The sequence below is a fragment of the Vidua macroura genome, chromosome 1 (assembly GCF_024509145.1).
Source record: "Vidua macroura isolate BioBank_ID:100142 chromosome 1, ASM2450914v1, whole genome shotgun sequence".
Classification (NCBI taxonomy): Eukaryota; Metazoa; Chordata; class Aves; order Passeriformes; family Viduidae; genus Vidua; species Vidua macroura.
Window position 1 is genome coordinate 133655717 of NC_071571.1, and position 288358 is coordinate 133944074.

A 288358-nucleotide genomic window follows, 5' to 3' on the forward strand; every position below is an offset into this window, starting at 1 on the left:
TTCCTCCCAAATTTTTTCCAGCATGTACTTCATGCTACACTGGAGATGGATGTTCTGCCCTCTCCAATGAGAGACAGTGATGTGCAGCCTTCTGCCTTGCCTCTTACGGCACTGTAAATGCCAATCCTAATTCACAGATGTAGTTCAGTCTCTGAATTGTCCTCCATCCCTCATCCTCCGTGCCTCCCTGCTCCTTCATGGGGTAAGAAGCTGTCTCCCTGGTCCCTGAGTGTATTGGGTTTGCATGGCAATGTTTTGGTAGTGGAGGTGCTATGGGGGTGGCTTCTGTGAGAAGCTGCTAGAAGCTTCACCTGTGTCTGACAGAGCCAGTGCCAGATGGCTTCAAGATGGACCCACCACTGACCAAGGCTGAGCCCGAAAGTGACAGTGGTAGTGCTTTTGGGATAATGTATCTAAGAAGGGGGAAGAGTGGTGCTGCAACATTAGCCAGAAAAAAGGAGTGAGAATATGTGAGCAAGAAAACCCTGCAGGCACCAAGGCCAGTGGAGAAAGAGGGACAAGAGGTGCTCCAGGCACTGGAGCAGAGATTCCCCCACAGCCCTTCATGCAGCCCGTGGTGAGGCAGCTGTGCCCCTGCAGCCTGTGGAGGTCCACAATAGAGCAGAGATCCATCTGCATCCGTGGAGGACCCCATGCTGGAGCAGATGGATGCTTGTAGGAGGTTGTGACCCCATGGGAAGACCATGCTGGAGCAGGCGTCTGTTGAGATCTGTGGAGCCATGGAGATTGGAGCCCACACTGAAGCAGGTTTGCTGGCAGGACTTGTTACCCCATGGGAGACCCACACTGGAGCAGTCTGTGCCTGAAGGATGCACCCCATGGAAGGGACCCACACTGGAGCAGTTTGTGAAGAACTGTGGGAAGGACTCACTTTGGAGAACTGGGAGCTGTCTCCCATGAGAGGGACCCCACGCTGGAGCAAGGGAAGGAATAACAGAGACAACCTATGATGAACTGACCACAGACTCCATGCCATGTATGCCTGTGCTGCTGTTTTAAAATTTAGGGCTTTTTATTTTCTCATTACCCTACTCTGATTTTGATTGACAATAAATTAATTTTCTCAAATAGATTTTGTTTTGCCTATGACAATAATTGCTGAGTGATATCTCCCTGTCCTTATCTCAACCCATGAGCCTTTTGTTATATTTTCTCTCCCTTGTCCAGTTAAGGAAGGGAGTAACTGAGTAGCTTTGGTTGACATCTGGTCCAGCCAGGGTCAAGTGACCACACTGAGCTACAGCCACATTTGCTACAATGGTGGGACTTGTGCCTTCATTTCTGCATTTCAACTCAAATATCAGCTGGTGATTGTATGATCAAGACCCATTTGTCTGCCATCCTAGGGATCCTCACAGAACCTAAAAAGATAGGAGTACCAAGTAATTGAGTCCACAAGTTTAATTTACTGAGCTGCCATTAACACTAATTATTTTTCCACTATTTCCCACAGATAGTGACATCTGTTAGGGATATAATTTCAGCAGTGAAGCTGAGCCCAGCCCAGCCCTGGCAGCACAATGTACACATCCCTTTGTTTACCATTTCTTAGCAGTCACCTTGTATTTAATGTTTCCCAGGTCTGCTGAGTTCTCTGGAACAGAGCAGTCCTGTCCTGCACATGGCTGAATAATGCCTTCCTTGCACAGGGGAGCCTGGTCACCAGAGGGGATTTATTTGCTTGCAGCTATGTCCCTGATAAGCAATTCAGCTCTTGCTTCTTGTACACTGGGGTTCTCTAATGAAAGAGTAGAAACTTTGTGGTGAAATCAGCTGAACCTGAAGAGTGGGGCTGTCTGGGTTTTCTGTTTTCCACAAAATCAGCTGAGAATGAAGCACTATAACTATTCATATTTTTTTGGCAAATCTCACCCTGAAAAAGAGATTGTTTTTTATTATAGTTTATATTGTAAATCTTACATCTCAGGCATAGTCTGTGTGAATACTTGTGAGATTAGCCACAGACATCAGGACTAGGTGCAGTAGCTTTTAGGAAGCTGAGCTCTTCATATCCCATATCTGCTGTGTATCTAGTGGACGGACCTCTTTAAAAAGCAGCTTTACAGGAGATGCTATTAAAAAGGAAGAATTTATTGAATAATCAGGAAAATATATATTAAATCTCAGTATTTCCTAACCCCTAAAGTATTTCTGGTTTAGACTTAGGCACTTGCACTGTAAATCACTACGCAAGAAGTTTCCTTTTCATGGCAACCTCTTCAATTCCATACTCATTTGGCACATGAACCACAAGGGCCTGCCAACTTGCTGCTTCTTTCCATATCTCCTGGCTATTTAACAACAATAACTCATGTTAATGAGGTTGTACATTTGCTTTTTCCCTTAAAAAGTAGCACACAGCTCTTTCAGATAGGGCCCTCATCGCTGTGCACATTCTTCAAAGTCCAAATGCAGAATGAATGAGTTTGTACTGACAGTTTTGCAACCTCTGAAAATATGCTTGTCTTTGGGTGGTTTGCCTTCCTCTCTGCACTAGAAAATAAGAAAACTTCTCTTCCTAACAAAAACTGAATATGAACCAAGAAACACAAAAGAAAATTGTCACACCTTAGCAGCTAGCCTGTATTATTACAAAGTATCACATTAATATTCAATAAAACATAATCTTTAAAATCCCCTCATTTGTTTAACTCTTTGAGGTATAGATTACTGAATTAAAATCACTGCCAAAACTGGTGCCATATTAAGGTAACTTATATGCAGGGAATGCCCCCCTATAACTCTGATGTAGATGAAGTTCATATAATGTTATTTGCTATTATTATGTTCTTGAAGCTTAAGATTAATTTGCTAAATAAAGCATTGCAATCAAATTCCCTTCAATGACTCATCTCTTTTCAGTCTACACAAACCAAAGCTTTGTATACCTGGAAATAAATGCTAAACCATGCTTGCTGCTCCAGCCAGATGGAGTTATTGGCATTAACACGGTTGAATAAACTTAGCATAATTAAAATCAACATTTTGCCCAATCTACACTGCTTACTGCAGGTGCATTTCTTGATTCATTAGGTAAAATTATACAATTTAATTAAAACCAGAAAAGTGCAATACAGAAGTAGCAACAGCATTCCTTCAATAAAGTTAGAGGGATTTTCTTCTTGTGAGGCAAAAGCTATATACCATGCTCCTATCCCAGCCAGGGACTTGTTTGCTTTCTCAGTGCCTTGCTTTTCTGAAGCTGTGCTCACCAGCATTATCCTGTGTGGTTCACAGACCCTCCTGGGGCACTGGCAGCCTTTCCATGCTGGGGCAAGGCTTGAGCTGCCACTCAGACTCAACAGCATTGCAGGGACTGCAGTTAAAACCAGGATGCAGCACAGATTTGAAAATACTCCCTTATTTCATTAACTGTCCTCCTTGCTTTTAAAGCACAGACGAAATACCCTTAAGGGAGAGGTTTTGTCTGCAGCTGCTACCAAAGGGCTTTCCTGTGCAGAAGGTGGACAGGCCAATGGACAGCCCATGTGCAATGTCATCACCAAGTGCTGTTGGTCACTGCCTGCCAATAGAGACAAACAGAAATATTGCAAAAACTATACGAAGCAAAGTGAAAGATATGGCCAGTACCATACTCTAGTAAAAAAAGAAAAATCTCAAACAGATTCATCAGAAGACACTCACCTGGGCAACTCAATGCCCAGGGATTGTGGACTGTGCCAGAAACATGCAGGATTCAGATAGGGCCAGGCATTGATGTATAAACAGGGATATTTTCTCATTCTCCACTCAACTGAGCTTCAAAAATGCAGAGTATATTCCTCATCCTCTGTCACGTACCAAGTTTTTCAGTAAAGAAGAATTTGATTTAGGGGCTGGCCTTCCTACTATCATTCCTTACAGAAATCTTTCTGCTGAAGCATCTGGAAGTTGTCATTGTGTGAGTTAAAAATACTGAGAATCTGAACCCATCAAGCAATGCCTATCTTCTGACAGTGCTCATGCTCTACATACGTTATCTATATAAGTTATCTATAAATAATGGACAAAGAAAAAGGCATTGGAAGGGAGCTAATTTCAACATTTGCATTTGTGGGTTTCTGCTGCAAAGAGTTTTTGCTTTTCATTTCCTTGGGGTTTTTGAGCAGTAGTATCATATAATATGTCATCTGTTTACTGAGTTGGGAACTGAGTGTAAATATTGAGAAATCTGATAAACAATACTTTAAATTCAGAGCTCAGCAAATAGGCTGAACACAGCCCAGAAGCTTTCCATTGCTCCTTAATAAAGGCTGATATTCACCCATGGAAATTACAACATTCAGACACAGGCTTAATCAAGGGAAGAGAGGCAAGAAACAACTTTTGTGTCTGAATTTATGGCCTGAATACTCTGTAAGGAATAACACTGAGATATAACAAGACTGAGCAGTTGCAGAAGAGACTGAAACTGTTTGAATTCTTGTGGTGCCCTTTGGCCTTGTGTGTTTGGGCTCTTTGAGTGTGTGTGTGACTGTAATGGGATAAAAATGTCAGTGTGAGCTTCTGGATAAAACTGCTTGAGCTTCTTTCTTGTTCACTACATCCAAACATCTGCAGGGGCAGTAAGCACAGTTTGGGGTTTGGCTCTGCCAGGTGATTTGCAGCCCAGCAAGAGGTGTTTGACTTTTTAACACCATAGCAGCACTGGTGTGAACTTGAGCATTCACACTGAACATTTAAGCAGAAACACTGCGGTGCCACAGCAAGTCTGTTGACACTTCCCAAGCAGAAGAGATCCGCTCTGTTTCGTCAGGGCATGCACTGTGTTCAGAGCACTATTTGAGGAGACATTTCACATGTCTCCTGTTTTGACACTGTTCTCCACTTTTGCATTTCTTTTCAATGCCCCAAAGCACACCTTTTTTTACTGATTCATCATCCCCAGATGACCTCAACTTTTTGTCACGTTCATCCCTCTCCACCTCTCCACCTCTCCCACAGCCCACACTGGACCTGCAGGATCACATGTGCCTCTGTTCTCCAGCTCTCTGGTTCCCTGCTCTGAGACTGCTGCTGCCACAGTGTCTCACTTATTTCCAGATAACAGGGTTTGGTTTGTAAAACATCTAGGTCCCTTCCTTGTTGTTTGCAAGTTTTTCTTCAAAGCCAAAGATTTTCTGGGTTGTCCAGTGTCTTCCAGGCTTAGCAGGGGGGAATGGAGTGGGAACTGTGCTTTCCAATTTGTATATGCATTGATGCCTTGCAGCCCTGTATTGTTGATCTCTAGGACAAGCACTACAGCAAGGAAGCTTTATTTTAATGATGACCTAACTCTGCCTTTCCTTGTAAACAAGGAAATTACTGCTAAGATTTCCTTCATCCCAAGTACTTCCATAGGGCTAATGGGTTTAAACTGAAAAAGAGTAGGTTTAGATGAGTTATTAGTAAGAAATTCTTTACTGTGAGAGTGGTGAGGCACTGGAACAGGTTGCCCAGAGAAGCTGTGGATACCCCATTCCTGAAAGTGTTCAAAGCTCTTTGGATAGAGCTTTGACCAGCCAAGTCTAGTGGAAGATGTTCCTGCCCATGGAAGGGGGATGGAACTAGATGGTCCCTTTCAACCCAAACCACTCTGAATCTACCTTTGATATACCTGTCTGGGCAAAGAGGGAGGTTTGTCACTCTCACCTGTTGTGGGAGCCTACAGCTGGAGCATCTGTCTCTGTGACACATGGGAGAACCAGGAGATGTCTCATCTCCCTTGTGAGTCCCACACTGACGAGGTGTCCCTGACAGCCAGCACAGAGGGGCAGAGGGACTGTATGGACTTCCAGAGCAGTGGCATTTTAACTGGAACTGAAATACCAACTGTGACATCCCAAAACAAGGTCATCCTGTAATATTCACAAATAACAGTCTGAACAGGCAGAGTTCCACACCTGAGTGCCCATTGCTGTTTACTGAGAAGCATCTGTCCTCCAGCAGAAAAACACAACTGCTTCCCTCATTCCTCCCTGACAGGTAAAGGCTTAGTGGCATGACTGGATAAAAGCACAAGAGTTATATGGAAATGTGGCTTTACACCAAGGCCATTTAATTACACTTTTCAAATGAAGAAAATATTTCCTCTTTTGGGGATTTACTGGTAGGTAACATAAAGAAGAATAATGTGTGTTTCATGGGGCAGAAAAGAGAAGCATTTCATGAAGTGAAAGAGGCCTTTCTAGACAAGAACCTTTAGTCAGTGGGCAGAAAGTGAGTCTTCCTTTCCCCTAGTTAATTTGTCTGTGCTTTTGTCTCTACCCTGCTTGGCTGACAGGGAGTGACTGCCAGATGCAGGTACTCCAGAGCATACCATAGGAGCCTGCAGAGAGCATGAGCTCCACCTTGAAGTGTTGTGATGTTTTTATTATGGTTGCTGCAAGCTTCTGTTTTCCATAAATAGTCTTTAAACTGTGAGCACCAAATGTGCCAGCAGCAGGCTCAGAGCTGAGCATCCCCATGGTGGGGGAATCCATAAATAGAATTTCATGGGCTAAACAAGATGGTCTGTAGGGCAGAGAGCAACATGCAGGGTCAGAAAAAATTACCCATAAGGCTCAGAATTTTTTAGTTTTATCAGAAAAGCTGAAATTCATGCAATCAAGATGTCATCATTGTTCTGACTCTATTCTATTGAGCTGGCATTAATGATAGAGCTGGCAGTGCATTGTATGTTCTTGAAAGATGACAAATGCACCATGGAAATTAAATGTGAAAACCAAAATAATAGCTGAAAAACATCCTGCTTTTAGAGTTTTGGTAGCAGAAAGCATGAACTACACTACTTATTCAAATCTGAAGTCAGTTGCAGGCTAAAAGAATTAATCAGCATGCAAAGTAGTGTAATTCTGTCCTAATTCTAGGAGAAAGTATCAAACACATGTTTAAATGTCATTCTCCAGCCATTAATTATATCCACTTAGCAAAGCTCTCACAAGGAGCTGTACAGTGAGGTGTCACTCACCTGCTGGCCAGGATGCTGTGTCTGATGGCCAGGAGCTGCAGGCAGGGACAGCCCGCAGCACTGAGAGCTGTTTGGTGACACAGCAGCTGCTTGGCACCCTGACTGTCAGCAGACTTCCTTGGATGTGTGAATAACTATAAAGGAATGAGAATTAAATTATGAAGTCTGCTCTAAGGTGTGTAGGGAAACACTCCAGCCTCTTCTGTGGCCTGTCTCTGCAGTGCTGGTGGTGGCACCTCCTGCCCTGAGAGCAGCTCTGCACTTTATCCAACTTCTGTGGCCATGGTTGAGTGCAAGAAAGACCAGACAAACTGCAGCTTGGATTCAGCTGGGGAATTGAATCTCTTTTTGTTTGCAAAACCCAATGGTTGTAGCAATGCCTGGGAATATACTAAGTTGGGTTGGTTTTCTCCAGGATTTGCAGATTCACAGGGTGCTGCTGCTGTCTTGCACGCAGCATGTGGAAAGAAATGGGTGGGAGAAGCAGATCCCGCTGCAGCCAGCTCCAGAGGGTTGCCCACAGCTGCAGTATTCCCTGCCCTCCAACAGTCCTTGGAAAGAGACTGAATTGTTGGCTGGGGTTTCAGAGGACAAGAACCTGTCATGGAGCCAGTGGTGATGGCAGGGAGTCTGTAACACCTGTCTCTCCTTATTTTAAAGTAACTTACCCTGAGAAAGGAAGATTGCCCAGAGCCACTTCCATTTTGTCCTGACTGATTCGCTATGTTTTAGGAGTGAAATGCTCTCCATTCTTGAAACTGAGCTTTTCAAATATACCAAAAATCTTTTTAGTTTTTGTACCAGATCAAGTTAGCTTACTGACCAGTGCCGGGTGTGAATGCATTTGGAGAAGAATGGAAAGAATCAGATCATGCCTTGACTGGAAAGTTCTATTTAAATGGCTATTTCAACATAGTAAAGGGTTCAGGAGCATGTGTCCACACTGTTGGAAGGCACTGAATTTGCCAGTGTATGGGAGATATAATTACTGGTGCTTGCTCTGGAATAGCAAACTCCATCCCTAATGGTCATATAAGTAATTTTTCTGCTTCCTACTTAGTCAAAGTAGATGTTTTTAAATACATCACAGTTAGAGCTTTTATAGATTCTCAAAATTACATTACACTTTTTACTCAGCTGAATTAGAGCCTTGTGTTACATAAAAGAGATCTGAGCCATATTGATTACAAAAAAGTAGAAAAGGTTTTATTGAAGAGATGAATGGGCTTTTTGTTGGTTTGCTTCACTCTGGCAAAGAGGGATTTAAATTATTCCATTTCTACAGCACTTACCCATCTCAGCAGGTGGGTCTGTACTCCCCAGTCAGTATCCTGAGGGGTTATTTGGCAATTTAGCACAGATACAAACACTATAGCTCAGATTTCTAAGGGGATATGAATTGTCATTGTGCTGAAATCTGGCTTCCCTTTCAGAGTCGAGGGAGTTGTAGGGTTCATCCTCCTCATTCACTGGAGGCCATCTAAGCTTCTTTTGGTGGTTGGGTGGTTTTGTGCCCCTCCTCAGAGGTCATGTGGAGATGGTCAGGGTGATCCATAGCTCCACATTTCTGCCTGCAAGTGTTGATTAATGGATTTGTGCATGCAGGATTGAGGGTCATTTCCCCCTTCCCAAAAACCCCAGTGGGTGAGATGAGGCTGTCACCTGCTGCAGTCCTTAACACTGAAAATAGCTATGGCTTTACAAAAGCTGGTGGCAGTATTCCCTGTCCCCAGGGAAATCACACCTATAATGATGGGATTTTGAGCTCTGTCCTGCGGGGGGATGATGAGCAAACTGAGAGCTTATGGGTTAGGATAAAGGGTGGACTAGTAAGGGTGACTTTGTGGGTGTTTGCTACAGTTCATCAGGAGGAGGAACTGGGTGAAGCCTTCTACAGGCACCTTGAAAGAGCCTCAAAGTCACAGGAAATGGTTCTTGGGATGGACTTTAACTACCCTGTTGTTGGAAAAGCAACACAGTGGAGCACATACAGTCCAGGAGGCTCCTGGAAAGCCCTGACCACAACTTTCTATCTCAGGCAGTGGGGGTTCCCACAAGGAGAGGGAAGGGAAGGGAAGGGAAGGGAAGGGAAGGGAAGGGAAGGGAAGGGAAGGGAAGGGAAGGGAAGGGAAGGGAAGGGAAGGGAAGGGAAGGGAAGGGAAGGGAAGGGAAGGGAAGGGAAGGGAAGGGAAGGGAAGGGAAGGGAAGGGAAGGGAAGGGAAGGGAAGGGAAGGGAAGGGAAGGGAAGGGAAGGGAAGGGAAGGGAAGGGAAGGGAAGGGAAGGGAAGGGAAGGGAAGGGAAGGGAAGGGAAGGGAAGGGAAGGGTTTATTTGAACCAGGCAGAGGATTTATTTGAACCAGGTCAAGCTAAGATTGGGGTGAGGCAGACCAGGTACTCTGCCAGCTGATGGGAATCCCTGGCATGTGCAGGGGTGACCTCTCCTTAGCCCCAGCCACCAGCGTGCTGGCATCCACCTACCACCACCTTCACCTTCATGCTTAATCACACATCTTGCACTGAACAGCTCCTGCAACTGTGAGTTCATACTGTTAAAATAAAGCCATTGTCCTCTGGCCTGGTACAGACCCTTGCATTATGAGCAAAAAGTCTCTGCTGCCTTGAAGCTCTCCAGGAGAGCTGCCAGGCACCTGCACTGTGTTAGACAGGATGCCTATCTTGTCCTCCATCCAGGGCCAGCAGTACTGCCCAGGTTGCAAAATCACAACCAGTCATAACAGATAGAATAGCAAAGCATAGAATAAAATAACCCAATAATGAAACTTTAAAAAATTATTAAAATCACAGAGCTCTAAGCAGCCAGGTCAAGATCCAGATTGTACACACAGATTTGAACCCACATTTAGACTTCCCATGCAAAGCGACAAACTGTTAATAGCAATTAGGAAAATCTACTTCCTGTTCAGATGAGGCAGCCAGACAGTGGCAGGGATCATTTAAAAGTCTCTTAAGTCCTTGCTGTAACTCACCAGGAGCTAAGTAAACCTTTCTCTCCACAGCAGTTTCACCTTGGAGGGAGGTTTAAGGAGAGGGCTGTCAAAGGGACTGCTTTTCCCTGCCTACCCCTCAGCAGAAGCTAAACCTGAGGCTGATGCTCAGCAGGTATTCTTCTTCCTGCTCCAAAGAGATGACCCCATGGCACCTCCTACCTGCAAACAAAACTGCCCAGGGCAGCCTGAACTTGGATGGTAAAGCTCTTCCTTCTTGCACAGATTTACCTAACATAAATAAAATACTGTAAAATCCCCAAAATACCTAATAGATTATAAAAGTTTACTCATAAAGCCCGGGTGGGGTTGCTAAGCCCTTCTCAGGGATGAAAACATCATTTGCTCCAGGAGCCAGGAGAGCAGCAGAGTCACTGGAAGAAGAACAGTTACCAACCACACATTGACTTTTGCAGCAAGAGAACTCCAAAACCACCCTGTTCATGGGTGAGATCTGTGATCCTCCAGAGCATGGCGCACACCATGTCAAATGAGGGGCTCAGTGCTAATGATTAGTATTTAAACAGGCTGCTGAGTAGGTTTAGTACAAGGGACAGGAGACTAGAGGAAGGGACTTCTGCTGCCCCCATGTCTTCATGGAGTTTAGCAGCATCGGTGCAGCTCATGAGTCCACATTCTGGGCTGCTGTCTGGGATCAGGTTAGGATCAGGCTCCTTTCATCTGCCTGTCATAGTTGTAAATGCCTGTATTATCTCATGCCCCTGGATTGCCATATCCTATGCCCCAGAGATTTCCAGGAGATGAGTGAGATGTCATGCAGAACTGACATTTTAAGAAATATGAATTCCCTGCCTAGAGCATTAGGAGCACTAACATCATTACAAGGGGAGCTCAAGGAAAGCTTAATTATGAATTGTTTTTTAAAAATTCTGTGTTAGTAGCCCACGGGGGAATTCTCACTAGGCTTTATAGCCATGATGATCCCCCCAGGCTTTCTGTATGGAGAGCTCCTGAAATACCCCCAGCTTCTCATCTGACTCCAGTTCCCCATGCAGAACCCATGTAGCATTGCCAGCTAACGCACTGCCCCTATGCTAAGAACTTGAGAGGTGGCTAAATCAATTTGCAAACAGAAAGAGCTATCCTGGACATCATCCCAAATGCTGAGGAATTCCTAGAGGTAAGTGCAAGGCAGAACATAAGTTTAAATGTAGGAGAGGCAAAAAAACCAAAAAGAAGTGAGTTGAAATCAGGGCAGGGAAGAGACAAGGAGCTCAGCAATGACTTTGCTGTGATGGATGTCCAGAAAAACCACTGCTCCACCAACTGTCCTTGAACCCTTCAGTTCTGGTCATGAGGAGCCCTTTTTCCCCATCACCCCCCAAGCTGAGCACCAGCTGTGCCTTCCTCCTTGCTATTATAGCAGAGTGCTTTAATTTTACACTGAGGAGTCAGATATGGATTATGAGCTTCTGGCTGAGCATTTCCCCGTGGAGCCAAGCCGAGCAGCTGGTTCAGAGGAGTAGGAAGTGGTGTGGGTGGACGTCTGAGGTGCGCCTGTCATCGGTTGACATGGCTAATAATAAGAAGAGTCCTCCCCTTCTGATTCTCCCAGCAAATTTTGGTTCTCCTGGGCTTCCCACACACATCTGGTAGAAGCAGCAGCCACGGCTCAGGATGCCACACAGCAGTGTTGCCTACCACCCCTGAGCCAGAGCAGGGACCACAGCTTACAAGGTGCTACTGTTCTGGTGAGCTGATTCATGAGCCTGCACAGCACTCCCATCACAAAGAGACAAAAATTAGCAAGAGGAGCAGGCTATGATATTGCATGCCCAAAGTGTTACGAGGCTGAAGGAAACTCAGTTTCAAGTCCCTGTGGTACCTGTACCACAGCAAGTATATACCACAGAAGCCCAGCATTCTGCCCATCAGGCTTGTGCTGCTCATGCAATGCAGTAGCTCTGCTCACCTGAAGCAGGGAGTCTGACACCTCCTCAGGCAGAACTTCAATCCATCCCTGGTGTTAAAATGTCAGCTGGATGGAAAGGCTGAAAGCTCATTTCCCAAGAAAATGTCCAGCACCAGCTTATGGACAAGCAAGGTAGAGGAAATGTTTTCTGATGCTCCAATTGAAGCTGTGTCCTGTGCTGAAGAAACCCACACAAGGATTTCCCTCCCTCATGAGTGCATTACACTTCCTCCTGGAGTCCTGTAAGCCTTGCCTCCACCTCGCTGAGAGGCAGGTCCTGCCCTGGAGGGAGATAATGTGCTCCCTCCCTCTGGGCCCCTGTCCCACTGATGGGGCTGAAGGTGTGAGGGAGCGCATGAAAGCGGCTGCAGCTGCTGGGCCAGGGGATGAGACAAGCTACTGGGGTGGGAGGCAAGAAAAAGAAGGAGAACACACAAACTGCTGGCATGTCCCAAGGAAGAGCACAGGTTGATATCATTGAAGTCGAAGTCCAAGGCTGTTGCTGCCTGTGAAGCCATGCAGGGTGACACCATTCCCCCGCCAGGCCCTGTGGGAAGCAGCATGGGACCCACCAGTGTCTGGGTGGGAGGAGCATGACTTCTCACTGCATGTATGATTCACTGGCTTTTGTGCCAAAATATCACCCCTGTGCCACACATTCCTTCTCCCAGCCCCCCAGCATTCGCACTGCATTGCAACCTCCTTCAAGTATGTGTATGATGGGAGCAATGGGCCCAGCACAGGGCAGGTGTAAAATGCAGGTCCAATGCAGAACCCATGTAGCATTGCCAGCTAATGCACAGCCCCTGTGCTAAAGAACTTGAGAGGTGGCTAAATCAATTTGCAAACAGAAAGAGCTATCCTGGACATCCTCCCAAATGCTGAGGAATTCCTAGAGGTAAGTGCAAGGCAGAGCATAAGTTTAAATGTAGAAGAGGCAGAAAAACAAAAAGAAGTGAGTTGGGAAGGAGAGGAGCGTGTGGGACAGAAACCAGAGGAGCAGCAGGACAGGCGCCTTACTCCCAACAGCATCAACATAGAACACGGGCAGGAAAGCCAAATGTGTGTGCTCATTTCTCTCTCCCCTGGCTGCATTTCACCACAGTCTATATTTGAAAATAACTAATGTAATGTTAAAAATAAAATGTGCTTGAAAAGAGAAATTTAAGCTATATAAAACAATTTTTACATTGGTATTAGGATGTGTTCTCTCTCCTTTGTGTATCAATTGCCAAGAAGTACCAATATGAGGCTGTAATTTATATAGCAACATATTCAAAGTTAATGCATCTGTTACTGCTAAGGGAGGCCCAAAAATTCATTATCAACTTCTACTACCTTTTAACTGGAAGAGGGATTCCAGAAACAAGTCTCCATTCCAGAAACAAGTCTCCATTACAAGAAAAACCCATCAAAACCTACTGTGTGTCTGATTTCTTGAAGTAGTAGAATGCGTGTAGGCCACCACAGTAATGGAGACTCCTCTGCTGTAAGAGGACAAAGTAGCAACAAAATCTCTCTGTATGCATATCAAAAACATACTGATATTCCAACACAAGCCATATAACCTCTCTTGTTTTATCAAGCTTCACTGTCTTTAGAAATATTCCCTAAAAAAGACTTCACTTGTATTTCCAGGTTATATTTTTAGAATGTGAAAGGCAAAATCCCCACTTAAGTCATCAGTCCAGCCTGCAGGATGAAAACAGGAGGGAAAATTTAAGGCATAAGATCCCATACCAAACCCAAATTCAGTATCAAATATCTGATCATTTAGTATCTAAATGATACTAAAGAAGATCATGAGGGATTGTACACTCCCCTGTCACCCCATTTTCAAACTGACAGGCCAGATCAACTCAGTCTGTCCTCCAGGGATGCCCCCAACACAAGTACCTCTGACTCTACAAACATCTGATACCAACTCATTCAGGAGCGGAGGACTTGAGACATCTAGTGTGAAGTCAGCCCTTACACCCTCTCCCCTGCCATCTGATCTGGACCTGCCTCACTGCGCTGCCAGGCACTCCAGTTATGCTTGTGGGTGGGTCTAATCAACATAATGAAGCCATTTATGTGATTAGTGTGCCCCCTGCTAATTGATTTCATCTCTCTCACGCACAGCATTAAAGAGCACTGCAGGACACCAGGAGGACCTAATGTCTGAGCTGAGGTGCTCAGGCCAGTACTGAAGCCTCATGTTGGCAGAGCTGTGGCTTCAGACACCACTCAGCCATGGGACCCTTGACCATGATGACTCAGAGGAGTCAGGCATGCTACTTTGTCTCAAGGGTGTCACCTTCCCCAGCAGCGCTGAAAATAGGGACTGCTTAAACCATGGGGAAAGAGGTGGCTTAGAAATGTTACTGTGCAAAATGGAGTAGGCTGCTCTGCATAGCTCTGTGCAGGAGTTCACATGGACCTGCAGAGCACTAGTACAGAGTGACATTGGCTGGTGCTTTGAGTGGGCTTGTGATGGCCAGGAGATGACCCAGATGTCATAATATACTGTGAGCTATGCAGACATAAACAACAGAAGTATTTTAAGAAGTTTTTGCAATGGAGGTTTAGAGTAACATTCTTAGAGGCACTTTATTTAAGAATTCAACACTCAGCCATTTTTAATTCATACTCAGTATTAACAAACATTAAGTTTTGGAAGAATGAAATTTTAAAAGGAAAGAAGACTATTTTTTCCATCTAGTCATGACTTTTTTTATTTACACAGCTAAAGTATTTTAGTCTTTGGTTCATAAAACACAAAGGTCTGCTAACCAATTTTTAACTGTGAGATCATCATCCCTGCAAGTGTTCAAAAGGCACATAGATATAGCTTGTAGGGATGTGTTTTAGTGGTGACACAGTGGTGTGAGGTTAATGGCTGAACTTGATGACCTTAGAGGTCTTTTCTGACCTCAGTGATTCTATGTGTACCTTTAACAATTTCTAGCACTGTTATATCCCCCCTTTATGCAAGGCTGGGGGAAGCCACGGATGACCAAGGGAGGTGGGAGGGGGCTGTCTCGTTTGGGGGCTGCAATCCCACTGCCTCACTGAGTGACACAGGAGGACACACTGTGGCTGGTGCTAGCAGAGGAGAAGGGCAGCTGCCTGGCAGCATGCACACGCACACCTCTCCTTCACACTGCCTTCTGCATCTGTGCTGAGCCACTACATCTGGAGTGGTGAGCAGCCAAAATCCCAGCTGAAGCCTTTCTGAGCCAAAGGATGCTGCCTCACAAACAGGGAAAAGGTCAGCCTGTGGCTGAGGGATGGAGGGAAGCAATGGGCACTTCTCAAAATCTGTCAGAGAAAAGGTGTGTTTGGAGAGCTATTTGCTGTCCTCATTGTTATTAACACAGTGCCTAGGAGAATTAAGCACTGTTTTAAGTGATCTGTTGGAACAGAAGGCCAGTTCATGTGGACCTTAGCCATTAGGCATCACACGTGCTCTAACATCTGCCCTTAAACATAGAAAAAAAGATAAATTCAGGTAAGCAGCCCAAAAGTATTGGTCAGTACAACAGGGAGTGCTCTCTTTTGTCCATATCCCAGCCACTTTCCTGTCCTAAGCTGGTTACAGGTGTCAGAACAAAAAAGATTGCTCAGAAAGTTTTCAGGGGTGAGAAAGAAGCATTTTGGATGACTGCAAGGAGCTTCTTCCAGCACAAACAACACGTAAGTGCTTGTAACAAAATGGAACCAGCGAGTGATGGTGGGAAAAAGGGTGGGAGGCAATCCTGCTGGGGCAGGCACGGATGTTTTGACAGTATATGAGAGATGATGCCAGGGAGAGGAATGGAATAGCACTGTAGGAGAGGAGAGAAGCTGATGGGAAGGTGAATAGAGAGAGCTGGCATGTTCAAAACAGCAAGCCAGGAAAACAATCTTCTTAGCAGGAACTGGATGGATATATTGGCAGGGCAATAACCTTGCAACAATTGAGACATGAAAATCTGGATAAGACTATTAGGATGGAGAATAGTCAGACAGAAATGAGGAAAAATTGCACTGAAATAATCTGCAAGGTGTGGATATTGCCTGAATATGAGGACCTTTAGAGACATTCAACCTGAGGATGCTGCCCAGACTGAAAGTGCAAGGATGAAGGTGTATGCCCAATACCTGAGGAAGATGCAATTTAATGGGAAGACCAAAATCTCTGGTTTAGGCATCCTGGACTTGTGTTGATGACAAGAGTAGAGATACTACTGCTATTAGAGCAAGTAGATTTGAAACAGAAATGCAGCTTTGCATATATCAGCTGTGGAAAAAAACTTCCTGGGGTCAAATTCATAAAAGAGATATCACTCAGCACTGGTTTCTGGAGTCACTGTATCTCCACCAACTGCACAGGGAAAAGGCCACCATCAAAACCAGACTGCCTCTGGCAGATACCAGCCAGACTCACCATATCCTGAGTACCCAAATCCACCATGCCAAGGAAGCCACTCTGCATCAATCACATGTCAGGAGCAAGGACACAACCATTTCTGTAATTTCCAGGGACACTCCTCTAAATACCACAGATGGAGATGTGAGTCTGGGAAGAGAAAAGCTCAAGAAGCCAATGTTGGTGTTATGTAATCATCAGCCAGAAGAAAATTCCTTTTCCAAGGAAATTAAGGCTCTATTCCACCTCCATAAGAACAAAGGAGAATGGGAGTTGAATCTAATGGAACAGCCAACTCAGAAGATCCCAATGTAAAGAAAAACCTACAGTAGAATCAGAGGCAGTGAAAAAAGCTGAGAGCCTGCAGAAAAATAAGTCTTCTACACTCTCTTCACTTCCCATTGAGATGCATTTCTCTCTAGTCTAGGCTCTGGCCACATTTTTGGTTCACAAAATGTGATACAGACTGTGTGCGTTATTTCTTGGGGTTGCAAGAAGGCAATTGTCCCCATGCACCACAAATGAAAGGAGGCATTTTTTGGCACTTTCCAACCACTATCCCGTATTCTCATTGGCTAATGAAAATAACCTTAATAACATACTCTGATTTACCAATAACTGACTTACTGGGACTTACTGGGCTGGGTTGGTTCTAACCCTACATGTTCTTTAATAGTACCTGCAAGACTGAAGACACTGCCTGCCTCCATTTATATGTAAGCTTCACACAGATTGGTGCGGATGGTTTTTCTCACCAAGGGCAGGCAAGGGAGCACAGGAGAGTCAATAAATGAACTTCAGCAAGCCGATTTGGAGAGTTGCATAGGGAAAGGTTTTGGGAAGATGGCTAGAAGAGTACTGGTCCAGAGCAAGGCAGAAATCTCTTTACAGGTGAGATTTCTACACCTTCTGTCTTCCAAATTCAGATGGTGCAGGATAAAGCCGGACAGACCAAACAGATGTAAATCTGTTTGCCAAGAGAGAGTGGTGATATGGCCTCAGGACTGATGGCTGGTTTTACACAGAAACACTTAGTGACACATCTGGTATTCATAGCAGGAACCACCTACATTCACCCCTGCCAAAAAAAAAGTATTATTGCTTCACTCTGTATCAGCTCTTCTCCTATACACAAGCATTCACATGTTTTCCTAGAAGATGACCAAGTCTGTCTCCCTTCCAGGTAGCTCCAGGACTATTTGAGTTTCAGAGAAGCCAGATAAAATGCACTAAAACCAAAGAGCATGAGTACATTTGGAGCACGAATCTCTTTTGTTGTGGCTTCAGTGGCTTATCTGCATGCTGACATACAGAGTGCACAGTCCTCTAGTTGTGTCCACACCAGGCACAGACTGGTGGGCACACTCTGGAGAGCTGTGGCATGCTCTTCCCCCAAATCACTAAGCTGAAAAACCTTGAATGTCTGGTGTAGCAAGCACAAGTCATTCAGAGCAAAAGCTTAAACACTTCAGGCCCACATGTGAAAGGCTGAGATCAGTCTGCTGTATTCCCACCAAAGCTGCTCAGAAAAGCACAGTAGCATGTGATACAAAATAATTAACCTAGTCAGCAGAAATCCATAAAACTCCCCTCAAAACCTGTATTACATGAGTCGTCCTTCAAACCTAGACAAACTGCAGAGTGTTTTCCTAGGTGCTATCATACTAATATATTGCAACTTCTATTTATTGTGAGGTTTGCATAATTGTTCCAGAAAAATAACAATTTATAGCACAACATGCAAAGAATTATAAAAAAAAATCATTATAAAGTGTCATTTTTATCAATTTGTCCCTCACTTTGGCATTTTGGTAATTTTAAGGATACACAAAAAAGTCTTTAATACATATATTAATACCAAATAGTGGACAATTTCTTTATAATAACTAAGTACTGGAGAGGTGTTGCACTGTGTCTTTGGAGTGATGATGCCTGTGATTGCTTCCTGAATACATACTACATTTCAAAGGAGTCCTGCATTTGCAGAACTCTTCTAATCAAGCAGACAAGGCCACCAGCTGGGAAGGGCACAGTGACAAGCAGTTCTCTGCTGCAGCAGAAGCCCATACAGATTGCAGAAATGTAACCAAGTTTTAATTTCATAATTTTTAAACCTTTTTGAAACAGTTCCAGTTCCCCCAGTCACATGCACTGCCCCTGCCACATACATATCTCCCGCCAGCTACCTCCATCCCATCCAATGGTAAAGAAAATACTTTTGTTTACTGAAATATTTTGTTTCTGGTCTTACAGAAACATTTTTAAAGTGCTCCCACACATAGTTCAATATTTTATCAGCAATGTTTTATCTGGCACAGGAAATTCAGACAAATGTCTTGGAGGCATCATGGAGCCTCCATAACTGATATTGGATAGCTGAAGTTGGGAGAAGAATGTTATTATTGAGTAGGAAACCCTCTTGTATCATCTCATGTGCCTGACTCAGCTTGAATATTCACAACTGAGTTCTCTTTTCCAAGTAATCATACATTTTATCAGTCTTCACCATGACTGCACAATTATGTACATTTTGAAGAATTAACTGACTGTCACAGCATATTTCCAGCTATTTAGATATATTCATGAGGCTTCTCCTGAAGGCCCACAATTAGGCTGGAGAGCTGACACTCAATCCCTCTGAAAGATTACTGGAGTACATTTGAAGTTGTTAACACTGCCCAGAATTCTCATTATGAGGTGCCACAGTGAGATGTTTAGAAGAATGACAGCACTTGTCCATTTGGGCTACAGATTGCAGTTCCAGCTATTACAGGCTGAATTTGGTTTTTTTTTTTTTTTTTTTTTTGGGAAAATAAACCCAAGCTATTCTTGATGTTTCGATATAAACAAGAAAATGACAAAACTGTTTTCCAGCATTAAACTTTCAAATATTTTCTTCCATAAGACTATTACCCCTCCTACCCTTCTGGCTGGAGATGTAACCCATCTGGAGATGCCAGCACCAGCCCCATAAACTCTGGGTTGTGTCCCACCTATGCAGAGCTCCAAATCCAGGTTGCCTGAAAACCACACTTGCACATTCTTAGGAAATCTGAAAGGTCTCAACAGCTAAAGTTTTTCTGGGAGCCTGTCCTAGCTGGGTGGATGCCTGCTCCTGTCTGCTTCCTGTGCCATCCAGATGAAGATATTGGTGACCTCTCTGGGAGCATTTCCACAAGTACAGAGAAAACCAGGCACTTCAGGAACAGCCAAGGCCCTTGGAATCAAGCCCTGAAAATGGGAACTAGGAGTCTCTTTGCCATAACTTTTCCATGACCGGAAATCTCCTGAAGGATGGACCTGTCCAGCTGCAGCTGAGGAGGAGCCAGTGCCAGGGCTGGTGAATGAGTGCCAGACGGAGGGAGTGGCAGCAGGAGCAGGAGGTGGAATGAGCCATTTGCAGCAGGGGATGAAAGGGGATCCTGGAACATCTGGGCAGAGGGACGCAGGAAAATGGATGGAGGTGAGGACCATAAAGGAGATGAGCAGGCTGAAGAGGAAGTCTGGGAGTCAGAGAGGTGTGGGGAGGAGGGGCAGGTTGAGGAGAAAGGACCACCATGGGGGAAGCAGGCTTGGATGCAAGAGTGGAATGTGGTGGGTGGGAAGGGGTGGACACAGTGTGAGATCTCACTGAAGCTGGTGGAAAGATTCCCCTTTAGAAGAGAGTAAAGGACCAAATGGTCTGAGTAGAGGAATGCAGAATCCCCAAAATAAAGAAGTACAAGAAAGAAGCCTATCTAAAGCCATGTTTCCTGACAAAGAATCATCCAAATATATAGTGAAAGAGAAGGAGATAAAGGAATTAAGGCTTGTGAAATGCAACTGCTGGATTTTTCCTTGTGTTGTTAAAGAGAAATGTCTCCTGCCAAGTACAAGAAAGGAGGGCACTGATTGCACTGATCCAGAGCTCCTCATCTGCCTGGCCAAGAGACAGGGAGAAGATACCATTTGAGAGAGGGGTATTGTAAGCATAACTGCAGATGCACTGAGGCAGACTTAATGGAGGGAGGGTGATGGGAGTGTGGCACATGCCCTGACACAGGCAGGAGGTCTGAGCTGGCACTCAGCCAGCCAGAGCTCCTCACTTGCCTCAGTGCTGCTTGCTCCCTCCAGATCTCCAATGATTCAGGGTTCCTGGTTTCCATGGGCACCCCCAGTGCAGGGGAAGCTCCTGCCAAAGTTAGCCCTTTCCTGGTTGACTAATTCAGGTTGTTGCAAGGCCCTACATCCTCAAAACCCAGGCTTGAATAGCTCCAGTGCCACTGGAGTTGTGAGGGTTAAGACAGACTTCCCCACATGCAGCATGTCATGCATGGGAAAGGGGCACAGCTGTAAATGGAAACCATGGCTCCCAGAACTTCTGCTCTTGAGTCCTGCTTCTTCCCACAGTGCCAGTTCAAAACTGAGTGTTAGATATTTCAAACATGAAGAAAATGAAGTGCTTATTTTTAAAAAATACTTTCTGAGGACACAGTACAATTTCTTGATGCTTGGTATACCAACACTCAGCTATAGTTTATTCAATTGCTGAAATAAAGTTATTTGATAAATGAACATCTGGCTCATATTAACTCCTCCCCAAACTCTCCAAAAGGAGGGGTGGTATTACTTTTCCGAGATATCACAGATCTGATGTTATTTCCCAGTGCCCTGAACAGTATCCATGCCTTGCAGCTCTACCTGATACAGTGTTGTATGCCCAGTTTGTCACTGGGCTGTTTGTGTCCTTTCCCATCAGCTTATTCTCCAAGACAATTATAAAGTGTCAGACCTCCTCTCACGATACTGCTCCCTCAGTCTCTCACTATCCCTCATCATTGCTGATGGTTTAAAGCCTGGTTACATTTCCATATACTAAATGATTTCCTAGGAGTTAAAGCTTTCTTTAAGCAATGGTCAGAAAATCCAATTAATCATGTCTGTGGCAATCAAAATTCCAGTCAGGGAAAGCGAAACATAATTACTCATTTTCATCAGGCAAGCTGCTGCCCTGCACCTGAGTTTATTAACCAGCCAGCATATCTGATCAGGGCATGGAAAAAACTCCTACCAGATGTCAAATGGGAGAAAGTGGAAATGTGCCCAGCTGGTCCTCAACTTTCTAAAACTCTTCCCTGTCCCTGTTAAGCCTTTCACAAACAATTTAACACATGCTACTTCAAAGGGCAGTGTGAAATGCTGGTTACTTGTGTAGCAAGACAAGTGTTTTTACAATGCACACCTCTTTTCTGGCCTCAGGAGGGGCTGGCAGTGCTGTGCTCTTCATCAGACAAAGCCCACCTCCCTGCTGCAGGTAAAGCAGAGGGGCAGGAGCCTGACCTGTGACTCCACAGAGCACTTTGGAAACTGTTTACAACCCTGCATTTAGCATCATCCTTGTTTGTTGTTGTTTAGGAATTAAAAAGAAACATGAAGCAAAAGATTCAGGGTAAAAACCTGGCCATTTAGGTCACCATTTTACCTCAGGTACATGGTTAGCTGCCTTTTTTTTTTAGCATTTGCTTTTTTGCTTTTTTTTTTCTTTTTGGACTTCTTTTTTTTTTCTTTTTAAAAGAGCTAAATCTCCCCCCTGATAAATATTCATATTTTCTTCACTACTAGACATGATCCTGAGGCTCAAACTTTGCATCTTATTAGCTGAAGCTGTTAGTCTTAGTATATAGTTAATAAGCATAACTGGGCTAATGGAGCATGTATTGCTCTCTCTTAGAACTGAAAATGCCATTTTGGAAGTATAAATGTTTTTTGATTTATCAGGAAAGGCTCTCAGAGCATTTCCTGGATAATGGCTGGCTGCAGAGGAGGCTTTAGACTGCCCACACAAATGTGTCTTGATGCCAGAATCCAGACTGAGAGAGAAAGATAACAAACACAAAAATTGACTGGCAAATGTCTTTAAGATGACTGGCACACTGTTAAGAACTTATGAGAAATAAATCAGAACATTTAAAATAATCAGCCAGAATTCAAGGACTTCTTAGCAAAACAGAGCCACACTTTGAGGCTCAGTTTCATTTTTGTTAATGCTAATGTGACATAATTACTCACTGAAATTCACTTATCTGAGGCTTTTGTTTATCATGGATTCAGAGTGATTTTCTTCTTTAGAAACGGAAACTATCAACCAGTCAGACAATAGCAGAGATAAAAAGCATATGACCAAAAAAGTGAAGCACATAAAAAAAAAAAAAACAAACCAGTAACAAAAGCCCTCCTACCAAAAGCCTTCCTACCTGCTGTTATCAAAACCCTGGGTCCTAAGATTTGTTTAGCAGCACAATGGACTAATTACAAATGGCTTTGGTAGCACATACATTATTCACATTATTGGGCATAGGATACGAATTTAGAAAACACTGCTAAATTAATTTCCTTCCCAAGATGAAATGAGAAGTTGCTCAGGGGACCAGGTGACACTGAGAATTAACAGACCTTTGAACAAAGAAGAAAACAGAGCAGGGAAATGGAAAAATCAAAGGTGTCTAAGTATTCATCAGCTATCTTAATTTAAGCATGAAACCAAAGAGCTGTGACAGCAGGCACACAAAGCATTGCACAGGGCTTATGGTTTCTATTCAACACAGGGAGAGCAGTTCCTGCTTGGGAATGGTTCCTCTGGGCAGAGCCAGGTTTGGTCCAGAGCCAGGGCTGGTGCTTAGGAGATGGGATGGGGACATGAACAGGCAGTATCTGGGTTAACTTGTGCTTGTTTTAGGCTGCACCCTTGCCCACATTCCCTAGTGCGACCATCCATAGGAAGCCAAGCAGAGGGGATCACCTCCACCCCCCAGACCACATCCCAGCCCACCAGGCTGATATCCGCTCCACAGGGGGCTCCTGGAGTGGGTGAAACTCACTGCTGGAAGACCAGTCTGATAAGTCAGAGGCAGTAGGGATTTTATGGATCTCTTACCAGGTCCATAAGAGTCAACTGTGTTGGTTTTAAGCCCATGATGACAAGGCAAGGAAAGTCCTTGTTCTTTCCCACCTTATATCCCACTGCAAGGCTGGCACCTGGACAAAGTAAATATTCCTTGTGCTTATGGGATCTCTCAAAGGAGCTGGCTTTTCTTAGAATGGAGAAAGCCATTCATATCAGATGCAAAAGGAGAAGCAAATTTTAGCCTTGGCACGCAGAGCCACCCTTTACCAACACACCTCCCTGAAGTGAGAATACATCTGAGAACCTGCTTCTGGTCTTGGTCCCTTGCAAACACAAAAATGTCCCTACTCTCTGTGTTCCTCCTCCTACAGGAGCTTCTGTGTGGCCTCTTGTCCTCTTTTTGACCACAAACAGTTTGGACACAAGATGCACCATTTGATCTGATGCCCTGGTGGTTTCTGGTGATATCAAGTACAAGCACAGAGAGGTTGGGGAACCTTCACCCCCAAGACCGGGAGCCTACTGTTCCCTTTCACACACATGGTGGCTGTGTTATGTATATTCTGTATTTTCAATTATTCCTCTATGTTGAGGGGTAGGGAATGCACATGCCCTCAGGGAAATTGGAAATCCCCTTTGACCCTCAGCACAGGACAGGTTCCCAACATTTCATGTTGTCTCCTGGGTACCCCAGATGGGAATCCCATTTTCTAAGCACTCCTGCTCAGGTCCCTCCTGGAGACAAATCCCACGAGAAGCTGGCTTGGTGGGAGTGCCAGAACCCTCTGGGGGAGCAGGACCTACTCTTTTGTCTATCAAGCAAACTGAGAACAAAAGATGTGAAGGATGCGGCCATTTGCAATTAGAAAATGTGAGGAGGGGAAGAACTAGCATTCCCACCATACTGATTTCCCACAGGCATTACAAGCCAGACTAACTCTCTTCTACATTTCTGGCTTCTCTGGCCGATTTTGCTGCTTTCAGTCTATAGCTTAGGCTCTGCACTTCACATAAGTAGGGGGAAACAAGTCCCAAGCAAGGGAACAGAGGGAATGGTAGTCAGAAATTCCATGTTTCCTACCTCGAAGGCACCCTTAAGAATTTCTACATTAATATCCACACCTAAATATTTTTTTTGCCCCCTGCCTCCCTCATTCTGTCTTGGATATTTATTTCTGTAAGAAGGGTGACAGCATTTTAAAAAAGGCTTAATTGGAAAAGCACTCCACTTGATAGATCAAAATATTTCTGCTTTGTGTTGCATAAAACATGCACAAAATTGGTCAGAAAAGAAGCATGAGCTTACAAACATCTCAAGAAGTTGCCACAGTCACAAAGACTAAATTTAATTGACTTGTTGTTTATGCAAGAGGTGAGCACAAACCCCAGTTCCACTCACCTGAGAAGGAATGCACTGAGGTGTACTGCTGATGCCAGATGACAAGTGGCCTCTTTCCCAGCTGCCACCCATGGCTCAGGGTAACCCAGCTTTCACCCCAGCCTGGAAGAAAATGAATGATCTACTTTTACAAGGAAAAATTCAGAAGTCTTTAAATGTTACTGAAAGACTTTTTTTTTTAACACCACCCACATTGCCTTCATTTCTTGGTAAGTCTCAAAGTAAGAGCCACACGAAACCAAAGTTTAACAATCCAAATTTAATTTTCTGAAGCCTCTTCCCTCATTGCAGTATTTGTGGGCACTTTGCTGAAGTGTATTTGCTTCAAAATGTGTTTCAGTTGTTCCTTAAGGGGTTAAGAGCCCTCACTCAAACGTACTGCTGAACCTTCACAAAAAACTGCGGTTTTCTATTAAGAAAAACCAGCTGATGTAGCTGGAGAGTTTGTTGGGTGAGAAAAATCAAGGTTGGTCACAGCTGGCCTTTGGCTTGAGCCTGCAGCCCTGCTCCACACCCTCCACTGCTCTGCGAGCACAAGGGGCTCCATTCACTGCCCACGCAACGTCACTGATGTCAGATAAAGCAGCTCAGCTTCTTCTAAAAGGAGCATAAACCATTTTTCACATTGCAATTCCAAGAGAAAGAAGGGAAAAAATGTATTGGGCTCCAGACACCACACACAACCGAGTCTCACTTTGTCTGGAAACAATAGAAAATTCACATGCAAAGCATAAGGAGGACAAAAAGGGCCCTGTCAACCCCTATGAACTCACAACAGAGGGTTCCCCTCTGAGTCTATATAAACACCATACGCACTGCTGGCTCTGAGGAATCCTGGGGACAGCTATGGCTGGATAAGAGCTGCTGGGTCAGAAGATAATCCAGGAGAGAGTGAGACAAGCTGGTGTGTTAAACAAAGGCCAGCACAGTCCTTGCAACAATCCACCACACGGCACAGTGTGCACTGTGAGGAGTTTTGCTGAGCTGTTGAAGGCAAAACATGGACAAAAGATTAATTGAGCCCTAAATAATAGCTCCCAGTGGAGAGCTGAATCTGTGTGCCTTGAAGAGCAATGCACTTGAGTGTGTCAGATCCCTGACAAATGTCAGTAATGCCCAAAGAAGCAGGAGGTGAGCAGAATTTTCTACCCTTTACAAGAAAAAAATAGGTATTTAAACAGTATGGTTTAAAAGGTAAATACTCAAGAAAAGAGATGGTACCTATGGTATGCAATGAGTACCTAAGTATGTGCTGTACTTACCTGACAACAGCAGGGCCAAAACCCCAACAAAGCTATCCCTGGAGGCTCTGAGCTGGTCCCTGTCAGGTTTAGCTTTGCCAAGACTCTGTGCAGAACCTGGAGAAGCTGGTGTGAGAACCTCTCCGTACCAGAAATGTGTCTTGTGCTTAACATCCCACAGCTCATGAGCTGCAAAGGTAGAAGGAATCATTTCTACTGCTGCAGAGATTATTTCAGACCTCTCCATGGGTCTGGCACTTTGGCTTGAAGAGCTACACAGCAAAGATCCTAAGACTGTGATCTAATTCCTGAATGTATTAAAACCAGGACTATTCTGTGGCATGGGCAAACAGGAGGGAAAACTCTAAGGAAAGGCTGGATTGAGACTCTCCTACCTATAGCATCTCATACCCAAATTCTACATCTCTGCTGTGGGACACAGAATGAGCAAAATTAACCCATGCACACCCTGCCTTTCTGGACAATTTGCCATTTACTTAATCTGAATTTGCAAGCTTTGCCAACACTGTTTCCCAACCTGTGTGTTCAGCAGAGGTTCCCTGCCGTGTCTGTGTGTCACAACTCCTCACTCCCCCAGACCTTTTCACTCTAGCTAGTCTTGTTAGAAGCACAAGATTTACATTTTGGTAGGGACCTGCTTGTGTTTACACTTTCCAAGTGGCTTATATGTTTATGGTGGGTTATTGGGAACCTCAAGTGTCAGACAGATTTAAGAGCTAAATATCACAGTGGGCAGTGGAGAGCACTTTGAAGTCAATCAGGGTTGACCAAAGCCTTCTCCCTGAAGATGATACATTTTGCTTTTGGCGTTGGTCCCATGTGGAGTACTGAACTGTCAACCTTCTAAACTGAGAATTTTGGAACTCCTGATCTTCTCCTACAAACATGGGTTGCTTTTTAAGTGTGACTAAGATAAAAAAATAAAGCTTCTGAATCTTGCATTGGCAGTTTTATTGCTAAATTCTCAAAAAAATGCATAGTTTCCTCAGCTGAAGAATTCTCAGCTGATTTTGATGAAATTTACTATGTAATTCAGCATGAACTTAACACATGCCCCACCGCCAACCAAAAAAGGCCAATAACATATTTTAAAAAAATTTCTGCTGTAACCAGATAATGAAAATACATAATCTTATGATGTTTGTTGGTCAAATTATACAGTTTGTAGTGGCAGAATTCCTTAAATTTGAGGATAATTTTTTGCAAGCTTATATTGAGAAAACATAAGACTAAAAGTAGACCTACAAATATGTCCATGCTAAAATGAGATCCCAGAGACTCTGGGAATGCCTTTTCCATAAATCTGAGTCACAACGAGCAAACCTCTGACACTGCTTTCTTTGAAGTATTGTTTTACTAATATAAAAAATGAAAATCCATGTGCTTCCTTTTATGATGAATTATTCAGCTCCTACAGAAAAAGGGAGAAAAGGAGGAAAGAAGAAAAAAGCTGGGAAGCACATAGATATCACTCACAAAATGCAAGAATAAATCTAATAGCTTTTGGAATTTCTGTGAAAGTATATTTTAATGTTCTTTTCAACGCAGGAAGTGTGGCCTCCATTCACATGAAATGAATGTGCATAGAAAAGATACTAAAGGTTCTTGTGCAGCTGCAGTGCAGCGAGCTGCAGCCATCCATCATGCAGTTGCTGCCCAGGGGGAACTGCCCTTATATCCTAATTCTGTGCAGGGTTGTTCAGCTGTCACATGTGACTCTGATAGTTGTTTCTGCAGTTTTGCTCACATTTTGTACACAGATTTCTGCAAATGGAACTCTGGTCTTCATTTCTCTGAGCTGCTCTCTTTTAACAAAGTACAGTGTATCTGCAAGAGGGGAACTGTGCTCTCAAAATTCAACCAGGCATGGTTCATCTTGTGCACCACCAGAAGGAAAAAATCTAAACCAATATTAAATCCTGTGAAGTTAAACACCTTTTGTTTTAAGTGGTTGATAAATGAAACAGAGACATTTACATTTTACAGTGCTGATACATGTGACTTGGATCCTTTTCTCCTCAGCTGTAATGTTCCAAATAGTTATTTCTAATGATCACCACTTTAAAGTACAGCATTATACACCTCCCTTGGTACAAATCGACAGACATCATGTTGTGAGCTCCCAAGGGCAGAGGGCTGCTGCCCTTCTGGGCTGCTGAGTGCTCAGCACCATCATGTGCAGTCCACCTGCAACCTGTCCCTCCATTTCCAGCGTAAAACTTTAAACTTAATCAGACATGAAATACAACTTTTCGTAGCTTCAGAAACAATATTCTTCTAGTTTGTCAGAATTGCTTGGTCCTGACTAAAATCCACAAAAAAATCCCCAAAAATTTGTGTCATGGTGTGATGCAGGAGGAGTTCAGACAGAGAGGAGCCTCCCAGTTCTTGCCCGAAGCTGGCCTGTCCTCTGACATTCTGGACTGAAAACACGGCAAGAGGCCAAATGATATTTTGTGAAAATATGCAAGTCCTTGGGAGATGAGATAAACAACCTTTTATAATTGATTCAAAAACAGCTTCCCTAGAGAAGTGACAAAGAGAGTCCTCATTTTGAAGAGTGGAGCATAAAAGATAACTTCTTGGAGGTCCATGTCAGTCACACTGATGAGAGGAAGATAAATATAGCTGCAGAAATAGCTGCTGTACTCCAGCCCATCAGATTGGCTGTGGAAACTGCACAGCCTCCCTTCCATCGTCTCAGAGATGATGTTTACAAGGAATAAAATACATAATTAGGCAAGCAGTTGGCAAAAGACATAATTTATCATATTAAGCAATTAAGCAGCACTGGACAGATTTGGCTGCAGCTCTGAAAAATCCACATAATGAAACAGTGGCACTTGACATTAAAGTTGAACTTTCCTTAGGTCTAATTTTGACTGCCATTCATAGAGACAAAGTTTTTTGGACCAGTCGAGTTGGGAATGTGGCAGCACAGATGCAGACCCTGGCTGTTTGTCTCCACAAGCTGCCATGGCTGCAGCAGGGCTGTGCCAGCCTGGAGCAAGCACCAGGGCACAGCGAGGGCTGTGAGCAGGAGCAAAGCAGCCCATCCCTGTGCTGTGCTTGGAGAGCTATGCCACCAGCATGACTATAATTTCTGGGGACTGGGGAGGTCCCTGTGCAATCACCACTTCCTTGCTACAGGGTGTTCCCTTCCCAGGGTCACTCCCTGAAGGTGTGCCTCCTCACAAGCCTCCCAGCACACAGCGTGATGGTGCGGATACTCCTGGGGTTTGACGGGGTGGCAGTGCAGAGGAGAAGGAAGGGTAGACCTTGGTCTCTGCTGGCCCAGCAGCTCTGGTGGGGTGGATTAGCTCTGGCTCAGCAACAGCCACCCCAAAACTGCACAGACATTGCCTATCACTGCACACCACTACAAACCCATCATGTTTAAATCTACTGAGGCAAACTGATCCCACCTGAAATGGGCCTGAAACCATCTTCTCCTGGTTTAGGGAGAGAGAAAGACACTAACTAGGACAATGAAGCACCCAAAGCATCATAGCAATGCACTTTTTGTTTACTTTCTGTTTTTGTTCTTTCAGTGAACACCAGCATTTAACTCTAATGGAGCCATTTTACATCTCTCCATGATCCTTCATGATTTTGGAGCAGAGAGAAAGAAATCAAAGCACAGCCACAAAGCTGCACGGCCATCATTCATGCACTCGGTGTGCTGCCAACAATTTCTCTTTTTAAATATACCAATTTTGATGTCCAACATCCTCTAGTTAAAAAATTATCCATTAAATGTAACTTTCTTATTGCTTATGATGTTTAATTCCAACCAGTTTAGTTGGCTGAAGCAGGTGAGTTAATATTGCTCTCTGCCTCCCTATACCAACACAACAGTTATTTGTTTGTAGTCTCCAGTGTTGCAAGCTAAATGTTCAAATAAACCATTCATGCCTGGATTTGTTAAATGTTTGAGAAGTCTTCTGTACACAAGAGAGCTTGAAAACCTTTATAAAAACAAATCCATTATTTTAATCAATAACTCGCTTGTAATGACAGGAATTTTTAAAAGCTAGTGTTTATTTCAAGAGTCTGACTTGAGATGCTGTAGTGAGCTTTCAATTACAGGAGCTTTGCATTAGGTTTAACTCCACAATCACTGTTCACGTTCCCTGGTCATTACTCCTGAGATGAAATGCTGAGGAGATGGGGGATCCCCTGTGTTTTGACTGCAGCAGGTACCATTATCAATACTGCTATTAGCCCTATGTACACAGCCAGGAAGGATTTTTTGTGCTGTCAGCAATCTGCACATCAAAACATGCTCAGTGCAGAACAAGAGTTAATAAGCTGCCTCCTTTGCACAATTTGATCAGAGATCAACAGATCTGGATATATGAAAGGCTTTTATGTAACTGAAGGCAGCAATGGAAAAATTCAGATTTTGTCAAGTATCATGAAATTGGTTTTTTATGCAACACTTCTGCTGTTTGAATTTTCTCTTCCAGCCCTTTCAGAGCTGCTTGGCCAACATAAAACCTCTGTTTTTATCTTAATTTCTACTTTTTTCCCCATAGAAAAAGGAATAAGATGAAGGCCAATCCAGAAAAACATAACCTACAGCTATCATATTTGCCTGCAAATTCCTTCTCAAAGCTTGCCTTGCTGAGATGTTTCCAAAACATGGCATATCTAGTCACTGATACACCTAAAGTAAACTTGCTACATGCTATTCCTAGTGTTTTCAACCTGTTGTCACCACTATTTCTGGGATAGATATAGCTCTGTGCCCAGCATGCCAGATGTCTGATCAACAGGCTGTTTCTCAGGGTGGAAGTGCCCTTGCTTATGGAAATGCAGTGTGAGCTAACCACCCTGGGTCTGTTTAACCCATATCTTAAAATTGCATCCTGCATTATTTTGCTTCTCTATGCACCCAGGTATGTTTCTCATGTGTCCCTTTCCTTGGATGCTCAAGGACAAGAAAAGGAGGGATGGATGGTGGGGGGATGCTCCCAGTGCTCACCCAGTGATGCTGGGTGCTTGGCAGGGCTTCTGGTAGCAATCAGACCCAAGGCTGTGTTCACACTATGGGAGGATGCTGGAAAAAGCCATGAAAGCAAGAATCATGTCCCACTGGTGCCCCAAAATTCAACTGATTTTGTTGCAGCAAATGTTTTGGTTTTTTTTTTTTCTTTTTTTTTTCTTTTTTTTTAATAAGAAAATAAAACAATGATTCTGAAATATTTGTATAGCTGTGAGACAGCTCAAGGCTCTTCTCAGAACAAATCTGATGCAGTGCTCACAAAAATGATGATTTATGGGCTAAAAGGTTATGTCATCTAGTATGGAGCACTTAGACCTCCGTGCACTCACTTATTCCAGGAAATAGAAGTCAAGGCTCAACATGAGAAGAAACAATCATGTTTCTGCACTTACTTGATCACACAAGACTCGAAAAACATCTCTTTGAAAAAATATGACCTCATTTTGTTCCTTGTGTCTTACAGATCAACTCCTCCTTACAGCAGGTCCGGAAGCTGATGAACACCATCTTGTAGCTATGAGAAACCCTTTCCTCCATGTGTCTCCTTGCAGTAGGCAAATCTGTTGCCTTAGATGTGAGACTAAATAACAGCTCTAGGCTGGTGCCACTGGAAGGATGTGCAGTTTACAGCATGGATGTTTTTCTGCCTTGGCTTTCTGTGCCAGCTTCTGGGGCGTAAGATGCACCAAAAGAAGGAATGTGTCTACTAGAAGAGGGTTCCAAAAGGCAGGCACAAGGCCTTCAGACATCCTGATGCTTGCCTGCATCTAGTCAACACAGTGAGATATATCTCTACACCTCAATCTCCCTGTCATTTCCTGAACATGTGTAACCCTGCAGGCAAACCCACAGCATGCTGTGGCCAAAAAATGAGGTTATCATCTGCAAATCCACATTCAAGAGCTCTGCAAGAGCTCTGGTCTCTCAGAGACACCCAGGCAAACGCCTACTGCTTGCATTTAAAGTTATTTTCCTCATGACCATCTCCAAAAACTTATCCCTGAAATAAAAAGCCAACTTATCCACCAACAAATGCCTCCTAGGCCCAAACAGTTCTTTCATGCATGCTGGTGAGGCTGGTGTAATGCCAGGGATTTATGTAGGGCAAACCACAGATCTGAACCAACTCCCCTCTGTCTCAGCAAGCTCTCATTCCTAGTAGGACTAACCTACCTTTCACTGCACACATGGCCAGTGCCTCTGCTCCTCTGTGCTGTCCACACTCCACTGGAGTTTATCGTGGCACTCTGATTACACAACCCTGCAGCTCCATGATGTTGTACTGGGATCCCCCCTGGCCTGGCCTCCACCATCTCCCCCGCCCTGCACAACAGTTCCATCTCCTTTTTTTCCCTCGTCATAACATTTGCTTTTATTTTGCCCTTTCTTAAGGGATCTCTACCCTTTCCATTGAAGCCATACACATTTTCTGTCCTAACCAACCTGAATGTCACTGCTTCTTTTAGACCCATCCTTGTGTATATGCTGGAGATGTGGTTTTAGGGATCTTATTTGGGAAAACACTCACCTGAACCTGTGCATTATTTCCACACTCATGGGAGCCCCTTTCATCCTAATGCATCACCAGCATGAACAGTTAATTAGGACCTCTGTGTATCTGAAAGGTGGAAACCTCCTTTTCTTGCAGAATGGCAGAATGTGTGTCCCTTATTTCAGTTCCCTGCTGTGGCCCTTGTCCATTTGCAGATTTTTGGCTCCGTGCTCCCCATGTGTTAGTGATTAGCTCTGCTGTTACACCCAAGCTAACAATTTCACTGGTAAGGCTGAGATCTCGTGGGTTTGAGCAGTAAACCAGGATGCACCAGTAAATACATTTGCTAACCAAGCCTTCTTAGTTATTTGTTTAAAACCAGAAAATCAGACACATAATGAAGTAGTTAATTAACATTTAAACATATTTTTACCTCCACCTGGCCTGAGAATTAGCCAATAAGTGGGGTCTTGCCAGGTTGTTTCCACTGCAATACAACGATGATATGTCATGCATATCCTTGGTGCAGCAATGTTTATTTATCTTATGAGACATACACAGAGTCTTGTTTCCCTGAGCACAGAGGGCAAACAAACAGGAGCAGGTTCCTTGCTCAGCAGCCCAAGCCTGCCTTTCCAGGGAGCACTGTGCCCAGAAGAAGCTCTGTCTCTTGGCTTGCTCCCAGAGGCTGTTCCTGGATCTCTTACTACAGCCTTTCAGTGACTCCATAACAAATACATTCCTCTGGAAAGCTGGAGAGCTATTTTTAACCCTCCTCACACACAGCTGTAATCAATCCATCCCCTGGCCCCGCGTTTGCCAGGACCTCTGGGGAAACCCTCCACCTACACAGCTTGGCTTCTGCTCAAGCCTCATAGGCATGGCCAGGTGCTACTCTCTGATTACAGAGGTGTGTTAATTGTGGCTAATTACTTAGGCCACCTTTGTGCCGAGATAAATACTTGTGGGGCTTTCAGCAGTGCAAGAGATGAAGGGTGTGGTGAGCACCTTGCAGGATGAGGTGCAGACAAGGCACCAGCCATCATGCACTCAGGTGGATCTGTCCTCCCCTGAGAAGCATGTGAGGACAGCTCAGGAATTCGCAGCTGATCTCCTGAAGTACATATCCATATTCAGTTCTGTGGCACCCGGGCCATCGCACTGGTGCTGCAGCAGCTGCAGACAGCCAAGCAGGGGTTGCTTTCTGCCCCTCCTATTGTGCTTCCACCTGCCTTGGTCCTTAGCCCTACACTCACTTGCAATGCTCTGCAGACCCATTGCATCACTCCTTCAGGGCTGTCCAGCCAGGAACACATCTCTTTAGATTCAGATAAGCCTGTGCTTGGTTTTATTTCTGCAAGTCACACGATGAGAGAGCCAACTGTGACCTTTTCTTTGCTGTTTTTAATGTTCAACAGAGCAAATTAATACTTTGAAACAACTTCATAGTCAAAAGTTCTGAAGGTCCCTGAGAATACAAAGCATTCAAGAAAACAACAAAGAGTTTGGAGTCAGAATAAATCACTAAGACGGCAATAAGAGACCACTGTAGACCTGCCTGGGAAAACTGTGCATCTCTCACACAGAGAAGGTGGAAGGAGGTATGCAGGGGCTGGAGCACTCCTCCATCTGCATTCCAGAGGAAAGCATTAAAGTCACTGACCTTTCCACTCACTGCAACAGTAATATCTGAATGTAAACATTTATGGAAAGAAACCACGTCTGCAAAAAAGGAGGAGCTGTGGTCCCTTGGGACAGATCAAAAGAGAACTCAGCCCAGAATAGGCAATAACACAGCTGCTTAAGGTGCTTGTCCTTAGTGTATTAAACCAGGAATCCAAAACTCTTATTTTAAGCTCTCCTTCAGAAGGAAATCCTTGTGTCTTCATAAGAGAGGGCAAAAAATTGGCACCATGTCTGCAACAAAGCAGACACAAAGATTCCAGCTTCCTCCCCATTAGGCATTTCTCCCTCCTGCCCCACCACCTCTTATTCCTGCCACACAGTGCAGCAGGCAGCAGGGCTGCCCATCCAGGGCTGCCCCTGTACACAGCCCAGTCCAGAGCCTGCCTGAGCACACCGCGGGGGCAGCAGCATAGGAAAGAGGAAGGCACGGAACGAAGCCACCATCCCCTCATGTGAAGCTTTCATAAGCCATTGGTGGCTGTGTGGGCACACCACAGGCTGAACTGGCAGCACCAGAGGCTCAGCTACAGCCAAACTAAAATAAAGGCAACTTCTCTTCCTTTAGCCCCCAGGAGAACTGAAATCCCACTGTCTCACCACCAGCCTCCACAGGGGACTCCTGCTCCCCTCCAGACAGTCCTGCTGCTCCCCCAGCCCTGCAATGGGAGCTGGGAAGGGGCTGCTGGAGGAAAGGCAACTTGTACCCACTCCTGGAGATAGTCTACCTCTCTTTCCAAGTAGAAATCCCACTGATATGCAGAGGGTCAGCTGCTTGCTGAGTTACTCCTAGAGTATTATTTCTAGCCCCAAAACACACACAGTGCCTTTAGAAAGGGGGAAGAGGATGGTGGACTCCCTGCTGCTCTGTGACAGGGCAGGCTGTGCTTCCCCTCAGCACCAGCTGCACTCAGGCAGGCTATTAATTAATTTTATAGACTTTTAAAATTGTTATGAAGAAGAAAGTGGTTTTCGGGGAAAAACAAACACACCCTGTGCTTTCTCCCCAATTAAAGCTGATGAGCTACACTGGCTCAGCCAAGACATAACAAAACAATGAAAACAAGGCAAAAGGTTTCAAAGTGCAAGTGGTCGAATCAACAAAGAAGTGTTTTCCCATGTAACAGAAGAAAAATAATTAAATAAAGTGTTGCTCTTCAGAGCTATAGAAGGAAATGAATGTCTAAAGATGAAGATGTGGCAATGGTAAAATACAAACCCACAAGCAACAGAACATCCAGGTGTCAGAGAAAGCCACACTGACTACAAAACCAGTGGTCAGAAAACTTCTCTGCAGCAAAGACCATTATGAGGCAATTGCCAAAAATAGCCAAACACCATATTTTAATGCTAAACAGGTATGTTCAGAGGCAACGGAAATTTTTCCAGTGCATTGTCTGTACACATAAGAATAATTATTGCCTGCAGTAGCAGGAAGCTTCATGAAGGATTTGATAAACAAAACTGCACAAAACTAAAGCCAAAGGAAAACATCAGTGAAAAGATCCCAGCACAAGAGACTCAGATTATACAACCTCATGTCAAGTGCAAGAGAAGAGTCAAGTTATGAGACTGTCAGAAATACCCCTAAGGACAGATCCCAGGGGCAATGTGGAGTTTGATGATCTTGCTGGGTCTAAGACAGGAACTGAAATATCAGCAGTGATAAGGCTGGCCTGTGCAATGTCCAGCACTGGAATAACCCAAGGTTTCCATTCAGAATTGCCAAAGCCCCAGAGAGGAAGACATTTTCATCACGGTATGCTGGAGTGTTTCACAGTACTCCCTCTGATCTTGCACAGATTGAAACTGGAGGGAAGCCAGGAGAGTTGCAGCAATAGGAGAAGAGGGACCATTTCCTTCATCACCAGTGACCAGAATCACTGCTCTTACCAATGCTCAATTTCCTCCAGTGCAAAATGACAAGAAAATCCTTTCTAATTCAAGATCCAGCAAGGAATAAAGAGTATAGGTGGTCAGAGCTGAGGACTGAAATCATCCTCTAAGAAATGCAAACATTCAAGTGCTCCTGTTTTGGGCAGCCACCTACAAAAAGCAATTGGGAGTCTGCTGCAGAGCAACCCTGCACAGTTTCAGACCCAAATGCACAGGAGGGAAGCTACAACTGTCTGAAGGACAGCTACAGCAACTGGGTACTCTGAGCCTGCTCACATCCAGCACAGTGTCTTCTACAGACCCAGAGAGAAAAGGATTGCAAAGGCTGATTTTGAAAATAGGGAACTGGTGCTTTATAAATGTCATGTTTCACAGCAGCACAAGATTCCTTAGCACCAGTGCCTTGCCTTGCCAGCCTTGGGCTGGAGCTTTGGGAGCACAGAGCAAGCAGAAGCTGCAGCTCTGCATGAGTAACATCTTGTGCATAAAGACCAGCTGTGAGGAAATGCAAATCCAGAGAGGCTCTCTGCAGGGAAAACTTAAGAATATTGACTTTTAAATTGATTTTTTATTATGTGGCTTTCCTAGATATGTGACTTTTATCCTGGCTCAGCAAGTTAAAGAGATTATTTTTGGGTGATTCAACCACCAAATCCATGTGGCTGTAATACCTCCCATGCTTTTAAACATTCAGTCTTTGGTTTCTCACCAACATTTACTCCAATAATAAAATGTGGAAAACTCCAAGTGCTCCTGTCCCTTCCTCTGCCAAAGCAGACAAGTAAGCCCTATTCCTCCAGCCGCAGAGGTGATGGGAGAAAGGCAGGTGAGGATAAGGAACAGGCAGATGCCAAGATGAATATCAGCAGCGCAAGTCCCAGGAGCACAGCGTGGGGTTGGACATGGCTGAGTCAGGCGCAGGCAGAGCTCTTTACAGACCCACTTCAGATTCTGCAAGGAGACTGTCGGGGTGGGTCACAGGTACCTGCTGGGAAAAGCTACAGTCTCTGCAAGATTTGCAAGTGACTGTGTGTGAATAGTCTTGGAGAGCCAACAGACCATCCCTACAGCTGCAGCACATAATGTCACCAAAGAGAAAATACATCTTGGTAATTAACCCTCCCCCTAGAATATTGATCTGCACTGCACAGATTCCCCTAGACCTCCATTAGCAATTGCTAATGCTTAGAATGTAATGAATAAAATCCAAGAGGCTGTTTATCCTCTTCCTTTTATCTTTTAGGGGTCATTCCTTCTTTCTATCACGCTCAGCTATTTTTTTCCCACTTATCAAATCATTTTACCATGCTGAAGTTGTTTCAGGACAGATGCTTTGCCTCCCACTGCTGTGAGCCCATCACACTGCTCTGTGACCACAGCCACCACAAGGAAATAAACCTCGGCAACATCTCAGCAGAGGAGCATTTGGAAGCTTTTAAAGAGCAGCAGTGCCTGTGGCAGAGCAGCCTTTCCCACTGCCACTGCCAGATGGAGATGGAATAGGCTTTCTTAGTCTCTTTTTAGAGAACTGATGTGATGGCAACAACAACCTGCAGATCAAATTGCAAGAATCTCCCCCAGTTTATGTCTCAGCTCCCATCAGGCAAACCCCTCCTGAAAGAAGATCTTGGTCCAGCCCCAGACACCCACATGCAGGTGTCCTGCTGAGACCTATTTTCTGCTGTCCTTACCACTTGGCTCAATTCCCACACTGGTCCAGTCACTCCTTCATGGCATCTTATCCCAGCAACAGCCCTGGCCAGCACATTTTTCTAGGCAAATTCATCCCTGCCAACATCCGTCCCTTGAATGTCAACTCTTACCCCATCTGAAAGGATGTGTGAAAGCCTTGAAAAAAAAGACAGGATGACAAGGACACATACAAAGAAAAGTGACTTCTTTCTTCTCCATTTCAATCAGAGTCAGAGTTACTGTCTATGGTAGCAGAAGACATTTCAGGCAAAAATGGGATTTGTTAAAATTTACTAAAGTCTCTATGTGTCCTTTTATATCCACTAATAGCTCATCTTCCTTGCAACCTTACAATACTTCTGAAGTTTGCCGTATCTGCAGACAATTCTTCACTGGGTGAGCTAAATGTGTTTGTTGGCTGTGAATATACAAACCCTTCGTTTCCCCAAATATTTTTTCATATCCTGATACGAAGTGAACACAAACTTTTTTACATATATATACACCTGGTGTGATTCCCAGAGGGGTGCTGTGCAGAGCTAGGAGTTGCACTGTGATAGTCCACTGTGGGTCCCTTCCAGCTTAATATATTCTGTGATTCCTGTGATTCTATGATTATTTTATATATGTTTACTATCTTTGATTCAAGACATATATATATATATATAAAATTTGGTTTACAATTTTCTTTTTTACCTCTCCCATTTGTAAAAGAAAAGCTTAACACTCCCCCGGGCTCATTGCTGCCCATCACTTATTTACATCCTTTTCAGGAAGGGCTGAGCAGATTTGAGCACTGTCAGGTAGCTGCAGCACGCTTCCAGATGAGTGCCCACGTTCCTCCTCTTCTTTCTGCAAAAGTGCTGGTGCCTTTTAAATTGCTGCTGCATGGTGAAGCAAAGCCTGTCCTGAGCCACACAGAGGGATGGCCAGAGATTTGTCCTCCTGAGCACACCTCTCCCCAGCAGCACCTATAATTTAGACTTTAGAAATGGATGCAAGTATTTCACATTTATTCCCTAAATAGGGCAAGCAGAGATTGTCTGTCCCTTCTTCAACTCAGCAGTAAGCCACTTTAGTACATTTGCTGACAGCTAAAAATAGACTGCCCATGCCTTTGCTTCCTCTCCTGAGTCACCAGCAGTTTTCTGACCAATCCACAGTTGTGCAGCAGATGGTTGGGCTCCAGTTCAGAAGGTGCAGGGCGTTTAACTGCAAGCATTGGCACGCTCACGGGCCTCATCCATTGCCTTACAAGGGTGTGCTCCTTGGAAAAAGATGGGCAATGCTCTTACTAACAGAGGTGCTAGGCATTAGGGAACACCAACATGGCTCTGCATTACCTGCAGGGCAGGTAAAAGCAACTCACCTAGCCCTCAGGATCTCTGTGCAATGAAGCAGAGCCTAAAGTGGGAGAAAGTCTGCAGTCCCAAAGAAAGGGGGAATTCCTAGGGAGCAGAGAGGGCACACCCTGGGCTGAGCTCGGGGACTCCTGCTGGAATGCAGCCAGTTTTTGCACAAGGCAGCTATGAGTGAACACAGCCAGTGCTCTTCAAAGAGCTGAGCAAACAGAGCACTGTGCAAGACTTTGTCCCAGTGCTGCAAGGAAGGCAGAAACGTGGCTAAACTCCCTCACCTAAGGGGCTGTGTGTCCACAGCCAGCAGCCCTCACAATGGGAAGGGTGCCTGCAGGGATAGGTGCTGTGGAAATCCCAGTGCCTCATCCAAATCTCTAACCTGCCACCCCTCAGCTGCCCTTAGCTTTGGTGACTTGGTGATACACCTGGGTTTGGCAAAGTGAGGTGCTGGCATGGCTCGGTGAGCCAGCAGCAGCTCCTGGGGCCCTGCACAGCCCTTCACCAGCTCCAGGGATTTCCACAGGATGTGCAAAACCTGGGGAGGCCCAAGGCAGCATCTTCTTTCTCTCAAACAGCTGACAAGCCAAAACGATGTCCCTTGTCCATCCACTGCACCAGCACAGGCTGATTCCTGGCACTTCTTCTGGGAAACTGAGGCAGAGACTGCTCTTAGGCAGTGAGGGGGGTGACGAGGCCCTGGTGCCATGCACACATCCCTAACATGTGAGACACAAAGGTCTAACAACCTCCTTTAAAACAAACCATTAATTAGATTTCTCTGATGAGACAGCATGTTTTACTGACTAGAACAGGAGACAGGATTTCTGGCTTCCTTTTCAGGATTACCCAAAATGAGTAATTTTTCCAGCTTTCTCTTGGCTTGAGAATAATTATTAATATATTTGTTTATTTAAAGTCTCTTCAGATTTTTGTTGTTGTTTGGCCTTTCTGGCTTGTTTTTTTTTTTTTAATTGAAAGTAATTTAGTACACTTTCATTAAAAAAAAAAAAAATCCCACTTTTAACTATTCCAGTCTGGTCTCAATTTGACAGCAAGAAGGTGGGTGTGGGGATGTCAGAAAAGTTATTTATGTTGGGTAACTTTGTTGCTAACTGTTTCTTTTAACAGTTTCAATATACCAGTTAGCCATAGGTTGCTATCTTTATATGGCATTGCCTTGTTTAAAAGAGGGATGAGTTCAGAAAAGTGAGACCTGGGCTGCCACTGGCTTGGAAGAAGAGTGGAAACACACACTGGGTCCAACACTTACTGCAGGCTGGAGCACAGAGGTGCACCCAAGTGACCAGGCTGTGTCCCAGGACATGATAGGGGATGCTGACCCCACAGGATCATGCACCAGAAAGCTGTCCAGTTTCACCATGGTACAAATGGGTTGTTTTTCAGGGCCACAGGATGAGGGAGCATGGAGAAAGTCCTGTCCTCAGGGCAGAAAGCAGGTAAGGTCTTGTCTCACATGATGCTGTAAAATCTGGAATAAGTGAGTACCAAAAAAATTTTCTTTCATAGGATGGAGCAGGGAGTCAGATCTCCAGCCTTGCTCCAGCCTGTGCAATAAACCTGATTCCCCAGCCACTCACTTTGATTTTTTCTACCACCTGCAGCCTGGCAGGGAGAAGCAGATGCTGAAAAGACACAGGATTTCAGAAGGAAATCTGATTTCCCTTGAGTTTAGCACTTCTCCCTCCTGGCTCTGCTTGTCTTTTTGGCAGCCATCAGCAGCTCCCATACATGCAGTACACTCCCCCCATTTCCTAGCTGTACCAGGAGCTGTCGTAGTAGGAGGTTCAAATAATTGTTTTTGCAAGAGCTGCTTTCCGTAAATCCTTTTGAAGGTCGTGCTGATTATTTCCTCCCAAGCAAATAAAGCACCATGTAATTATTGCAAATGTCACCTGGTGAAAAATCACTTCCAGTCAATCATCTCAGCCTGAAGATAACTGCTGCAGCTCTTTGCTACTGCAACAAGTCAAACAGAAGTGATGAGGGGTCTCACATCTCTCCTGTCAAGGCTTTTATTTCCATGCAAACACAATAAATTAGTTAAATAATATTCATGTGAAGCTAGTCCATAGACTCACTGCTCAGTAGGATTTGCCTGCTGGTGGATCATGCAGGATCCTGCTCTTGCTATGGCTGTTCAAACAAGACAGAGCAGGTTGTGGCTTTCTAATTCAAAGTGCAAATAGGTCCTGCAAACCTACTGCCTCACAGCTGCTGCAGAGCAGGTGACTCAGTGACAAGACACCAGTTTGGCTCTGCCAGGACCGTCAGGCACAGGAATGCCACTGGTCCCAGCCTTTTCTGCACTATTAGAGTCCTAAGACAAAAGAAGGTAGTATATGGCATTATGTAATGATGGCGTGGAACATCTTCTGCTGTAGAGCTCTGGTTCTACTTAAACTTAATTTGTGATGATCACTGTTTGGGACAAAATATTCCACATTTAGTTAATGCTTGAAGATGTGATTGCTCTTTTTAAAAGACAAAGCTTAACAGCAAATAACAGCAACTGAAATGAATGTGTTTAATAAACATGGAGGCCTCATATATATACGTATATATATATATATATGTATATGTATATCTGCCTATCTGTTTCAAGCATCTTGGAAAAACAGCATCTCGTTTCTTGTTTTGTCCTAAATAATCAATTGTTGTTATCGAAAAAGAATTCTTGAAAATGAGCACTTAGCACACCACAATTACATGCACTGATCTAAACCTCTCAGCAGGTAAATCTCCTGGTTCAGAAAGCAGCTGTTTAGATGTGCCTGAGACAAGGTACAAGCCTCATATTTAACTGAGCAGAGAGGAGACCAAACTCCATACACAGGCAACTGTCAAGCATCTATCAGGGATGAAATGCAGAGCAGAAATGTATGAAGTAAATGTACCTGCTTGTAAGTGTGCCTTGTCGGAATTACTGGCAGAAGTAAAAAGGACACAGTTGACTAGAGGAAAAAAAAAAACATTAGTGGCATCATAATTTACCAAAAAGTTGAAGAAAAGAATTTTAAGGGCTTCACAGGGAAGAAATAGAGGAAAGAGCACGAGTGCTGTACCGTGCCATTCAGCTAAGGGCACACACCCAAAAATGGGCTACTGCCATAACACCCATGCACCAAATTAGCAAATACAGCACACACACACACACACACACACACACACACACACACACATATATATGTTTTGGTTTTTTTTTTTGGCATTAGCAGCTGCAATCTAAGAAACAATAGTGAATTTCTCTCTTACCAGAGCTTTGAATAAAGCTGACATAAAGAGGAAGGATTGTTTTGCAAAAATGCTGGAGGAAAATTAGTTTGTACAGATTTCATCTTTCTAAGTCTAAGCAGTGTTCTGGTCCACTTATTGAAGGTGTCAAGGAAAACAACATTCATAGATGTCAGAAAATACAGCCCCAAGCACCAATCTCACACAGCAGGACAGCATCAGAAATAAATGTCCTGGCACCCATATGCTGACTCATGGCCAGGCTGGTGTTCTCTGCAAATTGCTTTACTGTAAATTCCATCTTCATCAACAATTTTAATAGGGATATGAGAACAAATTCAGATGTGTTAAAAAAACACCATCCAGTGGACAACTCAATGACCATAGAAATCTCCTTGTCAGAACAAAGCATATACTGGAAATCAATACAGGTATTTTACCTACAAGAAAAAGAAATACAGGACTTGTGATCCAGCTGCTGTGAAGTCACAGATTTGTGACCTGGTTTGAAGTTGGTCTGTCCCAAAACATACAATAACCAAAGAAATCATTAAGAAAGTTCTCTGGTATTTTCTGGCTGGCAAAGAATAGGCAATGGAGCAAAATTTCAGCACAGGGTTAAATCCAGCTTTGCCCAGAAGCCATCTCACCCATAGGTCATTATGTACATTGCTTGGAACATGCAGGGCTCCCAATGGCATGGAGCTGAGATGCAGTAGGAGACCTTGCTCTGGCTCCAGGCATCCATGAGAACTATTTCTCATGTCCTGTCGTACCTCCTGCTTGTTCCTATTCCTCCTGGCCCAGAAGAGGACAGAGTCATGTCTGTGGGACCTGGTGCTGTGGGTGCACAGCCTGGCTGGGGCACAGGCATTGCCAGGGGGACGCTCAGGGACCCTTGCAGTGAGAAAGCTCACCCTCAGCCCTGTCTGTTCACATCAAAAAAACATTTCAGAAGACTCCATATTTCTGTTCTGACCACAAAAAAACTCCTGACACCAGCTACTGATGTGACCTAAAGCTGGTGCTGGGTTTCCCTGTGGAGGGCAGGAGGGCTGGGCTGCAGGGTGCTGTTGTTTGCCTGCCAGGTGGGAAGAGGGGTCCCCTCTCCCCCAGCACTGATGTGTCTCTTTCCCTTCAGCATCTGTCTGCCTCAGGAGAGGAAGCAGCATGGTGATGGGTGCCTGGGGCTCAGACAGGCTATTTTTAGATCAAAGGAAGCCAGATGCTCATCAGTTTGAAGGCAATTTCACCTCTGCAAGATGCAATTTCAGTGTTGGAAATTATGAGAGTATAACAGAGCCCTTGAGTATTTCAACATTTGTCTGAAAATTATTTGGCAAGTCTTGAAGCAACAACATTATTTTCTCAATGTATCCCAAGCTCTGACAAGATAAAACCTTAGAAAAACTCCTTATTTTTAGAGGAGTGTCCAGTACTTGGTTGTATTGACATGTACCATATTTGCCATTTCTGCTTAAAAGTGAAGACTACTGCTTTCACCTGATCTGTTTTCCAAAATGAGTTCTTGATACTCATCTTCCTGCTGAATCAGGAAGCATGCTGTGCATGCTAAATCACCCAAAACAAAATAGTCCCTAACAGATAAATTATATGTTTTCAAATAATTCTCTCTACAATAGCTAAGCTAGTTTATGTTTGCTTTTGACTGGCTAGCATTTTTTTCTCTAACAATTTGATAACTGTGTAACTGAAGAAATATTCCACAGACATGGAAATCCTCAGCAGAGGATCCACTGTACATTACTCTGGTAGATGTAATAAATCTCATTTAAGAGCTTCGGAGCTCAGCAATACTTTAAAATGGCCGGCAGAGAGCTACCAGTTGCTATTGCACTCATTGGTCTTTTCTCTCCTGGAAAAGACAGAAGCCTAAAGATGTCATCAGACATGAAATCTGGTTTTCATCTCAGCCTTATTCTGGCCTCCTTATATATATTCTTGCTTCAGATGAGGTTTTTTGCAAGTATCATTTTTGGCCTCTGGGATTTAATTCCCACAGCTGCAAATTCTCACTGTCACCCACAAGTCAGACCAACATCTAAATTATTTTTAACTCTGCTATTAAAAAAATGGATCCTATAACAGTATATGGGAGTTTTTTTGAGAATACAATTTGTCCCAGAGCATTTCAGATTTAGTTTTTTAGGATGAGTTTTTTCTTCTGAGGTGACAGGCATAAGGACTTCACCTTGCTAGCAACCAGCTCTTCAATTACATGCTTTCAATTTCTTTTCAGACAGAAGTGAGCAGACCGTAAGGTAGAAGTGAGCACACTATAAGATGGAAATGAAAAATACAGCAGGCAGCTGGAAGATAAAATCAAAAGGTCATCTTCCCCTTTGCCTGCTCACATCACACCACAGATTACAGTAACTCTATACTGCAAACAAGCAAATACTCCATCTCCCCACTTTTCCCCAAAGGTGTTTCCTCTGCAAACACAAGTGCAGAGGTGTGCTCAGTAAGAGATCTTACAAAGGGTCACTGGAAAATCCTGCCAGGATTCGTCTCTTATATACATTAAGGATCTGGGGATCTCACCTAGCCAACATTTGTTTTTAATGTGTTTCCAGGAACACTTACAATCCTACTGGTGACAGAAACCACTGAGTACCTATCCCAGTTCTCTGGTCATACAACTTTGGCCAGCTCAGGGTCAGACTTCCCAAGCTGTGAAACTGGTAAAATGTCTCTGAGGTCAAAAGAAAGCAGTGCAAAGAGCATGTGACCTGAGTTGGGACGACAGTGGAGCCCCAGGTGTGTGTGTTATCTCTTGTAGTCATGAGCTGCTAACAGAAAAGGTCCAACTCTGAGGAAAATGCACTAGAGGAGCTAGATTTTGTCAGTCTCAGTAAGGCAGTGCTATGGTGGGCACAGAGGGAACAGGTTTCTGTGGACAGTTTCAAAGAAGCTGTAGTTTCTGCAGTGGCAGAGCCCTGCAGAGGAGATCCAGGTTTACCTCTGGTTTACCTCAAAGGCACCTCAGCTGCAGGGTTTGGCCACCAGAGCAGTGATGCAGCAGGGGCAGAAGGACAGGAGAGAATGCCAGGGAAGGAGCTGAAGCCCCTGGGCTTGTTATTTTGTGCTTCCTCAGCTCTCATTGTCATTATGTGAATGTGGTGGTGAAACCTCCTCCAGTCCCAGCAGACACTGTTAATAGCACAGTGTGGGTGAGAAAGGGTCCCTGAGGCCCAAAAGTGAAGCAATTTATAAACTGATTCAAAGCAAAGATTGCTACTCAGATTCCAGAGTCAGTGATGCATGACACCCCACCAGCCCACCGTCAGCAGTGGCCAAAACATAGCAAAGAAATTGTGTTTGGAAAGTGATTTCAGCACCTCTGTCAAAGCACAGTCAAGCAATCAATGAGCTTCTTTATTTTTTACCATCCCCTAGCAGGTTTTGGACCCAAAATTGGGGATCTACAATGATGTTAAAGGGCAAGTGGAAGGGAGTGTTGAGGCAGGTGAGTGTTGGAGTGGGACTTGAGGGATGATGCCCCAACTCTGAAGTGTAGTCAGCACTAGGAGCAATGGCAGGCTTGTACCAGTAATTCTCCAGGATCTCTTTGAAAAAAAATTGTTGATCAGGAGAGTTTTCTGCACCAAAGGGTCATGCTGCAGAAGTAGAAACAAGTTAGAAATTGTAAGGAACTCAGCCAAAAACCCCAGAAAACTGCTAATGAATGTGTTTTAATTAATACAACTTACTTTCCTTAAATAGAGTCTTTCTAGCAAGAAACCCTTCCTGGCCACTTTTACCTACCTAGCATATTCTGTAGTTTACCATGCAGCTTTAGAGAATGTTCCAAGCAATCTGCATTCTCTCTCTCACACACACACACACACACACACACTTTCCCCTGCCATTTGCTCTTAGCAGTGAGTAGGAAAGAAAGAGTCTATTGCAGTTCCTCACTGCCAGTAATGCAATAATTGGATAAACTGTGGATGCGTGAATGAGCGAGGCTGCACTGACAGCACGGCCTAAGAAGCTGACGAGAGATCAAAAAGAAACAGAGGAAGGCAAGAGCACACACAGACTGGCGAACAAGCCCTTGGGTATTCTAATGATCTCTCTTTTTGTTTTTTTCCCCAGCTGGGCTGGATGCAGTATTCAGCACTCTTACATGCAGTAGAAGGACTCAGTAGCACATTCAGGGGTATGTATGTGTACACAGAGAAACAAGATGTAGGTTTTCCATTGGTGCCACATCTTCTCAGTATTCTCTGAAACAATCTGCATCATTGCCACTTTCTGGTGGAGAGCATTTGGGTTGACCCCTTGATGACAACCCATAACTGCCATGGTCATATCTGCATTTGTTTCTGGCTGGGTATAGTACTCAAGTTCTCCAAAACCCACCATGAGGGATTTCAGCCAAGATATAGTCATGGGGAAACAGAAAATAACCCCAGAAAGAAAAAGAAAAAGCTTATTGCCAAAATATTTCATACTGGCAGATTGTCCAGTTGGCTTGATAATGGTATTTTTAATCTTTATTAGGAAATAGTTCTCTCCCATATCACCAGCATTGCTCTGGGAAATTGCCCACACTGAGCAGGATTACTGCAGATGGGGTGCATAGGCAAGGGACAGACTGCCTGTTCAAAACATGGGCGCACAGAGGGAGGAGCAAAGGAGGCTGGGTACTACCTGTGGTGCTCTCTGGTATCTGAAGGCTCAAAGCTGCCACCTTTCTGCACCTGAAAGCAGTTATCCACCTCAGCCAGCATACAGGAGAGTGGGAAGGCAGTGATTGAAGAGTTAAGCAGGATGTGGCCTGGATGCTGCTGGTGGGGCAGAACCAACAAGCACCAGCTTGGGTTGCCCTGTCTGTACTTTCTGTTTTCTCCTTTGTAGAGTACAGCCCATGGTACCCTAGGTGGGCAGGACAGGATGAGGAGCAGCACTTTTTCTGGAAGTCCTGGAAACAAAATCGATGCACTGGTCTGACTCTCTGCTTGCTATCTCCTGCACCTCCTCCAAGACTAGTGCCTTCCTTCTGGCACTGCATGGTGTCTGGGAAGGGAAGAGACAAACAGCTTTTCCTCCTTTGTTTCAGGGCACTGGGATGCCCAGGGCAGCACATACTCAATCACTGTGCAGTCCCAAAAATAGGCAGGTGTCCATCACAACTGGGAAATCTCAGCTGCTTCAGCTGCTGGAATGGGAGTGTGGGCACAGACTTGGTCTTATTTGAGTCATTGTACTGTCACAGGCAGAAAGCTGCTCCCTGACACATGATGGAATGGCAGACATGGAGACCTGGCTCCCAGAGTCAGGTTCTAGGAGCCACACAGAAGAAACCCTTCCAGAATTTCTTGGATGGGCAGCTCACCTGAGTTCTCCTTTTACCTCATCCCTTCACAAAAGGAACACAGTTTTTGGCTAAAATGTTTTAGATTTTCTCAGCCTGAGGCAAACACCTGGTATGCAGAATTTTGGCCCCAACAACTGAACACTGGCAAAGTCAAAAGAAAGAGAAACTGTGATGCTCTAGTGGATAGTGTTAGGCAATGTACACTCCACCACCATAGTTGCAGCTGTGTCACTCTCTGGTTTGGGATGCAAATCCACAGGTCAACCCAGTGTTTAGTTGTGTTTCTAAACAGCCACAGAGATTACTGATATAAAGTTGTCAGTTTTGCCCTAGGACTGGATCTACAAGGAGATATGCAATTACAGAGGTCTTATCTGTCTTACCTACTGGCAATGTTTTTTGTCTCATTAAGACTTCTTAATGTAAACTCCAGGCTTTCTGTTTCCCTGTGCCATTGTTCTACCCATTGAACTCATTGGCAAAAGACAGATGTGTTTTACTTCATCTGGATTTTCCCAGCAGGTTTAAACACAGCTCAGCTGGCTCCCACCTAGCAGTGATGAAACCTCAGGTGGGAGAGGTGCCCACCTCCCCAGCATGGTCACTCATGGGCCAGCATGGACATCTTCAGGTATGCAACCTAAGGATGTCACAGGGAAGGCTTTGTGGAGGGTGACAGCCTGGGAGAGCAGGAGATCAGGTGTCTCTGCAGCTGATGTGCCAAGTCTCAGCTGTGCCAGGATTTAAGCCTTTTGTATCCTATCCACAAGCACCCAAAATGCCAAGTTGGGCTTCTCAGCTGATCTGGGACCTCTCTGCTGGATGTAGAAGTGCAAGCCCTTGTTTGATGCAAGTGCATATGAGTTCTGCAGCAGTCACACAGATTTAGGTCAGATACAAGCCTTGACTGATTTTATTGACGTACACTCGAGAGTGAAGCAGTTGCTGCTAAGTCAGCTTAAAAAAGTTAGAGCTAAGCTTCTGTCAGTGATCCCTGCAGCCTGCAGCAAACTCCCAGCAGCACGGACCTTGCTGGGCTCCCTAGCTCCACTGCACAGCAGACAGGGGCAGGCCATGGGCTCCAGCACCTGGCACAGACCCTAGGTCATAGCATGCACTTTACAACACCCATCCTCCATGAAACAGCCCAGTGAAGAAACCTGCTCTGGACTTTCAGAACCCACTGCGGGGTACTGAGCTCTTCCCATGCCCACAGAGGCAGTGAGGGCACTCAAAACAGTGAAAGAAGAGTCCCAAAGTGTCCCAAAGTGGGGCTCATTTGAAAAATTAAATCAAACTGGTCCATGGGGATGATGCACTCAAGAATGAATACCCATGGGGTGTCCTTCACCAGGGACCTCTTTCTGTATTAAAACTAGTCAGAAACAGCATGTCCTTTGCTTGCTTATGTGCTGCAGGACGTTTCACAGGCTCCAGGGAGGGAAAGTACAGCTCTGAGTTATGCAAAGGAGAAAAACACATTGTTAGATCATGTGGAGCTTATAAGCCTGAGTTTGCATTCCTAAAATACTTCAGTTTTAGTAGCCCTTCAAATTTAACTCCCTGTAGTAAAGACACACTATCACCTTGAGGTTTCATATTTGTGAAGCCCCATGCTTTTGAGTTAGGTTACTACCAGAAAAAAGGTCAAGCATCCTCCTAGCAGATGGTTTCACAAGAGAAAATGTAAACAAATTCAGGAATCTGATATAAAGTAAGACTGATGTCCAGACACTGCCAATATTTCATCCCCTACATAAAAAGTAGTGGGCTGGCATTATTTGTAAAGGAAGTCCAATGAGCGGATATAAATTAAGGCTTTTTGAAAAAACAGAAAGCCTACCATCATGTCCACACTTATAGTCTGGGCTCTAGACTAAGCCCCATCTTTTAACCGTTTAGGATTCTGGCAGTAACTACCAGGAGAATTTTAAGTTGGTATGTAAACACTTAAAGAAATGTCAGCAGTTCTAATACAGTGAAATAACTCTCTCGTGACCAAGAACACATAGATATTAAAACTAACCCCAACTTTTTCACTGACTTCTCATTGCATATAGGACTAGAGAATTTCTTTATTTCTATATATATTCTGAACTTCAGGTAAGGGCACAGAGTGTGCCAGCTCACCTGTAAGAAAGAAACTTTAATCTGGGGAAGAGAGCCATAGGTTGGCACACAGGTGAGGGATATAAGATTCCCAAAGATCACATTTGTGTGATCTTGAATAAAATACATTTTCTCTTCCTTCTGGCCAGGTTGTCTTTAACCTGCAGGGAATGGCCTGGCCATTGTACATCAGCCAGCATGATCCAGTTCTGATGTAGTCATTCAATATTAAATCAAATAGTTAAAAAATAATTATTAAATCAATTATTCAGGTCAAGAAACTATCCTGAAATATTGTGAGCACCTTCATCTCAAGTTTCAGAGGAAGTGAGCTGCACTGGGTGCACTCAGCACCCTGCACTGTTGAATCCTGACAGGAGGAAGCCCTCTCATGGATTACATCTGGTCTCACACTAATGCCACCAAACACAGTGATTGTCACCTCTGCTTGCCATCTGGCACACAACACAGGTGGCTTTACAGAGGTATGTAAGAACAAGACAAAGCACCTAAAGCCCGTGGCCTGGCTGCAGCAATAGCTGGTTGTGGCATGGTCTGAGTGGGTCACTGTGCTCCATGGCAGAGGCTTTCATTAGCCACACACAGGAAATCCCAAATCTGCCCAGGGGGTTGACTGGGCTGTATCAAACTTGCCAATCTTACACACAAGTGCTTGAGTGGCACCATAATGGGCTGTGATGAGGGGGTCCCACCAGCCCTCAGCCCAGCAGGAACCCCAGCACGCCCTTCCCTGCAGCATCCTTCACCCCTGCAGAACACAGGAAATGGGCCAACCTCCAACTGGTGGTTTTCTGGGCAAAAATTTCTTAGGTGATGTACGGACTTTTCTTGCCAAGAAATTTTTTGGCATTTCCGGCTCTGGCAGTGACTTCAATATTATCTAAAAAATTAATTTCATACCTCTTCTAATTACTTTTGGCAAATTAAAAGTCAGTATTTAATACTGTTTAGCTCAAGGCCTGCTGCCCCAGGCAGCTGCAGACACAGGTAACCATGGTGGCTGTGGTGCAAAACAATCTAGAGAACTTGTGTGAGCAACATTTCCATGAGGGATGAGTGGATGTGGAAGTCATAAGTTCAACAGTGGCTATTTGTACCCTCTTAATGCTCAGCCAGTGTGCTTCATTTCATCAAACAAAACATCTTCCCCATCAAACAAAAAAATCCAGTCTGCAGGGATTTGCTTTCAGCAGCCTGAGCTTTCTGCACCTTCCCCTCACTCAGATTTATCACCAGAAATGTATCTAAACCACAGCTTTGGCTCTGACAAGCTCAAAGCCTTTCCTTCATTCCTTGTTTGTTGAGGTAAGGGTACAGTGCTTGACATCTGCAGCCGTGCTGGAGTTCTGTACCTGGGTCTCATCTCTGCCACGCTGTATGTGCCACCACAGGGTCCCAGCCAGACCTCTGTGCCTGCCCCTGGACCCTCCACTCCAGCAGCAGCAGATTTTATTTATTTCCACTCATAACTTCAGGAAGCAGTTTCTAAGCTGGCACCCAAGATCATCTCATGAACCCTCCTACTGTAAGTGAAGAACAGTTTGGGACCACTTGATGAAATTGAGTGAATCCCGTGGCTATGGGATCTGATGGCAGGCATCCCAGGGTCCTGAAGGAACTGGCTGCTGTAGTTGGCAAGCCTCTCTCCATCCCCTTCATGTCATGGTGATCAAATGAAGTCACTGGTGACTGGAAAAAAAAAGGGGAACATTGCTCCCATTTTTAAAAAGTGGAGAAAGGAAGATATGGGGAACTGGAGACTGATGAGCCTCACCTTTGTGCCTGGCAAGATCGTGGAGCATCCTAGAAGATATGCTGGGGCATATAAAAGACAAGGGTTAAGGTTAGGTGAACTGAAGCAGCCAGCACAGCTTTACTAAGGGCAAATCATGACCAATCTGGTGGCCTTCTGTGATGGAGTGATGGCAACAGTTGACCAGGGAAGATGGCATATGTCATCTACCTACACTCTGTAAGGCCTTTGATATGGTCCCACATGGCATCTTTATTTTCAAATCAGATAGACAGGAATTTGACTGATTGACTATTCAGTGGATAAGGAGATGGATGGATGGATGGATGGATGGATGGATGGATGGATGGATGGATGGATGGAGCCAGAGAGTTTTGGTCAATGACTCAATGTTTAGGTGGAGGCCAGTGACAAGTGGTGTCCCTCCGAGCTCTGTCTTGGGACAAGTACTCTTCAGTATCTTGAGGGTTGTTGTGGATGAAAAGCTGGGCATGAGCCAGCAATGTGTGCCTGCAGCAGAGAAGGTATATTGTACCCTGGGTTGTGTCAGCCCATTACAGGATTAGGATGGTCACCCCACCATCAGGGACAGAGACAAGGCAGAGGTGTTTAGTGCATTCTTTGCCTCTGTCTTCAGCATGGATGGTGGGCTAAGGGATATCAGTGCCCTGGGCTGGAGGATCATGACTGCAAGAATGATAACTCCCAGCTGACCCTCATCACAGTCTACAAGTTCCTCATGAGGGGAAGAAGAGGGGCAGGCACTGATCCCTGCTCTTTTGTGCCCAGTGACAGGACCCAAGAGCATGGCCTGAAGTTGTGTCAGGGGAGGTTTAGATTGGATATCAGGAAAAGGTTCTTCACCCAGAGGGTGGTTGGGCACTGGAACAGCTCCCCAGGGAAGTGATCACAGCGTCAGCCTGTTCAAGAAGTTCAAGAAGCCTTTGGACAATGCTGTTGGGCACATGGTGTGACTCCTGGGGATGGTGCTGTGCAGGGCCTGGAGTTGGACTTGATGATCCTTGAGGGCCTTCCAACTCAGCTTATTTTGTGATTCTGGGAAAAGAGGGATGGCCAGCAGGTTGAGGGAGGTGATTTTCCACCTATTGTCTGCTGTCACGAGACTGATCTGGAGTGCTACGTCCAGAGCTGGGGTCCTCAACACAAGAAAGATGGGGATCTGTTGGAGCAGGTCCAGAGCAGAGCCACAAGGATGCTCAGAGGGCTGGAGCACCTCTTCTATGAAGACAGGCCCAGAAAGCTGGGGTTGTTCAGACTGGAAAAAGAGAAGACTCTGGGGAGACCTTACTGTGGCTTTCCAGTAACTAAAGGTGCTTATAAAAAGGAGGGAGAGGGACTTTTTATATTGGCAGATAGATGCAGGACAAGGAACAATTGTTTTAAACTGAGAGCCGGCAGGTTTACATTAGATGTTAGGGAGTAATTCTTTACTGTGCAAGGGATAAGGCACTGGAACAGGTTGCCCAGAGAAGCTGTGGATGCCCCATCCCTGGAAGTGTTCAAGTGTTTGATGGGGCGCTGAGCAAATGGGCTAGTGGAAGATGTCCCTGCCCATGGCAGGGGGGTTGCAACTAGGTTATCTCTAAGGTCTCTTTCAACCCAAACCATTCTGTGATTCTGTGATTTTATAATGAAGAGTGCTGACACTCATGTCCATAACTGAATGTTATTCACAGGCTTTTAGAAAGTGGTTGGCCACAGGGAATCTCAGGCCACATGGAAGGAACTGCAAGCACTCTTGTTCTAGAAAACTGTAGGTTTGTATTCTCCATTGTTCTCACCCCTCTTTTCCCTTTGCTGCCCATTATCATGAATCCAGTGCACCTTTGTGCAATAGCATCCTTCATAAAAGAAGTCAAAATGTGTGGCAGAACATATAAACATAGCTGCATAGATTTAATTATGTTATTCTCTCACCACACTTCAGTCAGACTGAGGGAAACTGGGCATTAGACAAACCCCTTGATTTAAAATGTTATTTGAAGGATGATTTTTTTTTTGAGCCATAAGGAATTTTATTAACTTGTGCCACTCCTATGAAAGCATTATAATTCAGTGCATATCACTCAGTTAAGAAAATATTACTGCATCTCTATGGCAACCTGCAATGAGCAACATATTGACCATCCCCAAATACACAGGGAATTGCATTATTCCTGTGCAATAATGGTTTCTATTTAGAGCATGCCTTGTGCTTATACATCTTTGGGATTAAAAAAAGAAAACTATGAATTTTGAATCATCAAGCTTCCAGCAAAAGATTTGATGCAATAAGCATTAATTTTACTTCCTGTAGCTCCTGCTTTGCACAGAAGTGTAACTTCATTCATGCTGCCAACATTTTTCTACACAATTCCCTAGGAAAATACAAAGTCAATGACAGTATGTGCAATATTGATGAAAGCATGAAAATAAGACCAACTGCTTTTCTTCCCCTTTCATGTCTGATCATTTACACTGTTCATGTCTCCTCAGCTGTTAAAACACTGCGCCGTCACATCAGAGGTTCCTTTATTTCTCAGAGCTTAGCTCAGTGAAAAAGGGAGAAAGTATGCATTTCAAAAATGAGATGGGTCTGGTACAAGCTAGAAAAAACCACAGAGGACACTGAAAAGGAAAAAGGTTTCAGAGCATGAGTGGGGCACAAAGATGAGCTGTGGGGAAATGTGGCTGCTCTGCTGGATAAGGACAGCATGCAGAAAGAAGAGCAGGCAGAGAGCAACACGCTGGGAAAGGCAGACTCTGATAACACAGCAGTGGAAATCCATCTCCAAAGTCCTTTAAACACTGTACACAGAAGGCTTTCAGTGGAGAGGTGCTCACTGATTCACTCATTATAACGTCTTTCAACAATATTGGGACTCTTTGGCCAGACACAATGACATTGTACTCATTCTGTGTGGTTGTAAAATTGTAGCCTTGTTAAAGGCAGCACAGTTTTCTCCAGCTCCTTGCACATGCACCTCAATAAAGCTTCAAGCTTTAGGGCATAAGACCCTGCCAAGTAATGAAAGCTAGAAAGACTCCTTCTTGCTGAACAGATTATTCCATTTCTAGTTCATGGTTTTTGTAATTTCTCAGAAGTGTATAAACCTAGGAGAGATGGTGCTGGAATAGAAAGACTGCAATATGTGTGTATAGTATGTTCCCTCTCTCTTTCTATCGTTTCTACATAGGAAAATTCAGTGGTTCTGGCCACATTTAAAATGTTATGCTGCAGAATGCTCCCCAGCAAAATTAAGAGGCAAAGAACAGCAAATGATACTTAAAAAAAAAAAAAAAAAAAAAAAAACAACACTTGGCAATGCTGAGAAGTAGTAAACTGCAGTAAAATTATGTGCTTTCAAATCCATATCCATGATACAGTGTCCAGTCAGCAGAGCACAGACAGAGCTGCTGGAGCTGGCGGCAGCAGCAGGCAGAGCCACGGGCAGCTCAGCCCTGCCAGCACAGGACTGCCAGACTGCTGAGGAGAAAAGCTCTGCATTAAAATGCAGCAAAACTTCTGCTCTGTATCAGTTTGATTTGATAGTTGATTTAACTTCTTTGTGCTCACCCAGCTCTCAGTGGCTGAGTTTTGTATTCCATGTTCTCAGAGAGCAGATGACCTACTTTTCTTGTGTTATTATTCCTGGTTTCAGCAGCCTGACTCCCTGGGAGTGGAGGAGGAGTGCTGGTAGTGTATTTGTGGAGAATATACAGCCAGGACTTGGTTGGTGAGTGATTTGAAGAGAAAAGGGGTAAAGCCTTTCGTATGGCTTCATGGGAGGTGAAAATGTATTCAGCCTGCTACAGCGCACCCTGCAATGGGGAAGTCTGTTTACAGAGGGGATTGAAACAAAAATGAGCAAGATGTAAAATAAGTAAACTTTCCTGCAGAGACAGGGCGGAGGAAAATGTGTGAAGGGTGGGAGAAGTGGAGTGAGGGGCAGCAAGTGGGGAGGGTGGTTAGGGTTAGGGTTAGGGTTAAGGTGTCCAGGAGGAAGATGCCCAGGTTGAGCCAGTACTTCCAGAGCCCATTCCAGAGCCCTGGTTGTTTACAGGGAGTGAGGTGCAGAGAGAGGCTGTTTTTGGAGAAAGGACGTAAGGAAGGATGATGGAAAATGTGTTTCATGAAAGGGGGAAAGACTAGGATAAGAAAGAAAGGGACAATATGTCTGAAAATTAAATTATTGCCAGTGTAGGTAGGTAAGTAGTTCAAATTCACCTCCCAAGCAAATGAGCAATCCTTGCTGATTTTGGGTAAACATGACTCTTAACAAGACCTGTGCCTCCAAGCCTGTTGTAGCTGAAACCTTTTAGCATGACAGCAAGGCTTCATCCCACCTGAATGAAAGATGCAGTCAAATTTGCCTTGTAGGATCCAAAAACCCAAACCAAGGAACTGCCTCCAAAACACAGATCACACACAGGCAGGTGAGAAATGTCTTAGGTAAAGGCAGGATTTTTGCAGACAGAGAGCAACATCAGGAGGTCAAGCAAGTGAAGGAGAAGACTTGGGAGCATATCTCAGACAGAAAACTAAGTAAAGCATCTTCAGGATGAAGAGTTGTCTGGGACAGAAGTAGGATCTGGGAGCAGGTGCAATAAAACTGACCTCTGTTTCAGCCTCTGTTCCTACTTCATTTGAGAAAAAAACAAACCATGTGCATATTCTTGGTAAGTAAACATTTTAATCAAATGCTTAAATCTATCATTTTAGTTGCCTGATGGAGCAGAGCCCAAATAAAAGCCAACTTTAATGGCCACAGCAAAAAAAAAAATTATTAATCTTAGTGCATCTGAGCAGCCTTTCCCACAGCCCTTTGGGCAGTGTAGTGAAAGGCTTTTGCTGCTGCTGTAACAGAAGCAAGGTGCCTGCAACCAACCCCAGAGTCAGCCAGGTATAAAAGTCAGGTGTTTGCCCTGGATCAGGAAAAGCTCATGACCTGCAGGAAGCTGTGTATTCCCTGATGGCCATCAGTTCCTTTCCTGCATTTTCAGTATTTGCACATTGAAATGCATTGGCATCCATGAGATTTGATGAAAATAATTCAATTTAATACAGCATCCAAAGGTAAAGAACACTTCTCTGTAAAGGTGTAGTTTGACACTTCAGCTTACCTTTTCCAATACAGCTAGAGAAAGTGTCTGAAAAATTATATAAGCAATTGTAATTGAAAGATCCTTAGTCTCATACTTTCTTCCAGTGCTGCTCTCTTTAGGCACGGACAGGTCAATAGGCCCTGACAGAAGACAGAATACTTATATACGTATTCTCTCATAGATTTTATGTACAACTTCTTGAGCCGCATGAGAGTTGATTACAGCTATTAGAAAAACACAAAATAATGATGCACATAGCAATGGCAAAACCTTGTCTGAATGTTTTCCTTCTCTTAGGAATGGCTTTTGTAGGCCTCAAAGCAGGAAATCAAATTACATGACTGTTGGAGAGCAGGGAGAGAAAGAATGCTTGGAGCAAGACAAAAAGGTAAATGGCATTTGTTTCCATGTCATCCACTGAGCAGGTGGAAAACCCAAAATATCCACTGAAGCGGAAAGGCAAGAGATGTGTTGTGTCTCTACTTTATTGCTTAAATATTTTCATGCTAATGAACCCCAGATGACAAGCAGTGCAGACAATTCATGAGCGAATTGATTGCTTATGACCCTTCAACACCAGGGAGGCATCAGCACTGCTTTCTGGAAAGCTCACCATAAGTTGCAATCTCCAGAGACCAATAAACACTTTGGCAAAATTTAAGATAAGAAGACATTTCACATAATTAACAGAGAAAATGTCACCAGCTTCTCACCTACCCAGAAACTTGTCATGAACAGGCAATTTTGCATCTTGATTTACTGAAGAGATGTCCAAAAATGTATTAAGGAATTCTGTATTTCTGCCCCCCACAGGAAAACTACTTCTTAAGAAACCAGAGGATAGCATCTCTAGCTAACCACAATGGAAGAACAGCCATTGATTTAGGTTCTGCACAGGAGCAACTGTGGCTGCTTGCTGTTTATCATCCTGCGAGGAACTGATGTCTGTTGCCCTGAGGTACGGAAAAAGGCCAATGAGAATTAATTTGACATCAAAAGAAGAAGAGCCAAGCCATATAAGCCTTCATCAAAGGAGTAAAGCAGACGTGTAATTGGGTGCTCAGGGTGAGTTAGGTTTCTGCTCACTCACCACAATGCTGCAGTGGATGGATCTGCTCATGTACCCAGCCCTGGGGAGACCAGCACAGGGGGTTCCTACCTAACCCCCTTCTCATTTCCTTACTTCTCCCCAGAGAGAAGCAATACAACCCTTGCGGTGTCTACACTGCTGTTCGTGGCTCGACTTCCTTGAGGTTCCTTATCAGTGGGAATAATTAGTGTGAACACTAAAAGCCCCTCGTTGGGAATAAAGGGTCAACCCCACATCCCCTAGCACAGAGCAGAAGCTCATTATCTTGCATGAATTCTTCATAAATTGTGGAAGCGTATTCAGCATATGGCCTTGTTCTGCTTCTCTCCCCAAACAGAGAGCAAAAACAATGTATATTTTTTTTATAATTTTCTCATATAAATTTGACTGGAAGTAAGAACATTTTTTTAATGGACTGTGTATTCTGCATCTGTGTTTCATGCGTTAAAGAGAAAATTCAATCATTTCAGTGCAATTGTTTTATTTACACCAGTTTAATCAGAAAATAAATGGCTACAGTAATCTTCTTCTGAGCAAGAAATTATGCAGTTCACACCAGGAGGGTAATCAGCAATGAAAAAAGTTATATTTTCCTGACAAAGCCAGGAATTCATGAATGCTTCCATGATGGGCAAGAAACGAAACATTGAAATTACCTCAAGTCACTTCACATGACAAAATAACAATATTTTATTCATCTTCCTCTTTGTCTTTTCACTTCAAACAAATGCAGGCCAGATGATTAACTTGCATTCAAAATCCTGGCCTCAGAAACAGAAGAGTCTTTACTCCAACTAAGCCTGGCACTGAGAGATCTCAGGGATGCACGTTGGTTCTCTTGTAGGGTTTGAAGTGGAAAAATTACTGAAGGAGCTCAATGAGAGGGAATCTGAATGTCAGTTGTGTCTTGTCATTTAATAAATTTGCTAAAAGCAGGATTTGATTAGACACCACATAATAACAATTTGCCTAACTAACAGGGTCAGGAGGAAGCAAGCATGGCCAGAGCAGGACTGAGGTGCCCAATCCCCATAGCTGTGGTGACTTGTTCTCAACCCAACCCCTCATTTCTGTCCTGTCCATGGAGCATGTACCCTACAAATTACTTTCAAATTCACTTTTCAAATTACCTTCCAAAACAGTCACTCAGTAGATGCTGATTTATAATGCTATAAACCCTTCCTGTGACTTTGGAATGGCAGCTAAGCATTTCCTGGGATGCACCACAGGGACTCCAGGCTGGGCAGGAAGGAGAATTCCAGAACCAGAGGGTCTGGGGATAACTCCATGATCATATTTGATTTAATATGAGAATGTATGAGAAGTATTCTCTCCTGGGTATTTTCAATTTTTCTACAAATTTTGTCATCTGCCTAGGAAGGACCTGTGCAGTGAGACAGAGATTAACTAGAATAACCCACTCAGACATGTCTAATAATGTGGCCACCCAATAAGAGACTCCTTTTGTTGAGGGCCAGGATGTTGTCCTGCAAAAAGGAAGAAGGTCAGAAACCTGCAGCTGCCAATGGGAATGGTGGAAACAGTAAAAAAGGGACACTGTCACCTTCTGTGGCACCTGTGTTGAACATCCTGCACTGCAAGAGGACAATTCCTCAAAAGCAGCAACTGTCCAGTTGCCACTGCCGAGGCTCCAGCATGAGGTGAGCGTTGTCCCACAGATGGGAAGGTGCAATGGCCAGGCCAGCACAGAGGCACCATCACAGTGCGGGCATGTACGCGATCCCTGAGCCCCAGCGTTTTCCAGTGCCTTTCCCAAGGAAGTCTGATTGCTTTACTTTGCTTTCAGCTTTCAGATAACAGCTTCTAACAAGAAGCCAGAGAAATCAATGTAAGTCGCTCAGTTGGTACCTCTGGAGTAGCTGTAAAATTAATTCAGCAATATTATAACCTTGAAAATCCACCTTATCTGAAGCGGGATGGGTTATAGCCAACACTTTAATGACTTCAGACATTTCCTTAGTACAGTAGAGAGCAGTACTGCAGAACAGAGCTGGCTCAGGGCTGTATATACTGCCAGTGCCTCACAGCTATAAAAGGGTTTCCATCTGCTTTGTTAAAATAAGGTTGTTTACTCGAAATGCCTTTGAAACAGAGATGAGGAGTAGTACAAATTGCTCTAGAAAGGAGCACTGCTATTTATAATAACACTTGAACCATGTGGACAGGTAGAACTGCGATGGTTTTGATGTCCCTGCAAGGAGCAGATTTCAGGCAAGAATTTGCTTTGCATCCACAGACCTTAGAATAGCTTTATGACTTTATTTTATTATTAGTTTTCAATGGTAGGATATTAAAATCATGGCCCAGAGAAGACCTGGAAGGAAGGCAAAGAGTCGCTGTGCAAAGTAAGGCTGTATGGGCACTTTTTGTGTCAGGGCAACCTAAAAATAGGGTGCTGAGAAGTCCCACCAACACTGATTTTTTTAAGATGACAAATATCCCAAATCAGAAAAGCTTTGCAAGGCTTGAGACCCGTCCCTTGCACTAGGCCTGGCTAAAGGGTTTGGTTGGGTCAACAAGTGGAAGGCCACTTAAATGGTGCAGGCAGTCAAAACACGCAGTATCAAAGCCAGCGAGCGCCTGTGTGCAGCTGTGCAGAAACCCTGCTCCCCACTGCCTGTGACTGAGCATGGAAAACAAGGTGCTAATAGCTAAAGACTGGGCTCTGCACTCCCTGAACCTCTCAAAAGCACCTCCCTACCATGACCACATCTGCATGAGATGTGCAGGAGCTTACAGGGTTTTCATATCCATACATCCAGGTATCAAAATGTGTTTTTAAAACTGAACCATTGCCACACTGCAATTAATAGCTTTATTAGTGAAATGGCACAGGAATGACTGCTGACAAAAGTGGCTCTGCACAGCTCACCCACAGGAGGTGCCACTGCATTCAGTATTATGAGGTGCAAGATCCACAAATTTACAAAACCATCATCCCTTGGGAGCACTTAACAAAAGGCTTTAAAGAAGAATCCAGGAAAGTGTTTGAAATAAAAACTCAAAAAAATGTTCTGAAGTGTCCTTCCTGTTTTACTCCTACATTTACCATGCTGCATATCCAACTTGTTTCATGCTTAAACAAAATAAATTAATCAGTAGGGCTGCAAAGAAAACATTTCTAATTGAAAGATAAATAGACTCCAGAGAAACCTCCTCCAGGAAAGAACTGACAAAATAGGAAATAGCAGCATAGGAGTAACACAACACTTGGGGAATAAAAATAACAGAAACATCAACAGTGTTGTAATAAAAACAAACACATCCAAACATTATGCGAATGACACAACCATTCAGAAGTCACAATTTTTTCATCTCTTTAGGAAGAACTAAGATGTAAGCATGCAATGCCTATTTGCAGGGAAGCAAACTTGATTCTAACCTAGTTTTAGCAGATGAACATGATACATACCAAATTTTAGATCTGCAACAATTTAATCAAGGAAAAACAGTTAGTGGCAATTACAAAAAGTGAAGGATTCACTGTAAGGTTGTTTCTTTCACATTCTCTCTTTGCTATTCTCCTCCAAACAGGAAACATACCATCTTAACTTCATTTTTTCCAGACACTGATACTCTCATTCTTAAGCTTCAAATCCTGTTCAATACTTTGCTGACTTAGAATTATTCCTTCACATTGCTGATGCTGTACAAGAGGAGTTGTGATTCCCCACAAGGCTCCCAGCAGCATACCCACGGGCAAGGATCCCATAATCAGGACAGTAATCAGAGAAGGTCACCACCTCATCAAAAAATATCTTTTTAAACTGTATCTTAAGGAACATATGACAAACATCCAACACATGGCATTTTTCACCAGTCAGCCAAAGACATGAGCTAGAATAGGGTTCTCTGCCAATTTTCGAGTTTCCAGCACCTGCTACGGAAACAGAAAGATTGTTCATAAAACATCTGTGAGAGAAAACTCAGCTTGGAGTCAGAGAAGTCTTCTTTCCTTACCAGTATTTCTGCAGCTATGGATTGGGATGTACTCACACTTCAGAAAGAGCATCCACCCTTGCAATAGGAGGAAATGTGCAAATAAAATAAAAAAGAACTAAAAAAGAGATTGGATGAGGAAATGAGAGTGACCCATTGGACTAATGCCTAATCACAGCATCTATAGCTTAGAAAGGCTGACAGATGTAAAGCCAGAATACTCAGCAGTGTTTGCCAGTGGGCATTGTTTAAAAGTAATGTAGGATGTGCTTACCCTTCCTTCTTGTCAGCCACAGAAATTATAAAAAATGAGTATTTATTGCTGCAGAAGAAGGTCACTCAATTAAGCAGATAGAGAGTTAAAATTTTGTGACATTAATAATAAACATGTAAATATTAGCAGTGCAGTATCCTTCATTTCTTGTCCTCTACACAGACAGATGTGTATATCCACCCACACATTTACCTACAGAGGAAAGGCAAGAGATGCCATCACATACTGTATGGTAGAACATGCAAGTATATAGGCATCATTAGTGTGTAAATACATTAATTACCTGCAATTTAGAAATGTAAACTGTATGACTGAAAGGGAACAGCTTAGCAAGTCTGCTATCTTGCTTCTATCTTGTAAAAATCCTTGTTTCATTGTTAATACTTTGGGCAGCTTGCTCTGATACTCATCAATATGCCTCTAACATCTACTTTATTTACAACAGTTCATACACAGATGGTCTTGGGCCAGCCTTGTCCTTTCCCAAATAATTGTTGTTCACTGTGATCTCTTATCTATTTATGGACTGCATCAGTGTCCCTGTCACTTTCTGGTCTCAGTGTGACTGAGCATTTGACTTGATTCCCTCTATAGGTAAAGGTGTGTGTGGATATATGCACCTGTCTGAGGACATTGATCCAAAATGATTGTTTATTTGCTTGGTTTTCTTGTTCCTGAGGTGGAAAACCATTTCCTCTGCAGACAGTTCAGAACTAAAAGTGAGCTTTATCACTGTCACCGAGCAGTGCCTGGACTCTCATATTGCTCTGCAGGCTGGGATGTCTGGCCAGATTGTATCCCCCACACACCTGAGTGGAACCATGCAGATGTCAAAGGATACTTCTCTCCAGCAGAAATGGCATATATTCTTCATAATTATAATAAAATCCTGACTAAGCAGATCTTCCATCTAACTTAACAGAGAAAAATAATATCTTAAACTCTGTTAGCAGCATTCCCTAGTAGCCATGTGGCAGAGCACGTGCACGGGGGAAGCAGACAGCAAAGAGTTTTGGCTACAGTTATGTCAAAGCATTCACTTCTTACACTAAAATGATCTCCTGCCTGTTCATACATCAGTTAATTAATAAATAACCTCTTTGTTTTCTTCTCTTTGTCATATGCTGATGGTTTTGTTAGCCTCTTTCATCTCTTTATCTATAAGCTGAATAAAAAGAAATAAGTAGTGACAGACAGAACGTTCTGCTTTGAGAAAATAATTACTTGAACTTGACTTTGTGGAAAAAAATACTTAGTTAAAGAGGAGATGCTGTGAGGAAACTTGATAGGGTTCTACCAAAGATTGATGCTTATGAAAATTACTGAAAACAACATAAAATTAGATTCTCAGGTTTTATAGGTGCTTTCACAGTTCATGAATACTTCTAAAATCTAAAGCAGATGATAGACAAGTCCCCAGGCAGCACTGGAAATGATTCATACCTGTTCCAGCCACTTACAGCACCACGGTCTGCTGCTGGGCTGCCACCCACCTTCTCTCACCCCCACCAGGAACATTCCCTCAATTCCTCATTGCTGGCTGCTGCCTGGGTGGGAAACAACATTTGTCTGCCAGCATTATCTCAGGTAGACACCCGGCCCCGGCCCCGAGGTGGGCGGGAGCGAGCCTGCCCCGGAGCCCGCACCGCTCCGGAGCGCGCCTGCGGGGCCGCGCCCGCTGCCGGCCCAGCGAGAGGGCGCTCCGTGACAGACACAAGATGCACTCTCTGCGGTCCATTGAATCCTCCCGAGACTTTGATCCCCTGCCGGGAAGAGGCACCATTTTTATCGAATAGATCTGCTTTATCCTGCTGTTTTCTCTCTGGTCTCAGCCTGGCTTCCAGAGAAATCAGCAGTGATACGTGCTCTTATCCCCGGGAGCAGGATGCTCACAGTGTTATGTGAGCCATTTGGCTACACTGGCCCTGTGCTGCTCAGATGTTTGCAGAGACAGAAAAGGTAAGACAAATGTATGGAGGGCTACAAACATAGGTCTAGTTTATGAAAAACTACAAACACTTTTTCTGCTTGTTGCTGCACACAATAGAAAAAGAGATGCCGCTTCTCAGGTGTGATTATGAAAAGGTGAAAATTCGGGGTTGCAACTCTTTTCATCAGCAGGCCTCCAACAGACCCTTAGGGGTGACTGCACACTGTCAATTGCTTTTAAAACACAAAATGTAAGAGTTGCTCTTGTCCCCATTGTGAACTCCTGGGAAGAGATTTCCTCTTGCTTTCCACCTTCTGATTTATAGTGTGGCCTTAGAGAAATATGCTTTTACTGGCCTATTTTGACCAGACAAATTTGTCATTCCTGCAGTCATTCTGCAGTTCTGCAAATCAGTTGGCAAATCTTTGGATAGATGGCACCAAGGGTGAGCACCCAAGCAGGTAATTTTGGGACCATGGGCATTTGTGCTGGAAACCTCTGTTTCAATAGCTGAACTGCAAACAGCAGAGCCAGAGTGCAGCTTTGTGCTCTGTGCTCAGCCCCTCTCTCTGCTGTGTGTGCTTTCATCTCCAGTTGTCCTCTTCTTCAGAAACAAGGTCAAAATCAACACAACAACCTGAGAGCTACCAGCAGAACCAAGCGTGGTTTTCCCCTACCCTCACTCCTTATCCACTTTATACCCCTTCTCAAATGGCATTTAATGCCTTTTTTTTCTTCCAACTTAGTTATCAGGGTTTTTTCTTAAGAAAAGATTCTCTCTAAATAAAAATTCATGGTAGGAAAAAAGGATTACATCTTTGAGTTGCTAAAGCAAATTTTTAGTTCTTAGATTTAGTAACACCAGGTATCTTCTTTCTGATTTTGCTCAATCAATAGACACGAAAACTTTTCTCTTTGAATTAGGAACTTATTTTTACTTGTACAACAGAAGCCCAGTCCCAAACTGGTAGTAGCACTGTTGTAGTGATTATACCTTAAAAAAAGATAGAATAACACAACTAATTAAATTCTACAAAAACCTAAAAATCTGAGCCCATTTTCTTTAACACATACTGCTAGCAGCTTGAAGCCTGATTGAACTGGTGGATTGGTCCCTTCCATTAACTTAGGTAAATTTAAGCAACAGTGTTAAGAAGGACATTATGGAATTTTGCCAGTCACAGAGATTGGTGAAAAAACTATATTACCCTAAAGCCATTATTAACTGTTCTTTCTATAATTACACGTCATCCTTTGTGTGGAAAAAGGATGCATTTTTGACACGTACAAACATGGTTTTATGTGCAAGCAGAGAAATCTTTGTCTAGCAGAATAAATTATGACATTGTTTAATTGCTGGAAAAATCAAATTATATATGGCAATAATTGTATACAGCCATCCAGCAATCACAGGTACAGAGCAAAGCAAAATTGCCTGAAAACATTCAGGAAAACATTCACAAAATGCCATTTCACTTAGTGTGTTACAGTCTGCAGCATTAATTATTGAGCTCTGCTTGGGAAAAGTCTTGAAAGAATATAAATTGCCCTTTTTTTGTCTACCACAAGAAACAAATAATCTTTATCAAAGATAATTCATTCCCTCTCACATGGCTGCAGTGGCTGCTCATTAAAAATAGCAACCAAAATCAAACAGTGGAAACCAAGAATAAATTAGAAGACGTCATGAGCCTTTCCAAAGGAGCTTTTAGCCGAGTCTGAAATTGCTCTTATTCTATGTACCAGGTCAAAAGCATCTCAGCTTGATGATACTTCAGCAAAGGCATCAGCAGAGGTTCTTCACTGTGCTGGGGTTCCAGATCAGTCCCTGTCCCTGGCTGGGCCAGGCAGGTGGCATGGGCAGCAGGGAGCCAGCTCTGGGGATGCCACACAGGCAGGGTTTTGAGGGGACGGGGCAGGAGTCTCCACCCCCCTCCTCTGTGCCACAGAAGGCTGGTGCATATAGAAGAGATAACCCAGGGGCTGAAAGGCTCTGCGAGGAGTTACTTCTGGCACCAAAAGGGCTCAGGCCTCAGCTAAGAATCAACATCCTAGTCTGGAGAGCTGATGACGGAAGAGATAGAGGAACTACTCTTGACTAAGAGACCCTGTTTTACAAACTACAAAAGACATACAAGAGGGAGGGAGGGAGGGAGAAGCCTTCTACTCACACACCCTGAAAGTGTGGGAGACCTCTCCCCAGAGCCTGACGCAGGTTCTGTGGTTACTTCTCTGGGGATTGAGGGAAAGGGTTTTGATGTGTGCCCCACCAACCACTGGATGATAAGGTACATTGAATCCTAAGTTATGTTATTTCTTTGCTAACTGTGACATTAATAGGTACCTTTAACCTCATGCTGCATGTATCTACTAGTAGTTTCCTCTTTTTTGTTTTTATTCCTGTGAAGTATTAGTTTGATTTAAGTCTTATGTCTGTGAGTTTTCTGTCTATTAAATAAATAATTCATTCTACAATAGACCAAACCAGCCACTATTAAAGAACTTGTGAATGAGAGTGGGTTTTGGGGTGCTGGCCACCTCAACAAAGCTACTGCCTGCTGCCAGAGGCCTGGGCAAAAGGCAAAGATTTATCTAAACCCCCACATCCATTCATAACAGGGGACGATGAGAAAAGACCTCTCTGGGGACCTGAAGCACCACAACTGTATTTCTGAAATACTCCAAATCAGACGCACTGCATTTTAATAAAAATTACTCATTTCCCTAAACAAAAGCAAGAACAGTAATCTGCTACACCAGTAACACCAACACTTCCCTCCTAACTTCAAGGGATGCATGCTGGCATAGACTCAGACTTTTTTCTGTTAAACTGCAGATATTTAATCTCAAAATAAAAGTCAAGCAACCGCATTTTGTACCTCTGATCAGGACCAACTGCTAGAGTGACTCCAGTATTACACAGGAACAAGATGTTCTGTCAAAACTGTTAATACCAAACCTTTCAGGAAAAGGTGGACTATTTCTGCAGCAAATCCTCATTTCCAGTGGAGAATAGTCCAAAAGGAAGTCAAAGATCCGGGCTCTGAATGCAAAACAAGGACCACTTGTAAACAGTCTAGACTTATTTCCATGCAATGGGGCATTTTTAAAGCTTTTCCTTCCTTCACTCACGTATAATCTCATAAACGACAGTCAGTTAAAAGCTTCAAACAAACAAAGTAAGTCTTTTCGAAAAATGTTCCTTACTTAACTAAAGCCAAGAGCTGGGTGCTTTTCAAGCAAAGCAAACTGTGTTATAGCACTCTGCAGGCACCAAGGCTGCTCCTGCTCCTCCCCAGGAGCTGGGCACTCCTGCAGCACACAGCTGGGGAGTGGGTGCCTGGCTCTGCCACACCAACAAACCCATGTGTGCAGCACTCTGCACAGCTACCCACACCAGACTCTGGGCTCCAAAACAGCCACTTCTCACCAGCTGAGATGGAGCTGGAGATCGGGATAAAGTGATATCTTTAAAAAAAAGGGACTGTGGCAGGTGTTATACCACCACACAGATTTTTCTGAGCTGTTTAAAGCTCAGTGCATGCTTTGGCCATCTAGGCTGCAGGGTGAATCTAATGGGCTCTTTCAGCTCTGGCACCAGCATCCACCTCAGCTCTGCCAGGTCATTTCTCCTGGGCTGGGAGGAGTACAGTGCCCCTCTTGAAGAAAGGAAGTTCAAACTGATGAAGTCTCCACAGCCAACACCTGCACTTGATTTCTGCTTCAAGGGGAGAGGGCAGTAGGGTGCTGCATTTGAACACAACAGCAGAGCTCAGTCTGGGGCATGAACTGTGAGAGAGCTCAGCCAGGTCCTTGTGCAGCCAGCCCTCAGCCATGTCCCCAGGCCCCAGCAGGGGCTCATCTCTCCATGGGGTCTCTCAGCCTGCAAGCACATCATAGCTCATACAGAGGTTGCAAAATGGTAAGGTGTTCCAGACACAAATGAAGAAAGATAATTTCTGCTGGTTTTCTTGCTCTCCAGCATCACTAAAGGATAGTAAATCCGTAGCATAAAGGAAAATAAATGCAGAGAAAATAGCTTATTTTCTGTTTGAAACATCTGTCCATTATGAAGATATGGCCACCCATGTGAAGGAGTCAGCAAGGCCATGTAGCAGGTAACCACTGCTCAGGCAGACACAGAAAGCGGCAGATGCTGGTTGCTGGCTTGGACAATTTCTTAGAGAAAAAATAAACACAAGGATTCTTGGTTTTGCATATTACATCATCAAGTCACCATCCAAGAAAACAACGAACAGAAGCTTTTAAGAACAAAACTGAGCAAGACTCACATGTGTTGTGGTTTAACCCTAGATGGTCACCCAGCCCCATACAACTGCTTGCTCATTCCCCCATGAGATAGGGAAGAGGATTGGAAGAATAAAAGTGAGAACATTCATAGATGGAGATAAAGACATTTTAACAGGGAAAGCAAAAGCCACATGCACAACCAAATCAAAACAAGGCATTCATTCCAAAGAGGTTTCCATGGACAGGCAGGTGTACAGCCATCCCCAGGAAAGCATGGGTAGTCATGGGTAATGGAGGACTTGAGAAGACAAATGCCATCACTCTGAACATCCTCCCCTCCCTCCTTCTTCCCCCAGCTTTGCATGATGAGCACAGTGCTATATGGTGTGGGATATCCCTCCAGTCAGCTGGGGTCAGATAGATGATATTCTCATTTTGTCTAGTGCACACTACACACAAAAATTATAATCTGGCCTTACAACCAATGAAGAGAGCCGGCTCATTAGAGTTGTTTTGAGTAAAGCACTTTTTTAGCACTCCCTTTTCCAGCTGATACCCTGCACAGCACTTTTCCATGGCGCCATGACCAGCACATTGCCAGGACACCACAGGGAGATTGGCTGCAGACATATACATTCCACCAGCAGCACAACTCTGCATCCTTTCACCAGTGGGAAACCTCATGTATTCATTAGGCCTGAAAACTATTCATTCTAGTGCATGAGCACCACAGACCTTGAGAAAATTACTCTTCTAGGTCTCAGTATTTAGCAAATGCTTCTCACTAGTTGGTTATCTCTTTATCAAACAAAAGCCCTATTTATGCTGTTGACAATCATAATATGTATTGAAACAGAAGAGAGTTGTAACTAATCAAGCCTTGTTCCATGGGTGGGTGTAAAAGCAATTTTAATTCATTTTGGAAGTCACAGAAGCAAAGCATTAAAGCTCATTTTACAACATTTATATAATTGTAATATTTGAAAAGCCATTCTCCTTTTTATTTATCAAGGTTCAGTTTAGCCGTTTGCACTCCCAGCTGGTGCATTTTTGCGGGAGCATGGCAGCAGTACCAGCACAGCAGCGGCACACCAGGGCTGGGGCAGAGCAGGGCATTGCCAAGCACCTTCCAGCACCTCTGCAGGAGCTGTCCAGGGGTACCCTAGAGAAATCTGGTTCTTCAGCCTCACTGGGGACAATGAGGAGGGTCTCTCAGCACCGGAGAAGGGAAAAGACATGCCAAGGATCTTGCCAGGATATCGTTCGTCTCCATCTGCTCTTCTGGCAGCGGCCAATGTGGGACCTCCCCAGGCTCAGACATGATCACCAAGCATCATTCTGGTGGTTGAGAACTCTTCTATTTTTGTCCCCATAGAATTAAGCTGCCCATCCCTTCTCCGAGTCATGCCTCATCAGCAGCCAAAGCCTGCACCAATTCTCCTACCCTTGCTGGCTGTCTGACTTAGCTGCACCCATCCCTCCCTTCATCTCTCCTGCTCCCCATCCTCCCATTTGTTACCTCCACAAACCCCTCCAAGCTCCTCATCTCCTTTGACAGTATAATTATTCAGCCTCCTGTGCATCCCTGAGACATCTGTCAAGATCAAGTTGGATGGGGCCCAGAGGAACCTGCTCTAGTGGAAGATGTCCCTGACAATGGTAGGAGGGTTGGAACTGGATGACCTTTAAGATCCCCTCCAAACCAATTCTATGATTCTTTGATTTCCCTCCTTTGCCAATAGCAATCAGCAACTGAAACCTCCTCACAGGGCTAGGAAAGTACCAAGAATTCACATCATGCCTTACACTGCTGCATGGACAGCATTTACACATGGCTGTGGGTTTCCATCCATTTCAATGACAAGGAAAGCTAGAGAAGGTTTCACACTAGGGAGGGAGAAGAAAAAGAGGCAGATAGTTCATGAAGCTTGTGCTGCAGTACCATATCAAGTCAGAAGCCCAGTACCAGATGTCTAGAGAAAATTCAGGCACTGAAATCACGAAGCCGCGCGGCTCGGAGGACAAGCTTCCACCCACTCACAGCAGCCAGTGTTAGGAATGAGCGTTTGGATTTCTGCCACCTTTACCCTCTACTTTCCATTTTAATTTTCACCTTTCACAAGTTGTTCTTCAAGTAAGCTCATTCAGGGTTATGCAATGGTTTACCTGTGGCTGGGGACACACAGTCTGGATGGCAGAAAACATGCCAGGAAACACCAGCTCACCCACTGAGCAGCACAACTCTGCTGCAGCCCTCATTTGTGCAGTACACAGGTTCTCCTGCTCCAGTCCTAACTGCCTTCTCCTCGACTGGGGAATGTCAGACAGTTTAAAGACATTCAGTAGCACTGTCTTCAGCTTTCTTACAACACACCAGGCAAATACCAAGCAGCCCTGCATTGTCACTTATTGCACCTTTCACAGTGCTCTGGACATATGACAGCAGAAAATTAGGAAAAGCAGTGATACACTGTGATCATGCAGGGCTTTAAAATCAAATGTACATGGACTTGAACACAGGTACAGTTTCTAATTCAACATCCAGTCATCTACAGTTGTGCCTTTGTGCTGCCCACATTGTGCAAGGAGTTTGTGCAGAGCCCACGCTCAGGCCTGGCTCATCTCCACCATCTATGCTGTAGGATGGAAAAGGCAGGGAATTACAGACCAGCACAGCAAGCAATGTGTTGTAGAGTTTGTTTCTTTGGCTGGTGGCAGGAAAGAAAACATGCACCAAGCACCCTCTTCTTCCTCTCGGGATGAACCCACAGCCCTGAACATGTAGGTAAAATCACTGATCAAAGAGAAGCTTTTGGTCTTTGTACAGAAACCAGCCCTTTTGCAGCTGCTCCTGACTCCTAGAATCACTAGTGCTGGTGGGCACCACTGGAAGCCTCGACTCCATCCCTTTACTCCTGTGAGGACAGGTTGAGGCAGTTGGGGTTGTTCAACCAGGAGAAGAGAAGGCTCCAGGGAGACCTTAGAGCACCTTCCAGTGTCTAAAAGAGGGCTTATAAGAAAGATGGGAACAAATTTTTAGCAGGGCCTCTTGTGATAGGACAAGGGCTATTGATTTTGAAGTAAAAGATAATAGATTCAGATTATATTTAAAGAAGACATTTTTTATGATCAGGGTGGTGAGGCACTGGAACAGGTTGCTCAGGGAGATGGTAGATGCCTCATCACAGGAAACATTCAAGGTCAGGTTGGACCAGACTCTTAGCAATCTAAATTGGTTGAAGATGTCCGTGCCCGTGGCAACAGGGTGGGGCTAAATGATGTTTAGAGGTCTCTTCCAACCCAAAACCATTCTAAGATTCTATGATCTGAAGAGGCAGAGGCCATGCTGACCTAGAGGCACAACTCCAGCCCTCCTCCCCTGCAGCTGCAGACCACAGAAGCATTGAGGTTTCTTGTCTCAGGGCAGGCTGCATGCCCTAATGCCTCAGCAACCTGCTTGAGGACTGTCAAATCTCATTGCAGGGAACATGGGAGGCAAGTTTACATGGTAAGTGCATTGTTCTGGTCCCAAGGCATGGATCCTGGAAACATAGCTGACTGCCAGGGAAGTAGATCAGGAGAAATGTACCGTCTTATCAAACTGCTTGTCTCAATTCAGGCAAAGCTCTCCCAGAACTTGTCTTAACTTTATTTAGTATTTCTCAAACCAAAGGTACTGTGAGTGAGCTCATTTGAAATTAATACAAAATACTAGTAAATATGCTGCAAAGGGAAAATCAGGTGTGGCAGAGCTACAGGAACATTTAGATACTGTTAGGCAGAAGTTTCCAAAGAAGATCTGATACCTGAGGTGAGGTCCATGCCATGTGCTTGCACAAAAGGCTTATCATAGTCCACATGAGCTCTGTGGATATGTGTGTATGTGTAAATATATACACATATATAGGTCCAAAATCATGTTGGATTTCTGTCAGCATCAGTTTGCAGACTCCTGTTGCCCTATAAGGAGGTGTTTGGTGAATGAGTCATTCTTAAGTTTTCTACTTCTCCCCAAATAAACATTTCAAACTACTTTCCCCAGGAGCCACTTTAGTGCTTCAGACATGAACCGTGTTTAATTTTTGATCCACCTTTTCATCTTTTTAGTATTCTTTTAGTAGGGTAATAGAATAGCTACTGGCTATTGAGTGGAAATTTGACTTTACAATCCTTGAAATGTTTGGTTTTAATTACAATTAAAGATGCAGAGGAAGATGAAACTCCAGTCCTTTGGCCAGTCCTTGTGGCTTATTTCACTGCTGTTAATCACTACACATTGTTTACAATTTCTCAGCCAATTTTCAATCAACAAGAAACTGCAAACTGCTCACATAAAAGCCAGTCTGAATTACTTCTGCAAGTGAGATTTCCTCAGATGCCCAGCCAAGCTCAGCTCTTACATAACAAAGCTGAGACTGGTGGATTTATCCTAAGGATGAATTTAAACAAGTGAATCAAACTCCAGAGACTCTGACAAATCCCCGCAATCTGGCATCACTGGGTGTGGGATGGGCTGCCAAGCCTTGGCAGCTCAAACACACGTGCGGGCAGCTGCCTGTGCTGTCTGTGGCTGGTTTAGAGGGCTGTAGCCATGGCTGGCTGTGACAAATGTGGCACCTCATCTCTTTTTGGTCACTCTCCACCTGATGGGGCAGCTGCCCTGGGCACTGCAGGCACTGCTGCCCTGGGCACAGCTGTCACTGCTGCCCCACACCTTTGCAGAGCCCGGTTGTGCTGCTGTCAGTGGGAGAGGAGGGCAATACCTGCTTCCCAGCATGCCCAAGGGCTGGTTGTCTTCCTCACTCTGCTAAAAGAAGTCAGCCCCACACCCAAATGCTTGCCTATGCTATAACCTGCTTTGACAATTCTAGCCTGGACTCTCTTACTGCTCAGAATATTTCTCCGTACGCTCCCCATTACCTCTCCCAATATTCAGCTTGCAACATGAAATAGGGCTACCACATCAACATAACTTTTCAAGAAAATGCTTTTACATCTTGGAAAATGAAGTTCCATGGAAGCATGGAAGATCCAACGTTGCTCATGAGGCTGTATTTATAGCAGTGTTGTTTCCATGGGGTGGATGCTGCCAGATATATTTTCAGGGCTTCCTTTTCCAGGACTAGTTTTAAGGAGTTTTAGCTAATTTTACAGTCTTGGTTCTGTCCCAGTCTTCCTCCTCCAAAAAAGGCATGCACCTCCTTTTAGCCCACATTTACATACCTGGTCATGAAGAGGCCAACTGGACCAGTACCCTGCCTGCTCTGAAGCAGACCTCAAGCAAGGTATCCAGCTTCTTGAGATTGGTGCTATTCCCTTTTTCCTGGGGTCCTTATGCAGCAAGCTTCTTTCTAAAAGTCTTTAAATATTTCCTGTCTTCTGTTGATCTCTCTCATTCTTCCTCACCATTTTTGGCCGACCTTTATATGAACACGTTTGGGAAGGTCTCAGTAGCATGATGGTTTACATCTGGAAGGCATCTAAATGTTCCTCTACCTCTGCCACTATAGCTTTTCCCTTTGCAGCATATTTACTAGTATATTTTTTGCTTTCTGTAGATGTGATAAATTTACCATGATGAATTCACATCATTTCTCTTCACCATTATCCTATCTTTTGTCTTGAGGCATTTTCTGAAGGTGGGAAGCAGATAACAACTTCATAGTGCGTGTAACAGAATTTAGGAGACACTCACAAAGTAAGACTAAGGATTAAAAGTGCCCAGCTCAATGTTTCCTAGAAAAAAACTTCCTCAAAAATGAAGCCCTAAGATCTTGTAAAGTCAATAGTGAGATTGCCAGAACTGATCATAACCCATCTTCTTCAATAGTTTTAAATCTATTTACAAATTGCTTAATCCAGTTCTATAGCATTTCTTCAAAGCAGGTAAATATTATCACTATCATAGACATTATAAAATTTTAGTGAAATCTCTCTTGAGCCCAAAGGGAATATATGGGACCCAGAAAGATTAAGTAATAAACCTCAGATCATGAAACTCGCTGGGACTCACCTACAAACCCATTCTTTCCTGTTAATAAATGATTAAGTCTAATGTGGATGGACTACGGATTTTGTTAATGAAAAATATCTCTTAGTAAGTCACAGAATCATTCATCATCTGTCTTCCTGTTTTAGAGGGTTTATTTATTTATTCTGGTTTTTTTATATGGTGCCAAACTATTATGGCAATACCCTACTGCTAAATTCTCTCTAATTTTACTTGGAAAATAATTGTTATAGTTCTTTGCTTCTGCTTGATGGACTTTCACATTAATCCTTCACCTGACTTTTTTCCTCCTTATCTGTTAAAGACAGAGACCAAAGCACAATTTTAAAAACTCAGATTTAAATATAATTTAAGCAATGTATATACCTGGTTATAAGCAAGAACAAAATTTGTCCAGTTTTAGGAATTCCAGTTATTTTGTCCTCTGTGATCAGTAAAATTGAGAAACAAAGATACCTTTGTCATGTGGTATATCAGTAACATTTCACTCTTTGGGCACTCAAAAGACTGATGTGTTACAGTACAGTTAGAGCACGTACAAAAGTTTCAATAAATACAGCTGCAAAGGGAATTGAGGGTAGGAGAAAAAAAAACCCCAAGAATCAGTTACCCCAATAGACTGAGCATCAGAACATGTAATTTCAGCATTTTTGGGATGTATTGTCTCATTTTGTTAATTATAAAGTTGACCTGACTTCATTCAAAATGGCAATTTTCACTTAAAATTTTACTTCTAAATTACAGCATGGGAAAAAGAATTTAATTTTTGACTGAGTGATGTAGTTCAAACCAGTCCAAAGTGATCTTTTAGATTTCCCTTCTATTAAAAAATGAGGGGGAAGAATTTCTCTAGAAATTGGAAAGGAATTACCTTTTCCAGCCAGTAGGCTTTTGGGTTTTGTTGGGGTAAGGTGAAAGGCAGAAAAAAACATAAATCCATCATTTATCAGAATACTCAGGTCCTGAAACAACTTGCACCTCTTTCTTTCATTTCAGGAAGGCCCTCTGTGTGCCTGAACACAGACCATTTATTTCTCACTTGCCATTTTGCACAGACTGGTCCTCCCAGCCCATCTGCAGTGACAGCGTGCGTGTGGCAGCCACACCTCTGGACAGCACAACCCCCACACAGGCAGCCCACCAGGCCACCAAATCTGCAGTTCATGTGCTCCAGAAGCCTGTGGATCAGACTGTCACACAGGTCTTGCATCCAGCCACAAATCACTTTTGCTTCTGTTTGAATCGCCTCACCCCTTCCTGTGAAGGGACAAGACCCACCTGGACCTGCCCTGGAAGCACCATCCTTCACCAGCTCAGTTGCCCAGGAGCTTCAGGCAAACCCTCCAAGGACTCACTGCCTTTTTCATTGGCAGCCAGTTTAATAACACTTTCCTGTCCCTGGCTTTTCTTCCTTTTCTTCTCCCTTTCAAGCCAGATATTTCCCTCCCTCAAAATCCAGCTACCTCCATACCTATCCCTGATCCCTTCCTTCCAACAGGGTACCCACCCGATGACTGTTCCCAAGTCTCAGATTTTATCTTACTTTTGCTTTTTCAGCTGGTATATGGCAAAAGATGTCTCTTTCCCAGAGGGGAGAGGGAAGGATGGTCAGCTTTCACTCAAGCAGAGCATGAGAGCTCAAAGGCCTACAGGTGCAGGAGCGTCTGCTGACAGCACGTCCTGGTTTCAGCTCTTCCCTATGCAAAACCAGAGACAGGGCTCTGCAGCAATGTCTACTGCCCAAAATGAGCCTGGCATCTTGGACAGCTCTGATGTGGTGCATCTGTAACCAGGGGTCAGCTCTGGGGAATGAGGTGCATGACAAGGGGCTGAATGACCCCCTTGGGAACTCCACTCCTTCGCCTGGGACAGCCCTGGTCCCTTCCTGAGCCATGCCTCTTGCCTGCCTGGGTTCCTCACTGGCCTGGGTCCACAGGCTCAGCATCCCATCTGCTTTGGGCCCAGCCAAGCCCTTGGCCTTGCCTGTGCCATGACAAGCCTCTAGAAAATCTTAAGATTTGTACACCAATCACACCAAATTAAATCACATAGACAAGTCTCCATGGTAACTGTATGAAAAATAATTACTACAGATACCTCTAGCCATGCTTCTATATCTAACAGCAGCAGATTTTTCCCTTCAAGTTTGTTTAATCCAATCGCTAGCATATTAATAATAAGCAAGATAAAGAAAAAAAAAAACCTGGGGAGATTGTAGAAACAAACATTCTTCAGGAAAAAATTGCATGTAGTGAGAGATCACATAACCAGAGTCTTCTATTAGAAAAATATGTAAGATTGGAGCAAGTCTTAAACCCCAAGCATTTTTTAAAAGATGCACTCATTACATATCATTACACAACTCACAATTAGAAAAAGAAGTGTTTCCAAAGTCTAATTCTTCCCTTGCATAAGTGACCTACTTCAATCACTTTATTTACTTGTTGAAAAAGTACCTGTCATCTTAACATATTTCCTATTGCTCTCTTCTTATGGGATGATCACTCTAAGGATCACAAGTGTTTTTCTAAACTAACATGCTGTAATCTACTAGCTTTTTAAAATTCATATACTACATTAGGCCTTGTTAGATAAGACATCTCTCTTCCTCCTACCATGTTCATCCTGCCAATGAGTATCATCCCTGACACGTTATGATAAATCAGGGTTAGACATAAGGAAAGCAGTATTCCATTGAAACTGCATCAGGAAGTTTAGCCCAGCAGCATCTAATTACTCAGATCAAATGGGATATAACATCCTGGCTAAAGACAATCTGGGACCTCACTACCAATTTCTGTTTAATGGTATCCGGTAACAAGATCCATGAGAAAGAAACTCTATATAACAAGAAACAAAAAATCTTCCTGTAGGCTGGAGCAATTGGTTTGAGTTGGTCATTAAATTATTTCCTACTTATTGTTTGGCAGAGTGTTTTGGGATATTTGAACAGCAAATAACTCCACTGTTACTGCTTTCATTGTTAACAAGGCATTTTTCTCATAAGTATTGGGATGCAGCAAACAAACATGGACAAACAAAGCTGCAACAGAAAGCCAAAGCAGGTTGTGGTACCAGGGAGGCAGCTGAAGTGCAGAAAAAAATTACAATTATTTCTGATAGCATTGTGGTTTTGGTGTGGGGTTTTTTTTTTAAGTAATATATTTTTATTTAAATGGCTGCAATTCCAGGAATCAATCTTAAAAGACCAATATTAACCTCCAAGGCTATGAAACCCATCCACAGCTCTTCAGCTGGATTTCAGTTCAGTGGAAACTCCAGATTTAATGGCTATTCTTGACTCCACGAATCACAGGCACAGAGGATCTGCATTTCTGAAAAAATAGATCATGTTGCCTGGCATCCAGCAGCTGAAATTTCAGGGGAAATTTTGAAAAGCCAGCCCTAGTCAAGCTGCAAAAAGCTATGCAGGGATGCAGGGGCTGGGGCCCAGGGTGGCAGGCACTGCTCCCAGGACACTGTCCAAGGCCTTGGCCTGAGGCACACAGTGAGCCCACCAGTTCGTGATGGGAATGGTCTGCATGGGGTCTTCCACTCAAACACTCAGTGTAGCCTTCCTCTTACACACAGGTGCCTTCTTAAATCACTCTCCTGACCTAGTCAAGGGAATGGGAACATGTATTGGTGCATTTAACAGACTGCTTTTGGTACATTTGCAAATGTGCCTTTGTGATGGGAAAATGCCTTGTTTACATTATAAAGAGTAGTCCCTTAATGAAGCACTTTCTTAAAATATCTGCTTGCACTGACATGTTACTTTAAGCTCTCTCATTTCCTCACTTTAATTACTTTGTCTTAAGGAGCTTTGCTTGCAGGAATTATATTGGAGCTCTTGACTACAATGTTACCAAACTCAAAATCTGTGGTTCATAACCATACTTTCTTTGGCATTGAAGCAGCATCACTGCAATTTGCAGCAACATACACATGCCATGGCTTCTACAGCACTACAAGTATTTTTCTGCCCCTTCTTAGTTCCTCTGTTCCATTCAGTTCCCCCCTGCCCTCCCCCTCACCTCATTGCTATACTACTTGGCTGCTTCCTTACCAAAGCTTCTCTCTACAGATCTTTCCTTTTCATGGAAAAAAAATCTGGTAGAATAGAATTCTGGTAGACTAGAATTCTGGTCTGTCTTTAAGTCAGGCACCTCCATGGATTGTGATGTAAGATGTAGTGACAAAAATCAGCAAGTTAAATAATTAGAAACATTATGAGGAACAGCTGTAGGAGCTGAGTTTGTTTAGTCTTGAGCAGAGGAGGCTCAGGGGGATTTTATCACGCTCCACAACTCCCTGAAAGGAGGTTGTAGTGAGGTGGGGGTCAGGCTCTTCTACTGTGCCTGCAGTGAGAGAATGGGAGAAAATGACCCTAAATTGAGACAGGGGAGATTCAGATTAGATACTAGAAACAAAAATTCACTGTTAGGGTGGTCAGGCATTGGAATAGGTTGCCCAGGGAGATGGTGGAGTCACCACCCCTGGAGGTGTTCAAGAGGTGTCTGGATCTGGCTCCGGGTGATGGGGTTTAGGGGTTACAGTGACAGTGCTGGGTGGACAGCTGGACTGGATGATCCCAAAGGTGTCTTCTGACACTGATGATTCTGTGATCCCCTGCTAGCATCAGTATGAACTCTCTGCTGTAGTATTATGCACTCGCATTTCTGAAAACTGAGCTGTGCAACCTAACCTCTACCCATCCTCCTCCACATCCCTTGGTGTGGGAATTAACGGCAGAGCTTATGAGAGGAACCATGGCAAAACGTTAGAGTGTGTGGAGATGTGGTACCAAACTGCACAGAACTGTGCTCTGCCTCTGCTCCTGCAGTAGGAGTGAGGGCAGCCCAATGCCTGCCCCTCTGCAGCAGCTCCTCCCTTCCTGCCCAGTGAGCACAGCCTCTTGTGGGGAGGCAGCGGGGAAGGAGAAGACTCAGGACCCTCTGCTCTCTTGGCCCTGTAGTAGAATCCATGTCGTTCCCAGCAGCTGCTGGGCAGGGAGGACAGGAGCTCTGGAGGTCCCACGAGGACAGTGGGTGAGCGATGCTGGGGCTGTGGTCCTCCTGATTTTGGGTAAGGGGGGATAGAGAGAAGAATCAGCACCTCCAAATCTGGCACTGTGCCTTCCTTCCCAGAGATAGGCAGAAGCACATAACAGCAAGAAATAGGCTGGAGATGGGGCAAGAAAGGAGAACATAAAGGAACCTCATCATTTTTCCACACATGCTGCCACCCCACTAATCCTTCTCATCCAAAAGCTTTTGTCTAACTGAGGAACTTGTTAGGTAAGTTAGGTATAAGCATACCTTTCTCTTTTTCTCTGGTTTCTTTTTTTCCTTTGTTCTCACATCATTATCATGAAGGATCTGGAGGCTTTCTGGCTCTTGTGGGTACAAATCCCACCACTTGGTACAACCAGTACACTACTCTTAGCTAAGGAACTCTAGCTGCTGCATTTTTACCCAAAGATATCTTTCCTGGAATGTGTTTCACAAACACAGCATGTTATTGTTCTGTAAATACCACTGTGTTAGCCTCTTAAAAAGAAAAATTAGAGGGAAAATTAGCAGCATAATTACTAAGAGAGGTATCATCAACCAAAGAGCACAGATAATAGAGATGGGGGGGCGTATCAGACTCAAATTATGACCCTCACTTCATTAGAGAGTTGAATTTTTCTGTTTGATATAATTCAGCAAGTTAAACTTTTTCAGTACAGAGCAAAGTATTCTAAATAATATGATCTTCTCAGCAAATTAAAAAAAATTAAGGAAAAAAGGTCCTCATCAAAGTGTTCATTGATGTGGAAAAAACAGGTTTTTTAAATAAATAAAACTAACAATTCAGTGGAGAATTATTTATTATCTCTAGTATTCACACTCCCACTGGTGCTATCACCAAGTGCACATACAGGTGGAATAATGAATGTATAAACAGATATAATAAAACTAAATAAAGTAAAAATGACAATATTTTAATAAATAAAAAATATAAAAGGAAATGGGCTTGCACTTTATGATGGGACAACAGTTATTTCAGTCATGTTTCAATGTAGAAAATGCACGCTTCTGCTTCACCAGATATAATGCCACAAGGTTGTAATTAATATATTCCAACTGTATATCTGCAAAGGTGCAATTAAAGCAGAAAAATGTATTTAACTCATACAAATTCTGGACAGAGCATATTCATTCTTATCAGTACTTAATTAAAGATAAATCAGGTCATTAAAACAACTGGCAGCCCATTCTATCCTGTCATTGTTCTATTTCTTTTTAAATATTTGAAAGGCTTTTACTTCTTAAAAGTAAATTTTTATTTTTAAGAAATAAAAGCCAAACTAATTTCTTAGCTGTCTTGACATGGTGATGACAGCTCTATAAACTGCTGTAATTATAGAAAACTGAATTCTGATGTTTGATTTTGAACATACCATCACAAAGAAATATTAGGGAACAATTTTTGAAAGCTCACTTGCCGAGGCTGGGGCCGTGTGTTTGCCACGCTGCCGCCCCACAAGCCACCAAAGATCAAACCCAAGGATGTTCCTGGGGCTGTCCTTGAGAGGGGTATCCAGACCCCCCGTGCTGAAGGAGCCTTTGGGCTGCACACACAGAGATCCATGGGTGTGTTAACCCCCCTGGCCAGGCTGGATCTGCAGCCCAGTCTGTGCCTGTCAGCAAACAGGTGGGTGCTGCCATACGTGGCACTGGCTGGAGAAGTAAGGCTCAGCTTGGGCACAGAACACCATCTGATGCATCTCAGCAAACACAGGCAAGTGCATAACATGAGAGCTGTTGTTCAATTTGGGCAGAGTCTGTTTTAACTAAAATGAAATTCACATGAATAATTTACTACTCTAGAGATATATGAAATGATAGCCTTTTTTCCCCCATAGTGTTTAAGAAAATCTAATTTCTTTTAACACAAGAAATCAGGGAGTTAATTAAATCCATCCTTCACTCCACAGTGAAAGTTAAAACAGACCCTAATGTTAAATAAATGTACTGAGAATTGCCAGTCTTTGATTTTGGACAGCATGCCTCTTGTAATTAAATTATGTCCTAACATAATCAGGTTGCTTTCTGCCTCTTACTGAGATTTTAGGGACATCAAACACCCCTTCAGTAACAGGGTTGCTGTACTGGATCCATTTCACCCGCCTAATTAGGCAAAGTTGTGTTTGGGCTGACAGTGACAGGGTGCTTAAGCTTCCTCCTCCTTCTCTGCATGTTGAGAGCACTGCCAGGGCAGCTCCAGCACTGCCTGCCCCACTTCTGAGGTCAGTGGTATTTCTGGGGACTGGCTTCAGAGGCTGGAGAAAGCCAGTACCACATCACTCTCCTTCAGAAGCATCTTCTGAAGAGAAAGTGCACACACGCAGTGTTGAGGATGTAGAGGAGAGTCATTACAGTGCCAAAATATTACAGACTGCCCTGCTAAGTGGATGTGAGAGTTCCCTGCCAGGAGATTTAGATCTTCAGAGACTGCCCTCAAATGAACTTGAGAGAGCATTTCTGCAGTAATTTAATACTAACAGGATTTATAAATTTATTTTTAAAAATCCTTCTGCATGAAAAAATCCCCAGTGCCTTAGCGACGGCATGTCAAGAAACCATCCTCCCGCTCCCAGGTCTCAGCCTCACTGCTGAGAGAGGAGTTTTGCAGGAATACAGAGTCAATAATCCCAGAACAAAATGTGGTTGCTTGCTTTTTTTTTTCTATAGAGACAACAGGAGAGAAAGAGGAAGAATTTGAGGAGAAGAGGAACACAGGAAAGCAACAATAGGTGTAGTTTAAAGCAGAATTCAAAGTAATAAATAACACAAACACTAGGCTGAATATTTACATTGGTGGAAGTAAATATGTTTGTAGGAATGCAGAAAGTGGAATATGCCATCATACATAACAGCATATTAAAAGCATAAATGCTTTTTCCTCGTGTGTTAAAAATAGTGAATATAAGTACAGTGCCTTCATGGCAAGAGGAATTGTATATCCTCAGCACTTCTGGCAATCCAACAGATATACAGATTCCTGAACCAGCAGAGATCTTTTCCATTGTGCTTTTCCACTCTATCTGCCCTTCATTCCCCTACCCATGGATGTGTGTTGAGCATGTGTGGTGCAGAAAACAGCCCAAACTTCCCCCTAGAAGAGACCAGGCTTTCTGAACAAGCCTGTCCTTTGCCTCCATTGCTGGTACTGCCAGCTCCTGCACCGTGACCACAGTTTGCAAAGGGAGGGTGGGGGGCCTGCAGAGGCCATACCCACCACAGCCATTTGGAATAAATCCTAAAGGTGTCAGAGCATCCCTCAAGCCCTATAATTTCACTCCTACAGAATGCAATGTCTTCTAAATTATTCAGTGGCTGCCAGGGTAAATTCCTCCACCCTGGGCTGCAGGAGCACTGCTACACACCATGCTCACTTTACAGCAGTGCTGGGGTGAGACAAGGCAACTCATTGACAGTGCCTTGACACACATGACTCCTCTAAAACACCACTGAGCAAGCAAGGATGTTCTCATTTTTTTTAGCTGAAAGATATATTCAATCTTTGCTCCACTGATTATGGCTATTCCTATTTCTCAGCTAGGCATCATGTCTTCATCATGAGCTTGACCCCATTCAATTTTCTTGTCTCAGCCACTGCTGAAGCTGTCCTCATGTCACAGCCAGTCCAGGCTTGGGACCGAGTGTACACTTCTCTACAGACCCAGTTCACATGAATTCTATTGTTAAAATCATCAGGGATTCCCAAGAAACCAACAAGCTCTGCTTGAACACAGATTTCTTGTTTTAATAGAGATTGAACTTTCTTCTCTCAGAGACCAGTGACAGACACAACAGTTAAAATAAATATCTCTGTCAAGGACAGAAAGGTCAGCAGTCCAGACTCCACCCCTGAAAGTGGTGCCAGCCACAAAGACCAATAGCCATACAATTGGGAAAAACCACCATGTCTCCTTCGAAGTGTGTTTTATATGAACAGGTAAAAGAAATGTAATGTATTTAGGGAGGAAGGGATGGGGCACAGAAAAAACAACTGGTTAAGAAAGGTTTTAAAGCAGAAAAGAAGGTGGCAGATTCTGTTGTCTGTTCAAGGTTTCCATGTAAGACTATTCACATACCTTATGTAAAAGGCATCTGGAAAGAGTTCAAAAATTTCTACAAAGATCCCTACAAATCTAATTCTTGCCTAGATGCAGAAGCAGTTTTAAGCTTCTTTCAGTCTATTCATTTTCTTGAAGTAGATCCAGATTAAAAACAACCCCTCCAAGGAAAAAAGAAAATTCAAACACCTACTTAAATTTATTCCCTCCAATAAATCTCTGTATCTGTCTCAGGTGTCCTTGGTTCCCATAATCCTCATACTTCAGCCTGCCATTCAATTAAATGGTAACTTCCTAAGAGATTAAATGAAGATTTATTCTTTGACCTATATTCCTCTTTGCAGAAATGTTACGTTTCTGATGCTCTCCTGATGTCAAAGCAATTGTAACTGATCCTGTACCTATTTAACTCATACAGAGACTCTTCTCTAATATTTGCTAACTGTATGCACTAGCACCCTGTGTGAGTCACCTGAAGGAAAGCTACCAAGGCTTTCAATCTTTTGAACGGTGCAGCCTTGTCTCCCTGCACAAGGCAGTTTCCAGTGATGTTCAGTGCCACAGCTGCAGGATGTCCAGCAGCATCCCCTGCCCAGAGGCCACCCTGGCACAGCTGCTGCCTTTGCACTTGCTTAGCACCTAGCACTAACCTATCTTGCTGTAAACCCCCCTCAGCTCATTCTGCAGAGGCACTTTTACCTAGTCTGCTGGCCAATATTGAAAATATATGGCCTTTGTGGAACTGGTAATAACTAGGAACAGCTTTTTAGTGGCAAATGGCACTGTAGAAATGAAATAATTTACATCCCTTTAAATTTTTTTGATTGTTCCATGCTAAATATTCTTATATTCATTATTCTAATATTTGAATGTGATAGCTCATTTTTTGAAATTACTTGTACAAAGCTAATGTCAAAATAGTTCAGATCAATTCTCTTTAGTCCCAAATAAATATTTAGATATTTGCTATTTCATTCACCCTGAGAATTCAGGGGACTGTAAACAGCAAATTATTTTACAACAGGTGCAATTGTTATTATTTTGTCTCATCAGTCTTCATACCAATTAAATTGACCTTATCCTGGGCAGCAAGCTCTGAAAACTTGGGCTGCTGTATACTCAGAAATAGAGAGAATTTTAATTAGCCATGACATACCCAGCAGTATCTGTCTGCTGGCATGAAGGAAGCTGCCTAGCAACAATGCAAAGAAATCCTCCAATAACCTCAGTGGGTCACAAAGAGTCTGTTAAAAATGGTAATCTCTCTCTCACAGACAAGTAGAGATGGTTTCAATTAAGAACAGCAGTTCTCAACTTGTTATTTATATTCAATGAACTAAAATAACATTCATGTAATATAAATACAATATGAAAAGGCCATGCAAAATTACTTAGAGATTTAATTTACAGTACTTAATTTGATTTTCACATCTGTAAGCCTTTTGTTTTGCTTAACAGCAAAAACATTCCAGCTAGGTCAGACCTACACTGAAGCTTATACAAAACAGAAATCTCAGCAAATAGGGCTGGAATGGCCTCAAGGAGTTGCTTATTCCATCCACAAGCACCAGGCCAGGATAAATTATATATAAAATATTTCTATCAATAACACTTTACTTGTTTCCCAAAACTTGCAAACCTAGGCAGTAGACAACTTCCCTCAGCACTCTGCTCAGTTATCTGACTCCCAAAAATTAAAGATGTTGGGAAATCTCTAACATGAATAGAATAGAATAGAATAGAATAGAATAGAATAGAATAGAATAGAATAGAATAGAATAGAATAGAATACTTTGGAAAGGACCTTGAAGATCATCTAGTTCCAACCTCCCCTAGCCACTTTCCAGTGGACCAGGTTGCTCAAAGCCCCATCCAACCTGACCTTGAACACTTCCACAAATGGGGCATCCGCAACTTCTCTGGACAATTTGTTCAGTGCCTCACCGTCCTCATGGTAAAAAGTTTCTTCTCACAGGAAACCTCCCTTGCTCCAATCCTGCTGGCTGTACTGGAGCAGACATAAAGAACAATACACATTCTTTTAGGAATTTCTGATGCACTTGGAAATGGCTTTCATGTATCAATCTTCTATCAGATAACTCCAGCATTACTCAGGCTTTCCTTAGACAGCTCATACATCTTTACTGGCCTGCTTCCTATTTCTTTTGGATCCTTCCTCCAGCTTTTTATACTTCTTCTTGCCTTTTATGTTGAGTAAAAGCACCCTCCCAATTCAAGTTGGCAGAGACAGCTCTAGGTCTGTAGCCATCGCTTCTCCAGGCATTGCAGGACACAGAGGACCTTTTCTTTCTCTTTCTCTTTCTCTTTCTCTTTCTCTTTCTCTTTCTCTTTCTCTTTCTCTTTCTCTTTCTCTTTCTCTTTCTCTTTCTCTTTCCTCCTGTAGGTTCACATCCCTTTTGTTGCTGATGCTGTTCTTGTCATTGATCAGTCCTCACCTCTGGCCTTTCATACAGAAAACTGCACCAGCAGAGAAAAAAGAGCTAACAAAGGCTGGACTTGCCCACCGAGGGTAGACTCCCCTACCCCTTGTGTGAGATCCCATTTCTCCCCAGCAAAGGGCAAATGTGGGGCTGGAGGCAACAGGGCCCTGAGTGGGCTTTTGTCTCCAGCCCTGCAGTCCCACCTGGTCAGGCAATGGAACGTGCCCAGACCAAGAGTGTTGTGGCCCCATTTGCATCCACTCCAGTCAGTTCATCCTCTGGATAACAGGCCCTGCCTCTTTGCAGATGGAGCCCTGAGGTCCCAGTGGGACATGTCCTTCCTGCCTCAGTCCAATAAAGCATCAGGACCCCATGGCAGCCCTCAGCTGCCCTGGGCAGTGATCGCTGCACGCAGGAGCACCCATACACAAATTTTGGTTTCCCCAAAAGACTAACTCATTAAAGAATTGAAATTGAATGCCTTTAGAGATTGCATCCTGGCAAAGCAAAGTCCCTAGTCCGTCCTCAGGAACAATGAATCACTTTTTTCTTGATGAACAATAAAAGGACTCAGAGTCTTCCAGTGGATTAGCATAAACCTTTATCCTAACTTGGCAGAGCTGGAAGTAACAAGGAAAAGAGTCCAAGAAAGGAATAAATAATAGAGAATCTCAGTACCTAGGGTTAAAACACTGGGAAAAGGTTTGCTGCTCAACACAGGCTGTCAACTCCAGTCTTTAGAAACATACATTTTTGAATTCAGAACACAATGCCAAAGAAAGCACTTCAATGTTGTTGACCAGATATTTGCATTTTGTTTATATTTTTAATAGTCATCTGACAACAATTAATTCAGTACTTTTTAGAGGGGTGTCACTACGTAAAGTCTTGCTATTGGGGTAACCATGAATGGACTTCACTGCTGAGTTTGGTAAATCAGGACTCTTCTAGGTCCTACGGAGCATGTGCATACTTACTGTGCAGTTGCAAAGTCTGCATTAGCATGAAAAATTAACTTCCGTAAATATATATATGTGTGTGTTTGTGTGTTTGTGTGTTTGTGTGTATTTATTTATTTATTTGGTGTTCTTCCAAAACATACCAAATACATGAATGTATACACATATAAACGTATTTCTATATTTTGGTCACTTTAGGTAGTCAATTTTCACCAAAAAAATAGTCTGTTTTCCATTTTACTTATTAATGTGACTGATTTCTTAGGTCATTAGTTTTATTCCTCTGTTCTTCTTGCTGGAAGTGGAGTTTTGATTGTGGCCCACTCTAGAAGCAATGAGAAAATGTGGTCATTCTCAAAGGTCTCAGCCAAAAGCTCTGTATCTTACACATCAATCAAGTCCAAACCTTTAAATTTGACTACAAAAGACAAAACTTTCCTACCTGTCACTCTCATTTCTCCTCTTCAGGAAGCTATGCCTTGCTGTGGTAACTCTCAGCCTCTGTACTACCCAAAGTGGGTATTTCGGGGTTTTAATACAGCTTAAGCAATGGGCTGCAGACCCATTTCTTTTATCTGTGTATTTATTCCAGCAAGGGGAAGCTCTATACTCAGGAGCATTCCTTTTGTGGCTGGCAACATAATAACATTTGCTTAATTGTGTTTTATTAATGTTAATATGCCCACAGGCTCAGACTCTGCCCGCACATTTTTGTAAATTGAATTAAAGGAAAAATGAATCAGAGTTAAAAGACAGCTGATTAATTTTATTCATTTGCTTAAGGGGGTTTAAGCCAAATGGTCGGCACATCTATTTTTCTTTAGAGAACAGACTTTATAGCCACAGGGCTAAGAGAAACATGTCAGTAAGCCATTTTCATTGCCATGTGTCAAGGAGAGCTATTTAAAGCATTAAAAGAAGAGGACATTAGGGAGAGGTGCTTACCCCCTGCTCTGTACAAATGGCAAGGTTATACAGCCATGGTCTCTCCTGCCTGCTGCTGAGATCAGAGGGCTTTCATAAAGCATTTTTTAATGAATCTCTCAGAGCAGCCCCCAGAGCCTGCCGCTTGAGACTGGCAAGAACACAGGCACAGCACAAACCCACTAAAAAGAGATGCTCTAGTCCACACAAAATCCAACTTATTAGCAGGTCAGTCTCAATACATAGTGTAACTTAAAGACTTTTGTTGCACTGTTTAATAGGCTTTCAGCTAGTCGCAGTAGAAATCAGTTCTTGAGACAGATTTCTCATTTGGGAAAAAAAAAGAAATTATTAAAGATGCCTCCACTGGATGTATATTTATACAAAGCCTGGGCTGAAATATCAGCGTGGATGTGGGGCTGTTCAGTAGGAACCCTACTCTATTTGCCAACTATTCAGAAGGGTCTGGCCTGAAGAGATCCTGTACAAAACAATATGTTGGGCATTCCTGCTAACCCTTCTTTTAATGATTCTTTCACAACTTCCAATTCAAAACTGGTAAGTCAGAAAAGATAGCAAGGTAAAAATCTCAAAGGAAAAGGGACAGGTAAAATATATGCAAAAGTGAATGGCTCGAGCCCCTCTGTGTCCAGAGAAGCTACAGCAGATGTCCCTTATTATGTCTAGGACATCATATCAGAGTCAGGATGTGAATATTTTTCTATCTTTTTATCAGCAAGGGAATTGGAAATGAGAAACGCTAATTCATATGGGAAGGATTTCCACTCTTCCAGGTCCCATGAGTGAGATAGGCTGGAGAAGGGTCCCAGGCAGCAGTAAACCATCTTCACCACATGGCCATGGCCAGCGCTCTGTGTAAGTACTCAGGTCACCTTACACTTTCCCTCCTGGTTCATCCTGATGTCTCAAGTGGTTCCCACCTCCTCTTCCCACACCTAATGACATATGAATAATGAAAATGACCCAGGAGGATGAATTGTAGAATTTCTGGGAGTAGAATAAGTTATTAATAACCAAACTACCTGTGAGGAGTTTTGCAGGCTTTTTTTGCATTCTGTGTTCCAGACAAACAAGATATATATTCCAGTAAGTTTTGCATGCTGCATGCACTTGGCAAATAGTCTGCTGCATCCAGCCCACGAGGTACCTCCATGTGCCACCAGGCATAATGAGCAAAGTGATCCACCAAGTCAACAGCCACATTGAAATGTGGGAAATCTGTGGCACAGCTTTGCAGCTAAGGGTGGCAAGTACCTCCCTTTTGGTCTCTGTGTGTGTGTCACCAACACAATATCCTGGTGGAATTTTTCACACCACTTGGATAATCACAGTGTCTACCAAGCTCCCAAATAAGATCTCTGGCCACTAGCAGGACGTGGGTGCTCACATCAACCTGGACATCCACACCATACCATGGACACCTCACACATCCAGAGGAATATGAGGTTAGCTGAACTCTTTATTTAGCACCCCCACTCCCACCCTCTGCATTGCCTCTTATCTTTACTGTTGTATCTCTATTGCAAAGGCAATGCTCAGCCTCGTGTTGGTGAACAGGAGGGATCTCCACCAGCACAAGCAGGGTCAGGGCTATCTGACAGAGCGGTTCTGTCTGCAGGGCTACTGTGACATTGGTCAGAGCTTTGCTTTTTCTACATTGTGAAGAAAACAAATTTTGCTTCTGTATACAGAGATTTTTCTCACAGACTTGTATTTTGGCCTGGCCTCTTCTGTTCAAATAATTGTAGGACAGCTAAGGATCTGGAACTGCTTGCTCTTTGCCTTCAGAAATGGAAAAAAAAGACTACAAATGCATGCACATGGCTTTGGTTTCTCTAACTTAGCATAGTGTCTATTTTAGTCTCTGAGTATCTATTCTGTAAATAGGGAAAAGTGGACTTGGTTAGGGGTCAGTCACTTCAGAAGTGCTTATTTTCTATTAAAATATCCAGCTGGGCATTTTTAAAGAGTAAACAGACCAGAAATAAGATTTTTATTCTTCAGCACAAAGCTACATACTATGGAGAAGGCTGAAAGCTATGAATTTGCATGTTGGGATTGTGTTTATGGTGACTTTAAACTGTGCTGCAACACTTGAGTCCTTTACTGATGATAGCAGTGCTTGCACATCAGAGAAGTCTGTTGAGGATGAGGAAGCATGCAGCTTGTTGGCAAATTCAAAATAATGAGCAGTGACACAGAAAATATAACACATTCAAAATATTGCTAATATCTAAGCTTTCAAAATACTTCATAGTTAAGGAAACTTTTGGGGAGCTCTGATTTTTGATGAAAAGCATCAATAAATTGAGATTAAAACCACTAAACTATTATGTTGTTCTTTAACTGTTAAATTTAGAGTAATTTTTGTGTAAAGGGAGCGAGATGTTTAGGGTTCCTTGCCTCACGTTTTTTTCCCATTGAAAGTTTCTGAAGTGGTGTAAGATGTGAAATGCATATCTCTTACCTAAGCATACTCACTAGGATGCACAATGGAACTTTGACACTCATGAAAATGATAGCATGAAATATTCCATGATGCCATGAAATTAAAATGTGGGACTGTCAGGCTCTGAATGAAAGAAAAACGCAGATGTCACTCACGTTCCTGTCCTGGCAGGATGGAAAACCTTTGGAGCCAGCTGGATGGGGAGCTGACCTTCTCCTTCCTGCCATTCAGCCTGCTGCAGGCAGCAGCACAGAGACCTCCCAGAGCCAGGCAGGACTCTAACACCCACACAGAGAAATGGGGGGATTTCAGGATGGCTGGTGCATCTCTGTGCTTCTCCCAGGAGACACAAATGCTTTTTAGCATTCTTCCATGCTCCAGGCTGGGGGAGACAGGGATGGAACAGGAGAAATAGCACTCTGCAGAGGGCTCCTCCTTTTATCTCTTTACATCCTTTGGCACTAATGCAGCTTTTTTCCTCCATAACCTACAGTGCGGAATAAAGACTTAAGATGACAAACCCCCTATTTTTAAAACTACAGCAGAAGCAGTCACTTTTCAGACAGCTCTGGGCAAGCACAGCTGCTCTCTGGGGCTTCTGGCTGGTGGGCCAGGTGGAGCCAGGCTGTACACAGGCACTGCTCCTTTGATCTCAGTGAATGATGCTCTTCCTTGTACTCCTGCTGAGCTTGGCCTGGAGTGCCCAAAGCCCTACAGGAGCCCATTAGCAGCCTGAGAACTTCCCAGGCCCTGCTGGAGACCCCTGAGAATTCATTCACAGGAGGAGCCTCACTTCTGAACTTGCCCTGTCAGGAGGAGAGGAATGGCTGTCATTTAAAAATAGAAATAAAGCTTCTACTCATCCCGGGCACAGAACTCCCCTTTGCTTGCTTAAATTGCTTCCAGCTGGAGAGGCAGTGCCCCCAACAGCTCCTGACTGGTAGGAACCTCATGCTGAGAAGGCCATGCAAGCTTTGTTAATGTTCAGAAAGATGCTTTAAAACTAGATTTGCTGTCTCATAGGAGGACCCCAAGGTGCCCCTTTGCAAAGGGAAAAATGTGTCATGACAGGACTGCTGTGCACACTTACAATACAAATGCTGCTCAAAGAAAGCACAAAGCATATGCATGTGTATGAGGAACCCAACTCATCTGCAAAGCATTGCCACACTCTTCACTGGATCACACCACAGCAGCCAGTCATGGTCTTTGAAAGGGTCTACCCCATGCAGGAGAGATATTGCTTACAGCAAAGGCTTTAAATAAAAACAATCAGCAAAACAACTGACTCCCTGAATTTGCATTAACTGAACTGCAGTCTTGATGGGGAGCTACCCAGTCTCACGAGACCAGGCTGTTTGCTGTTGAATGCTGGGGATACAAGAGATGCTTTGCTCCTCCTGTACCTTCAACCCACTGCACTGCATCTTTGGAGGAACATGAGAAACAGTCAAGATCCAGCTTTAGATGTGGATGTCTGCATAACATGCTAGAAGTGTCTCTAATAAAATGTCAAAAAAGGGTCTCTGAGTACCATAAGAACTACAAATGGAGTACAAGTTTCCTTCAGCTACTTTACCAAGGTCTACATATGATTTGGGAGATTATTTATACTGCAACCTTCATCTGCACATCACATTATTAATACACTGTAACATGTGATCTCATAAATTCCCTGGAAAACCTTTGGTCTACTCTGGAAAGCACCACATCCACTTTTAATATTGTAAAATGCATTTCACACTGTTCTTTTTATGACTAAGTCTCAAAAACTAGATTTTACTTATATCAACAAACCCTAGGCTCTAGTAACATATTATTAGCCTCACAAAGTAACTGTGTACATACATATTTTAATGGGTCAGTTATGCCAGTTACTTAAATGAAATACAACTGTAATTACTGAAAAAACACATTTAGATTTCCAAAATATTGCAGAATCAGGAGAACATCTCAGTATTGTTATGAATAATCTACTGATTTTATCTACTACAGTATATCTTCTCACTTTCAACCACAAACTGGTAAGAAGGAGTTTCAGAGGTCAGTAGCAGCTCTTACTGTTTTGCTAAACGTCAGAGAGAATCCAGTTCATGCTTGTCAATGGAAAACATCTCTTCAGAAGCGATGATCAGCTTCCACAGTGACCTGTGCTGGTTGTTGGAGGAAAGCCTCTCACTCTGAAATACCCTTGACTCTATACAAGAATGGCAGGCAGCAAGAAACTGGACTAGTTCTACCTATGCTTCACCTCTCCTTGCATACAAAATCCTAGGTAGCCAAGTAGCCACTGCAGCGGCTACCTTTTACAACCTCAAGCAGCCAAGAAGCACCGGCTAGCACTGCTTATGGGAGGCCGAGCGGCCGCCACGTGTGCAGGCACTCCAGGGTTATGGCGTCTGCCTCCCTGGTAATGCTGAGCGCTGCGGCGTGGGAAACGCAGCTTCGGTGGCTTCACACGCTGAGAGGAGGCGAAGGGACAAGAGAAGGACACTTTGCTTGTGAGCCCAAAGAATCTTTATTCCCCCATGCATGGTCGGAGCAAAACGCTCCCAGCACAATGCAAAGCAAATGCCGGGTGACAAAGGATTGCAGCAGCTTAAGTAGGGGGTGGGCAGACAGGGGTGGAAACCTGGCTCACCCAATGGGGACAAACGATAGAGGAGTGACATCAACTATAACAACCAATGGTAACATAACAGAGGTGGGCACAGAGTTCTGGGACAAATAGAAAGGCTAAGGTGGGGTGATTGATGCAGAACTTTCGTGAAGAAGCTGGGGGTGGTTACAAGATTGACACCACGATAAGGAGTGACAACCCCTGACTGACAGAACCAAATAAGGGGAAAACTGGGAGAGGTGAGGAGATTGACAGGTCTGAGGGGCAGGAACTTTCCCAGGTAAACAACTTGGAGCAAACCACTGTGAGGGGAAGTAGGGGAGTACAAGGAACAAACCTAACTAACATTACTAAAATCCCTGACTAAATCAACCCAACCTACAACAAGCCACCTTCTCTGAAAATCCCTCTTAGTAGTGGATTAATATTATGGGGAAGAATTAAATTATCTACTTCAATTTGAAGACTGACAAAATATTTACTCAAAACATGTATTCAGCTCCAGGATTTCCACCTTGTTTTCTTCAACCTTGCCCAGCCTTCAATCTTTAGACAAGACTTTCATCTTAGAGTGAGCATGGGTTTAGGACACTTCCTCACATACCAGTTTTCTCCCTAGGTTTCTGGCCAGGTACAAGTCTTTCCCACGTCCCTGAGAATTTCCTGTGATGCAACAACAACTCAATGCACCGTTATAATTACCTAGTTTGAATTCTTTTCAGTGTTATTGGCAGTTTCCATTTCTCTTCTGGTACTTCTCTCCCTTGGGCATTCTAAAATGGAGCCACTGTTTGGGAAGAAAATAAACATTTCAGATAATTGATCTGATCATTTTACATAACTTGACCAACCATTGCAAGGAAACACTCTCTGTCTTTTATCACAGTCAGGCTCAAAATCATGTGTGTGCTGTTTTAGCCCTGCTACATTGCACCCAGCCATAAGCACTGTCAATCACAGTTCCCACTGAAACATGCAGAAGAATGATGCAGATGGTTTGTTACCAGCAATGGAGCAAGCCCAGGCTGCTGGCAAAAGATCATGGAACAGGAGAGACAGCCCCTGCTCCTACTGCTGGAGGCCTGCACAAATGAACCTCATCATCTGCCCCTCATGTCAGCAGACACAAAGAAAGATTGTTACTGCAAAAGGCACAGCCGAGGCAGGGTACTGCTGGGAGCAGGCTGGACCTCTCAGCAAAGCCTCTTCTGTGCTACCAACCTCTTCCACACCACAGATTAGCCAAGTGTTTGTTGCTTGCTGCACTTCAGTCTTGCTGTATGCTTGGGCACTCAAAAAGAGAGCAGCAACCAACAGTGTGAAGACAAAACTGCAGTATGTACCTGCCAGAGATGAAGCTCAGTCTTGTGAAATGTTGGGTTTCTGTAATCTGTGCTAAAGTCAGCTGGATTCATGGAAGTTCGCCATCTCCTTTTACGGATGTAATAAACCACAAAATAAGTACTTAACTAGACAAATCCAATGTGTTAGCTGGTGTCCCAGCTGGTGGGATGCCATTTACCTTAAATGATGTTCTGGATATATTGCCCTGTTCAAGCACAGTAACATTAATCTGACGCAGAAAACTCCATGCGGGAATTTTGGCCTTTAATCAAACTTGAGTACTTTTCCCAAACATTGTCTGAAAAATCTGATTCCAAGTGTAGGGACAGGAACCACAGAAGGAAAGCATTTTTGTCAACAGCCTGTTTACACACAGGATTCTCCATGAGTTGTATTCAGATAGAAAATTCTGTGCTCCATGTAGTAATGATTGTGAAAAAGATATGGGTTCTTGAATGGATTTTTAAAGAGAGGTGTAAAAGCCCAGAAGGAGCTACCAACTAATTAATACCACAGCTCTGTGACATGGGGCTGTTCAGCCCAGCAGGGCACTGAGTGCTGCCAAGAGTCATCATAATTAACTATTTCATTACCAGCCAGTGGATGAAACACAGAGGGAGGGAGGTATCATTTTGAAGGCAAAAACAGATGTTTCAGAGAGAGAAGCACAGTGTGTTAGCAGATGATTGGAGCTGAAATTCCAGAAAGGATACACAGATGTGATGTCTGAGTCAGAGAAAGGGCAAATTTTCCACCATACCTCCAGCTCTGTCCCACAGTAGTTGTCAGTAGAGACTTGGCCAGTTCCACCACCCAATATAGGGTTCTCAAATATATTATATCAGAGAAAAACAAAATCCCACACCATGAAGAGGCGTGAGGCCCATAAGAACAGCTTAAATTGCCTCTGCATGGTACAGGTTACAGGTATGTAACCAAGTACCACTTAAGAGAGAGTAAAGTCCTAGCCTAGCAGAGAAAGACTCTATTTCTCACTACACAGAGAATTAGATCTCACTAAATCTCTGTGGTTAAAAGCTGTCCTGGTTTGTAAGATAAGCATATATTCTATTTGCCATCTGTTGGAGGTGGGGCAGGTATCTTCTGTTAAGTTGGGCAGTTTTCTTATCTCTTCCAAGAACAATGTCTCCCTCCGGGGAGATATCTTCTGTTAATGGGCCATTGAATGGCTCACTGCATGACTGATACAAAGTTACATCATTCCATTGTAAGATCCTCCACCCAGAGGGAAGAGCCAAGCATCCCGACCTGCATAAAATCAGCATTTCTTGAGACAGCAGCTCAGCCTCTTCACTGGATTCCCAGAGGAAGACCAGGCCCATCTACTCTATCACCAGACCTTCAGAGAAAACTACACCCTTCTACAGGATCACCGCTTCAGCCGCATTTCATCTGCCACTCCAGGAGGAGCAGCCACCATTTAACTGGACTATCACCAACACCCTGACTCCTCAGGGTGTCAGGTTTCTGACTCTATCAGTAGTTTTGTTTGTACTAATTACATATTATTATTATTATTATTATTGTTGTTGTTGTTGTTGTTGTTGTTGTTGTCGTTATTTAGTTTTTTCCTAGTAAAGAACTGTTATTCCCATTCCCATATCTTTGCCTGAGAGCCTTTTTATTTTGAAATTGTGGCAATTCGGTGGGAGGGGGGTTTACCTTTTCCATTTCACGGGAGGCCCTTGCCTTCCTTCACAGACTCCTTCCTGTCTTTTCAAACCAAGACAAAAGCTTATGAGACAATGTACAGGTCTTAGGCTCCAAAAAAGCTGCAGATTTGATATACACAAATTCTTCCTCTCTGTAGCACTCTAATTCCTATGAACTAATGCCTGTCATTAAGGAACAAAAAGCCTCCAGACTACAGTTTTCACAATTCTTTGTTGATTTAATAAAGAAAGAAATGGGTTTGGTAGGTGCCTTAGGAAGCAGAGCTGAATAATGGATTGACACTTAGGTGGGTTAACAAGAATGTCACCCAAAGGAGAAGTGCAATAAGCTGTGGAATACACTGCCTTTCACTCCTTCCCATCATCTTTCATTCCTGATCAAGTGTCACACAGAAAAAGCATCCCTAATGTTCATAATCTAAACCTGATTGTTCAGGCCATGATCAAATTGATTCTGCTGTTCAGAAGAGACAGGGATGGCTGCCAGGCAGGCTTCCTGCTGGGATATAAGCAGAGCTCATCTGTAGCCTGGTTTGTCTCGGTCTCACAGGGAGGGGCACACTCACCCTCCGTACCAAGATTCCTCCATCCCTGCTCTGAGACCTGGCAGATGCTTTGCTCTTCCCAAAAACACTTTTCACATTTTTTCCCAGCTGGACAACGTGCTGTGTGAAGTGACCATAGAGAATGAACCTGTAGAGGCTTCTGCTGCTTAAAAATAGTGCAAACTCAGGCAGATATGTTCTCTGCTGTTTGGCTTCCTGGCATGTAATTTTTTTTTGCTTGAACTGTGGATTCAGACAGATTTGGTCTGATCAGATTCTCATTTTGGGTAAGATATTCTTCAGTCTCCTCTAATTTATTTCCTTAGGCTTAAGTGAGGAACTGTAATTTGAATTTTTCCCATGTTATATCTATTAATAATATTTTCCTCTCAACCTCTCTGCCCCCCGATCACACACATATGCTTTGCAAATGCCTGATAACATCTTTACTCTCTGCCATGGAAGCATATAACCAAACAGCAAAAGGAAGCTTTCCCTTGCATTTTCTCTTCCACACTAAAATCCTTTAAAAAAAATCCAGAAATAATAATTTTCCTTTTTTCCTTTGTGTTCGGTAGTGTCAAAACAATGACTGTGTATCTATGGGATAGTGGAGCTCTGTGACAGAAAATGGTATTTGGCACCCTTTAAATTGAAATCCCCAATCCTCAGCAGTACTGAAGGTTAAGCTGCTTTGAGAGTCACTTGACAGATACAGCAGCTTAAAATACTCTATATATGAAAATGTTAATTAACTTTTCCTAAACGATACTACCTTGCAGGCACTGCTTTGTCATTGCCAGCTAAGGACAGTTCCCTGCCTGGCTCTGGGGACCATAGGCAGGGAAACAAGCTGCCTGTGGGCATCCAGGAGTGTGAGAGGGAAGACAAGGAGCCAGGCGACTGCAGCTCCCCACAGCCAGAGCACACCTCACCCCCTGGCTCCATGCTGCCCTGTGACACTGGGAGGCACCAGGGCAGACACGAAACCAGGGGATGCTTCTCAGTCCCTTGGTCTTGTCACATGGAAAAGCAAAAGGGAGTGGGAGGTCAGGAAAAGATAGGAAAGAGCAGAGAGAGGTAATGATGGCTTAATTTCTCTCTTCTCCAGATATGTTCTTTACAAACAGGCATGGGGAAGCAGAAGCATGATGGGAGCAAACATCTTATAGACTTCAGTGCCAGGTGAGGTTGATTATCAAGGAATACAGCAGCATTTTTAAAGAAATATATCTCTCAGACCCAGAAAAACTAAGAATTTGTCAGAGCTCTGGGTCAGTAAACGAGTAGCTGCCCTTTGCTGCTAGCTCTGCTTTTGCATTCCTGCCCACGACTGTTAATACTACACTGCTTTTACATTATTCATACATTAACAGGTGTGGATGCTGAACATGGAAATGTAGAAATTAGGAAATAAAAATTCTTTTTTGAATTGGCTTAAAATTTTTTTATTTATCATTTTTGTAGAGAACCTTCTTCATTATATGAAAGAAAGGAAGAATTGCACTTTAGAAAACAGTAAGTTACAGTTCAGAGACCCATACACAGGAACTTAGATAATATACAACATATATAATTTTAGAATCCAGCTAGTATCTACTCCAGGAAGAAGCAGCTGAAAAACAAACTCATGTGTGACCACATACAACCACTACCTGTAGGCATCCATTGATATTTTTAGTAGTAACTAATGAAAGTCTACCCTTGATGGTATAGCACAGAACAGGCTTCTTACCTAGCCTCAGAGGCACAAGGGGCACAGCTGTCAGGAGGCTGCCAAGGCAATTTGCTGGATGCAGAGTGAATGTTACACGCCTGCCTGCCCAAGCACACTCGCACGCAGAGAGCTCGCCAGGCTTAGCTGCCATCAGCATCAGGGGCAAACTTGCTTGAAATATATTTATTTTGATTAAAGGTCTTCCTTTTGCAGTACCCCACTTCTCTTTTTATCGTATCATCACACAGACCCTGCTACTCATCCATTTAATCCAATAACCTTTCTCCTGCAAGAAGTCAGCATCAGACACGATCTCTCCAACAGGCAGGTAGGGACACTCTGCTGGAAGGGGCACTTCCAGTGCTGCAGCAGCTGGTATGGGGACAAGACATGCCAGAGCTCACAGTGAATTGCATGCACATGCATGCACACATTTGTCAAAACAGGCAAACATAGTGTTTGCTAGGACTTCATAGCAGCTACTCAATAAAATATTCAAAGTTTCATTTAGGAGGAAAATGAGAGCAAAGGGATTCTCTGGGACTTCCCACTTCCCTTCTGCTCTATTGCCCATACACTGTGAACACTCTGTCTCAAACTGTATAAACCAAGTACAGATACTTGTCATCAGCAGCACAATGCTACAAACACACAGTTACATTGGGTTCTGTATTTCTTATCACTTTTTTTGACATATAATGCCTTGTCATACTCCATTTCATGAAGGCTGGATGTAGTTTGCCTCTCCTTGTGACCTGTTCTTCTATGCATCTTTACTAAGTCCTCCTTTGTGCAACTCACATTTGAAAAGTCCAGTCTGGTTCCACAGAAATTTCCCCAGCCTTTTAAATAATTTTCACCACCTCCATTGCAAATTCCTGGAAGGCTTTGGCAATTTTTTTCTTGAGGACTACCAGAACTGGAACAAGTATTCTAGATGAAGGTGTCCAATGAATTTATGTGTTGGTAGATTCGAACTCTTTCAAATCTCGAATTTTGCTTACTTTTCTAATATTTTTTTGTTCATCAAGAGCTAGATCCAATCCAGTCCTACTGGTGGCAGTATTTATAAACTATATAATCCCTACTGATGTGCAGTCCTACACATTTTCATGCCCACCTCATGGTTAGTAGCTTCTGAGAGAGTGGTATTTCCCCTATCCAAAGCCGTTTGGTGCACTCAGACTGTCAGATTGTCCTTTCTCCCAGGAGGATACAAAACCGGTAAATTTTATACTATACTAACAAAGGCTTTTGAGCAAAAGGGAACATACATGAAAAATCCATCATAACTCTGCTTTATAAAGATTTAAAGGCTATTGTTTTCTTTTCTTCTCTTAAAATGTTACCAGAAATTTTAAATCAAAATAACCTTCAAATTCTTTATGTTTCAGTTTGCCAGATTTTGGAATATAAAATATCACAATCACATGGTGACCCTTGCATATATGGGCAAGTTTACATTAAAGCATCAAAATTAATAGATATTTTTCTTTAAGAACATTTTTGCCTAACTGGTATTTTGATAGGACTTGTAGACAATTCTTTGTGCTGTAAAATGCCCACTAATTACCATGTGCATAAGCCAGCTTCAGAATAATTGGTGAGATTCAGAGATCAGCAAGATGAAATCTTGGTGTCCATTTGCATATGTCAGAAATTAATCTCATGTGTCTGGACATTTAGTAATGTGTGTTCTCTGCAACTGCTTCTGTGGAGAGAGGCGGGCAACTAAGATATAAGCTTATAGAGACCCTGAAGTGTTTCACCTTTCTTGGGAGGCTGTACTTGGAAGCTCCAAGCCACCACAATAAAATCTGAAATTCTTTCTACATTTAAATTGGGCAAGACAGTAGTTACAGCATCAGGAATATTGAAATGTTGGGATTTGAGCACAAATATATAAACTCTGGGGTGCTTTCATTAGGAAATCACTGGAAGGAATCACTGCACTTTTATGAAATTTTGAAGTAAAACTGTGAATGTTTCTTATGTTATTTACTAATTTTGGTGAAGTGATGAATGCCTTGAAATCTTATTAAAATGATGGCAGTTTAAACTTCTAAGCACGACTCAGGATCATGTCATACTTTGGCCTGGAAACACAAAACATTTTTCATCCACTTTTTCAACCACTTTCTCATCTTTACCATTACCCATTACCTTCACTGTAGGGCAGAAACAAGAACCCCCATTTCAGGAACAGGCCACATTCAATGTGCAGTCTGAAATCTTCCAGTAGATCCTGCTTCTAGATTTGCCCTGAAGCCAATTAACATTTTCTATCTGCACCTCCATTCTATGTTCAAGGCTTTATGTGCACTCCATCTGAAACAGCAACCAGAAGGGGAAAGACCACAAGGCACCTGCACAGGCTTATGTGAAACAGCATTTAATCTTTAGCAATCAGGACAAGGTGTGACCAAGAGCTGCCAAGGGTAAAGGTGAAGACAGGTAAGAAAATTCAAGAAAACCAGAAACAGAAGGGAAAAGCTACTCTGCACAGCAGGCACACCAGTTTGCAGGTCTGTTCCTTAGGGGAACACGTGTCTCTTCTGGCAAACTGCATGAGCTTCTAACCATGCTGCTTAAAATTGTTGCACATCTCCAATAGGAACATCTTACTACCGGACTTCCCACTCCAACATGTATCCAACATGCTGTCAAGTAAAACTCTGCTTTGGTGTGGTTTTCTATAAATATGATCAGAGTTATCCTTTTATTTTTCTGTTTGCCTGAAATAAGGCTCCAGAGCAACCTTGTCCTGCAGGCAGGACCCTCACAAGCTGTTATTTACCATCCTTCCCCCTGTATCCTCCATCCACCACCCACAGTCTCTTCTCTCCCGTCAGTCTGTCTCTTGGCAATAAGTCTTTCACCATGTCAGCCTGTGAAACAGCTTTGCAGAGGGTGAACAGAGCTAGCAGCACCATCACCTCCTGCAGACAACAGGAATGATGCTGGAAGATTGGTGCTGCTGTGTGCTGGTAGGGCTCACAGGGCTCTCCAGTCCCCCCATTTCTGGCTTTCTGATGTGGTGCCCTGAGCAGCCCCTGCAGGGGAGGGGAGATGCCTGACCATCCACAAACTAGGACAGTGCACAGAGACAGCCAGAGCTTTTGCTGTGTTGGAACAGAAGGTTTCTGCAAAATCAGTGGTCAGTGACCAGTTCTGTAAAAAGCATCCAAGAAGATGCCCATGGGAACTGGTAAGTGAGCATGGCAGGGGCAGCCAGCAGCAGATCCCTCAATGTGTGAAAAACAACAGCCAAAAAAAAAAAAAAAACCATAAAGGAAAGAGGAGAACACCAAGAAATTATGTGCAATGAAAGACACCAAGGCAAGCAAAACAAATGTTAATTTACTAGAGGAAAGCAAGAAGAAAAAGAGGAGAGAATATATACCTGTAAGAGGAGGTTGACAGCACAACTTGTCAGAGACACAGAGGAAAGAGTGGAAAGATACAGCACAGAAAGACAAGGAGCAAGGAGGAAAGTAGAAGAAAGTAGTGAATGGGTAAGTGTGTGGTGTGGTGCAAAGAGCAAACTTCTTGAACACAGTGACCAAGGACCAGAACAATGTAAGAACTGGTGTTCAAGCTGGGATAATCTCAGCTCTCCCTGAGACCAAATAAGCTGTCATGTATGGTGGGGAGGGACAGTGGAACAAAAAGTCATGCAATAGGAACAAGTCAGCCTTACTCTAGCTCATGGCATTGAAGCTTTGAGAACCATTTCCTAGAGAAATTGTGCAGAGTGTAGGAGAGGAATAGCTTACATTTATGAACTCACAACACATGCTGCAAGCCAGGCAGTACAATAAGCAGCTTATCAGAGTAGACATCAGCCTGTTTAAGATCTGCTCTTCTCTGGTACATCAGATCCCAGAGAGAGTGGGAACTTAGTCCCTACTGCAGTGGAAAACACTGACTTCATCAGCCACTGTTTTTTCAATTACCCAGCAGCACTGTGCCTCTAGCAAATACATTTTGGGTATGGGTTGGGGAAATTTACCAACTGAACAGAAATTACAGCCTATGTCCCCCAAATCTGGGGACTGATCAAGCAGTTAAATTGCAATGTTTGGCATATTCTCAAAACAGAGTTTAGTATCTCTTCCACAGAATGAAAATCTCTCACTGTAGATTTCTGGGCACAAGGAAACCTTGAAAAATATTGCCACCAAATATTAGACCAAGCACAACTGCATCCCAAGATGACAAGTGAGCATCAGGAAGCCAGCCAGGAGCTTGGCCTGTTCCAAGTGCAACACGTCATCAGTGGCCTCTGCACCACTCTCCACCTTGGTCTATATCCCACTTGTTAACAACATCAAACCTGTCTTTCATGCAGTGGCTAGAAGGGGTCCATAGCTGCATGGCCAAGTGTTAGGTATGAAGCTGAGGCTCAGTGGCAAGAACAGGCAGCTGGACATGTAGCAGCAAGGTCAAGCAGCAGGATTTTGGAGAATAGGATGTAGGGCAGTGGTGAGCATCTGGCCATGGTGCTGTACCTTCAGGGCTCAGTACATGAAATGCCTACTGAAAATATGTATCTATGGCAGAGGATGGTTTGGTCTTGCTGGATCTTTGCAGCTCTTCCTTTGGATCAGGGCACAGTGAGCCACTGCACAAGGACATGGCCAAAGTCTGCTGACAGGACTTCTGGTGTTTGCAGTGGTGTCAGTGGGAAACAAGTGTGGACTGCTCCATGGCAGATCTCTGCTTTACCAGTTATTGGCCTAAGAAGCTGCCTTGTGCTCCTGATCCCATAGAGGAAGACTTGCTGGAGCTGCCCTGTGTTAAGAGTTTGATTTTCAGACCTCTGGGTCTTCCAGTCAGATGAGACAGGCCTGCTCATCTTGTTTATCAAGCACATTACCCAAGGGTTGCTCATCAGGGTGCAAATTTCAGATAATTTTTTGCAAGATCCGATGGCTCCAAGATGTTTCTGTGAAGATCTGCTTGTGTCAGCTATATTATATTCTTTTTTCTTCTTTCCCCTATCCAATAACTGAAATGGATGTATCTGCCTCAGAGCAGTGAGTGGCTGTTCATTCCCACAGAACTCCTGTTGTTACTTGCACAACAGGGTTCAAAGCCAATAGACAGCTCTAGCAGACAGATCTTAAATCCAGCACTCTTCAATCTACAGCAGCTCAGATAGTAAACTGCTGCTTATGTCCAATCAGCCATATCCAGGAAGGGTTCAAATGGGAAGAAGTGCAGGAAAAAAAGTTACCAGAATTCTCAGGGGAGATTAAGAAAGATGTCCTTGCTCAGCCTCTAACTAAGCAAAAGCTGAAAGTGATAGGAGAGTTTTTTTATAAATATCCCTCGAGGAAGGGGAATACCAGGGAGTGAAAAGAGCTATTCAAACTGGAAGACAGCCTTGGAACAAGAACAAATGGTTATAAATGGGCCTCAAATAGTTCTAGAATGGAAATTGAGTTTTTAACCGTTACAGTCATGAGGACCTGGCACCAGCAAGGCTGTGAAGAGTGTACTGAGGCAAAGTACCTAATCTCACAGCCTAAATGTTTAGGAATATGCCTTCTGTCCTTAATTCATTCCAACAATTCCAACTCAAGGAAATCAAGAGGAGGAAGATTAAGCTCTTCCTCTGAATCTGTTGGGGAAAACGTCCAACAGTCCTCAAACAACATAAATGAAACTAGTCTCTGACAAATGGCATGCACTGGCATCCTCTGTCACAAGGCAGAACCAAAGGAGGCTGTGGCCATGAGCTCTTCGTGCTCATGAGAGCCATCAGATGCAGACATTTCTCCAGCAAGGAAGAAAAAGCTCAGCCTTGAGCCACATGAGATGGCCAAGCACTTTATACTCACATTCAAAGCAGAACAGAAACAACCCTGAAAACTCTACATGTGAGGTGGAAAGCAGATAACTATCACTCCCTTTATTCATGGTGCAAAGTCTTTGAAAGAGAACACAGCTGCAAGACACCCACAGTAAGACTGGCAGACACAGCACCTGCTTTGCCAAGTTGCACACAGGGTAGCAGAGCATGGCCAAAACACCTCAATGAGCTCTTGTGCTGGCCAGAGCCTCAGGGCAGACCTGGCTCACCTGTGCTTTCAAACAGGCACACTGAAATGCCTCTGACATCTGCAGGAATGACTCATCACAAGGCAAAATCATGAACTAGAGCCAGGCAAACAGTTGCTGTCTGTAAACTAAAACAGCAACAAGCAAATGACCAGAATCACTTGAAGTAAAATGCTGAATAAGTAAAACCAGAATACAAATTTCCCCCAGTCCATTCTGGCTTTGTGAAGAAAGTGTTCTGTTTTCTGCCCATCTGCAGTTTAGTCTGCATGGTCCCCTAAGAAGGTCCCCTCCTTTCCGTCATCTCAGAGGCCAAGATATGATCCTCCCTTCCCCAGGTCCCTTGGTCCATCCATGCACGGTGAGTTCCCTGTTTGCTCACTCTCTCCACTCCTCTCTGCCCTGTCCTAAATTACTCACACTTCTCCCAGCTGAGGCACATCTTTCCATCCCCAGGCATGGAAACTCAACCTGTTCAGTCAGGCTGTGGTAAATAGACATTCCTCTCTTCTTACCTGCTGTGCCTTTTTAAGTAAAACGTGTAGCACACATTGTCCTTGTCCACAGATAGGTGTGAACATTCCTAACCTCTTTGTAACTCACATTTGTTAACACAAGGACTTATTCCCTCAGGCACATAATCTTCCTTGATCAAAGAAACTGCAAGGGCAATATCAAGTAATGTGACTGCAGATCCAGAACTTGTTTGGCATTTGTTGTATTTAAATTCTTTTTTTTTTCATAGTTATATTCATAATTTCAGGCTTAACTATTCTTGCAAAGTCTAAGTCTTTTTTCACCCCAAGAATAATAAGCTTGCATGAAGATCCTCAATACTGCTTCCAGTCTTTTTGCCAACTGCTCTTGAATTTGCCTTCATTCTTTGTAAATATTTGAAGGGCAGCTATCTCTTTGTAAACAAAACACTATGCTTTCCCTATTTGCCTTGGCTAGGATACTTGTGTTTATGAATGTAGCTAAGCTTCTTCTTTATGACTGTAAAATACCCTCAATACTCATCTTTCTGCTGATAAACAAGTTTTTTTTTTGTACTGGGAAGCACATAAGAAAGACAATGTCAAACCCCCAATCCAAAGTAGCATCTTTTCACAGTATCATTTAGATTTAGATTGGAAAAGACCTTTAAGATCATCAAGTACAACTGTTATGCCAACACTGACAAATCTACCAAGAGATCATGTCCCCAAATGCCATATCCACGCGTTTTTTGGCTACCTCAAGGGATGGTGACTCAAGCACTTCCCTGAACAGCTTGTTCTGGTGCTTGGCAACATTTTCCATGAAGAAATTTTCCCCTAAACCTTCCCTGGTGCAACTTGAGGCCATTTCCTCCTGTCCTTTGCCTGTTACCTAGGAAAAGAGACTGATCCCCACCTGGCTACAACCTCCTTTCAGTAGTTGTACACAGTGAAAAGGTCACCCCAAGCTTCTTTTTCTCCAGGCTAAACACCACCAGCTCCCTCTACCACTCCTCATGAGACTTGTGCTCCAGAGCCTTCACCAGCTCCATTGACCTTCTCTGGACTCACTTCAGCACCTCAATGTCTTGCTTGTAGTGAGGGGCCCAAAAGTGAGCACCAGATTCCAGGGTTGTGCATATATCTGACAACCTTAGAAGATACTCAAATGTATCTGTGCTTCTCTTGTTAGGAGCTTGGGGTCCACACACCTCTGGGACCAATCCTTTCCCTGCAGAGTCTCCAGACTAAAGATATCCTCTCTGAATTTCTCCCCAGGACAGAATGTCTGTATTTCATTCTGGAATGGAGCAACAATTTTATGATGTTCTTTCTGATAGCATTTAGTACTGAAATAAAAAAAGCTTCCGTGGAAACCAAGATCAGATTATTAACATAGTCATCTGGATACTTTGTTAGGGCACTTTTGTCACCTTTTCTGCTGCTCCAGATTTTAAATGCTTGATGAGAGGCTAAAGAATGTTTCAAATGGACTTTCTATTTCCAGCCAGTAATGCACCTATCAGTCTTTGCATTTACCCTGTCTTCCACCTTCGTCAAATTCAGTAGCATCTGCAGTCAACACCCACTGGGTTCTGCACCACTTCTTGGGCAGCATTCCACTGAAAATACTGAATGGAAAATGTCCTTGTAAATATTTTAAAAGGGAAAAAGTGGAGTCTGTGCAAACAGAGATGTGGCACAATAAAGTTTTTTATTGTTTTGGTTTAGTTTGGTTTGTTTCTGAAACACTACAGTTACAATTACTTTGTGAGTGCACAGAACGGTCAACATTAGGAGCTATTTTTTAATGGGAAGACCTTTAATCAACAGTTCTGGATTTTTAGTTTTACTGAATGCATATGAGCTAAAGGAAAAACCTCACAAACAGGACAGCAGACATTAAATTTTATTGTAGTAGCTTTGACTCATTACCATCTAAGGAAGGGGAGATGCTTAATCTAAGAACTGAAATTAATTTGCTTTATATTACCATTCAAACTGGAAAATTACTTTGGAGTACTAAGATTATTATCACGTTCCCAGAGCCCATATAAATGTCACTTTCTGAAAGTCAAAGTTGAAACTGCAAACCACAAAAATCTAATATTGTTACCACAACATTTATTACAGTCACATATCTTTATATTCTAGCTCTTGCTGTTACACTATAAGTTTGCTGCTTCCTAAACATCTGCTGTGTGTTGAAGACACAAAAGAAGATGAGGTGTCTGCCTTGGGGGGAGGCTGTACATTTAGGCATATAATAAATCACAATGGGAATAGAAAGGGAGCGTATTTAAGTGTTGTTATGAGGGGAAAGAACACCCTGCTGTATTTTAGCTGTTTGGTTATAATCGACTGTATAAACACTATTTTGGAATAAAACTTAACAGAGGAAGTTATTCCAGAATGCTTTTGAGAAATGGGTATTCATAAACAGGCAGCATGTCAGTTCAATTCTGCAATCTGCTTTTCAGTGTTTGTGTGTATCTATGTGCATATCAAAGGAAAATGAGACTGTGTTTTTGATACAGGACATCCAGAGAGAATGGGAGCCAAAACCTGAACTTGAAAGGCCATTAACACCCTGCATGTTCTTTCCCTGAAAGCTGATACATAACTATTTTTACTTCCTGTATCAAATATCAAGGCTCATATGTGATGACAGAAGATTTAAAATAAAATTCTGAGCTCGAAGCATGGAAGTGTCACAAGGGCTTTAAAATCACTGTTCCTCATTGCGAGACAGGTAACAGTTAAATACTTTTTTCATGTAGTGATTAAGAGCTCTCCCTGTCACCCATCTTTATGTAATCCTCCTGATACACAGTGGTGGGCTGCTAGCACAGAAGCACATAAATCACTGCTACAATGCTGGGAGAGCGAATCTGAAGTGTGTGGGAAGGAGTGCTATGGAAAGTGTATCCCACAGACCAGCAGAAGAAGGCAGTGTGAGAAGGGAGAGACAGCTAACATTACCAGTGCCCCAGAATCCCAACACATGCTGTTGAAATCCCATCCAGCTTCTGCAGCATGGCAAGGGGTAGACAATAGTGCAAAGGGCATTTCTTTGTGGTTAAGATCTGCTTTTAATAACAGCTACATTGTCAAGCCAAAAAGAAAGTAAATGGCAAGCAATTTGCTTTAGGCTGGATTTAGGAGAAAAAATTCACCTACCCAGATGGAGTTATATAAGGCTTCATGCTTTTTCAGATCACTTGTCAGCTCCAGAAAACAAATATTATTTAGAAAGGTCTTACTTGCCCTCACTGTTAAGCTCAGGGCTTCACATTTTGGAACCACAGTGCCACATAGCCTGTGCCTCTCCTAAGGTTGATGCCCAAGCACTCATCCCCCACATGAGTGGAAAGAGGTGGGAATGGATGACTGTTTTCTGTGCTTTGGGTGGCACATTCTTCAGTTGTGCCACAGCCTCCATGCAGGTCCCCGACCTGTCCTGCTGCTCTCACTAAGTAGCAGGGGGTCTGATCTGCCTTGTGGCAAAGGTCCCCTCCTGTGTCTCACCTGCTATTTGTGACTCCTAGAATGCACCATGGTGCACCCTCACAAAGCTTCAACACATCCACTGGGGGGTTTGCAGCACCACATTTTCTGTGAGAAGGAAGGAGGTACTCCTGCCCAAGCCCATGCCCAGGCCTACGTCCTTCCTCCATTTCCCCAGACCAACTGCACAGTTGCTTCAGGCTCCATCAGGGAAAGGCTTCACTCATAAGGCTGTTGTTATCATTGCACTGAAACATTTTTGAGCTGGCAGAGCAGCTGTGTGGTACTCCTCACTTCCCACTTTTCAAAGCATTCTCTCTCACTTCTTTCTACCTCAGAGACAAAGTGAGGCTTGTTTGTCAATGACTGCCTGTGAGAAGGGAAGCCACAGCCAAGGCAAGAAGGTCTGCTCCTTTCCTGGCATGAGTTTCAGTGAGGTGGGGATGGTCCACAGCCCATGTGTTCATCCCAACACCCCCTGCATGGAGGTTCTCTCTTTCCACCATATTTTGCAATAGGAGGAGCTCCTGCTTGGCTTCTGCATGTAACCCATATCAGGCTGCTTTCCAGAGGGGCTGGGAGACCGGCCAGCAGCACTGCAGAGACAAAGGGACACTTTAAATCTGGAGACAAAGCTGACTTCAAAAGGCTTCTGTTGCTGTGTGCAGTGTATTTAGCAGGCTTCAAACCACCATGGGAAGTTCTGTGGCTGTTTGTCATGCCTGCTTCTCATGATGGATTGTTGGAGGACAGAAGATACAATAAACTCAAGGAAGGCAATTTGCATTTCTTAAAATGCAGATTCTTTTATGCTATGGCATAAAATGTAAATACTATTAACATTTCACATACCAAACTATAGTTTTTGTTTGAGTATGTTAACATTTGAAGATCTGGCTCTGACCAATGTCATTAAGGTCCTACTGTGGAAATTGCTTGGCTGGGGAACACCTGTCTGTGGTTTATATGGGATGTCTCTGCCAGGAACAACAGGTTCATGAGCTCAGCAGCTGTTTACTGAAGGTAGATCACCTTGGGAAAATCAAGCTGGAAAAGGGAAAGGACAGAAGGAAAGCAGAAACACTCCAAGAGCAAAAGAAGAGATTCAAAGACAGGGTGAGAGTAGGAAGACTGAGCAAGAGGCTGTTAGCACAGAAAAGAGAGAGAGCAGAGAAGGCAAATCACAACTTGTGTACCTACCCAGAGACAGAGGGACTTCCAAGGGAAGGGCAAACTCTACCTGCAGGACACTGCACTGGGGAGGGTGTCTTGCCCTGGGTGCTCAGCCTGCTCTGTCTCCCCAGAAAAGCAATCTCCAGAGGTTCAGTAGCTCACAAAGCTGCTCACAAATCACAGTCTAACTGCAAAATCTGTTTGAGTGGGGATTTGTCTTCCTTTGATAATCTTTCATCTCCTTTAGGACTGAACTTCCAGAGGGAGAGGACACTGGGCCAACAATAAAGGGTTGTTAATTTTGATGATGACCTAATCAAGGGAGGGACTGTCATCATGGAATGGTGTGGCTCTTCACAGGTAGAAATTCCTCAGTCTGAGCTGATGTATATTTCTGGGTCTGAGGCATGGAATTCTTTTCTCTTTGCTCATTGTAACACTCACAAAAAAAAAAAAAAAAAAAAAAAAAAAAAAAAAAAAGCCCCAAACTAGAATTTAGGATGTTTGATGTGAAAAGCATCTTCATCTGTAAAGCTGTAAAGCAAGAATTCATGCATTAGTATGACTTTGTGGGAAAACTCTTGCTTAGGTCTGTTCCCTATGTGTTAATTATAACTGGAACCTATTTCTCTGCTAAGCTTCAATTTACACTTCAAGCAATAAAGGCTTGTAGGTAAGTAGAGAAAACCATGAACAGAGGCAGCAGCTACAGAATATGAAGCTTTTTTATGCATAAAGAGTGGGCCATGCATGGGCAAGTCAGACAGCTGCAGCATTAGCACCCAAACTCTTGTATAAAAAGGAAAAAATGTAGGTTTACTGAGAAAAGGAGAGAGAAAAAGAGGTCTGTAGCTTTGGCATGGAGCTCTGTTTTGTTCCTGCTGCCCCTGTCCAGGGTGTCCTGTCCTGGGTGGAAGGATGGAGGAGTCAGTGGCACCTCACAACCTTCCCCGTCCCCACTGCACCCCTGTCAGTCCCTGAAAATGTCATGGGAGGAGGATGCTGGAAAGCAAAGAATGAGTCTGAGGACACAGAGAATTAATAGTACAGGAAATTTCCTGGAAAGCATGAAGTAAACACTTGAAGAAAAGCACAGAGTTGCCTCCCACTCTCAGCAACTGTATCTCACACTGGATTGTCTTTAATCATTACTCAGGAACTATGACATGCAGTAATATACTTCCTCAGCTTCATTTAGCATTTGCATGACAGAGCCTTATCAAAATGGAACTACTGGGACTGCAAAACAAACACTTAATTAAAGCTGAATGTTTCTAATTAAATCCAGTAGGATGAGCACATTACAATGAATGTCATTTCCAATAGTGTCCCTAGAATGACAAAACAAAGCGGCTGTGAGTGGCACACCCCAAGAGCAGCACCCCACATGTGCACGTGGTGCTTTCCCTGAGAGCCCTCTCCAAAAGCTGCTGGCAAACCACGTGCAGCATGGCCTCCCTCCCTGGAGCAGCATCCTGGAGCCCCCAGGGCTGTGCGGTGGCAATGGGCATTGTGCCATCTGTGCAAGACAAAACTGCATGAAGCAAAGGGGAAGGACAGGGAAGTCAGGCAAAGATGCCTTGCAGCTCCAGCTGAATTCAGCAAGGATGCCAGTGGGAACCCAGCGTGGCTCTAGTAATCAGGGTGTTTTGGTAAAAGGGACAGGGGACAGCAGTTAAGGTTACCTTAGTGTCCCTGCACAAGGTGTAGAGATGGGAACAGAGGAAGGCCTTTGGGGAGCTTCCTTCAGAAATCCTTCCAGAAAAATACCTGAAATTAGGTTTTTTAAAAAAACAATCGTGTTCTGTTCGTGAGGTACCAATGGCTTGAGTCAACTTTCAGAGAAGTGAGTTAGTGGTGAGTAACCACTAACAGGATGGTAATTTCTCTCTGAAACAGCCTAAATGCCCTCAATTCCCAAAGGATCTCAACAGAGAGCACTTGAAGCTGACTCCCTTGCCCAGAAAATTACATATTTTCAAGAAAACCAGCAAAAGGTGGCAGGTGCTCCCCTAGGAGTAATATTAGGCCACTTATAATTATGGAGAAACTCATTCTGGGCAGTCTAAATTTGAGATGCTTTTTCTCCTCTGCCCCAGTTGACTTTTTGTCTTTTTCATTGTTCTGTGTGGAAAATTACCTGTCCTTTTCTCCTGTACCAAGGCTCCTTCTGGTAATGGCCAACAGAAAATGGCCCAACCACCATGGCCAGAGCATGTGGTGCAGAGCACTGTTGGTGCTGATGAGAGGAGCCAGATGTCTTGAGCAACTGTGCCATCTGTGACATTTATCCCTAGGACTCATGGTTTGCAATAACAGGCATGGCCAGGGGACTTGGAAGGACTGCTGGGGCAGCTGGGTCGTTCACCATAACCCATGGGGAAAGGCAAGAAAGACAAGGCTGGACAGCTTATTCAGAATGTTCTTCAAACACAGAACACACAGTTACATTTTGGGGGGTTTGTTTTGCATTCCTGGTGAGAAGAAGGTAAAGGAATTTTAAAATAGTTGTGAAGGAAGGCTTGTATGAGACTGGCTAAGGTGAGGCACTGGGTTTCACTGCCTGGGATGATGGTAGGATCCAGCACTGGAGCCTGGATTATCCTGTCAAGTACAGGCTTGGCTATTTTATAAGGATTGACAGAAGTGTGATTCATGCTGCTTTAGCCAACAGGAATGACTGGGGTGGTCTCTTGAGGACCCTACCAGTCCTATTCTTCCACTCCTCACAATTGTTATTTCTGTCCCTTTTGCCCAGTTACAGTAATGACAATCCTACTCCTGACTGTTGGCCTTAAGCTGCCGTATTTCTCTGTGCCATATCTGAACTGCATTAAAATCAAGCCTCTGCTGATCACAGACTGGCCAGCATACCAGTGGGACTCTGCTGTATTTGTACTGCAGAAAAGACTTGCAGCAAGGTTTTTATAGGAAGTCCATATGTAGAAGAATATTGTTACACACTGGAAACAGATTGCAGGCCAGAGCAAAACAAAACATGGAGAAATAGTCATTATTCACACAGTCAATACATATATAGCATAATCACCCACAAGGCTGTCAAATGAGGCCAAACCCTGTTGCATTTTTGGCAATCAGTAGGCAGTGAAGCCATGCATCCCTACCAGCAAGACAGGATTTGACCCACAACAGCACTTGGGGTCAGCATGGGATAAGCCTGATAGGAACTGAGCTACTTTCAACACTTTCCCAGATCCTCTCTCCAGGACATGTTGATCCATGACTTTAATCAGCCATGGCAAATCTGGGGAGCAATAATGAAGTTTAATCCCCACACACATGCCCTCAAAGACTCACAGAATGGTTGAGGTGGGAAGGGATCTCTGGAAGTCACCTGGACCAAGACCCTGCTTGGACCACCCAGAGCAGACTGCCCTGCTGAGGCAGGGTGTGTCCAGCTGAGCTATTATTTCTCATATTTTATTAACAATTTTCTTTCTTAAGTTTAAGTAATGTGTTAAACCAATCAAAACATCTGGGGAAGATGTGCAGTGATGAAGACTTAACAAGATTAAAGAAAAATGCAGTAAATACTTTTTTTTTAATCCAGTCACATGGAAGACATCAGAAAGCATCTGATAGGCAGCAAATCAAACAAAAAAGGCACAGACACATATGCAAATACACAAATACATAAAACATGAAGGGTGGGAGGAATGCCTTAAATACCATACAAAACTTATTTCATTAAGCAGCAACTGAAAACATCATTGATGCAACACTGCAAGAGTTGGGCCTCATTTCTCCTCAGATGGGTTTGACCATTCTTTGATCTTTACCTTGTTCCAGACCACTCTTTCAGACTGACAGGCTGCTGCATATTTGGAAACAGAAAGAACATCAAGATACTTTCATGAGGGATGCCTTGTGAACACTATGTGAGATGTTCAACTATTTTAGGAGTCCCTGGCAGGGTCTTGGCCCACACCATGCAATACTCTCCAGAACAAGCCCCAAATGTGGGAGTTAGTGCTGTCCCAGCAGGTGCTGTGGATGCAGCCCCACTCCAAGGGTGAGATGAAACAGTGCAAGACCGGGCTGCTCCATTCAGCTTGACCTTGGAACAGCTAAAAACCATGGGCACATTTAATTTAGTACTGTAGATGTAGGCTAGAATCTAAGATGGAATGGGTGAGCTTCACAAAACCAAAAGATTTATACAGCAGCACAGTGAAAAATGTCCGCCACAGGATCAAGAAAAGTGAGAATTTCTGCGTTTATTTATCCCAAGTGGTTAAACATAACATGTCTAGAAAATCAAATAAGGCTTTCAAGAAAAGTGAGATCATGTAGCAAGCAGGTTTTACTGGACTTCATAGGAAGCAAACCCTAAAGGATTCAAAATACACATTCTTTATGCCACAAGGAACAGTTTTTTGATTATTTACCTTGTGCTGATACATTTGAAGAGCTTCCCAGTGGCTGCTGAAGGGGCTGTTACCCTGCTCCCTGTGGTACCACTATACCTTGGCTCTCAGCTAAACATCCTCTCCACACCACCACGGTGCAGCATCAGTGACTGACCCATGCTGCATGTGCACAGATTGCCAAAGCTGAAATTTGACTCACTGTATAATTTGTTTTAGGAGGTACAAACGTGCTTGTAATGAAAATTTAATGTTCTGTGACTCAGCTCCATTGAAGTTTATAGAAGTCTTCATGGTCATGACATTTATTAGCAAAGTAACTGGTACACCCCTGGTTATTTAGAGCCAGCTAGAATTATCTTGATGAGTTTTCTTGGCTATTTAGAGCCAGTTAGAATTATCTTAATGAGTCTTCTTGTTAGGAGTTCTCAAATAATCTTATCTTCTCTATACAACAAGAGCAGTTCACACTTACTGGCCAAAATAGTCTCAATCAACCCACAAATTCCAATTACAGATTTTATGGGTTTGGATATTGCCTTTAGACTAAGCTATTGAATAATATATTAGCAAATAGCAGTGATACTCCTACAATTGTGTTGAAAATTATTTTATTTTATTTTATTTTATTTTATTTTATTTTATTTTATTTTATTTTATTTTATTTTATTTTATTTTATTTTATTTTATTTTATTTTATTTTATTTATGTATTTCTTTCTGCCCATGTTATTTCCTTCAAAATACAAGATCCGATTTTTTTCTCCTGTTTCACAGAATTTTATTGCAGTCCGAGACTGTTTATCTTTCCTGTCATCTATTTTCACCTCAGAACATTGCTGAGAACAAAAAACTTTTGTTTTTTAAGATAGCAATTGACAGATAAGAGCTTTAATATAATACAACCACAGAATTATTAGTTTTGGGCATGACAGCATCAGCAATGACACATTCTTATCCTGTAGGGTTGTTACAGACCCATTGGAAACTTGGCAAAACCAGGGAAACATAGATTTAATCCTTTGAAATTGTATCTGAGGCGTTCCTTCCTGAACCTCTCTAAATTTCCTGATGGCAACTAAAGCTCTGACCAACACTAAACTGTTGAATTACATTTCTGGAGAATTCCAATATTTTTGCCATAATTTACGGGTGAAGTTACATTTCAACTAACACAGTTTTACTTTAAAATACCTTTTTTTAGCCTGTTTGGAAGATATTTCAAAACGACTTAGATAAAAGGGATAATATAAATAAGCATTTTTGCTCAGAATAACCAAAGGATTTTCCTTTAGGCATATGCTTGTTCACAAACAAGTCAAAATTCTATGGCTTTTTAAGAAAGACACTGAAGAAAATTACTTCATACTTTGCTTGTCCCATGGTCTGTGCAATACATTTTTACACTAACATCAAAAAGATGGGACTCTTGGAAGATGAACCATAACAACTTTGAAATTTGCTTCACGTGAGCAGAAAATCCTTTTGAAGTCTGATGAGAAATTAAATTATGGATGTTAATGCAATTCCATCTTGTTATCCAGTACACACAGTTCTTCAAAACTTAATCAAGAACAGGCATTGGATTTTTAAAAATGGATGTTATATATTAAAAATTAAATGGAGATTATGCTCTAAGTTACAGTGGCTTTGCTACCTTAAAACCCGGAAAAAGTATAGCTCTGTGATACAATTTATTTTACTTAATACATTTTGCACATAGCTTGTTCTATGTGAATGGTAACAAGGATGACCCTAAAAGCAAAACTAAACTGCCTTGTCCCAGCCTAAAGGCAGTGAGAAAACAGCCAGCTGAGACAGTCAATTCCTCACTGTTAGAGACAACTTTCACCTACCTGAGCCTCTTTTCAATTTACTAAAGTAAATTCACTCCTGCAAACAGCCCAACAACATCAGAGCATCTGTGCCTGGCCATGGTGTCTTCCCAGTGCAAGGAGTGGAGCTGGGAAGGAAAAGGGACACACAGAGATAGGAAAGACATTGTTTGCAAAGGAAAAGAAGGTACACTGAGACTGTAATAACAAACATCTGAGTGTTCAAATATCACTAAATTTGCAGTTTCATAATGTGACTCTGTAGTAATGTATGTGGTCTTTTAAAAGAGCTGGGACTGTTTTTTTTTTTTTTATATGAATGGAAGTTCCATGTGGAAGAAATCAATGCCTTCCAGTAAACCTCCCCAGCATCCATCACCTTCTCCCCCAGCTTACACTGGTGTAACAAGAGGTTGCCTGGTCCCAGCTGATGTCTCTTACACACATTTATTTTCTCCTGCTAGAGTATATAGTACACTAACATCTCCACCTTCCAAGAAGGTGGGAGGACTTGGAGCTTTTTTTCCTAAGATGGATGTGACAATATGAAACAGGGATAGCTAAATCATCACTTGCAGATGATGTGCCAGTTCCCCTCCCAGTCCCAGAGGAGCAAACCCGAGCATGGGAGCCACTGAAGAAACTGTGCTAAAATGTAGGGAGAAAGATCAAGATCAGTAAGGGCTGTTCCTAACGCCGCAATGTGAGACACACTCAGCACATGAAAAGATCAGATAATTCACACTTCTTGGCACTGAAGACCATGTAAGCTTAAAAAAAATCCCTCAGCACTTTCCACCAAGCAGAAGCAAATCTGTCATCCCAAGAGCTTGGTTTGACAGACCAGATAAGGCAGACGTGACAGAGCTAATGAACCAAGATGTGAAGCTGGAAACTGGAGAGTGAGGCCTGGTCTTGAGTGGGCCCAGCTTAGAAAACCAAAAAGAAGTTTCATGCTGGTTTGGTTTTCCTCCTTCTTGAAAAGCATCCTTTGTTTTGCAGGGCAGAGAGGACAATCCCATCTCCAGAACAATAATCTACCTCCCAAGAAAAGCCAGGAGATAAGTATGGTAGAAAGTGGCTTCCTCCTGGTACTGCTCCCTGAGAGACATGAGGCTGCACTCAAGATTTGATGCTCCTCAGAAGGGACCTGCAGCTGGGGATCTACTGTGAGAAACACTCACTCACTGATGAAGTTGGAAAAAGACAAAAGTCATTGAAGCAAGACTATTAATATAAACAAGTCAGCTGAGTCAGATGCATCTCACTGAGGAGGCACACCTCCCCTTAAAATGCACAAACTTTTGTGCCCTTCCCTGGCCTGTGGGGGTCCCTGTCCCTTTTTTTCCTTGGGCTGGGTACTCAGGAGTTCACATCCAACTGCCTACTGTGCTCAAACCAACACCTTCTTCCTCTTCCCCCTTCTCTCCCCAGCAACCAGCATTAGTTTGCTCCCCTTTTCCTCCCCCTCATGCTCACAAGGCCTGGCTTTGTCTTGGTTACACCTTTGCATAGGTGACATGAGCACATGTCCTTATGGCTAGTTACAATGGCTGAGGCAAAACATTATTTTTAATAATAATATCCCTTGCATCTACCAAGTGTATCCCCCGCATCTAACAAGTGTTTTCTCAGCTGTGACTCCCTTGGAATCATCATCATGAACCATTTCCACTTCTGTAGGTTCTTCATTATGAACTGATAAACTCAATGATAGACATTCATCATCTGCTCCAATTTCCAGTATGACTGGCCAAAACTGCTCCCAGGAGGTCTCAAATCAGGTCCAGTACCTTGTGGTTTAACCCAAATTGTTCTTCAGGAAGCCACTTTCACATGCTGAAAGGCAAGATTTGGTGCTGAGCCAATGCCAGACATATGGGTCATATGTCCCTGTGTGTACAGGGGATGAAACAACTTCAAGCACTATCCTGCATCCACGTGCAGAGTTTAACCATCCAGCATGGATCCAGTTCCTGTTAGCCACACCAGCACCTTTCTAGCTGCTGCTCTGGACCAGAGCCTGCTGGGTAGAGACAGACAAACTGCCACGGTTGGTGGGGGTGCAGGGGAGAAGACTGTAGCACATTGGCACGAGCCAGGTTGTCTCATGACCTCAGAAGAAGAGAAGGAGAATGCACATGCTAAACAAATGATGGCAATGCAGTGGCTACAAAGCAGCCATTACTGATGTTACCTGTTGTACTTAATACCTGCAGCTCCTACTCAGCAGTGTGCTTGGGAAACCTTTCATGATTCACCTCTGGAGCTTTTAATGCGGGAAATGCTACTGAACTGCTCCCTCAGGCCTTTTTCAGGAATGGCAAAGTTTACCCAGGGGACCTCAAATACTCTGAAAACTCTACAGCTTCTCCTTTCTTCTGACTTTAGTGTTGGACAACACAGGTCTTGCAGCAAAACCAGGAAATTTATAGGGTCAAACTTGCTGTGAATCCACCAATGTTCCAATCTCCATGCCATTTTTCTTAGCTTGGGGCTAGAGTCCTGTGCAATGAACATCATCTGGAACTGCAGTCTGAGTGTTATCAGAAGTCCAGAACGATATTGTGTATCCCAAGGGAACACAATTAAATGAAATTTTCCTCTGAAGATTTCTTTCTTTCTTCACATAACAGATTCCATGAATTTGCTTGATCAGCGGCCTAAACTTGTGTGGCTGACACTCTGCAGGTTTGGAAGAGAGCTGCAAGTATGTGAGAAAGGTGTAAATTAAATTAGGTCACATCAAGATTATTCTAATTTACTTCTTCCGGTGCTTGCAGAGTTGGCTTCCACTTCAGCTTCTGCCTCAAGCACCCCAGCTCATAACTTACACTAATTAGACTCCTAAAGCAAGATGCATGCTAATGTGTAGGCAGAAATACAAACACAGTTTTACTGCATTACAGAATGACTGCCCAGCAGCAATGCTCCATTCTACCTTATAGCCCAGTGCCCCTGCAAAACCAAAAGCAGTGCATGGAACACCCCAGCGCTATGGCACCAGTGCCATCTGCTTCCTCAGGGAGCTTCTCTGGGCAAAAAGCAAGTGTTTCAGTGGCACAAAAGCAGGAAGGAATGGTCAGCACCCACCCCAGGGCCATCAGGATGAGGGTTGGTTTTCATCCAGGACAGGAGCAGAAAGCCCTGCTCAAGGGGATGAAGGGACGGAAGGAGATGCCAGATTTCTTGGTGGCATTTCCCTCCTATGGGCACAACTCATCCCTAGCCATGCCAGCCCCTGAGCAGGAGGAGCCACTGGCACCCTGGAGCAGCTGGGTGGGTGCATTCACTTCCACGTGGGAGGATGCCACATCATACAGGCCAGTGGCTCTAGGAAAAATAACTCATCAATCACTAATGAAGAGTCACAGAAGATGCTCCTACCATGTAGGAGTAGATGCTAAAGAACAGCTGAGCAGGGGGCTGTGGTTTATTTTTAATTTTGTAAAGTATATTTGCCTTCCACATGATCCTCTCATTCTTCCTCTCCCAGCACATGTAAATAGAGACAGTGAATGGCACATTCAGGTCCCAACAGACAGAGCCACAGCACGGAGCTGCTGCAGATCGCAGTGTTTGCTGTGGTTGTCTCAGACCCACCTGCATTTCACAGAGACATCTTCCTTTTCCTCACACCCCAGGGCAAAGTCAAGTAAGAAAGTCAGCAGGGCAGCCCCACAGGCACTTTTCAGCCTGTGCTGCTTATCTTGGCTGACAGATCCATGCACAGCATGGTCCCAGACCACCACACATTTGGCCACTGAGGAAAACCTCTGGATGCAATACCCATTCCTGAGTAGAATCATGTTTCACTCCTGGAAAGATTATTGGCTAATCTACAAGGGCTCTCAAATAAAGTTTATGAGCCTGTAAATGCTCCCTGCCACGAAATGGCCCCAGGAGCCAAGGATAACCTGTGTGAGCTTTACCGCAGCCCTTTAACAGGAGCAGTGCTGGGATGTGGCACAGGCTGCTCCAAGGGGCCGGAGGGAGGGAAGCTGTGGAACAGAAGACTGAGCTCCTCTCTACAAACATCACCAGCTGCCTTCAGCCCACGAATGCCAGGGTGGCACTCAGGCCAGCTGGCAGTTGGGGTGTCCCACAGGGATGGACACTTCCCTGGAGGTATTTGGTGTCCCTGAACAAAAATCTACCACCCTCCAGTGGTCTTATGTTCTTGCCTTTCATTGCAAAAGCCAGGCAGTTGTGATAAAATTAGGACAGCTGCTGCTGACAATTAATTAGCTTCGGATAAGGTCTTGGGGGTGGCCATTGGGAAATAAATGAATGCTGCTTAAGCCAGCACTGTAAAGTCCCCCTGGCAATCTCTGCCAGACCTCACCCAGCCAGCAGGCGCCAGGCAGTAAAGCAAGGGCCCCTCCTGGCTTCTGCTTGCAGGGCTGGGTCCCCACGAGCACAGCCCAGCCCAGCCCAGCACAGCACAGCCCAGCCCAGCCCAGCACAGCACAGCCCAGCCCAGCCCAGCACAGCACAGCCCAGCCCAGCCCAGCACAGCCCAGCACAGCCCAGCACAGCCCAGCCCAGCCCAGCACAGCACAGCCCAGCCCAGCCCAGCACAGCCCAGCCCAGCCCAGCCCAGCACAGCACAGCACAGCCCAGCCCAGCCCAGCCCAGCCCAGCCCAGCCCAGCCCAGCACAGCCCAGCACAGCCCAGCACAGCCCAGCCCAGCACAGCACAGCCCAGCCCAGCACAGCCCAGCCCAGCCCAGCCCAGCCCAGCCCAGCCCAGCACAGCCCAGCCCAGCCCAGCACAGCCCAGCACAGCCCAGCACAGCCCAGCCCAGCACAGCACAGCCCAGCCCAGCACAGCCCAGCACAGCACAGCACAGCCCAGCCCAGCACAGCACAGCTCAGCCCAGCACAGCACAGCCCAGCACAGCCCAGCACAGCACAGCACAGCACAGCACAGCACAACCCAGCCCTGCACTGCACAAGGGCTGGCACTCTCTGCCAAGGGACTGCAGCTTTGTAGGTTTCTCGGTTTATTTTAGATGGATGTTTGTTCTAGTGTAGTCTAAAACACTGATGGCTCTCAGGGAAGGTGAATACCTGCCCAGCATGGCACAAACTCCACCTTCATTCTAACTTACCCTCCCCCTCACCTGTATGTATTACTTTATGCAGAAAGAGCAGAGAATGGGACTTTAGAGGTGCTTAGCACACCGAAGCCACATTTCCAGTCTCATATCTATCAAGCACTGACTGGGTCCAATGTTTCCAGTGGCTCCCCATGACACTGAAAGAGGGTAGTCTTGAATTGGATATTAGGAGGAAATTGTTTACTGTGAGGGTGGTGAGACACTGGAACAGGGTGCCAAGAGAAGCAACCTGGAAGTGTCCAAGGCCAGGCTGAGTGAGGCTTTGAGCCATCTGGTTTAGTGGAAAGTGTCCCAGCCCATAGCAGGGGAATTAGAGCTAGACTCTCTTTAAGATCCCTTCCAACCCAAACTATTCTGTAATTCTGTGCTTCTGTACTCACCAGTATTTTGTGTAAGGATCTGTCTTCCCATCTTTGAGGTCTATGGAAAATGCTTCTCACCCCAGCCACAGCCATCCGTCTGCACAACCAGTATTTGTGTTAAACATCACTGATGCATGTCCAACTGTGGTAAAGTTCCATTCTTCAGCCTCACAAGCAAAAGTACCTGTTTAATTCCTACACCTGTTTGGAGGAAAAAAAAAAAAGCCTTTCCTACTTCTGGCCCAAAACCTGACTTTTTGTGTGATTGATGTGAGACTAACTAACCCTGTTAATTTGGACATAGTAGCAACAGGGAAATTAATTGGCATGACACAAATGAAACAGAAGTGGCAGCAACTGGTCTCTGTTTTATGGACTTCGGGTAACACCATTTGAGCTTAAAATACAGTCAGCATGTGCCAATGCTGCTTCTTCCATCCAATGGATGTGGAAGAGAAAGACTTGCTTATGCAGGTATCATACCACAAGGTACAGCAGCACCAAGAGTAAATGTAGGCTAATATTCTAAGTAACAGAAGAGCTTTAACACACCTCTCAAGAACCTTATATTTTTTAAGTATGCAAATCTAATGGGCCCAAGTTGAATAAAATCAGCCAGTGGTAGGGATGGGGGAGAGAGGGGAGAGAAAAAGAAAAAAATCAAGAGAGCTAAAAATACAATTATTTTTAATAATAATTTTAAAATATTTTTTAATTTTTTAATTATACAGAGGAATTCTTATCCAGTGACTTAGTGCTGCAAAGAGGCACTGCAGTAGGCCATGCCCTGCTGTGAGAATCCATGCATTTATCTCAGCAGCATGCAATGTTTCTCCATGAGTTTGTCTGGCCTCAGCAGCCTATCGAGAGCCATAAAACGTCCTGCCTGCACCAGATGCAGGATGTGCATCCCATGGCTGTGGCCACTGCCTTACAGCCTCATAGCTCAAGAGGACAGGGATTACAAGGAGAAAGACTCATCACCTTGTCCCTCTGCCTGGGTGCAGGGCTTGTGGCATTGGCCAGCTGCTGTCCTTTCAAAGGTGCTCCAAAGGCAGGTGACATCCTCACTCTGCCCTCAAACCCTGCTCCGTGTGGGAGAAGCTGGGAAAACATTTTTTGGCTTTACACCCTGCTGTGCAAATGAGGAATAAAGCAAACTGGACCAACTATATGGAGGGGGCTTCTAACAACAGGAATCTTGAAGAAACAAACCAAGCAATGCTTTTTTTTCCCATGATGATGTTAATCCAAAAATGAGGCATGTGTGGTAGTGGCTGTAGGAGCCCTCCAGACACCATCCCATTAGACCACAAAAGGATGACTAAGTGGGAGACAGAGGGATGACTGAGCAAGGAGCAAGGCAGTTCTGTCAGGGCTTTATCGTACCACCCGTCTCTGCAGCCAGCAATTTCACACACTGTGAATGAAGTAACGTAATAAAAACATTCAGCTTTTCAGTCAAGCTGTAATTTGACTATATTTCTCTTCAAATTGAAAGAAAAAAGAAATCAATAACTGATAGGCAAGCCTCTTCTCACGGGGTAGAAATGCTTGCTATAACAACTCTACACTGGTAGTCCTCTGCACCATGGGTTTTATCACTGCCCTGGGACCCTACAACCAAGATTGGAACAGCTTTTATTCACTAGCCTGGCTTAAATTAATTAATGGAAACTCTTCTCCATAGTTACCTAGCCAAGAGGAACTCAAGAGCTGAGGTAAATTTTAAAGACACTTCCCTGCTTTCCTGGAGCCTCATTTAATGCCCATTTTCCCCCATAGTCCCAGCAACCCATCTTCCTGGAGAGCTGAGATGTCTGAGAGAGAAGCAGGTATTGGGGGAGTTTCTGGGCATCAAAAGATGGTTTAGATGTACCTGGATTCAGGTCTGGTCTGGAGGAGCTGCTCCACAGCTGTGGCTTTCCCAAAGGACACCCCAAGTCCTGCTCCATCCTGTGAGGATCAAAGCAAGCCTGAGCTCAGAAAAGTTAACCCAGTAGCAAATAAACCAGTAAAGGCCCATAGAAATGTTTTCAAATGCTAGAGACCTAATAATGAAACATTCTGTTTAGTAGACAAACATACTTGTTCCAAAGCTGTAAATTACCTCTTCAAAGAGTTCTAAAGCTCCCTGTGTCTGCCAGGGCTTGTCCTCATGCACAGGCCATGCTCTGGGCAATGAGGATCTCGCCACTGAGGGGCTGTGGCTCAGAGCAGAGGCATCTCACTCCTTAGCATTGCTGCTGCCAAGGTCAGAACGGCAACAGCCATGGTGGGGCTGAAGCTTTCAGGGCTCAGGCCTCCCCAGGTCTGCTCTGGGCTCCTCATCTTTAACACTGGCAGCAAATATTCCCAGAACTTGTGATTTTCCAGGCCCCCAAAGCTACTTCTGCCATGACTTCCAAGAGGGCAGATGGTAGCACCGGTGTGATTATTCAGTACTATTATTAGATATTTTTTCGTTAGTATTTGTGCTGCTCACCATTGGGTTCAGTTGCCCAGAGCTGGGGTGATGAAGCCCTCAGGGAAGCTCTTGCAGGACATGAGTGACCACATGAGTCTGTGTATGATGATCACACTTGTGGCACGGCTGCTGGCATCTAAGCAGTGAGCAGTGAATACGCTGTCACTTCCACTGCCACCAGCACAATTTTTGTTTGTCATACTTTTCCTACCCAAGGCATGTCACTGCCTTCAGGATTCCCCAGCCCTTCCCTGAGTGGTTTCAGTCTCTCAGGAGGTGGCTGGTGTGCCACAGCAATCTGCCTTCAATTAATCTCTCAAAACTGCCTGTGAAGCAGCAAACAGCCCATCCCATCCTGGAGACCCTCCATGGCAGAGGCCAGCAGTGGTGACCGTCATTGGCACACAATGGGCCCTGGACAGACCTGCAGACACAGCCCAGGGGCAGAGCCTGGACAACCTCCTGCATGGTAAGGCCATAAGCTGTGAAAAGGATTCTTGCATTTCCTCATAAAACAACACAAGTATAATGTCTTCAGAACCATGTCTGTGGGCTAAGGAATAGTGATGGGGAGGCAGATTTTCTCTGAAACTCTCAAGTTCAGCTTAGCCTGCACTGCCAGAGGCATTTGTCAAAGTATTTGGATGTTGAGACTTGTTCTTAACACTTCTCTTGGATCTGCTCATTGACAAGAAAAAAAAAAAAAAGAACCAAACAAAAACCACCAACTCCTCTGGTATTCATCCAGAGCCTCCAGTGTGATTTTGGGAGCCTCTTCACTAAAAGAAGTAACTTATGGATGACCTAAAAGAGAGCCTTGTTTGAGGGGCTTATAAAAACCACACCAGCCTCATGAGCATGCAGCTCCCTCTGAGCCCAGACTGGGGCAAGCAAACAAGGTTCTGGTCAGCATCTGCCCCAGTCTGACAGGCCAGTGCTTCACTGCAGGCCTTTCCTCTGACTCTGGCACTGCACACTGGGATCAGCAAGAGCCAAGTCCAAGCCAGGCAGGACTTCAGCCTGAGCTGCAGCTGGAAGGGCACAGCAGCACCCTGCCAGCCATCACACAGAGTGGGCAGAGCAGCGACCAGCAGAGCTGCTTACGGCATCCCAGTGGTCTAATTTTGGTAGGAGTAGGAGTAGAATAAGACATTTAGGAGAGAGTTTCAAGGATAGCCTTTGAGCAGATCACATCCAGCTGTCACTGTGCTGGCACAGATTTTTTTCTGACATTCACTGAGCACCAGAGGGACAGAGTCCAAAGTCGGTCCCTGCTGGTGAAGTCATGGAAAAATCCAAAGTAACTTTCCATCAGTCTGTTGATCTTCTTTCATTATCTGCTGGTGAGAACCTCCCCCTGCCTCCGCAGCAAGAGGCATTTCCTAAAGGAACAGGCAAGACCTTGGAACAAGCCCCAAGGATGGCCTGTCCCCATGGCAGGAGTCAACACCTCACCCTTAATGCCAGGCAGTTCTCTGTGTCAGCTCTCCTACTCCTACAAGCTCACTAGAGATGCTGCAGCAGTGATGGGAGGACATTCCCAGAGTAACAATAACCAACAGTGCTACAGCACAAAACAGCATCGATGATACAGATTTGTTCTTGTGAGCCCATCAGCAGCCACACCAGAGCCAATGCAGTGATGAATGGTGCTGGCCAAAGCAATAGAAGGAGGAGGACATTTCCCAGGTAAGCCCTTCAAGCATATTTGTAAAAAAGGATCTGCAGGGCAGGAGCCTCCAGTCAGCAGCACTCTGCAAGAAGCTGCAATATTGGCGGCACTGCTGCCTGTCATGGAAATCTCATGTCTGTCATTCATAAATCCTTTTGTTTCGTTCGAAGGGTCAAAATTCAACAGGGAATTCCCCAGCCGGCCCATGTGAGTACACTCAAACAGCCAAATGCCAAAGTTACTGTTTAAAGCAGAAATGTGTGCTCCACACTGGCCAAAACCAGCCATTCCTGAGATTTACGTGCGTTTCAAGCTGAAAAAACTTTAGCTAAAGTAAGCAGAGCACAGTTCTATGCTCAGGGCAGCCTTTGTTTCCTAGAGGCAGATTATGTACGATGGGAGGGGACCGCTGCCCATCTGTGCCCAGGCTGTACTGCTGCTGTCATCTGTGCCCCGCCGTCGGAAGCAGGGCAAGGCAGCAGCTGCCGGCAAACCAGGAACAATGTCTCTTAACAGCAATATTACAGTGCCCACCTTGCCCTTCTGCTCCAGGGAGAGGGCTTGCTAAAAGCTGCCATTCAACAGCTTCATTCAACACCCCTCAGCTGTGCTGGTGCATGTGCGTGGTGTGCGTGCACAGCCGTGTGCCAGGCGTGCACACCCGGACGCACAAACAGGGTCTGTGCACGCACCTGTGCATCCCTGCGGCGTGCGGTGCGGCCAGCGGGCCCCAGGCACAGGAGCATCCTCCTGGCAAGCACAAACTCGGCTACATGAAACATCAACGCATCAGCATCACCAGTGACCGACTCCCAGAAAGAGTGCTAGATAATAGTGACAGAAACATTAATATTTGCTGACTCAAGGGCTCCACCAGGAGGAAAAACCAGCCCAGATCATCCCCTTAGGAAGGCCAGAAGGAAGATGCTCCTCTGGCAGGCTAGGTGACCGGCAGGGAGGCCATGCTTGCTCTTTCAAAGCTTTCCTCATTCAAAGACAAGGACAAGAAATGTGGTGGAAGTGGATCAGCACAGTGTCAGCCGGCCAGGGGCTGGCTGCAGTTCTGAGGGTGCTGCCACACACACAGTATCCTCATCTGCTGCAAAAATCTTTCCAGTCCAGAAACACTGAGAAAGAGGTTGCTAACTGCCCTATCTTTACCTGCTTTCTTTTATTTCCCAGCAAGGGCTGGGAATACTCCCTGACCTACTGCACTGGGCAGTGGTTTCACAGCCAGAGCAGAGCGTTGGGAGCAGGATGTCTGCCTGTGGCTACTGATAACCAAGTCATGGGGTTTGCCGGGAGGGACATCTGCTTGAATGGGAACAATGGGAACTACAGAGGCCACTTTGCAATTTAAAAGGGGGGATTCTTCCCTTGAGCCTCACCTCCTATTGCAGGCCCCAGAGAGAGGTTTCTACTCATGTGACCCTTGCAGACAAGTTCTTCACCAAGACACAAACACCTCCAGGAAGCACCTTCTCTGTCGCACTGGCTCTAGCAAAGTCACACACCAGCCTTATTCCAACTCAGAGCACAGAGACCATGTACACTGAAGGGATGCTTCACACCTTCTGCCCCCCACACTCACACCCATCAGGCTTTCTTAAGCTTGGACACAGTGTGAGACACAGAGCCCTCAGAGGCCCATGGGGGAATCAAGCCAGAGCCCGGTGCTGGTGGAAGAAGGCACCTTCTGCCCATCATGCCTGTCTCAAGGAGGCACAAAGAGGCTGCAGGGACAAGACTTTTGAAATTACAGCCCTGACAGTGCCTACACAAGCAGGTGTGAAGCTGTGCCAGCTCAGACCCAGGTGACCAGTGTTTGGCTTCAGGCAGGTGCCTGGCTGGCCCCAGCGTAGGGCCTGAACCTGATAATGCTGTGCCCAGGCAGTCAGGGCGCCTGCCCCAAGGGCATGATGCTCTTCATATATCAGGTACCGCCCACTGACGGTACCTGACGGAATCACTTACAGACATTCAAAAGATTTCTCCTTGTGCCAGAAAATCCCAATTAAAAACAAAACAAAACAAACAAATGCCAAACCCACTTGTTACCTCACTAGACTGCAAAACCTATTGCCAGGAACAAGAAAGAGCAAGTCAAGAGCTCCTTAAAAAGTGCAAGACAATATATGGAGCACTCGTAACTTTCTCCCACAATCCAAAAGCTGTGAATACTGACTTACTCTGTCACATCCCAATTTTATCACTTTGGATTTCACAAGGAGGCAAGTAACTTGTAAATGAAAGCACGGGCTTCCCCACACTCAAATTTTATTGAAACGACACACATATTTTACACACAAATCAAGTGGGAGGTGTTGTACCAGACTTTGGTATCTCATATACATTTACAGAACCTGAGCACATTGCAGTTTCATATTAGAATATTCTCTATACTGTCATCATAATTCACAAGACTCAAAATAAATGCTTTTTAGTACTTTCAGTGACATAATAGGTTCTATTACTCCAACAACAGACCCATTTACAGTATTTTCTCTTTCTCCCCTATCTCAGTATTTCCAAAAGGCACTGTGTTTTCAGTCTGAGTCCACAGTTCTCTTGCAGTTCCAGTATGTTAGTGAGGGCTATCAGTTCCAGCTTTTCTCTGTATTCTCAACGTTCCACTCTGCCCTCTTCCAAGTACCTTATGTCAAATGATGCAGGCTCTAGTAGGGAAAAAAAAAAAAAAAAAGCTGTTCCATTTCCATGCTCAGTACATACTCCTGATCTTTTACAGAGACTAAAAGAACTGAGTCAATTTTGCTGCTTATTTTACAGCAGGGACAGTTGTTCACTAGGAACTATGCTAAGGCAGTGGACCTGTTTCATGGAACTCAGGTACCCAGGACTGTGGCTGATCTGGGCTGGCAGGGAAATAACACTTGTGCTACCCCATCACTGATAACCCTGGGCTGTCAGTTTGGCTCATGCTAGGTGTATCAAAAGCAGCACAAGATATTTGCAACAGTAAGACTTAAAAAAGCTCTTCCACGAAATGCTGAATATTATGAAAAATGCTTGGGTTTAATAAAGCAGAACCCTTTGTCTAGCTCTTGAATATTCACTTCATCTTGGAAAAAAAGAGCCTATTTATTTGCAGATAAGCTGGGTACAGCTGAATAGCATCCCTTCCACCCCAAGTAGCACTGCAGCACATTAGCCACTCTTCAATCACTCCATTCTCTTCATGTGGTATCAAAAAATTACAAACAGTTTTCAGGCACACAATCAAAACCCAAACAACAGTCCTTTGTAAGATGCTGCTACTCCATACTACTTCTGGTTTGGTTTCGAAATGCTTAATACCTTCTTTCAGAAGCTCTTCTGTGACAATATTCCAATGATTCACATCAAACACACAACCTGATATATGTTCATACATTACTGGGTGCTTCCTTACAGCCCAAGTAATCTGTTTGCAGCACCTCAAGGAATAATCCCTTGGAATGACATCTCTTCTCACCCCTTCAATGCACAAGTTCAACCAAGAAGGGGAGAGTATCAAATCACCCAGCATGACAAGGGGAGATGGACAACACCAAGAGCTGGCTGTTTCAGTGTCAGATGACTACAAATACAACTACAGATTGCTTAATAAGGCACTTGATCAGTGAAGCATGGAAAAACACAAGCCAAAGAACTATGGGATGTGGTTTTTCTCCACTGTTAACAGACATGCCTTTTCAAGGACCATTCAAAGTCCACTGACCTATTCATTAACAGCTATAACACAAGAAGAACATGTATATGAATTAAATGCCTACCAAGACCCACCAGTTTTCCAACCCAAGCAAAAACTTTTTCAGACAGAATCCAGGTTAATGGGGGGATTACACATAATTCCCAGGTTTAATAATATTCCATAGTTCAGACCTCACTACGGTCTTCCCACATTCAATTATTACTATATCTGCAACAGGATGAAACAGAAGAGCTTTTACTCTATACCAAATCTATAAATATGAAAACAGAAAACAGGAAAATAATTTATAGCAACATTTTTACATGGAGTGATACCTCAGCTGGTTTTCAGATTAAAATACCGTAACATGAGGTAAATATGCAGTTTGCTTTCTTAAAACACTACCAAAAGTCTTAAAAAAATCCATTCCATGTCATTTTTAAAGACAGCATTGACAGCAGATGAATCAAGGGAATCTTTAAAAGGCCATCCTTTTACAAAGCCATATAATTTTTTTACAAATTATCCCCCTTTTTTTTCAAATGACACAGAGAGAAATATATTTACTCTTCTGACAAACAACATGAAAACCCAGGAAAAATATCCCAGGACACTCTGATTTCCATGAGAGGAAATTAAGCCAACTTCACAGCATATAGGGAGATGAGGAGAGGGAAACAGTCACCATTCATTTGGCAATTTGTCAAAAATCTGCATCCAGAGTGAAGACATTGTCCATTGTTTCTGCCATAACAGCAAAACGTTGATATTCCGAAACCCGCTTCTCAAAGAAATTTGTTTTTCCTTCCAGAGATATATTCTCCATGAAATCAAAAGGATTTTCTGCATTAAAGACCTGGGGATGGAAAACACACTGGTGATTCTGACAGGGAAATAATGCTTTCAAAACCCCACAGCAAACAAAATCTGTCAAACTCTTTCAAACGAGACCACCTCTGGCTGCAATATCCTGCAGGATCTATGGACCCCTATCTAAGCAAATTCAGTACTGCCACTCCCAGGAGTTGGGCCTGTGGTGAAGTTCACTTGTGCAAGGTGCTTGTTATTCTTCAAGCACTGCAGCATCTGAGCACAGCTTACATTTCCCATTACAAACCTGCTGAGCAGCTGAAGGGAAACAAAGGCCTGGATTGTTCTTGCTCTTTTACAGTGAAGCATAGGTATGAATGCTGTGGTTTCAGCTGTCACTCACAGGAAGTCCATGTGCTAAATATGACCTGCTTCCCAGCATGACAAGGGAGTGCTTTGTGCTGGCAGTTCTCCTGGGCTGCACTGGCAGGCCAGCATCTGGAGCAATTGCATCTCCTACCTTTGAGAACCCAAGTTCCATTAGTAATCGGTCTGCAACAAATTCAATGTATTGTTTCATCAAGGTGCAATTCATTCCAATCAGACCCACAGGTAATGCCTCAGTTAGAAACTCCTAGAATTAAAATACAGATGGCAATTAGAGAAATTAGATTTAAGAAGAAAAAAAGGAGAGAAGACACCTGTGTTTCACAGTAACATACTTTGTGATGTTTCACACTCCCCAGGAAGTTGTCTGAATAAATAACTCACATCACTAAATTCAACAAATATCTTCTGCTTTCAGTAACTGTTTGTATCTTCCTTTACTTTTAGCCTGTTACTCTGGAAAAGGCACAAGATTTTTATCACTGCCCCTCTAATCTGCCTTTTTCCAATCCCCCAGTGTAAGCTTCTGTGTAAGCTTAAGCTCCAACTTCAATAAATCTATGGACCATACTAGTGGGAGCAAGGATAGATCAAGAAATCACCAGTTTTCCTGGCTTCCAGCCACCACAGAATGACAGATCAGAGGGCAGTGATATATATGAGTGCTGAACCCAGGCATGTGTATATTCAGGCACCAATGCATACCTGTCAGTGCTGTGAGACAAAGAAGGAGCATTTGTCATCATCATAGTAGTTAGGTAACAACAGGAAAGAAAGCTAAACTAAAATCCTGCCAAACACTCAGCCATGCAGAAAACTGTGCCTGCAGAAGGGCAGCACTTCACGTGAAAGAACCTGACATCAACCTCAGAAAAAGCCAGAAGACAGCATGATACTCGTGGCCAGAGCAGACTCTGCCTTCTCCTGAGGACAAGCAGAGATGTGAATACAATAGGGAGAGACAAAGTACCTGAAAGGACAGATGTAAACAAACTCCTCTCTAAGAGACAGCAGCAGTTGGACTAGATGATTACTGCAGGTCCCTTCCAACTGGAACTATTCTATTCAATATCAAATAAGACAGCTTTTCTTCCTTTCTGTCATTAAGGAAAAAACCAGCTGCCAGCTTCAGCTTGCCCCAGTTGCTTGACAACTGAATCAGAAGTCTCTGACTCTTATTGTCACCATTAAGGAAGAGGGAAGAATGGTATAATGCATCAGGAATCAAGCCTGAGACAAGTATCAAACATGGAATCGCAAAAGTTAGAAGTTAATTTGTTTATTTTCACACCTCAGACTGAGCCTGTGCTGCCCACAATGTTGTCACAACCAAGATTACCTGCTCAATTTCTACAGCATTAACGATGATCTCACAGACTCGCTCTTCTGATGGTTTGTTCACTAAATAATGGAACATTAGACAAGCAAAATCACAGTGTAGACCCTGAAATAAGAGAACAATGAAAAAAACAGTCAGTTTTCCCCTCTTCCCCATAGTTTGCTCTTATTTTCAGGCAGTCTCATTTGGGTTGAAGTTTCCCAGCCTCCTGCTTTTATGGAAGTCTTAATGTTATCACATGTAGTGTGGACTTGTAGTTTACAACCCAGTAACATCTCAAATCACATGTGCCAAAATAATGTTCGGCATACATGTTTCTCAGGTAAAATTTTTCTGAGGGCTGCTCTACTGTGAGTGATCCTACACAGAGCCTTGCTGGTCTCTGCCTCCTGTCAGGGATGATTTTGCTGAAAGACTTCTACATCAAGACCTGCAAAACTACTTATGAGTTAAAACAGGCTGATTACCTGCTCTTTGCTTTGAGATACTTGATTAAAATTCTTTCACTAGCATTTCTTCCCTCGCTTCTCCCAACAGCATTTTTAGAAAGGCAGATCCAGATTAAAGTCACCAAACCCAAAATTAACAAATCATCTCTTCCCCAACTGAACTCCCCTTCTCATTTCACCCAGCTATCCTACACAGAGCCTAGTAAACTGTGCTCCTTTCCAGGATTTCCAGAAAAGTCTCCCGACAAGGTAAGGAGACAAGCAACTCCAGGCAGCTGCTCCAAGAGGCACCTCAGCTTCTCTTTAACTTGCCTGGGTACAGCTTGATGGTCTGGCTTCAGCCATACCTACCACTGCCAGCCTAAAGGACCACTGTGCTACCATCTCTCCTCTCAACTGCAAGGTAGTGATTACAGCCAATAAATACCAAGAGGGCACATCCAGAGTGAAAACCAATCAGAAAGAATTTGGCAGACTATGGGCTACAAGACAATCTAGTATTATCATTAACAAGGGTCAAAACAAAACCTGGGGGCTGACCTACTAGAGAGCTGTTCTTCTGCAAAAGACCTGGGAGTCTCAATGGGTAACAAGCTGACTGAGCCAGCAGTGCTCGTGTGATCAGAAGGGCCAAGGGTATCTCAGGGTGCATTGGGAAAAGTGTGGCCAACAGGTCAAGGGAGTTGATTCTCTCCCTCTGCCCATCCCTGGTGAGGTCACATCTGGACTGCTGAGTCCAGTTCTGGGATCCTCAGTATGGAAGAGACAAGGAGCTACTGGAGAGGGTCCAGCAGAGGTCACAAAAATGATGAGGGGTCTGGAATATCTTTTTTATGAGAAGAAACTGCAGGAGCTGGGCCTGTTTAATCTGAAGAAGAGAACACTTAGAGGGGATCTCATTAATGCATATAATTATCTCAAAGGTGGTGTCATGGTTTAGGAATGGTACTCCCCACTTCAGTGCCCCCACCAAGACTCTCCCAAACCAGATGCCTCTTGCTTGCTCCCTGCCCTCACCAAGACACCCCTGGCTTTCCCTTGCCCCTTCCTGGTCTGTGAATGGAGGCACAAAAGGTGAAAATCACAGGATGGGTTAGAATCATTTACTGGAAACAAGAAGATAATGAAAAGAACACTGACAGCAATATGAACAACAAAATGTATAAGATGAAGCTATTTACATGGAAAATCCACAACAAATACCCACCTGCTCTTCCCAAATACATTTTTTCCCACTGGAAGGAACACCCTTCTTAAAAGCAGGAGAGGGAATCCCTTTTCTCCACCCCGTCAATGATCTGAGATGATACCCAGTAACATTAGGGTCTTAGCCACACAGCTCCAGGCTCTAACCTCTCACAGCTACTGCAAAAAATTAACCCTGTCTTTGGCTGAAGCCAGGACAGGCAGGTGCCAAGACCCTTTTCAGTGGTGTCCAGCAACAGGATGAGGACCAATGGCTGTAAACTAAAACACAAGAAGTTTCACTTCAATATGAGGAAGAACTTCTTTACGTTGAGTGTGACAGAGCACTGGAACAGGCTGCCCAGGGTGATTGCAGAGTCTCCCTCTCTGGAGACATTCCAAACCCACCTGGACATGCTCCTGTGTCACCTGCTTCAGGTGACTCTGTTTGGCAGGGCGATTGGACAGGATGATTTCCAGAGGACCCTTCTAACCCTAACAATCCTGTGATTCTGTGAAAACCTTTTTGGAAAGGCTATAAAATCCTTGTGATTAAAGTCATGAAACAGCCCTGAAGTAATGTAATTTGGGAAATATCCCCCCCTCTAGTGACCACAATAGCTGCCTGCTGCAAGGCTCCCACAGTCTTATCCTGGGCAACATCACCAGCAGGATGTAGGACATGCCTGGCTTCTCCATGAACCGGTGTGCTCTGCTGACCGGTGCTCCCACCAGCTTTGCACCTTTAAGTATCAGAGATGCACCAGCTCAAGAACAGCCTGGGAACAGAACCAGCAGCTCAAAAAACACACTGAGCATTGATCATTTATCTGTCCAGGTGCATCAAAAAACAGTTTGCAGTTTTCCATTGTGGATTCTTTTTACTGCCACTGGGTTTCAATGCAGGTGCTCTGTGCACCAGGCTTTAACCTTTGTAACAGCACTGCACTTGGAATTACGCCAGCAGAGCTCAAAAAAATTTTAGTCTTTTGGTGCTTGACTCTGCAGAAAAGTACAGTTACATGCAGTCACCTGCAAGTGATCCTTGTAACAAACAAATCCTGCCTCACTCAAATGGATCAGTTCATGATGCCTCACAGAAGACACAAGGAAGGTGAAGGCTGAAGAACTATTTGTTTTTCCTTACTCATCATATCACTTTCTTCAAAAGTGTCTTTTAAAGACATGTCATAAGATGTCTCATTTCAAAGCAAATTATCTAACCTATGAAAATCACCTCCATTATAAAAAAGCTCTTTACACATTAAGACCAGCTCTGCTAAGTTACAACCACTAGTATGTTTATACTGCATACAAAACTGGTCTTTCTACTTTTTCAGTGCTGACAGCAAGCTAAGTAGTGCAGTGCACAGTCCCTAGCCATAAACAACAGCTGCCAACTTGCAGGGAGCAAGGAAAAAGAAAGGAAGGAAGCAGTGAAAAGAAGGGGCACTTGTAAACACATGGTCTGTCATATTTGGTGTGCTGACATGCAGCCCCTCAGACACCTCACATCTAAAGGTAAGATTTACTGTCCTCCAAGGCAGATCTGTAGTTGCCCCCTCCCAGGAGATTCTACTGCTGTGCAGCAACACAAGACCATGGAGAGGAATGGTATCTGCTGCTTCTGCAGCAACCTGCCACAGCTGCCTCAGTGATGGATGCAGGTGGCTGTCTGCAAGCTCTGGAGGGTGCAGGTGGGGAGTGCTACTTGGAGCCCACCTGAACCTGCCTGAAGCAGCTGAAGCACAGCAAGTCTCAGAGTCACACACTATCCAGGTCCTTGCTCCAGCCAGCCCCCCCTACAGCTGGGAACCATGCAATTCCACCCCACTCCTTGAGCAGCTGGGCCTTTGCCTCCCTTCACAGCAGAGGAAAACAAACATCCCCTTCAATCTAAAAAATCCACTTTTGATAATATTATATACATTGGCTGGTTTTGGCTGGTGTGCTGTTTTGGGGTAGGGTTGGTGTTCTTCAAGTACGGTATGGGTCTGTGTTTTGGATTTGTGCTGAACACAGGGTGGGTAATATAGAGATGTTTTTGCTATTGCTGGGCAGGGCTTACACAGAGCCAAGGCCTTTTCTGCTTCTCATACTACCACCCAGGTGAGGAAGTTGGGGGTGCATGGGACATTGGGAGGAGACACAAAACCTGTCCTGAGCCAAGACAGGTGACCCAAACTGACTAAAGGGATATTCCAGACCATGTGACATTCAGTATATGAAGTGAGGGGAAGAAGGAAGAAGAGGGGAGCGTTTGGAGTAATGCCATTTGCCTTCCCAAGTCACTGTTGCACATGATGGGGCCCTGCTCTCCTAGAGATGGCTGAACACCTTCCTGCCCACGGAAAACAGTGAATTAATTCCTTGGTTTGATTTGCTCATGTGTGTGACTTTTTGTTTCCCTATTAAACTGTCTTCATATCAACCCACAAGTTTTCCAGCTTTTACCTTTCCAATTCTCTCCCTGATACTACTGGTGGAGGAGTGAGAGAGTGGTTGCATGGGGCTTGATTGCTGGCTGGGGTTAAATCACAATTGGGACACCAGTATTTATGTTTACTCCCTTTAAAAACAGGTACTTCTGCTGAGGGACCCAGCGGCACCCAGGCTTTAAGTTCATCAGTGCTGTTTGCTGGGTATAAAAATGGCTGGATGGCCAGGCCAAAAAACGTGGTAAGAATTAAATGCAGTTGGTGGCTGGCCACAGACAGGGTTCCCCAGGGCTCAGTTATGTTATGTTAGCTATATATACATGTTATATATATATGCATGTAACACACACAAACACACACACACACATATATATATATATATATGTATGTTACTGGCCTGAGTGGCCAGTCATGTTTAATATCTTTATCAGTGGTAAAGTGCATTGAGTGCACCCTCAGTCAGTTTGCAGAAGATACCAAGCTTGGTAGGAATGTTGATCTGCTGGAGGCTAGGAAGGCAGGGGGATCTGGACAGGCTGGATCAGTGGACTGAAGGCAATGGTATGAGGTTCCACAAGGCCAAACACCAGGTCCTGCACTTGTGCCACAACAACCCCATGCAGTGCGACAGACTTGGGCAGAGTGGCTGGAAAGCAGCCCAGTGGAAAAGGACCCGAGGGTGCTGGTTGAGAGTGGCTGAACATGAGCCAGCGTGTGCCCAGGTGGCCAAGAAGGCCAACAGCATCCTGGCTTGTGTCAGGAATAGCGTGGCAAAAGGACCAGGGAGGTGATTGTACTGGGCACTGGTGAGGAAATATCTTGAATCCTGTGTTCAGTTTTGGGCCCCTCACTACAAGAAGGACACTGAGGTGCTGTAGCAAATCTAGGGAAGGGCAACAAAGCTAGTGAAGGGTCTGGAGCACCAGTCTTAGGAGGATTGGCTGAGGGAGATGGGAGTGTTTATTTTGGAGAAAAGGAGGCTCAGGGGAGACCTGAGCTCTCTACAATTGCCTGAGAGAAGGTTGCAGTGAGGTGTGGGTTGCCCTCTTCTCTCAAGCAACAGGACAAGAGGAAATAGCCTCCAGTTGCATTAAGCAGGGGATTAGATTTGATATTACACAAAACTTCATGGAAATTGCTGTCAAGAGAAGTGGTTGAGTCACTATCCCTGAAGGTATTTAAAAGACATGTGAATGTGGCACTTAGGGGCATGGTTAAGGGGTGGACTTGGCAGTGGCTGTTAACAGTTTGATTTGGTGATCTTAAAGGTCTTTTCCAATTTAAATGATTCTATGATTCTGTAATTTTTGGTAAAAGTCTGCTTCTTTCCCCTTCCTCTGTCAAGACTACGGGTTTTTCATAAATATAATTCTACCCTTGCCCTGGAAACTCACTTTTCTTCAGTGTGTAGGATATGCCACATTACCTCATCTCTGCTAATAAGTTCATTGGAGAAAGTCAATCCAGGCATCAGGCCCCTCTTCTTCAGCCAAAATATAGCAGCAAAGGAACCCGAAAAGAAGATGCCTTCCACTGCAGCAAAGGCAACCACTCTCTCACCTGTTTAACATAACACATTTTTCATTAGACACAAATTGCTCTATTGCTCATCAGCAAAAGGGACCATTTGCATCAGACACAGTGATGCTGGAGAAAAGCAATCCCCTTTGCAGCACCAGATGCTGTCTTTGACTACATCTGTCAGCAGATCCTGATGTACAAAAGGTCTACACACCCCACAGCACTCAGCCATAGGCAACCCCAGCAGAACTGAAAAACCAGGGCACCCACTGAAACTGCCACAGGTCCGAAGCAAAAGAAGGTAATTGTCCAAAGTGGCCAAGACATTAGTACTCCATTATCTCGTTCTCCTGAAAGGCAGAAAAGTAGCTGTGTAACTGACAGCCAAAACTGAGAAAAGGGCCAATCTCTTCTAAATTAAACAAAAAACCCTACACCACAATTTCTTCTTGTTGGGAATCTACATAAAAGCACATATTCTTAAAAGAGCACATATGCTTAAAAGAGTGAAAGTCTACAGAACATAAGTCAAGACACAAATAACTACTTGTGTTATCCCACCTTTAATCCTAGGAAAGCAAGGCATTATTGGTCCCAGTTCTCCCTGTTCTCTACACAAATGTATTTCTTCAGACTACAAGACCACCTGACTGTTTAGTGAAGCCACATAATTCCATGTACACTACTTCAAACAACTTCACAGACTTATTGTGTATGTTCTGACATGAAGAGCTTTGGCACTAAGTTCTCATGCTTTTTCCCAATAAGAATTGCACAGAATTTTGTTTTAAAAAATAACCCAAAGTAGCCAGATGTCCCACTTCCTCTATGAGATACAAATGTCCACTGCTGGCTCATCTGAAGAAATTCAAATTAGGAAAAAGCACAGAGAGCAATACCAACTTACAAGTATCAGAGAAGTTATTAAAGAAAGAATTTTTCTGGCAACACAAAAAATCTTGTAGGTTACTGCTATAAAGGAATGGAGAAAGGCTGCTTATAAAATATAGGTTTAATGAAGCAGAAGACTGATTACTTATTTGAATAAAATGCATTAAGTTTGGGGGCAGGGAGCAGGGGGCACACTGCTTTTTGAGTTAGGGAACCTTCTGATTCCTGCACACCCCACACTGCTGGGAGCCAAACAAAGGGACGATGAAGGGGTTTCACACACAACAAGCAAAGCCAGACCGGGGACGCAGTGGGAGCTCCAGGACAGAACAATATACAGCTACAAAAAAGAACCTCTCTCAAACAAGAGCTCTGAACAGTTGCTGCAAAAGAATGATGTTCAGATTTATTTTGTTCACCAGGCTGAATCTCTCTATCTCCTACACTTTCTCAAAATATAGAGGATGTTCGTTAAAAAAAATTCCCCAGAGTACACCTATTATGTATTTCAGCTACAGCAAACCCTTCCAAGTCAACACTGTAAGAATGCAGAACACTTCTAAGGATGCCCTGCACCATGCTGATGGAAGCTGAACCACTGTCCCAGCTCTGAAATGAGATACAAAAACTAGAAACCTGGTTCCAACAGCAAACCAGAAACACTAGAAAGAGATGGTTCTTGAATCTTTTTTTGTCCAGGCTCAGTCATGCCTCAGTTACAATAAAAACCACATGGATTTCTCTATAGGAACATGGACACAGAAAATACCCGGACTTGCAAGAACTTCAGCTGCCCAGTTCTGAACACTGAGTGAAAAATAAGAACCAATTAGAAGAAATAATCAAAACTAGAACATAAGGTCTACAGGCAAAAATTGAGGAAACCAGGGTTATTCAGTATAAAGACAATAAAAAGACAGAGCATTTTTCATAATATGATTTCAGGGGGCACTGCCATTTCTTTATTTCTCTACCTGAAGATAAAAACATACAAGCTCACCAGAATTTACTTCTAGGTTTTAGCTAAATCAGAGACCCACTACATCTGTGGAGAATTTCATTTCATGTTCCAGGGGTGCAGCTTACTCACAGACAGTCAGTTTGTGATATGCAATAGAAACAAGTTTATAAAAAGCTACACACCGAAAGTGGATTCTCGGTCTTCAATCCACTTCAGAGCCCAGTCTGCTTTCTTCTTAACACAAGGCATTGTTTCAATAGCATTAAATAAGAAATCCCTATAGAAGAAAATGAGACAAAACATCAAAATAGTGATTTAGGTAAATCTGCCCTGGTTGTCCCTTCCAGCTCCACCAGACAGAGGATCCCATTATGCAAGGCTCTGAACTAACCCAAGTAAGAGACCATTCCCACCCCAAAGAGGTGATGATCTGTCCTGTTTTTGTCTGGGATAGAGTTCATTTTCTTCCTAGTTGCTTGTACAGTTCTGTGTTTTATATTTAGAATGAGAATTATGTTGATAACATACTGATGTTTTAGTTGTGACTAAGCAGTGTTTACACGAAGTCCAGGACTCTTCAGCTTCTAACCCTACTCCACCAGTGAGCAAGCTGGGGGGAACAGGAAGCTGGGAGGGGACACAGCCAAGACAGTAGACCCCAAGTGGCCAAAGGGATATTCCATACAATGTCATGCTCAGAATACAAACTAGGGAAAAGCTGGCCAGGGACTGCTTTTTGGGAACTGGCTGGGTATCAGTCAGCAGGCAGTGAGCAACTGCATTGTGCATCACTTGTTTATTATTATTATTATTATTATTATTATTATTATTATTATTATTATTATTATTATTTTCCTGTCCTATCCGGCTGCCTTTACCTCAAACCACCACTTCTACTTTTCTCCCCGATTCTCTCCTACCCCACTGGGCAGGGGCAGGCAGTGGAGCTGCTGTGTAGTGTTAGCTGCCTGCCAGGTTAAACCACGATGTGATCTGTGATAAAAAGAGCAGAGGGAGGCAAATGTGCAGAAAGCAACATCCCCAAGGGCTCAGGGGAGGAAGGCTGTGAACTCAAACATCCCATTCCAGGAGTGCTCACCCACCAGATCACAGTCTCTCTCTGAATTGAAGCCAGCTACTTCAGTCTATCCACAGAGCAAAACCTCATCTTGCCCAACTCCACAAAAGAAACTGGACAAGTCCCACATGCACAGACTCTGTTCCTATGCTGAAAACCTGAAAGGAAACCTTTCAGTCCTCCCACCATCATCAACACATGATGATGGGAAAGCACCACGGGAAAGCAAGCTCTGCCTGACCATCACCATAGTGGAGTCTCTGAGGGAAAGTGCTGCTTTTCAAATGTATTCTGTTTGGACTAGGAAGTTCTTCAGGTAAAAAAGGTGAACTCAATAATTCAAAAATAAGCAGTTCAAATTGTGTTAAAAAGCACTGACAACAAAAAGGCTGAAAGTATGCAATACATTGACTGCTGTATATTAGAAACACTACTTTAATCATGAGCACTCAATTTCCTCAGGCTGATCCTTTGCTGATGTAAGAGAAGCACTGCAGGAGCATGATAACCTCAAGAAGCTCATCTAACCTTTAACATTTCACATACTCCATGCTTCCAGCAATAAAAGATTTATACAAATATTAATTAACCTTCTGATACTCCCACAATAAGCCTTGGTCAGTAATACTCCTCTCCATTTTGGGGGTCAGACATGCAGGCCTTGAAAGCTTTAAGGAACTCTCCCCAGTTCCCCCAGAAAGTCAGTATGAAAACAGGAGACAGCTGCCATGCTGCCCTACAACGGTGGCACTGGCTTCAGTGACAGATTTCCCACAGGTTTGTAACACATCCAGAGGTTTACCTTTTCTTGGGATCTTTGATGTAGGTGTCTATGAGCAAGCTGTACATCTCTGAGTGAACATTCTCAATGAGAATCTGAAAGCCATAGAAACAACGAGCTTCTGGGATCTGCACCTCCTGACTAAAACGTGCCACCTGCCAAAACCAGAAAGCATGCAGTTAGTACAATAAAGCAGTCCTGCATGACACTGCTCTGAGCTCAACAGGAGAGACATCAGATCTCTGCTACAGAGACAGGATGGGAGCAGTTCTGTCCTACTTTGTTCACAGATATGTCAATAGGATAGTTGTGGTGCAGAAGAAAATAAAGCAAGCTAGCCAGAAGTAAATACATCTAAGAGCTGAAGCATGAGGGCACATGTACACAGGAGAATAACAGCAAAATAATGCAATACTAAACACTTAGTACTGAACAAAGCCTCAGACTTTGTGTTCATCATTAAAAAAATAAACAGCATGACATAAGGCATGTTCATGGAATACATGCACATATATACTGCATGTTATAAACATTCAAACATTTGAGATTTAAACTAGGCATTTGCAGACAAATACCACTGCTAACCTGTGATGAGATATTCTCCAGCCCAGAACAGATATCAACAGGAAGAATTCCCCACCTTTTTAGCAGCACTCACCTGCAGCCCTAAGAGATTCTAGGATGCCATTCAGTGAGAACAAAACAGATTTTACCAAAATGAGGAATACATGGTACAGCCATGGTCTGTATTCCTTACTTCTCAATTAACATGAGTACAGAACAATATGGGGTTACATTATTTCATTCAGAAATGCACGTCCCACAGCCAAGCAGGGGCTGAACTTAAAAACAGTGTTCCAGAGTGATGTGATTTGGAGCCCTGATGACCACAGCTGACCCAATTTAACTCAAACACTGCTCCCAGATGAACAAGCTGTTTGTTCCACTCGAAAAAGGTGAGATGGAAAGAAAAAAAAGTACACATTTAATAAACCTATGAATTAATGTGAAAAAGCCAAAATGGAAAGTTAATAAGACAGTAACATGACTAAGTATTCAAGCCCTCTGTCTTTCTCACCAGGTTTTCATTTACAATTCCATCACTGGCTGCAAAAAATGCCAGAACGTGAGAGATAAAGTATTTTTCATCTGCTTTCAGCTTGTTCCAGTGAGGAAGGTCCTTTGACAAATCAACCTAATGAAAAGAAAAAGGAAAACATTGTCCTTCTGCATTTGTCATTCTGTAAAAACAAACACCCAAGTCAAGTGACTGAGGCAGAGTTTTGGCATTTGCTTTCAAATTTTTACATGTAGGGAATTTAAACACTTGTGACTGTAAAAGACAACAGAGACACTGCAGAACTATTGTCTCTCTCTGCAACAATAACATCATGTACTTGATTCACAGTTTATGCTTTTGTAATTTGGAACAAAAGTTGGTGTCTACTGAATAAGTAAATGAGATTTTGAAAAGCCTTAGTATCTTTCTGTCACAAGTATGAACACACACCAGTAACCAGACCTCATTCTGAGACACTTAAACTTTACTTGAAATAAATGCTGATACCCCAAGAAAGCTATACCAAGCATGTCAAAAGATGGACTGAGGGGACTTCTGCCTTTGGCAGGTGTTCAGCCTTCATGTTGTCAAAGAACGGTATGGAACAAATGCTGTGCAACTGCTCTTGCCTATCAGACCAAACCCCAGCCACGAGAGAAAACCACAGCTTCCTTCACACAGTCCTTTTTTGTTTGTTTGTAGGATTTCTGAACCAAAACAGCACTAAAGTAGAGTCAGATGTGAAAAATGTAGAGGACCCACAGATGGTAGGACAGTGTAAGAAGGAACCAGCAATGTAGTAAAAGGGAAATGCTGGTAAGGCAGGAGTTCAAATGCTTTTTCTTTAATGGTTTAAATGAAGATCTGCTGCAACAGGGCAGCCAGCTGCCCAGGGAAGCAATGAAATACCACCTCCACAAACGGCAGTTCCTCATCATCCCATGATGCTTTCTGGTCTATTTAGAGCCTGCCAGTGCTTTCATCTCACTCGTCTGCAATTGCAGACCACTGTCCACAAATGAGCTCAAGTCTAGCTAACCAGCAACCTCGGGGAAGAACTTAGAGCTTGCACTGTAACATGGGGCAAGCACCTCACCAGGGCAATAAGGAGTCAGCTAAACACATTCTCAGCAAAATTAACACTATCTGTCTGGAAATTTAGGTACCTAATATTAAGGAAGAACAGCATGAAATTTCCCAGAGTATCTTACTCCTTACATCAGCAGTCAGTTGCAGGTTCAGAGACCGCAGCACGGTAGGAGCTATCTGACCACAAATTAGAGCAATCTGACTTAGGATTTCTCTATAACCAGAGAAGCACTCCAGGACACAATTCCACCTCATCCTAAACTAAGCACCTAAAACAGCTCTACTGAATCACCCTGTGGAAGCAGCTTGCTTTCCACTGTCGAAGGGAGTTCTGCTTTGGTGCTGGCACCTGATGTTTGATGAAATTAACTCCAACCTTTGCAACACAGAAGCCAGCAACAGAGCTAGGAAAGATGTGCCAGGACCTTGGTGGTCTGACTATCTTTTGCCAACCTACTGGCCCAGGGCTCACCTCTTCTGCTGTCCAAAAGGAGGCCTGAGCCTGCTTATACATCTTCCATATGTCTGGATACTGGATCGGGAAGATGACGAACCGGCGGTGATTTTTTCTGAGTAGAGGCTCTTCATCAAGGTCGGAGCCATTTTCAACAGCACTTGATGAGCTCTGAAAATAAAGCACAGCTCTGGTTAAAGTTACCACTATTTATTCCTCCTCCTCGCACTATCTCAAAAGTGTGGTCTGAAGTTCACCCGTGTCACACAGACACTCACCTGGCCCGCTGGGGTACGTGTCCCCTCGCCCTCCATCAGTGCTCCTGGCAGCGCTGCCTGCCTGCCCGGCTCTACCCAGCACAGCTCTCAGCAACCGCCCCGTCCCAGCTGTGCCGGCACAGGAAGCGCCCGATGCCTGTGTGCCAAGACAAAGCCTTTTGCAGCACAGGGGGGAAATCTGCCCTGGGAGACATCAGCCACTGCGGTCCCACACACAGGGAGACACGAGTGAGGTCACGGCACGGGGCTGCAGCCTGCCACCAGCACAGCTCCACCACGCTCACTGCCCAGCTACCTCCCAGCCATTTGCTTTCCGTTCAGCCATTAGGACCTGGATGGACTGCCCTAAGCCATGAGATCACAGTAACTAATCCCAATTGACAGAGCACAGCTGTGCCACAGCGAGTGTCAGCATGGAGGTTTGTGTATGCAATCTGTGAGGGCAGCCCACAAAGCAGCATGGGTCTGGAGGCTGCCCTGGAGGCTCTCCCTCGATATGAAATTAACTTGCCTCTTCTCAGCAGCTGGCAGCAGGAAAACCTCTGCCTGGAGTCACCCATCTCCACACTGATCTTTCTGTGTGGGCTTTCAGAGGACATCTGTGCACAGCTCTTCCTCAGAGAGTTCTAGCCCAGCCGAGCTGGGGAGGTGGGGACAGCTGATATTTAGGAAACAGGCAGTGAAAAGTAGCAGAGAGGGCACTCTGACCAGGGCCTTCACCTCACCTCTGGCTGGGGACATCTGCTCCCAGGATCAATCCCTGCATCCCTGCAGACATGTCACCAAGCACCTACTAGAAACCATTGCTGTGAAGAGCTGTCAGGACAGCACGCTGCAACCTCTGCAGAAGGGTGGGGGACTCACACTGATCAGAAGTTCAGCAAGCAGGACGCCTTTCTGGGTTGATTCCAAGATCCCACTGACACTGCTGTAGAGGATAACTAATTGTACAGGCAGTGTACAAGGTGTTCCATATAATACAGCAGAAAAGGGGAGCTGAAGGTTTTGAACAACATTGTTTCTACCTTCATGAAGGTATCTGGAAGTCTTTTCCCTACCCAGTCTGACTATAACTACTCACATAATAAAAAGCATTCCTTTACTTCAATTTGGAAAATATTCTCAAGCAAATAATGCCATTCAGATTTTAATAAACAAACAAAACCCAAACGTGTGCACATTGCATAACTGGCATAGATACCCCAGATACCCCCAGTGAATGCATCACTGAAACACATTGCAATTATAATTCTACCCCTTTATTCCATTTTTAAATATTACTCAATCACATGATACAGATTTCCCAGCATCATCTGATGGCAGTTGATGAGAGTTGAAGACCTTTTTTACTTCCCAGACATAGATGGTTACAATAACTCACTAGAATTGGGAGAATTTGGGGTTGGCAGGTTCAGCACCTTGTCTTAGCACACACCTGCTCAGGGCCTGGCATCCAGCCAGCTTCATCTGTTTTTGCACCAGCTGACATCCTTGAAAAGAGAAATACTGCAAAAGTTTTCCCTGTTATCCCAGCCACTGCTGGCTCATGGGTAGCTTGTTGTCCTCCAGGACTCCCAGATCCTTCTCCACAGAGCTGCTTTCCAACAGGTCACCCCCATCCTGTACTGGATCCCAGGGTTATTGCTCCCCAGACCTGCATTTGTCTTCACTGCATTTCAGACTATTCCTCTGCCCATCTCTCCAGCCTGCCCAAGTCCTTCTGAAGGGCTGCACAGTCCTCTGGGGTATTGGCTGCTCCTCCCAGCTTTGTGCCATCAGTGAACTTGCTGAGGAGGCATCTGCCCCTTTCATCCAAGTCACTGATGGATAAGTTAAAGAATACTTGGCCCAGCATTGAACCCTGGGGGACACAACCAGTGACAGCCCTGAAACTAGACCAGTGCTCAATCCACCTCACCATCCACTCATCCCGCTCACACTTTCTGAGCTTGACTATGAGGGTACCATGGGAGACATTGGCAAAAGCCTGGCTAACACCCATGTAGACAAAATCCACTGCTCTCCCTTGTCTATTCAGCCAATTGTCCTATCACAGAAGGTAATCAGATTGGTTTAGCACGAGTCCCCTTTGGTGAATCCACAGTGACTATTCCTGATGACTGTCTTGTCTTCATGTGCTTAGAGGTGGACTGCAGGATGAGCTGTCCCATCATCTTTCCCAGGATTCAGGTGAGGCTGGCTGGCCTGTGGTTTTAAAAACTGTACCAGTATCTTGTTAAATGGATGGTTTTGGTTGTTTGGGATTTTTTAATTTTAAAAAAGGAAAGGTCAGTCACAGAGGCTACACCATACCGAAACCTCCTGCTCACCTCCCTTATCACCTTCAGGGGTTCAGAGGAGTTTCACAGGCAGGCTCTGTGAAAGGAGCCTTTCACAGGCTCTAAATGAGCAGGCAGGCAGGCAGGCAGTGGCTACAAGGCAATCCCATCTTCTCTAACTCAGTTTCAAGTGTGTGGCGCGTTCTGATCACTGCTGAGGTTTCTGTGCAGTCATCACCACGTGCTGAAGGAGCATAATGCATTCCCTGCCTTGCTTTCCTGGATCCAGGGGCACTGGCAGGAGTGTGAGAGGCAGGAGAAGGTAGAAGTCACTTCAATCTGCACCCCCAGATATTTTTCTTAATGCTATGATGGTGCATAAAACAGTCAACACTCACCATAATGACAAAGGGCACCCATTTTATAATGTGTACATGCTTCGTTCTTTTCAGACAACGTGATCCAAATGCATAAAAGAGCTGAAGCTGGTGGGTACAGGCTAACCCTTGCACCAGCAGGGTCAACCAAATGAGGCTTCAGTATCTCCAAGGATGGAGACTACACAGCCTCTGTGAGCAACCTGTGCCAGCATTTGACCACTTTCAGAAAAAACAAGTGTTTTCTCACACGTAAGTGCAACCTCTTGTACTTCAGTGTGTTACCAATGCCCCTAGTCCCACCACGGGGCACCACTGAGAAGAGCCTGGCTCTGTCTCCTTTATTCCCTCCACTAGGTGTTTTCAGCCACTCACAAAATTGCCTGCAATCTTCTCCAGGCTGAACAGTCCCAGCACTCATGGCCTCTCTTTGTATAACAGATGCTGTAGTCTCTTAATCATCAGCCCTTTGCTGGACACACTCCAGTACATCATATCCCAGTTATTCTGCAACTGAGAGAGACAAGCTCTTCTGGTGATGACAATAAACCAAATGGACAACAAAAACTGCTTAGGGGTACTGAAATGCCTTCCATTAATTTCAAATTCAGCAAACTAGGAAATAATTAACAAACAAGGAAACAAACCAGAAAATAATTAACAAACAAGGAAACAAACTAGGAAATAATTAACATATATACACACCCATCAGCCCACAGTTACAGCTGCTGGGCTACATGTGCAAGCATCACAGTTACATGCCCTACATCAGCTGTAGGCAGGGGAAAAGCTAAAGGTGCTGGCAGAACCAGCAGTATGATGTGGAACACACGCTCAATGGTATGCGACCATGAACCCTCACACACCCTAGTAAGAAGCTGCACGAGCATCCCATGAGCTTCCTAAGCATTCAGGCCAGCCCTGGGAAGCACAGGCCATGCCAGCAGTGAGACTGGGAAGACTATCACTTTTCCTGGGAGAGATGGTTTGCACTGCACGGCGTCTGAGGAGCACAACACCTGCTGGTTCCACATGCTTGAGGGGACCACAGGACTGCCACACACTTCACTATGGGTACAGCATGTCACTGTTCAGGGGGACAGAGTAAGGGGTTTCTTACACTTGTATTTAACATGGCACACCTGTTTTTGGATACTTGTGTACTGATGACACATAAGGGTTCAGGAAGACCATGTCTTCCCTGTCATGATGATCCTTTCTCTTCAAACACCTCAGCCTGGCTTAGCACGGTTATACTGGGGGGACACCAGAACGTAGCTCAGACGCCTCCCAGGGGCAGACCTTCCCGGTCCATAGGGCCTAGGAAGCCGGGAACATCACCAACACACACCTGCCTCCACGGCAGCTCGGGGCAGAGAGGACGAGCTCTACCTTCCCGGTCCCGGCAGGGACCCCCGGGGCGGCAGGGGCGGCACTGCCCAGCCCCCGTGCCAAGCAGCCGCGGCCTCCGGTCGGAGGCCCGCATCTCCCGCAGGTGCTGCCAGCGCTCCCCGGGGCCGCGGTGCCCGAGCGGTCCGGCCCTGCCTAGCCCGGGCAGGACAAGGGCGCGGGGGGACGGGTCCGTGTCCTTTCCAGGGCTGTCCGAAGCAGCGGGTCCCCGGTGCCCGGGGTCTCCCCGCGGCGGCCCGGCCCGGCGGGGAGGCAGCGCAGCGCCCGGAGGGGCGGCGAGGCCCGGCCGGACAGGGCTGCGCTGCCGCCGCCGCGCCGTTCTCGGAGCCCCCGCCCGGCCCGGCCCCGCTCCCCGCCCCGCCCGGCCTTACCCGCTCCGGGCCCGCCGCCTCCTGCGGCGCCGCCGAGCCCTGGCGTTCGCCCATGGCCGGCGGGACTGCACCGCGAGGAGCGGCGGCGGAGGAAGGGGGAACAGCCATGGCCAAGGCCGCTCCTCCCCCGGGGAGGACTCAGCAATTGCATAACAAACACAGCCGCAGCGCTTGGAGGCGCTCGCCAAGGGCCCGTCAGTGGCAGTACGACTGGTACTTGTTTCTCTCCCTTGCAAGCAGAGAGAGCTTCAAAAGATTCGGGTGTCCCCTTTCCAGAAAGGTAACTTTCGGTGCTGCTTTAAGAATTCGTGTGCCCTTAAGAATTTTGGGTATTTTTTTTAAAGGCACCAGGCTGCCACAGTAACTGGGACCTCCCCTCCTCCCCTCTCTCCATTCGCAAGCATGGGATGGGGGAGTCAGGCCAGCTGGGCTCCTCTGGACTGCATCTGTTTCCTGGTTTTATGCCTTGTAAGAGACGCCCAAGCCTCGCCAGGCAGGGGATAAGAAAAGTTCCGTGGTGAGATCTGTGACTAAGCACAAGAACAGCTCTGGTTTTCTTACATGTTTTCTGAGGAGCAGAAACACGTGCCTGAGCAGCAAGTGACTTAAAAGCACAGCAGGAACACTGAAAAAGTAAACGAGAAAAGGTGGATTCACATTGATCATATCTGCTGTTAGCTGAGTACTGTTATTTCTGAGACATCCTTTAAGTTTTATTTCCCAGAGATACCTAGACAAGCTGCTTAATCTTTATGTCCAACAACAGCTCCACTCATATCAAGTACATGGAGTAGCAGGGAATCCAGCTTTTTGTCCAGAGCAATCAGAGGAACACTGACTGATGTAAAGCAAACCCAATTGACCCATTTGCAAACAAATTCTAATGGTGTGTGTAATGCAGAATTTGCTGGTGGTTTAAGGGGGAGATGCATGAATTTGTGGAACCAAAACTAACAAGCAGCAGACTATTCGTATTAAATGACATTGACTGGTCTACCAGTTGTCTTAGCTCCTAAATCTGATTGTCCCACCTACTGTTTCAGAGTTCCCTAAATAAAGAAATGCCCTGTCCTGACAGGGATTAAGATCTACCATAAATTAATATAATTAGCAATAGAAAATTGTTCAAGTATTTGGAGACAACTTCTTAAACACCTGCCCTTATGTCTACTTGCATGGTGCCTAAAGTTGTACAAAAAAAGAAGAATACTGGAAAGGATTAACCAAACAGCATGTGGCTGTTCTTGCACCTCAACAAAAATCTGCCAACTTCTGTTAGCTTTGTTTTATAAAAGTTAAATCATGTACACAACACTGAAATACAGACAAGCACATAAAAATGAAATACATTATGCACAATTTTGCAAGATTTCAGATTACCTACAATGTCCTATTTAGGACAAGCTCCCTGACAGGTGATGGAAGCTGTACTCCTCCCTTAGTTCCACACAGCTGCAGCAGCTGTCCTGCTATGGCAAAGGTAGTCATCACTGTTTTAACCGTCCTACCTTTCTTCCCTCCCCAAAATGTTACTTTTTGGGGGAATACTCAGCTGCCTTTTGCAATGGGTTATAAGTCTAATTTTGTATATGAAAATGCCATTTCAGGTAAATTGAAGAATTTTCATTTATAAATTAAAGTGAAATCTGCTTTTCAGCTTAGCACTGTTCCCTCTCAGAAAATCAATTTTTGAATTATTTCATTATGTCTAAAGCCTAAAATTTCTTTAAGTCTCCTTGAAGTCTCTGTGCAGAAAACCTTACCATAGGCTTGGCAATAATCTATTTTCCAACATGACTACAGTATACAAGCATACTCATTTGGTTAGCTGCCACTGCCACTGGACAAAGGGATACTGAAGAGTTTCATCATTATGGAAAAGTCCTGAAACACCTCGGAGCAACCAACTGCCTCTTCTTATACTAAATAGTCTATTACTATAATAGTAGTTTGTGGTGATAATAGACAAAAATACCTTTATATTAAGCCATTGACAAAGGGGGAAAATAGTCTCTCACAGGATCGTGTTTCAAGCAAGACATGGAGTTATCCTCTAAGACAACTCCACAAAAAATCCATTAAAATATATTAAAAATTAAAAGCCCTCCACTCTTCTCAGTTCAGCAAATCTGAAATAGCTGCAAGTGAAAGCCACAAAAGCAATTTCCAACTAGCAAAGGATCCATCAGAACTCCTGATAATGCTGGAAGTCCTGATGGGCAATGACTGCACTGTGATGGAGGCCACACTCCAGTTGTGAAGCCTGTTCACGTCCTCCCCACAGAGATCATGTGGAAACTTCCAGCACTGTGAGTTCCAGGTAGTCACTGAAGCTTTCACATGACCCATTCACCTATGCATTTTAATATGTGGATATACCTTCTATCTCAGAATATAATGCCACACATGCTGAAATACAGCTAATCTGGACATGCAGAATTTTCTGTTTGGTTTTAGCAGACCTGTTACTAAATAGGCAAACCAAAGAGTTCAGAAAAAAGGTCAAATCCTACAAAGCTTGAAAGAGGAAGGGAATCAGAGCTACTAAATGAGGTATGCAGTTTGCCTTACAGAGAGGAAGCTAGAAGAATCCAAGTGTCAGTGAAGCAAAGAGCACAGACACAGAAGCAGCTCAGAATGGCATTTACAGATGCACACAGAGACATAATCCACAGGCTATGGGACCCCATAAAGAAGGAGTAAGGGCACAGCAGTTAGCATAGAAAGGAAGAGGTTAACACAAACTTAGTGAACAATCTTCCACATGGTATTAAGGGTCACCAGGAGCTGTGCTGAATTCTGGCTCTCTCTGAGAAGCAACCACACAGGAGGCAGTTGGTGGTGGCTGGGGAACTCCCACCTGCACACCAACTACCATGGAGAGGTGCAGCCCTGTTCACTACATGGTTCTCTTCAGATGCATGGAACTTTTGAAAAATAGCATGTCTGTACGGTGTGCACAATTGCATACAAAGATAAACATTGTTTAAGAGTTGAGGAAAATTTCCTTTCCTTTGCCTCCCTGAATGCTGCTGGGCAAGGGTATTGGTGTGGATTCACAAGATTGCCAGTTTCCAGCTTTATCACTGCGTGTTATCTAGGGACCAAATTACTAAATTGCTAAAGGAAAGAAAAATCACTTCCAAACCACACAGGTGGGAAAGACCACTTGATGACAATTTTTCGTTCCTGGAAAATTATCAAAGTTGGAGCAAGTGATTTACCTTGTGTTGGATACAGCTAGCTAAGTAAAAGAAACCAAAGCCAAGAATTAGTCACAGAAATTAGCACTAAAGTATCAGTTTTTCCTAGATCCAGATTAGGACCTACTCTAGTAGTTGGTCATAACATTTTATTAGTAGCTACCTTTATCTCCTCTTTCAGCAATGGTGAACAGCTAAGGATTTAGACTATTAAAAAAGTGTAAACAGAATTTAACTAGTTAGAGTCTCTAACACACTTTAAGTGAACTAACAGAAGGGCTTAAGTCAAAGGGAGAGGAGGTGTATGATTTTAATAAACATTTTTCTTATTAAAATCTTGATATAGTTTAAATATACCATACAGAGGAAAAAAAAGCTATTTATAAAGCTACATACATAGTTCAAGTCAATGACGACAGAATATATCATTCTAAATTCCCTCTCTGCTTATCAGAATGCCTTGTGTGTGTATATATGGTGAGCTACTGTGCTATCTGCATAACTTTTGTCTAGCTATACATTACAGGACTTAAAAAATGCTTAATCTATATACAGAAATATATATACATATAACATATATTTATATGTTATACATACACACACACTTATATACATATACACACAATACATATATATATATACAGTACTTTACATGTATATATGGCCTTTCATCCAAGGGCCTTGGATACTTCTTAGTACATCAAGCCTCACAAAGCTTTGTGAGGGAGCTTTATTTTACAGACTGGAGCTTTGATGCCTATTCTAAACAGTTTCTTTTGTTGCTTTCTACTAATTTTGCACATTTCAGTTAGAGGCAGTTTTGGTAGTGGAAATAATCACAGCAGTTTGATAGCCAGGCATAAGGTAGATGTTGCTTTGTACCTTTGTAACTTATCCTCCTTAGTATAAGAGAACAGCGTAAATTTTCTCTATGCTAAAATGCCTCTACCTAGATTTGTGAGGCTGTACTGCTTTTTATTTTTAGCACAGTAAAATCTAATACAGTTTTGAACTTAAAATACACTGGAGGTCACAACAGGAAATCTAGCTCCAATCCTCACACATTGAAACTATCCTTTTCTAAGATGATCGATTTAGAGGAAGTATTAGTACCTGAAGAAATAATTCTACATCTATTTATTTATCTGCAGTTTAACTACACAAACCTGAAACAATCCACCTTATTTAGAAAACAGGATTTTCAGCATCAATTTGGCAACTGGTGATCAGAATTTGTGGTATCAACTGTACTCCATACCTTTAGCAACTAAATAAATGAAGAAAACCGAGTTTTTTTTGAAAATCAGATGTAGGTAACTTTTGGTCATCCTAAAACTAGCTGACAGAAAGGAAAACCCAGAGGAGCTCTGGCTAAGGTGAATTCTACTGGGATTTGGATGGAACAGTACTTCAGCTCTTCCCAACTAAAGGGAGAAAAAAAAATTATTAACATGGACTAATGGGGGTTGGAGAAGCAAGAAAGAACATCACCACCACAAAACCTCTAATCCCTCAGTACTTCAGTCTGCTAAGCTTTCATGAATTTATTTTGACACAGAAAAAGTAGCTCCTTTCTTCATCAACCAATTTCTAACTCAAAAATCTCTCAAGCCTTAGGGAAAAGAAGTCCTAGATCATGGTCAAAGACTGCCCTCCCCAAAAGTAACCAAGCACTTCAAAAGTGAACATAGAGTAGAACTCACTACAATGAAGTTCGAGAATTTTATTCTAATCTAATTGCCTTGAGATTTTTCAGAACAAGCTACTTTTCCTTCAAACCAATTCTGTTAAAAGGAGGGGTTGCCTGGCCCATTTCTTTCAGGATTCTCTGCTAACTGTAAAATGTGGGCTAAATGTCTTCTGCATGTCAATTTTTTAGCTACAAAATTCAGATTTTTAATGACCAACTATGTTTAGTGTATGCTGTTAGCTAAAGTATAAATGGCTTAATAAATAAAAACTATTGTTTCTTCAGTATGACTTGGTATTTTGTCTGTAATTTCTTTATTAAAAAACTGTAACAAGATACTTAAAAAAAGGCTAGATACAAAAGAAGTTAAGCAGCTCACGAACATTAAAGTTTTCCAAAAAATGTATCTTCAATAATCATGATCTTATAAACATTTTACAGTTACCAGAAAGTGCCCAGGCTGAGTTTACACAGTTAGATAATGTAGTACAGGTGTTGGGTTAGAACTGGTAGTGGAACAATCTCCTGACTGTCTGTTCACTGTAACAAGGATACAAAAATGTTGATTGTGAACTATGAAATACTGTGCATTGGCCTCATCAAATATGTACAGGGAAAAAAAACCCACTAAAGGTACACATTACATGCAAAGTATTAGTGATGGTATCTGATGTGCCAGAGTTCAATGCAATAGAACAAAAATTGCAATGGAAGTGGTTTCATAAGTGAACAATCCCAACTCTGGGATCTGAGCTGTCAGGAACTTTTTACAAGTTCAATATACATGATACACAACTGCAGCCAACCACAAATTAAACACCATTAAAAAAAAGTTAAAAACACAGAACATACTTAATTTTTTATTTTGAAATTCCCTACTCCCTCTATACAAGAACCTTTGCTGAAACACTTTCCACAAAGGCAGCAGTGAATTTTCAGAACATTTTACATATTTTCCCTCAGCAAAAAGATAAATCACAGTGTAAATTATATTGTTCTGCTGTCATCTTTGGCTGGGGTTAGGCAAAGGAGTTATTGACTAGCAAACTGTTGCAATCACATATTGCTAGTGCTCCTTAGACCTTTATGTTACAAATTTAGTACAGGAATGTTTGCATTTAAATCTTTGAAGTACCACCAGGGGTATGACAGCATTAACTTTCATAAACTTTTATAGACAAATGGAAAAATCTACAAAACTTAGCTAGTAATATTACACAGCAATACACACTTTTTATACTCTACACAAAACCAAAATTCTTGGTCTTAATGGCGAGTAACAATTTTTGTTTCAAAATCTGCTTAGAGGAATAGAGTGGGACATAAAGGCGAGAAATGCAAGTGTTTGCTGTTGGAAGATGTTGGTCATCTGGTGGCCTTATTGTGATGGATGGCATAGGCTGGAACCCCTCCTCACTGGCGGGCAATGATGGACTTGAGGTCCAAAAGTAAACCTGAAAAAAGAAGACAGTATTTAAAATTAAGATTCATACTGCCTACAAATTGTGTAGGGATAGGTTAAAAAAAAAACCTGCACAGTCATAGCAAGATTGATCATACTATGTTCTCTTCAATATGCCAAACTAAACTCCACAGTCGTTCTACTTTCTTCTGTAGCAATTTCCTTTACTTCCCTTCATCAACCACTCATTCATAAAACTGATAAAAGCAGCACTCAAAATTATCCTGTATCAACAAATCCTCAGTAAATGGCATGTCCACAAATCCATCTGGGAAGGTGGTGACTGCCATCAATACAAATTGAATGAGGAATCTCTCACAAACCAGTCAGAGACTACAGAATGTAGTACTGGTACAGACAAAAGGCAGCAACGGAGAGTATTTGGTTTATTATCTCAAGTGTGAAATATGGAGTCACCACCAAGGTGTAAGCATAGACACTCCTTGAAAAATGTGCTCTAGGCTTTCCACTTTCCAGAGTACTCTTTGTTTCCTTTTAGTAGACTGTAAGGGAGAGATAGTACCTTAAAGATTAGGAAGTTAAAAACAAACCATTTTAAGAAGTGTACAACGAATAAAATTTCCAGGTGAGTTTTTAAAAATGAAACCTCCTGAACAATATCTTATTCCTTCATGCTTCTCATCAGCTTCTCACTCCTAAAGGGCTTTGAGATGGACATGGTATCATTACTGACATCTTACAGAGAAGACACACATATTGCCCTCAGGATACACAAAAGTCAGGTGAGTAGATAATCCATGAAGAGAACTTGACCTCAAAACCCTACCAGCCCACAACACAGTTGAGTAACCACAGTTACACATCTTAACTTACTCTGCAACTGTGCAGAGTGAAACTGTGCTTCTGTAAGAGACCTATGAACAGGGAGAAGGACACACCACGCTTACTTTCAGTTATACGAAGGTCTAGGATTCACACCTCTTGTTTCCAGAACCAAGTCTTACCCAGCCCTACTACCCTGCTCTGCTGCTTTAACTCTGCACAAAGTCTCTGTAGGTAGACACAGCTAAGAACAGTATTGACATCAGTTATTCCAGTTCTTCTGCATGTTTCCAATGGGAATGGACAACTTACCAGATCTTGTCTTTCCGTCATACTCATCTTCTCAACTATGGACCAAAACCAACGTTTGAATTGCAAAAGCTTCTCAGCATTTTCTCCTATGTGAAATAACAAGGTACACAATTCAGCTGTTACACTGGACAATAACATTAAGAGACCTGTTTTACATGTGCTGCATGTTGGATCTCAGCTACAATTGCGTTCATAAAGTCCTGATATTGGAGACTAGTAATTTCAGAACTGATAGCTTTGAATGCAAGGCCAACACTGACATAACTCAGTACCACTCCCACTCCTCCCTCCTTACCAAAAAGCCCAACTGCAACTAAAGGCAGTTTAAAAATTATGTAAGAAGCATTAAACTTGCATCCATCACATTTATAGTTCTAGAGAATTTTCACAAGAAAGATGTACTACCAGTAATACAATCCGTGTATTTAACATCTACTGACAGCGAAGTTAGAAAACACGCTTTCTCCTCCCTCACTTAACTGAAGGTAAATATTTTTTAAGGAATGTAAAAAAATATCCCAAGTAATAACTTTATTACAGCTTTCACTGGCTTATTAACTAATGTCAGATTTATTAGTTCAAGTTTAATGCTAGCAACTACTCCACACAGAAAAAACAGTGTTAAGTTATACCTGCAACTCTATTTATGACCAAGTTATTTCATACCTGATTCATCATTGAAAGAGGTAAAGCTGATTAGCATTTGCACATTTACTTCACCACAGCCATTTACCAGAAGTCTGAAATCTTCTGCTGTCAAATCTTCTAATGAATTCTTTGGAAGTACATCCAGGAGCCCCTTCCTCATTGCCTTAAGTGAAAACCACAAAATGCACATTGTAACCCTGTAACTTTTAAGATTGACTTTAAATACAGTACTCAAAAGTTTCATGTGAAATTCCCTTTAACTCAAGATTCATTATTTTCTGAGCTGTTCTTTTCTTTTAAAGCTTTATCATCTAAGATGCAGATCTTCTGAAACAAAGAACTGCACCAATTTTTAAACCCTATGTACTAGAGCAAAAGAAAGCAGCTATTTGCTTTGAGCTATTGGTTTGAGCTATTATTTCACCAGGAGCAGAAGCACATGAACTCTGTTAATGCTAAAATGTTCAGGTATTTTGCTAAGCTGTGCTGAATTTGATGAGAATTAAAAAAAAACCACATCTTGCATGTTACTTTTACTTTGCTTCCTCACACACATGCCAACTCTGCTTCAAAAATATTACACACACAGACACACACACACATGCACACACACACGCATTTAAGTAAGTAATATCCTGGAAAGATAGGAAATTCCATATTCAAAATGGAATACTATGAATCAATTTGCTTTAGAAAATTTCAAAATGAAAACAAGTGTAAGAGTTTTCAACTCTTAAAATAAACAAGAGTCAAACTATTCATATATGCAGACATGGAGATCAAGTATCTTAATTCCAGGAACATGTTCTTTCTGTGAGAATTTGGACCTCAGCTGCACAGAGGTAATATGGCCTGCTCCCCTATCTCAGATGTGCAGCAGGAAACCACAATGAGCACAAGCAACAAAGTTTAGATGTAGCATCATATGACAGACTGGCCTTCATTAACGGTCTTCATTAACTGTCTGTATTATTCTGTAAGTGTTATTTCACAAGGGCTTTAAAAAAGCAAAAAAAATTTAATGTGGTTTTCTAGTCAATTTTTAAATTTCTTGCCAGGCTAGTATAAGTGGTTTTATAAATTATTTTTTCTTAGAACAAGGATGCAAACAAATCAAAGGTAATAAATTGTTAAGAACAAAGTAGCCGCCAAATACAAAGCCAAAATTCCAAGAGAATTTGTGCCATTTGAGCTGAAGAAATGAACATATATATTTAACCAATGAGACCCACTATAAAAGAAATTATCTTTCATTCTATAAAATAAATTATTCAAAGTATTCAGTCTTTACAGTACTGCATAAACAGCTATACAATTACAAAAAAAATTTAATACTTTTAATCAAGCTGTCAAGACTTTGAAGAAAACTGATTAGCAACACCACAACTAGGAGAATAATTAACTGACAGAAATATTACAGATCTTTTTATCTTATTTTTAAAAAAAACACTGAAGACTTACATGTAGAGGCTGCTCTGCTACTACCAACATTCGGTGTTCTGCATATTTCCGGACATACTCATATACATTCTGAGGAGTAACTGGTATATTTACACCATTGGAAATAAGTTCAACCTATGCAAAGAAATAAGGAACATTTAAAAAGGGGAAGAAGAAAAGGGATATAAAGGAAATGAGATTATTACAACCACCACAGTATGCTGCAGAGTGATTTATTGCTCAATATACCTCCAAACTCAAGCAAAATTCACTACTACAGGTTAGTTTTAAAGATTCCCTAAGACTGACTATGGTTGCCAGGGTCTAAGGTAGGCTCTATATCATTTCAAAGAAAAAAACCCAGGCTTCAATATCTAAGAACACTGTACTGAATCCAAGAAGAGTAAAATGTTTTATCTGCCATCTGAAAAGAGTATGGATTATGTGCACACTACACCCTGCATAAGCAGTCAAACTCTGAAATTACAGAGCCACAAAGTTAGCTGTGCTTACCTGCCCTCCACCCTCCTCCTTACACAGGTCTATTGCAAAGGCTAAATCCATTGCTGCAAACACTGCATCAGCATCTGTACTCTGCGAAGCGAGGATAAGTTGCCGAAGGCTTTCATACATAACTGGATCGAAAAAAGCAAAGTCGTGCCAGTTCACCTATAAAAAAAGGATAGAAGTTTGAAACATAACAGGTGTTTAAGAATGTATTCAAAATTACGTGATCGATGCCAGATCTATGCACTAGCAACAAAGGATACAAACACACAGAAATAAATGCAGTTAAACTCCTACTTTTGGTCTGCTTTAGAAGGTACATTGAAATACTGGAAGGAGTACATATTCAACAAGAAAAACCTTGAGATAATAATTAGAAGGCAATCACTCTTGGAAGACACCAGGAGGTATTTAAAGGCCATTTCTCCTATTAACTCTTTTTCATTAAAGATTATACTGTGTTGGGTAACTGATTATGTGATCAAAACTGAATTTAAGGAAAGACCAGCAGTAACAAACCTTGGTTGAAGTTTGCTGGATCAGACAGGACTTACAATGCCATTGACTAATGCATCAGAAGTGCAGTACATGATTAGCTTTTACTGGGCCAGGGTAGCAATTTTGGTCAAAAGTTTATGTAATTATTGCTCTGAATTAAATTATGCCTTCACCTGAGACAAAATTTTAATTACAAATTAATTCCATGAGCTCTCTCAAATATCCAGAAAAATGCTTTTCTGTAAGCTATTGCCTAGTATTGTCTAACATCATCTTTTTTGAGTCTCAGGAAGAAAAAAAAGCAGAGACAGTGTGTAGTTTCTGAAGAGAGTTGAAGGCTAACCTATTACAAATCATTACATCTTAGTCAAATACCTGACTTCTAGTACATCTACTCTGTTCAAAATCTAGGAAACAAAAAAATTAAGTTCTCAAATTAAAGACCTCCATACAGTTCTGAGTATCAACTTGGCTAGTTAATACATATGTGGTATGGGGGAAAAGTCCAGTTTTACAGATGAGGTTTTAAGTAATTACAGGAAATTAAAATTGTTATGTCCAACTTACCTTTCTGCCAAGTAGAACTTTGATTACGTGTCTATTTAACGTGATGGGACATAGTTCATTCTGCAACAAGCACAATCCTAGGATTCTGAAAAAATGTGTTTGGAGTTGGTTTTGGTACAGCAGAAATTACACTAGAGATCTTTCAGCAAACTCACATTTAAGAGTTCCAATTATCTAAGAATTAAGCTGGAGCCAGATTTCCAAATGTACTGGTCACAAATGAAAATCATGGGCATACATAATTGAAAGAAAGAAGATTAAAAATTAAAATTTAACAGGAAAAGAAACCTCAGCTTGACATATGCAAATTCCCCTCTATTTAGGCTCAGTGTGAGAAATAGAGACCATAAAAAAAAAAAAAAAATCCAGCTTGGATCATTGGTACTCTCCCTGGTGTTATGTATGATTGTCTTTTATATTTTTTCAGACTGAAAAGTTAATGGTAGCATACCTGCCAATGTTTCGGAAACAATTCAGCCTTGCTTCTGTGTTTTTACCAGGTCTTGGTGTATAAAATCCTCGTTTTCCAGGTTGGTAGAAAAGTGGTGCATTATCATCCCCATCATCTGTATCGTCTAATTCCATATCTACTACACTGCGGCTGGATCCATGTCGCTTTCTATTTTCCTGTTTTTAAAGTCAAAACAGCAATTAACACACTTAATTCTAGTTATTGACACACATCAAGCTATTTGTTACTAGACCCAAAGATTCAGGTTCCATTGGTTAAGAATTCCTGTGATACTTCCTAATGATAACATTTTATACTTTTGACTAATTACTGTTAATCCTTTCTAAACAAAATGATTAAACAGAACTTTGTCTTGCATGATAAAGCTTCCAATTGCTTCCGGTTTTAAAATTAACTGATAAAATTGAATCTTACATAAATTTTGTGCAACAGGTCATTACCTGTACTTTATCTGAAGAGTCTAGCAATCCAAGATCCAATATACTGTCAGCACCATTCTCCCTTAAGAAGGGAATAAAAAGGTAGATTTAATTTCACCATCACAGACTCACAGAATGATAGAATGGTTTGGGTTAGAAAGGAACCTTGAAGATCATCTAGTTCCAGCTCCCTTGTTGTGGGCAGGGACACTTTCCTCTAGAGCAAGTTGCTCAGAGCCCCATCCTGGCCTCTACAGCTTCTGTGGGTAACCTGTTGCAGTGGTTCACTATCCTCAAAGTAAAGACCTTCTTTTTGTTATCTAATCTAAATCTGCTCTCTTTCAGTTTGAAGCTATTCCCCTCGAATTGTCACTACATGCTCTTGTATAAAGTCCCTCGCCATCCTTTTGTTGGTTCTCTTCAGGGACTGGAAGGTCACAATTAGGTCATCCATAAGCTTTCTCTTTTCCATGCTGAACAACCCCAGTTCTCTCAACCTTTCTTCTAAGATAGGTACTCTGTTCTTCTGATTATCTTGGTGACTTCCTCAGGACTTGCTCCCACAGGTCCATGTCCTTCCTGTGCTGGGGACTCCTGAGCTGGATGCAGCACTGTAGGTGAGGTCTCACCAGAGGGGCAGAATCCTCTCCCTCAACCTGCTGGCCACGCTGTTTTTGACACAGCCCTGAACACATCTGGCACATTGCATGGCCAGTTCATGTCCAGTTTCTCATCCACCAGCATCCATCAAGTCCTTCTCAGCAGGGCTGCTCTCAATAAGGAACTGTCATATTCTGAAACCAGTCAGAATAGATTAAACCAAAGCCAAAAAGTCACTTGTCCAAAGAAAAATATCTAGACTATCAAGAAATAAGCTGCATCTATTGAAGTCAGATGTAGAACAGTACAAATGCTTTGGCCACAAATATCAGTTCTCACTTTTGATACTTTACCTGCCATGTGCAATAATGAGTTCCATTGCTTCATCAACTCTTGCTCTAAGGGAATCTTCACTAGCTAGTAACAGAAGCAGCTGAGCAGGAGACAATTCTAATAACATGCCTGTGATTTTACTTGCAAATGCCTGGGAATAAAGGAGTGATAGGTCTTACTATTCTCCTCCAGTTCTCTCATTTTCAAATACAATCTTATGAAAGTTTTGGTATTTTAAATAGAGCATGAATTACAAGATATGTCCTAAGCTAAAAAAAAATTTAGAAAAAAAAATCTTAACAAAATAAAAAATAAAATCAGTCTTACATGTTTGAATACTATCAATTATGTTTCAATTATTTCAATTATGGATAAGGAATTAAATTTTTACATTACAAGATGACAAGAACAATCATTAGGTGTATTAGGGAAGTCTTACTGGTTGCATTGCTTGCACTCGAGGGTAGAGCCGTTCTCCAAGGGCTTGTCTGTGTGCTGGGAGAGGGTCAGGGTCATCACTAGGATTTCCTTCTGATGCTGGTCTAAAAGGCCGTGTGTCAATGGACAATTGTCTTCTGAAGTCCCTTAAGATAATCAGAGCAGTTTGTACTCATTTCAGAGGAAAAATTCAAAAATCCTCTGGGAACAATATTATTTGCACACAGATTGTTATTAGCATTAGCTTTACTGCTGGAATAGTAGTGTTGCTCATAGCTGCTTGGAGAGAATGAATCAGAAAGAGAGAATCAAAATAAACCAGAGATTTTAGTATACTTGTGCTTTGGATACAGCAGTCAGACATGCCACCAGTGGCACTGTTGTTTCTAAACTACCTCACAATTTTATTATAGTACACAAGTTTTTGTTACTGTTTTAGCAGAAGAAATTGATGGCCTGTGGTGGAGACATAACCGATTAATGATAAAGTAAGCATAATAATTCTTTAAAGAATTAAAACTAGAGACCGAATTTCAAGAAATTACCCTGCAAATCATTCCTGAGACTCCTTTAACTGGAGGAAGTAAAAGTATCTTTCCTGACAATATCCAAGGCAATTACTCTATTTGACAAAATATCTTCATCAAGATAAAGATTATCACTTACCTATCCCTATCTCTCCGAGAACCAGTTCGCAAGCCACTACTTCTCCGCATTTCTCTCTCTCGCTCCCTTTCCCGATCTCTCTCTCCCCTATTTCGCAATCTCTGCATCAAACCTGAAGGGAAAAAAACCTCATAAACTTAAACATCTTTATATTTCTCTCTCCTACTTAAGTTTCAGTGTACAGAAGACTAAGGTTTTGGAAGAGTTTGAAAGACATCAATGAGACAGTACCACTTCACTTGAAGCAGTGGTTGGGTTCAGCCAAACTTAAGAAGGGACCTGAAGTGTTTGTACCAACTTAAAAATGATAAAATACTTTAAGAGTTTATATATACACTTTCAAAACCATTAAAATGTGTTTGTGGCAAGTCAGATGGAACAGCCGTAATAAAATGTATAAGCTCTTAGTAGCTAAAATCTTGACAATTATTACCTGCTGGAGAGAAGGACGCTCAAAAAATCTGAGCACATCTAAAGCAGACTCCTGTTGCTAGAAAAGCAAGAAGTTCCTGTTTCTGAAAGTGGGGGCAGAGAAAGCCATTTCCTTGCTCCAGAGAACTAATGCATAATTTTTATGGATTCTGAGCTAACAAGAGATATCTCTGGCACAAGGCCAAGTATTTATATGTAAATAAAGCACCCAAGGTTTTTATTAATATTTTCTGTAGATTAACTGCTGTGCATCACTTACTTGTATGGGTACCCTTGTTGGCATTTTGAATGCAATCTAGATTTGGCAGTTTCTCATTTGACAGAAAAGCCTGTGCAATAGCAGTATAAAAGCTTCGTGCTACACCGCTGCCTTCTCCGGGCTCATCCTTAAAAGTAACTTTCACTCTGTGTACGGCCATCGGAGTGGTAGCACACCTGCGACCAAAATGATTGTTGAGCTGCCTCATAGTCTGCTGAATTAGAAGATCTCTGTCTCGATCAACCTAGTAAAGAAATAAAAAAAAGTCTTTCTTTACCAATTATCATTCTAAGAGACTTACAGCTTCACAACTGATTTCTGGACACTGCTGCACAGATTCAAAAAATAACAGAGCAATTGCAACATAACTCAAAAAGTATGATTTAAGACACCTGCTTGCAGACTCTGAAATACTTTTCCTATCAAGTTACTGTAATAATTTAACTTTTAATGAAAGTTTATTCAAAGATAAACTAACATTTTTTACCTCCAATGTTAAATCCCTTGATTGCTGGTTTCTAAGTTTTTCCATCTCCCTGCGGAATTTCGATTCCTTTACTTCAAAACCACCTAATTCAGTTAAGATCTAAAAATAATTAAAAAAAACAAGGACAAAACCCAAAATCAGAATAATTAGAGAGAGTCACAATTTAGTTTTAAGAGGAACTGTCCTTACACTGGGAAATACATACCGATCCAGGCTCTGCTCCAACATCTTCCATGAATACTCTACCAAACAACTCCAAAGAAAGGCGCCAACGTCCCAGCAACATGTCATGAGAAATAACCATGCCCATGAAGCTACACTGCGGCCTGACAGAAAGAAGAAAAAATGATAGATATGTGGAATCAAGTTAAATTTCAGACACATTTTGTGTAGTTCAGCTTTTTCCTACCCTCTGCCTTCAACTAAGTTTTTTATTCCTGATAAACAACAACACAGTACACTAAGTCTGTGGACAAAAGCACATGAAGCTGCTTAGTTTCAGCAGAAACACAAGTCTTGCTTTCAAAGGGTAATTACTCCAAAAGCATGTAAATTTTGGTGCTATGTGGAATGCACTTTTACTGGTCTCCCATCAACCAAGACCTTAATTTCTTTTAAAATAGCTGTAATTTGAAGGGAGGGCAGTTCAATCTATAACTGCATTAAGTGTGGGCAGCACCACCAGACACAGATGGCAAGCTGTCGATTCCAACTGCTCAGCCTGGCTACCCAGGACATCACATTAGGTCTGCAGCAGGAAGTCAGGGAGTAAAGGAATTTGTCTCCAGTTTGCACAGACCTCTTTGAAGACTGTTCAACTATTCACTTTAGAAGCTACTAATCACAAACTAAAAATGCAAACTAAATTAAGCTACCCATTTTAATTTCAAAAAGACTTTCTGGAGTCCCAAATGGCAATTTATCAGAGCAGTAGTATTTCAAAATGTAATTTTTAACTCAGCTACCTGAAAGATGTGAGGGGTGGCCCTTCACTTTCTGTCAGTCCTATCTCTGCCAACAAGCTGCTTTTCAGTTGTGCTGCAAGATCGTGAGCTGAAGGCCCTGGTTTTGAACTCTCAGATTCTTCTGTAGGCACATTTTGTTCTTCCCCTTCCTTCTTTTGCCGATTTTGCATGCTCATAACATTTTTTAAGTTGGCTGCATAAGACATTTTAGTTGGAAGAACCTAAAAGAGAAGTAAAATTTAACTGAAATTTCAAAGAAGACTAGAAGGCTTTTTCAGCACATATATTAATAAGTGTATATTTTAAATCACACAAAAGTGAACACTGTAATTGACCTGTTAAAACATGGTGACCTCAATAATTTCAATAAATACAGAAAAAAAAAACCCCTATTTTCCCCACTGTATGTTTGCATTTCATATGCTTGCTAATTAATGTACAGTCTAAAGGCAAGTCAAATCTACTGGACAGACTATAGGAAGATTTAAATCTTTTTATCAAAACTAATTATATAATTAGCATTTCAAAATTAACTCAGAATTGTACTGCTGCATTTAAAAATATTACCTGAAAGCTGCTGTAAGTCAATAATCACCAACTTTCTACATAAAGCATACTTTTCATAAATTTTCAAGTTTTCACAGGCACTGGGCTTTTAAATTATCATTCTGAAAGCTACATAAAATTCTCTCTGAAAATATTAAAGTGTCTTTTTAAGGAATTATGGTTCTAGTTTAAATTACCGTATTGTTTAAAATAATAAAGTTTTACATTTACCTCAAGGCAGTTTCTATCCACTGTAACTTCCACTAAGCACTTGCCACTGTTGGCAGAAGATGAGTACAGACCCTGACTGGGTCGGCCGAACAGATCCTCTTTGCGAGCATTCGGCTGAAAAGCAACGAAAGTGTTCTGGGTCAATAATACACTTCGGTAAGGAATGAAAAAGCAAACTGCAGTTTTCTTCCAAAACCCCATCTCTGATGTCACCTGTAATAGATGTGGCTGGTCTGCCAAGGGGATGGCCTCTGCCAGAGGAACCTCAAAAGGATTGGGTGGAATGCAGCCAAGGAATGTCATAGAGTCTGACCGTCTGAAAAACGGGTGGTTTTGGCCAGTCTCTGCTGGGAGGGCGTCATCATCTTTGTCGTTGAGTGTAGCACCTAAATATCAGAGATTTCAAATCAGTTTTCACAGTTACAAAAGCAAAGGATATAAAATGCCAAAAATTAATATCCTTCCCTATTAGCTACCTGACTAGAGGAGAAACTCCGCAAATTTAGTACTTCTACAAGATGCTTCTGCAAATGGTGTATCTTTATTAATTTGCTTAGTTATAGTTTTTATTCTTTTTACTGTACATAGCTTTACTGAACAGACACTCCTATACTGTATGTAGGAGTATATATTCTACCATTTTCAGCACAGTTTCATCAGATCAAAAAAATTAGTCTATGATTCAAATTTTAATGTAGAATGGTAGGTAACAGCAGAAATGCTGCAGTTTAGTGAGAAAGGAGATGAAAAGATGGTCCTGAAATGAGAGGCCATGAAATAGGCAATGGCAGAAGAAACCTGGTAAAGTAACAATGTTAAGAAAATGTTACTAAAACCCAACTTTAAATATACAAGCAGCAAAATTTATTCAAAGTCTCAGCTAGCAAAAGGGAAAAAGCTCTAAGAAAGTCTGGCATTTTGGTATGCTATGTCAATTTTTGTATACTAACTTTGATTGGTATCATCATCATTTTCATGTTCTGAATCTTCGTTGTCAAGACCCAGTTCCAAAAGCTCACGAGTTCTTAATAAAAAACACCCAAAACAACAACAAAAGAAAATAAAAAAGAGTCAATCATCTTGAAGAAATTATTAGGCAAAACATCTATATCTGTAGCATAATCATGAAGTGTACTTATGAGCTATACATAACAAAAAGAAAACTAAAACTAAAGCACTGTAGAACTTCTTATTACATACTCACTACATCACTCAAACAGTTACCCTTAGAGCCATTTGGCAGCCTACCAATTTTGATCTTTAAAGTTACAGCTTTGGGCAGTGATACTTGGTTTTAAACACTGTATCAATATAAAATCCTAGCAACCCTGTATTAGTGGAAGAAATATGCAAGTAAATACTATTTCAAAATTTGAAAATAATCTCACTGATATAATATCAGAAGGTAAGTCTGCAAGCTGCACATTAAAAAACTTTATTTCACTGTATTATACTACTGTTCTGTCAAGAACTTTGATTAGTATTAATTTCTGGCAGTTTATGCATTGTGAAACGTGTTCTGAAACTACATGAAGACTGATAAGATTCATTTTACTCAGACTACTAATATGTCATCTAACAGAAGCAACTGTTTGAACCACTCACTTTTAATTGAAAAGGTCTAGGCCTTCACAGTTTTAAAAGCATCTCATGCAAATTTCCCAATTCTTTAATGAACAGTTATTTGACAGATTTCAGTACGTGAATTTTTTTTTTTTTTTTTAAGCAGCTTCTGGAAGTATGTTATTGCCAGAAAAGGGTTAAAGCTGTGGCTGTAACTACTCAAATCAGTACAAAAAGTTGATTACTGTACTATATCATTCTTACTTGTGAGGAAACTACTGTTGATAACACCCCCCTCGGTACAGCTTTGAGGTCATAACAAACCTTACATTAACAAAATAAACAGAACACAGTATTCAACTGAAGTAACAGTCCAATATATATCTGAAATATTAATATCTTATATCTTACAGTTACTACATTTGTAAAGAAAATGTAAAGTTAAGCTTGACCTGCAGTATTGAAAATTAGGAGCAAAAAGGGGCAAAGATCTGCATTTAACTGTTGACTAGGACTGCTTGGGTACATTACCTAAAAATCTAGTAAGAAATGAGAACAGATGGTGTAGATTACCAACAGGTGGACATTTCTATTAGCATTAATTGGCATTTGAAATGAAAAAAATATAAAAAGAAATCTTAAAACATCTTAAAAATTAATACACGCACCTTGGAAAATGCCATAGTTGAAACAGCAGTTTTTCAACTTAAGGACATTTTCAGCTATTGATTTCCCTACTGTGCTTTAAATATCAGGTGAATCTCAAATGTATATAACCAAATGGAAAACAAAACCACAAAGCCCATTATATCAGACAATGACATTTTCTCCAATGTCATCTCTAACATGCTTGACAGATATCTAAGTAAGTTGCTATCACGTCAAATGCATGTCTCATGTCATTAACTGAGAAATTGTCCTGAGTGTGTCTTTTAGAGGCACTGCTACAGAGTTAAAAATCCAACTCAAGTTTCAACAGTAAGAAAACATTTTACAGCATAAAAAGAAGTGAACAGGGTACTGCAACAAGCTTATCAAACACAGGTACATTATATACCATTATAGAAATTGTTTTTATAATATGTATGTTACTACATACATTTATAATATGTATGTTACTACACACACCCACAAAGAGACATACACATTCCTGCATCTATTTATATAAAAGTTGCTGAGGAACAATACCAATGACTGAAACAAAAGGGCTTACGCCACTTTTATGTAGGTTTTGTTTCTAGGAGTTAACCTTAGTACCTTTTCCTTTCCAGCTGAGGAGTGTCCAATGTTGTCTGTTGATTCATTGCTTTAATCCAATAAATAAGGGCTTGAAAAACATATGCTACGTGCTTTAGTGAGCAGACATCTAGAACAGGAAGAACATCTGAGTGCTCATCGTTGTGAGAACGCATCAAGGACAGTGCATAGTTCAGGAAATCACCGCGTGCTGACATCATTCCCTGACGGGCACTGAGCAAAGTAGCACGTCTAGTGAAGGAAAAGGATTAAATATAGAGACATCAGGCACCACAGGAGAACACACACTTTATTTACAAGCCCTATATTTGAAATTTGGATGTAGAATCTCAATGAACTCCACACAAAAATACTGATAACAAGCTACAAGCATAGAACAAGCAGTTCAGATGCAGTATGCTGTACACAGTTAATGCTCAAGATTAATCTAGTATGTCAGAATAAAACAAATAGTAGCAACAATACAGGAAGCCAACTTAAAACAGCAACTACTTTCCAGCACTGCAGAATTAGATTCCTAAGATGTCTGTGAATAAGATTTGACTATAAAACTGATAATTCATACTGCATGCAGTAATCAAACATACCTTCTTCCCTCAAGTGTTCTCAAGCTGGCTTCCTCACGGGCTGTCATCCTTTCCCTTCTAGCTGAGTTCTGAGAAGCATGGAGAGGATGATTTGGATGCCCAGGATCACCAGCAGATGATAATGCGGAACCATAACGCAGCTGAGCTTCAGTAGAGTCCATGATACTGACCATCCAGTTCCAAGTAGGAATAAGCTTTTCTTCCACATAATTCTATACAAAATGAGATTTAACTGGTTTTGCAAACAATAGAACTAGATGACAAGAATGAAATCTTCCTGATTCCCTACAAAGAGGCTGTAAAATCATGCTCAAGAATTACCTATGATCAGTTTCTGAAAGCTCTGTTGAGACTGTTGATTTACAGTGGTGGTATGCAGCTCTCATTGCTTAACACTTTGATATCTATAAAGCATTCTCACCATCTCTCTCTCTTTTGGGCACCGCTTCTACTCCTCCCCTTATGACCACTCAGCATCTCCCAGGTGTGCACAACTTGATGATTTGAGCTTAATTCCTGACTTTCTATTAGCTTTAACAGCCCTCATCCTGCTGTGGAATTCATCAGCCAGATCTTTTACCATTCTTCACCCCTTGCAGATTACTCACTGAAGACAACAAAGACCTGCACAGAGAACTATGTCTGCATACAAGTCTCACCTCTGGTCTCATCTTTGCTTCACCTGTTCCCATTCCTGGCTCTGCAGCCTGCTTTTCTTACCATCTGCTAACTCCATTGACCTGTTGGATTTTTTTGATCCAACATTAGTCTGCTTTCTTCATTCCTCTGCATTCTGGTCTTCAAAAATATCCCTCACACTTCTAATGCACTGAACTACCAAAATGCTGTCTCAACCCCATTTCTGTATCCAAACAAAACCTCCACTGTTCAGGTTTCCTGTGCTAATACAAACATCTGGCTGCATCAGCTGGACAGATCTCCTGTTCACTTTTCCCATTAAGAATCTCTTGGAACACAAAATTATTTTAGCCTCCTCCATAATAAAATTACATTCTCTTATTTCTTTCCCTGTTTGTTTACCCCAGTGTTTGATTCCAGAATATCTTTCTAACCTTCCTCTCCCAAATCAGAAGTCTTTTCCTTCCATCACACTGTGAAAACAGAGCCATACAAATATCATGTGGCTCAACTGCAAGTAAATATATTGTCAGCAGGTTTCCATATCCTTACCCAGCACTACTAACAGAAAAGAGCATTCCTTGATTTCCTGCCCCCACACAGCAGTTGTGTTGTTCACAGCTGACTTCTGTGTACAGCTGTACTAAATTCAGCACATACAATTTTACCCTATACACTATGCCCAGGTACAAGTTGATACATACTTTCTAAACACTCTGGAGTCCCTCCACTCTTGTCAGTCTCTGAAAGGAATATCTATACATGAAGGAGAAGACTGCTGTCTGACATGTATTTTCTCTACAGATGTATTTTACATAAATTTTCAAAAACAGACATTCAAGAGCACTGTATAAAAAAATACGTGCGTAACATGGAAAGGATGACCATGTCCCTGAAGGAAGGGACAGTGAACAATACATTTACCTGTACAAACCTTTTCTCTCATTTAATTATTTGGCCCTTACTAACTTTCTTCTTATATAGACTCAACAGTTCATGTCAAGTAGAATATAGCAAGAGATGTCTAGCAGAAATCCCTAATCAATTCTGACTTAACAATTAATTACGTATCAGTCAGACATTGTTTAAACGAAATCAACATTAAGTTCCTTTTTTTGAAAGAATATATGTATATGAAATACTACCAATTTAATGAAATAAATGACCACAGTTACTTTAGTCCACACCCTCTCTTAACATAAGAAGAGGCTGAGAATGCTGGGAATACTTTAGATTGAAGAAACAAACACAGGAGGATCTTACCAGTGTGTACAAACACCTGACAAAAACGTATGAAGTATACAAAGCCAGACTCTTACTAGTGATATCCAGTGAATGGACAAGTGGCAACAATTGAAATACTTGGTAAGTCCCTTTAAACTCAAGAAAAATGCTCTTTCACTGCAAGAACTGCACTGTCAAACATTTAATAGGTTGTTCAGAGCAGCTGTGGAATCTCCATCCGTGAAGATATTCAAAACCTAACCAGACAGTCCTGAACAGCCTGCTTCTGGCTGACCCTCAAAGAAATTTATATTAGCAAATATGCAGAGGTCACTTTCAATTTCAAAAATTCTGTAATTTTACCTAAAAAAACCCAGTTGTACTGAAATTATGTTTTTTCTACAAAAGTTTCCATGTTCTTACCTGCAAGTTAACTGCATCTTGGTAAGTCAGCTTCACTGCAGCTGGAATCTGGGAGTATACTAAGTGGTTGTATTTGGGAATCAGACCCATCAGATCAGATATCTGCCGTATCACAATACTGTATGCTCTTGCTAAGCTGCTTGCAGATGTTAAATAGCTGCTTGCATTGCTGGCTTCAAGTGCTGCAGCAGCTGCTGCAGCACTTGTACTGATGGTACCACTCCGACGAAGGTTTGATGGATCAATATAAATCAAGCCCGCTGAACTTGCTAAATATAAAAGAAAAGATTACATTAATTAACTCATTGAATCTTTACTATGCCATTTGTGTATTGATTGATTTCATGATCAAGATTTACAGAAATAAACTTGTAAATATTACTGACATCACAACTGTAACTAGCAAATAATTACTAACTACAGTAAGCATACTCAGATCTTAACTGCAACAGATCTTCTCCTTTTTTTAAATTCAAAACTAGAACTGGAACAGTCAAGGTAGGTCAGCAGTATGACAAAGAGATAAGATTTCATCCTTAAGAGAATAAACAAAAGCAGAGGAAGGAACATAGCCAGGGCTAGCTGGCATTCATGCATGCAATTCACTCAGACTTGCCTGCTGGGGTTGACGTACTAGAGGGAGCTGTGCTGGTAGTCCTCTGGTTTTGGGTGTTCCGTACAGCCCACTGCATGGAACGGGGAGCCTGGGCAGCACCGTTGGCATGGGAGCTATTTGTGGTCCGCTCCAGAGGCTCATCAAGCATGAAGGTCTCCTGCTCTATGTCATCACTCTGACTGCTGCTGCTATCAGAGTCACTGGAATCATTTGATTGAGAGTCATCTTCAGAAAAAAATGCTGGAACACTGCTAGCTCCTGTTGGGAAAAATAAGCAATAACTGACAGCTCCACACCTGTGCACATATACATGTATCATGTCAGCATAGTAGACTTCTTTCATGAGAAACTACACTATACTAAAAACGTTCAAATACCACTATTGAAAATGTTCAATAAATTATCATAACATACTGCTAATTCTCCACACGTGTAATGAAAAAGCAGTATGATTACTTACAATTCAAAATATAAATTAAGAGATAATTTGATTTAAAAATACTTTCTACCCCTAGGAAAAGAATTCCAAAAATTGTGTTTCCAAATTGGACAGTAAGGCAGTTGCTCTCAAAAACCTGTGCAATGAGTGCTCAAATTTTGTGTATTGATTTGAACCATAAACTAGTTGTTTTCAACTACTACATTTGAAGATAAGTGAGACCATTTCATTTCACTACACAAGAGTGCATGGTAATTTCTAACACATGCAGCTGCTCTGTAAGAGCAAAAAATGTATGTCACATCTTAATACATTTCCTTGTCCAAAAAGTCTGCACAGTACCTTACTATTAGAGCAAAGGTAAAACAGGAATTCTAGGGAAGGAGGAAAGTGCTTACTCCTAATATCTAAATTTAACCAGCTAGATTAGATCCGAAAAGATGTGCTGTACCTGCTTCTGACCCAGCAGTAGCTGCAGTGACAACACTTCTGCGCCCACTGGCATTGTCCTGGTTACTGTGGTTACTCTCACTGTCACTTTCTGTTTCAGCAGCAGCTAGCAAATCCAACTCCATATCACTGCCTATAAAAACAATGGACAAAACATCTCATGTTTGGAAGACAAAATTACCATTACTGTGGTGATTCATATAAGACAGAAACAAACCCCAGACACTCTTACTATAGCAGAAGTTAATGGATATGCAGGGAGGTCATAAAAGCAGTGCAGACACCCAACAACACCTGGAGCATGTTTTCTTATTTTCCAGCAATTAGCCACCCATTCTCACTCTGCACTGTATATGTACACTCAACACACAGTGGAAATATAGGCTTTTATGATTCAAAATAAGTCACTCCAGCCAAAAGACTCCACAACTCTGCATACACATGTACTAGGACAATTTACCATATGCTGTTTCAACTAGTTTTTAAGGAATACTTGAAAATGTAAAAAAAAAACCTATTTAAATATACAGGTTCTATTCCAGCTTTAAGCTTTAAGCATGAAAAGTTTGAATATTCAGCAAATCACTAAACAGATTTTCTATACTGTAAATGGATTGACTGGAAACACAAAGCACAGTCAGAAAAAGAAGATAACCTTTTTTTAAATCATAGCTTTGGGTTATCTAACCCCAAACTAAGTAATACAAGACAAGTCATATTAATTTCAAACATTTTCATACAGGATTGATTAATTATGTCTACAAAATATTGAACCATAATTTAATACTTTGTGATTAGTTTGAGAATTAGCTTGCCAGGATTCAAATTGCTTTTGAGAACACATCTACCACTGCCGTGGTTTGACACTGGCCCCAACCATCAACAACATTTTACAGTAGCAAATACAAAAGGTAAAATATATTGTTAACCAAGAATATAATAACATCTGATACCTTTGGGAACTTAGTATTTTCTCCTCAATCAGAAAAAGTTCATTTATTTGTCTACTACACGTTATCTCCAATTTTACACATCTCCTTCTGTAAGATGAGCAGTCTGGAACCCTTGGATTTTCTCTACTTGTGCAAATCTCCCAAATCATTATCACTGGTGACTCCAAAGATGCTTTTCTTTTTGATGCATTGTTTTCTCACTCAAGCAGTAAATGTGCAAGATATACATTATACATACCATCCTCATCATGCTCATCATGCTGTCCTTCTGCTTCAGCATTTTCTTCACCATGTTCTTCCTGTTCATCATGATGGTCTTCTTCACCTGCCACCCCCTCAACCACCTCAACCTGGAAAGAGATTGTAATATTATGCCAAACTATCTTCAATATCAGAGAATCTATGCAACTTCACTTTTCCAAAACAGAGTGCAAAGCTTGATTTAAAAAACACATCTTAGAAAGATGATGCCAAAATTGAACTGATGTGAACAAAAAATGAACTTACAGTCACAGTAGCTGTACATGGCTGTACAGTTTATAGTGTTGTAGGAAAAAAAAATCACATACACAAATAAAACAGCTTTGGATGTTAGATTTTAATGCTATAAGGATAAAACTGACTACAAAATCAACAATTAGCTTCTAAATACTGAAGAGGTATTATGTGCTATTATCTGCTGAAAAACCCTCTAGCTCACTAATAGAACCTACATAATAGCTGCCATGTGCTGAAAGACTTTAAAACATTTTAAACAGGGTAAAATAAAATAGAAAACAACAATTACAATGTTCTATTAAAAATACTTATAGCACTGTAAGATTTCATGAAGTACTAGTTAACATCTTTTTCAAATCAGATGCATGGATTTCAGATTCAGATGTCAAAGCATAGGCTAATGTATTAGGTGTGCTATATTGAGAAGAAAAAAAAAGTACAAAAAGAAAACTGACCTCTTCTACATCAGCTGAAACAATATCATCTTGTTCTTCATCCCTGCCACGAACTGGTTGTGACTGGCTGATTCGTCTTTGCTGAGGATTTCTTATTATGTAGGATGACTGAGACTGACTAGAACTTAAAAGAAAAATATATAAAAATAAATCCTCAAAAAAAGTCGATTTGGACCTCTGGATATCACTTAATGCAAAGCTAACAAAAACTCCAAAATAAAACCACCTTTAAAAAGTCTTTGAAAAGAACAGATAGTAAGCTTTAACAAGTTTTACCTGCTAGACTGGTCAGATGATGGTCTGGGTGGCAGAGGCTCCACGGAAAACAGTTCTTCACTTCCCTGCATGGCATCTATACTAGTGCTAGCAAGGGTAAAGGGTGCTGTAGGACGTGCAATTCCCATCCTGACTGGAATAATTAGAGATTCTGCTACATTGCACAACTCTTCAACAGCATAGGGCAATAATGCCTGAAATACACGTTTACATTTTCCAATTGGCTGTGGAATAAAATTGCTGGGGGATAAAATACAGAAAGATAAATGTCAAATACATCTTTTTTTTCCCAAAAACTTCATGGCAATATTAATTGTCCTAATTTTTTTCTCAAAAAATCATCTTTAAGAGATACATGCATTTGCATGTATAGAAACAATATGCATTTATTCAAGTCAGTGAAAAACATTGATAATTCAATAATTCAAGACTAAGGCTTGATATCTAAATCTACTACTGACAACCAACCATACACTGCAATTTTAATATGTTAAAAAAAACCTATTTCCAAAACCCTGACACTGTAAACAAAAGGTTTGGTATGAACATGTAAGTCTAACAAGCACTGCATTAAGAAGTTACATGACATACCAGCAGCTATTGTGCAACTTTCCAATTCTGTATACAGAATACAAAACAATTCAGATGTTTCTGCCTATTGTTGGTTTTTATCAACTCATTATATAGGAAGAAAAAAGTAAATAAAGGGAAAAAAACCACCACAACCAACACACATCTTCACCACTTACTTTTTCTTTTTGGAAGAAGCCATCTCCACACTAAGAATGACAAACACTCTCGCCACAGAACGCAGGAATCTCATTGTAACAGCAATAGCTTCTTCTCTGCGTCCTGGCGTATACTTGTTCTGTAGTTCCTTTACCAGAGTACCCAGCAAAGTATCTAACAGCTATAGAAAGAGGTCATTACAACTTATTAGTTGTGTGCAATTTTGAAGCATGAAACAAGAGAGATTAAGACTCAAAGGGAGATCACAGTCATAACAGTATAAATTCACAAAACCAAGATTAACTTGAAGTTATTTTCAAATTAGTTTCCAAGCACATGACCTGAGATACCTTATAATATCATGTTATTCAGAAAACTTATGTAAAACATGCCTAAGAGTGCTTACCAAAATGTCTGCTGTACATTTGACAATAAGGCAGTGTGTAAAACAGTCCAAGCGAATAGTTCCACTTTGCTGATTAAGGTAAACTTGCTCTTCAGGCAGAAGATGACCTATCCTACTGCTTGCACTAAGACTTGGAAAAAACAAAAAGAAATGAAATAAATTTTTGTAAGTCAGTAGGTATCAAGTATCAGATCAAACTTTACATCAACAACTATGTGTAGATACACACGGGTCTTTATTTTCCTGGGAGCCAAACATGATCATGGACTTCAGTGCATTCCAGTCTTGTAAAACACGTTCCAGTGCTAGCTGGGCAAAACGAGGAGGTTCTAAATCATGATCAGGCATATCAGAATCTAGAAAAATAAAACAAAAAAACCCAAGAAAGCATAAAGAAGAGGTACTGAAATATGGAATTTGCCATTTATTTCACTGAAACAGCTCTTACCTTCTGGATTTGCAGCCTTACGATTACGATCTTCCCTGATTCTAGGTGGTCTGTACTGGCAGTGTTCTACTGTTTGCCTGGCAACTGTCTGTACTAAAAACAAGAGCAGATGTTCTCCCCTGTAATGAAAAAATTGTTAGTGGGAATACAGTATACCACATATATTTAGAAACTAATTTTTAAAATTCTGCCCTAGTCAATGCTAATATGAACTTGCCTGCTATTTGGCATGGTAACAAGATTTGTGGTGGTAAGCAGGCGGTAAAGGAGATCAAGGCGAGCAGACTTTTGTCCAGCAATTAGTGTTTTACACTTGCACTTTTCCCAGCAATCACAGTAGGCTGTTGGGGATGTTCGTTTGAGCCTACAAGAAATAGAAAAGGTGAACTGCAACACTGTTCAGTAACATATCAAATCTTTTCTACACAAACCGAGGGTGTTAGTGTACATGCTTAGATTTTGTTCTGCAGTTTTTTGTTTGTGATACTAGCAAAATGCCAAAACCTAGCTTAAAAAAGAGAAATACAGATTTTGTATGTGGCACCACTTGACATTTGTCATCCATGTTTCCTACGCTCATCTTAAGAGGGCAGTTTCACTACAGAGCTTTACATACTGTCTTAGTAAAACTCATCCAAGGTCATTTATTCTTCCCTAAAACAGCCTCCATCCAAGAAAGTTAAGCTGAAAATACTCATGACATGCAGTAAAATCTCAGTAACTGTTATGGTACTGAGAATATATTTTAAATCGTATTTGTTAACTCATTATAGCTAGGATATTAATACTGTAACTTTTACACCTTGTAACAGCAGCACAGAACACATGCAGCTTCAAAGCTTTGGGCCAGGTTGATCTGAGATTTCTTGATTGTTTGCTCACTTTTCCCTTTGTTACAGTGGATTTTTAAAAGACTAATAACCTACATTTCTTTCCAAAAATTCACAAGAATGATCTATCATCAAGATTCATAAAACTCTGAGGGGCACCCAAAATGAAAACACAGCAATATTTAGATACAATGTTCTCACAGTATTATGCACTTTGAGAATTATTCCTTTACTCTAAATACTACGAAGTGGAAAGTACAAAACCACTTCAGGTTACTCTTGCAATTCTGACCTAATCTTATAGAGCAGGCACAAAACTATTTCATTAATCTTCTGTTCTCTTCTGCAAGTTTGGAACACTTCAAACAATGAAAAAAATTATTAAGTATCAGTAAACAAAGGAAACCACAAAATACTGATTTAATTTTAAGAAATGGAACACAATACTTACTTGCAGTCATGTCCTTTGTGACAGACCCTTGCACATTCTGTGCAACAACAAAGTGATTCCAACAGGCCACATGTTCGGCATTCAAATATATCCTAAAAGAAAAAGGGGAAAAGAAATATTATGCATAGTTTTTTCCTTACAGTGCTTGCAATCTCACACTATTTCAGGTTACAACAAAACTGCACTTGTTTAAATTGATGCCTAAACTCAGAAGTAGGTCAGTTCTAGAAAGTGAAACTTAGTTGTTAAGTTAGAATATTCAGTGATTTCAAAGAGCCATGACCATCAAAATTCTTGCCAAAATTAGCCAGAGGGGAAAAGCCACAAGCAGTAACAACCATGTTATGAGGAACACCGTCAGCTTTGGGACTACATAGCAGTTTGGGGAGGCAGTACTTACACCAGACTTAAAAGTCACAGTAATTTAAACAATGTAATTAATAATTTAAAAATCAGGTTAGTAGACTAATACAATACGTGGTTGAAACACATTCCTATTTGCTTTAAAAAAAAAAACAGCTTACTTGGTTAATATGTTCTGCACCAGTCCAGGTAAAACTGCACGTATCATTACAACACAAAACATACAAAGGAGAGTCATCTGGATTTGTACCAGAAGGACAAACCATTCCCATAAACACATCATCTTCTTTTTCACTGGAAGTTGCTTCAGCTAAAATAATAGAATAACAGTGTTAAAAACAACCCCCCAAAAAAACCCCTAAAATATCTAGCAAAATAATCCATTCTTGGCAGATGCTTGCCATTACAAAATGTCATACAGCATTAGAAGTTTGAATAAAACCTGTTACAGCTTTTTGAGAAAACTTTCTGCTCGTCACATTATTTCTTAAAGAAGCCACTGCAAATTCCTGACTGAAAAACACAACCATTATCTCTTCCCTAGTTTTAAATTCACTAATACTTTACTCAATTCAATGAATCACCATTTTGAAGGATTACGGACCGTATTCTTAAAAGGAGTATTCTTGTCCCACACAAAGTCCTACAGAACTGGGGTGTGACAAGCTCTGATGTGCTTAAGTTTTTCCCTAAATTCAATTTCACGTATTTCTCCCAAAAAATTAAATACCAACATTACAAGAGAGTCACAAAATACTTGTTTGTACAGAAGTCTTTTCAGGAATAGGATCTAGCTTGGCATATCACTGTATCATATCAGGTTTTTTCAATTTCAACAGAGAAGTTCCATGTGATACAATTGTGTGACCAAAAACTAGTACCTTAATCCACTGGTTTATGAAACAATGAAATGCCAAAAAGACTATAAAGAGCACAAAAGCAATAATATTCATAGAAATCTACTGCAATACACAAACTGCAAAAGAAAAAGATACTCCATAATAGCAAAATTTCCAAAACATGCAGCAATCTACAGTGTTAGTAAAGACTCTGCACACATGCCAAAGTTTAGAAGGAAGCCACACACTAACAATCACTTAAACTGCTGTACCTTTAGCAATTTTCTGTGCAGTTTCTAGAATTGTAATTGCAGCAGGATATGCCCGGCCACTAACTGCTGACATAAATGGCGTCATGCCTCTCGCATCCCTAGGCAAAAAAAACCCAACAGACAAGTTAAAACACTGAATTCTTTTCATTGTAACAGGAGACATAGGATGAAAATACATGAAAACTTAGCACCACTGATCTTGTGCAAATAGAAAAACCACAGAGTGAATAAGCACTCTTGTTTATTTTACTTCTCTGAAACAGACATACTTTTAAAGGATGGCAGGACACAATACAGCTGTATTCTAACGTTCTCAATTTTAACTAACAGGCCTTTATGTAACCTTTCTAAAAAGGTTTCTATGTAATTGATTTAAGGTAGTATAACATTACAAAAGATAGTGAGAACTCTCATGAAAATCCTTACTTAGCTGACAGCAATTCTCGAAGATAAGGCTGTAGAACAACGCTATCACAAAGCAATTTCAGTATGAAATGAGCATTTGCCTTCCGATCCTTTGATTCCACTACAGAGGGCTCTGTAGAAGGACCTGCAGTAAGAAAAAAAAATTGCAGAGAAACTGGTTTTCCTCAAAAAATTACTTCCTGCTAAAGTAAGTAATTCACTATGGTGAATAACTGGTAACTTGACTATTCAGTGGTTTCAGCAATACTTCACTGAAGTACTGTAATTTTCAGCTCCAAATTATATTTGAAATACAGAGGGTAATCCCAATTTCATACTGATTTTCATAGTTTTACATATTTGTCACTCTCCATGTATATTTTTACATAAAACATAGTGTGGTGCTTCATTTACTTTCTGCACACTTGAGAGATTCTGCTTCATTCCAGTCTTCATCTGGTAAGAGGCATTTTCATATGCAGAAAGTCTGTGCAAGCAAAGACAGCTTTTGAGATCATTTTCATTCTAAAGCATAATCAAATAAGCAGTATGTCCTCACCTGGTATTGTGGAGGTGCTGGGTCCTTGGCCGGTGCCAGTCGCTGCTGTGGTAAGAGATCCCACAGCGGGGGCCAGGATAAAATCAATGTCACCATCTTTCAGTAAACAGAACAGCAGGATGTATATCAATACATAAAAACATCCCTAACAACATGCTCTTGCTGCAATGTCTAACACACTGCAGGTTTTCTGTATTTAACTGGTAATCTTTCCCACAAACGGCCACATTCCTAGGTCTGTAATGTAACTCAGCATTACAAAGCAGACTTCCCAGCAGTTTGACACCAGCATTAAAAAGACATATACTGGATTAAAAAACAGCTGTTAAGTCTTCAGTAAACTCTTCAAGTTATCTCAATGAACACTTGCTGCCTCAATGGCATTAGACAGATTACAGTGTGAGACTGAAATAAGTTATTATTCACCTTAAAAGCCATTGGTTCTTTATCAAATCTCTCCTTCTACAGTCTAATGTGATATATGAGCAGATTTACCTGGATCCATTGCAGGAGGATCTGGAACCCAGCTGGGAGGAGCAATTGGTGGAGAAACTGGGTCTTGGTGATCACTTGATGAAGCACCAGCTTCATGCCTGCCCAATCCAGCAGCTCTCAAGGATCTTCTCATCATTTCCCTTAATCTCAAACTAAATACAAAACCAAGGCAGAAATACTATCATTTTCATTTATAATTAGAACACATTTAAGAAAAATGTCACACTGAAAAAGGGAATCAAACTCCTCTTATCACCATTATATTTCAGTATAAATAAGAATGAGCCAAGAGGTATTTTTCATTACATTTTTGTTGCACCAGAATGTTTTAGCTCTGGAAGAGAAGTCACTCAGCAATGCTTCAGATCTGAGCCCAGAATACATCCCTAGGCACCACAGCACTGCCTTTTGCAGGCAGCAGCTGATGGGCATTCTTACTGCTATCTGACATTCCTTTTAGCCGAAGCTCATTGCCAGGAGTGTTAAGCTTTTGCAAGGATTTGCTCTTATTGCTACTGCTTTTTAAAATCTAACTACAAGAAGAGGTCAATGAAAGGTTAAAAAAATAGGTCTTTATAGAATTTGTTTTTAATGACTGCTTAGAATAAAATGAATCAACTTAAATTCTTCCCCAGTGCTGTTATGTTGGTTTCACTATTATTCATCTGCTTAATTGACCATCTTCCTCAGAAATTCTCTTAAAACAAGCCTGGACACCATCACTGTGATGGTGATGATATTTCTGTGATACTTAAAACTTCTTGGTAAAGAACACTAGAGCTTATCCTCAAATTCCATTTCCCCACAAGGAGGAACATTTCCACTTCACAACTGACAGACAAAGCACGAACCCCAGAAAACAAGATTAGATTAGAAATATCCCACCATTAGTTCTCACACAAAAAAGGGTTCAAAAAACCACTAGAGCTCTAATTTGGTGTTTAAAGAAGTGAAATCCGATTTTAAGATAGCAACAGAGGCCAATTCTTAAACTAGACTGAAGGAAAGAATTAATAACAGATTGGTAGTTAATATAGCAATTAGCATTCAGAAAAGAAGAAGAAAGCATTACTCAGTTTACCTCCTGCTGCTTGATGATCCTGCCCTATTTCCTGGACCATTACTTGACACAACAGAGATTGCATTTGCAATAGCTTCCACAGCTGAGAGCCTTTCAGCAAACGTGTTCCTTTCAGAGCGCTCTGCTTCTGAAAAATTAGGAAAAGTGTCAGTATTAAAATTTTACTTGGGAAAATTATAAGAAAGGAGTATAAAATATGGAACGTTACTATTTTTTGGGTTTTTTTACATTTAGAGAGACAGATTAGGTTCATATACAAATTTTTATTTTGGATGAGCTTAAAAATGATTCTGTACAAGTTTTCAGTATCATCAACAGACAAGGTCCTATCATGTAACTGCTTCCAGGCACCTGCTGAGTCAAGGCCTCAAAAAAGCCTTGATAAAAATTATAAAAAAAACAAAGAAAACAAAACAAACCAAATACAAACAAAAACAATAATAAAACACACAAAAACAAATAAACAAACAAGACCACCAAAACAACCCACACCAAAACACTAGACCAGGAGAACAAGAAAACAAACCACACTTCACAGTGAGCATCCATGAACAATGCAAATGTTTGGGCTTGTAATATACACACTCGGGGTATGAACATGCTTAGGAGAACTATGTTTGGAGTATAAGAAGGCAGTACAATCCATTTACATCAGAAAGAAATAGCATTTCTTCTAACATCTACAACCCTAAGCATCATAACACCTACCGGTTCTACTCATAATGAGGACTGAATTTTGTCAAGTGGGATACAGAATATTAAAGCAAGATATAGAACATTATTAAAATAAAAAAAAAAGATTTTGGTACAAACTGGACAGAAAAGATGTATTTCTGAACAAAGAAAGTATTTTCTTAAAGTGACTCTGATTGTTCTTTCAGGGCTAGTGCTTTCAAAGTTGCAAGGGCTAGTGCTCACTTTCTATTCAAAGGCTTTTCAAACTGAGAGTCACCATTCTCTGCACACTTATTTTCACCAGTGACAGTTCCCTTTTTTCCTTTTTTTTTTTTAAACAGGAAAGTACTATCAATACCTTTCATTCAAAGAAGGAAAGAATAAGGCAGTCTGACTGTGTGTCAGCTGTTACAGTAAGGTTATTCTTTAAATATTTCCACTCATCACAACCCTAAGTAAAAGAGATCCTTGGTTTTGCTTGTTCACGAGCATGTGTGCAGGCTTATTAGACAAAGATCACCAACTACCCAAAGCAGACAACTATTAAACAGTTAGCAGTGAGAGAATACTACACTTGTGCCCCTAGCTACAAGTTGATTTGTAGCTGTAAATGAATTGCCACTGTATTTGTGCTGTACTCCTTTCTCAGACCCACTAGCTCTCCTAACTCACAACCCATCACTTCTGGACCTCTCACACAAGGGGTCACAGCTCTTGAGAGCGATCCCTCAAGCAATACAACCATTCTCTGCAGAGGGTTCACCTGTTCTGGAGAAAGTGATCTGTAACTGCATTTTCACTGTTCCACTTACAAAGCTAGCGTTTGTTTTTGGAGAACCATCAATTGTAAATGCTTTGGCTCTAATGCGTGATTTGCTGTTCTACTGTCTAATGAAATCCATCCCAGTTGTCCAGGCAAAATCCCTCAGTTTTTATGTGTTCAGTGACATTAGCTGAAATTCAGTATCACAACTTTTTAATGATTTCACACGCTTTGAACATTTCTTTTAGACATGCTTTTACCAAGATCCATTCTATTGGCAAGACTGAGGAGATAAAAATTCACAGAAACAGAGCAGCTTTCCCCCAGCTTTTCAGGTCTGGGGCCACTTTTCCTGCAATTCATTTATCATTTATCCAACACTGCAAGAACTATACCAAAACTAGGCACAGGATGTAATAAAGAAGAAAAGAAAAGAAAAAAGAAAAAAAAAAAAAAAAAGCTTATCAAGCTTATCCCTGCCCTCAATATTTCCTTTCTGGCACTTAAGAAGAAATCTATATGAACAAGAGTGAAGAATCTCAAGCAGGTACTAGCTGGGAAGTGGCACTAAATTGTTAAGAAATTGTTAAGAAATTCTTAAGAAACATCATATCTGTATGTCTGGAATTGAAGCCTTTACTTCTAAATCAAACTTCCTTTACATTTTAAGAGATCACCATGTAACTCACAGACAGTAACATAAGTCACCACTGCCCTCCAGATGATAAACAGAAAATAAGCTTGTCCTAATATCCATCACTAACAGTTACAGTGGAAGCTAAATGTGACCTGAATGTAAAGATATGAATCTCTTTCAAGGACAAGTTTTATGAGGGAAAAAGAGAGAGGCAGAGGAGTGTCACAAATCTATCAGGTTCATATTTTTCATTTTTCAGAAAGTTAGATTACACCCAAATGAAGTTACTGAAAAAATGTCAAGGTTGCAAATACAAGCACTCAAATTAGGAAAAGTCAGATTAAGTTTGCCTATGCATCCTTATTTCAACTTCCTTGCATGCTTATAGTAAAACAATCTTCAGTTACACAGTTAGGTTTTGTTTGTTTATTTTGGTTTGGGTTTTTTGTCTCAGATTATTCTGTCACCCCACCCGCCCTGCGCCCAGCAACAATACCCCTGCCTCAATCAGTGCACAGGATGGACGACACACTAAACATGAAGGGTTGTACAGAGAGCAGGCTGTTCATGCCTTGTTTGCTGCAACGTTAGGGAGGGGTGTATTAAGGCAGCAACAGCTTGGGAAGGAGAGGTGGAAACATTGCATTGTGCTTAATGCCACTGAACATCGCTTTGGAAAACCAGAACCTATTTCTGACACATCTATCAACACACAGAACTTTGTGAAACAAGTTTTTACAGATGATCATGATACATTTTACTCATTTCTGGACACCTAAAAGGTGCCCAACTCATAGAAATAATTAACATTCACAGCACAACTAAAACTACAATTAATCCAGTTGTAGAATTCAGTGTTTTGAAGTAACACCTACTCAAAATCAGGCCCTAGGCTTCTCAAATTGAAAGCTCAAAATTAGTTAATATCTTTGAATACAGAAAAACTTCAAGCTATAATAAAATTCCAAGCAAGAGATGAGAAAGCTGCACATTACCCCCATTTTATAAACAGGGATATGAGGAACAATTAAAGTCTATAAATGACTAAAATTCAATGACAGCACCATACAAAAATCCCACAAGGAAGTTCATTCGTTATTCAGTGCAGGGTTTGTATGGTGTGCAAGAGTAAGGAATGGGGCCACACACTGAATGATGAGGATAAAAAGAAATATTGAATAGCTACCCATTCGGTGAGCACCGTCCATCTTGTGCACTGAATGAGGTAGTCCTGTGGAAAAAATAGTATGACGGTGTAATTAAAGACCATTTCACAATGCATACCCGTGTACAGCACATGGGTAAACTTAATTCTGCTATTCTTTAATTTTTGAGTGCTTGACTTAGCAACCTTGCTCTGTTAACATGCTTTTTACATAACAGTATTTTAAAATGGTGTCAGTAACTGGCATTAATAGGTCATTCTTCCACATTTCTTAATATGTATCAATGACAAGTAGCATTTCTAATTGAAGGCATTAACATATTCTACAACACTTCAAAATTATTAAATACCATTTATCATAGATTTTACTAGTGATACAAAGGGGATACTAGTGATACAAAGGTAGAAAAATACTTTTTTCATCTAAAATTAACATGTGAATGTCAAAAGTTTTTACAATCAATTTAAACAGCTTAGTGCTTGTAACTATTGAATTCTTATAAATTTCTCATAAAACTTTATGAAAGTAATAAAAATGTTGTCTCAGCACCTTTGAAATGGCAGAGCACATTTTAGGTGCTAAATTTTAATATATCCATATATGAAGAATGCAGCCTTTATTTCATATTTTCTTGAAAATGCATTAAAATATTATTTTTTAATTATTTTCATTATATTGTTGAGCTCACCCTCTTCCTCTTTTGTTTCCTTGTTGCTGGTTGGAAAGCATACAGACACACAAGCATGCAGAATATTACGGTTTCCATCACATCTATGGCCAAGGAATGTCTGCAGCATTTGTGGATTCTGATCCAAGACAACTGCTTGTTCAAGATTCATCAGGTATTGTCTGCAAGCCTCATAGTCACATCGAAGAATGTGCTGCATCAATGTTTGTTTCTGTACTCAAAAGAATACAATATTTTAGAAATGTGAAGCACAAAATGTAGATATAAGCTTCATAAATACTTTTAATTTTCTTCTAATTTTGAAAATAATAGGAAGGTCTTCATCTACAACACTGGCTGGAAGTTACTGCAGGAGCTGTTCAGAATATTCATCATCTCAATTATAGCACTGTTAAAAAGAGAGTTGTGTGCATTCAGGCACAGACAAGCAAAAGGAATGGAGCAGCAGATGCCATCAGGCTCACAAAAGCATTCCTTTGGCTTCACAGTTGGATTCTTAAGATAGATTATTTCCATTTCATAGCTCCATGTAACATGGGAAAAGCGATACAACTGAAAAAGCCTAAGGATGTACACGAATGAGTTCTAACCTAGTTCTTTTTAAACAAATTATTTATGTGCTGAGAAGTGAATGATTAGAAGCTGTTGAAGGTCTGGGAGGTTCACCCCCATATATAGCCAGTTTTTCCATAATGATGGAATACTACTTCACTGTGAAATCAATCTCAGTCTAACAGGTACACAGTACCTCCGGGTGGCAGCAGAACACACAGCAGAGCTAACAAATTACTGACGAGATTTTACAAGTATGACATATAAATTCACAGCAGAACTACTCATACAACATCACTGATGAGCACAGAACTCTACAAGTGATTCAAGTGAAAAAACCTTCACTTTCCTCTCCCAGTTTCCTAGTACGTGCTCTAAATAGATGATTTTTTTAAAATAGAAAAAAATAAAGAAGTATTGCATTCTCAGGGATCTAACCAAAATAAGTTGTTGGATCTCTGAGAAAAACTGTGTACCCATGAGACAAATGAAACTACACGGTGTTAGTAGGTATAAAAAGGTAATAATTTCAAAATCAATGCCTAAAAAAACCCTACTAATTAAAAGCCTGATACAGAAGTCACGCATCCCCCCCAAAAAAGGCTCTTTCACTTTACTTGGTAAATTTATTGGTGTGTTTGTGTTTCTAAGAGAATCTTCAGTTGAAATTAGCTTCTTTCAAACAGTGAAAACACAAATCAGTATCTAAACATGAAGCTTGCTTTAAGCATAACTTTACAATAGCAAGAGAAAAAAAAAAGCACGTAATTTCATAGCAGAGAAAATATTTTACCTCAACAGCCATAATGATAATAGCAGCTTTCTTTTTGATGGTCGAGTTAGCAGGAAGATTTGTTAAGGAATGAACACCCATTCCAAGACTACTAATAGGTGGAAGATCAAGCCAGTCAGGGTCTCGTATCCCACCCATACAGTCTTTAGCCATTGGATAGATTGTACCATTTCCATCTCTAAGAATAATAGGTGATTCCTACATTTGGGGAAAAAAGTTTCATTATTAAGTCTCCACAATTTATAAATATTATCCTTCCCAAAAGTTCCTGTTCTTAACTGACAACAATTACAACAGTTTACCCAAGATTCTCATTTAGGATAGGAGTAATGACTCCTATCATTAGGAGTCTTTGACTCCTATTATTAGAGGTGGTGCAACATAAGATAGGAAATTCCCTTTTGCAAATGCCTGAAATGTGTTTAACATAATAAATATTACTAGAAGTATCTTGCTTCTGATAAACATTCATTAATTAACATTACCAGTGAAACAAATAGTCACTATACTTTTAGCTTACTTAAATGCTCCAAGTAAAGTTGAATATAGTGAAATGAAACATTCAAAATCAATTATTTTGCAAAAACTGTTTCTTTCAATTATCCTAAACAAAGTATGCCACGTTTGTGGAAGAGTTGCACAAAACTTCAATCATTTTTAGTAAATCTGTACTGTCAATTACAGATTAATTTCTTTTCTTTGTTAATATTTCCATTTATTTTCAAGAGTGGATTTATATCTGACCCAGCTCCAAAATATAGCTAGATCACATTCGAAAATGCAGCTAGATAACAAGTTGATACTGACCCAAGAACCATTCTGCCACCTTTTTTCTCCCCTATTTTACATTCAAGGTAGAATTTAAGTAAGATGTGCTTAGGTAAGTTGTTTGCTATTGCCCTTGTGCCATCAAAATATTAAAGGTAGCAGCAAGTTTTTCATAACCTGTTTGAAAAACTATTTCTTTGCCATATTTTGGAAAAGTCTTACAGAAGGCTGTACCACCTCATTCAAAGTTGACAGAAGTGAAGTGCAGTGAGGTTAAATGATTGAGGAGACATAAAACCACAAACCTGTCCAGCTGTAAAAATAGCAACACTTCTCTCATTCTGACCCAGGAATGCAATGCTGCTAGTAGGGAAATTATTTTCCTGTTCAGCCTTTCCTGTGGCAAGGTCAAATATGCAGTATCGAACCCAGTTCCCAGTTTTCAGAACAGCATGCACTCCTTCAAAGACACAAGAAGAAAAAAGTTAATGTGTTTTATGGATGGCATCCAGTTAAAGAACTCCTAACTAAAGCACTTTCAAGAAAGTACTAATATCAATGGAAGCACCTGTTTATGTCATTTTGAAAGTAGGTGTTTTTCACTTGGATGGGAGACAGGTAATATGGAGCCAACAGATTTGGACTCATAGGGTAAGTCCTACTTACCTTTTGAATCTACATTTACTGCTAGGATCTCTGTTTTTTCAGGAATACACAGCTTTTTGGGTGTTCTTTGAAAGCAGTCAGGAACTTTTGGAGTTCCACCAGTTTTTACAACCTGAAGACAGATGTAAAATTTTAAGCTGCAATTAAGCACACATAGCGCTGGCAGTTGTAAATACTGATTGTTTCCTCCATGTTTCACAAACACATACCTGCAGTTCATCTATCCTGAGCAGCCTACAGTCTTGGAGGAGAGAAGAAGGATCAGGATCGGAGTTAGAACTGCTCTGACAGTTTGCATTATTTGAGGTGCCTGGAAATTTCACAGCAACATACGCACCATCCACTTTTAGCACCTACAGGCAGAACAAAAGAGTATTACCAAAAGGCTGAACAGAATCTGATTTGCTTCAAAATAAACCACACCTTTTTCAGGGAGAAGAAAAAATTTACACTATCCAGTGATAAAATTGTATAGCTCTTGGTCTTGCTAAAATTACTGAAATTTTAAAAACTTGGATTTCCTAATGACTTCATAAGCATCCTGACTCGTATCAGAGGTCCCTCCATTTCGGCATCCTACATCCAAGAGAAGCCAAGATCAACTGACTAGAGAAGCTCCTACTGGTACTCCCCTGGACTTTTTCCAACTTCCACCTCCTGGAAACAGCAGGACAACTTCATGTTTAATAGCCTGGATAGACCTTTCTCTTATTAATTTGTGCAATCACTTTTGGAAATAAACACTATTCTTGTGGCAATGAATTCTAAGCATTAGCCAACAATTCAACCACAACGAAGTTTACACTGAGTCTCCTTCTTTAAGTGCCCATTAGATCTTATACTACAAGATAAAGGGAAAAGCTTTTTTTTGGCCCCACCTGAAAATTTTTAGTGCTCTTTCCTCAACAGGAATGTACACAGTGGAAAAAAGACTTGTTAGTTTACTGGTCTAGTACCTGTTCTGTACACTCAATGATCAAGTTCTCCACTCAGTCCCTTAGGACTGAAGGATACAGACAAGTGTATCCAGATGTTCTTCATGTGTGTGTGTGTCTGTCCTTCTCTGGCCACCCAAGGAAAGAAAAGTTATTCAACCCTATACTGACACAGGCATTTCTAAGACTGTAAGCCTCTATAAAGAGTTGCTGCCATGCATATCTAATCAGAACTGTCAAAACAGGCTTCCTTGATACAGGAACTTCTTGTGCTATCACCAAACAGCAAGGCCCTTTGTATTTCCAGCTAAGACCATAGTTTTCTCAAAACAAAAACAAAGCTAAGGCAGAAGGGGGTGGGGAAAGAACAGACAATGTTTTAACCATGAGCAGAAATAAGAACTCCGTATGCTCTCAGTCTTGATCAAAACTAGATATAAGCAACCATCAATCTTTAATAAGCCCTAATTTGTTAATAGTTTCTACACAGAAAGTGCTTAACAAACAAAAGTCTAGATGTAATCAACTTATCTAAAAGGTCTCCAACAATAAAAAACTTGTCTCAAATTTTCAAGAGACTGTATGTAAGAGAAAATCCATGTTTTCTACTAGTTTTTCTAGCTAAGTGCAGCCTATCAAGTGCAATAGAGAATATGTTATATTGACAACCTTAAAGCATTAGCAGATTTTCTTTGCAACGAAGATTACTGTGGACAGAGTTACAGCAATTGCTCCCTACATGCTGAAACTTCACTCTAGAAGCAGAATTACAAGTTCCAGTAGTAGAGCACCACTGACAGCTGTAAGACTACTACCCAAAATTTTCAAAATTCAGACCTAGTCAAAAGATTCACAAACATTAACCATCATCCGCACTATACAAAGACAGAATTCTACTGAGACTGGCAAGACAACTCTCTAGAAGAGAACTGTGCTTTAGTAAAAAAAGTTTATTCCATGTACGTTTAGATGTTTCTAAGAAATCAGACTAACTTATAAGCCTGCAATCACATGCCAATGGTTCAATCAGAGCTTCTAGTACAAAATGTATATTTTTCTTTTTTTTTTTAATGACTAAATGTTGCTACAAGAACTGTATAAATTTGGGCTGCTTTCTGATGGAAGCACACCTTAAGAAATTTACAGTTCCCCAATCTTTAACATATCTTATCTCCACAATTAAAAGGTTTTTACTGCATGCTTTCTGGCTGCTCAAAGTGTTACCAACTACATAATTTCTCATTTATATCACTTTTGATGTGTTCAGAGAAATGATGACAGTTTCTAAGTGCTGGAACTCTTATGGCATCCACATGACAAATATTTTTTCTTTCCCATTCTCCAGGAAAATCACATATCTTTAAAAACTGGAAAATATGCTTATTAAGATTTTGTTAAGAAGATAATCACCTCTTCAAACCTAAAATCAGTTCTTTAGTTAAAGTTATACTACAGCTGTTGGTTGTAATACAGAAAGAAAATAAAACTATCCCCTGATGTAGAGAGCAATGAGCTTGAGTGAAGCATTTGATAGCAACTGTACATAGAAAGCTCCAAAGCAAAGATGTGGCATAATGAGCCAGCACCAAACAAGATAAATATGCAACATAAACATTCCTCTTTAAGTGAATTTATATAAGACTGAGATAATTTAAAAACTCATTACAAAAATAAAATGGAAAAACTTAAAGGATTGAGATGCTTTAGCTTACACAACTAATGTACTGCTGATACTGCTAAAGCAAAAGTTTCACCAAGTAGAAACAAGCATTTTACATAACTACATAGACAATATGAGCCTTACTAGGACTTAATTAAGAGAATGAATTGAATGAAAAAAGCAAGCAACTAAACAGAAAACTAAAGATGTTTTTTTTAAAAACAGAATACCTTTGTAGTGCATTTTCAACTACAAGATAACAACCCCTGGTCTTTTTAATGGAATTTTAAAAATAATTGAGAAACTAAAAGATGAACACAGTTGTTAACTCCTTTATCCTTACTATCAACCCACTTCCACAGTCCCTAACACCAGAATGCCCCTGGAAATCACTGAATCTTTCCCTCTCCAAAATCACCACATTCTTCCTCAAAACACAGCAGCAGAAGACCAGGGAAAATATATTTTTTACTTCCTATCCAATCTTCTTTTCAAAATGGAAGAAATTTTAACATCACAGAAAAGGCTTCTACCTCTTTCCCAAAGGTAGAAAGAAATACTTCTTCACCTTCAAAGAAATACTGACACAATTTTAAAAAATACTCAACTTTGAAAGATTACAAACAGATTCATAATAGGGAGTGAGTAACTCTTCTAGGGCAAGATCCAGTTCTTTCAATTTATCCTTCTCATTGGAAGGCTTCAATCTCAGACAGGAATCAAAGAGAAAAAAACAAAATCAAGTGACTGACTGAAATAATGCAATACAAAGTAAGAACAAACTACTCAATCCAAATTTATGTTTTATAAAATTCCTAGGAGCTGATAGGCTTTCTGGGTATAAGAACTGCAAAATTGGTAAGACACAGGATTCTCACCTGGTTGAGGATAACTTTGATGACCAGAAGCAGTTTGGGGAGGCCTTGGACACTGCCAATGGAAAGCCTCAGACCAAAACGAACCGCAGCTGCCAAAGAAGAAAAAAGCAGCTCCAACCCAGGTTCCCCATCCCTCTGTTCTAGCAGTGGTTTCAGACACCATTTAAGCCATTTCAGAAGAAAAGATCCAGAAGCTAATGGGGTGAAGTAGAATATCCCAAAGCGCATGGGATCAACAGAAAAAGGCTTTTATCCCTCTGATACCAGTGAGCAGTAACAAAGGCTTATTTCAGCCCATATCTTTTCTCAACAACACTAAAGAACACTTCATCAGACTTCTCACCAGGGCAGACAAGAGATGGGACAAGTGCCAGGCTATTTCATTCCATCAGTCTTCCATTAGGTAGATAATCCTGGAGTGATTATCTCTTCCATCTAGTGACGGACTTGGAGGAATAAAGGCTTACTTTCATTCCAAGCCATGAAGGATTTAAATTGAAATTACATTGGAAGGTAATAAATTCCAAGGAGCAAGGAGATGATTAACTAGAAGAGTGTATCTAGCAGACATGCATTCTTAGTCTCTTTCAACACCACCTCAGTGTAAGGACTTTGCACTCTTGTCAGACTCTCTGGTCATTCACTGCTTTGGCATCATATGAAATCAACACTTACAAAGCAGTGTGCAAAATGCAGGTTGCACAACCTACTGGTATCAGAATGATCACAAACACTCATCTTGGATCTTAGCACTCAGGGGAGAGCTGTTACATTATCAACAAAGTGCCCAGAGAGACACGAGCACTTTAGAAGTCAACACCTTCTACCTGCCCACCATGCTACAGGACAAAGCAGAGGTTGTGGAAGGATTTTAAACAGACATTTTTTAGAGACATCATGAAGCTCCTGCATACATCCAAAAGCACGGGGACATAAAATTTCTAGGAACAAAACCATTTCAAGAACACAGGCTGCACATCAGTAAATCTGAACCCATTCCTTTCCTATCTCTAAATTCCACCTCCTGAAGACTAAATCTTTGGTTTTGTGTAAAATAAAGAATTATATAAATAATTTTAAAAGACAGCAAACATTTTGACAGAAGCTCATGGCTACCACACATTATTCATTTTATTTTAAAGAATATAAATGTTTAAACTTTCGGATGCTCTTGCAGGTAAAAAGACAAAATCTGAATTATTACATTAAGCAAGATTTTTGGCCTCAGAAATCAATTTGTTTACTGCAATTGACTTCATATTGTGCTCAAAAAATATCCACTAAGTTACCAGTGTGTATTTCTCAAAGATGCCCAAGTATTCATATGCTCCATGATCACATATTTACTGGATGACACTTTGAGAGAAGCTAGGTGTTGCTCCACTGACACCATGATTTGTAACATCAAGTTCTTAAAACTCAAAGTTGTTTCAAAGCCTTTCCAATTTTCTGAAACACCAAGGCTAACATGTTCCCAGGTTATACTGGAATAGTATATTCTCATGCAAGATGCTCATGCCACTGAAGCCACCCATACAATACATCAAAGATGTGACTTTTCACATTGTCAGTCAGTACACAGAAGACCACGGAAGACCAGATTAATGTATATTTGGGTGGACTATAAAAGGGTGGAACTACTTAACTCATGAAGTCCTACGAGCCCAAACCCATCTAATCATGTTTTTGCAGTCTGAACCCCTGTACACACACATTCAAAAATTACTTAAGGATACAACAGCCAAATTATTCAGAGTTCAAATCCTCTTTGTGCTTAATTGAGCTCACAACAAGCTCAATTACAAATATTACTGTTCCAGAATGAAGAACATTACTCTGGAGTCTGTAGGAGAAAACTACCCAGGGTAACTTCTGCAGACTGAGATGCCTCTGGTTTTCCTTCATACAATCACACAACTGATCCAAATTACAAACAGAACATGTAACAAGGCTTAAACTTCTTTATTGCCCTGTAATAAACTGCGTTTCTGACTTTAACCTGGACACCACCAGGCAAAAATAGTTATGATTTTGTCTGCTGGATTCTACCTAAGCTCTAAAGATAAAGTATTACAAAACTCCAAAAGGAAAAACATGAGTGGCAGTATACAATACTGGAAAAGCACAGTGTGCTTTATGGAGGAAAACAAGCATTCTTGCTATAAACAACTGATCTAGAAGAGACTCAGCACCAGTAACTGTTCAGAAGACATGCCACTTACTGATTTTGGCACTCCAGTGAAAATATAACCATAAAAATTCAAGGTCTTTTATACTGATTATAGTAGTTCTTGATGCAATGCACAGACACCTTTGCAACTGTATACAGAAATAGTGGAATAGTCTCTGTACTGAAAAATCTTAGGATCTAAAACAAGAAGGACAGATAAGGACAAGAGGGACTTTCCCAAAGATGATATCAGAGGAAAACAATGGTTTCAGCAACTTCAATTAGATCTCAAAATCTTATTTTGAGAAATTTAAGTGTTACAATGAACTAAGTTGCTCCATATTCCCTTCTGCAGAAATGACCTAAACTTGATAATGAAAATTGATTGTAAGCCTGCTCCTTTCAAAGATACTGCTGAAAGCAAATCTTACATTGCCACACAAGTAAATCCATTAGGGATGCAAGTAAAATAACTCTTACTAACTTCAGCTGCCTTCTGTTGGACAGTTACTGATCCTCTTCTGATAACATTTTTTAAAATCTTCTATGAATCGAGTAGAAAGCAACCCAATCGTTTCCCTTTGAGGAAAACCTTATCGGTTTTTGCATTGCTTTTATTTTTGAAAAGCATACCAGAGAACTGTCTAGAGGACCTAATCCCTCCTAACATCACACAACAGTGCCAAAGAAGAAAAGGGAGTATTTTCCTCTATATGGCTCTTGAGTCAGAGCAAAGGTTTATTAGAGAAAAAATGAAAATATTACAAGGATTAAAGAAAGGGATTTTCTGGAGTAATAAATCATATAATTAATGAAACGTTTAATTTCTAACAAAAATATTTATGTTCTTTGCTTGCCAGAACATGAGATTCACCCAAATATTCTACCTATGTGTATGTAAAAGTCAGTCATAACAGGTGGAACCTTTACAATCTCACTGGACATGTAGGAGTTATTGCTCAAAACAACAAAATGGTATTTTGGATAAAACCACCTCTGTTTTTTGTAATACTGTGGTTCAACTTAAAATACCAGAATTTTTAAGATTTATCATGTTTTACTCACAACACACCCGCTCTATTATTATCATTATGTTATAGACAAATGCAAACACAGCTAAAGTCATACTCATCAGAAACATTCTCAAGCATCCCTGAAAGTGTGATTTTTTAAAACAGTTAGCTGATCTAAAAGAACAACTCTTTTCTTCCCCCCTCCCCAAAAACAACGGGGCAGAGTGTTTTAGATTTTAGACAAACCTTGCCAACAGGAACATTCTTAACATCTTCCACAAATACAACTTCCCGCAGAGACCACTGTTCTTCATTCACTTTCTCCTCCTCTTTCGGGGCAGGAGTAGATCGTCGTCGCTCTGAGACAAAAAAAGTTAGTACCAAAAAGAAACTTGGCATACTTAATCAAAGCATCAAAATGCAATGTTTACTAAACACCAAACCTTTCTCCCCAAAAGATTATCAGCAGTCAAATGTAGAAATTAACAAGAGGTTAACAAGAATATAACTTTCAGAGTCAGAGCTACCTAACAAGTATATCATGTCACTTTTATGTTTTTCTATGGATTTGGAAACTAATAAAGCCTATATGATAAGCAAAGCAATTTTAAAGATATTTAAGAAAAATAATTAGACTACAGTATTTTTTAGAATTTTAAATAATACAGTAACTAGAATACAAAAAAATAAAATACAAAGACCAAGTCCTGTTTTGGCAGGGCTCCCATACTCATGCTATAAGTGAAATGGCTGACACTGTGAGAACATTCAGTCACCCCTGCTACAGTGCTTTGTATCAACCTTACAAAAAGTCTGCTTGCCTACCACATATGGATTACTTGGTAAACTTCTAGAAGAATAGCAAATGAGGCAGAAAATAGCTATTTGGGCGAATGGCAATTGCAATACAGTTAGATTTGCTGCAGACTTTATCTGAACAGCAACTGTAGTACACTCAGAATCAAATCCAAATACATAACATGGCTAAATTAACACTGACAAGAATCTTTAATCTTCCAAGTTGAGTATATAGTGTAATTAATACTATCAACATATTTAAAGAAAGAAGCAAAGAACTTCTAAGCTAATTGCACAGTTAATTCCAAACACTAGTTCAAAAGCCCAAGCAAAGTTGTAGTCAGTGGAAAATTACAGCTGAATGAACTGCAAAAGAAATCAATAGCAAAAGACTTCTAGTAAAATTAGTGAGTACTGCAGATCTGAGCAGATGAGATTCTCAGTCATTGCACAAGGCCATTTGAGTCATTAGGTCAATGCTGCTTAAAACTGCAGCCTGTGAACAATTAGAAGAATAAGCTGCAGAGAGAAGATTTCTTCAAATGATGGCATTGTAAATACATTTTATAAATGTATGTGTTTAAATTGAGAGAAAAAAATGCTTAAGTAGTCCAGTTACACAAATTTGGATGTGCTTAAGGTTTTTAAGCACAACTTGTACTATGAAACTTCCCTGACTGCTTTTGTATGTTAGTAAAGAATGTCTCATTTTAGACATTTTCTGTAATAGATACAAACTACTGCTTTCTGCACTGACTTTTAACTACAACACAAGCTGTTCAACAGCAGCTTAATCTTTAAAGAAGTTTTCCAAAACAAGTTCAACTTCCTGGCTACAAAGAAACTCATTATCACATTGCAACTAAAAATAAATTTATCTTTAGAATTTCCTCTTGATCACCTCCTGAAAGATACTTTTGATTCTGAGAACTGTTACGCTTGCACAGATACACCTTACATGGAAGAATCACTGCTTTATTGAACACTGACAATTCACAGATTATTCAAAGTCTATTACAAAAGCCTTTATCTACACTGCAGTACAGACTGACAGACCAAAGGATTCTGAAATTAGTACAGAATCACTGTAGAATTGCCTTTTATGGAAACTTCTTATCTACATAATTATTTAAGTTTTCTCTGAGCTACACATTACTTACTATATGGCATCGATGCACTGCTTGCTATTGAAGATGCATCACTACAAGTGGAAGCTGGGGATGGTGGAGGACCCATCTCAGTTTTCACTGGTTCCTGTTTGCTTTCAGGTCTAGAATAAAAGTTAGTACTCAGAAATGAAGAAAGAAAAAAGTGAATTTTCTTCTGTAACAATGGACAAAGCGCCAGTGTATCCCAGCATTGCTCCTTTAACAATACCTTAAAGAAGTAACTCCACACTTGTGGACGACCATCCTAACTGACAAAGCTATAAATCTTGAATGCTGCTTAATCAGGGATTAGCTTTTTAACATTAACTGAGCATAGATACACTATTACAGAAAATAAACTTCAAATGAGCTTCATTTGAGGAAAGAAAGAATTATTAGCTTTACACAGTAACCCCAAACTCTGGAGCTGCTAAATATTTTCAAGCTTTACTTGAAATTGTTTAAATCTGTTTTAAGAAACATTTAAATGGCAACTGTCAAGCCAAAAGATTTTTTTTTCAAACTACGGAGGGGCTGAAACAGATCTGTTTAATCTCATGAAGAGCCAGGAAACAGCTGGTTCCATTTTCAGCTATTAAAATATAAAATCTTGGAAACCTTATGAAACACTGTAGGCAAGCCTTCATTTAATACTCCTCGTGCATTTCACATGTACGTAGTGCTTTCACAAAAGTGAGAGACTCTTCCTGCAGTGAGCATTTCTGCACATCTAGCCAAGTTTACAAGAAACCTAGTACCTCATAAAGATCGCAATATTTTCAAAATTACAAAAATCTGACCTTCCTTTTCTGTTATTACTCCCCAGTTCAGGAGAGTATCACATGAACGATCTGTGTGTATGTGCACATGTCCTCCACACTTACTTTGTTTCAGTAGTTTTGCTGGCCTTCTCCATGTTTTTCAAGCTCTCAGGGGACCGAAGCTGAAATCGACAGCTGTCATTCATGTTCCAAACAGATTCCATTAGCACACCAACTTTAGGAATTCCAGCACTGATTGAAAAAGCAACTGCTCCAGCATGATAGAGGGGGTTATTTCTTAAACACACCTACAGACAGAAATATTTATTTCTGTGAGAAAAATGAATTCTACTAAGAGAAATCATACATACATTATTTTCTTGGTGGCATATGCAGTAGTCAAAATAGAAAACTTATGGAATCAGGTGAAATCAGCATTATGTACAGAAAATGAAGCTGTTGTGAAATTCACAGCTGAAAGCAACAGCTTTAGCATTGAAACTGTTTAATCTATAATATTTAGATGCTCAACCACAAAAGGAACAATTAATCCAATAACAGAGACTCATCAACATATCAATTAGAATGGTTTTGCAATCAAAAAGAAATGTGCTCCCTGCGAAAGGAATGCTTTGCCTCATATTAGTTCTAGTACTTATCAAAAACAAAAAAAGGGTGTCTGTATCAGTTTTTAGTCTTTTAGGTAAAGGCTTCAAACCAAAGGTCTATCACACTGCATAAATAAATCAAACCCAGATATTAATACTGCGGGCATTTAAATGCCTCATCATTTACAAAGCTATTTGTTCTACAGAGAATTGTATTTCTATACTTAGTTTCTCTCAAAGTACAGAATCAGTAGGTAAATTAAAATAGAAGTACTTTGCATGAGTACAGCTTGTTCTTCTGTGCAGCAAGAGTCATACTTGTAGAACAGCAACAATACTAACAGGATACAGCCATTTACAGCCATATAATTCAAACATACTATTTTAATTTCTCATTATTGCTATCACTTTTGTGCATAACTTTTTGTGCTAATTAATTTTGTGGTGTTTTTTTAAGAGCATGTTGTAAGCTCATCATATAGCATGGTAGAAGTGCCACTGGTGACAGCTGTACTTGCCTGGGTTCCAACAGTTATGTTTGGCATAGAGGAGATACCAGCACTAGACTTCGGCTTTTTATTTTTTGCTCTGGCCTTTTCTAGCATTTTCTTCCTTTGGCTGAAAGGAACTACACCCCTGTGGAAAAATGCATTTTATTTTAAAAAGGCTGTGAAAGAAAAGCTTTGAACAGTTTATTCCTTCTGCTTAATGTAATCATGAGCAAACATTCAAGTGTGTTTGCCACCTTCTCCAAAATCTCAAAGCACTGTAGAAATGTCATCTTTTTCCATATGTACCCCAACTTTCCAAATTCATCTTGACTACCCCAATTTATACAGAGGAGGAAGAAGAGGCAGATGACTTATTTCATTGCCAAGTGGCTTTCCTTCCTGTCTGAAGTGCTGTAAACCTCTGTCACAAGTGGTATACTCCAGTCACAGCTTTCAAGATGCAGCTTGCCTCTCTGAACTTGGGGATATCTTTCCCACAACTAGTGATAATTTCCGGAATTTGCAACCTCTGGGGAACATGATTTTTGTTTCCAAATTCTAAAAGCCTCATTTTCTCTCTGGGTACATGGCTGAAGAAGTCTGGGGCTCTTACAACCAACTTCCACTGCAAGAGGGGGGCAAAAAAACCACTTTTTTTTTTTGTACTTGGATCTGCTCAGTTTAGTTGAAAATCATGCCTGCATACATAGTTAAGTATGCTCATTATTTTGATATTTCATGATTTAGTCAATGGCTTATACAGTTAGAAGCTTTGATTCAAGAAGCTCCTTCATGTTAGGCAAAATGTAAAAAGCATCAGTCCTGTGAAACACTGGAAATTGGAATCCTGTCTCATGTACTACAGATCACTGTAACTCAGGCTATCAATAGTAACAGAAGCTTCTGTCTGCATCAATCTGGTAACGTAAAATCACCATGGCTGACATTTAACCAGAAAAAGACATGTTACATCATAAATTGCTTCCAAAGACTACATGTAAACACTAACAAGTATTTTTGTATTTTGCACAGATTATTCCAATAAATATAGAATGTTCTAATAGCCAAGTATCTCCAATGCTACAGCTTAGCAGTATCTATACGAACAGTAGTTAAAGTATGCCATGTCAGCCATGACATAATGAAAGAGCCAAGAACCAGAAGTTTACAAGTCTAGCTACAAGTCTACTTAAATATTTTCCAGAGTTAATAGAATTTAATGAGGAAGCTGTTTCATAGAATTAATTTTCAATGCTCTCATTTCCAGCTCATCATTGAGTATTGAGCTCATCCATGCCTCAAAGCTACTTGAACTTTAGGCATGATACATAATGCAATGACTCCTGACACACTGAAAAATAATGCATACTGACAATGCATTAGTATTAATTAATTCACTTAAATTAGAAACTCATTTCAGAGCCCTTTTGGAAGTATTATTTTTGAGCATTTGTTTCTTGCTTTGTTTTGTTTGGGTGTTTTTGGTATAAGCTTCTTAATAATGAAGCTATTAGTTAACATATTTCAACGAACATTTCATATTTTATGTCTGAAAGGATTCTATTTTAACAACAAACTCCAGAGGGAGCATTTGATGTTATTTCCCCCTTCTTTAAGATTTAGACCACAAACTAACAGACCAAATCTTCTAACAGAGCAAGACAGAGGAACATCGACCTCATATGTGGGTAAGTTTGTTCCATATTTATAATCTGAAAGACCCAAAAGGCATAGAGAGGATTATTTTCTGATCCTGTGTAGTACTGATAGATCTGAATGCTAAAGCACTTACACACATCTCCTAAAAGAATGACCTTATTCTGTTACAAATGTTATAATTGGATCCAAAATCTTTAGGCATTAAAAAAGAGAATAAATATATTTTATAAAGAGAACCTAAGATCAAGTGGAGATTTACCAAACTCAGAACAATGGTGGTTCAGTAGTTTTGCAATACTTCTCAGAGCCAGAGACATGAAGACATGCAGAGCATCCACACTGTTGTACACAAACACAGTATTTACTTACCACCAATACAAGTTGTTCTCTAGTTGAGCACACGTGTAAAGAGCACAACAATGTAAAGAAACAATCCGTTCTCCCTGAAGCTCTGAGTATGTCTGTGCAGTGTGTTCCAATTTAGAGGCTACAGAGCTTAAAGTTTCATCTACCCATGTAGCAACCTAAGGGAGAAGGAAAGAAAGGAACAGAGAAGGTAGAGGGGAAAAAAAAAAGAAAAAGAAAAGTGGCACATCAGTTGCATCTTTAATGTAATACTTACTGGTTTTGGAATGGGGGGGGGGGGGGGAATGTATCACAAAACAAAGAAACAATTATACCCTTCGGAAATTTATCCCCTACCATTTTTCCTTCCCCAAAAGAGAGCTTTCCAGAATTGTTTTCCCCTCTATTTCCAGTCCTAAACCTTAACAGAAAAGGTTGAAAAAAAACCAAAGAAGAAACTTGTGATAAAGTATATGAATGTGTTGGTGTCTTTACCAAATCAATTTCAAGTTCACTCTAACTGGGCTGAAAAGCATATTTAGCTAACTTACTTTACATCACTGAAAGCTTCAATGTCCTTAGTTTCCCTACTGAATCTCTACAGAACATTAACAAGCTTCTTTATTCTCAAACCAGAGTCAGTTTCTACTGTAACAGCAAAAAGTCAAGCACTTCATATAATCAGGCAACCTTTTCACTGTTTCAGCTCTAAATCTGATAGATATCTTTTTAAAAAACTTTTTGCATTTCATGGGGAGGAAAGGAAAGGAATGAGCAAATGAATTGAGTACTTTCTGGTGCAGGTGAAGCTGAAGAAACAACTTCTCTACAATACAATGCAAGCAATTGAAAAAACCCAGCTTTACCAAATTCAGCAACCAGCAAACATTTCATACCTTGTTACTTTCCGTGGCAACAGTTGCTCTAATACTATTTGCAGAAAGAAGCACAATCTTTTCATTGGTTAACCCCAAGAACATGGCTCGTGGATGATGTAGTGAAGGATTCTTTAGAAACAAAAAAGTATTTTAGATATTCAAAGCATATAAATAATTCTGAAGGGGACTATTTAAAGCTATACAGTACCTGTGCATTTCTGTAAGGCTCTGATTCACTCCATTTCCACTGATAGAGTTCTCCTTTACTGCTAACAGCCACAAGCTCAGAATATAGAGCTCCAATAGAAATAAACTTTGTTCCATCCTACAAGCACAGAAATACGAAGTCTAAGACAATGATATTATAAATGCATCTACAAAAACATATAAATGCAAAAAACTGAACTTTTTTTTTTCAGAGCACCCATGAATGCTGAACATGAAAATAAAGATCTATCCAAGTTGTCTCAAGATCAGCATGCCCCTTCACACAAAACATCATTTTTTCTGATGAAGTGAGGGAATAAAGATATTATTTCCAAGACCTTTAGCAATAGCATACACAAGGCAATTAACTTGGACAGTTTATTAAGAACTTACATGGTGCTTTAAGAACACAACACTGCTCATAAAATTAGAGATGAGAAGATCTCTTGACTTGCGACATTGAAAAAAAAAAACCTGCTTGAAATTCTGGCTGTTTGAAATTAACAAAAAAGCAACATAATTCCACTATTCCATTACTAAGTATAGTCAGGAAGGTATCTTCCAAGCTACTCAAAAAATCAATTATCTAATTCACTATTTCAGCAGTTAAACAACTCTTATCTTGCACTTCTGAAAGTAAGTAACGGCAAACAACATCAAGTTTTTAAAAAATCAGTATGCTATGTCTCAATAATACATCATTACAACCTGACATGCTGGAGAGTTTCTAATTATTGGTTATTCCTCTTGCTCTTTTCTCCTTTTTAACATTTTATCAAAACTCATCTGGTATCTTTCTACTACTTACATGGCATCAGTTCATTCATTTGCTTCATCCTATACCTACAGGGGCCTCAGAGGTCTGATTTCCTCTCTCTTTAGATTGGGTTTTGTATCAATGCAACTATACAATGTTACAACCTCACTTTTGCAAATTCCTGTTCCTCCTTGCATTGAAACTGATCTCAAACTACAGAGAATTTGAGTGATTTCACAAAACATTAAATTCTGTTTACCAAGAAACATCTGTAACATTTCACTGCTCCTCAGCAAGTGCAGCTATAGGACAAACATGTTCCTTCTAAAGTTCCTTACTACTAATAACTCAAATTTTTCTTCCACTTACAGCTTCACAAAAAAATGAAAAAAAAAAAAAAAACAGATCTGAAAGAAAAAACAGATCTGAAAGATGCTATCTGGTCTTCTCTGCAGTGGTTATCTCCCCAGATCAGTACCTTTAACTGACTCTCAGATTACAATACACCATGTTTAAGTACTTCAGCCATCTGAGGGGAAACTGAACTCAGTCAGCCAATAAAAATGTCCCATTATCCAGTACATTTACCTGTCCTCTAAATTAGGAGACTTTTCACCACAGAAGTTTAAAAGTGGAAACATTTTTAGTTTTGTAAGTCTGGATTTACACTATTTTTTTACTGTTTTCATGCCCAGAAATGTGCGTTCCAAAAGACATGAATGTGTCCTTGAGTGACACAGGATTCATTCAGTACAGAATGAATTCAGTACAGCTCTTACCAAATGCTCACCAGTATTTTGGGAAAAAGAAAAGCAGCAGGAGGAAAGGACAGAAGCAATCACAAGTAATTATCTTTTATAACTTGATAAGAGTCTCTAGAATTCGTTAAATCATTAGAGAACTATTTTGTTCTGGAGAGCATCTACCAACATAGCAAAGAAGTAACAAAAATACTAATCCATGTCATGACTATTAATACATGCCATGGCATAAACATTGCACATTCTGAGAAAGAACTGTCATCAGAACCTACTGTAGTCTAATGAGATGCATCTCTACTTCATCAGCATAGATGAATCTTCAGAAGTTAGCTGGCCTAATGCCTCAGAGTTAAGTAGGAAAAGCAATTAATTTTTGCTCCAAGACACTCTCATTTTGACTTCTCATCTTGCTATCATATCTTTTAAAAACAAACAGCTTTGTACCAGAAGCTGAATATTAGAGAGACCTGCTAATCAAATTTTTTCTCTCCCTTCCATCAAACTATTAGCAGTTGTGACCTAAGTGCTTCAGGATCAATGCTGCATTCACCTCCAGAGGGCTATTCAACCAACTGCCCAAAGTATCTTGAAAATACAGAGAGGAGAAAATTAAAACAGTAGTAACAGAAGTGCAGCTGATCTTGCAAAGATGCAAGAACAACACAACAGCTCTGTTTCTGTAAACCTGAGACTCGTGTTCAACTACAAATTCTGATTTCAGACCAGTGAAATGAAAGATGAATGTGTCTTCCGGACATATGAAGATGATGCAGACTACTGACAAAATCTTAGTATCTCAAGCAGAACAGACCTGCTTGAAAAAACTAAAGGCTTGGTTTGCACCTAAATTACAGTAAAGCAGGGAAAGACCAGCCAGACTTGCCATTACAACACTCCAATACACGTGGTTCTGATACACATGGCACAAGGTTGATACAGTGCAACTGCAGACTGACAGTACTACAGTGTAACAAGATTTGAAATATCAGAAGAATGTACTCATTGATTTGGATTCCTGAGCAGTTGATGAAGTTTATTTGATGGAGAAAATTCAGTACCTGAGCAACATGTCTATACACTGTCACGCTCAGACTGCTGGTGAAACTGATGCACTTGGGAGCACTATCAGCTTTCCTAAAGTTTCACCCATGCCTCCCAGGTTGATACTTCACCTCCCACAAACAAAAGTTTACCACCCTCATCACAGCCTTCTACAGAGTTCTGTCCCAAATGCTAAAGGTCAAAATAATGAAAAACTAAGGAAAAATATCTGCAAACATGACTGGTTCTTCTGTAGTGGTTTCTTGTGTGCCTTCACTTGCCCCCTAGCTTACTGTCTTTTCCAGTAACCTTTCAAGACCCCCCTCCTATTTTTCCAAAATGGAAGAGACCTCTGAACTGACCTCTCTGCTAAACCATCTCCCTCAGGATTTTCCCCTTGAAGAATTTCTGTTGGAAAATACTACCAACAAAAATTCATACTGGATTTACAGAAGGAAAAGACACAGAACCATTTCTTATGGATGTTCAGCTGAAGGAAATGATAGAAAGTTTAATTACTTTTGAATAATAATGGAAGGCCTTCCAGTAAGACACCTTCATTTAACTGGAAGCATAGAAGCTGGGGTTTATATGAGTGCATATGCAAACAGGTAAGTGGGAAGCAGTTCAGTATATATAAACTGCACAGGCATACAGTTAGATATCACAGCAAAACAAATAAAAGAACCCCACACTAGTAATAATGGCCATAGTAACGTTACCAAAACAAAGATGATGAGTCAGTATTCCAAATCTGAACTACATTTATTCACTGATGTTAAATTCCTGAAATGTGTCTCTACCAAGCTAGATTTTCTCATTCTAAACTAGGGGGACAAAAGCTGCCGACTTTGCCTGACAGAAAAGTTCAATGTTACTAGATAAGGAAAAACAGAACAAAACCAACAACAAACCCAAAACAAACCAAGGAGAAACACTCTAGACATAAAAGATCTGGTAGAGAGCAACTACTAGATAAACATTCTTTTTAGGTCTCTCAATTTCTCAGTCTGAATACTCAGAAGAAGACAATTGCATCTAAAGTCATGCTGCTGTTAGCAGAAATAAGCCTCTATATTCACCTCTGTTTTCAAGCTTTCTATCTAGATTTAGTCTGAAATGGACAGAGACAGAGAAAAAGAAAGTGTGACAGATCAAAAAAGCAACCTCACAGATCCCGTGCACAGACAGAAATGGCAACACTAGAGCAAGTCAATAAAATTTGGTCTACTAAACATAGATGATCACTTCCATTCTTAGGAAGCTTTTTGGTTTGGTTGGTTGGTCTGGGTTTTATTTTATTTAGGTTTTTAAAAACTCATCTCCCCAAACATCTAAGTAGTTCACAAAGACAGTGACCACAGATATTCAATTACCAACATATAGCTGGTGTTTCTACTACTTTTATCATCTGTAGTTATTACTTCTTGCCTTGAAAATTGAATTAAGGTTATAAAGAAAAACAGCTAATCAAAGCCAAAGGATTTTGAAGGAGCAACCAAGTTACTGATCAACTCAAAACACAACTGCAAATAAATGCAAATTTTTACTACTGTAGTTTAAAAGCCCAATCCACTCAAAATGAAAGTATCTCTAGGAAAAATAATGCTTATCAAAAAAGTTTCCTTGATGAAGCATAGTTTAGATTGTTTCATGAGTTTCCTACTGCCAATTAAATGCTTTGAGCACCCAAATAAATAAAAGAAAGAAGAAAACCCCAAGCTTTATGATCTACAGCAGTATCTTGAAAATACACAGAGAAGAAAATTAAAACAGTAGTAACAGAAGTGCAGCTGTAAGTGCCAATAATTTTGTGTAATTTAACTTAAGTGTCTAATAAGGAATATGCTTTATTACATTATCTCACAAAACTAAGACATTGTAGTCAAAAAGGCAACTCACAGTATTTATTCAGAAAAAAAAATAAACAGATCAATTGCACAGCATGCAAATAATAGACTAAAAAATTCCATACCTTATCTGGCCACCACTGCAAGTCTTCTCCTAAAGAAACAGGACTTTGAACAGGTGTATTCTTCTTGTCCATGTTTGGTTCCCCTTCCTTACTTGTTGAGCCTCTTTCATTATCAAATGAGGCTCCATCAAGCCACCTTCGTTCACGCAAACGTAAAACGGACTCACGTTCACGCAACAGCTCAGAGTCTCTCTCTAAGGGAAGAAGGAGAACTGGTATGCAATTGGGTCACACCAGTGGGATAAAAGTAAGCCACTCTCTAGTAAAGACCCTTCAGGATGCAACTAACAGCAGTTTAATCTACTCACACAGATTAAAAATATAGTCCTGACATGCAACATTCAATATATTAACTCTTTCAAGAAATGTACTTTAGAATCACTAAACATAAAATAAGCTAGAAATAAAGGCTTACAGTTTTGTGCACTATGAAAAAATGCTAGAGAAATTTCACTTACATCATAACAGGCCAAATACATTTAACATTTCTATTTAAAGTTTTCTAGGACAATATGCAGTTTTGTAGTTTTATCAATGTAGTTACAACAATAGAAGAATCTTAAGTCTACAGTCTGTCAGATAGCTTTATGCAAACCAAAAAAGAGTATTTATTAGAGAGTTTCATAGCAACTTTCCCAGAAAAAACAGTTATTTGAAAAGGTTAAAGAAAGAAAGCATTAAAAAAAGCTCTCATACATGTTTGATAATCCAACCCCTTCCATTTAAAACAATATTCTATAGGATTGGATTTAATAAATTAAAGTGTATCTGCTTTGAGTAGATTAAATGAAAACTTTTCAAGAGTCAGACAAGTTTTTAAAAGGATCCTCACAGAAGAATGTTCCTTACCAAAATGCTTCCCCTCCAACTGGCCTATAAACTGTCTAAAGCCAATACTCTGCAGTTCGCTCATGCAGAAAAAAATTTTAAATCGGGCAATCAAACTAACTTTCCACAAGTAAACTATGCATGGAAAACAAGGACTATGAAATTCGTGGTAATGTCTTATATAGAATAACCTCTTACATAGAATAACCTTAGAAAAGGAAAAAAAAGGAGGAATTTAGAAGGAGTTATGTCAGATGCTGAATATTCACACATGCACATAAATGCATTTAACCTATGAAGTACCTCACTTATGCTCACAAAAATCAACTGGAACTACATATACGAGATGACTGCGTTATTATCTCATAGTTTCAATGGATTACACCAAGTCTTGGGTCTTTTGCTGTATTAGACAAATGGGAAAGTTTTTACTTAAGCCAAACACGACAGCCTGTCTTACAGATGTATTTCATATAAGTACTGTATTTACTTTCTAGCAAACATCACACTGACTCCTGACTAATAATTTTGTAACAGGAACTTACATATTCAGCAATTAATATATTAAAACATGTTCATGAAAGGCAACAAAACTGTACTAAATAAACAATCACACCAGAGGTTGGATTAACAGTTTGGAAATACTCTAGGTATTTGTGGCAACAGCCTCAAAAAGATAAGAAATTGCTGCGTGGTCTGTTATAAATTTTTCACATGTATAATGCTTAAAAGAAAAAATGCCCTAACACTGCTGAAGGAGCTTTTTTTATCACCTGCCAATAGTTCTCCTTATACAACTACAGAAATGCTTCATGAAAGTAAAATTTAGATTTCTTCTCCCTCCTTGTTATCTAAAGTTCCTCATTCCATAAAGGTAAATTCTGTCATGGAGCAACTAAGGAAATGTGAAGAACAGTGTACAAAGAGCAACCCAAAAGAAAGAAAAAAGAAGAAGAAGAAAAAAAGAAAGTATTAAGAATGCTGCATGTCAATCATTACTAATTTTTGAGCCAAATTATATATTTGTATTGCAAACTATGTATTAGTAGGTACATATACTACAGTTTATTTTAAACTTAACATGCAATAATTTTATAACACCTTGCAACACCAGTGATCAACAATTATATTTTTAATATATGACTTCCAATGTTCTTGCAGAACTTACCTGCTAACAGTCGGAATTCATTAATAATTTTGATGAGCAGCAGTCTACTTGTCTACTCTATATTTGACAACATATCACAGTCTACTTTCACATTAAATGAGCATCTAAACCACCAGTGTGTACTATCACTAGCTTTTTCCACAGCAAGCTACTTATTACAAAGAAAAAAGGTGCAAAATTACCTCTGGATGAGCCTAGCCTGGAAAGTGATGAGCGCCGAAAGGATGGATAACCAAAGTAACTAATATCTTCTGAAAACATAGCATCAGCATCAATAATGACACTTGGGTGAGCAGAATGTATGTCAGCATCCAGAAGAGACATAAGATCCTCTATAAGAGGAGACAAGGGTCTTAAGTGAATAATCATCTACTTAAAACATCAGCTAGAGAGACCATCAACTAAACAAATATCAAAACAAAAAAAATCCTATCTATTAATTGAATTTCTGCTCTTCAGATTCACCAGTGCAAACTCATGTGCCTCCTATGCAACCACATTTACAATCAAGCTTGGCGAACTAGTGAACAAAAACCAGCTTCCCTGCAAGAACTGCTCTGTCACTTACCTAACTACATTTCCCAAACAAGACTTTCCCAAAACATATTGTTCTATATCCCAGAAATTCAAACTTTTGACTGTCACTTGAAAGAAAAAAGCACTAAAGTAAGATAGAGACATATACACACATGTGCACACACACTCATGCATGTGATGCAGAACTCCCAAGATGACCTAGAATGAAAGGACAGAGCTGATGGAGAAAGGCAGCCTTCACACAGCCACATCTTTGATGCCAAAGACTGCACCTTTCTCCATGCAATGTTTCTTTCAGAGAATGATGTACTTATTTAATTCACAAGCTAGCAACTTGCAGCTCTCAATACAAAGCTTTAAATGGCAGCTACATGAACAACAACAGTTATCTGGAAAAAGCACGATGTTTTAATACCATGCAGTTAAAAAAAAATACCCAACCAAACCTAAAGGTTAAACTTAAATTAAATACTGTGACTGCCCTAGCTTCTATGTTAGAAAACTTCAGTTTCCCTGGAGTAATGATCATCATTAAAATGCAAAACAATCTCCGTCCATTAACTAAACTAAAGCTTCTATCCACACACAAAAGAGGCTGCTAGAAATTCATGTAACTTATTGAAGGTCAGCAATATGGACTGTCAAGACAACTGAACCTGGCCACCATCTTGCTACAAAAGGGAAGTCCTACTTCCCTCCTTTATCCTTGTGGCAGGCACCTCCTTGGGACAAGGGCAGATTTCTAAATCTACAACTAGTGCATTCACCTCGCTTGAAACAGAAGTTCACTGGGTTTAGAAGTAAGGTCGGGATGGATTTTCAGACTGACTTAATGGAGTAATCAAAGCCCCAAAGGTGGAGCTTAACCAAATGCTGCAAAGCTGACCAGACCCTACTGCTTGCTGCCAAAGGAAATAGCTCTGCCCTTCCCAAACCTTCAAGCAAATATGACTTTAAAAAAAAAAAAAATCAGGCTCTCCAAATTAGGTTTCAGTAGCCCATTCGGGCCCAAGAATCTCACCCCTATGCGAGGGAATGGCAGAATAGTGCCTTCTGGCAGCAGGACAACCTCATCAGCTTAAAGCACCTGCAAAGCTCATGTGAGGCTATAGACAGGCTCCCTTCAGGAAACCTGGAAGCAGCATCCAGAATTTCTGCACATCCAGTTCTCAGCCTCCATCTCACAGGCATAAAACAAAACAGTGGCTAGAAAACAAGCATTCTTGACAGCAGAATCTGATTATTACGGGTCTTTCTCTCAGTGTCTGGAATGAAATGGAGGGAGAAACCCGAAGTAGAGGGTATCAAAAAACTGAAAATTAGCCAGAAGTTTGCTCTTAGACCTGGTATTAATTCACTTAAGACTTTCACATGCCTGCACATCAGAATATTCATCCTTGTATTTCTAAACTCTCATCTATAGGAAATGTAACGCATGCCACCGACTGTCCACAGAAAAACAGCACTGCAAACCAGTGAGCACAGTGGGTTCAAGGCAAGACCTACATAAATGCTTTTTGCATTAATTAAGTAATCCACTCAAGTGTAGGCTGTGCTTCTGAAAGCACATCATCTGGAACTCCACAGTTCACACAGTACACTTTAGGAAGTCATCCATGACAGACTGCTTGGAAATCTTAGAAAGAAAATTCACATTTGGCAAACAGGCTCTATCTAAAACAAATCAGATCACTCAGAGTACCCTTACCCTACCTGCTACCGGCTTTTCACAACTTTACACTGTAGATGCAGTACACCTCACCTTCAGTGTCAACTTTTAAGTAACACACTTTCAGAGCTGGGAACACAGATGAGATCCTGTTGTATTTCACTATATTGACATACTGATCCCTTCTCCCTCATCCCGCAACCATCTTTTCCTAGGTAAGCTCCAACCCCTCCATAGTCTAGCAACTAGTTATGATATCTTCTGGTCAGTGTCCAGGAAAAAAACTGCAAATAACTCTGATCTCTTTCTAGGAACCAAATTGCCCAGTACAGAAAAGAACCTTCCACCCTCATTCAAAATGGACAATAGTGGATTTTTTTTAGGTAAGCAACGTGAGAAATCCTCTTGACAGAAAACACACACTAACTTGTGACATACACACACACACCTTCCACCAGGTCAGGCATCTTGACTTTAGCTGTGTTTCCAAAAAAAAAAAAAAAAAAAAAAAAAAGGTAAAAATTCAAATATCAGACGTAAGAACCAAAACTAGGTGGCTTTGGGCTAAATACGCATTAAGATGAGTAACGAAATGAAGCCTTTTCTTACCCTCTTATTTCAGCTTCAAATCAGATTTTAATTTTCTTCCAGTATGTATTTCTGAAAGAGATCCCCCTTCTTCCATTTTCTATATCAGCAAAGAAAGGTGCTAAAACCAGTAGGGATAGGAGCCAAATCCACTCCCCTTCAAACATCACTGGAATTTTTTTAGCGCTGTGAAAACACAGATACTGCAAGGCTACATCCAGTTTTAAGAATCCAAGAGTTAAAAAAAACCAAAACAAAACCAAAAACAAAACAAAAAAAAAAAACCACCAAAAAACATTCTCTATGTGTTTATTTTCCTGCTCTTCAGACAAATCCCATGGGATTATATGATTCATCTCTTGTGCTGTGTTAGACCAGAATCAGACTGCTCCCTTCACACATAGGTGTGATACTTCTGATGAACCTATTTTTCTAAGAAAAAAAAAAAAAAACAAAAACAAAAAACAACAACAACAAAAACGCCCTAGTTTTCAGTATGCACATAAGCAGCAATTCAAATCGCATGATCACCAGATTCATTAATTGAAGGCATTGCTTAGATCAATTCTGATCCCAAGTAGAGCTCACTTTAAACCTTTTCCCTTAAGGGAGCAATCATAAGTTCTCTCCCCTCTTCTCAGCTGCACATTTTTATGAAATATTCAAGTATTCAATGTGTTCAGTACCTCCTCCTCTTTCAAGTTTAGATTAAATTGGCAAAACTGTGACAGCGAAGGGAGAGAAACATTTGTTTTGGTTTCCTAGGAAACTAGACTAAAACACAACTCCAGAATTCATTTTTGATAAGATAATATCTATTCAAAATATTATCCAACTTGAAGTTCAGAAAAACAGAGAAAAAAAACCATCCCAACAACAAAGAAAACCAAACCACAACAACAAAACCACGAAAAACCCCAACCCCATTATCTAATTGTTTTCCCCAAAGGCAAACCACTGAACTGATCCTACACTAGGCTGCAGTTCCCATTCCCCTTACTGGAAGCCAGCACAGTAAGCCTTGCTGTGATACCAGCCCATCTCTCTCATCTGCAAAGCAGCCTGGATGTTGTCAAACCCACATTTTACAAGTCCCACTAGCGAGAACCCATTGTACCATGCAGAAGTTACTGAGCAAATATGCACTGCTCTGAACTACAGAAACAATAAAACTTTTTAATATCTACAGCATCTCTATTCCAACCATTAACAGAACATAAAGCCCACAAGAACCTCTGATACAAGCTGGTATGAGCCTCATAGAGGCTGTCGAGTCTTTCCTGTGCTAAATGATCTTCCTCTATGTATTTTTACCTTGATTATTCTCCTGATGTATTTGTTATGAAACAAATGAACCCACACTCCTCTCTGCTAACTATCACAGAACAAAAGAAACAGGACTAGATTAGAGAAGCCAAAAATCAAAGTACACTGGGATCCAAAAATAAATATTTAAGAGACACTTGTTGATAGCAATCTGTACAGGAAAGTAATGTTCTGATCTTCACTTAAGACATTTTGAGAATTCAGGAAGGATTGGAACATGTTTTTTGCTACCTCAAAAGAAGCCAGATGCATAACATTTACTATACTAATAATATCATCACAACTGATATATTAAGAAATTATGATCCATTAAATAAGAATATATTAATTTCACAGTAGTTGGAAAATATCTTCGCTTATTAATGATTTTTTTAATTATATGTAAAGTGCTTTAAAAATTTTCTCTATTTTGGAAAGCTTAGACAAGTAACCCCTAAATTTAAGAGTCACAAATCATCAGACATGCAGAAGGCAGAAAGACAAAATTAACATATGCTTTTAATTGAAATGCAAGAGCCTCAAAAGTCCAGAGGCAAATTCTGTCTTCTTGCTTTTTTTTGTGCTTAAGATGAAAATAAAAAAGCTTTAAAGCATAATTTGGCATAAGTTTAAAAAAGGTTCTTTATCTTTCAGAACAATAAAAAAGCCTAACAATTGAATGCATATAACATTTATCAGTTATCCACAGTTTTCTCTGATGATGTTATAGTTCCAAAAGGGCATCCAGATGTGAGATGACAAGTGAAAGCAAGAAGACTGCAAAGTTTCTAGAGCAAAAATACTTTTAAAAAGGGCTATAGGTAACTTTTTCTGGACATTTGATTTTCCTGAAAACTAGCTTGCATGGTCATGTGACACAAGCAAAGCTGCTAATTTTTACTATTTCGTGTTTCAACAGTAGAGTTATGACAGCACTGCCTAGTGTTCAGCTAGATTTCTGATCAGTTCAGATACCAAACTAATTTCTGTGCAACAAACTGATTTTCACCCCTAAAATTTAGGACAGAGAAGGCATGCACATTCTATAAATAAGAAATTACATCTTTGAAGAGTGGCGTTAAGACAGATCAAGCGTAATTTCAGTCATCATTTCCATATCTTTTCCCATAAAAACAGGGAAAAAATTAGCCCAATTTCTCTGTGAGGAAAAACAGGGGAAAAACCTAATTTTAGGATATTGCAATACCTTACAGGAAATTTACACTGAACAGGGAAGAAGATTTAAACATTAAGCCAAGGAGAAAATTTTTTTCTGGACATCCATTGAGGACAGTGACACTCTGCATACTACTTTAACCCATCTCAAATTGATGAGACTCACACACTGTAGTGGAGGCACCTTCAAATAAATGTTACCAGTCACAGGTTGTCAGACAGTCCCTATTAACTGATCCTTAGGATCACAAGAGGTACTCAGAGAACAACTGATGCTGTAGAAGGCTGGTTAGTATGGTTAAAAGCACTAATTTACAGTATAAGTTCCTAACTGTGATTTATCTTCCTAAGGTCAGTTCTGGAGGAATGCGTTTGCGTATGCTTAAGACTAACAAGTGCTTTGAACACTTGGAAACTTCAGAGAATTAACTTCCTCCAGTGCATCTGTCTAATGCTATTAAGCTGATCACTGAAAAATAAGACTGAGATTAAAGATTTTTCACCCCTTTCACCAAAAGAGTCTTGATTCTACAGCAAAATAAAGATGCTTGACAGATACAACTAAAAGAAGCAAAATGAAATGCAAAGTTTTTGTTGCAGAAATTAAAAAAAAAACATTCTCTAACCACATGACTGACAAGATAAAGATGGACGAAGCCCATGAACCTTCCTGGTGAACCAGATGAGCAGAAAGAAAAAACCAAAGCACAACCATTTATTAGAAAAATATCAAAACATTTTGACACACGGAAGAAAAGCTACTATGTAGTCAGAGTTCAGACATGTTCTTTTCGTGCGGTGCAACTAACACAACACTGAATTTGGCTGCTATGTTTTCCAATCTGTTCACTCAGCAAGAAAAGATTGCCTAAAGTATTTAGCCAATGCAAAAGAAGATTCAAAGTCTTTTATAAAAAGCAATTTTATGGGACAGGCAGTATTTCAAAAACGGCTGCACTTATATTACAGGATTTTGCCATTATAGCCAGAACAGCATTTATAAGGGGAACTTCAGATGAAGACTAAATTCTCGATCTAACTGTAACCACTGTAAAGTGTTTTGCCCTCTATGAAGGCTTTTTGATTTTAAAAAACATGTAATTTTTGCTCTAAAAACTTATATGAATATTAAGAATATATGTTAGTAGTAAAAACATGCAAGTCACTAGAAAGTTTTAGAATTATCTTTTATGAGCAAGCCACACAGCAGTCTCAGCATCTCACTGAGCAGCAAAACAGATGAAAGTAATGCTAGCGTTACAAAGCCTGGGATCCTAAAAAAACCGAAAAATTTCATGCCCCCCACAAACAGCATCAACAGTTATTCTTCAGTGGCTATCCTAATCCCTCAAGATATCCCAGTCCATCTTTTGTTTTATACATCTTTAGACTTTGTTCCTATAAACAAGAATTGTCTTCGCTGCGTACCTTGCACAGCACAGAGCTCACTGTCAGTACTTAAATACAGAAAAATAAGAACACACTGGCATTTTTTCATCAAAAGTTGCAGGATACAAACCTCCAGGAAGATATGATTCACTTGCTGTGTCATCCCCATCATCTCCATCTTCATCATCACGACTCAACAAATTATTTACAGCAAGGTTTACATCAAGATTTGTTCGTTGGAGTTCTCGAATAATAATACTTCTGGACTTCCCTTGTAAAACAACTTGTGCCTATAAGAGCAGAGTGAATTGGTTACTGGTCATTCTCAGATCATCAACCACTATTCATAAAAAAATGCTTGATTCTAAAGAAAGTCTAGTAAGAATCAAAATCCAGTAACAGTACATACAGACACAGGCTCCTATCAATTTTTCACAGTATTGTGTACTTGATATCCAGCCTTCTCTCAGTTCCAGTTAGGCCACTGAACTGCAACTTTGGCACTAAATTTCCTAACAAAATCTTAGAATCTACTTCTTGGAATGTTTAATGCTGCAGTTAAATAATAAGTAAAATCTGGTTTTGAGAGTTTCTGCATGTTGCTATAAAAGTGTTTAAACTTAGTATGTCAATCAACAGAGTTTGCAATCAATTGCTGTGCCAAAAATACACCTCAATCCCTTTTACACTGGTTTCTTTCTACTGCCCTTCAAACAAAACCACTTTAATGACTCTATTTTCCTCCTCCTTATGTTTCTAAAGGCTTATCATCAGCAGTTTCTGCAACACTGAAGTTTTTATTAACGAAGTGCAAATGCAGATAAAATCTCCCAAACATCAGATGCAATGAATTTACAAAAAAAAAAGAGAGAAACTGATTTATTCCACTGAGCCTAGGACTCAGAGCACTTTGTTTTTCCAGACTAGCCTCTACCAAATGTCAGAGATTATGAGAATTTTGAAAGATCAGAAACAAAAGAATGTAAGAAACAAGTACCGAGTATTTTCACAAGTTTAAAAAAAGGGACATTCTCATAGCACACAAAGGTAAATTTTTTGTCATAAACTTCTATGCCAGAAGTTTACAGATTTTTGAGACCTCCTAGAATATACAGACCATCTGCTAAGTTCTTTCCCATTGCTCTGCTTTCAAGTTACCTCAAAGATGTTTTAGACACCTTCTATTTTAAAGGCAAACAAAGTACACTATCTAAAAAATAAAATTTTTAAAAAAGCAAAATATCACAGAAAGGGAAGTACAGCAGATTATCTTTGGCCTAGCAACTAACAACTGTATTTCAAATGTCAACCAGCAACTATTTCTAAGCTAATAGTTAAAATGCATTAACTAGTCACATATTTTGAATGTATTCTTTTCTTCAAATACGGAGGAAAATGTTTTAACAGACTTAACTGCTTCTTCAGACTTAAGTGCATTAAAAGGCAAAAGTAGAGCAATATATACCCAACATTCAAAAAAGGCACATTTATAAAAAATTAAGCAGAGATGTCCACGAAGAAAAATTATCAGTATTTTAAAGAGAGTAAATAAATTTTATGTCTTTCATTTACAGCTGAAATGGATCATTCCTTCTATCAAATACAAAAAAAAAAAAAAAAAGTCAATCTGCCCTCCTTTGTTACATTCCTTCAAGAAACTTAACATTTGATATCATTCTCAAATATTTTATTTTCTCACTAAATCTCCCCTCTGCAACCAAACGTGGCCTTCCTCATCAACATTAAACATATATCTTGTCTTGGGTGATGTTTGGAAAATGAAAATTCTAGAATCCAAAAGTCTATCACTTCCACTACACATTTAAGAATAAAACCAAGTCAGCTAAGGAAAGTCAATTTCTTCAATTGCATGCCATTACTCCTTGGAGAACAGGCACTACTACAACACAATCTGGTACACATGCTCTGAGAGGCTTCCAAGTTTTTGGAAGCAAGCAGTTTCTAGTTCACATACCTGTGAAATTAGTTCCTCTGGAATGACTGATGCTGGAATCACTGGTTGTGGTTGACTCCCCAGCAGTCCAGATCCTCTATCACGTCCTGTGCGTATAACTCTGGTCTGCCTTCGAGAGTCTCGAGCTCCAGCAGATGATCTACCAGAAGATCCTCCTCCACTTCCACCAACCCCTGAATTCCAGCGACTTCTAGAAGATTTAGATTATTTGTTTTTTTAATACAGCAGCATACTTTGGAGGCTATTTCAAAAGTCTTTAGTTTTATTGTTAATAACTTACAAACAGCCTCTGAAAAATACTGAAGCTTGACTTCACAGACAAATGCTATAAAAGTAACTCGCAAAACTAGAAAGAAAAAGAACACCAGGAAGCCGATAAAGTTCTGAAATATGCAGAAGAAATAAAAAAAAAAAGGACTCCAACTGGAACTTGCATTCTTTCCTACTCATATAGCTGCGTGGATGTATCCATACATAAACACATAAAAGGATCAACTCCTGGATTTTTTAAAAGCAATAGCAGCAACATAACATTTAACACTTATCTGTCAATTTCCTGCTATAAAAGCACACATGCACGAACTTCACTGCCAGTGGCTCTGACAGAAGATCACTATGCTTAGGTGGATCTTCCAAAGATTCTGATACTTGATTTACGTTAAGAAATTAGTTAAGATTACACTAGAAAAATCAAGTAATCTTCTCTACGGCCAAAGAAATCTTACACTAGATAGTTCTCTGATCCTCGGGCATAGTTTTCAAAAGATACTCTTTACCTATTCCTATTGCAGAAATCAACATCAACTGTAGACATTGCAAAAACATGCCTTAACTGACTGAATGGTTTCTTCATTTCTATGAATCAGCATCAAAATAAGGCAACAAAAAGACAGTGATTTGTAGAAACAGACATCTCACCATCATTACAACGATCCACTAAGAATTATCACCACAGAACTGTGCCAATTGAATCTGCTCTGCATTTTAAACAAGATAATCTGCTGCCACGAAAGACAAGAGACTCTAGTTTGTTCTTCAAGGTTAACTAAGCTTTATCTTCTAATACACCTTAAAGGTTATTGGATATAGTATTACTGCTACTTAATAAACTGTATCAGCAGAACCTTCCTGCTATTAACCACTTGAAGTCTCGAACTCCTTTCAAGAAAAACATTTAAAATCAGACACAAAAATAAAGATACGTTCTCTGAAACAGTATCTAATAAACTTACATTAAAAGTCTATCATATGTAGCTATTAAAAGCTAATTAAGAATAATTGTCTTGCATTGTATGCCTTCAGTTGATTACTAGCACCCTCTTTTAATTGGGCTTTCTTCTTCCTCCTGACAAGACCCTGCAATCACAGAGAAACTCGATTGTCTGCTTAAGACAAGGCCCTGTCAGACACATCAACATTTTCAGAATTCTAGCTAGCGACCACAGACAATGACAAGACAAAAAGCAGTTAAATTATGTCTTTAGGAAAAGTCTTGTCTCATGAGTTAGAAAGAGAAGTCTAAAAATAAAAAGATACTACTGAAAACAGAAAAAAAGAAAGAACACCAACGAATGTGACATTTTAAATAAAATGAGCCACTTAAACTCTTCTAAAGGGGGGAAAGTGGCTGAGAAGAAAAGAAAAGGGCTGAGGGGAAGTCAAATTCTACCTACAGAGCAACTTTCAATTCAACGCTCTGCAGGGAGGTGTGGGGTTAAAGAAAAAGTTCTGTATTGCATATTAATACTTACTACAGATGCATTTTCTACTTTAAGTTACAAACTATCAATGGCATCGTTTAGACATCTACCAGTTAAAACCATTTCTATTTGTGTAATAATTCAAATATTCCCTGTGTGTCCTAACCTGGTCCTGTTAAGGAGAGTAAGGACACAACCATTGCTATTAGAGCCATCTAAACCTAAAATAAATATTAACATAGAATCTTTCCTCTCATTTCTGTTCACCTACTAGTTTACCACATCTCTCCACTATGCAGCAGCATGCTAGCAATTTTCCAAATCCAGTTACCTACTCAAATGGCTCCACAGTTTGAATGGTTTTAAATTCAATTTATTAAGATAATTACTCCCTCCATTTAACAGACTAGTTATAGTACCTACTGCTATTTTATTAGTTCAGTGACTTTCAACTACCTAGTTCTGAGACATTCAAGAGAAGACATTAGGAACGCTTTAGGGTTAGTCTCTAAGATTCAAACAATTTTAACACATTATGCTTAGCTAAGAATAAGAAGAAAAAAAATGTCTTACATGTAACACAATAAGTTCTTAAACATGACAATACTAGTTTGTCTTTGATGTTTGACACATGGATTTTTAGGTTCAGATTCATAATGATTTCAGAAAAAAATTGGGAAGGTTATGGGGATAGTTATTCTTCATGCAACTAAGGCCCAAATGAAATTAATTTATTTGGTAATAAAAAACGAACAAATTTTCTCGAAATTCATGGGAAAGATGTAGCTTCTTCCTCTTAACAAATCATTCACATGCAGAAACCACAGTTCTCATTATTGCAATCAGTAACCTTAGGAAGCAGCATAGTTAGACATGTCTTACAAAAACATGTAACAAAGAGATCACTGTCATTATGGAATGTAAATTACCTTTCTATAAAAAGGGACACCATCAATTTTAAAGCTAATCACAAGAAATCTGGATCTATACAGTACATTTTGCAGATAGTACGATTTTAAAGATTCTGAGAAACAACCTTTTCCAAATGTTCCTTTTCTATTACAATGTATAGGACCCTTGCTATCAAAACACCACTTATGACTTGGGGCAAGAGAGTGGAAGGCACAAAACAATGGAGCACATTATGAAGGTTCTTCCTGCATAAATGCACTCATTTCACTGTATGCTTCTAGCCTATCATGGTTTAAATTGATAGTGTCCCTCTAAAAGACTGCTTTTCAAAAATCAAGAAACTAAAAAAAAAACATTCAAAAGAAGACAACACAGCCTAAACCAGGTTATTCTTCACACATATATGAAGAACTCTCTGTATCCTATGTGCTGAAGGGTCATTTAAATGTCTGTTATTTTAACCAAGTCAATCAAGTTTGTTTTGTTATATCCTACCTACACAACTGCTGTGATTATACGTTCCCTTAGACATACTGCATACAATTTATATATGTGTATACACATATACTCAAATATGGAACAAACAGATTGCAGCCTCAATCCTATCAAAACTTACCCAAGGGTGTTGCCTGCCAGTCTGCCCAGAGTTTCAGAACCAGACAGAAACCATGGGGAGTCACTAGTCCTGCCTGGCCTGGATGTCCTTCCTGCCCCTGAGCCACTGCTCAACTTTGAACTGAAAGTAAAAGATGGTAAATCAGTCACAAAACAATCCCAAATGGGTTAAGAACAAAACCTGGAATCCCAGGTTGAAATTCTCAGGGACTTAGTCTGGTAACATACCAGCTTAAGCAACACCCTTGGGGAATACTCCAAACTAATCTAACTGTATATTAAGAGGTACACTGGAAAAAGAAAGTGGAAAGCATGCCTAACAGACCTTATGTACATCAGCAATCCATAATAGCACAGATGCAAATACATATTAAGCTAATTAGTGATTGGAGTTCGCCACTGTGCTAAGATTCTCATTAGTGTATATGTACAAATTGTAATCAGCAGGTGCTCTATCTGTAAACCTGAGCCTGAGTACGCTACTTCAATATTAAGTGGTTTAAATTCAAATCTGAACCGTTAATTAGTCCTATTAAGGGGGACTTACCTGGACCGAGGACCACAGGTCTAGAAGGTGAGCCTTGCCAGAGGGGACCACTTTCAGAGTGGATTCTACATTAAGCTTACCAGTTTAACACAGCTTCTTTCTTAAGGATTATTTTTGGAGTAGTTTGTTTCTTCAAGTTAAAGAGAGCCTGTCTCACTCCCTTCAGAATCACATATACTATTTCTTCCTACACCAGTTTGTCAAACTAGGCTGTTTGGCTGCATCACCGTAACCATTGTGACTCTACTCAAAGTATTCATTCCAAAATCTACTTTGAAAATACACAAATAAAAACAAAACCAGAAAAGCAGCTGAGCTGCTTACTGAGTTCAAAAAGTATCTTAGAAGAAAAGCATTCCTTACCCATCACTGTTCTCAGGTTTACCCAATTCCAATCTGTCTGGTTGAACTGAAAAACCAATCCTGCAGACTCTACCATCCTGTATTTAGAATAAGAAAAGTTCAGAACTGAAATGTAAGTCAAGTTTACAAAAAAAATTAAAACACAAGTCTTCAGTTATTGAAGAGTATTAATCAATTTAATGTTAGAATAACTAACTTTAACTGTATGGTTTCAAGTTTGTTATCTGAGAAGATTTCAGGAACTCACCTCCAGAAGAAATGCAGCATGATTTGGTCCCACCACACACTGTTTAATAGTGGCCTGTTCCAATACATTCAAAGGCGGGTGGCTGAAAATAATAAGTGAAAATTTATAGTATTTTAGTATTTATACTATTTAGACTTCTTTTGAAGTCTGAAAAAAAAAAAATCAAGCTGTACATGAAAGGAAAAATGTGCAGTGGTGGTTACCAATACGAAAAACTTTCAAAAATTACTAAGCATGCATGAATTGAAGCACACAGTACATAAAATGCAGGAAAAAAGATCTTAAAAGGTAATCATTTTCATGTAATCTGATCAGCAATAAACAACAGGATTTATACCTCATATTAGAAAGTCATTCCATAATGAAGATTTTAATAATATAATTTATCATAACTGAGAACCTCCCTTTTTCTTCCTGTGTTATCTGAACTGTGTTACCTGAAGCATGTCTGGACTTCAGTATCAGTAGCACTGAGGATTTCTAAGGCTCCATCATCTACTGTACAATCATTTGCTTCTTGTTACTGTTAGAAAAATTGTACTTTCCTAAATTATTTACAGCAGCATATGATATGCCTTACCTGTTTAAATTATATTTATTCAGCTTCTCTGAAACTTCCCTTAATCTGAAACAGAAAGAAATGTATTTGATTACATACTGCACAGTCCACAACATCCACTCACACATCATATTTATGATGTTATGGGAACAACTTACCACCACATTTATTGACGTTTAATATAAATACTACTTGGTGCTGAGAATCTGTTTTGCTTTGGAGTTTTTACCCTTGCCACAGAACCAACATTTGCTTGCATTTCTGTGTGTTTTGCAAGTCACTATCAAAAAACACTACTCTTGCCTTGTTACAACCATTTACAACTTCATGCACAAAATAAAAATATAAAGCAATGAGCATGAACTGTAGATATACTTTTATTTCCTTGTATAAACTTGAATACAGTATCCCAGAGGAGAAAGGATTATAATCTCCTAGGAAATCCAAGTATGTGGCATGTGAAAGCCAAAAATACGACAGTAAATTCCCCAAAACAGAAAACACAAGGAAATAGATGAACAAAAGGCAACGGCAAAAGGGACAAAACCAAATTCTGGCTAACAGAAGAAACAATCCAGAGAAACATCTCTATTTATAAGGTTTTGTAAAACATTACCTTTACTAAAGGTAAACAATGTTTCCAAAAGCTCAAGATATCAGAGCAGAAGAAAGCACCAACCCATATACCACTCCTGCTTACAGGATACTGTGTCCAAAAGTGGAAAGCAACAGTCATTTCTAAGGTAATTTCTAATCCACTTAGGAAAGATCATCTATGGGCAGCAAAAACACTGGCGTATTATCAAGTAAGCATGTCAATTAAAGCTTGGGTTCCTCTCTTCCCAAAGGAGACAAGCAATCTGAAAAAGCCTCCAAAGAACTCCCAATTATAGTCAGAGTACTTGAATTTTATCAAGATATAAAACAAAGACTAATTCTGTAAAACTTGTGTAAGGTCTTCTTAATTAAGATAAAAAATCTCAGCTTTGGTACCATGCTCATCCCAGCATAAATCAGCAACACCTTTCTAAACCTAACAAAAAGCCACACCAGCACTGTTTTTGTCTGTTTGAATCCATGTCTTTAAATCCTTCATTTTTACTTGCTTCATTTCAGTTTCTACATACAGACTACGGACATCAGACTTCAGCTACTTGAAAACCCTGAAAATGAGAAAGAAAACAGACTAGAGGTCCAAACAGTGAAATCTTAACATTATCAACGGTGTTTAACTCTGAAGTATTTGTCCTAAGGGGAAAAAAATAATGGAAAAAAAATCTCTAAATCTGTTTGAGAAACAAGGTCTTTTATACTGATAGAAGTAACTTTCAAGCCCAAGAAGAAAGAAGAAGTGAAAAGACAGCAGGAAGGAATTGAATGTGTTTAGAATAGCCTTTTGCTATCCAAGCCAAGCTGCCAATTTGTAAGTAGGCAATTTCACACTCCCAATTTCCAGCCAAAACTTCACACAGGCCAAGAGTACATATGCAGATAAGGTTTCTGTGAAGACAACCCACAAGAGCAAGAGAAAATACAAACTTCCCATGCAATCTGTGCAAAAGGTACCCCACAAGAGTGAACTACTGTGGGAGACTATGGAATGAACCCCAAGTACACTCCACACCTTATCATATAGTTTTATACAGCAAGCAGGGATTGCTGCGTACTATCTGACAAGTTAAACATCCCTGAAGTTCCATATCTTGAGTTTGCCACCTAACAATTTCCCACAGGAATCCTGAGCAGTTTCCCATTAACATTTCTCTCCTGGCAAGCATGAGTAATAATTACAGAATAGGAAAACCTACCTTTATATTCATTGCACTGCCTTTAAGAAAAGCTGATGGCAAAAAAACTAGCACTTTATTGAAGATGATTACTAGACTAGTCTATGAGCAACATTTAAAGCTTCCTTACCCAGCCTTGGTCACAAGACCAGACCACTACCAAAGAAATAGATTATAAAATTTGAAAAAAATCATCATAGTCCTTTTATACCTGTAAAAAATGAAGTAATAGGAAAGAAATATGCTCAGGAAGCTAAGACTTGAATAGTCAATGAATCCATGAGTAATCTCAATCTCAAGAGAGTAGGTCTATCTGCAAGAAGCACAGGCCAAAAGAGATCTAATGTTCCTGAAAAGAGGCTGGCGTCAATCATCACCAGGAGGGAGCAGAGAAAGCTATAAACAACAATGCTGAAAGTACTAAACTCTTCTGTAGAAAGAAAAATAAAAGTAAAAACTATCTCATGCCTCAAAAATCTCATATGCAACTGCTGTAACAGCAAAATTAACAAGTACTGCTCATAAGCTCCTATAAGTCCACAAGGACTTGAATTTGATGCAGAACACCACTGAATTTGTTCCCTGCTGAGCTGCTGGTTCCACCCTCATTCCTCCTGTTTCTTGTGCTGGCACCAGCATCCACATGAACACCAATCGCAAAACCAAACCAGCAGGAAAACAAGAACAAAGCAGAAAGATGTGTTTGTATACTCTGTATGGAGAAAATAAAAACTTGAAATAATTTCCTGCAGCAATCTAAACCTCTCTACCTGCACAGTTGCAGGGTATTGTACCACTGACCCTCTGAAGGGAAAAGCTTATTTAAGATCAGGTTAATTTTAATTATACAGTGCAATGATTTCAACTGATGGTGCTCTGGAGGAAGAGGTACAAGCAGAGATGATTCCCACATCAAGGTCAACATTTTCACTAAGACCCTTCTGTGGTAAATGAAATCTCCAATATAAATGCCTTGACAGACTACACTTCAAAAAGGTCTCATTAAAGGCAATTAAACTACTTCAAAGGACAAAGTTAAAAGCAACAAGTATTTTCATCAAAAACATTTTTGAAGAAATACACTAGCTTGGCAACACTTTTAGACAAAAAGTTTAGTGATGATAGCTCCTGTCAAGACACACATTCTTTAAATATTATTAGTGAAATTAATCCAAAAACAGCTGTGAGGAAAATACAGTCAGTTTGTCCAAGCCAAGGAGGGATTTCTTTAATTTCAAGTTTAGAAGCTCCAATTTCTAGCCTCTAGAAACTGATCAGAATAGAAGGGATCTATGCTCACACTAAGCAACCAAAAAGGCTCTAGGTCAGGACTATCACAGCTCAGATTTCTGACATGGCACTTTTATTCATCACAAGACATTACTTTTCTCAAAGAAAATTTCTATTTCCAGGCAAGTTTATCTCAGGACCCATTCTTCCACCATATCTTGTTTTATAAAAGCAAGTTAGGCTCAAAAATGCAAGAGTTATAGAGAAATTCAATTTCAAAATACTGAAGGTAAGAGTTGCAGAGGAGTAAAAAGTACTTTTTAAAAAGACCAACCAAATAAACAAAACCAGCCAAACAAAAAAAAACACACAGGCACATATAAAAAACCCCAAGCAAACAAAACCCCCCACACCCCAAAACCCTAAAACTTTCAAAACCAACTTGGTATGATGAACAACTTCAAGTAGGAAATAAGAAATAAAGCTACTTCAGGCCTGGTAGATTTTTCTAAGTGATCAGGTCTCTTTAAAGCTACTTAATGTGTCAATGAAATCTGTATGCCAACAAACACTAGACTTCCACACCAGAGCAGAAAGTATTCAAGTACCACTACAATGCTTTTCCAAGGGAAGGCTAATGCTAATGCTAATAACGAGCAGATACCCAAGGGGACACACCTATATGACACAATCCATTTAAGCACTGGAGAACAGTCCTACATACCTATCAATACTTAAAAGCTAAAAACAACCTTCATCCCTGTCCCTCAGCTGAGATCCTGAAGGGCTCTGAGCACAGCGAGCCAGACCCAAGGAAGCACCTCTGGGGCCAGTTTACAGGGTTTGGCCCAGCAGAGCTGCACAGCCTCCAGATCAAACACCTCTCTCACCTGCCTGTCTTGAATCACATGGAAATGAGCTCCTGTGCCGGTCTATCAGTGTCACAAAAACAGTCTCAAAAATGCAGAAAATTGATGCCAATAAAAATCTTAAGCAAATACATTATCTTAGCTTCCTAATCCCAGGATAACTTTGATGCTAGACACTGTCATTGATGTAAAGTCACACCCAGCTATCTTCCGTGCCACAATACAGCATACAGAAGGATCCTGCCCCCAGCTGCCATCTCAAACATTAGAGAGCAGCTTTCAAGGAGGCAGCCTTCCACAGCTACACCTTTCTCCTACTGGAATAAATGAAGATTTGGAGTGTGCTTTAAGTCATTCTGGGTCGAAAGGGGGAAGGATCCATAAAATCAAATGCTAAAGTACCAGGCAAAAGCAGGCAATAAGATTATCTGTAGAAATAAAGTAATGCACATAAGAAAAAAAGGAGAAAGAAATCCCAAGCACAAGTACAAAATGACAGGCTCCAAGGTAACACATACTGCTCATCAGGGTAGTGGGCTAATGTGTTTAGACTATAATTCACAGATCACTGAAATGAACTAGATGACAAAGAAACCCTTTGCTCTACTCAGTCAGTACTCAGGGGAACCATGGCTTACACTGTGTCCTCTCCACATTTCAAGAATTATAAATTAGGACTATTTGGTTATTACATACTAAACCAACACCTACTGCTCAGGAAATCCCCAAGCCGCAAATTCTTAGAAGCTGAAAAGGCGTCACTGTATATTTGCCCTATTCTGACACTGTTCTCCTGTTAATCTAGCACTGGTCTCTGTCAGCAGAAAACAGGAGGAAAATAAGTCTTCTCGGACTTCAACAGCTGTTCTTGTATTTCATAGTATCAGCCAACACAGGTTTATAGAACCATATATACAGGACACTTCTCCCAAACTTTATTTCCTATTTTGCATGATTGTCAGTTTGGTTGATAAAGGTAGTTCTGATCACTTCATAGTTCTCTCTGGAACAATGGTAACACACTGTGGTGACTCTGTAATCTGCAGTAGAATGCTAATATGGCAAAGACCAAACAAATTAATGTCCTGAAAATAGCTTTCTGTCACTGAAAAGTCTTCAGGTAATACAGTGATTGCAGAATGAAAGTTCTCTAACAATAGACCCTTACTATTTAATAACACTGATGTAGACAATGACCTAAGTTGGGTATAAAATAGCCCATAAAAAGGTGAAAGCATGATAAGAAAAAGTAGCAAAAATAGAACATGTATTTTAGTTCTAGTTTTAAGAAAAAAAGGCAGACTTCTTACCACTATATTGAAGAACAAGGGGAGAACAGTTTATATTGCCTAGCAAGGCTTAGAGCGCTGTGTTCCATAAAATCCTCACATAGAAGTTGTTGATGTTCAGGCTGGATGAGCAGACAGTGAGATGAACCAAAAACTGTCTGAACATCTGGGTCCAGAGGGTGGTGATCAGTGTCACAAGGTTTGGCTGGAAGCCAGTGACAAGCTGTGTGCCCCACAGGTCAATACTGGGTCCAGTCCTGCTCAACATCTTCATTAACAATTTAGATGATGGGGCAGTGGGTACCCTCAGCAAGTTTGCTGATGACACCCAACTGTAAGGACTGGTGGATATGCAGGACATCGCTGCCATCCAGAGCACAACAACCTCATGACAACCAAGGGGAGGCAAGGCACAAATCCCTGCACCTCGGCAGGAACAGCCACATGCACAAAAACAACCACATGCCAGACGCTGTCCAGCTGGAGAACAGCGTGGCAGAAAAGAACCTGGAAGTCCTGGTGGCCACCAGGTTGAACAGGAGCCAACATGCCTTGCAGCAAAGAAGGTAAAACAGCATTCTGGCTGCAACAGAGAAAGTATTGCCAGCATGCTGAGGGAGACAATCTTTCTCTTTATTCAGCACTCATGAGGCCACATCTGGATTTCTGGGCTCCCCACTACAAGAGAGACATGAGCATACTGGACAGAGTCTAGCAAAGGGACACAAAAATAAGGGACTAGAGCATCTCTCACAAGAGGAAAGGCTGACAAAGTTGGGACTTCAGCATAGGGAAGAGAAAGCTCTGGACGGGATCTTAGCAACATACATGAACACCTAAAGCAAGGGTAGTAAAGGGGACTGAGCCAGGCACTTTCCAGTGGCACCCAGTGACAGGACCAGAGGCAACAGATACACACCAAAACACAGGAGGTTCTGTCTGAACATCAGGAAACACTTTCTTTGCTGTGAGGGTGAGCAGTTACACAGGGTGCTCAGGGAAGTTGTAGAGTCTCAACCCCTGAGAGTTATTGAAACACCATCTGAACATACTCCTGGGCAATCAGTTGTAGATGGCCTTGCCTGGAAATGGGACCAGATGATATCCAGAGGTCCCTTCAACCTCAGCCATTTTGCAATTGATATTGAGGACTTAATGCTTTCAGGATGTGATCTCCTTGAAGGCACAGCAGCAAAAGGAGGGGATTTGCCATTGAAAAGCTAGGAACTCATGTTTTGCTGTAGAGAATCCCTCTACGGTCAGTGACACAGGAAAAAAAGTTACACCAATGAGTCAGGAAAGTGTCAGAGAGTTACACATTCAGTTAAAAAATTCATGGATACTTAAAATATCCAGCTGGAAGTACTCTTGTTTCTTCAGCAGGAACAGCAAGCGCAGGGGCAGACACCTGTAGAATTTGTGAAATGCCTGTAACTAGCAATGAATTCCTAAGCTGGGCGACCAGTTGCTCTAGCTCAGAATCTACTTAGACCCTTTCTTCAGATTTAAGTGACACTGAAAATATCCCCCTCTGAATAAAAAAAACCCAGAACCATAACCCCACACCACAGTGCAGATGATGGCCATAGCCTAGCTCAACAGGAATACAAAGTCAATCACGCTTTTTAAATAAGTAAACACACATAAGCTACGAAACAGTATGGCCCCTTTTCTGGAGAAAAAAAAAAATTGTAGTTAACAATCTAAATACAAACAGGAAGAAATCACAAATGGTATGATTGTGACAGGACTGCCACAGAGGAGTTAACAACATGCCTACCTGTTATTTAACACATTATCTACAGGATTTGGTAGTGAAGTAGATCTATAGCTACAAGTTGCCTAAACACCTAGTGTCATTTCTGGGGGGAAATAAAGAAAAATGCACTACAGGAGAACAAGTCAGACTCAATCTGAGGTCCTTCTATGGCAGTAGATTTCCAAAAGTATAGTTTGCATATCCAGAGAGAAATCTGTTCTCTGGTGCAGAATGCATCAAATCAAGTTGTGGTCCAAATTCTGTTCAACTGCACAAAGTCCTCGCAGCTGTTCTGTTTAACATTTAGCAGAAGGCCATTTCTTTAGCCAGAACACCACAGCTAAACAACTGGATCGACCAACTCAGTTGGGTGAGTTCTGAATCTTAAAGCAGTTAAGGTTGTAAGCTATTTAACTATCCATCATTTTAGGAAATATATCCTCTTGTGATAATAAAACACGAATAATGGGAATTTAGAACCCCATGGTTCTAAATTCAAGGATACTTGAAAAATACACACATGATAATAGCATGAGCAGTGTTACTACACTGAACAACAAAAAATGAGTGCTAGTTATCAAAATACAGCTAGGAAGCTGTATACTTGTTTAACTAGAATGAATGAAAATTAGAAGATCCCATTAAGGCAAAGAAAAGAAAAAATCCCATTTTTACAGTCAGAACATTGCTGTAGTGATTCCATTAAAAAATGCTATCAAATTAAAAATCCAGTCACTGAAAATCATAGAACCTTTTTGTGCCCCATTGTGATAAGGTTGTTTATGTTCCTTCAGAAGTTCATTACGAGCCACCAGGGAGGCTGTGAATTTACCAGCACACCAGCTGAAAGCCTGGAGAGCCAAGTTCTGGTCCCAGCTGAGGCTACTGCGGGAACCCAAATCATCTCTTCACCATTTTCCTTTGCTCTAAGCTTTTGGGAGCTGTGATCACTTTGTGCAAAGTTGGAAAATGGCCTTTGATTACAGCATTCAAATGCTATAAAAATATTTTTAAAAGTAAGAACTGCCACATTATTAAATACTCAGTGTCTTGACTAGAGAAAAGCAACTGTATGTTTTGTACAAGTGATTTTATTAAAAACAAAGCACAAACAAGAACTGAATTCTAATTGCTTTGCTATAAAGTCCAACGACCTTATTCTCATTCTGAATTAGTTTTAGCAACAGGGAAAGATCACTCAGCATGTCCAGTCCTTTACTTGCCAATTCCTCCAATTCCAGGCCTTAAAGTATTCAACAAAAACTCTGATATCACAGTGTTATCTGCATGTCACTTTTGCAAACTTGCTAAAAACTGCCTTTTAAATACCAGACGTCCTCCTCCTCACACTGCTCTGTCTTCCACTAAAAACACATCTTCAAAACCTTTCTCTCAGACACTGAATCTTTGATTTAGATAGGAATGGACTGAGGCCTGGAATAAAGAGTAGAGAGCAAGCACCACGCCAGAAAAACAAGCAGCCAAATCGCTTTGTCTGATGCAGAGTGCAGGCAAAATAAGAAACCCCGGCTTCTGAGGTGCACAGCTCATCCCAATACTTTTTTGCATTGCCAGGAAAAAAATTCTTATTTCCATCTGCCTGCACCCTGGCCATGAAACTCCAGGTGCTTCCCTCAGTGTAACCTCAGCATTTTGGTTCCCCTAGAAGAACTCATGAAGCAGCACATTGTGTACCTCCGGGCATCACATTTTGCCTAGGGCCATATTATCTCTGGTAACAATCTTGCCAGATACAGATTCTGCCCCACAAGAGAAAAAAAACAAACTTTGGCCATTCTAGCAAAACAGCCTGTTAGTCCCCAGCCTTCCCATGAGGAACAGGACACTCCTTGCCAGATTATTTTCTGCCTACCCAATCCGCCCCACAATGACAAGATGTTATGATCCATCTCATTTGAGGGTTTTATTAAGTGTCTTTAAATTACCGCTCTAGAGACAGACACATTTTGCCAGTCAGTGAATTGTGTATACAATGACTTAAAAAAATGGAAAATGAGAAATGTAAAACTGTTGTTAATAGTATACTATGGTCAAAGCCGAAGAGTTCCAACAACCTAAGAAAGATCTTCATTAAAGATCAGACAACAATAATTCACTTATACTAAAAAAAATATGAAATGGATTAAAAGCCATAAGTTATCTTCAGAAGAACATATCTTGATATTTACTAGAGAGAAAAAAAATACAGCTCTGACCATTTTCAGGCTGGATAGAGAATAGCAAGAATTTAATACAATAAATGAAAGAATAAATACAGACACACATTTAAGAACATTAATTTTGCAAAATGAACAAGGAATTAAAATGATACCACCCTTACTGAAGGAAGCGACAAACTCCAATGGCTTCAAGCAAAAGCAGAGTAAGGCATACATTCAACTTTATTCCCACAGGCAAATACTTATTCTCCAGTTAAGTTTTTGGAAAAACGCTGTAGCAGAAACATTTGTTTATGTAAAGTCAATGTCAGACTCCATGCTGACACCTACATAGTGAAATTACAATTTTCAGTAGAATCCAGAGATCTCAATCAAGATTCATTTCACTGTATCAGAACTCCCTACCTATATAGAGAGATAATCCATCCCAAAGGTGAAAAAGGTGAGAGGTTGAGGAAACATAACGGATAATAGAGAATGAAAGATGGTAAGCAAATTTTAAAAATGCTGTTTTATCACAAGTTTGGATTAAAGTAATTAACTACTACTTCTATAGCACATAGAAAAAAAAAAAAAAAAGACAAAATTAGCATCTGGCTTAACTAGAGATGATGGCAAACATGCTGCAGAAAGTAACACCAAACATGCTGCAGAAAGTAACACCAGCAAGACCTGGGTACAAATCAGTTTCTTTCTGGGCTATCTTCTAATGAATAGGCAAACTACAGCTGCATGGTTATTATCACCCTCAGCTATTCAAGATATTTTGAACTGATTCATTTGACAAACAAAAAACACACTCTCTTGAATGTGGATTATTTTTTGGGCTTTTTTTTGCTGAAGACATATTTTTTAAGATTACTGAAGTATCCAGCAACCTTGGTACCTTTACCTGCTGCATTACACTACCGCTGCCACAAATTAAACTGGCGACCTCATGGCTGGCAATAAAACAACAATGACAGCAAGAAATCCCAACACAGCTAACGTCCAAAATAGTATTAATCATGGAAATGTTTTCAAAGTTTTTATTCTGCACTCTTTAATAAACACCATAATGTAAAAACTAAATCAGAAAGATACACCAAAATATCTTCAGGCATCTTTTCTGATAAAAGGCAGTAACCAGTTTAATGATGAAAAGCTGTCCAAAACAACATTACAGAAATAAACGTTTCATCTCCACTGTAGATATAAGCAATTTGAGAAATCACCTCAACAGCAACTGGCTTGGGATTACAAAAACTAGCCAGTAATACAAAGTTTAAGATGCTACACCAAAAATCATTTTTAAAACTGCAACAAAATAATCAAGTTGGGATTTAAATATTCACTGTACCATCATGGATTGCTGCTGTAAAACACACTGCACTTTAAAGTGCAGCAGCTAGGATTTGCTGAAAGATTGGGTGAAGCATATTTAGTATGAGACATTCCCCTGACAAGTGCTGGGCGTAGCAGTCAGACTTATGAGATGAAGACTAAATTTTCAAAGACAGCAAATTTAATGGCTACCTCATTCCTCACCTGGAACCAAACTGGCAGTTTTATGTGTAAATGCATAAATGCAGACAACCATTGTCCCCACCTTAAACCTTTCTGTTTAGGTTTGCAGTATGTTTAAATACTGTTTAAACTGTTTAAAATTGTCCTGCTTCATACCTTTGTATCAGTGAGTATGTGTTCTCTCTCATATAAAACAAAAACATTATTTAAATTGAAGCAAAACACTAATTTCCCTAGAGGGGAAGGGTAAGAGAAAAGAAAGCAATGTTGGTGACCTGCATTTTTTAAGCACAGAAAGACTTTTAGTAATAGAGCACAGAGTTTATTGTCAAAATAGGTCTATGCCAGAAAGAGCAAATAAGATCTGAAGTTTGGATAATTATTCCTGTAATGGAGTAACTAATGCTGTGTCATCTTCACTTAAACTGTCAAGCTTAAGGGTTTGGGCAAAATATATGTGTGCACTGTGAAAATTAGATTTGTGCATTTATTTCAACATCTTTTTCCTCCAAATTGTTCCTCTCAATTTAAAATCCTCTAACTATTGCAACCAGGCCTTGTCTTCATGTATTCTCTGGGGCACACACAGATGCCAACTACTGCAGTGTCCTGTGTGGAGTTGTTGCTAAAAGTGAAATCCTTAGTGGACTTCAATGAACTCAAGGTCAAAAAAAAGTCTGTACAACTGAAAAACACAAGTCGTTTTTCTGTATGTTTTTTTTCTGCATAAATGACTGTTGATGCAGAGAAAGACAAAACAGCAGCTTTTACACTAAGCATCTTGCAAAACTAACTGCAAATTAGATTGCTGCTAGTGTAATCACTAAAACAAAATACCTTGAACCCCCTTCTCTTCTTCACAGACGTTTCAAATACATAATACCACCTATTTAAGTCACAAATTATTAACTGTGCCAGAAATGTGAAAAGGCAGCTACAGCACCTTGCAGTTTGCCAAGCTTAGGTACATCCTTGGTTGTTTTTCCTCAAGTGTCAAGTCATTTTTCATGTAAGTATAATTGTGTACTGAACAGTTATCTACTTTAGATAGTTTAAGAAAGAAAGTGTCACACCCTTCACATTTATTTTTTGATTGAATCACAAATTTGACAAACACCCTACATGGCAATCAGAATATTTAATAAATACATACTATACCAAAAATTACCTCAAATGCATGTCATTGTTTATAGTTTTTAACTTTTACAAATATTTAGCACATGAATGTTGTTGACTTACTGTTCTTAGAATTAAAAATGTTGTTCTCTGACAGCTTTGATTTGCAGTGCCAACCTTAAAATACTGCTACTAATCTCTTAGTCAGTTAGTCTTGCTCTATCATTGGTCTAACAAATATGCTTAAACCTTACATTTAAGAAGCAAAAAGAAAGCAACATTTGTGTCCCCATTACTATTTTACCAAATTCCTTGTGACAGGTCACAACTACTCTCAGCCCAGATCACATTCACAGTACAGTTTCACATTACAGTAGCCAAAATAAACTTGCTGCTTTCAAAATGGAAGGAACTCAACCCTGCTTCCTCTTTCCCGTTCTTCACTACCAACTCTCCCTCCTGCAGCACTTTTCAAAATATTCTGATGCACACCCAACAAGGAGATAAACCAGTTCAACTTCCTAATGCACTAAATTATATTTACTTCACATTACCAGAGCTATCTTTTATCATTTTAGCAACTGAAGTCAGTTTCCTATGGGATCAGAAACTTAAAAGTTAGTGCAACCTAAGAGGCGGGGAAAGCAAACCTCCGCCTTCAGAAGAGAGCAATTACTTTGACTTACAACATCTCAGGAAAGTTTCAGCAAGAACATTCACAGACAATTACATATGTACTCTCTAAAAAGCAGCATCTGGGGTATAGCACGCAACTGTAATCAGAAGAGGACCCTGGCAGAGCAAAGTTCAAAAAGGCCTAGAATACCGGCCAATGTAAAAGTAACCTTCCACGTTCAACCAGACATGAAATAACACTGTACTTTCTGATGCTTAACCTCCCAAATCATTGTTCTTAAGTAACAATACTAAGTAAGATCAAATCTTAATGCACTGCTGCACATATGAATCTGCACATATGAAAGTCTATATTACCACAGTGGTGGTGCAAATCCTTTGAGGCAGCCAAACCATTTTATATTTAAAAAAGTGTTTCCATCTAAGAGTCTGATGATAATAATAATGTCATGACAGTCATACTGTTCCATTCTTCTCTTCCAAAAGAGCACAATCTAAATTTGGGTATGCTTTCAAGAAATTAATCCTAAAACCAAGTTCAACACGTTGCCTGTTACTAAAGTTTATCAAGCAGCTGTAACTCAGGTAATTCAAATAACACGTCAGTTATGGCTTCTTAGTAATTAAACCACCTATTTCTGTTTGAGGTGGGCTACCTGCACTTTTGCAAAGTAGATTAGGAAGAGTTTAAAGCACACCAAAATAAATCACTTAACCTAAAAGAAGTACTGTATTATCTGCACAAAACTTGCAGATTCTCTATCTAAGAATGCATCCATCAATCCCTTCTTTTCCCCAGCTTGGGGCAGCAATGCAGATCACACGTAAGTAACAGCACAGAAGTTCGTGCTCGGGCTGCCTTCCTCTACACAAGAGGACAGGTACTCTCCCAGCATGCCTGTGGACACAGCAGAGCGGGTTCAGGTCATACAATATCACTTTAACATGAACGGCTGCATTATCAGGAGCTCTCTCGCCCTCCCTGTGCGTGGCTGCTGCAAACGCGTGGGGCCAAGACACCAGCTCCACATCGCTGCTGGCTCCCTGCACAGCCACACCACACCCTACACCAGCTCCTTCCAGCAACATCTGCTTGAGATTTTTAACAGATTTGCTCATCAGTAAATGCAAGGGGGGGTGGCGTTTGCCAGAGCAGCAGCCACATATCCACAGATCACTTGCACAGTACCTTAAATTGATGTGCAGATTAAAAAGGTATGTTCTTGCTAGCAATTTTTTCCACAGAAATTCAGAGTGCAAACAATGCAGGCAAAGTACACAACTTAAATTTTCAGTTCAGGCACGGCCTAAAGTAAGTAGCATTCAAATAACAGAAACGGGCACTGAATGTATTACTAAGAGAAAACAAAGTCATGTAAGGAACGAGATCATCCTTTCTTCCCCCAAAGCTGACTCTACATACAGACTCACTGAAGCTTCAAATTAACTCTTCTCAGGTGTGCTACTGGTTTCAAAGATGTCACTGCCAGAAAACTTACTACATGACACTTCTAAACCCTCATATTCAGAATAGCCTCTATTTAACCAAATTCATTACATCTCATCTCCAGGACAAGAGAAAAGACCACATTAACACTGTGTCAATGACCACTTCAAAAATTACATCTTACTCTATGCTAGGACTTAAACGGTTTAGCTGACAAGAATTTTCTTAGTACAAGGTAAAAACAAAGTCAAAGCTTTGAGATGAAGCCTGTCTCTGAAGGTTAGTTCAGGTATGGAAAGCCATTTGTGTAAGGTGAAAGACTCCCCTTCTCCTTCCCAGAGCAGCAAGTTAAACTGCTCCTGTGAGGTTTCATAACAGCCAAGAAAAGGCTATTTGTCATGGTTACACCCACCTCCTAACCCAATATAAAATTAAGAAATATACTAAGAATTTACTAAGATTAACTTATCTATGAAACTGTGTCAAACTTCCTCCACAAAGTCTCCAACCCTGAAAGAGGTGGATAATCGACAAAATATACCTAACACCCACTGCAACAGAAGCTGCATACCTCTTTTTCAAATATTAAAGCAATTAATTATTTACATCCCAAATACTCTATGGAGTTGTTTCTCAAACTGCAGGCCATACAGAATTTTTCTCCCATTAAACTCTTCATATTCAGTTTGCAGACAACAAATTGCTTGGGGAAAAAATTCCAAGTTACCTGTCTTCCTTAATAAACCTACCAGAAAAACCTTAATTACCTCAGTTCATCCTAAACAAAAGCTTAGCCTAGTATCCATTTCAAAAGATGAATCCTAATACAACTGCAAAATTAAGTATGACCTTGTCCTCTGTGAACTCTCTTCAGTGTCACCAGCTCCCAGACTTCTGAGTGAAGAAGTCAACACTGTTTCAGCTTATTTGAGAGACGACTAATAATTACCCTTGTGCAACATTAACCTACATTTTCAAAAACACTAGCTAAGAAGTATTTTCAGATGATGAGTAGATGTGCTCAGGAGTCCTCCGATTATTCATGGTTCTACAGTTACTTTCCTCTCTTTTCTCTGAAGTGTTTTGCCATTCTCACAGTTGCTGCATGAATAAGTGTGACAACAAATTACACAGAAAACCTAATAAGAACTGTAGAACAAAATGACAGAAAATGTACCAAACCAAACTGGAAAAAACTACTTCCTCACGTTTTTTCGACTACTTAAGAGCACAGCAATACTTCAGGAGAAGGATGGTTTCCAAAAACCACTGCCTTTACATATCTACACTGGTTATTAAGCATAATTGATTACAAAATTCAACAGTGTCCTGTACCCTGAACACACAGGGATTGCAGCAATACATGCCTTGGGTTTTAAGTGATTACTCCTTAGATGCAGAACACAAATCCATTACTGAAAGCATACAATACAGAAATATGATCCCAAAATCTGATTTTGAGAAACAACTATCATTCAGAATACAGACAGAAAAAAGCCCTGACTGACCACCGGCTGCAGCACAGACTCAAAAAAGCCTATAAAGTGAGAGAGAAAAGAAACATCACAGAGACGAGATGTTCCAAGATCCTAACTTCTTATGAGTACGTGTATGAGAATTTATTAAGCCATCTAGATCTTGATCAACATTGACAGAATAGTAATAAGCAGCAATGGTACTGATAAAATTGAACTGGCATTTCCAGCACATATGTGTGTGCCTCAACCCTATTTATGAATCATTCTGATTTCACTGCATTACAAGTTCTGATACACAGCTACTGCACTTTTAGTAAAATTACATTTATCAAGTCGAAATTTCTGACTTGCAGCTCAGATCAAGGAGTCACTTGACTTTTCAGAATAGTCACTACTTAACAGCACTGCTGCAGCTTTCTCCATATATTAATTACCATCCATTTTGAAGGTTCGTATATCAAAAAGTAGGTGTAAGAGCTGCTGCTGTGGTAAGAAAAAAAATTTTAAAAAACCGAGAAAGCATTATGAAGACTGAAAGGCACTCATATTTTATATCAATATGTCAACAGAAGACGTAACATTAAAGAAAAAACAGATGAGCTCTCTCACTTGGAGCAAAGTGTGATAATTACATGCTAAATGTTTTCTAAGGGCCAATCAACATAAAAAGAAAAGAAGAGAAAACCCACTGGGGTCTTTTCAAGTTCAAAGGCCTAGATCTTACTCCAAACCAAAACAGTGCAAGCAATAAATCCTAGTACAGCATCATCTCTCAGTTTGTCACTCTAAAGGAAGATGGTCTATGCCAAATTTGAATGCAGTACCTATGGAGAAAGCAAATCAATTCTGTAGGAATGGCTAGGCCTCCTAGGAAGAAGGATTCTGTAAAATGCATTATCAGGCTACAGGAAAAAAATACAGTCCACAGCAACACACTTTAGGTTTTAGATCTGTTTTATCTTTTCTTTTCCCTGTATAAACATATAGACTATGTAGTTAGGCAGAAATTCTGCCTTCAAAACTACCTATTTTCCTCATTGTACATACTGAAACTTCACCTCCTCTAAGAGGCATCTCAGCAAAGACTGGTCTAGAAGTGACCTAACTACAAACAACTGTGAAATAACCTGGACCCTGACCTACTGGTAGTATCAAAACCAGAGAGTATAACCAAGAGCTTATGCTTTTTAAGACTTTAAAATACTTAAATATTGTTTAGAATCATTAAATAACATTTATCTTTAGTGCAAAAACAGTTTAGGTTTCTAGCCAGTGATCATTAAAGATCACGATTTATTCACACATAAATTTGTTAGAAATTAAAGATGAAGTTTTTAAGAATTCCTGTATAAAAGAGCAGAAGTAAAATTTGCAAGCCATTACACATACCATTAACAATTGCTATAGAAGAAATATTTGACAGCAACACAGAGCTGTCAAATAAACGTCAAGCAGTGAGGAAAATTTGGTTCACTGATTCATTTTCTCTCAAAGCACTCCAGTTTCTCCCCAGCCTGCAATTTCTCTCCCCCATTCCTACATAAAGTTAGCTGCGTGGTTTCCAGGCTGGCAGCTGTCATCCCCATCTCAGCCAAGCCGCACACCATCAGTGATTTGAGATCGGGCCTCCTTTTGTATCGAACACCCGGTGAGTGAGCAGGGGAAGGCAGCGCACACCGGCGCTGCGTGTGACAGCGCTGCCGCCTTTATCCCCGCTCCCGTCATTCTCTCACACACCGCGATCCCCCATCCGCATTGTCTGCCTCGCTCCATCCCTGATTAATACGGACACGTTCTCGCTCCTCCGCCAGGGATCCCCGGGAACCCGCTTCCTCGGCCAGGGAACCCCGGGAACCTCCTTCCTCGGCCGGACGCCGGGATCTCCCTGGCCGGCCGGAGCCCCCGCCGGGCCCGCGGCGAAAGTCGCGGCCCCCCAACCCCGCGCGGGGTGAAGCCGGCGGCGGCGGCTGCCGGGAGAGGCCGCTCGGAGCGGGACGCGCCGAGACCCGGCGGAACCGCGGCCCGGCAGGGGGGGTCGGGCCGGCCCCGCTGCCCCGGGGCCCCTCCCCTCGTCCCCGGGGGGCCCCTCCTCTCCGCCCCCCCTCACCGGTCGTTGAGCTGGTCCTCGGTGCCCGGCAGCGGGTGCACCACGAAGTGGATCGAGGTCATGTTCCGCGCCGGTGCCCCCCCGGCGGCGGCGGGAGGCGGGCGGGCGGGGGCCGGGCACACAATGGGGGCGGCGGGGGAGGGGGCTCTCGGCCTACGTCCCTCCCCCGGGGTGGTTCGGGGCCGCCCGGCGGAGTCTAGGGCTCTCGGCGGCCGCGGCGCTGCGGGCGCGGGGCGGGGCGGAACGGCCGCAACGGCGCCGCTCGGAGCTGGGCCCGCGCCGCGCTCACGCACGCGCCGCCATCTTGGCTTCCAGCGGGCCCTTCTCCCTCCCCCTCCCCCGCCCTCCGTGCGCCGCGACAGGGAAGGGGCGGGGCTCGACCGGCGCGCGCGGCGGCGCGCGTGCAAGCCTCGTGCTGACTGGCGCGCGCGGCTCCCTCCCCTGCCACTAAGCGCGCCGCCGATTGGCCCGGTGCGTCGCCCTCGCGGCGGGCCGCAATGACGTCATTGCGCAAGAGGGACGTAAAGCACCACGTGCCTCTCCCCCCCGGCTCTCTCTCCCCCCCCCGCCCAAGAGCGGCTCCCCGGCGGGCGGCGCGCGCGGCTTCCCCTGAGGCGCAGGGCGGGAGCGGAGCCGCTTCCTCTTGGCCGGAGCGGCTGCGGGAGGAAGCGGGGGAGGAGGTGTGCGGGGCCTTCGTGTGCTGGTCCCCAGGGGGGCCCTGGGGGAGGGGACAGGGATTTCCCCCGGAGCCCGCTCTCGGCGGCCCGTGCTAGCTCTGTCCTTTCCAGTTGCGTTTCTTGTTGCATTTCTAGTCAGTCTTCCCTGCAGCAGCTGGGAATTTTCACCATTTTTCAGGGAGGTTCCCAGAATCATTAGGGTTGGAAGGGACCTCTGGAGATCATCCACTCCAACCCCTCTGCCAAGGCAGGGTCATCTGGAGCAGGTGACACAGGAACGTGTCCAGGTGGGTTTGGAATGCCTCCAGACAGGGAGCGACATCCCTGGGCAGCCTCTTCAGTGCTTTGCCACTCTCTGCGTAAAGCAGCTCTACCTTACGTTGAGGTGGAACTTGTATTTCAGTTTATGGCCTTTAGTCCTCGTCCTGTCGCTAGGCACCAGCAAAAGGCGTCTGGCACCATCTTCTTGACACATTCCTTTAAGATATTTATATCTTTGATGCGACCCCTTTTCAGTCTTCTGTAGACTAACCACTAGGTTGGTGGTATAGAAGAATAAAAAGCTACCACGCTGTGAAGCTCCCGGTGCCTCTGGCCTTGCATGCCTTCCCTCTGGACGGGATTCAACTGAGCTGTTCCACACCTTGCCAATGGAGCTGTTTTTAGCAAATTAACATGTCAATGTACCGAAGGTTGAGTAGCAAAGTCAATAAAACAGCCATTTGTTTCTATAGAAACTAAACACCTTAGCAGGGATTGAACCGAGCTTTGATTTTGGTGATTTTTTTTTTTTTTTTAACTGGAATTTACTGCTTTTGCAGCCTGCTCTTGCTTGTTTTCAGGAAATCAGAAATTTGGAAAACTGACTCGGAATTTTTTAGCATGTGAGGAATGATGATCACATGATAGCAGTGCCAAAAAAAAAAAAAAACCTCTAGAACCTAGTTCAGTGAGTTAGAATTGATTTCTGAGTCTGTATTATCATAAACACTAAAAATCTCAGTTTGTTCCCCCACTTTCAGACCTTAAGGAACTTTGTGACTTCCCATCTTCTACTTCCCTTTCTTCCTAGGCTCTTTTTCCAGTTCAGCTGAAAGGAGCTAATCCACGAATAGGCTGATGCAGCTGCTTGCTGCCCAGAGATTTGGGGAGTTTATGAAGGTTTTTTCCCCCAGCTATCATTAACATGAGGAAATGTCATAGAGAGAAGAAATACTCAATTGATGTATTCCAGATTTCTTGGATGAAGTTTCTCCATATGTTCTGTTTTCAAGTGGCAGTGATACTCAAATGCCTCCAAGAATACAAATAAGTAATTTAGCTTATCCTGGGAGGGAAATACTAACAGGTTTCTGGAAATCTACAAGGCATGGAATAGGACTCATTTTGTTTGGTAGTGAGACAGTGCAGTAGCTGTGCTTTTAAAAACCAGTAGGTCCATGTTTACCTTTTTACATTTTTTTCCTGTTAGGCGAGAACTTAGTGTTTATTTATTATTTAGTTCTGTGTTTGACTGTACCTAAGTTTGTTAGGTTTTTTCTGCATTTTTTCTTCCCAACATCAGTCGTTATGCTTTCCCTGAAAATATTTGTGGTGTTTATCATAGTGATTCTTGTGAGCTGTGTTGACCTCAGTTATTTTATCAGAATCACTTGCATGTTTTGGTAAGCACCTGAAATGCCTTGCTTCTCAATTTGATTTTTTTTTTTTCCATACAAAAAGAAAATTCCCTTTGGCCATAATTTCTTTTTTCCATTGAACAGTAGGAAGATGGGTCACGGGAATTCCCACAGAGCCCTTCTGAATGCTGTCAAGAATTTTTGGTAGGTTTTGGGAAGCTCCAGATAACTGTTTGCTTTTCTGTTCAAGATGTAGGTCTCCAAAGCATTTACATTTCCAAATGCTATGACTTGTTCATTGGAATTCTTCAAGGGGATGGGTATGAGGAAGAGATTTCCATTGCTCTCTCCCTTCCACCGTTAACACAGAGCCTTTAAAAGTTAATGGGTTATGGAAACTGGCTAGATACAGGAAAGGAGTTGGGAAAGCCCTAAGGGGGTGCACATCTGTTAGGCCTCAGCATTCTGCTGCTGGCCATTTCCAAGCAATCCTTTTCTGTAGCTTTATTTACATTTGTCTAAACCCCAGTTTTAGCCATTGCTTGTTGCTTTGCCAATGCAAACACTTGGCATGACCAAAATTTTTAAAAAAATTAAAATGGATCCCACTGGAACTTGTATTCAGAGCCAGAATAAGGTTGAGTGGTGCAAATGTCAGCTCTTGTTCACACAGAGTTTACACTGCTGTCTAGAATGGCAGCTAAGCTTAGGTGAGGACACAAAGCCAAGTGTTCAACTGCTGTTGTTATTCTGACAGGAGTTTGGAATATGGAGGAAGTTCCAGCTCAGGGATGTGAGGCTGCATCTTACTGGTTGACTTTTGCATTACCAGGAAGTGGCAAGCATTGAATGCCTGCTTTGGCCACTTGGTTTTGGAAGATAATTACGGGGGGTTACAGCTTGATGGCCCTTTGATTATCTGAATTTGACTTCAAATAGAATTGCTTTCTGATTGCAGAACTACTCATTCTTACAACTTGTGTTTCTTAAGAACTTCAAAATAGAAGATTTGTCCGAAGTTCTCTCGATTGCCCCAGTCTTGGATGTGAGCATCCACTACTGAAATGATATTTTGAATTCATGTTTGCCAAGTCATGAAAAAATCCTTAAGAACCAAACCAGATTTTTTTCTTTACAAAATATGTCTTTAAGACAACACTGTATGTCTTGGCCTAAGAAATTTGGCTGCCTACACTGCACAGCTCCTCCATGTGTAGATAGTGCTATTTTCAGGTCTACAGGTAAAGCAGCAGCTTCTTTATGAAGGTGCAGCTATATATACACCAACACCCAACCAGCAGAACAAGTTTCTTGCTGATATATTTTATGTACAAGAGTTTTGTCAACTTGGAAATACCATACAAAATAACTCCTGTGAGATCATTGCTGTCATGTCTGAAATTCAGTTTTGATGAGTCAATGTTTCTTGAAGTTTTCAGACTGGTAGAAGCACAGAGATCCAATGAAGGATCTCTGGAAGTCATCTTATCCAGCCTCCTGCTCCACAAATGTTCAGTTCCAGTGGATCAGGAACTTTCATATCAGAAAAAGCTTCTGAATCACATGCACTGGGACAGATTTATTCCCAACTGCTTGCTATGCAGCAGCTGCAGGCCTGGCAGATTACACAGAAGTCTGTTCTGAGGGGAGGGGACCTGCTAAAGATGGGAGGGTTGGGGTAAGAGGACTGCAACGGACTTTGCTCTGTAAACAGTGGGAGCAGATGCCAGCAGGTGTATCACAGGCTGATGGCTGCGGCTGATGGGACATGCAGAAGTCAGGGAAGAGGCTTCAGGCAGTGAAGGAGAGCTCCAGAGTGCACTTTCCAAGCTGTTAACTCCAGATATCAACAGAGATGACATCAGGCTGGCACTGTAAGATTGTATTTTGCTCTGGAAAAAACGAGGCCAGCATTCTAGAAATGTCAGGCAAGAATGCTGTGCAGAAAACTGCAGTTTCTAGATTGTTCCCAAGACTGAAAAGAAGTTTCTATAATGAACAGCAAAGTGCATGGCAAGGTTTCCATCACCTTGTGTAACAGACTGAAGCAAGGTAGCTCTTTCATAGCAGAGCTGATGAAAACACGTTTTCCATGGAATTTTTCTTACATTGCGTTTTTCAATGTCTAATAGTGCGCACATGATTTCTTTCTGCCCTGGGATTGTTCAGCAACTAAAAAAAAAGTTGCTGAAGCAACTGAAGCTCTGCTTTGATCTTGGTCTTTCCCCTAGCTGGAGGACTAGGTGGTTCTCCTGCTGCCTGTCCAATGCTTGGGTCACTTAAGCTAGCAGAAACCTCTGAGACCATAAATTTGTGTCAAAATTTGGCTGCAACTTAGATATTCAGAAGTGAATATGGTGAGCTTTAACACACAGCCTGGACTGAAATGCATTATTTAAAATGAGGCAATTCTGGAGGTGCCTAATCTCCATTCTCCTCCCTTGTCTGATCTATTCTGCATTTCCTCTCTTCAGCTCTACAGTGAAGGACTCCAGGGGCAGAAATTAGAATTATGCAAGAAATTTAGCCTCCAAGAAAGCTGGAGAGGGACTTTCTACAAAGGCACATAGTAATGGCTTTACACTGGAAGAGGGCAGATTTAGACGAGAGATAAGGTAGAAATTATTCAGTGCGAAGGTGGTGATAACACTGGAGCAAGCTGCCCAGAGAAGCTGTGGATGTCGAAGAAGCTGGGTGTCTCATCCCTGGAAGTGTTCAAGGTTGGATGGGGCTTTGAGCAACGTGGTCTAGTGGAAAGTATCTCTTCCCATGGCACGGAAGCTGGAGCTAGATGTTTTTTAATGTCCCTTCCAACCCAAATAACTCAAGGAACCTATGATCTCCTTTCTTTACAGTATGGTTTGCTTTCTTTGTTTAGGGGTGTTGGCACAACATGTCTGGGATCAAAGTAGAGTCTCTGCCCAGTGTTTGGTAGAGTTTGTAGATCCACCAGTACTTTATTTTGACACTCACTTGACATTGTGTCTCACTGTGGTTGTAGCCCCTTACTTGGGTCTTTCTCTTCCAGCTCCCATAGAGACACTTCTGAACATTTGTTCCTTCTGACTGGGCATCTAAGACACCTCTTCTTGTCCAGGCCTCACCACAAAGTTTACATGATCACTTCCTTATGTGTAGACCAGACCTGTCCACTGACAAATGCAGCCGAGTGAGACAAGAGGAGCTCACTAGGCATCCTGGGCACTGTGCAGGAGCTGAAGGAGGAGGGGCTGTGGGCAGCCCCTTGTGTGACTGTCCCTGTAAGGTGGCATGGGCACAGCTGGTGTGCACAGTGTACGTGGTGGGTGTATCTCTGAGGCTTCGTAAAACCTGGGCGGGTGTTCCTGTGCAGGCAGCTGTAAAACAGAATTGTGTTCTTTTGTATCAGAGCAGCTTCCTTTAAGTTCCTGGTAAGGAAAGACAGAATTTCTTTGAACTTCGGCAACTTTAAGGTGGGGGGTTTTCTGGGTTCCCTAGGGAGTTGCCTTCTCCTTCTTATCTGTCTGCAGTCTGTCAAGGTGATTAACTAGGACAAGAAAAGGGTTTTTTTTATCTCCCTATTAGTTTCATTTGGTTGGGTTAGCTACTCTTGTCTTAACCATATTTACCTTCAAAGATGGCAGTTTTGAAAAAAAAAAATCATAAAATGTGTGGGTGAAATGCATTCACAGCAATAGTTCTGTGTGGCCTTGATTCAGGTACTGCCTTCTGAAATTATTGCAGAGTAAATTTGTTTCTGGCAGGGAAAAGAGTGGAGACCTTCCAGGTCAAAAGCAAGTGAATTATTCCATGGACTCTAGTGGGGCCAGGATTTACCTTTCAGCATATATACTTTCAGTCTACTTTTTAGCTGCTGTTCCTCTGCCATTAAATAGCCATTTGTCATGGATGGCTATTTATAATATTGGGAGAAATAGTAGATAGTTCTTGGGTTTAAATTCCTCTTGGAAAAAATATTAAAATTTAAACATTTCCGGAGAAGTTCAGTGTAGCACAAAGCAGTGGGTGCCAAGTCCCCAGCCATCCCCCTACTGAAGGTGGTTTTAGTGACCAGCTCTAGTTGTTCCTCATGGACTGAACATCCACAGCTTTCCCAGAGATAACAAGGCACTTTGGGAGCAGAATTTCCCATTTGGTTTTACCCTGAAGGAGGCCACGTTGTGTGCTCTCTGGCTGTTCCACAACATCAAACGGAAGATGGTGAGAGGAAGATGAGTTGCAAACTGCTGATTTGAACAATAGCACAGGCACACAGACAGAAAACCGATCTGCTTGTGAAATAACTCCAAAGCAGCCTCCGTTTGCAGCTGACACTCGAAGCAAACCAGAGGCTGTGTCATTTGAGAAGCGGCTTATAAACAGCGGCTGCTCAGGAGAAATTTGGCCTGGCAAAATGAGTGTACACAGAGGCTACAAATCCACCATCCCTTCTGAAATATCTCTTCAGTATTTCAGCAGTTGGAGGTTCCTGTCAGGAGGTGCAGGCAAAGTGTCAAACACAGCCCATTCCCTTTAAACTATGGGTTTTGCTTCCAGGGATGATTGCACCTTCTGCTAAATATCTTATGAGCTTTTTTCTACTTTGTTTTCCCCCTTTCAATCACTAAAGACATTCAGATAGAGCAGGATTGTTGTTTTTTACTGTTCTTCCATGTCCCTATAGCGTCTTCCCTAGATGAGAACACAGTTGCAGTGGGTCTTGCAACCAGTCACAGAAGTGATTAAATGTCAAAAAAAGTAGATGTTAACTTCATGTGAAGGGAGGCAGCTCTAACATTTGGGAGTCCCACAGAACAGAATTTTTATGGTGATGGTGCTTCAGTACTGAAAGGCAGAAAAAAAATTGCAATAGAGACAGTGGTCAATAGGAAATGCAGCACACAAAGACTGTGCTGAGAACTGCTTTGGCAGTTAACATTTAGCTTTATTGAAACAAATGGAGGAAAGAAAATATTAATAAATAGTGTGGAAGGTTTTTCTTCCATTGCAGTTAAGGAGAAAGGGACACAGTTAACTGATGGTTGAACATTTTATTGTGAATAACAGGAATTGCAACACTGTTGCATATGCCTGCATATGTGTTAGCAAGCATATTTTTATAGGCAGGCAGGCAGTTGACACGAAACTGCAGGCAGATTTGCACATTCAGAATTACTTGCTACTAACTGAACATACAGGTAGTTTCAACTTACCGTCTGCTGTGAACTGAGACTTTAATTATTGGGGCTTAAATGTTTACTACTGTATATATACTCTGTCTATTTTTTAACAAAAATTCAAGCAAAAGGTTTAGGTATTGCAAAATGGGAAAGGAGAAGAAATATGGCCCTCAGTCATCTTTGAAACATTTTCATGAAAACTGTAATGCCACTGGAATCTGAAGGAGGGCAGTCAGTATATTATCACTTGCAGGAAACGTCAAAGTTTGAATTTGGGTTATGAGCACTGAGCAAAAGAAAAACTGAAGTAAATAAGCCAGGTATAAACTTGTTAGCATTTGACAGATCTGTTCACTCATGATTATGTACTTACACTTGGCCTTTCCCTCCGTACATTTTGTACAACCTACCTAGACGCAGCTAAATTTGCCTGAAGTTTTCCCTGTCACCATGCCTTCCAGCTGGCAGGGGAACCACCCCTTGGCTGCTTCCCTGGGCAGAATGCCTGCTGGGCACACTGCTGATGTCCATTGGGAAATGTCTTGTGTCACCTAGCTTTGGGACTACAGAGGCAAGAGGACAAATACATTGGTTTGGGATGTCCCATTTAGAAATGCTGTTCAATTCTAATGCACAAGCTACAGGCTTTTGCCTGAGGAATGTGCAGAAGTTTATAGTACATAAGGCACTAGGGCAGGAGTTCAAATAGGCTTCAGTCATAATGACAGGCAACTTATCCATTTGGCTTTCTATTTCCTAGGATTTATTCTGCTGTTCTGATAAGCTATAATTTAAAACACACTGAAGTGCCAGTGCAGGCTAACAGCCCCTTTTCCTACACTGAAACACATCACATAGAGTTGAAGACACTGTGCTTTGTATCTGTCTCCCAGCATGAGGGAGAGAATAACTAAGAGATATGGGGCTCTGCCCACAAAGACCACCTCATAGGCAGTCAGCTGAATTTGGAATGGGAATCGGATCCAGAAAACAGATACCTGATTTTAGGTGTCTAATCTCCCACACTAGGCAGTGGAGACTTAGTTATGATAGTCAATGGAGCTGGGAGTGTGATTCATCTGAGGAAATGTAGGTATCCATCCTCTGTTAAGCTGAATCCCTCCCGGCAGTGGGAGGTGGGACACTGAGCTCATCGGGTGTCGACACCTCTAAGTACACAGCTACAGCCTGGAAGCCCATCCCTGGTAAGGATGGGCTGATGACAGGGATTCAGTCTCCAGTTGCTGTATTGTTTCTGCAGTTTAATGAGAGGGGTGGGCTGGACTACCCCCCACCTCTGGCAAAGGATGGAGCTGCAGAGCCCTTGGGAGAGCCAGAGAGTCTGAGCGTGTGTAGGCAAGCGCCATCCCCTCTGTTAGGGGTGGGTGAGCACATTAGACCTTATTTAGGTAGTCAAAATGGCACTCAAGGCTGTGCAATAAAGAAACAACATCTCTCTGTTAAAATTATTTTTACAACCTCTATTGTCAAGTTCAGACAAATAGACTTAACCAAGCCTTCTTAGGATATGAAACATTAGTATCTACCACTTATATCTGAACCTATGTTTTAGATTTTATTTTCCAGACAAAAGAGTAATTTAAAATTATGCAAATGAGCTGCCAAAGCAAGGCATTATGCAGATTTGTGAGGCAGGCAGCAGAGTGTTAACCCTTGGTGCTGCAGCTTGCTGAGGAGGAGTGCTGCTGCAGCAGCTCTGTGTGAATTCCTTCCAGCCCTTGTGTTCTTTAATTACAACACTCCTGTGGCAGGGCCTGAGTGTGTGAGGCTCAGCCCCTGCACACCCCCACTGCCAAGTGGACTTAGGTGGATGGAAGAGCTGTGTTTGCTGCATTGTTCACCTCACAGACCTGCCCAGCACAAGCTGTACACAAATCTGGTCTGGGCATCTCAGAAAAGACAAGTGTTGTAACTGTCATCCATGATTGTTTCCAGAATATTTGAAGTGACTGTCATGGGAGAAATATTAAATTGCTTTTCAAATGCCAGTACTGCAGTAACACTTTAAAAACAATTGACACTGTCAGCTATAAGTCCTCTAGCTTGCTGGCCTGGCTTGTATACACAAGATGCACTAGCAGCCTTGACTTTCTGTAGAGGAAAGCTATTAAAAGAACTCCATGTTGTGCTAATGTGTGGATTCGATAGCTCATTATCCCACCCAGCTATAAAGGTGGTGGGAATCACTCTCAGTCAGGAACAGATGGATTTTGATAGGAATCCAAGGTCTGATCTGCTCTGGAAGTTTGCCCTGGTCTCTGCAACTGATGCCAACAGCTGACATAGCCACATTGGTGCAAGCACTAGGGCTGAGCAACAAATCCAATGTTTTATAGCAGTAAAGTTTGGCAAATGGCAAGAGCAGGCAAATCCCCAACATGCACGAGGATGCAAGTGCAGCTGATCTCTAGTGGAGGTGCCTGATGATGGGTTAAAGTAGTGGCAGCCAAGCTCAGGGAAAGAGGGAGAGAATTCACATCAGGCAGTTTTGGAAGGCCTGGGTTTGTGCCTCAGTCGTGCTCATGTGGGATGCCATGCCCTGTGAATATTGGATTTGTTCAGCATCAGGCAGGGATGGATCCTGGTGAGGGCAGGAAGGAGTCTGGCTTCAGTATGGGAGGACTTGAATCCACATTTCCTCCTGCACTCCAGTTCATAGAATCATACAATAGAATCATACAATCATAGTTATTCATGGCTCTCTGTGAGAGAGCTTACAGAGCAGTGCAGGTTTCAAGGAAAACACCAAGAATATGTATTTCTGTAATGAGTTACTTCAGGAACAAACAATGTCTCAGTGCTGCTCCAGGACACAGAAGTAATCTGGGTTTCTCTCTTGCACCCTTTTACACCCAAACCCTTTAAAGTTTTCTCCACTCACCAAATTGCTCCCTCACTTTCTTTCTAGTTAAAGGTGTCATTTCAAGCTGCCTGTCAGAAGCTGCCTGTCTCAGCCAGCAATACTGAATAAACATTTCAATATGTTCAAACCTGGATGCTGTTGGTGAATTTACAGGCTTAAAACCTATGGCCATTTTTAAACTGGATACACATGTGTGCACACAAAGGTTATCTCAGTTTAGCTACTTTGGTTTTGCTTGTTCTTAAGAGCATTTTTTGGCTCAAAAATGTCATGTCTCTCACGTACTTGGAAAGAGTTGTCCAAAGCACATGATCAGCATCTGTTGGTTTAGATATGCCAGAGGAGCTATGTAAGAGATGCAGAAATCAGAAAATACATTGCTGCTGCTGTGTATATTTGTTGTTAAATTTGGATTTTCTGTTTTGAATTGGGAGCTTTTCTATTGCTCAACAATTTAAGCAATGGATTGATGGTCAGGTTAGTAAAAAAAAAAAAAAGCATGAAACCCACTTACATTGGTTCAGGTTTTGTTAGTTTTGGAGGAATAGGAAGGATATGAGGATAGAAAGCTGAAAAGGATATAAATCAGACACTGCTGCTGTACTGCCAATGCCTGGCCAGCTTAAAAGAACTAAACTAGTTTAAATAGGCAGAAACACTGTTTTATGATGGCAAACAACATAACTGAGCACCAAGACCATGGAAGGAAGTTGATACGAAACCTCTACAGTGCTCTGGTAAAGTTTTGCAGCACAGACACCTATAAAGAGAGTTGTCACCACCTGCCAGCATGGGCATTTCCTAAAAACGGGTGTAAAATTGTAATACACCTTGATTTCTATATAAATGCAGCACCAGGAAATGCCTTAGAGCTCATTTTAAGTCAGTGCAGCTTCAGGGAACAGTAAGCTGTTCCCAGAACCATCTCTGAAGACAACACTAAGGTCTTGTCCACAGTAACACTGAAGCCCTGATTTCTGTGTCCAGACAAGGTCTGCCCAGACTGCTCTCATCTTAATTAGGTTCTTAGCAAAGATCTTTGCTTCTGTGAGCTCTAACCTTGCCCATGCTGAGATTTCAATAAGGTAAACTGTAAACTGGACTGGCCTTCTGCAGGCACAGCCACGAAGTCTTTACTTTTGCACTGATCTGCATGGTGGCTTTGCCAGCAGAGATTTCCCACAGGCATGCTGCCAGCTCAGGTGGGTTCTCTGCATGGGCATGCTTCAGAAAGCTGAGCTGCATCAATCAAAATGTTACAACTGCAGGTCCACAGCGTCAGCATGCACATGTTAAAACCCCAATTTTGGTACCAAGTAGTTGTAATTGTGATGGTATCCTAATGATGGTATCTTAATCCTTTTAACACTTGATTTCTTTTGTATGGCTACTTCATAGTTTAACCATTTAAGCCCATTTTTATGAGGAAACCTGTAGGCAAAAGACTGGGGAATCAACAGGAACCAGGTTTTTCTTTCATCATGAAGTCATCCGTCTGCGCAGCTTATGACTGGGATTAAGACAGGCAATGTCTATCAGGGGTTGCTAAGGATTGCTTGTCTACATACTTGCTTGGTAACATTTCGCAAAAATGGGTGATGTGAGGTACAGTGATGAAGGAATGGCTGCTGAGAGCACAGTGAACAGAGCTGTGAAATTTCTAGTCTGTGAAATTCCCTTTGTGTGGGAACCCCCTGAATGAGTGTCACCAGCAAACTCCTGCCTGCCACCACCCGTCCTTGTTATATCGTTCATTCTGCACTCCTCCCTGCCCACCTGGTGAAACGACCCATCATGCTACAGGCCATTTGCACTCAAAAGGTGGGCAAGGGGATTTCCTGCTGCTTCAAAGATAAACAATAAATTAAGAGAAATAAGAAATACATGTTAAACCTGAGGATACTCCTTTAAAGAAAGATTCCTTTTATAACAACAGGATTCATTCCACAACAAAGAAGGCACTCCAGAGAAGATGTGATGCTGATATGCAATACTGATACATGAAGTATGGCTCTTACAGGATTTTCCATTCTAGCCTATCTAGTCTGTTGACATATATAAAAGATCCAGATCTTCAGTTTAACTTGAAAAAACAAACCTCTTAGGAAATCATTTTTTACACAGCATATCAGCTGTGATCAGCACAGGATATTCCTGACAGGCATAGACTAGCTCTGCACTTGATGGTCTAGCAGCCTTTTGAGCTGTGTCCCTGTGAGATGCTGTGGGAGGGAGGGAGGGCTCAAAACAGTGTGTAAGGCCAGGAGCTCAGCTGTTAATTTAAAGAGAAGTCTTTAGTTTCTGGAGCAAGAAAACTGTGAGAGCTATAGTAACATCTGGAGCTTTCTTGGTTCAAAGAAGGTTTTTCTGCATTTCAGAAAGGATTATGTACATGCACAGAAAGCAGTTCCAGTGGTGTTACTGGAGTAAGGTGACATCCAAAGAGTCTCAGATTCCACACTTGGTGACTCAGAAAGTAGAACCCACATCACATGCTTTTACAGCAGTGACATCAACACCTGAGCGAGTTCCCTGCACCTTCCTTATGGCAGGTAAGGAGAAACGAGGACCTAACGAACTCAGCTGGATAGCTGCTGATGGGAATAGCCATGTCCTAGCAGCACCCCTCTCCTTTCTTGGCTGCAGAGAAAATTTAGAGGGAAGTGGATGTGTTTGCTAGAGGTTTGAAGAGGGTAAAGCCCATCAAGGTGCCTGCTGACTGCAGCTGGGGAGCCTTCTGCTTTCCCTGCTCTGAAGGCAGAGCCACCCCAGATGGGTTGCTGGGAGATGCAGGTTCCACTTGGTGCGGGATGACTGAAGCAGGCACCCCTTGCAGCTGTCCATCCTGCCCCTTTGGTAGGCACAGCTGCCCCGAAGCAAGGATGTGCTCCTCCCGTGAATCATCTCCTCGGCCATACAAGTTCACGTGTCACTACATCTCTTGGTCTCTGTGCTCACCACAGCCATGGGCCTAATACTGGTGCAGAGCAGGCAGGACCTGGGCAGGTCTTGCTCAGATGCAGGACAGCTGAGTAGTGAGAAGAAAAGGTGACATAGTAACACCAAGCGAGCAGGCACAACCCTGTGCAGTCTACTGGTGTCCACTGGAGCCCTCCCATCAGGCTGTACTATGGCAGCACCGTGTCTCCAGCTGGAAATGAGAAGGGGTCTTCCCCAAAGTATCCAGCACAGGCAGGACTGATAGAGGCAGGATTCTGGAGCAAACGTAAGCCTTGCTCATCACCACAACATCCTTGTGCACAGGTAATTGCCTCTTCCAAAGCAGCAGCCCTCACAGACCTGAGCCTGGGAGGTGCAAAGCATCTGAGCCATCTCAGAGATCAGTGCTTCTGAAATATGGTGTGATTGTTACGGTTCATCAAAGCACAGGCTTAACTTTAAACTCCTCAGTCACACAAGTAGTTACTGTCTGACCCTGTCTCACACCCTAACAGTGTTGCCAAAGGAAGAGGGAAAGAATTGAAATTTTACACCGTGGCATATGGAGTGATTCAGAATTCTTCTAAAATGGAGATGGCAAGAATGTTTTTGTCAGGTCTTTGATCCCTTTCGAAAATAGAACCCCCTGGATGTGGTTAGAGAGGGCTCATGCTGTGAGCTGGAGTTTTTGTAATCACTGCTGACTGGAACTGCCTGTCAGTCTGATTTGTGCATTTTTCCAGTCTGTTTTATAATACAATCAAATTGCTGTTCCCACATTGTAAGAGACACTTCACAAGTTTCTTGGGAGAGGACACCAAGCTCCGAGGCTAATTCATTTATCCTCTCAAAAAATAATTTTTCCATTTTTTTTTTCTTAAACTATTCATTATTGTAATTACTCACAGGGGCTGAAAATGATTCAACAAGTCTTGGGTAATCTCTAGGTGTTCCCCAGACTGGAAACCAGCAATTGAAAAGAAAAAAATAAAATAAAATTTAAAAATGCTTCAAAATTGAGGAACTTCTTATTTCAGGATAGTTAAGTGGTTAAACATCTCTTATAGAGTGGCACATCAGGATGTATTTCCAGGTAGTTTCCAGGGTTCACATCCCTGTAAGTGGCCTTAAACTGCTGCAGAAACAAGATAACAGAAGCCCTTCGATTTTAGCCACCAGCCTTATTTACCTCTGCTCTGAGGATACTGTAGATAAAACCCCTGAGACCCTAGGATAAATTTACTGGAGAAAGTAAGGCTGGCACACCTCCTGTTTCACCATGCTGAGTGCCATGAGGTAGGACCTGTAAGCTCACAGCTCATTCTTCTGGGCCACTGCTGTTGCTGCACCTTGCCAAGGAGATCCTCAGTGCAAACAAGAGCTGCTCATCCTCCTTTAAACAGGGGAGAATGAAAAGGAAAGCAAAATAGGATTGGGGTTTTCTTGTCATCACAAGAGCCCGTGGCTTGTTCCATCTGTGTGAAGAAAAGCTGTCATAGAAATGATGGGAAGCTGGTGGTGGTACCGGGCTGCTAAAGGAAGACACTGCTAGTAGCCTGGAGTGTAGAGCTGATGTCGATGAGTGGTATAAATTTAACTGGTAACTAATTTCTTATTAAAGCTGACAATTTTTTTCTTCCTAGCAGAATAGACAAGAGTGGAAATGTTTCACATAATCACTGATTTCACTGAAACTTTGACAGCATTATCAAGTACTTTTAATACTTTTTGATTTTATATGAATCCCATAAAACATCCAAACACCAGGATGTAAACAAACCCTTCAAGAAGCTTAGTTTTTATATTTCTATTATGTTCCAAATTGGGAATGAAAGGAAGTGTGAAATAATCAGCTCTCCCAAGAAAATGTGACATTTCATACAACTTTGACCATTCTTGCATAAGTCTCAAGGATCTCTGCTGATGGACAAGTCTCCTCCTGCACTTAGTAATGCTGCAAAACGTCCAGCACACCTGCCACAAAGGGAATTCTCATTCTTATCCTACTGGATGCTCAGGGTCACCTTCCAGGGCAGCAGCACCAATTACCAATACCATCTTTTGGGAGAGTACTTTCTGAAGCACACTGATGGAAAGGTAGAGGTCATCTCTTACTACTCAAGTAACCTGGGCATATCTCTGGCAAGTGGCTAGGCCTTACCTTCATCTTTTAGAAGAGAAAACAAAAGGCACATGCAAACTGTTTTCTTTTGAAGAGAACATGGATGTTGAAGAAATGAGAGAATTCTTGTTAAAAAAGAACTCTTCTCATACTGCAGTAGTGCCTTAGGTTGCAATGCAAGATGTAACTGAATGTATTCCATTACCATCTGTTAAAATCAGGTAGGGCAGTGCTCTTTATCTTTCCCAAGACCCATCCTTCCTCCAGGGGGTTATTTTCTGTTAATGGGCCATTGAGTGTCACTGCATGACTGATAAAATTACATCATCCCATTGTGAGATGCTCTGCCCAGGGGGAAGAGCCAAGCATTCCTACCTGGATATAATCTGAGATTTAGAACACCATAGTCAGCCTTTTTCCACTGGATTCCCAGAAGAAGACTGGACCCGTCTGCACCACCACTGGACCTTCAAGGGAGAACTGTACCCTGATTCTGCAGGATCACTGCTTCAACAGAACCACATTTGTCACTCCAGGAGGACTGCAGCCACCATTTAATCGGACTGCTACCAACACCCTGACCAACAGGGTATCAGATTATATTCTGACTCTGTCAGTAGTTTTGGTGGGGGTTTTTTTGGTTGTTGGTTGGTTTTTTTGTACTACTGCATTTTAATTTTAATTTCCCTAGTAAAGAACTGTTACTCCTATTCCCATATCTTTTTCTGAGAGCACCTTAATTTCAAAATTATAATAATTTGGAGGGAGGGGGTTTACATTTTCCATATCAAGGGAGACAACTGTCTTCCTTAGCAGAAACCTGTGTTTTCAAACTGAGACAACTAGCATATTGATTTCTACTTCTGCAGCAAAAATGTGTTTCATTTATAGAGGACTCTCCTGGACAGAAACACGTGTCAGACTATTGACTAACAACATAGAATGCAGTTTTTTGTAGCAAATAACTTTTTGTTTGCATTTGGGTGGACAAGATACCTACAATGGAAGAACAAGAGCCAGTAGATACATTGCACACTGAACTACACAGGCACCAGTGTAGTTGTGGTAGCACTTGTTCACAGATGGGGGTTTGTACCCCGGGTGTTGTACATAGCTGGCTAATACCACTTACCTTGTTCATATGCCTGAGAACTGGAAGGCACAAATAATGACCATTTCCAGCTACTCCACAATTTACATCTCTTCTGGGTGCTCAGTTAGCTGAGCTATTTGTACTCAATGGGAACAGTAGGAATACAGTAATGTTGGCTGAAAAGAAAAGCTGAAGCAAGGGGATTTTCAGAACAGCTTTAGGGCCTGAAAACTGCTGCAGTCTTCCCGTATTTGCTACAGAAAGATGGTAAGGAGTACTAGAAATTACTCTGGTTGTGACAGAGAGAAAAAAAATTCAATTTATCAGCAGGCTGCTCCCTTTAAGCATTGCAGCAGCTTTCAGGTACAACCTTTAGGAAGAGGGACTGGCTTGATGGAGGGAGAGAGGAGCTCTTCCCATAGCATCACCCCTCCAAACGTGCAGGATGGCAAGCAGCTGCTGCAAGCCCAGGCAGTCTGCGCTGGCCCACTAGTGCAGGAGCAATGGCAGGGGTGGCCCAGCAAGGCCAGACCCTCCTGTGAATTAGCACCACTGACATTCCACTGATGGGCTTTTGCTCTCCATGGCATGGTGCTGCAGGATGTTGTGGTCAAGATCCCATGTGCACATGGTACAAAGCATCTTTAGCAATGATGCTGGGTAGCATGATGCCCTGAAGTATGCTGGGGAAAGACCTGTCATTGCTTTAATTACATTCAAACATGCACAGCTAGAGTGAATAATACCATGAGCAGGTCAGGAATTGATTAACCAGTTTGCTGTGAAAGGGAAGGGTACCCCCTTCCTTTTCTTCCACCTGGCCTGTTTAGAGCAGACCTTGATAGGAAGAAGAACATTTATTCACTTAGGTGTAACAAAATATGGTGCTGCCTCTCAGATCCCCACCACTGTGTGCCAGTGGGAGAGCAGGAGCAGGAGAGACCCCAGGATAATGCAGGAACGTTATTTAGTAGAAAGACCTGTTAGGACAGCACTAGGAAAACAAGGAAAAGACAACTCTTTTTACAAAAGTTGACTAAGCATCAGTGTGTCTGAGCAGCAGCTTGAGGAGTCAGTGCAAAATATTTGATGAATCATTTAAATTTGAATTGAAGGAATTCAACTGCTCCATTATGAGTTTCAAGGGGAGAAAGAATTCCTTGAGGAAATATATAAAAAGTAGTTATTGATATAACATGAGTATTTTTTCCTATGAAGGTTAAAGAGTGTTAAATATGTTGGTAAAACCAAGAGAATATCAAAGGATGTCTCGTTTACATAAACAGTGTGTTGGCAATCCAGAAATACCATCCCCAGGAGTTAATTCCACAGGTTCATACTGGAAGTCAATGCCACTCCAAGGAGCAGGAGGCTGAGCTGGAGCCTGACATGCTGGGTCTGCTCCAAGCCTTTCAGCAATACTTGGCTGAATGTAGGGGCACAGTTACTTTGCTAATTACTTCTGTTCCATATGGAAGTGAGAAGAGGAGAAAATGATCATTATTATCCATTTGAGCACACTATTACCTGAGTGCAGTGTGTGGCTACAGTGCTCTGTATGCAATTGCACTCTCCGTTAAACAACACCTGGATTTCTTCTGAGGGTTGGTGCAGACTCAGCTTCAAGTGATATCCTTATGCCCCACTTAAGAAAGTGATTGGGATGTTAAGAGATTCTGCCTGATACCTATAAATCAGTGCTTCAGACACTGTCAAAACCTAGTAGGTCTGAAAATACGTTGACAACACTCTGAATTGATCTGTACTTGCTGAACTTGATGTGTCCTTGCTCAAAAGAGACCAAGAGAAACCTTGAAGGAATGGTTAATTCAGGAATTGTGTTTGAAAGGGCAAAGAAGCTAGCAGTGCTTCCAGCCCTAGGAGTTAGATTTTGGAGTTTTGGAGGTTTATGGTTGGGTTTTTTGTTTGGTCATATTTTGGGGGGTGTTTTTTGGGGACATTTTTTAGGAGCTTTTTCTTTGAGCAGGTCATATGGAGTATCTTTAAGTCCATCTCTGTGGACTTCCCAGGCAATTCACTGGACTCTGTGAACTCACTGGACTCAAAGTGGAGAGGTCCCTGTCTCTGTGCAGTGAACGAGGGAAGACAGTTACACCTGACAGTAAGCAATGAAGGCCATCTACCAGTTTCCATTGCTCCATTCTGCTTTTACATTTGAGGAACTTCTCAGCTTCATGGGTATCAGGAAGACCTTGACAGCCAGGGATGCTTAAGGAGCCAAATAATCTATACTGTGTTTGACTTGTCTGTGTTGAGATGTTGTCTTTGAGGTCACTGTGGGAGTGGGTTCAGGACAACCTGTGAGACTGATAAGGGCTGGATCAGACATGGATGCTGTAGCACATGCACTCCTTCATCCTCCTCCTCATGCCAGGCCAGAGCTGACTGTGCAGACTCCCCGGGACTGCAGCAGATATGAAACAGGAGGATTTCCTATTCCATTGATTAGTAAAGACAATTTCAGAGCAGCACTTGCAAATTAGGCTTATTAGTGGACCCACTTCCTTAACATCCCCAGACTTTGGGCTTGGTCTTCATAGAAGTCAAAATTCACCTTGGCTTCACTGGGCAGGGATCTTCTTAAGCTGAAACCACACTGCTGGTTCTCCATGTCCCAGTAATATGCAGCGCCCACATACCAGCATGCCATGCCACCAGCAACTCCACATTGCATTTACAGCACCAGCTGACTTGCAGTGAAAGAGAAATACTAAGAAATCCTCTCTACCAGAAGGAGTACTGGAAGTACCCCACCAGCAGCTGCAGTAACACACTGTGTGGCAGAAGTCCCTCCTTCCCCTAGGGAAACAGAGCTGAATTGGTTCTTGAAATGACAGATAGAGCACCCTCAAGGTGGAGTTGATCTGTACTTAAAACAATTTTTATTTATCCATCTACCTTCTAGGAAGTGTTTGGTGCTTCTTTCAAGTGGGGCCAGCTAGGCAGACCCACAGAAATGTGAGTGCCACTTCCCTGTGCCTGAGAATCACCAGCTCCACAGTGGTGACACTGTCCAAGTCATATGCATGAGGTTGCTTATTCCTCTGGTGTGGGCCCATAATTACCCATCCGTGCCCAGAAGGGCAGGCAAGCTCTCCTGCAGCTCACAGGAAATAATTACAGAGCAGCTCACCTTCCTGCAGTACAAAACTCTTCCTGATACATCCCAGAGGCACCAGCAGCAGCATTACTCATAGTGGGTGACATTTCCCAGCCTGATTCTCATGCCCTGGCTCAGCCATCCATCCCACTCCCACCTGAGGCTGGTCCAGCCCAGGACAGCACGTTGATGCAGGGGAGCTGGGGAGGAAGTGGAGATCATGGCTCTGGCTGTGGGAAGCAGCCTATCAAGAAATGCTTGTTTAACACATGGTAGATCAGCCTGCCTCAGGAGTGAGCTGTTTCTGTAAATCAAATTGCTTCTCATGAGTCAGGAGCCCAACCCTTTATTACAGAGTCACATATTTTCAGAAATCGCTGTAATTCAGGGATTTTTTATTGTTAACATTTTTTGGCTTTCATGTACCAGCCTGAGGTGGGATCTGACTCCTTAGAACTGTTAAGAGCATGGGTTTCTGTGTACTGCCAGCACCCAAAGGGAGTGAAAGCCTGTAAAGGGATACCAGACAACCCATCCTCATTTGCCAAGAGAGACAGATCAGTCCTTCTTCTCTGAATGCTTCTGAGGGCCCCTTTCCTAAAAATGACATCCACAGATGGTAAGCTCTGTGGACCACTACTGGAAATCACCACGTATGGCTGAGAACGCTGGAATTAAATTTGTAATACTCAGCTGCTGTAATCTGCAAACAGTGCTAAGTGGTAGAAAGAGGCAGCAACCATCTTCCAAAGCTCTTTGCAAGTACATACGATCAAGAGAGTCACTTTTCAGCCACAGCAGGTGCTCACTTCTGCTCAGCCCCTAGGAAGTCACACTGAGGATGATTGCCATGCAGCTCCTTATAGAAATTTCATAAAATATACGATGAAAAATAATTATTGAGTTGTCTAGACAAGCTACCCATCCATCTCTTATATGTGCAAAGTGAATGATTTGCAGCAGAAGACCAAAAGTTTAAAGTGTGTGGGAGTAACACAAAACAGCAATAGAAGCATGAAAAAAGCTCTTTACCAACATTGCTTAGCTGCTGCAGTAATGGGAAACAAGGCTACAAATTACTTTCAGAGTTCTATATTTCCATTGTTTTAAAAGCTACAGCCCTTTTTTCAGAGCATTACAAAAACATCCTGCCTGCAGATAGGCTTTTATGTTTTTTAAACACTGCTTGCAAACGTAAGTACAGGTATGTGGTTGATGTGAGAGAACCCTTGGGGGTGAGAAGCTCCACACAGGGGTGTTTTGGGCAGTCTCTGTAAACCAGTGTTGCCACCCCTGGTTAATTAATTCCACAGTGGGCACTTGCTGACACAGTGTTTCATTTGACTGCAGGATTTCCTGGGAGGTTTTGGGACACGGTAAGACAAGGCAAAGCACACACTCTTCCCAAGGCATGGCAATGCAAGCCAACAGCACTGCTGGGTACTGCCCTTCTGCCTGTGATGATGGGTGGGAAAGGGAGCAGCGGAGGAGAGCAGAGCTTGGCAAGTACCTGCTTGGTTGATTTGTGTCCACACACACCTGCTTATCCTATGTACAGTATGTGGTGATGCCCCTCCAAGGTTATTTTGCCTGCAGGTCCCTCTGCTCAATGTTCTGCTTGCAGACCATGCTGATGCTCTCCTGCTCTGAGGACAATCTCCCTGGATGAGCATGCCTGCGGAGAAAAGCTCACATCCCTTGGCTTAAAGATGCATCCCAAAGGAGTCAGCAACCTATGGGTACCACTGCCTGCAGACCCTCCTCACTCTCCTGTGGGGCATGTGGCAAATCCTCAACCCCCCAGTTTCATGTGCCAGGAAGGTTTAACTTCAAATTATTTTTTGAGCTGTTGCTTTCCCTGCAGAAGTTTTGTTTTGTTTTGACACACACCCTAGTGTTCAGCATCTTTGCTTTGTAGTGGCTTTTGTGATCAGATACCTTTTCTGATACTCATGTATCAGAAGGGAGATTGAGCTCCGTGCTCAGTTCAAGTGATCTGCTCCAGACATCATCTCTTCAGACTGGGCTCAGCAAACAAAACCCTCTCTGGGAAATAAAGGGCTCAGACTCACCAGGCAAGAGAGACCTCCTGAAGGACTCATGTAGAGCTGAAGAGAATAGAGTGTGTCAGAGTTTTAAAGACAAAGTAGTGCCATCAGAGGGGTGTACAGGCTCCACACAGGAGGGACACTTCACAGGTTGTCAGCCTTTGAATTCAGCTTTTAAATAAAAGGTTGGTCTTCAGACCAAAAAAAGTGATGCTTTTTATGAGTAATAAAGCACAAAGCAATTTAATTTTTTATGGATGAAACTACCATTCAATATAAAATAATCTGGCTCTTTTGATTTATTGATAAACCAAATTCATATTTCACCTTGGGAAAATAATACATCATCTGGCTTGCCACTGGGCAGATGCCTGAGAGACAAGGGTGTTGGTGCTGCTGAGGCTGGGATTAGCTTTTGTGTCACAGGCTAGTCTGAGGGAATACATTTCATGTCCTGGGCTCCAGCACTTGTCAGAGGTGATGGGATGGAAGCTGATGGTCAGTACCATTGTTGGGAATTTTGGGCAGCCACGCTGTAGCAACACTGTGTATGAAACTGCATGCAAGTCGTGCTCCCCATGGTCCACGGCTCTGCTGCCCAGCCACTGTGCACATATCCCTGCCTTGTCCAGCCCTCGGCATGTCCTGCTGCCCTGGGCTCCCCTGGGCCACAGCTGGGAGCTGCAGCAGGGGCTGCAGTTGTGCGTGGACCCGGCTGTTGTTCCCATGGTGACAGGAGAACGGTGGCGTTCTGGATCCGCGATGTCACAAGGTAGCTGCTGGAAGGCTGCAGGAGCAACGGCAGCTCTGCTCCACACTCACCACCAGATGAAGCTCTCAGGGCACTCAGGATTGCTCTTGCCCTGACACACAGCTTGACCATGTCGATGCACTGTCACTTCGAGAGCATGCAGAACCTGAGGCACATACAGAGGCACGTGAAGCTGCTGAACCTGCGCCTGCAGCTGCTCCGTGAGAGGCTGTGTGCAGCCCGCCTGCACAGGTGCACCCTTTCCTGCTGCTGCCTGCCCCAGCCCTGCCTCCGGAGAAGGTGCATCTCAAGATATGAGAGGTAAGAGAGAGCTGCCTGCTTTCTACAGACATTGGCAGCCTTTAGGGTAGGATAAGGGATGTTTGACATTGCTATCAGGAGCAAAGGTTGAAACAGGTAAGTAGGATGGGAGCGAAATAGCCATTTTGGAGAAATAAATTGAAAGGGATACAGGAAGGTAAATATTGTTCTCTTGTTTTAATTCCAGAATGAAAAGACTTGGCAGGATGTTGAACTCATGCTCTGGTCAAAATTTGGCTTTGATCGATGTGAAGGGGTTTGACCCCAGGGACATCACGGTAACGGTGAAGGACGGGAAGGTGACCGTGTCAGGGGAGCGCAAGGTGGAGTGCAACACCGGCTTGACAAAGACATGTAACTACAAAAAGTTCATTAAGGAATTCAGCCTGCCGCCAGGGGTGGATGACAAGGAGGTGACCTACTCAGTGGAATCCAAGTGCCCCAGAGAGATTGAAAAACCACCCAAGTGCTGCCCTTTTCTCTGCAACTACTGAGCTGCAGCAGGAAGCCAAACCAGGCACAGCCATTCCCCTGCCTCACTCCTTCTCTCCATCACATTTAGATCTGTCCCAGTAACTGTGTGTCAGCAGCTTCTCTTACCTCTTCCATTAAAGAAAACAGCATTCTGAGCAGGTTGTGTGAGCCTTATTTTGAAGGGGTTTGGTGGGCAAAAAGGGGAATGCCACTAGAAAAACACAAAGATATTTTTAGGCATACATGACTGTGGTCACTTGCTGGGTACTGAAGGCAGGGCTAGAGGTGGTGGACTCAGGGCATACAATCTCATGGATTTTAAAGGCTGAGAAGCACCACTTATGATCAGTCACATTTCTGTAAGGACACTTCTCTCAATCCAACCTCTTCCATTTGAGCTCTAGGGTATTTCTAGGAGGAAAATCTTGAAGAGAAACACCTTGAGGGGAAGAGCCTTCTCCCCAAAAAATCAAGCTGTACCCTTTGTTCCCTTGGTTTGGTTCTTGCACAGAGTGCCTGGCTGGGAAAAGCTGTGGATGAAGGACGAGAGCTTTTCCTTAGAAGAGTTGGGATTAGGCTAGAACTCTTACCAGCTGAGGAGGGAATGACAGCATTTCCTGCTGAATTCAATGGCTCCAAAATAATAAGAAAACATTTTTCATGTTGGGAGAGGGGGAGAATTGTCAGTACAATTGCTTGAAGGCAATTTTAATTTTGCTGCCCTAGCCTCAGCACTTGGGTATGCACTCCTATGGGAAGTAGCATTACCTCCCACTGCACAAAGGTGTGTAACAGAACACACCTGGTGCCTGCATTTACCAGCCACCTGGGCCAGCATCTCCCCAGTGAGCACCACCTGGTCCAGGCTTCATGAGCCCCTGGGGCTGGAGGGAGGAAGGTTACCACCTCTTCATGTGATGCACTCCCCTGCAGCAGACTTTCCTAACAGGGAACTCAATGTTTTAGGTTGTGCTGGCACAGAACCTGATATTCCCTAAGCTGCTGGGGGAGGGGGTGAGCACGTGTGGGCTGGTGCTGTGCAGGTGTGCTGCACAGCTGAAACTCTTCAGAGTGGAGTGTTGTCCCTACCATTAGCCTGGTTGAAAAAGGCATTTGGATGCTGTCACCTATGAGGACCCTGGCCCCTAAAGGACCCTCACACCAACTGGGTCAATGTGTCCCAGTGCAGCCAAGGGGTCCCCAGTGCCAAAAGCACCCACTCACTGCTGCAGCAGGGAATATTCCCCTGGAAACATCACGCCTGAAGAAAACAAAGCCAGTCCTTTCTGTACAGCCTGCAGACAGCCTCACTTCCACAGCTTACTTTCACCTCATGAAGGTGGTGAATCACAGGGGATGGGTTACAGAGCAGTGAGTCCATGGCTGGGAGCACCATGGCTGGGGGAGGCCCTTGGCTCCATTGCCACCTGCTCCTGAGGTGAGTGGGAGTCCTTTGAGTGGGAGCTCCTCCAGTCAAACATGCTACAAGCAGATCAGATGAGGATCAGTTTAGCTTGGCTATAAACAACTTGGTAATTTAACTTTGGTGCAAGAAATTAACTGCTTCTGGGATATTTTCAGCATCCAACTACCACTTAAAATAACACCTGTTAATAAATGTTAAACTTTATGGGCTAGTGTATAGCTGGGTCAATATAGAAATAGTTTTGGTGTTAAGGGACTTTTTGAAGGTCACCTTGTCTAATGCCCCTACCATGACCAGGAACATCTTCCATGAGACGAGGCTGCTCAAAAACCCATCCAACCCGGCCTCTGGGCAACCAGTTACAGTGTCTCACCACCCTCATAATAATAATAATAATAATAATAATAATAATAATAATAATAATAATAATAAATATTCCTCATGTCACATTTAAATCTAATATTTTTCAGTTTAAAACCACTTCTCCAGTCACTACAGTCCTTGGTATCAAGTGTCTCTTCATCATTCTTACAGACGTTCCTAATATACTGAAAGGGTGCCCATGCACAGGTAGTCTGATTCTGCTGGTGCTGCCCAAGGATGTTTAGACCTAAACCACCCCTCACCTGGGAGGCCAAAAGGGAGCCTCCAGTGAGAGCACACAGCAGAGATGGGTACTGGGGATGGACTGGGAAAGACCATCTTCCTACAAAGCAACCCACCAAGTAATAAAACCAAAACCCCTCTGTGATAGGGTTTTTGCACTTTGTAATGATTTCTATAGAAGCTGTCTAAGCATGCAGAAGGGAAACATATTTCAACACCTCCCCTCTACCCGTGACTTGCAGAACATATCGAGTCCCACGGCAATCACAGGGCTGGTTATGACTGCTCTTATCCCTCCTGCTCATCCTTTAACACATGCTCTTCACACACTGTTCCTAAATTAGGCTTCTTACGCTCCTAAAACCAAATTACACTCTTGAGCACTTATTGACAGCTTTGAATTTTTTCTTATTGACAGACAGAATTTTCTGAGGAAAATTCTGAATTCATATTACATCCTGTGAGTTGCTAGTCTAGGCTGGTAGGAGCATCTTGGAGACCTTTTCTGTAATAAAAGCAAATCACTGAAATAGTCACTTAGTTTTGCTAATGCCTACATGCTGTTAGCAATTTGGAACTTAGCCCAAAGTCTATAATAAACAAATACTGAGAGTTTTGAAGGAGAAAATACCTTTGGAAAGCCACCATTAACCCAGCAAGCCGTAACATCATCATCTCCCATTTAAAAAATTCATTTACCACTAGGTGGCAGATACTATTTTTTTTTAATTTACCACCATGCAACTCTTATTCAGAGCAAACACACTGAGGGTGGTGTCACAAAGCAATAAGACTGGCACACACCGGAGCTGGCATTTTTTTCTGATACACTAATGGCAAGTGAAGAGGAGGACAAGAGACAGAGCTGTTTTTTGATCCTGGGTGTGCAAGAGCTCTCAGGACAGACCACCATCACATTAGGTTACTACACTGAATATATATCTCCCCCATGGAAATAAGGCTCCTGTTTAAGGCCACTTTCATTGCTTCAGCAGCTTGTCTCTGCCACAGTTATCAGCCCAACAGGGTCTTCCAGTGGTTCATGTATTCTTCAGCATGTTGCTGCAACCAATTATTTTTGGGGCCAATCTTGACCATCCTCACGCAGCAGATACTCTCTCTGAATTCCCTAGCATGAGGAAGGTATCAGAGAGGGTGAATTGGCTCTGTGGTTCTAAATGTTAGTGCATTCTTGAACTCTAGTCTTATAGGGGGCATTTATAAATAGCCAAGGAATTTGTAACGAAAGGTCATCTGAGGATGCTAAATCCAGACCTCTCCTCGGTCATCAATTTCTAGGGTTTTTCCTACAGCTAGGCAGTGCTCTGCTGTGCTCTACACAGGCTTAGGCTGTGTTGAAATGTTGTTTCTCTCCCTGCTATTGAAAACCTGGGGAGAGCAGTGCCTTCATGAGAAGGTGAAAAGATCCCATCTTTCCTCTCTGGTGCCTCGGTGCCCTGCTGCTCCCGAGGGCACAGCACTGCCTGGGCAGGGGGCTGCTGCTCTCAGTGGGCACTGCCTGCTTGGCAGGGCTCTTCCTGCCAAGGACTAAATTAAATGCCTGTCACAGGGGCCAGCTCCACTTTTCACACCTCCTCGGAGCAGCAGCATGGCGAGGCTTTTGGCATCACCCCAGCCAAGGGGGGCTGGTGCACTTGCCCCCCACTGCACCTCCACATGAGGTGAGAAGCTTCATCCATCCATTGTGTTTGTGCTTAAAGTTAAATTTAACCATTGTCCTTGCTAAGCTGTTTGGCATCTTAGTCTCTTAGGTAAACTTTCCAAGCCTGTTTTCCATCATCTCCTCTGGAGAAAGCCCTAAGAGTTTAAAAGAGAGAGCAGGACCCATGTCTGCACCTCTGCCTTTGTACCAAAGACTCCATAGATTTGTTGTCATTCTGGACTCTGCACTTGCCACCTCATTAATAACCCTGCACTGAATTTAGGTTAGCAGTAAGCTGATCCTTCCAGCACACTCAGCATGACTGTCATGAAGCTGCCACCTCCACGAGCATGGGACACTGGCCCTTGCTTCTCCTCTTTTACCCTACAGGTCCTTTCCCTGGTCTCTGGAATGAAAAGGAAGTTTTCCATCTCTGTCTGTCTTCTAATTCCCTCTGCCATCCCATTTGTGCCCCTCCAATTGCTGTAGGTCAGGCCTTTCTTTTGACAAGTGATGTATGAGGGTTTGTTTCTTCTCTTAAAACCCCACTCTATTGCAAAAAGCTTTGCTGTCCTGGAGGTTATCCTTTCAATTGCCCTGCTATGTGGTGTGAAATCCTCCCCATGCAATTGTCTTCCTCAATTTCAACATCAATTATAAATAATAGCAGATCTCTCAGCTCTCTGATTGCTTGTGCTAGTCCCTATCTTGGGTGTTACATGGAGCCTTTAAAGGCCTGCAAGTGACAATAATGCTATAATTAAAAAATCTGAAAACTAAAAGTCATCAGCCCCCACACCTCACTAGAACAGATTTTAACTTGCTAGAAAAATAAAATACAGGCTCCTTTTTTGTTTGTTTGGGTTTGGGTTTTTTTTGCCATAGCTTTTTGCATCTCCACATGTGTGTGCAGAAAAGCTTGCAAAAGGGAGAGCTGCCAGGGCTCTGACTCACAGCCACACAAGTGCATGTGGCACTTTAGAACATGCCAAAAGAGAAAACAAAATCCTCTCTCTGCTGAGGTCTGGGTCCCAAAGCTATGGAGAGTCCTGGGTCTCGACAGGGAGGAGCAGGACCCGCAAGAGCCACAGGACACAACCCTGTCCCCTCACACCCCCCTGGCCCAGGGCTGCCATCTGGGGGTCACCAGCCACCACGTGCCTGTGCTTGTGGGACACAGGGTTGTGTTCCTGCAAGCACAGAACCAGGAACACCACCCAGAGCATCTGGCTATGGCCCAGTAAGAATTTCCAGGAGAATGTGAGCAGAAGTGGGTGGGAAGGCAGAGGGACCCGGGAGAGTCTGTCAGAGTGCTCACAGCCCAGGGACAAGCAGCCTCACTCCAGCCACAGGCAAGGCACTGGAGCCCAGCTTCGGGCAGCCACTGGGACAGACTCCTCCAGAGCCCAGCAGGGAGGGAAGGCTCTGTCCTCTGGCAGAGCAGAAGAGGGATGGGGAAGAGGAGAGGCTGGGGCCACGCAAGGTGCACTGAAGACACTCAAACCTGAGCACAGCCCATCGGAGCAACTCCAAGGTGCTTCAGAGCCATTGCCTCCTGCTCAGGCCAGCTGCAGCAGCAATGCTGAGCTGTGATTACCATTGCTTTGTGTCTTGGATTTTCCCTCTCTTCTGGAAACCTGCTAGAAATGTTTAAATATGAGCAGAATCTGCAGGATGCAGAAGAGATGACTGGGGTAAGAGATGTGAAGTTGAGAACAAATTGGGCATGAGGACCTCATGCAGACAAACAATTAAAATCAGTGAGCATCTTTTGGTAGAGAGGCAGCAGAAGAAAAGGAAACCAGCACTGTAGCAGTTAGAAACAGTTGATTGTAGCAGCTAAAAGTCATGCAGCCTTGCTGAGGTTTTACTGACTGCAAATTCAGTAAGGCTCCAGGACACTGAAAAGAGATGAATAAATTAAAACTCCAGCACTTGAAGCCCACTCATGCCATGTCCTGAGCACTTTCTATTCCCAGTAAATCCTCTGAACAACAACAGCACACAGCAGAACTTCACCATTACTGTGAACACCTACACAGTAAATGGCCTTGGAGAAACACAGGGTGTTTACATGACCAGGACTGAGTATCACCACACAGAGCTAAGAGGAAAATTCAATCATATTGGGAAAAGTGTCAAAATGCCATCTTGTCTGACCAGGTACCCACCCATTCTTGGCTGCTTGGTGTGCCTGGAGAGCCAGGCACTTAGTTTGAAATCCTGGGCTGGCACCCGGAGAGATTTATGGATGGTAATGCACCAGGGTAATGTAATCCTCACCTCAATATTTAAAAATAGCCCAAGGGACTGACCTACATAAACTCCAAGCCATCCAGTCTGGACTGGGTGCCCAGTTAGCAGGACATTTCAAATGTGGTGCAGCTGACTCCATGACAATATGGTAGGTTTCTTCTAGGAGAGGTATGCAAAGTGTGCACAGACAATGACACTTCATATTGGATTAAAGCACCAAAATAACCTGGAGGAGGGAAGCACTCTCTGTTTAATCTTCGGAGCAGCTAGTAAAGGAGCAGGAGCAATGCTTGTACTGTAGTACTATTCAGCCAATTATATGTGCTTGCTTCATCTGGAAAGCTGAGGAAAAGCAAGTCCTGACATGGCAGAGGATTACTGCACGCAGGGAGGGAGCAGCAGTAAATAGGTCAGTAAACAATGGCCAGACAGTGGCCCTGGGGGCTGGGTATCCTGCTGGCTCCCAGCAGTGCCTTGCACGGGCTGCCTGGGTCCCTGGAGGCAGGGGTCCTGCCCTGTCTTCATGGGAGCTCCTGGAAACTGGCTCTTGTCCTCCTGGCTCCCAGGCAGGCACAGCACAGGAACACAAGTTTTGCACCCTCAGTGCCGAGCTCCTTCAGCACCGGCCCACCCAAGGACATTAGAGAGAAGAACAAATTTCCTGTTCCTGGGTCCCCACTTCGTGTGTTTGCAGGGTTGAATAATACACCAGGACCCCATTCTTCTCCCAGGGTGCCTGCAGCCTGCTGTGGAAGTGGGATCAACCACCTCAATCCCACCAGATGGACCCAGAGCCCTCGCAGAGAGGATCTAGTGAGGGCAAACGTGCCGGCTGGGTCTGGGGGAGTTTTCTAAAGCACAAGCAAACCCTTAAAGAGGTGCTCCATCACCCCGACAGCAAATGGAGAGGACTGAGCCAGAAGCCAATGCAGGTCTTGATGTCAGCATGGGACATGGGAGCTGTGGCACACGGGGCACCCTGCATGGGATGCAGCTACATGTTTTGCACGCTTGGTCCATTTTGCATAAACCCTTGAGCTGTACGAGAGAAAACACACAAGCACGGCTCACCAGGGCTGCACGGCCACTGCTGAGCCCCAGCCCTGGGCCTCAGTGCCATGTGCTGCCAGGGAGCAGGAAAACCAATGCAGCAGGGCTTGGCTCCAGCCAGGAGATGGTAAGATTTAGATGCAAGGTAAAATCTGGTCTAAAAGAGGCCATTTAAGGATGAACTCATGGAGGACTGTGCAGCTGGGGAGCAGAGGGATGCCTTGCCTGTTGGTGTCAGCAGCAGCAGGCAGCTCTGCAGGCAGCACAACCAAAACTTGCCCTCTAATTGCCTATGTTACAGGAATTTATCAGTCATAAACTGTCTGGGGACCCCAGAGCAAAAGCTGCACCTTATTTGCAGCCAGATCACTGTGCCCCCTGCTCTGTGCCAGGAGCATGCTGGGCTTCTGCTGTGCCGTGTCCACAGCTACTGGAGACAGGAGTCACCCAGGATGAGAAGCAGTGGTGCCTAAGGACAGTGGTGGGCATTTCTGGTTTTCTGCCCATATCTCTGGGAATGTTTTACTGACAGAACAAGGATAATGTTGGCCAATGGTGTCAGGGAAAAAAAAAATCAGGTAAGAATTCCCATAGACAAGATAAACACAGGCTTGAGGACATTGGAGTCATTGTGTTGGGAGATGCTGCACCCTTAGACTGCCTGAGAACCAACCATGTCCAGTACCCACCTGTTTTGGCAGAAAGCTTCTATGTCTGAGACTCAGCACTGTATGGTACAGAGAGTGCTCCAGTCTGTACTTCATCTGAGTAAAAAAAACATGGACGAAATATTAAAAGAGCAAAGAGTAGGGGGTCCAAACAACATCAGAAGGAACCAGAATGAGGGACAAATTTAAAGTAAGAGCATTAAACTGCATATTAGGAGGAAAGCTGACTTTGGAGCAATGCAAACAGGAAAAGAATGGGCATGGCTACACAAATAGCCTGCCTCAAAAACAGGGAGAGGCACAGGCGTTGGAATATGGCTGATGTGCCAAAAGCTTTGGTGGCATTTCCCCCTGCTGATGGTGTGTCATGACAATACTGGATTCCCATCAACAAAAACTGGGGTAAAGCCCAAGATTTAGCTCAACTCAGGGATAGGCAGCTGAGATGTAATGGTTTGAAACACAGTGTACTGAACAGATGGCCTGATGTGCCTGCTAGTCTGAAAGGCTCATTAGCTTCTACAGAGCATCCTGGGGAAGTCTCACCACAGGGTGTAGCAAGGAGCTCCTGCATCTCCCCTGCCAATGACAGCAGTAGCTCAAATCCCAGCACATTTTGTATTCTGTAAGGCAAAGTTTGTCTTTCAAATCAGAAATAAATGAAATTACCAGTTAAATATTCACATTCTTACACAACAGGTATCTCCATAAGAGAAAGCTTAATCGGTTCTTTGTTTGGAAATCACCTCAATACATCTTGTAGTGCTCCAAGAAAGCCTCTGGTTTCTCCAGGACTTGAATTTTGGTCCTTAATCTCTTTTCTTCCAGCAATATTGGGTCAGTCCTGGTCCATCCATGTTTTGGAGATGTAAATCTGAGGCTTGGGATCTATGCAGGAGTGTCTCCTGACAGCACCCCAGAGACCTGACTTCATCCATGCCATTGTGGGGGCTGGCTTGGAAGCAAAACATTCTGCAGCACCTCCCCTTCTCATCCACTTTGTTTCACCTCAGGGAGAGCCAGACTTCCCTCTTAAATTCAGATACCTTTCTAGGCCTCAGCTTATTCTTTCTGACCTATGAACAGCTTTCTACCCATAGGCCTCTTTGAATTCCAATTAGAGATGAAGTTCAGTTTGCTTCCCATGATTCATGTGGGAAGGCCCATGAGATCTGGCAGAAACAGCAGCTCATCACTTATGTTTATTATGCTGGAGCAGAATATGACAAATCACAAGTAGGGAGATGAGCTGACCTCTAATAATCTAACATTTTTAGAATATTCCTTTTATTTTTACAGAAAGAAAGGTAACTGAGTGTGCTTGAAGAGCCCGAGGCTCTGTCTCTTGCTTAGCATTAGCATCAATCTCTCTGACATTATTTGTACTAGTTTTCTCACGAGTATAGAGGTTTAACTGGATTTCAAACATTATCAAGAAGACTTAAAAGGTAAAGGCCAGATATTTTTACGTTTGCTTGCTGAAAAGGTTTTTATTCCATCTCCCTGACTGTGATTATAGATACACTTCTTGCTCCTTGAAAGCAGTCTTAAATTCACAACTGCTTACAAAGCCATAAAAAAAGCAATTTATTGCACATCACTGAACACCCTCAAGAGGCCTGAGGCAGCATTAACATTTTAAAGGAAGTGCTGGTAAATCCTTTTGCACATACCCCACCTGTTCTTTTGTTCCTACATGATGTCTATGGATGGTACATAAATGCTTGCCAAGAGGTGCCCAGCTCCACACAAAGGGCTGAGGACAGAGGGCACATGATTACAAACCTATCCATGCTGAGCACATAAGGCTGGTTTCTTCTGACCAGATAAGCCTTGACTCGTGTCACCTCCAGGTAGGATAGGGACACCAGGCTGGGGGAGGTGGCATTCAGAGGACCCAAGAGGACAAGAGACTTACACTGCCAAACAGACTCTCCAGCAGGTTTTAAGACACATTTCAGCTGAAATAAAAGTGACCATCACCAGTGTCATTGACTGGGCAAAGAAATAAACTTAACATTTCCAAATAAAGAAAAATAAAGAACAAAAGCAAGACACACAGTCTGATGTTTTCCACCAGCCACGGTAATTCACTGTGTTGTCCACCAGTAAATGCCACAGTAATTCAAATTCAAAACACCAAGATAGTTGGGCTTTAAAATCAACAAAGCAGTAGCAAGAGTTTCATATGAGCTAACATAAATAGTGCAGATTGAAAGTCACTTGGCACCAGAGAGAAGTAAGGGAATTGCTCAGTTTTTGGCCACAGTTCTAAGGGGTTGTAAAAGTTACATAAGCAAATGGATTTGTTACTTTATCAACTGACATTCTTTTTGATCAAACTTTTTCTCTTCACCTCTTTTTTGCTTGTTTATTTTAGGACATTCACTCCTGGTACAGAAGGGCAGTGGTTGCTGTTCATGGACTACTCTTGGCACAGAGAAGCCGCAGCTTGGATCTTGGATGCAGGTATATTTACAGAAAAGAAGTATTCAAAAACATCTGCAGCACAAAATTATTTTCTGTTTCATTTATGGGCCTAAAAGGGAAAAAAAAAATGTCTTTTCCCTGGGCCACTGCTGCACCTGGCTTCAATTCCTGCTCTGCAGAGAGCCAGACTGCAGCAGGTTGAAGGCAGCTGCCCACGCGGCAGCGACGTGCTCGCTCAGCACACCGAGGGCATCCACGTGTCAGAGAGCACCAGGAACATCCATGTGGTGTCAGAGAGCACCAGGAACATCCATGTGGTGTCAGGGAGCACCAGGAACATCCATGTGGTGTCAGAGAGCACCAGGTTCACCACAGCCTCATCCCCAACTCCAGTGTTTGCTCAGCAGCACCACAGTTTGTCATGCTCTGCTCCCAGCTCAGCTCTCCCAGGATCTGAAGATGTCTTGGACAGGGCTGAAATTCTTGGAGAGGCTGTTTCAGCCTCTGGTGAGCACTGACCCCAGCCAGCTGAAGTCATTTTCTCTCCAAAGCTGCACTGCAGGTGCTGGCAGGGCTCTTTCTGCAGCAACATCTCAATATCACACACGGAGGAGGCTGCAGATTTGGTCCTTGGCAACCTCCTGCCCTAAAGGACCACTTCTCAGGGAAGCCCACCAGGCAATAACTGGCAGTGGGCAAGCCTAGATCAATTCTTCTCCATGGCAGGAAAGGCAGAGCTGGGCAAGAAAATCCCACAGCAGGAAATGGGCAAAGTCTTCCTGACTGCAGCCTTGAGTAAGCATCTCTCCTGTGTTTGCCATTTGGGAGCATCTACACCAGATGCTCAGGAGGGTGTTGTGGCTGAGGAGTTGGGTTCACTCCCACCATTCAAAGCTGACCTTTCCAGGGATGCAGTGACCAGTGTCAGGAGAGAGAGCAAGCTTGTCTTCTTCACTGCTGCTCCAGCAGCTCTGGCATTTACCTGGGCAACGCAATCCATGGGCTGGGGTCCAGGCAGGCACAGAGGAATGTCCCAGGCTCTCTCCCTGAGCAGGATGTGACTGTTGCCCATGCTGCTCACCACTGACCTAGCCAAGCCAGCTCAGATCCCAAGTGCCTGACACTGGGACCAGCATGTCCCCACACCAGTTCCTGCTGAAAACTCATGGAATGGTTTGAGGAAGAGGGACCTTTAAGTTCCTCTGGTCCCAACCCTACTGCCATGGGCAGTAATGCCCCTGTCCCACATGACCTTGAACACTTCCAGTAGTGGAGCATCCACAATGTCTCTGGGCAACCTGTGCTACTGCCTCAGCATCTTCAGGCTCAGCACCAGGAGCTGCAAACAGCAAGTGGAGTTACCTGGGCTGTACACTGGGAGAGGGGCAGCTCTTGCTGTGCTGTTGCTCTGGAGGAAGCCACATCCCCACAGGTGGCACCACTTGCTGAACACCCTCCTGCTGTGCTGGTTTAAATTTCTTCCAACAGCGCAATGGCAGGGAGAACAGTGTCATTGTGTGAAGTTCTGTGTTTCCATCTTTCACTAGCACAGACTTTACTAGAGAACTAACTTCCTAAAATCCGGTTTCCATATAGTTACCGGTGCTCTTCACACCTCTGGGGGTCAACCATAGCTTAAACACTTCCTTTGTTACAAACTTTCCTAAAGGCCCTTATTGTATTTATGATCCCCTAAATGCCCTTGGAAACACCAGGAGAATTATAAGAATCAGGCTGGATGCTTTTTGTCAGCTTTGACTAATGAAAAACCCATTTCATGAAACATAGTGACCTTCTCTCCAAAATGCTGTGTCCATGACCCAGACACCAAGGTCTTGGGATGGGGGACTTTATAGTTTATGGCTTTATTTCCAAATCAGTATATTCAGATTCAGAAAAGGGGGATGGGATTTTTGTTTCTTTGGTTTGGTTGGTTGGTTGGTTTGTTTGTCTAAAAAAAAAAAAAAATTTCTTAGAGCAGCTACAGGGACTGAAAAATAAACCTCCCATATTTCTCAGTAAAGCAGTATTTTTTTGGCTTGTTACTGAGTTACCTGAAGCGCTGCCATCAGCACAGGAACCACTTAGAATTTAATCAGATCAGCCCAATCTGCTGAGAACTGCAACTTGCCTTTCTAATGCCAAAATAAAAATTAATAGAAGCAGGTTTTCTCTGTTTTTCTCCTGAATTGCAAAACGGGCTGTCACATGGCAAGCAGAAGGGGAGGGGTGGCTGCCTTCATCCCGGCTCAGTCTCCGGGAGGAGTTCTGAGCTCTGGGGAGGCCCTTTCTGTGCAGGACGTGCCAAACGCTGTTCTGTCTCACCACGGTGCCTCACGGGGACTAACACGCAGGCAGAGGCAGTTCCAGCAAGGATGGGGACCAAAGCCTTTGCAGCACAGACTGTCACCTGCTTTGCATGGATGTTGTGTGTTACAAAACCCCTCTCAGCCCCTTCTTGCTTAATTTTAGGACTGCCTGGAGGAAGGGGAAATAAATTACCTCAGAATGGGAAAAAAGAAAACAGAATATAGAAGACATTGCCAAGATGAAACTCCCAGCTGCAGGTTCTGCAGGTCCTGCAGGTCTTGCCTCAAAGGAGGTTGCAGGTGATGTTACAGGAGCCACAGGCAACAGCTTTCCCAGCTCAGCGACAGCAGAAAAGAAGCTTCCTCTGCTTTTGCTGGTCTCCGCTTCCTTCTTGACAGGCACATTCAGCCCTTCTTCCCCATCATTCCCTGTGGCAGGGACAGGCAATGTTCCTGTCAAAGGGTCTCAGATCCCTGCTGGAAGAGTTCACGCCCTTGATTTCAAAACTCTGGAAGGGGAAAAAGGAAGAACAGCTACAATAAAAACAGCCCCCGAACGATTGCTCCCGACACGTCATTCCCGAGTGTGTGACAGGCAGGAGCAGGGACGGGTGGCACTGAACTGCCACCCTGCAGCGTGGCGCTGGCCTTGGCCTCTGCTGGACATGGACACGGCAGCTGGACCTCGGGGCTGCCAAGCTGGAGATCCTGCAGCCCTGCCCTGGCCTGGCCCTTGCCTGCTCTCTCCCCCCGGGGTCTGACTCAACGAGAGGAATGTGTGAGGAAAGCCAACACACTGCACTTAAGAACGGGAAGAAAACAGCAAAAGGAAAACATTACTTGGGCTTTTTTTTTTTTTTTTTTTCTTTTTTTTTTTTTTTTTTTTTTTTGTGGGAAGTTAAAAAAAATGCTCTAATTAGAGAGGGAAGCTGAACTACAACTAAATTTGTCATTTTTACAGTTTTTACGATTTGCATTGTCCTAGGGTAACATATTTTTGAAGCCTGTGAGCCAGAACTCCAAACTACCAGCATGTCAGGAGACACCCTGCCCTACCCATACCCTGTGCTCCCTCAGGGACCCATTGCAATTCCCACCCCAGCCTCTCACTCTTCAGTCTTTCTCCAGTCCCTCTCTTTGGGGCAGCAAACCTCCTGTACCACAAGCAGAGCCCTGGCACCCCCAGCAGCTCCCTGTGACCTCCTCCCCCCTCTGCAGCTCCACTTGCTGCACCGCAGTGGCCAGAACAGCTGGGGCTGGGGCTGGGGCTGGGGCTGGGGCTGGGGCTGCTGTGTGCAGCCACCACCCCCAGCACCCACTGCTCACAGCAGAAGGGCTGCCAGTGCAACACGTTGTCAAAGTGGTCCTTCTGCAGCAGCTTTTCCCTGACTGCTGCATCCTTCCAGGAGGCCTCCCCTGTTGCTCAAGCCTTGGCAGTCCCTGTGACATGCTCCCCCTGCTCAGGCAGGTTTATGAGGCCTTAGGAGACACATGTTGTGTCCTACACTGTCATGTAGGAAAGCTGTACCTTTCAGGAACCTCTCAGCAAGCAGCTGTGCAAGTGCTGGCTCAGAATAAAATGTCAGGAATAAACAATTTTGGACATTCTTAGGAAAAAAAAAAAAAAAAAGTGAGTACACACATAGACTTCTGTATGTTTCTCTCTGAAACACAAGGCAGTTCAGTCCTGACTCTGGTATGCTGGGAGTACAAAAAGGGAGAGCTTAAAGGAACTCTACCACGGATTTAATTTTCTTCTTGTGGCCTCAGGATCAGCAGGGTTTTCCTAGATGTTCTTAGAAACTGGATGCAAAGGGAAAAGCATGGCATAGTGGAATTTCCACGCCTGGCCAGCCAGAAGGCAAACCAAGGCCAGAGAGGTGGGCAGCAGCTGGGTAAGCCCAGCTGGCTCCATGGTGGCACATCCTGGGCTGCCTTGGAAATGCCTTGTCAGACGAGTGGTCAGTTTAACATGTCAACACGTCAGGCAGCAAGTGCCCGGATCTGGAACTCTCTGGCATGTGCTTTGTGGGCAGTGGTGCCTGCTGTCTGGGGGAGCCAGAAGGGTGCCAGAGCAAGGGCACTTTCTGGAAGAGGTTTTTGCACCAACTAGTGTCCTAGCAAAAGCCAAAGACTCTTCATTTTGCAGAATTTCAGGTCACATCCAGTAAATTTGTGTAGTTAATTTTCTTGTATCCAGCATATCCCTGGGGCTTCCCCCATCCTACCCGAGCCACAGAACCCCATTTCGTATCTCATCTGCAATTAAACAGAAAGCAGTTGACACTGCAGAACTGCATTTGTTTCTGCAAGAGCAAGGGTTGTACTGAGTATCGTATGGAGCTTGTTGCCATGGGAAATATCAGTGTTTGTCAAAACTTTAAAATCCAACCCAGCATATCAAAGCATCCCACTTCCACTTGTGCACCCACAGAGCTGGGGACAAATTACAGTGGTGGCAAATCAGCTGTGGAGAGGATAGGAAATTAAATTTGCTCAATATATGTTAAAGAGAGAAAAAAGCAGGCAGCAGCAAGGAAAACAGAAAGGAGAACATCAGCATGCAAACAAAAAGTACCAGGGGAAAAAAAAACAGGCCAAAAGGCAAAAGGGTTCATTAACAGCAACAATTTATTTGACTTTGGTGACAATTTATTTTTTTGGTGACACTTAGGGAGAGTCTTGTGATGTCAAACCCAGCCCTGAAATCACACTGCAATCAGAACTCAGGGTTGCAAAGTGCTCCTGTAACACGGGCATTAATTCACTCACCAGTGGCAAGGCCTCAGCTGTGGTTCCTGGTGCAGGTGGGTGCGGGGTGGCCCCAAACCTCCGCTCTTCCTGCCTGATTTTCTCCTCCTCCCCAGGCCCCACATCTGAGGCACCAATACCATCTGTACTAATGCAGAGGCTCACAACGGGGAGGGCAAAGTGCACCTCCCTTTCACCAGTCAATCAACACCCAGCCGAGGAAAAAGAAGGGAAAGGAAAACCACCCTTTGCCCTTGAGCCCAAGGGATGTTTGGCCCTCCTGACTCCTCTCCAACAGAGCACAGGCAATCACCTCTGCCAAGCACAGCCAGTGCAGGTGCAGTAAGACAAGAAGCAAAGTTTTCACAGAGTAACTACCAAAGGCTCAGAGCTCCAGACAGGAAGGTGAGAGTCCAAGAGAAAGACACCCAGAACCAGATACAGCCATCCAAATACTGACACTGAGAGGTGTCTCCAGCCTGCAGACACCTCAGGCTCTCCCACCTGTCACTAAACTGAAGCAGCAATTGTAATATCTAAAACCTGCTTTGAAGCTGCCAGACTCTGCAAGCCCTGAGCCTCTGTGGAGTAAGGCAGTGCCTTCCCAAGAGCTCCAAGCCAACACAGACTGCATGCTGTAACAATGCAAGCAAAAGAAATGGTTTATTTACAGCCTATTTGAGCCAACCAACATTAGCAACATGCAGAAATAAGGCAGATCAGTTCCTTACTGTGGGAGTAAGTAATAAAAAATATTTTTTATTGGAGTGATTTAAGGAAACAACATCTTGCAGGTCAATTAAAAGTTTGCTTTAGTGTTGAAATGGCCTTCAACATAGGCTGAAGTTCTTTCAGGAGGCAGGGTCTGTGGTTTTTGGACATGATGTGATGAACCCAAGACAACACTGTCATACTGCTGAGGAATTTTCCTCCTCCCCAGCAGCAGCACTGAAAAATTAAATCTGTTAATCCTTTGTTGCAAAGCTTCTATTGATGGTGGTAGTAAAAGGCACTGAAATACCCTCACAGGAACACATTTCTTTGGTTTTTTTTGCTACCTACTAACACCAAAAATACTATAAGTACATACTGTAAGTAAATTGGGTTCCTCTTTTTGCTCCTTAAAGGCTGTGGCTAACAAAGGCAGCCAACTTTCTTAACTATGGCAAACAAAACTAACTTTCCCCAATAAGGTATCACTTTGATTTCCCTTTAGAAACATGCTGATCTGAGTGGTTTCTTTAAAGATGCACCAGGTGAGGAGCTGCCACGCAGCTCACACTACTCACTCACTGGACTGCTGCTGCCCATTCAAAGCCTGAAGTGGTGTGCAAATAGTACTGACCATATTTTCACCTTGAGTACACTCAGTCAAGAGACACTGTCACCTAAACACTCAAGATCTGTCCTCCTTCTTCCCCAGATCCAGTGCTTTACGAAACTAGAGCCTAAATAAACTCCTAAAGATATTAATCTCATTAGGTGTGCAGGTGTCCCACAAACTGGGACATGCTGAACATCAGCACTAAGTCATGTCTTGAATCAGAACTGTGAATACTGGATCAAGCCACTAGCACATAATCCGTGTCTAAAGTGATAAAGAAAGCTCATCACCTTCTAGTCCGCCTGTCCTGTTTAAGCACCTGTTTGACTGTGCCATGCCATGGTTTTGTGACAGGCTTTTGGATTTTGACACAGTGCCAGAAGTAGGGATGATGTGAGCATAGGGCAGGGATGTGAGGACAAAGCTGTGTCAGCCACCAGACCGACCCGTGCTGAGGAGCCCTCTGCACCCAAAGCATGAGGTATTTATGCAGTCCAACCCCTTCCCACAGGTACTGATCCTGTTCTGCAAGTGAGACTCTCAAGCTCTCAGACGCTCTTTGCCTCCCGGCAATGGGTCCTTCCCTCCGACCCTGCCCAACTGTATTCCAGAGCAGCTACAACTATCCAAAATTTAAGTGTCAAAACGCCGAGGAATGTGTATATTATACACAAATATCCGCTGTATGAGGAGGCCATATCACGTTGCTTGCATGTGCCCTTGGCGTCAGCTCGGGCGGTGCTTGCCGGAGGTGAAGCTCCCGTTGCTTCCCGCTGCCAGCCTCCTGTCAGGCAGCGCTATCTCCCGTCCGTGGGATCCCCAGGCCGGCTTGCACACGCACTAATGCCCTTGCCAGCCATGCCAACACCGCACAATTACTGCCAAAGAGCTCTTTTGTTCGTTTTTTCTTCCCGCGGCACCTCCGCATCCCTCCCTGCGGTACGGTGGTGCGAGCTGAGGAGGAGGAGGAGGAGGAGGAGGAGGAGGAGGAGGAGGAGGAGGAGGAGGAGGAGGAGGAGGAGGAGGAGAAGGAGAAATCCCTTCCAGCCTCCTCCTCCACCGCTCCAGCGGAGCGCGGCGCCTGCGCGGCCGCGGCGCTGACTCACACGGGGGTACCGGGCTGGGATTCACACGTGCGTTCCGGGCAGTGACTCACGGGAGTACCGGGCAGTGGCACACGGAGGGTACCGGGAGGGACTCACACGGGGGTACCGGGCTGCGCTCGCCGGCAGCCGCCTCGGCACACGCAGCCCACGCTTGTGCCGTGGCGCTGGAGAGCCGGGCTGCCCGACCTCCCCTCCGATGGATCCGGGCAGCCCGGCTGGATCCGGGCACACCGGCCGTGCCCCTCGGAGGAGACTGCGGAGCTGTCCCGCTACAGGCGGCAGCTCTGCGGAGCGCCTCGCTCCCTGCCGCGCCAATGAATCCCGTCCGTAAATCCGTGTACGCCCTGCCAGCGCTTCCCCTCCCTCCGGGAGGTTTGCTGTCTGGCGCCTGGGAATATACTATCCCACAAGAGAAGCTGGAGTCACCGTCCAGATCTAACTGCATGTAGAATATATTTCCTTTCTTTCTTTTATATATTATAAATAGTCCAGCCTTCCTACAGCTTTTTTCCTGGCCTGGTGACTCATCATCGACTCATCATACTTGTTGCTTCACTTAAATAGGGCATTGAAAAGTCCCTTGCTTAAATGAAAGAAAAAAAAAATAATCCCCCCAGCTGCAGATTAACAACTGACCACTTCATCCTGAAAGACCTGAAATAATTCCTGCTGTCCCATGGCTGGAAAGTTCATGCTAAGATAAATCGGTGTGAGGCAGAGCAATGCTGTCTAGGGCAGCCAGTCTGTACGTGCTCCTCCTTTCTGCCCGCCCTGCTTCCCTCTGGGTATTTGCAGACCGTAGCAATTTCTTTCTCTTCCTTAGTTCAATGACTGGCATTTTTGACTCGTGTACTGCATTCAGAATTTCACAGGGATGCCACAGTTTCCCCTTTATTTCAAAAAATTGCATGACTCTTTTGCCAGCATGGTTCCTAGCAGAAGCACATGGAGGTTTCACACCACCCTCCTGAGCAGCCACCAGCTTTGCTGGCAGCATGGGAAGCTCCTGGGACACATCAGCTGCAGCCAGGTGAGGAGGTGAGGACCCAAAGACACTAACTAACATCTCCCAGGCTTCAGGAGAAGAAGAGCCCCCCGTTTTGGACTGCTGCCAAGCCAGGCTGGGGGTTTGGTGCGTGCCAGTGCTGGAAGGGATGGTAAGCCCCTGAGTCAGGGCCAGTGAGGGATGCAACCAGCAGCATCAATGAGAGGTCAAGCTGCTCCAGTGCCCCCAACAAAGATTGCCCTGCCACAGGGCTGCTTCTGGTTTCCCATTCCCCAAGCTCTGCTCTGGGCTGCAGAAGCTGGTGGAGAACCAGGAGCAGAGTGATGCCAGAAGGTGGGGTGAAAGGGTGACAGTCACCTGCAGGTGGAAGGAATGTGGTACCAGTGGAAAACCTAATTCCCTGTGGTGGGAGTTCCTGGTAAGGTGCCCCACAGTCCAAGGTTAGGGGGAGCCCCTCTTCCTAGGACAGCATGCAGCCACTTGCAGGTAGGAACTCTCATCTCCAGGAAGGCAGGAATCCTGACATCTCAGAGCACCTGCGTGGCACTGTGAGGGCAGGTAGTGGTGGGGATAAGAAAAAGAAGTGAAACCACTTATGCTCAACCAAGAGCATTAGAGGCAACTGCTCCCTAAACGTGCATAGCAACCAGATGGCAGCAGCAGCACAACACACTCAGCTGGAAACAGGGGAATCCCTTTGGTTTTCCTAGCCCTCACTGCTGCATTTGCAGCCCCTACTGCCTCAGTCAGGATTACCTGAGGAATACTGATTACAGCTGATCCAGAGTTCTGTTTTCATTGAGCTGATTGCACAGCTTGTTTGAAGATGGCCGCTCTGTCCTCTTGTTATGCTGTGGCTCCTAAATGCCTTTTTATTTAGCAGATGCTCCTTTGCTGTGCAGCAAGTGCCAGTGTTACATCACGGCTGGTGGGTGGTCGAGGGACTTGCTTTATTGTTTGCTGGATGGGAGTTTCATTAACATTTTGATAACCCTGCATTTTAGGCCATTAAGGTACTCTCTGTATCCTGTTTTTCTTTAATTCCAGTCAGGTTGCATGCTCTCTTTTGATTTAGAGGAGGTGAGGGTTGCTCTTTCCAAGTGACTGCCAGGCAATTAAACATTAAAGGCTCTGTTTCCCAAGCAGAAGGGTTTTAACTGTCTGAGGTTGTTGCTCACAGTAAGTACCCCATGCCAGTTTCCTGGCTATCCCTGAGAAGATCCCAGCCTTCACCATTAAACAAAGACAATTGTATGGAATTTAGCCCAGATGGCAATAAAGAGAAGTTTGTGAAGGGTTTTGGTTTTTTTTTTTTTTTTGTGTGTGGTTTTTTTTTTGTTGTTGTTGTTTTGTTTTGGTGGGTTTTTTTTTGTTTTTGTTTTTGTTTTTTTTTTTGTGTGGTTTTTTTTTGTTTTTTTGTTTTTTTTTTTAAGGTAGACTTGACAAATGTCAGATTCTCTTGCATGTGTTGGAAGCAGTCAGGAGATGAGGTGGGCAGAGAGGAGACTCTGTATGTCTTAGCTATTCAAAACCACTTAAGTTTTGCTGAAGCTCTGGGGAATATTTAGCTGAGGCAGGGTGTTCTTGTGCCTCTCCATAGCTGTTAGTGCATGAGCAGTCCCCACCACAGCTGTGCCCATTTTTTTAGGAGGTTGTTGCCATGCAAGTACCTTGACATCTACCAAAACCTTCTGAGTATTTGAAATGAAGTCATGGTAACAGCAGAATTTTTTTTTCCTCAGACAACTATAACTTTCAGAGTAGACTACACAATCAAGTATGAAGTTTCATCAAAACTGTGTTATCCTAAAAAAGCTTCTGAATTATTTAATGCATTTTATATGATGATTGCCTGATTTATATCACAGCACAGGAAGTGGGTTAGCAAGTTTATCTCCTATCTTCTCATTAATATAACGAGATAGCTGAAGATGTGTTTTGCTCTTGTTCTCTTACTGCCAAAATATCACATTTTCTTCTGGGCACAACAGAAAGCATTCCAGAACCTCATATTCCTACACATGGAAGCTCTGTGTGACATGTTAAATTACATTGTAAGACCTAAACCCAGTTGTTCTAGTCTGTATTCTGAATATTACACTCCCTGGTCACATGTTCCAGGAGAAGCAGAGTTTCCTGCAGAAAATATGTGATACAGAACTAAAAGCTTGAGCCCATAATGCACATATTCATTCATCATTTCTCTTGACCTGATTTTGTGCTCCAGCTTTTCTAACAGATTGTTTCCTTGGTTATCCAAGTTTGTTGCCAAAGCAGACAAATGAATCATCCATTTACAGTAAAAGTGGGAAACTGCCAAGGGAATACCTGATGTCGCTGCATGTGGCATGCAAGTCTCGGGCCAGCTGATGATAAAGTCCTTCCTCTCAGCTCTTTGGGCATAACCCACATCTGCAGTGTGGCACCCACCCTGGCACAGAGGCTGAAGACACCCTGTGCCAGGATGACAGGACTGGTTGGTTAAGGGTGTCTTGAAATAGCGCTGCTGAATGGTAAAGCTCAGGAGGAAAAAGAAAACCACAGGAAGGATGGGTAGGCAGGCTGCCCTGGTTCTTGTCTCAGCTGCATCTGGGGGTCCAGACAAGCTGACCCAGCTCAGGACCCTTCTTCTTTTAAAATACATTAGTTCACTCAATGAGCATCTAAGTCTCCCACAAATACTCCTGCTGTAATGGAAATAATTCTTTTCCAAACCACAAGGAAAAATGCTTGCTTTTTCCAGCCTTCTTTCCATCCTCTCTGGAGATTAAAATCCCTGAACACTCACAGAGTGCTCAGGACATATGCAGGGTGCCCTGGCACTGCAGTTCCCTACCGCTGATCCGTTTGGGTGGGATAAGCAGACCTCAAGCCCTCTAACCTATCCTGCTGATGCCTGTCCTATGGCTGGAGTGAGCTGCCTGTGCTACACCCAGGGCAGGCAGGCACACTCAGCAGGGGAGGCACACTGAGCATGGCATTGTATTGCTTTGCTTTGGACACAGGGGCTAGCTCCCTTCTTTCCCAGGACAATTTGTGGTGACACCCCCACTGCTCTTCCCTACTGCAAGCTGAGACACGGAATGTGTCACTCCAGCTCCTGTAATCCATGTCAGCACTGCAGCATCAACTTTTATGTGTGTGTCCATCACTTCAGAGTGCAGTGCTAAGCAGCAAGCTGGAGGGTTTATAGATACTTCCAAAATCTTCTACCAAGAATCTATGCTATCTCTTGGATCCCTTTGGATTAACTCCCCAGAGCCAGGTGTGGCACAGCAAATGACACCCTGGCAAGCCCTTCCACAGCCAGCGCCAGCCAGTGTTGGCATCCAAGTACTAATTGTGGGCGTTGCTCAGAGCGTCTTGGTTTGCATTTCTGTTTGGCTTCATCACTAAACCCAAACAGGAGGAAAAAATACGAGGTGTGCCTTTGTTTTACATACAGGAATAAGGAAGTTCTAATTATTTACAGCAATTTGTAGAAAATTCATAAAAATCAATCTTCCTACTATGCAACCAAATTTGATTGCACAATAAAGTTAGCATTGAAAATAATGCCCTTTCAACTACATTTTTCAGGTTAGCCTTGGATTAAACCACAAAATAGCTGACATAATTTCCAGCTGGCTTTCACGGTTAAGCTTTAAAAATGGCATGAGGTAAATTCACAACTATGACTCTGTCTTCAGCTAGAACCAGCCAGAAGTGCACTTCTTGCTGTTAAGTTCTGTATTTAGAGGGAGAAGCTGTATTTTATTTAGTTCACAGCATGCCAGAAACAAGCTTCCCTCAGCAGCCTCCCAGCAGTGCAGCCAGTGGGTGGTCCCAGGGCACAGCCCCTGCATACCTCCAGAGTGCGTTGCTACTCAAAAAGCACCAGCAGCTGCTTTTACTTCAGAAAGCACAGGCAGCCGAGATCACAGCATGGAAACCCACTTTCTTCCTCTCTTATTGCATGGCAGCCTGAGAGTGCTTGCCTGGAAAGTCACATTTAAGTTCAGCTCCATGCTTAGAGAGAGGGGCTTCAAAGCCACTGCATGCACTGCTGAGGAGAGGGACAGGGCCATTGCATGGGCAAAATAGCAGTGGGGAGGTGGCACGTTCTTTATGCTCTTCTTCTGCAGGGCTGCAGCAGAAAATGGCATTCAAGGATCAGCGTGCCAGGCAGAGCTGGTGAGAGGACTTAATTCCTAGTCCACTGGCTACTTGCAAATGTGGAAAGGTCTCAGACCCAGAGCTGTCTCTTATTTTATTTTATCTCATGGCCATGAAATGAGAAATACCGTGAAGCAAGGTGGTGGAATGGGACTCACATCTCACATTTCTGGGGAAGGAGCCTCTCTTTTGCACTGGGCTATGATGGCATATCGCACCTGGAACAAGAAGGGCAATGACTCAGATGCCCCCTACGCAGGGCCCTGTGTCACACAGGATAAGCTAAGGAGTGCCTCTGCCCCAAACCCACAGCAGGGAAGGGCACTGAGTCAGCATCCATGCGATTGTGAAATCTGGGGATCCCTGCATGCGGGGATCCGAGCAGGATGCAGAGGAGCCCACGTGAGCAGTGCCAACGGCCATTGCTGGCACGCAGGGGCAGCAGACAGAGAAGCCAGACTGCCCAGCCTCTGCCCTGAGATGAGAGAACCCCAGTTCCCTGCTCTCCTCCTGCAGAGGGGACTCCTGCAGCGACACCTTTAATTGGGCAGGCAAACACCCAGCCTGGAGCCCATCTCGGTGCCAGCACCACATGCCCACTGGCCCTGGGGAGGGCCACAAGGGACCCGGATCCCACACTGTTGGGTAGCAGCCACCACCTCTGCCCGACAGCCAGGCCATCAGGAACACAACCAGGTTCCTTCCTGGGGAAGGCAGTGCAATCACCAACATAAAGGAAATACTTTTCACCGGAGTCATAATGGCCCACATAGGCATGATTAGCTTTGGATACTGAAGAAAGGCAGGGGGATGAAAAGCTGGGACAAAAAACCCAAAACAGAGATGCAGAGTAGTAAGCACAGACTTGCAATTCCATTCCTGTGGGCTTTATAGCGCTTTAAAAATATTAAAAATTAAGAGAGAGTGTTCTGTTGGTCAGGACAACTTTATTTTGAGGTTATTTTCCTTGCAAATGGATAAAAGTTCCACTATGAATTTAAAAAAAAAAAAAGAGGTTGATATTAAAGAAAATTGGTTTATTGTAAACAAAGTATAAAGTACAACGTAAGAAATGTGCAAATCTTTAAAGTAGTCACAAAAAGCAGATCTAATACACTATTATCAAACCATTCACTTTCTGATATGTGTCCTCAACATAATATGATAAAATACAAATAGTGAAAATTGGTGCATTGTCACAAAAGCTGGTTTAAATTCTAGGCTGGTGTCTTTGCTGCCTTGTTTTCCTCTTTGAATCACAACTTTCTAATTTAATACAATATATAATATATCAATTTCAATTTTAGCATGAACCACTTTTCAAAGAGTAACACAATCAAGAAGCCTAAGATTCTTGGTTTTCTTCTTTAATCAACCAGAGTAGTTTACGGTTACCAAGTTTGTCTTCAAGGTGCCCCATTATCCGCTCATGACAAGCACAGTGAGAAGGTGGAAAGGAAACCATAAGCAACACAAAAGCAGAAGCATCATGCGATGCCCGGGTATAACCAGCTGTAACAATCACAAAGCTTGCCAAAGCAGCTGAGAAAACATTACAAAGCTAATAAGGATTCAGAAACGTTCCTGCCCTTTGGCTGCCCATGCATTGCCCCTGCATGCCCATCCCAAGCCCCTTTGGACACAGCAGTGTAAAGCTGTGTGTGTTAACCACCCCATGCAGAAGATGTCTAAAATCTCCAGGAGTCTGGCACGAAATCATCGATTATGATGGGGCTGGAGAACGGTTAGGAGAAAAAGACTCCTACCAAGCAAAGATGGCAGAAATAGCAAAACAGATTTAGATTATCTTACGCGGGTGGGTTCTGGGCTTTCAAGCCTGTGCCTGTACATTGCCGCTGTCCTTGTCTGCGCCTACTGAAGATGGACAACTGACAGCTAAAACTGGAGTTGGTCTCAGGCATGAGCAGCAAACCCTCAGAAATACTTGCATGGCACTAGATCTAGAGCATACAGAAGTGATTTGCAAAATTCAAAACTGGCACAATGTGGCTGCTCTGCTCTAGAGCCTTCCCCTTCTTTCTCTCCTCACCAGTGCAAAAGACACCCGCTATTCCAGTCAGCCACTGGTTCTTCCAGCAACATTTTTTGTGACTGAGTGCAGGCTGCCTTTGCCTCTCTGTACTGCTGTTAGCAGCCAGTGCGGGAGAAACACAGACTGGGAGAAAAAGCATTTTCCAGCCAGCCTATCCCAGCAACAACAGTTAATTCCACTGTCTTCAGAACAAGTCCTTTCACTGGGTGGTCGCAGACGTTGGTGGCACGGCAACATCACTGAGCTTGCTCACTTCCATTTGCCAGTTCGGTAATTTCTTTGCTGATAAGTGGCGACGCGCGTGCTTCGTGAGGTGGTCGCTCCGCATGAACCGCCGCTCGCACATCGGGCAGGCAAACTTCTTCTCCCCGGTGTGCGTCCTGCGGTGCCGAGACAGTTCATCAGACCGTGCAAACCTCCTCTCACAGCCTTTCCAACTGCAACTGAATGGCTTTTCTCCTAGAAAGGAAAAAATTACAAAGGGAAAAGCCCAGTGAGTACTGAGCAATAAACACCACTGCCTTAACTGGCAGGATTTCACTTAATTGTCAGGAAAGTTTCTATTAAGGCAGCTTAGCCTTATGTAAGCATTATACACACAAAATGTGGAAAATTGTTTATATTTAATATAGTATTTAAACATGCAGACTCACTATCTCTAAGGCTAAGTAGTATGCGTAAGGGTTAAAGGATTAAAAAGGGTTAAAAGGGTTAAAGGTCAAAAACTCTCCAGAACCAAATAGTTTGAAATGCTCTTCACATCTCAAGACAGCCAATTTTAACACTCCATGTAAACTGCGGATAATGATGACTCAGCATGCCCAAAACTCCCCTCTGAAGCGCAGCCTGCAATGATGTTTTATGTAACCGAGCTCCAGTAGTGCACTGTGAGCCTGTGTGAAAATACATGGAACTCTTTCTGCTACTGCAGTTAAGGGCTGAGGCTGGAGAAGTTACTCTAGAATAACCAAGACAGGAATAGTTTGGAGTGGATTCTCACATCCTCTCATAAAACAATCTCCAAGTTTTACCCACTTCTGGCAAAGGCATTCCTGAGGAGAAGCCTAATAAGGATTCTTTAACTCTGGAAAGCATGCTCCATGTTGGGCAAGGCCTTGCTTCTACAGATGCATTACTGAACACCTTCTGACACGCAGCGAGTCCAGCACAAACAGTGCTGAGTCAACTTCCCCTCGGGGAGACTTCCCGTCAGAGATTAGGCAGCATTATAATGCATGCTGGCAAAAAACATATTTCATTGCTGGCCCACAGTTTGTTCAATAAACAGATCCAGTAATCGTTAAAAATGTAACAAGCTGTATATACAACCACAGTTTTCTACATTAGATTTTAACATGCAGCAGCAGTAACCAACCTGTGTGTGTTCTGACATGAGCCTTCAAATGGGAGCTCTTGAAGTACGTTTTCCCACATCCTGGGTAGCCGCAAATGTGACTTCTTATTCTTGAAGAATCAGCCTGAGGAGTGGCTTTTGCTGTAGAAGGTACAAAGC

General features: G+C 42.3%; 4 protein-coding genes and 1 long non-coding RNA gene across 17 annotated transcripts in view; 1 reads left to right on the plus strand and 4 right to left on the minus strand.

Moving 5' to 3' along the window:
- Window positions 1–127229: 127229 nt before the first annotated feature.
- On the minus strand, window positions 127230–148071 carry RRM2B (ribonucleotide reductase regulatory TP53 inducible subunit M2B). Of its 2 annotated transcripts, XM_053999810.1 has the most exons (10): window positions 147843–148071; window positions 143146–143298; window positions 141603–141719; window positions 140546–140679; window positions 138848–138942; window positions 136719–136852; window positions 131221–131325; window positions 130015–130128; window positions 129370–129540; window positions 127230–127668 (listed from the first exon to the last, which is right to left on the minus strand). In XM_053999810.1, exons 1-9 carry the CDS (start codon window positions 147948–147950, stop codon window positions 129388–129390), a joined length of 1113 nt encoding a protein of 370 aa, XP_053855785.1. In that variant the 5' UTR covers window positions 147951–148071; the 3' UTR covers window positions 127230–127668; window positions 129370–129387. The 2 variants fall into 2 exon arrangements, with proteins under 2 accessions (XP_053855785.1, XP_053855794.1); XM_053999819.1 differs by lacking the exon at window positions 141603–141719.
- Window positions 148072–153568: 5497 nt separating this feature from the next.
- Window positions 153569–239028, minus strand: UBR5 (ubiquitin protein ligase E3 component n-recognin 5). Of its 10 annotated transcripts, none has more exons than XM_053999733.1 (60): window positions 238834–239028; window positions 221451–221495; window positions 220871–220952; window positions 220624–220700; window positions 219715–219834; window positions 216487–216673; window positions 214642–214801; window positions 208030–208179; window positions 205852–206063; window positions 201319–201435; window positions 201129–201239; window positions 200257–200411; window positions 198256–198373; window positions 197253–197437; window positions 196381–196508; window positions 194669–194781; window positions 187976–188119; window positions 187767–187878; window positions 187406–187560; window positions 186333–186530; window positions 184988–185198; window positions 184320–184364; window positions 181059–181185; window positions 179978–180129; window positions 179483–179578; window positions 178945–179068; window positions 178519–178616; window positions 177569–177717; window positions 177045–177136; window positions 175981–176127; window positions 175764–175882; window positions 175545–175671; window positions 175316–175445; window positions 174930–175090; window positions 174181–174420; window positions 173905–174028; window positions 173190–173301; window positions 172000–172131; window positions 171110–171367; window positions 170494–170762; window positions 168208–168419; window positions 167621–167851; window positions 165751–165824; window positions 165014–165186; window positions 164801–164914; window positions 164024–164244; window positions 163264–163384; window positions 163059–163157; window positions 162572–162815; window positions 161881–161992; window positions 161216–161360; window positions 160797–160927; window positions 159865–159925; window positions 159404–159579; window positions 158953–159037; window positions 157894–158049; window positions 157402–157515; window positions 155959–156103; window positions 155293–155378; window positions 153569–154189 (listed from the first exon to the last, which is right to left on the minus strand). In XM_053999733.1, exons 1-60 carry the CDS (start codon window positions 238893–238895, stop codon window positions 153977–153979), a joined length of 8457 nt encoding a protein of 2818 aa, XP_053855708.1. In that variant the 5' UTR covers window positions 238896–239028; the 3' UTR covers window positions 153569–153976. The 10 variants fall into 10 exon arrangements, with proteins under 10 accessions (XP_053855708.1, XP_053855736.1, XP_053855727.1 ...); XM_053999761.1 differs by having other exon boundaries at window positions 205852–206045; window positions 216487–216676; XM_053999752.1 differs by having other exon boundaries at window positions 196381–196490; window positions 216487–216676.
- Window positions 239029–258333: 19305 nt separating this feature from the next.
- On the minus strand, window positions 258334–261176 carry LOC128809549 (uncharacterized). The gene is made up of 3 exons (XR_008437768.1): window positions 260824–261176; window positions 259988–260123; window positions 258334–259307 (listed from the first exon to the last, which is right to left on the minus strand). It is a non-coding gene; the product is annotated as an uncharacterized LOC128809549 (long non-coding RNA).
- Window positions 261177–261289: 113 nt separating this feature from the next.
- Window positions 261290–262197, plus strand: ODF1 (outer dense fiber of sperm tails 1). The gene is made up of 2 exons (XM_053981604.1): window positions 261290–261568; window positions 261756–262197. The coding sequence occupies exons 1-2, from the start codon at window positions 261378–261380 to the stop codon at window positions 262060–262062; spliced, it is 498 nt and encodes a 165-aa protein (XP_053837579.1). The 5' UTR covers window positions 261290–261377; the 3' UTR covers window positions 262063–262197.
- A 23611-nt stretch (window positions 262198–285808) lies between these two features.
- KLF10 (KLF transcription factor 10) overlaps window positions 285809–288358 on the minus strand; it is a 5247-nt gene continuing 2697 nt past the window's right edge. For all 3 annotated transcript variants that reach the window (XM_053983688.1, XM_053983698.1, XM_053983706.1), the window contains exons 3-4: window positions 288221–288358; window positions 285809–287304 (exon numbers count right to left, since the gene is read on the minus strand). The exon at window positions 288221–288358 is cut by the window's right edge and continues 736 nt beyond it. In XM_053983688.1, coding sequence (XP_053839663.1) covers window positions 287045–287304; window positions 288221–288358 — 398 coding nt within the window. In that variant the 3' untranslated portion in view covers window positions 285809–287044. The remainder of the gene's footprint in view (window positions 287305–288220) is intronic.

What these genes read in the sequence shown, in the direction of transcription:
- ODF1 (XM_053981604.1), top strand. Translation starts at nt 261,378, where the DNA reads ATGTCGATGCACTGTCACTTCGAGAGCATGCAGAACCTGAGGCACATA. An exon ending in TGCATCTCAAGATATGAGAG is followed by an intron (nt 261,569 to 261,755) that starts GTAAGAGAGAGC and finishes TTTTAATTCCAG; the next exon opens with AATGAAAAGACTTGGCAGGA.
- UBR5 (XM_053999725.1), bottom strand. Translation starts at nt 238,895, where the DNA reads ATGACCTCGATCCACTTCGTGGTGCACCCGCTGCCGGGCACCGAGGAC. An exon ending in TTATCATTATGGCTGTTGAG is followed by an intron (nt 185,199 to 186,332) that starts GTAAAATATTTT and finishes TTTTGAGTACAG; the next exon opens with AAACAAACATTGATGCAGCA. An exon ending in TCCTCCTGCAATGGATCCAG is followed by an intron (nt 179,579 to 179,977) that starts GTAAATCTGCTC and finishes GTTTACTGAAAG; the next exon opens with ATGGTGACATTGATTTTATC.
- RRM2B (XM_053999810.1), bottom strand. Translation starts at nt 147,950, where the DNA reads ATGGCTGTTCCCCCTTCCTCCGCCGCCGCTCCTCGCGGTGCAGTCCCG. An exon ending in AGGCGGCGGGCCCGGAGCGG is followed by an intron (nt 143,299 to 147,842) that starts GTAAGGCCGGGC and finishes CTTTATTTTCAG; the next exon opens with AGCTCATCAAGTGCTGTTGA. An exon ending in ATGCTGTAGAAATTGAGCAG is followed by an intron (nt 130,129 to 131,220) that starts GTAATCTTGGTT and finishes TTTTAATTCTAG; the next exon opens with GAGTTTCTAACTGAGGCATT.